The 284413-nt window shown below is 47.2% G+C and overlaps 3 protein-coding genes across 6 annotated transcripts; all 3 read left to right on the plus strand.

Moving 5' to 3' along the window:
• Window positions 1-27512: 27512 nt before the first annotated feature.
• On the plus strand, window positions 27513-124805 carry SLC4A11 (solute carrier family 4 member 11). Of its 4 annotated transcripts, none has more exons than XM_041488147.1 (21): window positions 27513-27607; window positions 45079-45129; window positions 55940-56083; window positions 65024-65070; window positions 70626-70857; window positions 71453-71515; window positions 72059-72140; window positions 81471-81594; window positions 84852-85058; window positions 89645-89729; window positions 96840-96965; window positions 97677-97790; window positions 98938-99070; window positions 99365-99438; window positions 104102-104327; window positions 105566-105672; window positions 106777-106945; window positions 110874-111047; window positions 115505-115700; window positions 117635-117804; window positions 121290-124805. In XM_041488147.1, the coding sequence occupies exons 1-21, from the start codon at window positions 27556-27558 to the stop codon at window positions 121351-121353; spliced, it is 2640 nt and encodes an 879-aa protein (XP_041344081.1). In that variant the 5' UTR covers window positions 27513-27555; the 3' UTR covers window positions 121354-124805. The 4 variants fall into 4 exon arrangements, with proteins under 4 accessions (XP_041344081.1, XP_041344079.1, XP_041344080.1 ...); XM_041488145.1 differs by lacking the exon at window positions 27513-27607 and adding an exon at window positions 31741-32169; XM_041488148.1 differs by lacking the exon at window positions 27513-27607 and adding an exon at window positions 32780-34403.
• An 11581-nt stretch (window positions 124806-136386) lies between these two features.
• Window positions 136387-144856, plus strand: LOC121364714 (5-hydroxytryptamine receptor 7-like). The gene is made up of 2 exons (XM_041488178.1): window positions 136387-136896; window positions 144085-144856. The coding sequence occupies exons 1-2, from the start codon at window positions 136388-136390 to the stop codon at window positions 144854-144856; spliced, it is 1281 nt and encodes a 426-aa protein (XP_041344112.1). The 5' UTR covers window position 136387.
• Window positions 144857-221624: 76768 nt separating this feature from the next.
• DDRGK1 (DDRGK domain containing 1) lies at window positions 221625-258313 on the plus strand. Its single transcript, XM_041488171.1, has 9 exons — window positions 221625-221767; window positions 229498-229659; window positions 238959-239065; window positions 240660-240761; window positions 249388-249510; window positions 251461-251499; window positions 254548-254604; window positions 255313-255361; window positions 256817-258313. Exons 1-9 carry the CDS (start codon window positions 221680-221682, stop codon window positions 256987-256989), a joined length of 900 nt encoding a protein of 299 aa, XP_041344105.1. The 5' UTR covers window positions 221625-221679; the 3' UTR covers window positions 256990-258313.
• Window positions 258314-284413: the final 26100 nt, after the last annotated feature.

Below are 284413 nucleotides of genomic sequence, written 5' to 3' on the forward strand. Positions count from 1 at the left end.
CAGGGAAGGGTTTCTTCCCAATATCCCATCTAACCCTGTCCTCTGGCAGTGGGAATCCATTTTCCCTTCTCCTCTCACTCCAGGCCCTTGTCAATAGTGTCTCTCCATCTTTCTTGGAGCCCCTTCAGGTACTGAAAGGCCACAACTAGGTCACCCCAAAGCCTTCTCTTCTCCAGGCTGGACAATCCCAATTCCCTCACAGCAGAGGTGATGCAGTCCCCAAACCAAGCTGGTGGCTCCTCTGGAGCCAGTCCAACAGGAAATCTCTGGAGCACTTTATTCCTGTGGTGGCAGAACCATCTGCTGTTGCCTGTACCCCGTGCTTTTCCACCCCGGTCCCACAGCACAGAGGAAAGCTGGATAATGCTCAGACCCAAGGTTAGACAAATGTTGGGCAAGGCTTCACAAAGGCCACAGTTTCGGATCCCTTTCCCTCAAGCCCAACACCCAACTTGGTGCCAGATGGTTGAAGGCCACCAAAGCAGCGCTGGGGAGCCCAGAAGAATGGAACTAAAGCTGGATGTTTTATGGGGCAATAATTAAACACTGACTGGCGCTCTTTCACTCCCCAGATCAGAAAAACTTGCTAATTCCTGCCTGCTACTGGGAAAGTGCTTCTCTGTGCCTCTGGTGTCGGGGCTGCCCAGCAGCAGGGTTGTGTTTGCAGAGCTGCTGGGCAGATCCTGCTCCTTAAAACAACCTTAAAACACCCAGCAGCAAAGCTCCAGGCTCAGACTGCAAAGCTTTTCCAGAGCTGAATGGGACACACAAAATAGATTTTGGTAAATGGGTCTTGTGACTGCTGGAGAAAGCGTGAAACGAGGTCCCACACCTCCTATAGAATGTTGGGTGGGGCTTGAGAAACCTGGTTTAGTGAAAAGTGTCCATGATGATGGCAGGCAGTTGGAAACATGATGCAAAAGATGATCTTTAAGGTCCCTTCCAACCCAAACCATTCCATGATTTTGTGCTTTATCTTGGAGCCAGTGGAGGACTTATTGGCACCTTTGTCTTGACGTTGTCCCTTCATCTTCTCAGCTTGCTCTGGCCCTGTTGCCTTCAAACCTGGGTTTTGAATCTCCTCCAGTCACCAGTTTTCCTGGTGTATCCCCTGCTGTTGTACATTTCCTCAACTTTTTCACTGCCTCCTGTTCGTTACCTCCTGCTTGCCTCATACCTGCTTCCAATTTTCCTCAGCAAAGCCAAAACCCTTGAGTTTTAAATCCTGAACTCTAAGGGCTGTTGAGCATATGCAATTTAGTTGCTTTTTCTCCTCCTCTCAAAAGGGTTATAATTTGCCTGGATTTTTGGCGATGACAAAAATGAAATTTGACACAAAAAGCTTGTCCCTCGCTCATTAAAGCTCTTGTTCTAAATCATGGGTCCAAGGCTCTAAGAAAAAAAAATGGAAAAAGCCACCATAAATTGAACAAAACAATGTGTTTATTCCCATGCTGCTTTCTGAGAAGCAGTTGGATTCACATGTTCCAAGAGAACTGTGCCCCAGGCAGACCCAGCCTAGCATGCAAACTCCTACCCTGAACAGCCAGGGCTTGATGAATTTATAACCAACTGAAAGCAGAGCTGGGGAGAGTCAGGCAGCCTTGATAACCCTGCCTGGAGACGCTCTTGGGAGGAAGGTTATCTCTTAAAAAAATAGTCTTAAAAAATAATTCAAGTCCTGCTGAGCTCCCATAAGGATGTGAAGGATGGAATTCAGGCTTGCCAGGCTCCAGACCTCCCCAGACCCTACAAAAATCCCCTTTAAACATCCCAGTTGTTCTCCACTCCACCACAACAGCACAAAGGAGGAATGGAAGCCATTCTGTGCCTTTCAGGGGTCACGGGCCATGTGGCCCTGCCTCAGCTCCACAATCAGACCCTGAGAGAACATTGTCTGCTGGAGAACTTCCTCTGCCACACCACCCTGCTGAAACAGCACGCCAGCAGCCCCAGCTCAGCCTCCAAAGGGCTGCCCTCAGCCAGCTCTGTCATTAGGACAATGAGGAGTACGTATCTCTAAAGCAGCGTGCCTCTTAAAAGTCGATTTATTTTTAAGAATGGGTGTGATTCAACAGCTTTTTAAAGACTTCATCCCCTACTGTCTGTATGGTAAGGAATAAGCCTGGTGTTGATCTGGTGATTCTTTCAATGGAAGGCTGGAGTTGGCTGACCTCTATTGTATTTGCAGGGTGCCTCAACGTTGGAAGGAATGATGAATCTGACTCCATGTTCTCAGAAGGCTAATTTGTTATTTTATGATACTATATTATATTAAAGAATACTAAACTATACTAAAGAATACAGAAAGCTAAAAAGATAATAATGAAAACTTGTGACTCTCTCCAGAATCCGACACAGCTTGGCATTGGTTGGCCATTGAGTCAAAACAACTCACAGCAGAACCCAGTGAAACAATCACCTGTGGGTGAACATTCTCCAAACACATTCCCCATGAGCACAACACAGGAGAAGCAAATGAGATAAGAATTGTTTTCCTTTTCTCTGAGGCTTCTCAGCTTCACAGGAGAAAAATCCTGGGTGAAGGGATTTTTCAGAAAATATGAATGTGACAGATGTCAGTGTTGTGAACGAGGTTTTATCAATGCTGCACCCGTGGCTGGGATCTCAAGACTTGCTCCGTGGCCTCTCTGCCTCCAGCAGTCTCAGAGTGTCCCTCTGACCCACTCCAGCCAGTGCCTTGCCATGGAGATGTTTCCTGTGAGAGGTTGGTGGTGATTTCCAGTCTGGCAGGGGTGTGTGAGCTCTGGGACAGCCAGCACAAGTGCTTGTGTGTGAATTAACCTGTTGGAAGAGGGCTGTGTCCTCCCAGTTTTGGGGGTTTGGAGTAGAAAAAGAGATGCAGAGGGATGGGATTATTTTAATCCCATTATTATTTTTATTATTTTAAAATTACTATTTATTTTATTTTATACATTTTGTTTTTATTTATTATTGAGATTTTTTAAAAATCCAATTTATGATTTATTATCCAATTATGGGGGTTTTTTTTCTGCCTGGCAGCTCAGGTTATGGTCTGTTGCTTGAGGCTTCACAGTGGGTTTTGATAGCTTTTCAAGGGTTCCACAAGGTGTTAGCAGCCTCCAAGAGAGCAGGGGAGAGACTTTTGCAATGGCATGGAGTGACAGGACAAGGGGGAACGGCTTTAACTGAAGGAAAGTAGGATTGGATTGGATATGAGGAGAAATTCTTTGCCATGAGCCCCTGGCACAGGTTGCCCTGAGGGGTTGTGGACTCCCCATCCCTGGAAGTGTTCAAGCCCAGGCTGGATGGGCAGGTGAGAGGAGTCCCTGACCATGGCAGGGGGTGGAACTAGACAGTCTTTAAGGTCCCTTCCAATACAAACCATTCTGTGACTTGTTTATTTTCATGGGTTTGGCCGTGATTTGTGTAAGGGCTGTAGGCTTTTTAGTTTCTGCAGTGCAAAAGCCCCACAAACACTGGGGGATCCCTGCCATCCTTCATTCTGGATGGGAAAGAAGGAAGAAATAATAATTGGGATGCTCCACCATGGGTTCATCTTCTTCCTTTGCTGCTTTTTTAATGTCACATCTCTGATATTGGAATATGAGAAATCCCTGCCCAGGTTTCTCTACTCTGCCAGGGTTTCTGCCCTTCTGTTTCCTCACTGGGAGGTGCTGCCCTGTGAATAATCCTTTCTGAAGAGCACCTCTGGGTAACTTTTCCTGAATTATACTGGCCGATCATAAAACTACAGAATATTCTGAGCTGGAAGGGCCCCAAAAGGATCATTAATTATTTTGCCTTCCTCTACTGTCCAAATTCCTCATTCTCTGCTCTTAAAAAGCAGCTGAATGTTTAATATTCAGCCTGGGATGAACCCTGTTCTCCACCAGCTTCCTCCCCCTCTTTCCACCCCACGAGTGGTCACTTCAAATTCCAGTTACACTAGTTGCTGGAAACTTTAAATTGGCATTTTGGGTGGGCTGAATTATCTTCCTGAAAAGTCCTTGAAGGGTCTTGCCTGTAATAATGTTCCTCAGTGCCTGGCGTGGGTGAGCAGCTCTGAACTCCCAGCAGAGCTCCATGGTAACCAGAAATGACATTAATAAGAAAAATCGCCACTTCTGCTCAGTCACTCTTATAAAAGAGCCCTGCAGCTGGAGGAGCACATGCCTGGCTCAGGTGTGACACAGGTTCAGGCTGGATCAGCCACTTCCACCACTTTAGTCCTCCCCAAATCCCAGATCTTGGTCCTTGCCAAATCCCAAGGCTTGGTTTGGTCTTCCCCAGATCCCAAGGCTTGGTCCATCCAAATCCCAAGGCTTGGTCTTTCTTCCCCAAATCCAAGGTCTTGGTCCTCCCAAATCCCAGGTCTTGGTCTTTCTTCCCCAAATCCAAGGCCTTAGTCCTCCCAAATCCCAGGTCTTGGTCCTTGGTCCTTCCCAAATCCCAAGGCTTGATCCTTCCCAAATCCCAGGGCTTGGTCCTCCCCAAATCCCAAGTGTTGGCTTGGTCCTCCCCAAATCCCAAGGCTTGATCCTTCTCAAATCCCAGGGCTTGGTCCTTCCCAAGTCCCAAGGGTTGGCTTGGTCCTCCCCAAATCCCAAGGGTTGGTCTTTCTTCCCCAAATCCCAAGGTGTCTTGGTCCTCCCAAATCCCAAGACTTGGTCTTTCTTCCCCAAATCCCAGGTCCTGGTCCTCCCAAAATCCCTGCTGAATGAGATTTCCTCTGCAGGGCTTCCAGTGGGAGTTTGAAAAGGCGCCAAGAAAGGGCAGGAATGAGCAAATCCAAGCCATGGCTGCTCCAGGTATCCTTCACACATTTGGGACTGGAATTTCTAAAAAAAACCCAAAATCACTCTTTGATTTGGATTTCATCATGACCATCTCTCTGCTGCTGTTAGTGTGGGATGGAGGAGCCAGCAGGACAAAAGTTAAGAAAATGGTATTTCCTCAAAGTCACAGTATTTCCATTTGTCATCAGAGGCTGGTGATAGCTGGCTAGAGTTGGTCAGATTTATTTTTAATTTATTTTTTTTAATCTACTCTGACTTTCAAAGGCTGACAGGACATCCTGTACTCTTGAAGCTGGTTTGGTTTCCAGGATTTTTTTTGCTGTTACCTCTAAAAACCTAGAAAGGCTTCAACTTCTGTGCTGGAGGAGTTGAGTATTTCCCTTACAGACTCCACATGAATGGGAGGAGACCAGTTCTTGTCTACTGAAAAATGCTCTTCAGTGCCTAAAAACTGGCCTGGATTTCAGCTGACCAGACAGTACAAGAATTACCTTTAAATCACAGATTCCAGAGAAGTTTGGAGCACTGAATTTTTGTCAGCAACAACAGAATTCAGTTGCTGATTTTTATTTAATCATTTTGTTCATGCAGAGCAGAGAAACAGTGAATCTGAATGAGGGTAACACTGAAGCAGTAAATATTTGTTTCTGACAATTTAAGGCATTTTTTTGGTTTGTTTCTGATAATGAAGATGATCTAGGTTCCCTGAAGAGCTCTGACAAGCCATAGTAGTGCTCCCCACCACATCTTATTTAAATGTTTGTGTGACTCCCATCTTGATGATCAGGGGATGAAAACAGGCCAGAGAAGGAACCTCTGCTGGAAAAGCATTTGGAAGTGAAATATTTCCTTTATGAAAGGCTTAAATTATTTTCCCTACTGAATTATCTTTGATTTTATTTAAAACATGCTGAATTATCTTTGATTTTATTTTAAACCTGCTGAATTAGCTTTGATTTTTTTTAAAACTGGCTTTTTTCCATGAGTACTTTATGATGACACTTAAATAACACTTTATATCTCAAAAGCACTAAGTGTGCATTAAATCCTCCTGTAACTATTAGGAAATAAGACTTCTGGCTACTGGCATAAAAATGAATGCAATGCTTTTTGGTATTTGAGTCATTTATTACCTAAAATAGTACAAGATGGAAGTCTGGCAGGGAGTTATGCAGCCCAAGTGTGACACAGATATCCAGGAAGGAGACCAATCCAGGCAGGCACAGGAAGGTTGGGATGATGAGCATTAATTCCCCCAGGCAGGTTTCTATTAACACCACTGTTCCTTGAGTAATTTTCAGCTGGAGCTTTTGCCTCACTCATCTCTGTGGGTATATTAAATAGTACATGGTGTACCAGAGGCTGAGAGATGTTTTGTAGGGAAGGGATGTGTGGATCCTTTCCCAGCAGATCAGAGTTTGTAGGCAGAATAAGCAAAATACAAAGATAAATACAAGTTCTGTGAGGGTGATATCAGTCCCTGCTCAAGCTGGTTTTAAATAAGCAAAAAGGGGAGTTTTTTAAAGCAAACCTGCTTTGGTAGAGGGGAAAAAGAGATTTCCTTAAATTCCATCCTCAGCGCTGTGCATTTGTGGGTGACAGCTCCTTTCTCCTGAAGGAAGGAAAGTCTGAATATTAATTCTGTGATTGCACATCTTGTGTTTGTTTTGGCTTCACTGCCATGACTTCACCCCCTTTCCTCAGCTGATACTGATGACTTGTTAGCTTGGTTAATCCCTTACCTTCTTTGAAAACACTGGATTTTTCAGCTGCTCTCCCAAGCTGAGAACCAGGTTCATCATTAATTCCTCCTGTGGATGCCTTACCCATCTCAAGTGCTTCTTATTCCCACGAACTATTTTTGAGGGGGTTCTTTAGTCCTGTGAGTCTCTCTGCTTTTTCCTCCAGTTGCTATTAGCTGGAAGTAGGATTTCAGCTCTTTTTGTGCTGACAGACACATCAGTAAATTGTCACTTCCCTGCAGAGCTAAAAATCTGCCTCTGAAGTGTGGAGCTGACTTTCAACCTGAACTTGGCATGGTTTAATCTTAATGTGGTGCATTCTGCATCACCAAATGACCCCAACCCTCCTATTCAGCTCTTCCAGGGTGCCCTGTGGGCCATGAATTTCCCATATTTTGCTCCCTGAGAGATCCTTTTGCCCTCTCCAGTTTCCACCATCTAGAGGGTTGATTTTTTATTTATCTGGATTTTTTTTCTAATTTTTTTTTTAATATACAGGCATCTCTTTATGGTGTTTTCTTCTGGCTATACAAACACCTCACCTGTGAGGGTTTTTAATTATGATGCCCCTGATGTACTCCAGCTGCTTTAGGAGCTGGGATGGTGTTTGTCAGGAATACCTGCTCCTGAAAACAGAGCAGTTGAAAGCTGAGGCTCTTAGGAAGACCCAGGTGCTTAGAAATAGGAGTAACTTTGCTTTCATCTCAAAAAAAGCAATAGGTGAGGGCTCTGCAAATCCATCACTCTGTGCACAGAGCAGCAAGAAACCAAATCTTACCACAGAACCATAGAATGGTTTGGGTTGGAAAGGACCTTAAAAATCACCCAGTGCCACCCTGCCATGGACAGGGACACATCCCACTGTCCCAGGCTGCTCCAAGCCCTGTCCAACGTGGCCTTGGGCACTTCCAGGGATCCAGGGGCAGCCACAGCTTCTCTGGGCACCCTGGGCCAGGGCCTGCCCACCCTGACAGGGAGAATTTATTCCCAATATCCCATCTGAACCTTTCTTGCTTCAGTAGAAGGCCATTCCCCCTTGTTCTGTCCCTCCATCCCTTGTCCCAAGTCCTTCTCCAGCTCTCCTGGAGCCCCTCCAGGCCCTGGAAGGCTGCAGTAAGTTCTCCCTGGAGCCTCCTCCAGCACTGTGGTTGTCATCCCATGCCCCGTGAGTGGTTTGCTGTGTGGAGCCCTCTGAATCCTTCCCCCTCAGGGAAATCCCCAGAGCATTGCCTTGGAGAGATTTACCATAGAGTTTTCCCCACCTGGGTGGCAGAAAGGACTCCTTCATGTGCAGGGCCTCAGCACCCTCACAGGGAAGAATTTATTCCCAATATTCCATCTAAACCTTTCTTCCTTCAATATAAGACCACTCCTATTTGTCCTGTCCCTCCATCCCTTGTCCCCAGTCCCTCTCCAGCTCTCCTGGAACCCCTCTAGGCCCTGGAGGCTGCATTAGACCTCCTTGTCCTATCATTACAGTTCTTTGTCCCAAGTCCCTCTCCAGTTCCCCTGGAGCCCCTCTAAGCCCTGGAAGGCTGCAGGAGGTTCTCCCTGGAGCCTCCTCCAGCACTGTGGCTGTCATCCCATGCCCCGTGAGCGGTTTGGTGGACCTTGATGTGTTGATGCTGGAGCTCTGCCTCCTGTCAGGGATGGGGGAAGGTGTGAGGCAGGCACTGCCTGGAGCAGAGCAGAGGTTCTTGGAGGAGAAAAGGTCTGTGAGTGCAGCCCTGACCTTGACTCCAAGTTCACAGGCAGACAAAAACGAGCTGCAGAGCGCTGCCGTGTCACGAGCGCGCCAGGGCCGCTGGGTCTGTCCTGCTCTGCAGATGGGGGAATGTGCCAGTGACATGTTTTTGGAGGAGTCTGAAAGGACAGGCTGGTTTGATATTGAAATCTGCATCCGGGGAGGCAGCAGAGCTGTGTGTCTTGGAGGAGAGTGGGAGTTTATTTGCTTGGATGAGTGCTCGGCCACCACCTGTAGCATGAAATGTGAATTTGGAGAGCAGCTCTCACCGCGGCTCCAGTGGCAGATGTGGGGTGGGGTTGATGCTTATTTAATGAGCTCTGAGTTTAAATGTTCAATATAGGAGCCCAGCTTTGCCTGCACACCCCCTGTGACCCCCACCAGGGCCTTTGGCTGCTGAACTCCTGTTTCACTGCAGCTTTTGATTGTACTCACAAGCTTGGTGTGGAAGAACTGAGGGCAATCTTGAAAAAGGTGTCCTGGAGAGCAGCTCTGAGAGTTTGGCCTTGCTTTTCACTTCTGAGGGGTTTGGGGGGATTTTGAAGCATGAGCTATTTCAAAAACCTATAACTGAAATTGTAACCTCAGAACTGTAACTAAAACCTGAAATCATGGTTTTTTATTTTATCTCCACACTGTGAGAAGGAACAACCTTGTAAGAGTCGCCCAGCAGCTCCTCATGAGGTGACACAAGGCTGGAAAGGGTGGCTTCAAATACATCTGCAACACGATTTCAGATAAAAAATTCTATATATATGTGACTTTTAGCTGCACCTAGAGTCCAACCAAGAGCCAATCTGGCACTGACAGCTTTAAAATTAATCTGTGGTGGGTTTTTTTGTTGTTTTTTTTGTTTGTGTGTGTGCTGTCTTACTATGAATAAACAGTCTTCTCCATCCAAGTGTTAGCAAAAGCAGAGCAGGGGATTAGAAAAAGTTAACACCCACCCTGTTTTGCCTGAAAAACTCTTAGAAAATAAATAGTGCTGCATAATAGACTGAACTATTTACAAGTCTACTTTCACCACTGATGATGAGAGGGGATGGGAAGAAAAAAACCATGTTTAATGCCTCTGGTGTCTTGGAATCCTCTGAATCCTTCCTTGTTGACTTCTGCACAAATTGTGGAGAGCCTGGAGCACTCAGGTGCAGGTCCATGGCTAGCTTTAAAATGAAAATATTGTCTGTCAGCTCTTCTGTCTGCCTAAAACAAGCTCTGGGACTCTCTGGTGGTCTCTCCAAGCTCTCCATAAGGTTGGGTTTAGGAGTGTGAAGGTAAAATCATTGCTCTGGTCACTCATGGCTGAGGTAATGCTCCCAAAATCAGGAATTAAGTCTGTTCCTGAGGTTGAATTATTGGGGAACACTGGTGGTAGTAAGGCTTGTGTTAAATGACCACAACAATTTAATACCTGCTTATGTTACCAGGCATTACCTTGATAAAGCCACAATGCTATCATCTGAGCACTTAAAATGTAATTTTATTGAAGGACCCCCTCAGGGTGAGGCTGCATCTCCATGACACAGAATAACCTCTCAGGCCTCTGAAATTCCCTGTGGGGAGCTGAGACTGCAGCAAGAACCTGCTGACCAAAAAAACCATCCTGGTCCACTTCAATGACACTGGAGGAAGGTCCCATGTGACATTTGGGGCTTTAATAATGTTGGATAATAACATGGATTTCTGACAGGAGAGTGGAGCCAGGTGGGGATCAGGCTCCCCTCAAAAGGAACAAGGTTGAGGATGAGAGGAAAAGGCTTCAGGTTGTGCCACGGGAGGTTCAGGTTGGATATTACGGAAAACTTCCTCACTGAAAGGGTTGTCCAGGACAGTGTTGGAGTCACCAGTCCCAGAAGGATTTAAAAGATAAATGTAAAAGAATTTTCCATAGCAAGGCATCTCTTTCATGGGTTTAACAGGGATAAGGTGTCTGTGGTTGCCACATCTCGATGGCCCTTCATTTAATTAATTAATGCCCCTGGATGTTCTGGCCTCAAACATTCCTTCCATCTTCTCTGGCCTTTCCAACCAAATGATCATGGAGTTGAAATGCAAAACAATTCTTTGGAATTAAAGCTTCTGAAGTTTAAAGCACTGCAAAAGCCATGCTGGATTGCATGACAGGTCTGTGTCTGCAATCCCCCTCTAAGAATGCTCCCATGTGAGTAATTTCTGCCTATTAAAAATCTAAAATGAACCCCTGGGATAACACCCCCTGTTACAGCTGGAGAACAAATTCATCTCCTTCTGAGGCACCGAGTGTTTTAATCCCTGTGGACTCTCTCTCCCTTGTGACACATCTTGGCAATTTATAGCAGAGCTGAGAATTTTTTAAACTTGGGCTCAGGCAGCTTTTTCTGGCTAAAAAGTGCACTTTTACATCAGACAGACTTTTAACTGGGGGTGTGTGAAAACAATCTCAGACTAATCCAACCAGGCAGGAGTTCAGGACCACTTCAGAGGGATTTTAGCCCAGCAATCCTGGCTGGGGGTTTGGTGGCCAAGCGGCCCTGCGAGGCAGGGGTGGCACAAGAAGGGGGTTGTGACAATGATGTGTGAGGCTGGGGAGGCCCCAGGGGCTTAAATCATGTGTGTGTCACCTCACAGGAGGCTTTGCTGTGAAACAAAAGATGTCAGGGCAAGGCCAAGGGGAGATTTGGCAGAGCTGAGAGGAGCAAAACCACAGGAACCAAATGGTCAAAGGTTGCGCTGGATGGTCTGGGAGGTCTTTTCCAAAGTAAATGATTCCCTGTACCTGTTCTGGGCATTGTTCTGTTGGGCTGGGGGTGGTGTGGTGGCCGAGGTCCCTCCTCTCGTGACTGTGATGCTCTCTCTCAGGCCAGAGCAGGGGATTAAAAAGTTAACACCCACCCTGTTTTGCCTGAAAAACTCTTAGAAAATAAATAGTGCTGCATAATAGACTGAACTATTTACAAGTCTACTTTCACCACTGATGATGAGAGGGGATGGGAAGGGAAAAATACCCATGTGTAATGCCTCTGGTGTCTTGACTTCTGCACAAACTGTGGAGAGCATGGAGCACTCAGGTGCAGGTCCATGGCTAGCCTTAAAATGAAAATATTGATGTCTGTCAGCTCTTCTGTCTGCCTAAAACAAGGTCTGGGACTCCCTGGTGGTCTCTCCAAGCTCTCCATAAGGTTGGGTTTAGGAGTGTGAAGGTAAAATCATTGCTCTGGTCATTTATGGCTGAGGTAATGCTCCCAAAATCAGGCATGAAGTCTGCTCCTGAAGTTTAATTTTTAGGGAACAGGTTTTAGTCCAGGCCTCTGCACCCTGAGCTCCCTGTGGGTCCCCAGGGGGTTCCAGTGGTGCCACCTGCCCAGCGTCCCTGTGTCCTTATCCCAGCTGTGCCTGAGGGTCCCTCGTGCCCAGGGTGACAGGATAATGGACATTGTCACTAACAAAGTGAGGCAGCAGAGCAGGCTGAGTGTTGGTTCCACCACTACCAAAAACCACTCTTGAGCTGCCCAAGAGTCTTCTGGTTTTCTTCAGAGGACCACACCAGGGGGAAAATACCCAGGTGGCTTTCTTGGCTCCATCTGGAGAATTGAGATGCCAGGGCAGGTGGGGGAGGACCCTGCCAGAGCTGAGGCTGTTTTTAGGGTTGGTGCTGTGGCCCTGGTGTCCCTCAGAAGAGAGAAAGACCTACACTGGGCTTGGGATGGTTCAGGGCCACAGGGGTGGCTTCCATGAGAAGCTGCTGGAATTGTCCCCATGTCCCATGGAAGCAATGCCAGCTGGCTTCAAGGTGAACCCAGCTGAGCCCAGGAAGAAGGGAGGGGCGTGGGGAAGGTGTTTCTAAGATTTGGGTTTACTTCTCCTTGCCCTGCTCTGATTTGATTGGCAGTAAATAAAACAAACTGCCCTGAACCGAGCCTGGTTTTCCCTTGATTTAACCAGTGAGGGATCTCTGCTGCCCTGGTGTCGACCTTGAGCCTTTTGTTGTGTTTTCTCTGCCTTGTCCAGCTGGGGAGGGCAGTGACAGATCTGCTTTGGCACCCAGTCAGGGTCAGCCCCACCACAAGCCCAAATACCTCCCCCAAGGCCAGCTCAGTGCTGGGATCTGGGGCTAAAGGCTGCAGAAACTGGGGCAAATGTGGAGAGGGATTTTGAGCTGAAGATGAAATAGCTGCAAAGATTTTTCTGCAGAGTGCTTTGTTCTGTTTACACCTGCTTAGATTTCTTTGGATCTGGGAAACACTTGGGGGGGAAATTTGCCTAGATTGCTTTTTTAGGCACCTTAAAGTCTATTATGGATAGAGAGGCTTTCTGCAGGAGAACAGCTTTAGAGCAGAAATTTGAAAAAAAATTATTGACTGTGAGGCTGGTGAGGCCCTGGCACAGGGTGCCCAGAGCAGCTGTGGCTGCCCCTGGATCCCTGGAAGTGCCCAAGGCCAGGTTGGACAGGGCTTGGAGCAGCCTGGGATAATAGGGGAAGGTGTCCCTGGCTGGCAGTGGATGGTCTCTAAGGTCCCTTCCAACCCAATTAATTCCATGACTCTGTAATATCCATGTTTAAAAGCAGCAGATGCATTTATTTTGTGCCTGGGGCTCACCTCAGCCCAAAGCCTCGAGAGCAGGCTCTGAGGACCTGCTGCCTGCTCCCCCTGCCAGCTACTTGATTATATCCAAGAATTAAATGTGTTTGTGTTGGGAATATTTTGGCACTCCAAACTGACACCCTTAATTGGGATCTGCCTTACAGACAACCTTGCTTTGTGATAAATGACAGCATTTCTTGTGCATGCTTCTTAACTTCTTCTTATTTTTATTCTTCTTCTTTCCCCTCCATCCCCATGAGCCAGGAAGATTAATGGGAATTTGCTGTTCTCAGCTGTAGGTTTCTTCCCTGATGCTCCTGGTAGGGATAGCCTCTGTCTGTGGGCAAAAAAGGAATGGGATTGGGGGTTTTGGGGTTATCCAAGCAAAGAAGGAGCCACAGGCCATTGGGAAGAGGAGGAAGAATCATCCAGATGCATTGCTGGATGTGCAGAAAAAGAAGTTTTCCTCCTGTTGTTCTATTCTCTTCTTGAACTTGGCTTTATCTTTGTCTTAATCTCCTCCAACCCTTTTTTCTTCCATGCTCAGGAGCTGGGGGATGCCCTGGAGGTTCTCCTCAGGAGATGCTGAAAGAATGAGCTGCCTTTGGGATGCTCCCAGGTGCCCTTGTAGCTTTGTTCCTGCTGCTCACACATGGCCCTGGGGCTGTGCTGGGATGTAGGGAATTGCCCCAGGCTGGGATGAAGTGCAGGGTGTCCCCAGCTGGGGCTGCCAGCACTAACAGCTGCCCTGACCAGGAATCTGCTGAGTTCCCCTTGGAGCTCCTTCCAGACCTTGGGAACCTTCCTGCACAGGGATGGTGGCCCTTTCCTGGATATTTTTGGAGGATCTGTGCCCCACAACCCTGTAAAACTCCTGTAGATCAGCCCAGCCTTGGGCTGCTGTGGTGGAGAAGGAAAAAAACCACTTCTGGATTGGGATAAGGTGGTGGAGTGTCCCATGGCCATGGTCAGGCTCTCCCAGGGGAGGTGGTGAGGGCAGGACTGGTGACAAGAACTGATTTGGGGTGGTGAGGCTGGAGACTGGGAAATCTTGGGATGGGAGAGCCTAAGGAGCAGAAGGACAAGGAGGACTGGGACAAGGGGGGCTTGTCCCAGCGTGGGCTGGCTCTGGGTGCCTTGAAAAGTCCTGATTGTTGTGATGGGGTTACATCTCATCTTCTCTTTTGTCACAGTGCTGAGTGCCCCGTGGGTCAGATGCAGGCTGTGGGGTGGGGAGGGCAGCTGGGGCTGAGGTTTCTGCCCTGCAGAGCTCCAGGGTGGCTGAAGGAGGAGCTGGAGGGATTTTGGGATACTCTGGATAGCTCCAGAGCTCGCTGGTCCTGCAGCATCCTCCATGCTCCTGGTTCAGGTGTGCGGGCAGCAGCCCAAGCTGGCCATGCCTGGGATCCCCAGCCCTCAGAAGTTTGGACTGGCTGGGAGCTGTTCATGAAAAGTGCTTGGAACCCACCCAAAAATTGCTGGTCTTGAACTTCTGGAGAGCTTCCAGCCCTGAGGGATGCCACTAGAGGAGGTTTGCTTTCCCCTTTCCCTGTGCCAACAAACCCTGTTCCAGGACTGTAACGTTGTTAAGAGGAGGGTTCTGGCAGCCTTGGGGTCTCTTGGATCTTGGGGGCTGCCTGGTGACCCCAGCTGTGGTGTCCCCATCCCACTCCCAGCACTCCCATTCCATACTGGGAAGGGAAATGCCACCGTGAGGGCACTGTCTGCTCAGGGCATGTGGAAGTCCTGGCTGGAAAGTGCAGGAATTGTACAGCCTGGAGGGGATTTTTGCTTTTCCTGCCCTGATCCCACCCCACACCAGCCTGTTCTCAGGGATGATTTAGTGGAATTATGCCTCTGTATCTCTCCCTCTGACAGGGAAGCCTTCACCTGCTTCAAAGCACCTCAGCTGCTTCCCCCAAAACTCCCTGTTCTGTTCTTCTGGGCTGCTCTGCTTTGTGCCTCCTGAAAAAACTCTTCCAGATGGTTGAAATCACTGCAAATCACCTCTCTTTGGAGCAGAGGTGCTGTTGCTTCATCAAGCACCAAACTTTGGGAATTTTTCATTTTTTTTGTGCATGTTAGCCACAAGTATTCTGTTGGGATAATGACTGGATAATTATTTAACCTCTTTTGAGTTTTGTGGTGCTAATCAACCCTATCTTCTTTAATCTGTGCTCCAGTGTTGTGAATGGGGCATGATTTACAGGGAGGAGAGGGGCATAAACTTGTGTTATTGAGCCAAATTTGCTTAACCTCCCTGAAATAGCCTGTGAAGGTTGTGTTGCTCCAGGCCACAGCTGATCCTGTTTGTGCTGCTGGAGATCTGAGGGCTTTGTCTGATCTGATCTCCCTTTGATTGAGGGTTCTCTTGGTTACTGGGAGTGCAGGGAGGAGTTTCTGCCTTACAAATCATGAAATAATAAAAATCTCCAAGGGCACAAAGGAGGAGACTGAAGAGCGTGGTCGAAGGTGGGAAAAAAGAAATATTATGGAGATTTTTTTGCTTAAAAATCGAACAGAAGGTAACTGTTCTCGTGACACAATGCAGGGCTAAAGGTCTCCCTGCTGCAGGAGTTCTGGAGATGCTGAAATGACCTCAGAGGATGAGTGAGCCTTCCTGTGAGGGGCACATGTGCTGTAGAGACCTTTAAATCCTTGGAGGACACCTTAGGAAGCCTCTCCATAGGCTGGGAAGCTGCAAAAGCTCTTTAATGCATATTTGTTGTTAGTTTTTATCCAATCCAGGGCTCTGGGCTGGAGCAGATTTATGGATCAGTGGAAGGAGCAGTTTTTAGGCTCTTGAGATGCCCTTTTTCCCCCTCCATACCCATCACCAGTAACTCCCACTGTGTTCAAAGGCTGGCAGCAACAGTGCTCCAGGCTTTTGCTTTCTCTGCAGAACCAAAACCTTAATGGGATGTTTGTTTGGGAATTGTGGCCAGCAACACTCACCCTGGGTGGATGTTGCAAGGAGAGGGGCTGAGCCTTTAGCTGTCTGCATCCTGCTCCTCATGGTTTTCACAGGGCTTGCTCAACTCTTCCCTCCCAGTTTCTATTTCTTGTTGCTGATCACGACAGAGGAAATGTGCCAGGTGAACCTTTTAGTCTTTCAGAACGTCAGCTAATGACCTTGAATCCAGCCAGGATGGCGCTGTCAGCACCTCAGGCTGTTTTGTGTGATGGGGACACTGCCACTCAGTGATTCCAACCTTTTTAATGACTGAGGCTGGATGCAGCCTGGTGTCCCAGCCCACACCAGATACGGGCAGGGATGAGCTGGATATGGGCTGGAATCAACCACAAATTGGGCCAGACTTTCCTGAGCTGTAGGATGTTCCTTGACCAAGAAGGGAAAAGACTTTGGAGTTCTCTAGAGCTGTCAGATCTCACCTTGCTCAGGGTAGAATTTAAATCATTGACTTGTAGAATATTCTGAGTTGGAAGGGGCCCACAAGGATTATCAAAGTCCAACTCCTGGCCCAAGAATCCCACCCTGTGCCTGAGAGTGTTGTCCAAACACTTCTGGAACTCTCTCAGGCTGTGCCTGAATTGGTTTTGGTATTGAGACAGAACCAGCTATCTCTGGTAGGACAGAATTCCCTTCTTCCTCCTGCTGGGGAAAAGAAACCAGGGATGTGACATCTGGGGAGAGCTGCTTGTGGTGAAACCACACAAAGCTGGGTCACAAACTCAGCTCAAACCCAAAGTGAGGGCTTCTTGCTAAAACTACCACGAGCACCTGATTGAAAAGTGTGGACCAGGATGGAATATCCCCATCCCAACGAATGCCTCGATCCCAGGGAGGTGAGAGAAGCCCTGGGGGGATTTGCATCACTCACCCAATATGACCACCATGACCTTTTGGTACTCAGTGGTGTTTGTAGCATCATTTTAGGGTGCAGGGAACATTCTGACTATGAGGGATCGGGTGTAGCAAGCATGAAAACAGCCTGGTGTGAGAGATGAGTAATGTGGTAACTCTCACAATTAAAAGGCAAATATCATGTATAAATGTTAGGAGAAGTTTTAGAGACTTAAAGTTATATTTTACCCCCCCTTGTGTTGTTATCAGGGGGTGGCCTGGGTTTGGGACATTTGGGAGGGTGGGATTGTTACTGTGGCAACAGCTGATCTCCAACCAAGATTTAAGGAAGTGATCTCCACCAGTGAAGAAGGAGTTGATGGACAAAACTTTAGGAGGGGCTAAAAGGTTAAAAGGCCAAACCTCCATTTTGTGGATGAGCACATGATGGGAAAAATCCTTTGTTCCCAACACCATAATATTTTCTCTATTCAGTCTTCTGTTGTATTTTTGATAAGGTTTTAAAAAACCTTTTAAATTTTTGAAAGTGAGGATCATTTCTCACAACCGCAATGAACTTTTGGTACTCAGTGGTGTTTGTAGCATCATTTTAGAGTGCAGGGAACATTCTGACGGAGAGAATTCAGGTGTAGCAAGCATGAAAACAGCCTGGTGTGAGAGATGAGTAATGTGATGGTTGACTCTCACAATTAAAAGGCAAATATCATGTAAAAATGTTAGGAGAAGTTTTAGAGACTTATAGTTGTGTTTTACCCCCCTTGTATTGTTATCAGGGGTGACCTGGGTTTGGGACATTTGGGAGGGTGGGATTGTTACCATAGCAACAGCTGATCTCCAATCAAGATGTCAGGAAGTGATCTCCACCACTGGACAGCAGAGGAGTTGATGGACAGAACTTTGGGAGAGGCTAAAGGGTTAAAATGCAAAACCCCCATTGTGTGGGTGAGCACATGGTGGGGAAAATCCTTTGCTCTCAACACGATAATGTTTTCCCTATTCAGTCTTCTGTTGTATTTTTGATAAGGTTTTAATAAACCTTTTAAATTTTTGAAAGTAAGGATCATTTCTCACAAGCACAGTGAACTTTTGGTACTCTGTGATGTTTGTAGCATTGTTTTAGTGCAGGGGACATTCTGACTGTGAGAATTCAGGTGTAGCAAGCATGAAAACAGCCTGGCTAAGCTGGAGGGGAGTCCTGGAGCCAGAAGGTGGCTGGCAATGAACTGCTGTGGTGTTTCAGTCTCTAATCAATAAATACTTGTAATGGCAGGCAAACTCTCTATTAAAAAGCTCTGAGAGTGTCTGCTTTGTGTCTCCAGGCTGAAAACAACCGTGCCAGGGCAGCAGCCTCCCTGATTTACTCCTTCCAAATGCTGCCTTTGTTTGCTCCCCTGTTTCTGGCAGCAGTTCAGGGGGTGCCTCAGTGTGATGGGGCAGAGAAGGAGCTGAGGGGAGAAGGAGCTGAAGGGATGGAATTCATTCCCCCATGAGCTGGGAGCTGGGAGAGGGGGGAGTCCTCAACCAGCCTGAAGTGACCTGCATGGACAAGGAGATGAGGTAGATGTGAATGCAGCTCCTCACCTCAATGTTTTTATGTTTCATTAGGGAAGAAAGTTGTAGGTGCTGAATGAGGGCTTGGCATGTTTGTGGATAAAGACAAAAATATCACAAGTTCCAGGCAAGGTTGGATGGGACTTGGAGAAACCTGGGATAGTGGGAGGTGTCCCTGCCCATGGCAGGGATGAGCTTTACCATCCCTTCCAACCCAAACCATGACAGCTGTAGGAGTTTTTGGCAATTTGGATCAGTGTGTTTGGTCCTGGGAGGGCATGAAGGGCAGTTTTGGCTGCTCTGGAAAAGGCATCCTTGGACCTCTCCTTCCCAAAGCTTAGAGCTGTGTGGAGTAACAGTAAACTTGATTATTTAAAGATCCTCATTTGAACAGCACTGGGCATTAGTTGGTGGAATAACATCAACTCTGACCCTAATTTTGGCTGCTTATCTGGTTCCCAGCAGGCTTCAGTGCTCAGAGACAAAATCATCTGAGGCTGGTGCTGTCTTGGGGGAAGTAAATGCTGCAAAGAGAGGAGTTGTTTCTCACTCTGGAACCAAAACATTTCCGAAATCAAGCTGCTGCCCAGCTTATCAGGGTGTAAATACATTCTCCTGTGGGAACAGGAATTGCAGGCCAGTCTGAGCTGAATCTTGCTGCCTCTCTTCATATCAGTCTGCTGGAGTTTCTCAGACACTGGAGGTCTGCAGAGGGTTTGAAATGCATTATTTTTCTCATCTGTTTTCTTCATGGGGGAGGCAGCAAAGACCTTGGACTACCAAGAATGTTTGGTTTCATTCAGAGCTGCTCTGTGGTGGGTGTTACACCACTGCTTTTATTCCCTTTCTCAGAAAAACCCCTTGTTTTGGTGCTTCTGGTGCTGAAAGCTCAGAAATCACACCGAGGCTCCTTCCACAAACCCATCCTTGGGGATATTTCAAACTGCTTGAGCTCTTGGGGGTGTGGACCACCCCAAAAAAAGGAAGGACAGAATGTTGTGATAAAGGAATTGCGCTCCTGATGTGTTTTATTCTGTCCTTGGGTGTAATCTCTTGCCACATCCTGGGACTTGAGGCTGGTGAAAGGGCAGGGCATGTGGGAGCTCCTCAGAGAAGGAAATTACTCTCCAGTTACTCTCTGCTTTAATTCCAGTCATTTCTATCTATTTTCTCAGGATTTCCAGCCAGGAGCCAGCCTGTCTGTGGGAGAAGCATCTCAATGGATGAGAAGGTGCCAGCACTGTTGTAGGTGGCTCTTTGAAGTCTGCTCATTCTCTTCAGCCAGGACAGCCCAAAATAGAGCCTGGAAGAGAAGGACAGGGAGCAGGAGTTGTAATTGCATCTGGATTCTGCAGAAACAGGAGCTGCAGCCTGGCAGGTGGTGGACAGCTCTGAACTGCAGCTCTCAAAATGGCAAATAATGGGTTTGGTCATTTTGGAGTGTGAAAGTTGTTTCTGCTCACTGGGGTACGAGGCAGCAACAGGATTGAAAGATATTTCCTATAGTTCTGCAGCCTCAGGTGGAGAATGAGGAAGGGGGAGTATGGATGGGCTGTATATGAAATAAATACAATATAAATATTATGGAGTCTTGCATCTCTTTGCATGTAGAGATCTTTCGTGTAGCAAGGAAATAATTTTATATTCTGGCACAGAACTGGTAGTGAAACACTGAATTCAGAGATAAGAATCACTTGTTTTTCTTCCAGTTCTCTTCTATTAAAAAGGAGTAAAACTCATCAAACTCCCCCTTGTTTTTTACATGACAACCTTTGTGGTTTTCTGGTTTGTGCAGGAAGAATAATCTCTTAGGAGATGATGACCAGACTGGTGTTTAGCTGGCTTAATGTTGGAAAACTTCCCTGCTAGTGAGTCAAAATTCCCTTGCACTGGTCCTTTCCTGTTCCTCTGCCTCATGGCAGTAAAACATGGCAAAAACTCGTGGTCTACTTGGAATGGTTTTCTTTGTAAACTTGCAGGTGATTTCAGACGCCTTACTTTGGGTATCAAATGCTTAAAAGTTTCCCTTTCTGCCTTGTAAAGACTGAAAAGGAAGCTACAAACCTCCAGATCCCTCTGGGACAGTTTTTCGTGTCCAGAAAGGGTTGCAGAAGGCAGATCTAATCTCTCAGCTGGACTAGATGATCCTTGTAGGTCCCTTTTGGCTGGAAATACTCTACCTCAGGAATGGCTTGTCCAGCTGGTTAATCTTTCTTCCCTCTCATGGAAAAGTAAGGTGTTTGCCTGGGGGAAAAAACCCTCTGCTATCAGACTCTTTCCTTTGTCACTGTTCAGTGGAAGTCACTAAATCCCTGCTGCCATCAATAGTCTGTGGCATTTAATGCAAAAATATCATTAGAAAGATACTGAGATGCTTCCTAAAGGCATTGAGGGCTTTATTTATCCCCTTCTCCAGGTGGTGGGGATGCTGCTGATCCAAATTAATTTGAAGAACATGTGCTGGGCTGTCAGCATTAGAAGAGCTGGGTTTTGGTTAATGTGGCAGCAGGGAGAGGAACTCAGCCCCACTGTTGGGTTGTGCTGCTGCATTGGTTTTCATTAGGTGTTGCTTTACTCATTTCAGAGTAAAAAATTCCATTAAATTGCTGTTGGTTTGAAGGGATGGGCTCTCAAACCTGAGATTCTTGGTCTGTGGGGACTCTGTGCTCTTGGTGAATCCACAGATGACATGGTGAATTCTCCTTCTCCACAAGCACCTGACAGGGGCTGCTGCCCACATTTCTCCCACCCAGCCCTCTGCTGGTACCTGTGCTTGACACATCCCTTGAAATGCCTCTTCTGCCACATCCTCTCACCAAATATCATGTCCTGGGCCAAGCTGTTGTGTGGAAGCTCGAGTTATGAAGCTGTCATGGTTTTATTGGGGTGCCCTGTGCATCCCTGCCACTCATCCCCTCTGTCCCACTGCTGGGGGAGGGTGGCACCTCAAGGATTGAGAAGCAGGAGGTTTTTCCTGCAGCCCAACTTCAGTTCCACGAGCCCAATGAACTCTGAATCCCCTTCAGCAGCGAGGAAAACCCCATTGGGCTTTGAAGCTGCTTGTGGAACTTGAGGGGCTTTTTATTTTATTTTTTTCTTTTCTCTTCTTATGAGTTTGCTGCCAGCAATTGTATGTGCTCAGTGAGATGAAAGTCACCATGCCCAAGTGTGAAGAATCTTCACAACCACATCCCAGAATCCAATCAATTTTTGTGTTAAAAGTGGGAGTTTTAGCTTGCCTGGAAGTTGTTCCAGTTGCTCACGACTTCTCTGTGCTGTAAGTCCTCATGAACCTGCTGCTGAGTCAGTTAAAATCTGCTTTTTTGCCTGGAAAATGATCTTCATTAGGCTTGTTTTTGTTTCTGCACTGCTTCCTGTGTGTTTTTGCCTGGTGTGGAATTGCACTGCTGCCCGGCGCCCTCCTCTTCCTCGTCATGAAGGTTTCAGGTAAATATTTATGCCTGTGGATACGTGTGATTTAACTGGATTAATTAGTCAAGGGGCTCTGCATAGCTGGGGTTTAAGGTTATTCCTCATTACATCTTGAGAAGCTGCTGATTGTCCCTGTTTTTTATCTGCTGCTTTCGTTGTGTAATTCTTTATTGCGCTCTCACATGACATCATCTGGAGCTGCTGCTCTGGGCTTTGGGCTTCAGAACATGTTCAGCTGAGTCTTGGGCAAGGAGCAGAATTTATTACTAAATCCATTAGAGTTCTGGAAAAAAATAAACACCATGCTGAATTCCTTATCACCAGCACATTGCCTCCAGCAGCAGTGAAAATATTCCCATTGAGTGGCCTCTGACTGCCCGAGAGGGGCTGAGGTTGCCAGTGCCTGGAGTCACTGAGGGTTTTTTTCCTTTAAATTGTGCTCTTACACACACACACACACAAAAAAAAAAAAAAAAAAAAAAGGTTGGCAAGTGTGTTCTCTACTGGAATCAACAATCTCTTAATGCTCTGAGGCTAAACTAAGGCTGAAGTCAGCTATTCAGCTGTGGCTCTGTGCAAATCTATTGTGTTTATCTCTGCCCAAGATGTGCTCATTAGGCAGCAGGACTCTTTGTGTGGCTGGAACATCATTTTAAGGGTAGGATTTTCCCAAGATTTTCCCCACAAAGAAACCAGAGCAGTGGAAAACCATCTTCTGCTGAATGTCCCCTCTTCTTCAGAGGCTCCAGAGGCAGGGCTGAGCCCCAGCAATGCCACTGTGCTGGAGAGGAGGGACAGCTCTGCTCTCTGTGACAGGAACAGCACCCAGGGAATGGCTGGAGCTGGGTCAGGGAAGGTCTGGGTTGGAAATCAGGGAAAGGTTCCTTATCCAGAGCGTGCTGGGCACTGCCCAGCTCCCAGGGAATGGGCACAGCCCCGAGGCTGCCAGACTCCAGGAGGGTTTGGACAACAATCTCAAGCACAGGGTGGGATTGTTGGGGTGTGTGTGCAGGGCCAGGAGCTGCCCTGGATGATCCAGTGGGTCCCTTCCAGCTCAGGATATTCCATATTCTACCAGGGTTTGCTGTGTTCCAGGTTTTGCTTTGTTTGTTTGTTGTTTGTGTAAGGATGTGTTGGGTCTCTGGAAGCAGGGAGACACAGCCTGGGCTCTCTGCAGGGTCCAGGCACGTGTGTGACAGCCCCTGTGTGACACAGAGCCCCCAAGTCCTGCTGTTAGCCAGCACAGGGGGATGTGCTCTGACAAGCTCCATGGAGAGGTCTCTGATTGCTCCAGGAGGCAGAACTGACACCCAGGTACTGAAGGGCCAGAACAGAGCTTGAGCTGCTGCTTGGGAGGTGGATTTCAATCCCACACTCCTTAGGAAATAACTTTTTCCTTTATACCAAAATTGACCACAGTCATTTCTGGTTCAAATTTTGCCCTGGATGGACTGGCAGTGCTCAGGAGCCTGAGAACAGGCTGTGGCTGTAAGAGCAACCATGTCCATGTGCTGTTGCTCCTCTCTCCCTCAGCAGCAGAAGGACCTGGAGCTACTGTTCCAGCCCAAACCATTCCATGATTCCATGATCCTCTCCAAGCTGCAGTTCCGTGCTGTGGCTCCTTCCCAGGGGGTCAACAGTCAGGTGGGAGCTGCCCCCTTTTTGTCTCCTTAAACACCTCCAGGAGGTGGGAGATCTTCACAAATAAATGTTTTAGGGCATGAGGAGGGGCTGTGTCCAGGGCAAAGCCTGTGCAGTGACCACAGTGGTGATGTCTGAGCTCTCAGTCCTGCTCTCATCTCCCCGTTCTAGCCGGGGGCAGCACGAGCTGGCTGCAGGCTCTGGCCTAATAAGATCTGCATGTTGGCATGGCTTTGGCCAGGGAGTTTCTGCCTCCAGCTCTGGCAGAGCCTGCTGGAGCCTGGCTGCCTTCCCCAGCTCCTGCCACTGCCAGGAGGAAATCACCATCTGGGTGCAATCTGCAGCTGAAGGAGCCTGACCTTCCCAGCAGCTCTTGGTTGAGCACCAGCTCTGGCTCTCACTGGGCTCCTTTCCTTGCTAGGGAAAAAGATTGTGCAGGAGGGAGACAAAGGAGTGAGTGTTTATGTACATTTTAATCAAATATAACTGATTTTTTCTTTTCTTTTTTCTTCACTTTCTGGTTGGGAGCATGAGCAAGGAGCAGCAGAATATTGCATTTACCTTAAAGCTTCAGATTTCTGGGTCTGCTCCTTGTGCAGCTGCCTCCTAAACTCCCCTAATCCCCCTTGTGCTGAAGTGATGTGCCTTTTCCTGGAGTTGTTTTGGGAATTTCATAGTCTTCTCTCTCTTATTTGGATGAGTTTCTCAGGTGGGGACAACCTTAAAATATTTGACTCTTAAAGGAGGACTTGATGTGCTCCCTTTCACCTGGGTGAGCTGATGCTGTTCAGTCTAACATTTATTTGTGCCTTTTGGAGCTGAAAAGGCACCAAAAAGAAGATAGCAGTTGCTAAATTCACTTAAAAGTCTCAAAACCTGCTCAAACTGCAGGTCAGGCTTCCTTGGCCTCTAAAGTTAATTTTTTTGATGCCTGAAAGCAAACCTGGTACCTCAGAGCAGCCTGAAATGTGTGTCCTGGAATGGGATCCTCAGAGCTGCTCTTGTGGGGTGAAGCCAGAGAAGGGAACAGTGGTGGGATAAACACTTAAACCCTATCCCAAATGACAAGAACTCCAAGGCAGGAGTTACCTGGGAGCTCCCAGCAGGTCGCTGCTCCCTCTGCTGTGCCTTTTTATTGCAGTGTCCTGCAGGTGATGGCACGAGCAGGATGTGCAGCAGGGGCTGGGAAGAGAACTCAGGTTTCCCTTGAGCTCCACTCAAAGATTACGAGGTAGGATGGGATTTAAGGAGTTCATGATGCAAACAGAATCAAACAACCCAGGCTGCAGGTATGGTGGCAACTAAATTTTTAATTTGGATCTCCTAAGCAATTTCTTTGCTTTTGTTTCAAGTCTTGGCTGTGTCACAGCTTGGGAATACCAGTGCTGCTTCATGAGGATGGGATGAGGGTTTCTCTGCAATGCTTGGGTCCACCTAGTGTTACTTTCTGTGTCCAGGCTCTTGCAGCCTCCAATGTGAGGCCACCAGAAAAAAAAAAAATTAAAAGAAAATCAATCAGAGTCTTGGAAAAGCATCCTGCTAAAAAGCAAATACACCTGGCATCTGTCCCTGGCTTGGAGGGAACCCAAGTATCTTCTGCTGGGATACTTGACTGATCCTGCTGGACCAGGCAAGCAGGTCCTGTATGATCTGGTTGTGAAGCAAAAATCCACTTCCCGCTGGTTTCCAGCCACAAACCAGCCTGGCTACAAAGAGCTGCTTAATGCCAAGCAGTCAGTCAATAAGGGAGGAAAATGAACTTCTGCCTGCGAGGGAGGATGGCTTTGTGCATAAAGTTAAGAACCTGCTGGAGGGGAATGTTGGGATGAGGCTCCTCAGCAGCTGATGGGCTCGGGGAAGGGTGGAACTGCTGCTCCTTGGATGCAGCTGGCCCTGGGTGACTGTGCTTGGCTGTGACAGTGGGGAATGTCTGCAGAGATCAGGTCTGGAGAGCTGGGATAGACCGGAGAGCGCCAGACACGGCAGTGTCTGATGTCCCCTCTGGTGCCTGGCATGGTGGCAGATAAGCTGATACCCTCCAGAAAATGTTACTGGTGGGGGGCTAAGATTTCTAGCATGGGACAGGCTCTGCTTTAATGATAATTTATCATAATGGGGAAATTTGGTTTGGTGTATTAAAAGGGAGTTAATACACAGCCAAGTTTCCTGCCACGAGCTGAGAGCCCATGGGATGCCGGACTGGAGGGGATCTTAAAACTCCTGGAAGAGACTCCCTGGCCCTGTGAAGTTGTCCCTGCATGCTGTCATGTATTCCACAGTCCTTCCTGGTTATCCTCTTCCAGGAGGAGCTGGCAAGGTGATCCCTGGGGACACTGGGCTCCCTCTCACGTGATGCAGCTGCCACGTGCTCAACGTGGGCACAGAGTTAAATGTTGTATTCAACGTGTACAGTTAAAACAATTCAAACAAGGATTCACTTCCTCAATAAATGCATCTTCCAAGCCAAAATAACTGGATTAAAACCAAATCCCCCCTGCTTTTTCCCCCCCCTCTTTTTGGTGATGTCCTTGTTTTGGCTGGGATAGAGTTGATTTGTTTTCTTCCTCAGGAGCTGGTAAAATGCTGTGTTTTGGATTTAGTATGAGAAAAATGTTGGAGTAATAGCTTTAACCTTCAATTTCTGACAGGGAGTTTTCCACCTCAGTTCAAATGATGTCAAATGCTTTCCTGGGTGATTTGGGTTTTTTCCCCCTGGATGTGGTTTGTCGATTTAGAGGATGGTGAAAGTTCACTCAGAATATGCTGCCTCTACACCAAGATCTGTAGCAATCAAAACCCAAGATGTCAATAAGATTTCTTTAAACCTTCTTCACCCCTCATTTCCAAATATCCAAATTTTACAACTGCCCCTGGATCTCTGGAAGTTGGTTGGACAGGGCTTGGAGCCACCTGGGGTAGTGGAAGGTGTCCCTGCTCATGTCAGGTGGGGTGGGACTGGATGGTCTTTAAGGACCCTTCCCACCCAAACCATTCCAGGATTCCCAAATTGCTGTAGCTGGATCAGCTGAGATCCTTCTGGAGGAAAGAAAAATCAGGAAATGGAGAAACAAAACAGTCCCAGTCCAATCTTTATGGTATAACAACTTAGATGTGCCTGGTTTTTCCTACAGCAAAGGCTGCAGGTTGCTTTTTTCTGCCCCTGCTTTTCAAACTTCATTGTTGCCGCTTGGTTTGGTGAAGAACCTCAAGCTCCCTTGCTGTGCTGTGCCCCAGGGATTTATCTTGACCCCCAGCTGGTTGGTTTGGACTCAAAAGTGCCTGTGCCAGGTTATTTCAGAGGAATTTTGAAGTGGCAGAGAAAACCAGTCTGGATGCTGGGACCGCACGGTGTCCATGAGCACATCTGATGGGAGAAGCAAGATTTGTCAGCGCCGTGCTTTCCCCTGCTCTGAAGTGATGAACATCATCTCCCCTGCTAATGCTTCCAGCAGCCTGCAGCCCTGGAAAAGTGAATACAGATTTAATTTTTCATTGAAGGGAAGAGCCTCAATCCAGGGCCTGTTGTGCTGGGACACGGGGGGTTGGTCTCAACCTGAAGGATTAAGATTTAATTTTTCATTGAAGGGAAGAGCCTCGATCCAGGGCCTGCTGTGCTGGGACAAGGGGGGTGGTCTCAACCTGAAGGATATGTGTCCATATAGATATGAATTAGTATTAGGAAGGATTTTTTTCAATAAGAGGGTGGTGAGGCCCTGGCACAGGGTGCCCAGAGAAGCTGTTGGATCCCTGGAAGTGTCCAAGGCCAGGCTGGACAGGGCTTGGACTGAAAGGTGTCCCTGCCCATGGCAGGGGGTGGCACTGGATGATCTTTGAGGTCCCTTCCAACTCAATATATTCTATAAAAAATGCCCACTCCCCTCTGGGCTCCCCGAGGAGGGGTCTCCGGGAAGGAGCCGGCTTGGCGGTGTCGCTGTCCCCGCCGGGGCCGCGGGCGGGCTTTAGGACCCGGCCGGGTGTGACACCGCCTGTCCCTTCCCCTCCCAGCCGCGCTCCTCACTCGGGACTTTCTCCAGCTTTTTTTTTTTTTTTTTTTTTTTTTTTTTATTATTATTTTATTTAATTTTTTTAAATTGGCGCGTGTGCATGGGAGGGAGGCGGGGGTGAAAACCGAGTTGTCTCTTTTTTTTTATTATTTTTTTTTCCCCTTAATTATTTATTTATTTTCGGCGGGGGAAAATAAATAAAGAACTCTGCCCCCCTCCCCCGTCGGCGGCGGGCGCGGGGAAGGCGAAGGCGCGGCGATGGTGCGGACGGGATGAGCGGCGCGGCCATGGCAGCCCGGCGGCTCTTCCACCTCCAGCCCTGCGGTGAGGGACAGGGCTCCGGGGGGCTCTGGGGACACCGGGGTGTCCCCCTGCCACCCCCGCTTGCCACCCCGGCTTTTGCTTGTGGCAGCAGCGCAGGGGTCGCGGCGGGATGCGGTGGGCTTGGAGGGGGATGTGTTCTGGTTTTTCCTCTTGGGATCGGGGGTGGGAAAAATCTTCCCTTTGCATCTGCTGAAGGGTTTTGGGGTTGTTGTTTTTTTTTTGTGTGTTGGTGACACCCCTAAAGTTGAGCTGCTTGGGCAGAGCGGGATGTTCCAGCGCCGGGGATGCGGTGGGACAGGAGGAGCGGGGGGAAAAGGAGCGATGGAAACTCGGGGTCCGGCTGTTCTTGGGGGTGTTTTATGCCCCATTTTTACTTTTACTTGTCTGCACCCAGCATGGGGCGGAGGGCACGGTGTAGTGCCCAGCTCTGCTGAGCGGATGAGGTTGCCTGACTTCGTGTTGGTGTAAAAACCGCAATAAAAAGGAGGGGGGGGGAGAAAAAAAAAAAAAAGTAGAAAAAGCGAAACTTTAATGCGAAGAGTTGGAGCAGTTGTGCGTGCGGGGAAAGACCCCCAGCAACGAGTTAATCTGAAATGCGGCGGGGAGGAAGGGTTTAAATGCGCTTGGGAATTGGCTGTCTGATTTCGGGTGAACTTTCAGAGTTATTTTGTGCGGTGTCCCCTCGCTGCCTTGCAGAGGAAGCGCTTCCTTCACCGGCATGGCCGCGGCAGCGCTGGGTGACACTGCCTGGAGTGACAGGGACCGCTGCAGGGACTTCTGTGTTGGACCAGAAGTGACTGTAGGTGGCACAGCAGCTTTGTCACCCGTGCTGTCCCCGGACCTCTGGTGAGGATCGGTGCTCGGGGTGGGTTTGTGCCTCCGGAGCTTTTCCCGCTCCGGGTTAATGGAGAGGTTTTCCTTTAGAGCTGATGTTCTGCCTTAGAGCTCGGCTCTGCTGCTTTTCCACGGCCGTGTTGGCATTCTTGAGACCTGGCGGTGCTGTGGGCTGTCCTGCAGGAATAGAAAATCATGGGAAGGTTTGGGCTGTCCTGCAGGAATAGAAAATCATGGGAAGGTTTGGGCTGTCCTGCAGGAATAGAAAATCATGGAAAGGTTCGGGTTGGGAAGACCTCAAAGTCCATCTCATTCCACCCCTGCCATGGGCAGGGACACCTTCCACTGTCCCAGGTTGCTCCAAGCCCTGTCCAGCCTGGCCTTGGATGCTTCCAGGGATCCAGGGGCAGCCTCAGCTTCTCTGTGCGGATTTGCACGTGGAGAATCCAAGGGAATTTTCCCCTTTGCCCCGAGTAGTTTCAGTGTTTGCAGGATTTCTCCTGGATTGTCTGTAGGTGCGAGCGCAGCCTTGTCCTCCTCTGCCAAACTCCTGCTCCTCAAGTGCTGGAGCACGCTTGACCCAGGATTGAGTAAATCCAGCTGTGCCTCACCTGGGTTACTGCTCTTGGGTTTGTGGCTGCTTTTTTGGGGTTTTTTGGGAGGCTGGAAGAGCGAGGCAACACTTGGAGTCCTGTCTGCACAGCAACCTCAGTCATTGCCACCCCCCTGCGAGCCGCGCGTCGCCGCTTCCCGGCTGTAATCAGGATTTGTTGGCTAATCCATCTCAGCCAGAGCCCTCCAGTTTTGAAATATCTGTGGCTTTTGTACAGTTGGTGCTCCGTAAGAATGATGGACCGCAGAGGAAGTTCCCCTCCGGCTCTCCTGTTGTTCCTTGGCAATTTGAATGCTTCAGCTTGTTTAAATAAATGCAGATAAAAAGAAGGGTTGGGGTTTTAACTGGAGCCCTCGCTTGACCCACCCGGTGGCATAAGATATCTGTGTGTAAGCTCAGAGTGGCTTGACTTCTAGTAAAGCTGTAGTAAATCATTTGAGGCTGTAAACATTTATTAAAACAAGCTTTATTTTTGTGTTGAGTCAGTGTGAAAACAAAGATGTCTTGGGTTTCAAAGGGAAAGGATCCGCAAGGGAAGCTTTCTGCCCTGGCTTAAAGGAAAGTGTCAGTGAGAAGTTGGATATTACAGCAGAAGGGAGCTGAGGTAAGAGTTAGGGTCAGATTTTTAGCTTCAGAGTTGGAATTTAATCCAGAATTATCAGACTTTGCCTGGTGCTGTTCAATTTTGCGTGCTTGCTGTTTGGTTTGTTCTTTCTTGCAGGAGGCAGCTGAGGTAAGAGTTAGGCTCAAGGTCAAGCTTTAGTTGCAAAGTTGGATTTTAGTCCTGAATTACCCAGCTTAGCCTGGTGCTGTTTTACTTGCCTGTATAAGACTAAAACCTCCAATTCTGTCCTGGCAGAACTGCACTGATGCTCTACATAGGTACTTTATGCCTAAGGGCAGGTTAAATCACATTAACTGGGGAAAGCTGCTTTTTTGGGGTTTTCTTTTAGTCATTCTAATACTGTGCTGTGATTGAGGTGTCTCTGGGAAGCCACAGGGTTCCCAGAACCTTTCTGTTGCAGTGGGCTGGGTGGCACTTGAATTACCTCCTGCTAATGTGACCCCACTTCTGGAGAAGTCCTGGTTCCTTGTGTGGGATTGCCCTGGGAGTAAACAAAGCTCAGGATGCTTTGATAACTCATCATCATCATCGTGGAGCTGTTATCTACTCTCTAAATATTCAAATCCTTGTCAAGACATCCAGCACAGGTTAAATCCCAGCTACCTTTGCTGTTCCCATCCCAGGTGGGTGGGGAATCTGCTGGGAAGGATGCCGTGTGGTTAAAAACTGGGAATGCCAAGGCAATTCCTCAAAGTTCATCCTTGTTTGAGTCTGATGTATGTGATTGTGTGATTGTGCAGTTTGCAGAGCAGCTCCTTCAGCATTTTGTGCCGGGACCTGGCGATGCTGGAAATCAAGTTTTATTTTTTATTCCTCTTTTTTTTACTAGAAATACAACTTCCTAACTCTGCTGTGGGCTGAGCTCTCCACAAAGCTCTCTGCAGAGCACGGTGACACGCTGGCCCAGAGCACAGCACTGAGGGCTCCTGCATCTGTCAGTGCTGGCTGTGCCATCAAAGGGCTTTGCTGTCACTCATAGCTCCGTGGGTTTTTTCTATTCCCTCTTTCTAAATTCATCCCTGGCTCTGACTCCCAATTAAAACCAGCAGGACTGAGGGCTTCACTCCACCTCTGCTGCTGAAGGAGGTTCTGTGAGCTCTGAGCTTGGGTAGGGAATCTGATGAGATTTGGGTAGGGAGCAGAGCAAGTGTTCAATCCTCAGAGAATGTCAGTCCTCAGAGATTTGCTGAGAAAAGTGCAAGACCACGGGGAGAAAAACATGAAAACCAAGGCACTGGAGTGGGTTACACTTTATGCTGGTGTTGGGTGAGGACTTCCCCACATGTCCTTTGGGGTACCCCAGCTTTGAAGGAGCTGCTGGAAGTGGCAGGAGAAAGGCTGGTGGGGCTGTGGCAGCTGTGGGATGGATGCCAGCAGTGCTGAACGGGGGCTGTGGTGGGGAAAACTAAGATTTGAAGCTGGTGGAGAGAAGATCCCAGCTGGTCAATGATGAGAACTGGGCAACCTTTGTCTCAAGGTGTTCAGCTGGGCAAACAGTGGCGTGGATTGTCGCTGGGTAGAGTGGACTTGTTGCTGGGTGTTGCCCACTGAGAGGGGCTCAGGAGTGGAAATTAGGAGGACAGGGCAACTTGGGAGGAGGATGGGGTGACCTTCCTCCCCTCCTGGTGCTGGGGCAGGTGCTGGCACCCTGCAGTGCCCATGCCACGGGACACGGTGTGAGGCACCTGGTTTATTCTCCTTTTCCTCTCGCCCGCTGCCATCTCCTTTTCCAGGAGTTAAACGCCTCTTCCCCCTGCTCCGAGCCTAATTGCGTCCCCAGGGCTTAACACGCGTGTGTTTGTTTTATTCAACGTGTTGGCTGTTCCCACCGGAACAGGCTGATTTTTCTAGGTTTTTTTTTTTCTTTTTAGGGATTGGGCTTTTTTTTTTTTGCTTTTTTTTTTGCTTATTGTGCACAACAAGCTCCTGCACAAGATATTCCTTGCGGGAGGAGGTTGGGGTGGGGGGAGGAACTGTAGTAATGCCAATACTTCTTGAATATTATAAACCTGGCTTATCAGCCCGACGCAGAGCTGGAATTTGTCTCTTCCTGTGCTGCATCTCTGCTTTCTGAGAGGGGCGTTTAAATACAGGCTGGAGACGCTGCCTTGCCAGTGTGCTCTGCTGGGCTCTGACAGCAGCATCGGGGCTGCTCCAGCGCCTTTGGGGTTTCTTTTATTACTCTTTTTTTTTTAAATTTTTTTTTGCACTAAATCCTTTGGGAAAAAAAAAGGAACTTCTCTGGGAGAAGGCTCTGAGACTGCATGTCCCAACAGTACGCGCTGCAGGAGGCGAAGGGAGACGCGGTTTGCTTCGTACCTGGCTCTCCTCTCTTCTCTGTCCTGATGGAGCCGGCGTCCTTCTGCTACCCCCGGCTCACCTTCCTGCGCTCGCCCTACGGCCAGTTCGGGGCCAGCGCCGGCTCTTCCCAGGATTTGGCCCCGTGGCCGCAGCGTTTGGTGCCGCAGAGGTGGAGCAGGCCAGTGGACGGTGCGTGCCCAGGGCTTGGAAGGGTTGGGACAGGGCAGCAGAGCAACCCAGTGGGGTTTTGAGGAGGTTTTGGAGATGGAGGCAGCGCAAGGTGGGACTTGGAGGATGGGTTGGTGTGGTTGTGGTGATGCTCTCTTGGTTGCACAGTTTGGCCGCTGGCATCTCCACCAAGGAGCAGCTCTGGTCTCTGCTACACCCTGAGAGCTGATAAACAACCTCAGCGTGGAAAAAATTAAAAATAGAAACTGATCTGAGCCAGTCTTTTGTTTCCTGAGCTTGTTCACTTGCTGAAATGGATCCGGCACCGCGTGAAACCTGAAATACCTGCTGGAGGCTCAGTGGGCTCGGTTCACCTTTGGGGTTGTGATGCTGTCAGGTATCCTCTAAACTGTTAGTGAAGGTATCAGGTGTGGGGATAGAGGAAGGCTTGAAGATCTCCTATGCAGGTTTGTCTCACTATGAGGAGTTACCTTAAAAATTCCAGCTTGGTTCAAATCTTGCTTTAATGTAATACGGGGAGTTTGGCGGATCCTGCTGGTTCAGGAGCTGAGCTCTGTAAGTGCTGATCCTAAGGATGGGAGTCTCAACTTCTTATCAAACTTTTTTTGGGGAAGCTGTCTGGCTTGGTGAGGTGTTACCCTGATTTCTATTTAAAGATAGAGCAAGGAGTGGGACTGGAGACCTCCAGGGGTCTCTTCCACCCTCAAACACTTTCTGAACCAGGCTCTACCTCCTTAGCATCTCATTGCCAGTCTGTGATGTGCCTTACCTGGAAAAGCTTGTCAGGTGGCATGGCAAGGGAGAAAAAAAAAAAAAATGGAGGAGACTGGCTGAGCAGTCTCAGCAGAGAAAAGGCGTGGGAGGTGTTTAAAAACACGCTTTGCCTGTGGTTCTGTGTGGAGGAAACGAGCCTGTGGCAGGGCCTGGGGATGGGGGCTTCTGGCTGCCTCTCCTAAAGGGATGCCCCTTCCCTTCCTTGCTGCCTCCCCTTACCGTGCCCTGGGAAATGTTTGCTGCCTCCTGGTAAATATCATCACCCCGAATTTTTTTACTGAAGTCACAGGGATTGCCAGAGTTACTGTAGTAGGGGAGTGACCCAGCCTTGCCAGCATTTGGATAATTCGCTGTTTATTTCTGTCTTATTCTTTTAGGGTTCTGCTTTTTCTGAGTTGATGTTTTGGGGAGGTTTTTTGTTGTTGCTTTTTTTTTTGGTTGTTGTTGTTGGTTTTTTTTCAGTTGCTGTTCTTGTTTGTTTGGCCAGCTTAGACCATTCCTCTGGGGTTTAAGTCTCTGGGGGAGACTTGGCTTATTGTGCTGGAAATCTGGAATTGTAAGGAAAGTGAAGCAGTGTAGAATGGGCTGGAGCAGGAGGAGAGGATGTGGCATCTTCCCTCCAAAGCTTTTTAGGCACCTCAAGGTCCAGCACTGGCCACAGGCTGGGATTTAAGTCCCCTCGGATGAGGTGAGATCTTTCAGCTCGAAATTCTGCAACTTGCTGCTGGAGCACAGACTTGCTGCCCTGTTTCTCATTCCACTGCATGCATGCATTAACCCTTGCACTGCTGCTGCCGTGCAGCTGAGCTGGATGAAACACCAGAGCCCGGCAGGCACGGCAGCTGTATCTTTAAGGAATTTGCTCTGTCTCCCTCTCAGCAGCAGGTTTTTTTCCCCCCTCCTCCTTTTCTTCATCCTCTGGCTTTCCCTGTACTACTCTCTGTAAGGTACAGCATCTTCTCACTTCAGCTTTGGCTGGCACAGAGCTTTTTTTCTTTTTTAAGGAGGCACAGGAGCTTCTCTCCATCCTGCATCCAGCAAAACTCTCCGGAGCGCTGGGTCGCTTTAACTACTCTATTTTTGCTCTTGGAGGCAAACAGCTCCGAGAGGTGGTGGGATCCGTCTGGCTGGAGAAGGAGACAGCCCAAATCCTTGGCTGGGGCAGCGGTGGCATGTGCAGAGGTGCTGCCCAGGTGTGGGCTTGGCAGAGCTGGGCTGGAGGTGTCCATCTGGGAGCTGATGGGTCGCACTCTCACTCCACCCATCCGCCGCTCGCCAATTGGAAGTGAGGGACAAAGATGCTCTGGATGGATTCATATTGGAGCCAGTGAAAAAGCAGGAGCTGCTGGCTCTGCCTCGGCCACCTGAGCGAGTGGCCTTTGGGGACAAGTGCTGGTGGCTTGGGGGGAGCAGCCCTGAGGGGAGCAGAGGCATTTCTCTCTCTTGGAGAAGTAGTGCAGGTAAGTTGTGGTCTTAAAACCCCCCCCCAAACTGAAGCGCTGCTGTTGCTGGGTGATGCATTTGGTCAGGAAATGTAAAAAAGCAGCTCTGCCAGCTCTTGAATTATTTAATTCACTAAAGTAAGGCAGTGCTTGATGTATTTTCTATGGGCTTTGCTGTGCTTAGTGATGATATCTATTGCCTGTGCTGGGTGTCTCTGTGTTTAAGGATGGAGAATGCCTTTTGAATTCCATTTAAATTAACCGGAGCGCTGGCTGTCGGGGGTTTGAATTTAGTTTCAAGGTATGCATGGGGAGATGAGCACTGAAGAGCTTCTCTGTTCTGGTTTTTCTCTTAATTAATGGCAAAACATCCTCCCAGCCTGTCAGTGAGCTTTACATAGAGCTGTTTCACTTGGGGGAAGTGCAGTGCTGAGTGGAGACAAAATCATGTATGTAGTGTGTCTAAAATGCTCCCAAACATCATCCCTGGTGCTGTAGCCGTGGAAGCCTTGTAGATGAACCATAAACAACATCCTAATGAATAACATTATCTCACAGCTTGTCAGTCTGCAGTTATTTCATCACTGGACTGGGGCATTTTAATTTTGGATTGACGACGGACTGGAAAATGGGATCTGGTGCTGCTGCCTCTCCCCCCACCTGTGTTGTTGTTGTTGTTGTCACTGATGTTGTTTTATGGCTCCTAAACATGGCAAACTGCATGGGGTGATTTGTGTTATCCTGCTGCAGCTGGTGGGAATTGCAGACCCTGTTTCTGAGGCTGCAGAGTGCAGCTCTGTGGCCATTTGGGGATTCTTTGGGCTGTTCTTGCTTTTCGTGGCAGAGGGAGGTTTTTCTTTCTGAGTCTTGATGAGAAGCACAACTGAAAATGTGTTTGGTGATCAGGTGGCTGGGTTCAGTGCTCTGCTTCTGTTTCCAGTACAGACCCTGGGTTTGGGCCTAACTTCTGGTTTTCTGTGGGTTAGATCAGTTCCATCCAGTGCCTTTTTGGGGGGTGGTGGTGGGAAGGGATGCAGGAACAACTTTGCTGTAAAAGCCTGGCTCAGCCACTGCTGCCTTTCAGCAGCTGTTTTCATTCCTAGTGGCGATAAGATAGCAGGGGAAAAGAAACTTTCTAGAAATTCACTTTGTTCCAAAACATGACCCTGGTACCCTGGAGGAGGGAGGGATGTTCCAGAGTGAGACTGGTGCTGCTGTAGCATCTCTTCCACTTAACCCCCAAGAAAAGCTTATTCCCACCTGTTTACTCCTTCCTGCTGCTTAATTTTTACAGTATTTACACTTTAAACCCCCACAGGGAGCAGCTCCCACTCTCTGAATAGCCCCAAGTCAGTGAAATGTTGTCAGACTGTCTCTTAACCATTTTTGCATGGTTTACACAGTGCCACTGCAGATAAGTGGCAGGTGGTGGCCTCTGGAAGACCTGCCTGTACAAAGAAGGCATTTCAGCAGAACAAAATATCTCAGGCATCTTTTAAAATCCATTTTCAACCCTAACCAAGGTTTGGGGCTGTTGCAGTATCTCTTTCTCTTTTGGATTAAGGGTGATGGGGCTTCTGATAGGGCCCTGCAAGGGAAAGAGCTGCCTGAGAAGCTGTCAGTAAGAGTTAATGCTTTCTAAATTATTTAAATGTTTCAGGAAAAGTCTGCTGAGGAGCCTCAACTGGCCTGATCTTGGGCCTTTGCCAGCTTGTGGCATCTCTGGAGGTGTTTGCTGTCTCTCCTCTCCATGTAGTGCTTAAGCAAGAAATCCTTGCAAGACTTAAATCACGTTTTAGAGGGTCCAACAAAACAAAACCTCCCCCCAACAAAACAAAACCTGTAAAGAAAACAAAATAAGAAAAAAAAAAAAAAAAGGTGGGGGGAGAATAGCCAGAACAGTCCAACAGCCAAATCCCAAAGTGTTGTTGGTGCCTTGCTGCTGACATGGTCCTGCTCACCTGTGAAATGCTGCCCAAGAAATGCAGTGGGTGAGGAGTGGATATCCTGCATCACTCTGGATCTGCAGGGTGGCTTCCTCTTGCAGCTCACCTCTGGGAGGCAGCCTCGGATATTAATTGTTTGGGTGGGCTAAATTGTGATGAGTCAACCTAGAAAACGTGGTGCTCCTGCTAAATCCAAGCAGCCTTTTTTTTTTTTTTTTTGGTTGGGGGGGAGGTCTCTGGGAGCTGTCACTGCTGCACCCAGTGACTCTTTATTAGCTGGTTTTATTGCAGTGGGTGAGCTGGAGGAAGCTGGAGGGGAATTGTTCAATGCAGTGAGGAAAAGGCTTTGAAAACAGCCACGTCTGATCCCTGAGCCTGTGTGTGGGTGGGTGTTTGCCTGGCAGGGAGCAGGCAGGAGGATGCTTCCTGCTTTATCCCTTCAATATGATGCTTTATTTTCCCAGCCAGCCACTGTGGAAATGAGTTCTGGGGTTTCATTTACCACGGTGCCCCGTGGCATAATTTAAAACCTCCCCACACCATTTCCATGCTCAGAAGAATGTCCAGCTCCTTGCATATAATCCATGGTCTGAGCCTTGAGTGCCTGCTGAGCCTCAAAGCCATGGAGTTGTGTTTTCTGCCTGGACCAGGACTGGGATGTCATCCCACTCTGATGGAGGACACTTTAGATAAATCCATGGAGCAAAACTTTATATCCAAGTGACTCAGGATAGCCCTGGAAATGTCAGAGGACTGGTTTGTGTTCTCCAAAAATCACAGAAATGGGACATTTCCAAGGGGTGTGATGTTTAGTTTAGATAATCCAGACCTCCGAGTCCTAAAAACAGGGATCTGGGGGAATGAAACCCTTCTGGGAAGCAAAGAAATGGTGAAAAACCTTTAGGGATACTTCTCGTAGGGGGATAGGGGAGTAAGCAACACATCAATGCATCCCTGTGGCAAGAGGAGAGTGTTAAACATAAAGGGAGTTCTAAAGAATTATTGACAGAAACATTCTCTCCTGTAAGGTTTCCTGGAGGATGTGTTTATACATCAGGAGGGCAAAGCCTGTGTCCCTGAAGGTCTGGGTCTCTGAGCTGGAGCAATAATTTGCCATCAAATTGGGGCTGCTTAAAAGCACCTTCCTCCTCAGTGTCTGCTCTGAGCAGCACTTCATCTTCCAAAAGTTTACTGGGGTGAAGAGCTTCAGAGTAGATTTAAATCTTTCTGGGGCATGGCTGTCTCCTAAACTGTTTTGAGGACCTCCTGAGTTGATTTCTTGTAGGTATTTGCATGCAGATGATGTTTTAATCAACCCATTTAGGTAAAAACCTGCAGTGAATATCCCTGTTTTGTTACCCAGTGATGCCAGGCGCTCTTCTGCTGCCTGTGTTAAATCTCCAGGTGTGCTGTGCTTTTTTTTCCCTTCAGGGACTGTGCTTTTCCTCCCCAACCTCATGAGGAGGAGGAGGATGAGCAGAGGAAGGTGAGGGGCAGCAGATGCAGGCAGAGGAGAGCTGCCCTCCCTGTGGGTACCAGCTGCCCTGTGGGGCATTGCCCACTCCTTGCTCTTCTCCTGCTGTGTTTGGGAGCTGTGTTGGGAAGATATTTTGAAGTCTGTGATGGGTGGAACCGGGGGGGAGCAGGATCCCAGCTGGTGCCTGTGGTCTGTCCTTGCAGAGCCCTTCCCTGCAGCCCTGGCACTGAGCTGGGGATGGATAGGGCTCTGCTGTGCCTTGGGAAGGGAGGATTATCCCCCTCAGGCTCTGCTGGGGATGGATGTGTGCTGCACTGACAAAGGACAGCGAGGCTGCAAAGCTGTGCCTAAAAAGACTCCGGTAGTTGATCTTGACTCAGCCCTTCAAGAAAAAACTCCCTGGGAGTCCCAGTGCGAATATTCCCCATTTAATGACTTACAAAAGGTCTTTTTGACCCTCTTGAATTTTGTCTTTGATGTTTTCCTTTGCCTTTTAGGGAAGGGTCTGTGTTTGAGCTTGCCTCAGGCAGCATCAGACACCCTTTACCAGGCACTTTCCTTACCAAGCATTCCTGACTGATCTCACACTTCCTTGAATTACAATGATCAGTTTGGAAAACCTGACTTCTCTGATTTTTTTTTTTTCTTTTTTTTTTTGGTCACACCTCTCTGGGCATGGAGAAAAACAAGTCAAATCTGCAGCTCTTGTCCTGTCTGTCAGTTGTGATTGCCCAGACCAGCAGCACAGGGGCATATTCCAATCTCTGTGCCAGCAGGAGCTTTGCTCTCACCAGCCTTTTCCAGCTGAATCAGGTGGAGCTGTGGAAGGAATCGGCTGCTGAAGGTGTAGATAGAAATGAGAAGTGGCAACTTGAGCCAGAATAGCTTTTTGCTTGCTGCTGTCCATTAATTCTTGCTGACTAAGGTGGTTTTAAATGATTTGCAGGGAATGTCTCCACCAAGAGCCTGTGCTGCTTGGTTCTTCTTGGAAACTCCCAGAATCTCTTGTTTTAAGAGCACAAGAGAGGCTCTGTTGGAGAAAAACTGTAATATTGACATATTTAGAGCTGATCATGTCGGCTGTGATCAGATTTGCTGCCTGTCAAGCTCCTGTCCTGTTCTGCTGTGATGCAGTTGTGTTATCAAAGGAGGCTTCCTTGTCCTCCTCCTGTTGAGCTCTTGCTGCACACTGAGATTTTTAAACTTCATTTCAGTTAATGCTCTACATAATTAAAAAATTCCTTCTCTCCTACAGGTTTTCCCTGAGGTGTTATTTCCTCTGTGTGTGATTTTTCTCTTAAGTCTGTGTTTCTGCTGACTTTGGGTGGAGAAGGGGAGCAGCACCATTTGGTTATTAGGTATTTAAAGCACATAAATTGTGACTCTTCCCTTGCTCCAAGTTGCAGGAACCTGAATGCAGCTTCCAGATCCCTTGTGTAGGAATTCCCTTGTCCTGGGATGTTAATTCATGTTGGGGTGGAGAGGGCAAAGAATAAGAATTTATTAAGAGTTTAATACTGAACACCAGGACTGGGGTCTTTGGATGGGGGAAGCTGCATCATCTTCCACCAGCTTGAAGCCTTGGATGAGACCATAAATTTGTCCAAGCTGGAATTATCCCTGGATCAGTTTGAGGGGGTACAACTTAACTGTAACATTTCTGATTTTGGATTCAGTGAACTCCTGGAGTCAGCTGGAAGTGGCCAAAACTTTGCTGCAAAGCTAAAGTCCTGCATGACTTCTGGGAAGTGGATTTCATTCCAGTTACCCATCCCATTTCTGCCCAGTTATCTGACTGGGCAGTTCAGTATGATGCAATAATTGCTAATTCTTCCTGCGAGGAAATGGGCAAAGTCTGGAGGCTTTTTCAGCACAAACAAGTGATTTTTGTGGTAACTTCTCACTCGCAGTCTGACGTGTTCTGCTTTGTCAGCTTTGAGGCAGGACATTGCACGTGCTGATGAGTCTGAGAAATGTCCTCAGAGCTCCAGCCAGAAATGGTGGAAATTGAGGTTTTTGAAGGAGCTGTGGCTGCCCTGTCCCTGGAAGTGTCCAAGGCCAGGTTGGATGTGCTTGGAGGAACCTAGTCTGGTGGAAGATGTTGGAATATGGGGTTGGAACTGGATGGTCTTTAAGGACCCTTCTGGCCCAAACCATTCTGTGAAATTGGAGCACAGCCTGAGTAAAGGATAGTGAAGCTACGTGATGTTTTCTGATCAGAACTTTTGGGCTAATTAAATTTTCCAGATGTACGAGCTGCCCATGTTCAGAGACAGCCCAAGAGTTGCCAATATTAAGGGGCCTGTAAATAAAAAGGTTCTTCCCCAGTACCTCTTTCAAACTGGTGTTGTCTCAAAATAAACTCCAATTAACTATCAAGGCCCTAGAATTTCTAGAGATTTAAGCAAAGAAAAAAAAAAAGCCATAAATGCTAAAGGCTGTGGCAGTACTTGTAGAAAGCTTTTGCAGAGCTGTGTTTCACTTCAATATAAGGCTTGTGCTGCAGAGGGCTGTTTATTTGGAAGATGCCAGCACCAGAACAGTGTAATTGAGTTACCCAAGTATCCCGAGAATGTGTTTTTATTCATAATCCTCCAGTATTGCAAGGCTCAAGGGAACTTATTGCTAACTTTAAAACAAGAGAGTCAAAATGGATTATTAGTTGGAGACGCAGTGTGCACAGGAATTTAATAATGGAGGATGGCATGGCAGGGGCTTGTTTTTAAATGTAAAAATGATAAGAATGTAAGAAATCAGGAAATATACCCACTTCTTGTCTGGTGCTTCCCATGGCAGATCAGCTGTTCCATCCCCGTCCTAAAGCTAAGCACCTTAAACAACAACAGCAGCCCAGACTCTGCTACCAGTTAAAAAAGAAATTTCATATCCAGGTCTGGTGGAAGGTGTCCCTGCCCATGGCAGAGTGTTGGATGGTCTTTTAGCTCCCAGCTCAAATCATTCTGTGATTCTCTGATATTCCTCTGCCTTGGTGGCTCTTGGGGTCGCTGCTGTTGCCTCAGCTCGAAGGGTAATGGCTTAGCCATGAAATCTTCAGCTGTATCCTTGAGTCTAGAAAAAGCAGCTTTGTTTTCTCTTTTGCAGCACTTCAGCTCTTCACCTCTGAGTTAGCGCTTGGAAAGCTCAGAAATTTTCATTTTGAGAAAGGAAAGAAGTGGTAACACCATGTGCCTCTCCAATTTAGTCTCATCTAACAGGCATCCCTGCAGGGAATAAGGTTGGGATGGCAGTAGGAGGTTATTTTCTGGAGTAAATTAATGTTTAGAAAAGAAGAGCACAGCTTAAATTATCAAAAGAGAGCTGCACCTTGTGCTTTTGGGCAGACAGTGGAAGGTGACACCTTGTTCTGCCTTTGGATAGGGAGAGCAGTTGGAGAGTCTGGTTGTCCTTGGAGGTGATGGGTGAGAAAGAGTCTGAAGAGAGGCAGGACCTCTCTGCGAGGTACCAGAGGCACAGGAATGAGTTGTGCTCCATCTTTGCTCCTTGGGGTAGTGCTTTCCAGCTTTGTCTCTAGAAGCATTTTTCTTGCTGAAGATTCTTTGCTTGGGTTTTTTTTTTCTTTAATTGTTGGAGCCTTTGAAAGAAAACCCTGAGTGAAAGAACTGGCAGCGTGGGATTGGAGGATCTGAGGGTGTGCAGAGGGGAAACCCCTGAGCCCCTGCACTTTGCAGGCTGGAGGAAGATTTATCCTTCGTGGAAATACTTCTGCAACTTGAGGCAAACACTGGAGCATTATCATGTTGATACCTAATGAATGTGGAGAGTTGTTCTCCTGCCCAGGCTTCCCTAAGCCCAGCAATTGCATCGATCACTGCCGTGTTTCATAACTGGCCCTTGCTTGAACTCTTTTTAATTTCAGGAGTGGAGGTGAGGTGGGGAGAGGAAATGAGAGATTGGTGTGTGTGGCTGCTGGAGCAGAGCAGGCTCAGCCTTGCTCTCAGCTCTGCCTGAACCCAGCACAGCAAAACCCGGCCGAGGAGCCGAGACCTTGGATGTGAAATCCTGTAAGCGCCTGGAGAGGGGAGCAGGTGGAGCTGCTGATGAGTTTGTGTTTCTGGCTGCTCCTCAGCCTGCACTTCAGCACCAGCCAGCTGGCCTTGTCCTTAGGTAGCATCCCTCAGCATAAGAAATGCTTGCTGCTGTTTGGGGAATACAGGGAGAAAGGGACTGGGGCATAAGGAGGAAGGAGATTAATTGGGCTGTCCCCGAGATCTGTCTGGTTTGTTCTGCTCAGTTCAAAACTTGGGGATGTTCAAGCTGGAGAAGAGGTGTCCTCTATTAGAGGACACTTTGGTTTCAAGATGTTTCCTCCTGATTTAGCCAAAGCTGGGACAGAAGGTTCTAGGGTAAACTTATTGTGACATTTTACTGCTTGAAGGGGGCCTTTAGAAAAAGTGGGGATAGACTTTTTAGAAAAGCTTCTTGGGATAAGACAAGGGGTGATGGTTTTAAACAAAAAGAGGTTTAGATTAGACATAAGGAATAAAATTTTTGCAGGTTGCCCAGAGATTTGGTGGATGCTCCATCCCAGGAAATGTTCAAGATCAGGCATGCTGAGCAATCTGATCTAGTTACAGATATCCCTTCCCGTGGCAGGGAAGGTGGAGTAGACCTTTAGAAATCCCTTCCAACCCAAAATATTGTATGAAAAAGTCAGGTGAATGCTGAATTCTGTAGTGCATCAGAGGTGCAGATGCTGTAGCCCCCAATTTACCCTTCCCACCTCCACTTGTGCTAATCCCTGACCTGTCAGCTGCTCCCATGGCTCCCTGCCTGTGTCTGGGCTTGTATAAACACCCATCACCTTTTACCTCCTGGGCACGCCAGGCACAGGTTCCTGATGTTAATGTGCCCCTTCCGTGGGGGATGTAAGAGCTTTTCCAAAGGCGCCAACAAGGCTGTTTGGAAACCTGAATTGGGTTGGTGCTGTGGGACAGCATTATGTTGGGAGAAGACAAATTACCAGGGCTGGGTTTTTGCCAGGACATAGTAGGGTGAACTTGGGATTTTTTTTCTTTTTTTTTTTTTTTTTCCCCAAACGTGCCATTGCATCTTTAATTACAAGGTTAAGACCTCTGTTTTATGACTCATCTGAAAAAACAGCACCTCCACCATAATTACCCGAGCATGTTGCCGGGGGGACTGTGGCTCATTAGTGACTCAGAGGAACCAGTGGCACCTAATGAAATGGCACTGCCTGCTGTAACACCCCAGCCTTGCCCTTTTCATGCCTGGTCCAAGCAGGGATCAAACCAGCGTCCTGTAAAGGTGTGATGCCAACCCAGGTGATGCTGCAGGTGGAAGGAATTTCTGAGGAAGAAACCAACCAATTCCCAATCATTAGACAGCATCAACCTGCAGAAATAGCTGTGTTCAGTTGAAGGAAAAGCAGAGGGTCTCATTTTGCCCAGTGAAGGATGAACATGTTGCTTCAGGCTCCCTCAGAAGCCATAACAGGAGTGAGAAATGGATAAACCATCCTGCTGGGAATGTGGGTTCCTTGGGTAATCCGCCAGCCGAGGCGTATTTTGTTTGTTTCCCTGAAATACGTAAATGCAATCATTGCACAATAAGAGTCTCTTCAAAAACTTTCCTTTGATCATTAACATGCTAATCAGTCTGGATGGATCTTCTCCTTCCCTTCCAGGTGGAGGGAAACAATTGACTCGTGTAATGGGTGCCCCTTGGCCACAGTTCGGTGCCGTTTGTTCCTCCAGCCCATTGTTCTGGGATGAACTTTGGAACATTGTGTTTCTCCCTTGGACCAGACACTGGAATTGCCCTCTGGTTTATGTGCTGGCTCTTTTTTTTTTCTTTTTTTCCCATGGCCATCAGGGTATCCCTTCAGGAACCTGTCAGCACTGGAAGGTCTGAGTGGTGACAAGTGACAGGGCTGGGAGGTGCTGCCGTCAGTGGCAAGTGGCTTTGCATCCGTCATGTGCACAAGGGCTCCCGGGGGACCAGCTGGAATTGTGAGACCTGAAAACGTGGCACACTGTACAAGGGAATAAAGAGCCTGCAACCTGGGAGCCAGAAGTTATGGGGCAGAGAAAGGGTCTTTGGGAAACAGTGTCATACCTCAAAGGAAAAGCAGGAAGCCTAATCTGCAGAACAATAAGGCAGGCGAAACCTCTTTCCTGGTTGGCCCAAATTCATCCCAGGCTTGCGTAGGTAATGTTTGATTAGCCTAATGAGCTGGGGAGAGACAGAGCAAACCTATTCCTCTTTCTGATTGCATTTTGGCTGGGAAGAAGTGTGTGAAGAGGCAGCATCGAGTCCCAGGTTTCCAAGGGGCCGCTTGGGTGATTCTTGCTCAGGGCTTGAAATCAAGAGCTCTGTTATTGATGTAAAATGAGCCATGCACCTGTCCAGGGGAGCTGCTGCCTGTGCCCACGCAGGCTGAGCTGTCACTTTTTGTCAGCCTTCAGAACAGCCAAGCTGGGTTTGGGCACCAGGCTTTGGGCACACCTGAGAGCAGGTGCTCCTGTGCTCTGTTATCCACCAAGAGATGTTCAGTAGCTGCTTTGCCAGCAGTGAATTGCAGAACTGGCTCAGTAGCAGACTCCTGTTCCCTGATAAACGCTGGGGATCCATCCCTGCTGCTGCTGTGTTGGTGGATTTGCTCTTGCTCAGCATCATTTCCCATTTGTGGCTTCCTCACCAGACCCTCTTGGTGCAGATGGTGTTGATGCAGGACCCCAGCTCAGGAAGTGGGTCAAGGAAGGCTGGAGGGTTCTGGGCTTATCTTCAAGTGCCAAGCACTGTTTGGGGGATATCCTAATGATTAGGAGCAGCAGGATGGGAAGTGAATTCTCATTTTCATCAAAATTGAGGGGTTTTTTAAAATTAAACTGGTTCTTTTTATCTGAGCACAAGGTACAACCTGGGCTTCATTGTGGCTTGTATTTTTATAAAAACCTTTTGGATGTTTAGTTTGTGTTTTTGCTGACATACTTATTCAGGTTTGGTAAATCCCTGAGGTGATCAGACTCGTCCTGATCTTCAGCTGTGCTCTTTTATGGTCCCAGCCCAGGATGTCTCAGACTTTTTTTCAAGTAAGAAGCACACATGCCTGTGGCTACAAAGGAGAGTTCTGATAAATGCTATAACATCTATAAGCAAAAAGTTACATTTACCACATTCAGGAAAATCTGATGCCTGCAGTATTTTGGGACTGGCTTTGTGCTGTGAAGTAAAGACATTCAGCATCTTGATGATTCTTGTGTTTAATTTTTTTTTCTGTCTTCTCCAGAGTCTCCACCAGCAGCGATGTCAAGAAATGGATACTTCTTTGAAGAGAGTGGCAAGTATTACTTGACTTTTTTGCACACACACCTTCTTGGAGGGAGAGCTGCGCTGCAGGGGTATCTGCAAACGTGACGTGGGTGATAGAGAATCCATTTAGCTGAAGTGTGGTGTGAAAACAGTCTGGTGCCATGGTTGTGTAATCCAGTACTAGGAGCAGGCTCCGTGTTTTTAAATCCTGTAGATGTTTGAGATAGTCAGGCAGTAAATAATCAACTCCACATTGTCATCAGTGACTGTTCTGGGTGGCTCCTTGTTTTTCAAGTTCTTTTGTGATGTTTTCCTGTCGTACAGCCTGGCAGGTGTATCTGCTTGTCTTTTTCTGGAGTGGGGATCATGCGTGGGTGTTGGATCCCTTTGGAGACATCCTGCCAAGGAGCATCAAGCAAAAGTTGGATGGCTCTGGCAGACACATCTTTTACTGCAAAGATTTGTTTTTTTCTTTGAAGCAAGATGAAATGGTGGCATTTGAAAACTTGGATCATCTGCCTCAACTTGGATCATCTGCCTCAAAGATGACTGAGATCTTGGAGATATTGTACTGATAAAGGAAAAGCTGAAGTGCAATGAAATCCCATCTTCTCTGCTGATTTTGGAGAAATAGAATAATTGAATAATTTTGGTTGGAAACAACCTTAAAGATAATTTTGTTCCAACCCCCTGCCCTGTGTTTTCCCCCAAAACAGCATGTATTTAGGGCATTAGAGAGAGATCGTCTGGAGAGTTCCAGCCTCTTCATGAAGTAGTCCCTGAGGGCTTGGGGCTTCCTGCCCTTGGAAATGCTGGAAATATTCAGGACTTCCAAATGGTGAGAAAAAAATACTAAAATTCTCTGGTTCTTTAGGCCCTTAGATGCTTGTAGCTGTCACAAGGCTCATCTTTCTTGTTCCAGGGGGCCAAGCCTTAGGTTGACATCTGGAAGGGGAAGTTGAATGTCTGCCAGATGTCAGCTGATCCAGCACCACTGGTGACAGCACTTCCTTTGGCACTGGCTCTTCCCTTCTCATACAAAGAACAAATTTTGGGGAGTCAAAGGCCAAAACTGGAAGCCAGTCCTCTCATCTCTAGCCAGGGGTGTTCTCTGGAGGCTGGGTTGAGTTGCAGAAGGGCAGAAAATAATGCCTGACCTCAGGGAGGTTTTCTGAGGGCATGTGGGGTGTGAGGTTGGGGTAGCCCTGCTCCTTCCCTCCTTCCCACCTCGCTTGTGGGCTCTTGGGATGGGGTTGGTGCTTTCCTGAGGATGGGAATGTGAGAGGGTGATCCAGGTTGGGACCTGGGGGGGGGTGACTGAGCCCCCAGCATCTGCCTGAGAGCAGTGCAAGGGCTTGGGGAGAAACACCGCTGGTTTTGGAGGCAGGACAGGCCCCTACTTCTTCCCAAACCATATTGCCACAGCCCAGCTGTCTGTCCTGACATGTCCTACATGTCCCTTTCCAGGACTCAGTCTTGCCTTCCTCAAACTGTCCCCGCAAACAACAAAAAAAACCCCAAAAAGCAGATCTCTGAATGTTTTTTTGTTGTTGTGGCACCTTCTGAGAGAGGCTTCTTCTTTTGTCGACTTGATGCCATGGCAATGGGCATTTCTGCCCTGTATTTGTGTTATTACTCATCTTCCTCCTTTGTCTTAAGGAGACAGCACCTTGGAGCTGCCTCTAAGGGCTTTGAGAAGCTCGGTGGTGCTTTCCTGTTGTGCTTTCTGTGTGGTTTGGGGAAGGAGGGGACGTTGCTCACGCGTTCCTCCTCGGCCCTCGTCGTGTTATTTGCGATTGGAAATACACTGGATTTCTTGGTTATTTCACTCTCAGAGCTGCTGTCACTCTTACTCCTCATTACAAAGTGACCTTTTGGAAGAGTTCAGCTGCTGTGGAGTGATGAGTCACCTTGTGCTGCTTGATTGAGCCGAGGCCTTGGGGTGTATGGACGGCACATCCCAGAGCGTGCTGGTGCGAGCGCTCCCACCCCGCTGCGCGGCTTTGGTGATCTCTCCGCAGGAGTTCTGTGCTCTCACATTCTCAAAGCCTTCACCCCAAAACGTCATCGGGGCTGGAGGAAACCACAGATAAAGATGTTACCTTTTCACAGGGTTTCAAAACAGCTTGTTTTGAAAGGGAGCTATGAAATCACCGAGATGCTTCGTGGCGCCGCTTGTGGGGATAAGCCAGGCAAGAGATGCTCTTGCCCCACCTCTGAAGCAATAAAAATCCCCAATCCCCTAAGTGCTGTGTTGGGAGAAGGCAAAGAAAAAAAGAAACCTCTTTAATTCTGTTTTTTGGACACTTTCCTCCCTTTTCTCAGCAGGGCAACATCTTTTGATATTCTTGTTCTGTGTAGAGTGGAGCTTTTTTTCCTTATCTCCTCCTGGGATCTTGCATATACATATGGTTTTCTGTATTCTAAGTAATTAGGATGTTTTTGTTTCTCAGCATATCTGAGGCTCTCTTTGGAGCCTGGGTTTGTCTTTTGCCAGCTAACTTTTCTTTACCCTTCTTGTGTTCTCAGCAATGTTAAAATTTAAAAGTTGAAACCTGATTTTCTGTAACGAGTGTGATCTTGGCTGCAGCACCAAAGTAGAGCTTTGGAAGAACCTCCTGGATGTTTACATCCATAAAAACTTCAAGTGTTTGGTAATTTGTAGCTCTGTTAATTACTGAGGAGCTGGGGAAAGCCCTGGAAGGATTTTTCAGTGAATTAATATGTGACTGTTTGGGAAATTCTGAGGTTGTTGTGGTCCCAACCGTCTCCCAACCTAACTAGGTAAAAATCTGGAAAGTTCATCAGGGAGATCAGCTTTGAGTTCAAGTTTTCCCTTATTTCTTGAAGAACTTGAAAGCCACTTTTGTGGCTTGTAGTGCCTTGCATGAGGTAAATACTTGCAATGTAGCTGGAAAAAAAAATCTGGTGAGGAGTTTGTTCTGTACAGGCAATATTAAGAGAAAAAATAAAAAGAAATAAGTTTGTGCCTGCCCAGTTGGACATTTCTGATTGAGGGTGGTGCAGCAGATTTGATGACATCTGATGGCCATGGTCTATTTACATCCAGTGTGTACTGTCAGTTTTAACAGTTGTCCTGTGCCATCTTGCTGATAAAAATCCATTTTTTTACTCATTTTTTGAGTCTCTGGAAGAAGCCTCTTGCACAAACAAACCTGGCAGGGCCTGCTGATAATTGATGTCCCCCTCCCTGCATGTTAAAGTCACTTAAATCTTCTGTAAGGTTGTTTTGACAAATGAGTTTTCTTTCTGGCAAATGTGAGTAATGAGATGATTGTGTAGCCCAAATTCAAACCTGGGGATAATTGGAGTCCTGATAAAATGCAGCTCAGCAATCAGGGCTCAGAATTAACTCATCAAGCCCCACATTGTCTCTTGTGAGCATCCTGCACCCTCCTCGTGGAGGTGGAGCTCTAAAGGCACTGGAATTACCTGCAAGTGATTAAATTCTGCCCAAATTGTGATGAGGTTTTTAACTGAGCCAAGAACTTTCCCTGATAAGACACAAACCCAGAAGTTTTTTGGTTCCTCTTGCAAAATCTGAGGGAAGGAATCCCAGAGCAGTGATGGGGATATCTGAATTGTTGCATTGTTTTAAAGCTGGCTCAACAGATCTTGCAGCATAAATTTATTTTTTTTTTCTGGTCTTCCAGAGCAAATCCCTCACTGCTTGGTCTCCCCTGACTTATTAATTGGTTTTGCTGGCACAATAAATCACAGTTGTGTTGAAGGGCCCCAAGGCCCCAGTCTGGCTTGGGATGTTTGGATATATTTTATCTGCTTGTTTTTGTTTTTCACTTTGCAGTTCAGCTTGGTATGTGTTCTGGGGGAGTTTTCTTTCTTTTTTCTTATTTTTTTATTATTTTTTAAATATTTGACTTTATCTATCTTGGAATTGTTTGCTGAAGTAGGAGATTAATTTAAATGTTTTTGTGAAAAAAGTCCTTTCACAATGGTTTTTTTCCCATGAGATGCCCAGTTTGCCAGCAGGAGATGAACTGCTGCTACCTGTGGGAGAGCACGAGGAGATGGCTCACAGGTCTCTTGCACATTTTTATTTCTGGAATTATCAGAAGGCCTGTAATAAAATAGTAAAAGGAGCAGGAACACCCCTGATATCTGAGGGTTCTGCTGCAACACTGAAACTCCCCATGCTCCTGTGTTCTGTAAAAACAAAACAAAAAACCCCAACAACACTCCACTGAATTACTTGGATTATTCACAACATTTCCTAGAAATCTGGCTGCAAAATACAATACTGGAATTAATTCATAAGTGCCTGGGTGTTGTTTGTTTTGGGTTTTTTTTTGTTTTGTTTTGGAGGGGTTTTTTTTGGTTGGTTTTTTTTTTTTTTCAGCAGATCAGCTCTTGGAGTTCTGTTATGAATTATCACTGAAGTGGCAGGGGAAGCTTGATGTTTTCATCTGGCTCTTCATGACAAAAGGCTGGAGCAGGGTTGGGAAGATGCAGCTGAGGTTATGGTCAGCCAGTGGTGCAGGGGGCTGGGAGAGCTCTGCTCTTGGTGACTCACCTGCTCTGCACTTTCTACCTCTGGTTTGCATTTTTTTTTGGCTTTTCCAAGAGGAGGTTGTGGTTTAATCTGTGCTCTTGAGCTTAGGTAATGGATTGGCATCATCGTAGCAGGTGGTCACTGCTCCAGAAGATCTGTGTTTTATAGGGAGTGCTGAAGAGCCAAAAAGCTTCACCCCACACGTCCCTGGCTCTTAAGGTACCTGTGGAAGGTCTGGCATTGGGGGACACCTCTCTAAATCCCATTTACATGATCTGAAGACCTGCCTGTGCCAACCCAAATTACTTGGCTTAAACTTAGAGTGATTTATTAGAGTTGGGACCCTAAAGACCCTCTCTGCCACCCCTGCCATGGGCAGGGACACCTTGCACTTGAGCACAGTGCTCCAAGCTCTGTCCAGCCTGGCCTTGGACACTTCCAGGCATGAGGCAACCACAACTTCTCTGTGAATCTTAATAAAGGAGTTTTTCTAACCCAGGTATTCAAGATAAGCTCTGGGTCCTCCTGGCTGATTAATTTTCTGCAGCAAACCCTCAGCAGTCCAACCATGAGGTCTGGGGACACCCCCAGCCCCCCAGTTGGCTCCTGGGCTGGCACAGTGCCCCTGTGGCTGCCAGGGGTAAATAAATCTCTTGTGAGCCTTGCCAGGGACTCTCTCAGCTGTGAACCAGAGAAAAAGCTTAAAATCCTAGCAAAGCATCCAGATTTATTTAATCATTGTGCCTCACAGTTTTAGCAGGGTGGGAGACAGCTTTGGGTGCTGCTGGCTGGCTGCAGCCTTGCAGTTGTTTTTGTCTGTGAAATGCAGTAATTTGTTAGGAAGAATGAGGTTTTTCATGACTCTTGTCAAGCAAAACAAACCCCAAACTTTGCAGTTTAACCTCAGCAGGGATGTGTCAAACTTAGGTGTGTATTTACCTAAAAAATGTAGTTATATCAATGTAATTGCTCTCATTTTATCTGGAAAAAAATATATAATTATTTTGGTAAGTAGGTGATTATGCTGGAATCAGCCTGTGAGATGTGCCCACAAACTTGCTTTGGTTCATGTAGGAGTAGGGTGCTGTTTAAACCATTTTTTTCTGGACTGCTCTGGGGATTGAAGAACTGATAACACTTGCACAAAGTTCTTCCAGATCTCTCCTGAATCCTCCAGTTGCTCTCTCCCTGCCTAAGTTATCTGACTGGAAGGTTACCTAACCTGTGGAGGCACCAGGAATCTGTGTTTTCTGTGCAGAGTGTCAAGGTCAGTTTGGAGGTGGATGCTCCATTATTAACTGAGTTTCCTTTTGCACCCAAAGTTGGGGATTTGGGTGTTTTCCAAGTGGTGCAGTGAATCAGAGCCTGCAGGGAGCAAAGCAAACCCTCAGAGCTGAGAGCTCAGGTTAATTACAACTTCATGCCTTTCTTGAAAATCAGTGTCTGTTCTTGACTAGAGCAAGTTAAAAATCCACAAGGAGAAAAATTACATGAAGATGACTCTTTTTTTTTTTAACTCAATGCCAGTATTATCACCAGTTTTTAGGCTTAAATCTCTCTTGAGTTCCTTAATACTCTATTACAGCCAGGCACTGGGATGCTCAAAAGAGCCAGGCTGGATTTTAGGGTAATGCCCATGCCCCAGCTGATGCTCCTTTACCTTTAAAAGCTATTGAACATACATTATTATCATTGATTCCTTTGACCTTCTGTACTTGACCTGTAATTCCTCTGAGAAGATGGATGCAAAAATGGTTCTTGGGCTCTTCCAAAACAATTTGCTGCCTCCTGTGCCTAAAAACTCACTTGAGAAATCTGAAATGGCTTTTAACGTGACAAGCTGATAGTGTTGGATTGCCAATCATAGCTCAAAAAGCCTCTTTTAATGTAGTTTAAGGTTCCTGGCTTTCTGAGGAGAGTTTTTTGGAGGGGTGAAGAGGAGGAGATGCAATTCCATGATTCTGGAAGCCTGGGCTTGGATTTGACAGAGGGAATAGGCACTGCTGTAGATGAAAAGTTCTCCAGGCTTGGAGAAGAGATTGTCTTGGAAATTGAGGGTAAAAATCAGTTGCTTCCAGAAAACTGCTCTGAGTTAGTGGCTTGTGCCTGCAGATGTTGCTTAAAGTTCCACAATTGGCTTTGTCACCTTGAGACACCTCGAGAGGTTGTGCAAGGGCTGTGGCTGGAATAATTCCCATCACCTGGGGTGTGAGAGGTTGTTTTTAGTAATAAAGCTGCTTTTCTCCCAGGAAATTGAGCTTGATTAAGGTTTTTGGCTTTCCTGGAGAAGGCTGCAGCCCTTGGGCTGGGAGTGCTGCTCCCACTTCAGCTTTTCCAGGGAAAATATCTGACGTGGCTGAGGCTGAGCTTCCTGCTCACCCTGACTCTGCTGATTTTATTGCCCCAGGTGCAGCTTCCAGGTGCCACCAGAGCAGCAGTGGGACACTCAATGCCACCACTGATGGCAGCAGCTGCAGTCACTGCTGCTCCCTACAGAGCCCTGGGCACTAAAATTCAGCTCCAAAGCAAAATAGCTGCAGGGCAGGCACTTTGTCAGAGCTGTGAGAGGGCTGAGAGCAGCAGGAGCTGGGAATGTGAGGAAACAGAGAAGGCTGGGGATGGAATCATGGAATCCTGGAAAGGTTTGGGTTGGAAGGGACCTTAAAGATCATCCATCACCCTCTTGCCATGGGCAGGAACAGCTTCCATTAAACCAGATTGGTCCAAGCCCCATCCAGCCTGATTTTGGGTGGATATTGGAGCATGGCAGGTCTGGGATGAGCTGCAGAGGAAGGGCTGATGCTTTGGAGGGGAATCACCAGAGAAATCCTAATTATTCTTCTTTTTTCTTCCCAGCACCTGCATAAAATTGAGTTTATTTTCTAGTTATTCTGGTTTATTTTCATGTTGCATAGTGTGGGCTGAGGGAAGCCCTTAAGGTAAAGGAGGATTTAAGGTGAAAGCATCTGCTGCTTCTGGCAGCACTGAAGGATGCTGCTTGCTCTCCTTGTCTTGTGCACTTCCCATATTTTTCCATTTCTTTGCCATGAGATGAGTCCTGCAGGGTGGACTGAGAGGGATTATCTGACCACGGTGTGTTCTTCATGGTGCAGGAGGGCTGCACTGATCTGAGCCAGCTGTAACTGTATTCCAGCTCCTCAGCCAAACCTCTTTTCTCTCTCTTTTCTCTCTCTTTTCTCTCTCTTTTCTCTCTCTTTTCTCTCTCTTCTCTCTCTCTTCTCTCTCTCTCCTCTCTCTCTCTCTCTCTTCTCTCTCTCTTCTCTCTCTCTTCTCTCTCTCTTCTCTCTCTCTTCTCTCTCTCTTCTCTCTCTCTTCTCTCTCTCTTCTCTCTCTTCCCTTTTAGACCATATTTTGGGCTGGAGTGGCACTTTCTGTGCTCAGAGCTCTGACTGGCCCTGTCACACAGTTCGTGGCACTTCAGCAAACACTGCCTTCACCCGAAGTTGCCAACTTGCAGCGATAAAGATGGGGGAACACCAATTTGGAGATCTTAAACTCTCCCCCAGGAAATCTGATGCTAATAAAAAGTGCCAAAAACTCTACCCTCTGTCTCTGAAGAAACTGCTCCTCTCTCTTTTCTCTCTTCTCTCTCTTCTCTCTCTTTTCTCTCTCTTCCCATTTAGACCATATTTTGCAAAGCCTGTGAAGTGTTACTGACTTCCATATGGAAACTTGATTGATATGTGCACAAATTCTGCAACAGCCGCGTCAAATCCTGCTCTGAACTTCTGCAAAACACCCATCAGACTTCCAGAGGAGCTGAACAGCTTCTGCTGTCGCTTGTGGCATCTGCTGCCCTTCAAGCAGCGGGGGTGGCACTTGGTGAACATCAGGGAATGGGGAGGGAAGCAGCTGCCAGGGCTGGAGGCAGGGCTGCAGCTCAGAGGGAAGGTGCATCTGCCACCACAGAGCCTGTGTCACCTCGAGGTCACCCTGCATTTGACAGGCGTGAATTGCTCATGGTTTCAAGCTCCTGGCAGATGAAACAGGCTGAAGGATTCAAAACAGGAGTGGTCTGAGGCCTGGAGGTGGTTCAGTGACAAAGCAGACACCTGTCTGGGAGTGCAGTTCCTGTCCAGCCCAGGTTGGGGATTATTTGCAAGCCGAGTGTTTTGTCCGTGCCTTGCCCAAGGGACACGAGGCTCGGCTGCCTTTTGTTCTGCTCTTTCCTCCCCTAAAGAGGGAGGAACAGAGGATGCTTCCCTTGCCAGAGTCCTCGCTGACCTCTGCCCAGCCCTCTGATCCTACTCCACCCTTGCCCTTCTTCCAGCTCCTGGGCTGCTTCTCTCCTGTCTCCAGCCCTCTCTGTCTTCCACCACTGCCACCCTCTTATCAAACTGGTTTCAGTGGCTGGGGAGAGGAATAAATCATTTTCCCTGCTTGGCTTTTCTCTGTTCACCCTTCTAATTCCTTTAGGACAGCGAGGAAAAGCTCAGCCATGTTCTCAGAGCTGGGTGCTCAAACCATCCTTTATGTGTCTCCCATCTGACCCAGTGAGTGGGAAGGTTGGAGGTGAAGCTCAGAACTTCCCTGAGGTTGCAATTCTGGATGTGGTTGAGGTGGGAAAAGTCTTCCCCAGGCTGTTTTTTTTTCTTCCTTTGCAGGGCTGCCCAAACTCTCCTGGCACTGAGGGGAGTGTCAGCACTGTGGGTGCTCAGCTTTGAGGAGAGATTATTGTGTCCATCATGCATTTTGGAGGAACCAAACCCCAACTTTGGGACTTTGTTTGGGATTGAGATGCTTGTGAGGGACATTGTAGTACTGCTGATGGCAGTAGGCACCTTGTCTGGCTATTTTCCATCCCTGCCACATCTGCCAGCAGAGATTCCTTATCTGGTGGTACCCTCAGCATTCAGGTGTTTCCTGTACTTTCCTCACTTCACTTTTTTCTGTCTGGACAAGTTTCCATCGTGCAGGGATGCAAACACCCTAAGCTCTGCCAGCAGCAGAGGGTGATATGCTCGGTGTGCTTTGCAGGATGGGGGCAGCAGCACCCTGGATGCTTTTTGGAGCCTTCAGAACACTTCTGACAGGGTTTATTCACATTTATTCCTGTCAAGATCTAAGGTGAAGGAGGCAGAGATCAGGAGGGGGGTTAATCTGAGGTTTTTCAGGTTTCCCACACCTTTGATAAGCAGTTTAGAAGTCATCTGGAGGCTTGAAGCTCCTGCAGCCCCTTTGCACCCTCTGGGGGGGTGCTGAGCTCCATCAGCTCGTGGCAGGAAATGCTGCAGCCCCTGTCCTGTGTCACCGAGTTCCTGTTTGTGGCCTCACTCCTCTGGGTTTGTGTTTTGTGGTGGAGAACTGTTGGCTCGATCCCTCAGAGGCAGCATGTGCTGCTTTCAGCTGCTGCCTCCACATTTGCTTATACGAGGCTTTAAAAAAGCCATCAATATTTTAGTTTCCATTCAAGCCTCTGCCTTGAAGCTCCCCCTTTTCATTTCACTGTAGTGCCTAGAGCCAGCTAATGAAATATCTCCCTCCTGCTTCAAATTAGGCATAAAAGACTTGTTAGAAGATGAGGAGAAGCTGCTGAATAATCCTGGTAATGTAAAAATCGACATTCTATAATGTCCCTAATTCTCCTAATTAAACATGATACATGAGTGTGCTACAAGAGTCCTCCAGCTGCTCCCTAATGAGATGTTGCAGGGACCACTTTGCTGTTGGATGAGGCTGGGTTAAACTCTAATTAAAGCCTTGCAAAAGGCTAAGGAGTTGTCTGGTGTAATTAAGAAACTTGTCTCGCATTCTCAGTGCTGCCACCCCCAGTGACCTGCTCCTCTGCTCCATGGGGAACTGTGGGTCTCTCTGTCCATATCAGGTGTCTCCTTGGAAACTTCTTTTATTTATTTTTTTTTTTTAATTTTTCCACCCGTAGTTTCAAATCGCCGCATCGCAAAGCAGCAGCGCGGCCTTGGCTCGGTCGAGGTGTTGGGTTTGGGGTGGGTTGGGGCGCAACTCTCGTTTTTGGTGGCGCTTTTATGCAGCCTTTTCGTCCCGTGGTGGCTTTCACCTGAAGGGGAGCAGGCTGTTGTGGCTGGGCCTTGCCGCCCACACCTTTGGCATGAGGGAAGAGCCCCTGAGGCCACCCCAAAACATGCTGGGGGCCATTCCTTGAACGCCGCGGGCCTCACGGGGCCTCAGAGCGGCCCCTCACAAGGCCCGGCCATGGCAGAGAGCTCCTCAGCCCCGGACTCAGACTCAGCATCCACGGACACTTCCTCGGTGCCAACCACGGGCCAGGAGAGCCTGCCCTCTCATGACACCCCCGTCTCGTTGTCAGGGTACCTCAAGTGCGACACGGACGACGCGAAGGAGGAAGGGGCGAGCGAGGAGCTCTTCGACGGCGTCAACTCCACCATCGTGTCCGGGGACAGCATCCGCTTCTTCGTCAACGTCAACCTCGAGGGCCCTCCCAGTGCCGCCGGTGAGTGGCCCCAAAAAAACAGGGATGGGAAAGGGGGGTTTGTTCCTGGTGGTGGGATTTCATGGGAGCACAGCGGGTTGGGTTGGAAGAGATCTTAAATGTTATTTCTTTAATGGTAGGGACACCTTCTACTAGGCCAGGTTGCTCCAGGCCCTGTCCAACCCATCCTTGAACCTTTGCTTCAGGTACAGTGTTTTAATATCCTCAGTACTGATAAATGATGAGGGAGGAAAATAGCCAAGCCTTTCACCAAAAACTTCTGTCGTTTTCTTTGTTTCATTTCATTCACAATTTGAACTTTTTTTCTTCTGCACAAAATCAAACAAAATCCCATTTGCTTAATTTCCCATAAAAGCCAGTGCTGGTGTTTAGTGAATCCTTTGAAAAGTAAAGCTGGAAGAGGAAGGGAATACAGATCTAAACTGAGATCCCATGTAGTGCCAAGCCAGGTTTGAAAAACAGAGGTTTTAGGAAAAGACAGAAATCAAGTCATACAGCTAAAGAGGTTTTTTTTTGTGGCTGGTGGCTGTGACAATCTTGCTTAGCTGTAGCAACCATTTTATTTTTCTAGAAAATGTTTTCAGTTTTATGAAGATAAGTAGTTCTGAATTGGACAAAACTTAACCTTCTTTATTCCCTGGAAGTGTTCAAAGCCTGGTTGGACAGGGCTTGGAGCAACCTGGTGTGGTGGAAGGTGTCCCTGCCCATGGAAAGGGGGTGGAACTGGATTATCTTTAAGGTCCTTTCCCACCCAATTTGTGAAAGCTGGGTTTTGTGAGATGTGCCTGGGAAAACACAGCTCTGGGACACGGAGCAGCCTGGATTTGTCCCAGCAGCTGGACCTTGCCTATGTGGGCTATTTTAGAGGTTAAATACACAGGCTCTGGATTATTCTTGGTGTCACAGTGTCAGAGAGTCCTTTCAGTGTGTTAAAAGTTATTTTTAGGTTACGTGCAAATCCCAGTTGATCTGCAGTGAGCAATTACTGGGAATGGTGATGCAGATTAGGCATGGCCTGGACCCCTGTTTGGCTATCTTGGAGTCTGCTTTTTTGACTCTGAGCAATGACTTGAACTATCCAGCAATTTCCAAGCCTGCAATTTTACAAATGCCATCTTAATTGAAAGATTTAAGGGAGCTGTGCTCTGCTATGACAAGTCAGGACTTAATGCCGTGGGGTGCATTGTTTGGGGATGAGGAATGCAAGTGCTGTGGATTCTTCTGCATCTGGAGAAGTTCACTTTCCTTGTGTGTCCTCCTGGGCTTTTTTTGTTTTCGATTCAAAACAGGACAAAAAAGGCTTTATTTCCCTGAAGCATTGCTGTTTGTGCTATTAGTTGTATCCTTTTTTTTTTTTTTTTTTCAGCTGAGATTATTAGAATTTTTAAGGAAAAATGGATTTCTGGTGTGCTGGGATCCTGCTTCAAATGGAAGGCTGGAGATTTTTAAAATGAGCTTCAGGCAGAGCAAAAGCCCAAACTTTCAATAAGGGCATATGTGAAAAAAGAGATTTTTTATTTTTTCACCCCGTTACCACATCAAAGCGATCCAGGTAGCCAAAATCCAACTTTTTCACAAGGAATTCATCAGAGTCCATGTGTAGGAGTCATCTGGGCTATCAGTTCCTTTACAGAGATCGTTTTACTGGAGTTTCTTCCAGGCTGGATTTTATACACATCTAATCAGTCTGTGACTGCCCAGGGCACAGCTGATCCTCCTGGAGGGGTGACTTTTTGGGTGGCTGAGATGAGCCCCTTAAGCTCCTCCAACAAATACCCTGAACTTCTGAAAAAAAATACCCAGTTCCCAAACTGAGGTTTAATTATGCCAGAGCCAAGGTGTGTGTGGGAGTGAATTGTTCCCTGTACAGAAATTGGCTTCCATCACTGCCACTCTTTAGAAGCTTTGGGAGGTTTGTTTTTATACTCAGGTTTTGATTTCCTAGAACAAAGCTGGAGCTGAAACTTTGCATGGATTGTCCAGAGTGAGACAAGCTGGAAAGGAGGGGGAAATAAAAGCAGGGTTTCTCCAGGCAATGCCAGAAACCCCAACACCTCATTTCCTACCCCTGTGGAGCTGGTGCACCAGGATCCTACAAAATCCTTTGCTGCTCTGAAAACACAGAAGAAAACCAAGCATGGGAGTGGAATCTTTGCATCCTCATGTAATTTTCCTGTGTTCTCCAAGCTGGGTGAAATGTTTGAGTAAAAATGTGCTCTCTAGGCTGGATGTGGTGCCCAGACTCTCTCCTGCTGGAGACTTTTTTGGGTCTCCTGCTGGAGACTTTTTTTGAGCTGCTGTGAGGTTGCTGCCCACCTTAAAATAGGACTAAAAGATCAAAAATTCCCATTTAGGGAGGGGATGAGTTGGAACCCTGGGATGCAGGTGCTGGCAGGCAGTGAAGGTGGAATTACAGATGCAGTGACAGCTCTGCATCATCCTGTTGAGCTGTTCCTCTCTGTGTGATGTGTGTGCAGCTCTCCATGAGCATAATTGGATGCTCTCCACTGCGATTCTGTTTTTAAAAGATCACTGTGTGGGATTAAGCTTTGAGCCAACAAAACACAGCACGACCCATAAAACTCCAACAAATGACCATTGACATAAAATACTGGGCTTTGTGCACAGGTGTGTGTAAAACAGGATGGCTTGAAGAAATCTGGGGTTTAAGGAATGGCCTGTCTTATTTTTAATTAATACTGGCTGCCTTTGCAGGGAGTACTTAGCCCAAAGCAGTGCAGATGCCTCAGCACTAAAATGCTGCTCAGTGGTGACATTTGGGTCATTTCTCCTGGGTGTTTCAGTGCTTCCTTGCATTAACTGATGGAAGGTTTTTTTAATTATCTTCTGCTTTTCACCCTTGTAACTTGGATTTTGGTGGTAACATTTGTTTTCAGCAAATGTTCGTAGCTCTAACAGGAAGGTGGGTGTTTATCTGAAGCTGGAGGCTTTTGGACCTGGGATCTGCATTTTTGGGGGAAGATCAGGGTGGTTTTTAGGCTGAGGCTTTTTCTGAAGTCACAATAAATGTTTGCAAGTAAAATCACAGAATTGTTTGGGTGGGAAGTGACCTTTAAAGGTCATCTAGTCCAACCCCCCTGCAGTAAGCAGGAATGTTTTCCACTACACCAGTTTGCTCCAAGCCCCATCCAACCTGGCCTTGAACACTTCCAGGGATCCAGGGGCAGCCACAGCTTCTCTGGGCAACTGGGCCTTACCACCCTCATTGTAAAAAATTTCTTTTTCAAGTCTAATCTAAATGTCCTCTCTGTCAGTGGGAAACCATTTCTCTGTCGTCCTGGCACTCCAGGCTTCTGTCCAGGAAAGCTGCTTTATCTGCAGCACACCTGGAATTAAATCCCTGCAAATAAATACAGCGGTTTGGTTTAGGCTGGGCCTTAAATTTAATGGACAGGTTATGCAAGTGAGTCTTGGGAATATGTGGGGGCACATCCTTGCCATCAGTCACAGCGTTCTTATCTCCTTGGCAGCTCCCTTAAATCAGCCAGGCACGTATTTTCATCATTTGGATCTTGGGTTTTTTCGGTTTTAGGTTTTAAAACAATCATTCGGATCTTGTTCTTGTAGTTTGGGCTTTTGAAGCAGTTCTTTGGATGTTGTTTTTGTAGTTTGAGGCTCTGAAACAATTCACCTTCTTACCCACATTGCAAGAAGTTTTGCACAGTATTTCCTTAAATTTAGGCACAATTCTTCAAGGATTTGCGGAGCTGTAGCTGCCGAACTTTTCCCACTTGCAGCTGATGCTCAGACTGGTGATTTTCGAGGTGCCTCCAGCAGTTTTGGGGAGAGCAAGGCAAACTCCTGCCAGCAGTGAAAAGCCAATTGGAAAGCAGGATGTGGCTCTGCCGGGGTGTGGGGGGGAAGCAGCGGAACATGAATTACGCTTCAGGAGAAATTAAAGGCCGTTCCACCCTGCTCACAATTGATCATTCCTAGATACAGAGAATCAAGAGTTTCCTGTAGCCCGCTCCAGAGGCACACACGTGCACGCCCGCCGCCACAAAACACGGCATCCAAGTCCTGGCCCAGCCCCTGCCCAGATGACTTTTTTCTTCAAGGGGACGAGGAGAAAAGCTGGATGCTGGCGCCAAGGATATTCCAGGGAGAGTAGCGTCCAGAGACAAGTGGTCTGGGCTTGAATGGGTATCACTCTGCACACAATAGTCACATTTCCTCACATTAATACCAAGGTCCTTTTTATGTCTCGAGGCACAATGCTGACCCACGCGTTCCATCTGATAACTCCTGTTTTAGCAGTTTGATGTCAGAGTGGGATGTTGGGCTCCCGAGGCTTCCTACCCTCTAATGGAAAGTGGATATAGCGATTGTGTGCCGGGGAGGGGACGGCCTCCCTCCGAATTTCCTGACCAGGGTGTTTTCAAAGCGCTGCTTAGGAAGCCGAGGGAGGTGTGGGGGGAGCACGGGTGCTTCTGCACGGAGACAGCGGCCTTCCTTCTCCATGCTTCACCTTGGGGCTTTGGAGCAGCTAAATCCTCCCCCGTGTGGGATTTAGAGTGCATGAAAAAAAATGCACATTTTTACCCTGCTCCAGATTGATTGACAGAACCTACCGCAGGTGAAATATTAGGGAAATAGTTTTCATGAAATATTCGGCTTTTATAGCACATGGGTGTGACAAGTGACACCTTGCCCCTAGTCAGTCTCTGTGCTGTCCCCTCTCTTCCCAGTTCCGCTCCCAGGAGTGTGAGGGATGGTTCTCCACCTGTTTTTGCTGTTCCACAACCCTTATTCCCACCTGCCTTTGGCCTGGGGATTTGTGGGATGAACCCAGAAAACTTCAGGCTCTTTGCCTCAGCTCAGCTCATCACCTGTTGTGGGAATGTGGGATAATGAAGGCACAGTTATTTATCCAACAATATTTAACCAAAATTACTCAAATCTGATGGTGCTTAATCCAAACTCAGGACAGCAAAGCAAAGAATCCCTCTGAGATCCTGTTTGTGCAATCCCTCACTGCCAGTGGTGTGTTAGAGGTGTCACCACTGCTCCTGAAAAAACTCCTGTCATGCCATGTGGTGATGGGATTTTATTTAAATATTTTTCAGACAGATTTGAAAAGCAGAACAGTTTTTTCCTGCTTGCACTGTGGTTTGACACAAGTGGCTGAGTCTCACATTTGGGCAGACCCCTGATAAAAAAAACAACGATAAAATAGATTTGTTTTTTTTTTTTAGTAATAAGCCCTCAAAACCATAAATGCTTCCACTCACACCAGGTCCGTGATCTTTTTCAGGGAAAAACATGGAAGTGCTAATACAGTATTCTGCTCAGATCTGTTTTACAGTGCTTATATATATTTACTGTGAAGATGCACCAGGGAGTGTTTGTAGATCTAAAGAAATGTGCACAGCCAAAAAGCTCTTTTTCTCTAATTTCCACTCCCTTTATCTCAAAATAAAATACTGTCTTAAGATGCTGCAGGCATCCAGTGGTGGCTTTGCTCCAAAGGCTTTTGGATCTTCTCAGGTGTTAAGGGCAGCACTGGGGACCTGGATGAGGAAAAGGATGGAAAGGGATCCTGGGTGAAAGGAGATCTCTTAAGGCAAAAGGTGAAAAGCCTTAAACTTTGGTATTTGACTTACAGGGGTTTGTTTTCAGGCTTGCATGGCAGATGTTGTTACCTAAGCAGGGGGTGGAGGGGAAGCAAGGCGGGGATTTTGTTTCTCTGGGTTGCTCTCAGGGATATTATTAGGGCAGCTGGGATGAAACGGAGCAAATAACTTCCAAGCATTAAATCTCCTCGTTCGTGTTGAAGTTGGACGGGGCCTATTTGGAAAACAAAAAGGAGAAACAGGGTCCTGAGTGTGCCACGAGTTGTGATGGTGACAATTCCTCGGCGTTGTGAGGACTGAACTCTCTGGGAGTCGCTCGTGGCGTTCCCAGTAACGCTCCGTGCCTGTGTGCACGCATCCCAGAAACTCGGGATGCGCGTGGCGCCTTGATGTGCCTGCCAGGGGATGTCGGGGATGCGTTGCTGACTTTTTGGCTTTTCCCCTGGGCAGGACCTGGAGCAGAGCCCAACAGATAAGCTCATCCACCCCTGGCAGCTCTCCCTCAGCTGTGTGTGAGGACACACAATAATGCCCCTTGCTCGCTCGCTTGCCTAAAATAGGCCTTTGCTGCCTGCTCTGTCCAGCATGGAGGGCCACAAAAATAGACGTGGAAATTTCACGTGGTCCCGACCTCCTCGCAGACTTGCGTTGTGCTTAATTGTGACATTCAGGTGTGAAATCTCAAATTACTGAGATTTTCAAGTTACTGCTCTTGGTAGTAAGACCTGGCTGAGGGGATTGATGGGGAGTTTCTTGTAGGATGAATCCAGGGTTTTCTGTATCCATGTTGTCTCCATGAAGGGCTCCTCTGTGGAGGTGCAAGGGCCAAGGCTGTTGAGTCTTTTTACACCCTCCTTGGCTGGAGGGAGGCAGGGATGATGCTGTGGAGGAGAAGATAATGAGTGGCAGGCTGGTGGTGATTGAACTTGAGCTTTGGATGTGTCACGGGCAACCTCCTGCAGGGTTTGATCCTACATTGCCCAGCAGGAAATAAATAGATATTTATTGTGAGCAAGGCAGAAGAGCACTTGAGAAGTCTCTGTGTATTTTTCCCTTCCCTTTGTCATGTTCCAGTGGATTTGCTGCTATCCCTGAGTGATGCTGTAGCACTCCAGTGAGCATTTAAGGTACCAGCCCAGAGCTGGGATGGCCGTATCCGTCCACCTCCCTGCCTGGATTAAATCCAAGCCATGTGTTGTTGGGATGAATGATGAATGAGGCTCTGGGCTTTCCAAAGCACCACCTCCATACCCAGAACAGCTTTTTTGAGAAGTTTGGAAGATCCTGCTCCAACAGATGCAATGAGATGTTTTTGCTTGTGTTGATAAAGCAGCACTTGGTGCTCCTCCAGCTGGGTACGTGAGAGCTGTCAGCAAAGATTGATACACCTTGAAAATGATAAGAGGAACCAAGAGTTGCTGATAAAAGCACAAGAATTTCTCTTCCATTTCCATGTATCCATGAGGACAGGCTGCAGCTCTCTCTTCAGCATGTGCCTGCTATTGTTCAGGATTGTGGGTGTTTTTTGTCTCTCCAGAACTATTTCTTGCAAAAGCAGATAAACCAAAACATGTTTTCTCCTCAATGAATATTTATAGGCTTCCAAATATTCCCGCATACTTAATTAGGCTGGAAGTTGGGTAAGTGAGCATTGGAGAACTACAGATGTGAAGAAGCCTGGGGAAAATGCTTGATGTTTCTGGTTTATTTGGGTGCTTGCTTTTTAATAATAAATTGCACTTTTTAGATGAAACAGCTTGTGTTTTCCAAAAGGCGCATCAAAAGCAGGAATAATTGGGGCTGTTGCAGCAGCAGACTTGTCTGGTTAAGTGATGCTTTTAATCACATGTGCAGCATCCAAGTGAAATTTGGGAGAAGTTGGGTGATGTAACCGAAGCCTCTGAACCACCTCATTTTGTTTAGGGGGAGATGAAGTCAGTCCTTTCCCTATTTTCTACAGCTCTGCTCCCACTTCAAGTTGGAGCCTTTGAGCCCCATTGAGGGCAAAACTCAAATTTCTGTTTGATCAGCAATGATTTTGTTTAAAGCAGCTTTCAGCATGCAAAAGATAATTGGGTTTTTTTGGAGTTCTGGAGTTTTAATGTGAGTTGCACCCTCAGATTATTTTTTGGAGAGCAGCAGGGCTTGGCTTGAAGATGCACGGCCAAGTCATGGGATTGCAGCAGCTCTTACAGGTTAGGATTTGGAATTAGAGATCTGAAAAAGAAGCAAAACCTTCATCTGAATAACTGTAACTCCGTGTTACATCTCTGTAGTTTTCCACAGCTTGGCCTCTGGAAAAGTTTTGGTCTTCAGTGGGTTTTTCCATGCTGCTGCTGCACTCGTTCAAATTAAAGCTGTTCATGTGTTTCATTGTAGTAGCAGATCAGGCTTTTGGAGGGTTTTTTGGAGAACATAAAGAGAAGGATTCCAGGCTGGAAGTGTTCAAGGCAGGCTGGATGGGGCTTGGAGCAGCCTGGTCAAGTGGAAGGTGACCTCGATGGTCTTTGAGATCCCTTCCAACCCAAACCGTTCTGTGATTCTCTGCACAAAAAGTACCTGTGGGACAAATAATGCCAGAGAGAGGCTGCCTTGGCTGCAAGGAGTGGACTTTTAGCAAATACAGCTTGATTTTGTTTTGTTTTGTAGCTGATACGCAAAAAACGCTTTGTAGTTACTCTAAGAAAATGTTATTGTTGGCTCTTGGAAGTTTGAAGTGGGAATTTCCCGGGTTCCCCCATCCTGTGTATTCAATGACATTTACTAGTCCCTAAACAGCAGTTTTCTTTCCCAAGAGCTGTGTTGCTTTCTCCTCAGATTTATGGAGGCAGCGTGGTGAGTTGACAGGACATTAATGTGCTCATCTTGGAGTCACTGCCTGCAATCCCTTGGAAGTGCCTGGCTGTTATTGTTGACTCCTTAACGAGGACAAGGAGGGTTTCCAAACGAGGGTGACTCATGAAATCGTAGCCTCAATCTATCAAACAACGATGCATTGGATTAAATGATTACTTCAAGGATTAGGAGTTAGATTTTTGGGGAGGTGGAGAGGGAGGGAGAGAAGGGAAGAGTAAAAATATATCAGAGTTACAAAAACCCGGCCAAAAAAAGCTGCAAGACACAACCCCCTAGTGATCAGATAATGCCAATCCAAGCGTGCTTGGTTCACGCTTCCAAAATGGGAGATGTTGTAAAAACTGAATCTCTGCTTTTCTCTAGAGATCATCCCCTGCCAAGAGAGTGATGCTTCATCTCCTCCTGAGCCTCCTGCTCAGCTCCTGCTGCCTGTCAGGTACCTCTGATAGTAACACTCTTCTGATGTGGGTTTTTTTTTCCTTCTTTCCAGCTGAAAGTGAAGGTTCTGGCTGCGTGTTACTGCACACATCAAGGAAGGTAAGTAGAGTGCTGTGTGACCAGTTTGGTTTTTCATCATCCAGAAGTACAGGAAAGGAGCATGAAACACACTGAGGGAGGGGCTGCTTGTCACTGGCCTAAGCAAAGGCATTTAAATGCTTCTTCCTTTTAATTCCTCTCCCTTTCTTTAAACCTAAAATGCCATGTGCTGCTCATTCTCAGAACAATTTCTCTGTAATTCTGATTGTTCCACTGCTTTTTGTCCCAGACAATTCCTTGACATGTTAATTCATCACTTTCTCTTCTGCAGCTGCCTCCACAGGGATCCAAGTGTGTGCTGTAGAGGTCCTGAGCTCCTCTGGAGCTGGAAACAGAGACACACAGCAGACATGGCTGGAATTTGCTTCCCTCTTTATTCCAGCTAATCAGTCGTCCTTCATGAGGTTCAGCAGGAGTGAAATCCCTGGAAACAAGCAGGCTAGGAGGAGGATTAGGAGCCCACACTTAGTTTACACTTGCTCCTGAGACTGTAGTTCACTAATGATAAGGTGAAAGTGCAAAAAAATCCTTGATAGGCTTTGTTATTCCAAACCTTCAGCGATGGAAGGGTACAGAAAGTATTCAGGGAGGAGTTGGGTTGGTGTTTTAATGACTTCCCTGTGAGGGTGGGGAGACCCTGGCACAGGGTGCCCAGTGAAGCTGTGACTGCCCCTGGGTCTCTGGAAGTGTCCAAGGCCATGTTGGAGCAACAGGACTTGGAGCAATCTGGGATAGTGAAGATGTCCCTGCCTGTGGCAGGGATGGCACTGGGTGATCTTTGACGTTCCTTCCAACACAACACATTCTTGAATTCTCTGATTCTGCATTTAGTACCACATGAGGTTTTGCCTTTAGGGTTGTGAGGCTTGTGGTGCGTTAAGTTGTCTTGACTTCTTGCCTGAGGGCTGGAAGGCTATTGTCATGGGAATTTGTAGCATCACTGATCTTGGTAAATCACAGAATCGTTCAGGTTGGAAAAACCCTCTAAGGTCACCAAATCCAACCATTCCCCCAGCACTGCCAAGGCCACCACTGACATGTCCCCAAGTGCCACATCCACATGGCTTTTAAATCCCTCCAGGGATGGGGACTCCACCACAGCCCTGGGCAGTTGTTCCAGTGCCTGAGATCTTGGATTTCAGGCTTTGTTGCAGGTTGTAACTTGAGGTTTTAATTTGTGTAGCCTTGTAAGCTTTGGGGCTTTTTAGGGAATCCCAGAGAGCTCTTTAATTCTGCTTTGCTTTAGGACTCTAAGACAGCTCAAATCCTGAAAAGATATTTCAGAAGGCTGAATTAGTAGTGGGAGGAAATGTGTGATAGCTTTAGAAACTTTTCCCCCAAGTTAACAAAAAACCCCAAAGGAAATAAATACCAAAGAAAACACTACCCAAAACAAATCCACCACCAAAAAAAAATTAAACATTGTTTGGTATAGAATCATGGAAAGTTAAAATAAGCAATTCCATGCTCAGGAATGAAAATGTCTTTATCCCTAATTTGTCTTGTCTAATCCCAGTGCCAAGGTTCTCAGTCATACACACTTGACTGAAAGTAACCTGAGAACTTAATCACTTAAAAGTGCAAATTCTAAGCCCAAATGCAGGATCTGCCTCTGATAAGAAATAGTTGGAAACTGCTAACTCATAAGTGTCTCTTCTATTTTGTTTTTCCTTTTCAGAGCTGTAGGACTCTTGCTTTTTCTGGCCTACAGTTCATGCTTGAGCATTTTAGTGTGCTGTGGAGCCACAAATACCAGAGAGCTTTAGCAAGGCTTGAGAAAAAGGCACTTTTGCCAGTTTTTCCCTCCGGGGAGGATGAGTGGAAATTTTGTGCTTCAAATGCGAAGGAAATTGGGACCTGACTCATGGAGGAGATGGCTCCACGTGTCTGGGAGGGGGAATCACCAGCAGAGAAGTGAGAAGCTTTGTCTGGAGAGGTTTCCCTGTAGGTTGTCCCTGTCTCTGGTGGAAGCCTGTGGTTCTGGAAGGGCAGTTTGTGTCTCAGGCAATTTGCTGTCTGGCAGGGCACTTGGTGGGCAGGAATAAAGGTTCTTCACACAGATTGAGCTATTTCATCACCATCACAGAGTGGTTCTGAGGGAATTGGCCCAAAGGACCATGGCAGCAGCCCAGGCAAAACTCTGCTCAGGAGAATAGCATTTTTTGGACACGACAAAAAATTTGCCAGTGGTTCTAAGTGAAGGTGTCTCCTGAGTAGCCAGCCAAGAGAGAGCTTGCATTTTGAGCCTTGTTGATAAGTTAGAATGTGTGATTTTGACGTGCCTGAAGTCAGGGGAGGCTGTTTCAGTGTTTCCCCCCTTTTTTTTGGCACAACATCCTCTGTTCCTGTCACGGTGCATCGTGGAGCTTTGCAATCAAGGATGCCCAGAGCTGGTCAAATGACTCTTTGGTAGCTGACTTGGGTTTCTTCCTAAGCAGTTTCCAGCATCAAGTTTCCAGCATCAAGTTTCCTGGTGTGACTTGACTATCCAGCTAAAAATATTAGTGAGGGAGCATTCATTAATCTCCCCTGAACCCAGTGGGGGTCCTGGCTGGAACAGTTGTGCCTGAGCTGTTGCTGAGGCTTTGCTGTGCCAGTGCTTCCAATAATTTGATTTTGGTGTGTCTCAGGGAGTGATGGATTTCTCTCCTTTCATGGTGGCTGCTTGCCTTGTGATGTTTAATGTGCATAAAGCCTCTTTAAGCTCAGAGAGTAGATTTAGATTGGGTGTTACAGATGCTCCTTTCTGAGGCTGCTGAGGCCCTGGCACAGGGTGCCCAGAGAAGCTGTGGCTGCCCCTGGATCCCTGCTAGTGCCCATGGCCAGGTTGGACAGGGCTTGGAGCACCCTGGGCTAGTGGAAGGTATCCCTGCCCATGGCAGGAGTTGGAACTGGATGAACTTCGAGTTCCCTTCCAACCCAAACCATTCCATGAGTCTATAATGCCTTCCCTAATCTCAGGGAGTGATAATAACGATAAATGGATGACAAATATGAGTCTTCCCCCTAATTCCTATAAAGGATCGACAGCAGGGAAATGAAACAGCCATGAGGCATGGAAAGTTGTTTTCCCAAGGCATTGCTTGAAGCCTGTGGCTCAGCTGCCTTGCAATGAGCTGCTGCTGGTGCTGTCAGGCACAGCTCAGTGCAGGATCAGTTGTTGATTGAGATGAACTGGAGCCTTCCAGTGCCTGAAGGGAGCTACAAGAAAGCTAGGAAGAGATAACTTATAATAGTCTGGAGTGACAGGGCAAGGGGAAATTGCTTCAGACTGAAAGAAAGTAGGTTTTAGGAAAAAAACTGGATATTAGGAAAAAATTCTTTATCATGAAGATGGTGAGGCCCTGGCACAGCTTGCCCAGAGAAGCTGTGTCTGCCCCACCCTGGAAGTGTCCAAGGCCAGGTTGGATAGTGCTCTGAACAACCTGGGATAGTGGAAGGTGTGGAAGGGGATGCAACTGGATAATCTTTAAGGTCCAATAAACCCAAACCATTCTGTGGTTCTGTAATCTGGGCAGATAGCCCACATAAATGCCTTTGATTAATTTTTTTGCTGTCCCTCACCATTCTCCTTCTGCTGTTCTGCTTCTGGGTGCTTCTCTCGTGCAGAAGTTGGTGACACAAAGCCACCTTTGCTATTTTGAAAGTTCTTGTTACAGGTGTGTGTTCATCTGTCTCACTTTGAGACAGCCTCACTGCTTGCACTTCTGAGGTGGAGTTGGAGCTGTGTCACTGTCTCCTCTCCTACGAGCAGATGGTTCCAAAGCCTTGGGGGTGGGAGCTGAAACGCTTCAGAGAATCCTCCCTCTCAAGGATGCTGTGGAAAGAGTGATTGATGCAAAGTAAAACAGTGCTAATTGCAATGGATGTGTACTGACAACTTGATAGTTGCTGTGATAATTACAGTAATTAGGGAGATGTTAGCATTTTTTAGCCTGTGTCTATAAATGGAAAAGGTAAGAGAGAGTGTGTATGGAAGGAGATGACCCATGAGTCAGGCTCTGGGGTGGCCCTGTACCCTGGGGGGAACGTGGCATGGTCCTGGCTGGGGAGGCAGCTGAGGATCAGATTTGTAAAAGCAATTCAGAGCTTGGTTCTTCCTGAGCTTGAGGGGAGCTGAGGGTTTCAGTGTCTCTTGACAGTCTGGTTCTCAGCATCACAAATTGAGCCTGGCAGCTTTCCCATGGGAAGGAAGATCCATAGAACAGCTCAGTTCCCATTTCCCCACTCAGGCTGTTGAAGGAGAGGGCCAGAACTGCCAGCCCTCCTTGTCCAGTGCTTGTGTGTGGATTTCCAAGGACTGTGCAATGGGAATGAGGCATTTTTAGTTTGATCATTCAATTAATCACCTTCCCAGCTGACAGGTACAGAAAGGAGTTGAGGTTCTGGAACACATGTTGCAGACAGGTAGAAAAATTCTAAAAGAAAAACCTCATAAAATCAGGTCTGCTCTGCTAAATTAATAGCTGACCTATCACTTCTAAGTGCAGCTAAGTACTTTGCAAGTTCTCATGCAAAAACATCTTGAAAATGAGAGTTTGTTAACACAACAATCTATTTCTAGGGTAAAAAACAAGTGCACCTATATAAACAGTAAGATGAGTCCCATAAGAATCAGTGAAGAAAATATGTAAACAATTCAAGAATAGAGAGATTTGATAGACAAGTAAAATACCTTTTTAGTAACCAATAGAGTAATTAGCAAGAAAGCTATTAACCAGTTAAAGTTGCCCATGTGGGCTGTAAAAACTGCATAAAATGAGTTGTGTGAATAAAGAATTCACTTTTCCTGCATGAAGAAACTGAGTGCCAGCACACTGGGGCTGTCTCTTCCATCTCAAGGCCACTAAGTCTGAGACAGCAGAAGGAACCAGCAGAGACCTGGGATAGTTTCAGCCTCTGCTGTCTTTTTATTATTATTGCTTTGAAGCAAAACCTACAAAGGAAGAAAACTTCCATGGAAGTGGGAAGAACAGAAATTTAGGAAATGTCAGAAAAGGTGATGGGCTGGATGGCATTCCCCACCTCCCACTTCAGGCTCCCTAAGTGGGAGCATGGTTCCCAATTTGAGGACATGTGGATTGACTTGGCACTGAGATTCATACTGGTAATTTTTCATGCTGCTAAGCTCAGTGTCCATTTCTCCCAAATAACTTTCCCATGTTTTTTTCAAACTTCCTGAATTACTTGAACCTAAAGAAGATTTTAAATGCTACCTTAAGTATTTTTGCTTTTAGACCAACTTATTCTAGGCTAAAAAAAAAAAAACCCCAACCAACTACAAAAAACTTTTTTTTTTTTTATATTCTGCTTTCTATGTCAGGGTGGAAATGGTACCTGGGAATTCACTCTGTGGGCACTCTGTTAGGATAAGCCTTGAAAATAGAAACCTTCAATGCATTAATGCATAAAATGCCTTTTCTCCTGTGATCTGAATGGCCAATAGAATCTCTGATTGCAGCAGGACCTCAGCAAAACTTCTTGTGAAGGACGCAAATTCTACTTTGCTGGTTTTGTGTACATCTGTCTCATGCTCTGACCTTTTCTCAACACAGTACCTGAAATTAAAGAATTTTGAGGAGGAGGTCAGAGCCCAGCGAGACCTGGATGGCTTCTTGGCCAGAGCCAGCATCATCCTGGATGAAACGGCCACGTCCTTGGACGATGTTCTCCGGGAAATGCTGAAACACTTCGCCGAGGATCCTGAGAACATGGAGCCCAGCTGCAACTTCGAAAAAATCATGAGCACTTTATTCACAGATTCAGGGACCCCACGGGAAGGGAACGGTAATCAGCTCTTGGTTGCTTTAGCTGGTGGGCTGCTCTTCATTTGCCATCCTTGCCATGGTGGGGTGCTGGACACTCACTGTGTGGTCTCCAGGCTTGCATGTTGCATGTGATCCCATGGGTCATTTTTTTTTTCCATGTCACTCAAACTGAAGGGCCTCATTTCTCCAGAGATTTTGTGTTTTGGTGGAGCCTTGCCCCTGTTTCATTAGGATCACCCATTGTGGTGCTCTCTGGGGTGAGGAGTCAGCAGCACTGGGGTGTCTTGTCTGTGTGGACCCTTTTGGTTTGCTTGTCCTTGTCAGCAATGGCTCCTTTGCCTTGTGATTCTCCACCTGAATTCACACAGGCTGGGGAATTTTGCCTGCTTTGGATGAGTAATTGGGGAGTATTGATCATTTGTGTCACTCCCAGCCCATTGGAGGAGATTGGAGACGCTTGATTTTCCTCCAGAAACGCAACTGGGGCAGCCCTAGCCAAGGTTGTTGGCTGGGTATCACCTTAAGCTGTGAACAAATCTTGTAGTGTAGTCCAAAAAATGCTGCCTTTTAGCCCAAGATGTGAAGAAGCTTAACTGAGCATTGTTTCTCTGTAGGCACCCCTGATGGTTCAGAGTCAACAGGAACGAATGTACAAACATGTCCATCGCACTTCAAATGTAACTGTCACAGCCTGAGTGAATTTGTTTAACAGATATGTCAAGTCCTGAGCATGTAGTAAGCATGTTCATGCTTTGGTTACTTCTTGCTACCTGTCTTAGAGCTTCGCATTCGTAATCCCTTTAATTTAGGCTTTCTGCCAATAAAGAACAAAAAGTAAGTAGTGCTGTAAAATAGTGTGAGAGCAGTAGCTGGGAAGAGGGGGAGAGAGGGCAGGGGATTGGGAAGGTGACTCCCCTCCCAGTCCTGTCTGTGTGTGTGTGGTGGATAATGCTAATCTAATAACCCAGTACTGCAGTAGGATGATGTTGGGAGGAGAAAGCAGCTGCCTTTCTAAGCTGTGAATAGTTTAAGGACTCAGTTCAAAAGCAGCAGGACAAATGTTTCCATCTCTCTGTGTCAGCCCCCACCCCTGCATCAGTCCACTGGGCAGATAGGAATGCTTGGGATTAGTAGTCAGCTCCCATTTAGAAAGAAATGTTACTTACAGCTGCAGAATAAATGAGGACAGCCTGTGATGTTTCCTTCTCTTCTCTTCCCAGTTCACCTTTTATCAGACACAATTCAAGGGGTCACAGCCACAGTCACGGGGGTGCAGTATCAGCAGTCCTGGCTCTGTATCATGTAAGTACCTGTGTTGGATGAGCAAAATCCCTGACATCCAAACCTTCTCCTGCTGCTGGGAGGAGCAGAGGTTCAGAATGTACCCTTTTGGGTTAAGATGGTGGTGCTTGTTCCATCCATCCTGTGGGATCTGTCTCTCTCTGGGCTGCTTCTCTTTGCAAACACATGCAGTAGGTGACCACAGCCCCTCCAGGGCATTCAGCTCTTGGATGTTATAGAAATCTGCTGTTAACAAGCTAAGAATGCTGAAAAAATGAGCCAGAAAATGCTAATTACTGAGAAATGCTAATAAAGGAACTTCTCAAAGGGACAAGCAAACTGGTTCATGGACTGCTTTGCCTGCCAAAGTCTGGGAGCCTGGACCAAAAGATTTCTTAGGTCCTTTGATGGAACCATCCAAACTTTGTAGCTGAAAATTGAAGTCAGACATTCCACACTATTTAGACACTGATTACTTTGTCTGACAATTAATTTGGACGCTGATTAATTGTCAACACTGTTAAACATTGAAGGAGCAGGCCCTTAAGAACTCTGTCACCTGGAATTTATGAGATGTGGTGGCTTCACCCCAGCTTGCACTTGACCAGAGCTGGGGTTTGAAATTATTGTCTTCAAGTCAGGCCTGAGGGGTGAGCCAGGCTGTCCCTTCACAGGGGACAGGCCAGAGCCTGAGTCCCTGAGCCAGCCAAAGCAGTGCCTTTTTGACTCTTTTGCTTTATTCCTGTGCAGTCCTAAAGTCAGAGTTGTCAAGAAGTATGTTAATTCCCAGAGAAATGGTTGGGATATGTGGGATAGGTGCCTAAAGGCATGCACATATTTTAGCCTTCACAGCCAGTTTGCTGGGACAACTGTCACAATAGTTTTCCTTCTGCTTGCACTTCTTCTCCTGCCCTCTGCTTATGGCTGGGGAAAGTGGAGAGAAAGAGGATTTAAAAAAAAAAATCAAAAAGAAGACAACACAATCAACAAACAAGGAGAGATCTCCCCCTTGTTTTGAATCTGTTATGAAAGAGAAGGATGTGATCTTCATGTGAAAAATAAGTGATGGCATATCAGGGCTGTGTCCTGAGAGAGAAGAGAGCTGGATGATTTTGTGCTTTTTATGCTACTTTTTTATACCTGACACTTACAGAGCAGGACCACAATGAAGAAAACTAGTTTATAAAGTAAAATAGTGTCAACCAAGAGGACTTTTGGGCAGTTTTCTCCACTTTGGATGCCACAGGAAGGGTAACAGCAGTAAGGACATGTAGGTGCTGCTGATGCAGAGGATGGAAGTTGATCCTCTGGGGTGAGGCAACTCTTTGGAGGGTTTTGGGGAGTGTTGCCTTAACACCAAAGCATTTTAAAGGTCAGGATACAAATGCTGTGATTACATACATGAGACTGAAAAGGGTGGGTTCAGCCTGTTAGGAAAGTGAGCCAGAGCTTTAAATGCATCCATGTGAGTAATCCTGGCTTCCATGACAAGAGATGATTTAAAAAATAAGCTCACAGCCTGAAGGTGTCTTGTGCAAAACTTTCCTTGTTTCTTCCTTTTGTTGCTCTGAAGAGGGAGAAGAAAGTGGTGGGAAAGCAATGATGAGTTATTAACTATAATTATCTAATTATTGCACTGTATTTCTGCTGGAGTTATTGTGCAACAGATTGTGAACCATATTTTTAGATCTTACATTTTTCTTGAAGTCAGATTGCAAAACAGCTTCCAAACCTCTGAAGTAAAAGGAATTTGTTGATGAAAAAATTTTCCATATGAGTGGGAAGAACCTTTAAGATATCTGCTATTCTTTATCCTTGCATTTGGTCTGTACTCTTTGCTAAATTTTAAATTAGCACTGCTTGGTTGGTACACCTTAACCAACTTTTAATTCTTGGTGGATGAGATAAAATTGATATAATAAGATTATATTAATGAGGAGGAAGAGCTCATAGATAAGGTTTTGATGGTATTGCTTCTGCATAGATGATGAGGGGAAATATTAACAGCTGAAATTAGTTTGGGGTGAGAAAGGAAGGAATTTTGTAGGATATTCACTGAGTTGTGCAGAGCCTGGCTGCAGAAGAGCATTCCTAATGGAGACAAAAATGTGTTTCCCTCTCCTTTGTGCTGGAAACAAGGCTCTTATTTCTTACCTGATTTATCCTCTGTGAGAAGAGCAGTGGGGAGAACCTGGGGTTGAAACAGTTGTTCTGCTTCTGTTGGATTTGGTGCTTTCCTGATGGTTTCAGGTCTAGGGAGGCTCCAGTAAGGTCAGACATTCCGTATGGAGCTGGGCTTCAGCCACAGGGCAGAACAAACCCTTGAGAAATTGGAGATCTCAGGGTCTCAATGTTCCAGTGAAGCCCAGGAAAAAAACGTGAGTTCTGATTCACTGCAGGCTTTGGTTTTGTCAGGAATGACCAAAACCTGATCTTGCTGAGGCCATACCAGAATACATCAGCTTATGGAAAACTTGGGATTCTTCTGTTAAAATGAGAGCTGAGAGTATCAAAGCCTTTCATGTCCCAGTAACCAGCAGGGTCCAACTCCGGAAGAATGAAGGTTTCCATTTGTGTACGTGGTAATTTCCTAACTAGAAATCAAATCTTGAGAGTTGCAGATGAGCTTCATCAGCCCAGGACAAGATTTCATATCTTTGAAACCATGGACACAACTCTTTATTCCTCCATTTGCCAGAACAGGAAGACACAAACTGGCTCAGAGATCTCCTCTGCTTCCCTGGAAGCTGCTGCTGGTTGTTTCATTGGAGAACCTGGGATGAGGTGTAGTCCTATCCCAGAGTGGGGAGTGCTGGACTGTTTTCCTCAGTTATTTAAGTGAGGAGGCTCAGCTGCTGGCAGGACCTGCAGCATGGAATGACTGAAGCAGGCAGAGGTGCTGCCAGGAGGGTGCTTGGAGCTCCCCCTGAAGCACCCAGACCTGCCATGATCCCAGCACAGAGGGGTAAATGGGATGTTTTCCATGTCTGGACTGGGAAAAATGGGCAGGAAGCTCCAGTGGGAGCTGATCTGAATTGTGTCTGGTTTTGGTGTTGCAGTTTTGTGCCTCAAAAAGGCCAAGAAACCCCTCCTTATCCCATGAAGAGGTGACTCGATCACAAGCCAAGTCCTGTCACACCCCATTCCTTCTTTAACTGCCTGACAAATAAAGATGAAAATGCCTGATTTTTAATTTTTTCCTCTTGGAGTGAAGGATATATGATTTTAACATGGCTTAACTGGATGCTGGTGGATTTTTCTCCCTCATGTACTGCTAGGAAAAACATCAGCTTGGTGGGTTATGGAACAAATATCCCTGAGCTGATGGAACTCCCCAGGCATCCCAGCTTCCAGGCTGTATTCTCCCTGCCAGCAGATTGATATAACTGCTGATTTCCAGAGCTGAATCCTTAGAAAAATGTGAAATCAAGCTGCTCCATAGTCTGGATGGAGTAGTTGTTGAGCCATTTCTTCTGGCTGGATTGCTAAGGCGCATGGACTGAGCATTAAACTGATTTCCTAAAGCTGTTCTAACAGGCAGAGCAGAGGGGGAAAAAGCCTCTCTGCAAGCAAAGAGTGGTTCAGTGCTTTGTGTGCTCTGTGTTGCTATAGAATTTCTGCCTTTGATGTAGCCTGCTGTGGCAGTGACTCCTGTGGAGGAGTTTCACTCAGGAAAAACCCAGGTAGCCTCTCAAAAATAGGTATTGTGAGATGATACTGGATAACCAGCAAGGCTGCTGTTGAGATAATCAAAATTTGAGGAGTAAGATCTCAAATTTAATGTATTACTGTGAAAGATGTGACTGATGTCTCTCTCAACAGAAGTAATGCAAGTCTATTTTGTGTGTTTAAGGATTTTTCCAGACCCAGAGGTCTGTGGGTTTCTAGAAGAGTCACATTGTCTCTGATTTAGCTGTTGAATAGATTTCAAATAGAGATGCTTCACTTGCTGTCTCTTCCTCAGATTATTCTTTTAAAGGGCAAAATGGGAAATTAAAACAGTTGGACTGCTTAAAACAAATATTTTCATTTAGAGGAATGATTACAAGATTTGGAGCCTTGTAAGTAAGAGCCTCTTCTCCAGAATTTACAACCATCATCTCTCAAGTGTTCTTTGGGCTCAGAGAACTATATAATTTTTTTAAGGGCCTCTCCACTCTTTTTGGGTTTTCCCAGATTATGCTGGAGAGCTGAAGCTCTTGCAGGTGCTGTTTTATGAAAAAAAAAAAAAAACAACCTCAAATTCAACCTCTGCATTAGGAATTTGGGTCCCGAAGAAGAAAGATGACTTGTTTTGCTACCTGCAGGATGTGTACAGGGATGAGATGTCTCCTTATAGAATCATGAAGGTTGGAAAAGTCCAACCCTTAACGCAGCACCACCGTGTTCACCTCTAAACCATGGCCCCAGTGCCACAGCCAACATCTGGCAAAGGTTCTTTGAATTCAGAGAACCAATTAGTTTTCTTTTAAGGGCCTCTCCCCCCATGCTGGGCCCTCCCAGGTGGTGCTGGAGAGCTCCTGCAGGTGCTGTATGATGGAAAGGAATTCTCAATACACACTGACCTGGAGGAGATCCTTCCCCCTGGAGAGGATGAGTCTTCCTGGAGCCCAGCAAGGTGCATTTCCCAGGCCAGAAGGACTTCCAGCCTGGAGTGGGGGTGTTGTGGCTGAGACCAGCCCGTGCCAAGCTGTGGGTGAGCTGCCTGGCCTGGCCACATCTTCGTTCCTCACTTGCAGATCCTGGTTTCTCAAAGCTGGTGCCTGGAGCTGCTCAGCAACGGAAGATTTATTGGCAGTGGTTGAGAACAAGAAGTGTCATTGTTGTTCTGTGTGGGGACAGGAAAAGGCTGGCTGGCTGATTACCTCTGCTGGGCACTTTTTCATACTGCAAGGGATAATTTGTTTCTGAATTAACTTCCTTTCTTGCCCTTTTAAAAGAGGGTTTCTGTTTCTCTTAGGTCTCCATAATTTGACCCTTTTTATGGTTTGGTTGAGCAATGTGTTATTACTCTGATAACATCTTGGGTGTGGGGCAGACCTGGGGCACGTGGGATTCAGTGGATCTGGGATTTTGGTGGAGCACTGCCAGTTCTCACCATCCCAGTGCCACCCTCAGCACCACCAGAGGCAGAGAGGAGCACAGGGAAGCAGAATTTGTGCTATAATTTAAATGCCCTTTTTACGAGCTCAATTATTGGGGGATCAAGATAAAACTGCTGAGAACACAACCTGGCATCTCATTAAATCATAGTCCAGCATTTCCTGGGCTGACTAATACTGGGTGAAAATAGATTTTTCAGCTTTCTGGCCAAACCAAGGGAGAATCAAATGTAGCTCAGCTCAAACCAAAAAAGAACTTGGAGGCTTTGACCAAACCAGATTTGATTTAGAGTCATCTGAAAATGTCTTGCTAGTTCTTAGTGTTTTGGAGCTTTGGCTATTTACCCTCCAGCTTTTAATTTTTTTTCTTATTTGGAATTTGTTTAAGTGCTACTTTAAAAAAGTTGTTTCATTTTGAAAGTGACTTTCTTCTTGGCCTGAGCTGTGCTGACTTTTACCTGCAGTATTGCTTGACTTGGGATTTCTCCATGTGAACCAAGGAACTTTTTTTTTGTGTGTGTGTGTGTGTGTGTGTGTGTCTTTTACAAATATTTGCACAATTCTAGTTGGAATTGCAGTTTTGGTTTGCATTGTATTTGTATCTGGATTCTGGAATGAAAACAAAAGTGGGAGCTGTAACTGCTACACCAGGGAATAGAATTTGAGTCAGCTAAATAATGGCTAAAATTTGAAGAAAAGCTTGAGCTGCTGAATGATGCATGGGCAGGAGTGACTTGGCCTTGCACTGGAAGTATTGAAACATCATTTTTTCCTCAAATAAATGGATATAACAGAGGGAGAGCAGACTGAGATGAGGCTGAATTCTGCACTGTTCCTCCCCTCCATGCAGCCAGGCTCAGGTACATCCCATCTTCTCTGTGGCACCTGTTTAAATCTGGTTTTAATCAGGTTTGTCTTCACTAAATCAACTCCAGCCTGATTTGTAAAGGTGTTATTGATATAAATTATTTGTACATTGACCTAAGTGTTGGAAATTCTCAATTTTACTGATGTGATATTGGGATTTAGATCCATGTGTCAGTGTCCATAGAGTTCTTTACAGAGGAGCTGGAGGAGACTCTCAAAGTGTGAGAAACCTCAAACTCCAGCACTCTGGATAAAACTGAGGTGAAAAGGGTTGAAAATGACACTGAATTTCTTGGTGTCTTGTCAATATGCTCTGTGTGAAATCTTTCAGTACTGTGGGATCCTCTTCTTGCCCAGTCCCTCAGCTTAAGGGAACAGTGAACTCCTGACTAAGAGAAGCACAGATTTTTGGTGGCTGCCATGAAAATTATCTTATTATTATCTCATATTATTATTATGAGAGAAACCCAATAGCAAAGTTCAGTTTTTTACAGTCCAGTTTTCCCTCTGTACCCAAGAAGCTCTTGAGCTGAAGTGGGATTGTGGCACTTCTGGCAGGACTCCTGTCTCTGGACAACGCAGCCCTGGAGACAATTCATGGAGCTGAAACATAACCCTGCCACTCCAGGGAGAAAGAAAACTCCAGAATATGTGGCTTGCTTCATTATTGCACTTTATAATAGGCTTTTCCAAACTGCTTTGGACATGATGGTTTCTTGCTTGGTCAGGTCCTGCCTGGTGCACATGGTAGGGAAGGAAAGGTGTCTGGGAAGTGTTGGTACAGCTCTGTGAGCCACAGGTGCTGATACCTGCTGCTGGCCATGTCTGGGGTAGAAATGATGTCCAAAATGCCCAGCAAACCTTCCTCTTCAAAACAGATTATTCAATGAGCTTGATGCCTCGGGTTTCAGCTTTTTTATTTTTCAGATTCTGTGCTGCTTTAGTGTGTGGGTCTGAGGTTCACATGAGGTGGTGGTGAGCTCTCTGCACAGAGCAGGGACACAAAACAATTCCTTCTCCAGCTGGGCACCAAGGACAGGTGATCCAAACCTCAGGCCCAAGAGCATAAACAACAGCAGAATGAAGAGAGAAAAACAAGCAGTATGGGAGTGCATGGGCTGGAGCTGGAATTGATCAATTAACTCCAAGATGCAAATGGAGCAGAACTGATAAAAGTGAGAGACCCCGTGACCAGTTGTACATTTTGTGACCATTTTGGTTCATCTTGGGCTATACCCAAGCTGGGCTCTTGTGCTGCCCAAGGTGCATCCATTGAGGCCATTTAATGAATCCCTGCTTTAGCTCTGTCCAGCCTCTGTTCCAGGTCAGCCTTCACAAGGCATCAAGCTCAGCAGCTGAGGTGTGCAAATGCTGAGAACTAAGCTCAGAATTAATGCTGATGGTGCAGTAATCATTCACTGCTGGTGACCAGGTGGGTGAAGGTGAGAGAACTGAAGGTGTTGGGCCACTTGAAGGTTCTGCAGTTGGTCCAAAGCCCAGAGTTATGTCCCCTCTGGCTTGTTGAACTGCAACACATGGATACTTGTCTGCTGTCCAGCCACAGCTGGATTGCAACCAGGGGCTTGGCTTTGGTTGTGAAAACAAGTGTAGCTTGCACTCTATTTTCAATTACTTCAAAAGATATTTATTCCTCACCTTATGACCTGCCTTGATCTTTCTCTCTTCCAAAGCTGATTCAAGTACAAAAAGAACAAGAGGCTGTGGTGAAGTGAAGTTAGGAAATAAATGAAACAGTGTCATCTTTCTCATGCCCTGTATTGTTCTAATTAAGCTGTTTGGTTGCTCTCAGACAAGTGCCTCTATGAGATTAATTTATAGAAGAAGGCTGCTTCCAGTCTGAGATCAGGAAGTCAAACTCAGTAAGAAAATACTTGGTGTGATTTCTAATTTTTTTTTATGCAAATAGTGAAAAACTTGATAGAAAATACAATGTAGTCCAGACTAGGACATCGCCAGCCAAAGATTTTATTAATGGAACAGCCCTCAGGGTGCATGGGTGGTGAGAATACATCTTAAAAGGAAAGAAATAAGATGGGATTATGGAAGAGAAATTAGAGAAATAAATCCTCCTGTTGGAGGACCATGATAGGTGCTTGTTAGATGAACAAAAGTGAACAAGCAGCTGAAACAACTTTGAACCAGGTAAAAAGAGGGTAATACATAATAATAACTCTGAGGTAGGAAAACACTTCCATATCTCTTCCAGGTGTCTGTAGGCAAACTCTGTGTGCATTTTTCACCAGTGGTTTACAGAAGGGTTGCAAAATGGTTGGTGGCTTTAAAGGGAACAGGAGAGCTGCATGCCAGGCTGGCATTACCCCCCTGGTGCCCCTCCAGCAAGCCCCAAAATTCCCAGCAGGAAAAGTGGCAGCTAAACAGGTCCCAGCTCTGGTTAAATATCCCAGGGTGGAGACAAACCTTTCACAGCCTCTGGAGATGATCCCTGTGTTTATTGCACACAGCTTTTTTTCGCTAGTCTTGGTTCTGGGAGTCAAACATCCATCCCATCCCCTGGATCACAGCCAAGGATTTCCCTCCAAGCACTAATCCCATCTCTGTGGTTCTTGAGCAGGGAGGTCAGCCTGGTTTCTTTAACACTTGGGAGCCAGAAAGGGGAAAACAACAGCTGGAAGCAAATGGGAAAAACCATTACAACAGAGAGGTCTGCCTGAGGCAGAAGTGGGAGTATATGGGCTTGGCATTTTGCCTTAGTGTTTCCAGAAGCACCTTGGGAGATCAGGTGAAATGAAGTGTAATCTGCTTTCCAATAATGCAGGTGTTTTTTAATAAGAGGCTTTTTGTGTGTGTGTGTGTGTAGAAGCTTTTGTAGCTCTGCAAGTACTCAGCTGGGAAAAACCATTACAACAGAGAGGTCTGCCTGAGGCAGAAGTGGGAGTATATGGGCTTGGCATTTTGCCTTAGTGTTTCCAGAAGCACCTTGGGAGATCAGGTGAAATGAAGTGTAATCTGCTTTCCAATAATGCAGGTGTTTTTTAATAAGAGGCTTTTTTTTTGTGTGTGTGTGTGTGTGTGTGTGTGTAGAAGCTTCTGTAGCTCTGCAAGTACTCAGTGTGTTGTGCTCTGTCATTTGTTTTCTTGGCTGTTAAAAAGCAGCTGGAGGAAAAGGCAGAATACACCTTGAAATCTTGAAAGGTATTTCCCATAAAAACATGGATGTCAAATTGTACAGAAGGGAGCAGAATTGGGCTGATAGTAACTAAAAGTTTAAGACTTCAGAAGTCTTCAGCCAACAACATCATGTGTTTCTCAAAGGGGAAATGTGTTTTTATAGCTTGTGCACCAGGGGAGATCATTCCTGCTGTTGTGGGGCCCAGTCTCACAATCCCATTTTCCCCCACAGTTGCACTATAAAGTCCCTTCAGCGACGTCACGTTTGCATCAGCCGCCTGGAGAGGCCTCAGAACTGGGGGGAGAACTCCTGTGAAGTCAGATTTGTGATACTGGTCCTGGCTCCTCCCAAGATGGTGAGTTTTGTTCTTCTTGCTCCATAACTTCAGGGGGTTCTCCTGAGTTTGCTTTTCCTTGAGCTCCTCCAAGGGTTAATAAGTGTTGTTTTTAAAACACAAGGGGATGTGAAAAGGCCTCAGGTCTCCTCAGCAGGTGTCAAGATATTTATCCTCTTGGTGAGGGGTGGATTGGTGGGCTGTGTGTTTGTCTCATGGCCTGTGTCCTGGTGGGGAGGAGAACACTCTGTAGTCCCCACACACACCTGGGATGCCCTTAACACTCCATGGATTCTCCTCTCCAGCTGGAGCTGCTATTTTTAGAAGTAAGAAATGCAGTTTCTTGCTAAAGCCAAGCTTTTGAAAGGCCCTTGTGAGCCTACAGCTGGTGCCTCAGGGCAAAGGTCTGGGTTGCTTCCCAACAAACTTCCCTGATGGGGCTGACATTTACCCTGCACGTGTGGCTGCAGCAGCTGGAGGTGATGTAGCCAAGAGGAAGATGATTCTTTTTTGAGCTCTGTTGCAGTGAGGGTGAGACTTTCAGGGAGCTGTGGTGATTTTAAGGTCAACCTGTCCCTGAGGCTCTTTGGGCCTTTCAGAGCTTTTAGCACTCAAAACAGCAAGGTTAAAGCTGGCTCAGGTTCTTGTTCTTTGGTGTGGACAAGAATGGCACAGTAGAACACTTTTACTGTAATCAGAATATCCTGAGTTGGAAGGGACCCACAAGGATCATCCAAATCTGCCTCTGGTATCGTGGGGTGCATCAAGGTTAATTGGGGATCACCATCCTGTCTTCCTAGAAAGCCCTGGTCTGACCAAGGTGGTTCTTCCAGCTGATGGCTGAATAGTTCAAAGCTCAAGACCTTTTCACACTCCAGCTGGCTGTTTACACCTTGGGGCTGCTGGGTCTGTGCTCCTGGGAGGTGCTGGAGAGCTTGGGGACCTTTCCTGGGACAGGATATGTCCTAATTCAATTTCCTGCTCTTCAATGCTATCTGTGTGACCTTGGGACCTGCTGGTCTGGCCTGTCTCCTCCCCCCTTCACCACCACCCACGTTTAAATGGGAATACTGGTGTTTCCTTCTTTCCCAGGATTTCTGGCAGGTCTTTCCCAACCGAGCCGCTCGATGCTTTTGGCATCGACCTCGAAGCCAACAGGCTGAAAACATATTGATGTTCCTTGTGCAAAGCAGGAGGGAGAACACCTGGAGCTGTGTGCAGCTCCATGGATCTCTCCCTCATTGTTATCTCGGGCCAGCTACGTGCAAAGCACCCGGCAAACGGCTCCGCATCCGCTCGGATGCCGAGAGTTTGCAATTCCAATGGTCAGCATCAAATTAAGGGAAGGGAGTGGAGGCCAACAGAGCCTGCACTTGCCAATGTGCTTTTTTATTTTAAATGGGTTGGTGGAGCCAGCCCCAAGTGCGCATTTCTGGTGCAGCAGTTAAAATAATTAACCTGCTGACAGCAACACATTCAACAGAGGGGGGAAAGTCCACAAAATGGGCATTTATTATGCTGGGAATCCAGATTCTTGGCCTTGCTAATATGGAGGAAGGGGAAGAAAAAGAGTTTTCCTGCAAATACCTATCCTCTCTAAACTGTTCATCTCTTTTGTAAAGGAAAAATGGGAAGAGCATTGGGAATGTTGAAGCAATCCTTGCAGCATCCAGCCCAAGGATTGTTGCTGCTTAGAGGTGAAAGGTGAAGCCTCCTCTGTGATGGCAAATCCAGGCTGGTTCACAGACTTTGAAAGCAAGTCCCAGGCAAAATCCTTCACCTAAATCCAAACCTCTCCCTGGAAACTTAAATTGAATGTGCCCTAGTGAGTGTTTGAAGGGACATTCCTGGTGATGGAATCCCAGAATGATTTGGGTTAGGAGGGACACTTAACACAATCTCATTCCAATGTCTGCCATGTTCAGGGACACCTTCCACTGTCCCAGTTGCTCCAAGTCCCATCCAACCTGGCCTTGAACACTTCAAGGCTGGGGCAGCTGCAATTTTTTGGAGCAAATGGAAGATGGGGCAGTCACAATTTTTCTGAGCAAATGGCAGAGAGGAGGGTGATGTGGGTGATGGAGGAAGGACAGCATTAGCAATGACTCTGGGACCAGCTCAGTGCCACCCACGCCTGCGCTTCTGCGTCACCCACACTGAATTATTTGGTTGTGTCCATGGAGAAATTGTTCATCTGTTCATTTGTGAATCATGAGAAGCAATTGGGATCAATCACAGATGCTCACTCTTCTTTTCACAGCAGACTGAGGAGCTTGGAGGTTCTCCAGGGCTGGGGAATGTTTGGGTGTCTCTGGTAGCTGCTGCATGATGAGTGTGGAGTGTAGAAGAGGTGGGTGGGTTAAAACTTGGCATCAGAAGGAGCTTTTAATGAGCTGTTCTGTGTAATTTAGTCTTGGCAAGTATCTTACCTGTCCTGGCCACAGTAGGAGCAGGTCAGGGCCTGGAGAGCTTGGATTTGGTGGGTTTGGGCAGGAATGGGGACCTTGGCCTCCTTCACTCTTCCCTTTGCATTTCATTTCCTGCAGAAGGAAAGCAGTTTGGATTCTGTTGGAAGCTGGACCCCCACAGATCAGGCTTGTGTCTCACAGAAATATTAAATCCTGAAAATAAGCACTTTTTTTCATGTCTGCAAGACTCCTGTCCCTTCCAAACATTTAGTGAAGACAGACAAGAGCTCCTTATGTGTGTTCCCAACTGTTTCTTTCCCATCCTTTCCTCTGTGCCAGTGGTTACTTGAGCTGAGAGCTCTCAGTCTCCACTTGTGCTGCCAGAATTGCCCCAGAGTGGCCAAATGAATTGTTTTAATGCCCTGAAAATAGGAATCAGATGAGCACATTAATCTCAGTCTTTCAGATAAGATATCAGTACCTGCAGAAACCTTTCCACCCCAGGAGCAGCAATGCTGAGGTGATGTTAAGTAGAAAAGATTTTTTGTCTTGTCTTGAAGGGAAACCAGGGATGAAATGCACTCTCAGCATGATTCAGCTTTGGATTGGTTTCTGGGAAGTTGATCAAGCAAAGATCAATCAGGGAGGGCTTCAGGACCTGTGTTGGTGCCTCCAGAGGATTCTGCTGTGGATGTGTGTTCATCTGCAACAGCTTCCACATGTGCCCTCCTCCCTCAGGTCTCTCTTGAATCCTGAGAGCTGGGCAGGTTCCTCTTCAGAGGGATAAATTAAGGGATTTACCTTTCAGAAGTGAAATTAAATGGTTTCACTAGCACTTTTTCTGTCTTTTTTTTTTTTTTCCCTGCTTAGAAAAGCACCAAAACGGCCACAGAAGTTGGCAGGACCTTTGCCACGATGTTTTCAGACATAACCTTCCGGCAGAAGCTTCTGGAAACCAAAACTGAGGAGGAGTTCAAGGAGGCCTTGGTGCACCAACGCCACTTGCTGACGGTGGCCAATCAGAGACCCTCAGGAATGAAAGATGGGCACAAGTCACACGGTAACAAACAACTCAAGGTGAGGCTTGGCCAGCACCTCTGCCCTGCCCTGGTGTCCAAATCCATCCATCCAAGGGCATTTGGGGTGAGGAGGTGAACACTTGAGGCCAGTGGATGCAGCAGCATTCCCAGCAAGCTCCCAACACCAAGGCTTCCCCAAACTTCTGCTGTGTGCACATCCACCTTCCTCAGAATCTGCTGTAAATCTCCAAAAAGCCACTTTAAAGAGGCAGGTGCTGAAGGGATGCACAGCACTTGGGGGTTGAAATGGTTACAGGACTTTGATTCCAGATGCTCAGTCTAGGGTGGGATTAATGGATCCCTGCTCCTTGTCAGCCCAAGGTACTTAATCCTTACAATCAGAAGGCTCTGAAAGAAGCTGCTGCTTGTCTTTCCTGCAGCCAAAAGGCTTCTTGGCCATCTCTGCACGGTAATTTCACTTAAAAGTTGTCTGTCAGTATTTGGCCTGAATTCTCCCTGTTTGATCTGTAGCTCTGTAAAACATTACTTGCTTTGTACTTTAAAGTTGGAGGGAAATGCTGTAACTCAGCTTTCTTTTCTGGAATTTCCTGTGTGTTGGTCATTGCTTTGTTTTTCTGTTCAGAAATCCATTCTTTAAGCAGACAGCATACCTGAAAAACAAACTGTGCCATCTCCAGCATGCTGCTCCTGTCCCTGAATTACAAATAACCCCAAAGTTTTGGGTTGCTTATAGTGCAGGAGCTGCTTCACTTATCACTTTTTTTCCCCACCCTGGAATAGATTTAAGGGGTTTGATCTGCACATCTGGAAATGAGCAAAGCTCATGTTTTTCCTGTGGAATCCCCTTGCTTATAGGTAATGCTTTGAACTTTGCTAGACCCCATATCTGCTCTTAAATTTGCAGAACAAGTCCTGAAACCCTCTTGAAACCCAGGTCGTGCAAGGCAGGGATATTTGGAGTAGTAATTCACCTGAAGTAGGTTTAACCCTCTACACCTGGCCTTTCAAATGAATTTTTGTTAGAGCAGTTGAAGTGTCTGACTTTGTCTTTTGCTAAAAATAGCAATAAAATGTCTCCAGAGGGTTTTCTGCTCTGTGGTTTGGTGAGGAGCGCTGGATGAGACACTGAGCTTGTAGATTTTGGCCCTGAGACTGGTGATTCCTGCTGGCCTGCTTGGAAAAGCAGCCTTGGCCAGGCAGAATCCTGATTTCTCCAAGCCAGTGCTATAGAGGGTGACACTTCTTCCTTCAGCTTTTGCTTTTGGCATTGACAGTTGTGGGCTTGGATTTGCTGAAGTGTTGTTTTTTAAAACGTTTTGTTCTTGAACTCTTGGGAAATGCAGCCTCTGTATCCCCACCTCGCCCTGCCAGCCCAGAGTTGGGAAAGGAGATTTCCTGGCAAGTCAAGGTTTACCTGGAGAAGTGAGGTTGATTTGAGCTCCTAGGCTGGATTGCTCAGATCCTGAGAGCCATCTCCAGCATCTCCTCCCTTGTGGAGAGGAAGCATTTAATATGAGCACAAACCCATGTGAGACCAGGAGTGTAATTTCAACCTGTCAGCCACCCCCAGAGAAATAAACACCCTCACTGGAGCCCCTGGACCATGACAAGTGAGCTCTCAGGAAGGTGTAAAGTCTCTGGGTGACATGAAAACCTGGTCTCCTGGTCCTGCAGTGATGGGAGAGGAAGCAGGCCTTAAATTCTGGATGTGAGTGGGATTTTTGCAAGTGCTTGTTTTCACCTCTGCTGAAATACTGAGGGGGATGTGACAGTCACATTCCCTGCTGTGCCTACAGCACCGTCACTTTGCCTTGGCTCATCTCAGAGGATTATTTAGGCAAGGCTATGTACTCAATCATAATTAAGTCAGCCTGAAATCCTCTTGTTTACTGAGGCATCTAATTGTGATTTTGTTCATGGAGGAGCCCCTAACAGCTGTGATGTTTTTCTGGCTGTGATTTTGTGTCCTGTGTGGATTTGCTGAGGGGGCTGTGTGTGCTCAGCATCAACAGGATGCTCAAACTCATGTCCCTGATCTCTGTAAAATACTCCTGCAGCCCCCCAGCACTTTTGGGGAGGGCTGAGGAAGGGTCAGAGTTGTTGGAGCACATTTTTTCTGTTTGGCTTTGTAGCTGCTAAGTGCTGGCTTATCCTCTTCCTCTAACCCAAATAATGGCAAGAAGCTGGGAGAGATTTGTAGAATGCAAAGTGGAAAAATTCATGAACTTCATCTATTTGGCTAGGTTAAGGGATAAAAGTGAAACCAAAAAGGGCTGTAACTTTGGAGGCCAGTAAACTTAGTCTTTTACATTTTGTATTTTTTTGTATCTTTTGTAACTCAGTCTTTTAGCAGCCTCCTACTGTAAGGAGGGCTGGAGAGGGTGTGGAGTGGCAGGAGAGGGGGGAATGGCATTCAGCTGAAAGAGGTAGATTTAGATCAGATATTAGGAAGAAATCCTTCTGGCATAGGGTGCCCAGAGAAGCTGTGGCTGCCCCTGGATCCCTGGAAGAGTCCAAGGCCAGCTTGGACGGGGCTTGGAGCCACCTGGGCCAGTGGAAGGTGTCCCTGCCTGTGGACCTGGGGGGGCTTTGAGGTCCCTTCCAGCCCAAACCATTCTGTGATTCTGTGATATCTCTGGTGCAGCCCAGGTTGAGTCTGAGGGTAGAGAGCAGAGAGGAAAGCTCACAAGAGGATCAGCCCAACAGAAGGAACAGCTTTTCCTACTGGTGAGGTTCCACTGACACCCCCTCTCCTGATTTCACACTCACACACACAAGAAACAAGTGCATGAAAAAATCAGGGCAGGTGTTAAACATAACCCTGGTGCCTTGTGGAATGAGTTAGGCAGTGCTTTCCTCCTCTGCACACTCCCAGCTGCCTGGAACAGGCTTTGTTGCCCAGAGCCCCCTCCCTGCTGCCCCAGGCCAGCAGCAGCCACGCTCCTCCTTCCCTGGAAGATGAGACACCCTGAGCATCCTTTTCCCCGTGCTCACTGCAGCATGATAAGTAAACATCCCAGTCTGAGGCCATTGTGATTCTCTGGCTGACTCATGCCTTCAGGAATCTCTTTCTGGGGGGAAAAATTAAATTGCTTTTCGAGTGCATCTGGCTTTGATGTCCAGCTCTGCCACCAAATATGGTTGAAGCGCAGAGATTTTTCGGAAATGCTTCAAATGCAGATGTTTTGCTGGTGTCTGCTGGCAACACATCTGTCTGCTCATCCTGGTTGTTCAGGTTAGAGTTGAAACTGTTCTAAAGTTTAGAAAGTCCTACAGGTGCATTGGCAAATTGCAACAGAATTGACTTAAATAGCTGAAATCTGAGGTGATACAGTCACTGATGAAGGAGCTGGTCCTCTTTTGCACCCCAGACCCAATGATGGCTGTGCCCAGTGTATTCCTTCTAAAGGAGAAGATCCCCTTCCTTATTTTGTTTGTGATTCTGATTTTCCAGGTGCTGCAAACAGGTGAGTCCCAGGAGAAAAGGCAAAGCTGTGTGTAGTCCATTAAATGAGCACTGTACCTTTCTAAAGCAGTCATTTTTATCAGTTTCCACATGAAGCAACCAAAGGAAGAGCTCCCTGCTGCTTTGAGATGATCTGTCGGTGTAAACTTTGTGTCTGTGATTTTTATTTCCTCCCCTACACTCCCTAGCAGAGGTTATAACTCTTCTGTGCCTGGTTTTGCAACAAATACATGAAATGTTTTAGCTGAGGCAGCTGGGGTTGTTATCACTGCATAAAGGTGCATTTGATTTTCAGAGTGGTTTGTGTGCTCTGAGAGTAGCAGGAAAAAATCTGACAGGTGCCTCATTTGTAAGTGTTGCCTACCCTGATGCTTTCCATGTGCTTTCCATAAGGAAGGAGTTGTGAGGATTGGGAGGCTGAGAGTCAATAGCAGCTGTCACATATTCCTGACAAGCTCCTCATTGCCTGTGGCGAGCAGCAGATCCTATCAGCAATCCCACTGCACCTTGCAGGCCCCCAAACCAGGAATAAAAGGGAACATGCTGAATTTTTGGAACCCTTCCCCAGTGTTTTTATTGTGCTTTAAGAGCAGAAATTATGGCTTGTTTGTGTGGATTTATTCAAGCTTTTCCCTGTTGATGGAGCTTGAGGTGCAGACAGCTTGAGTTCCCTCACATCTCTTTGAGGTCTTCCTTTGCCATGGCAATGCCAAGGAAGAAGCAGTTGCTGGGGATTCTCTTTCAGAGGTTTCACATGGATTTAGGGGAATTTTTGTGCTGGCATCTAAAGGAAAAGTTGTGTGGAAGGATGGGGAAGGCACCTCAGACGTGTTTGACCCCAGGGCACCCAGTGTCTGATCCATCCAGTGGATCCTCAGCTCCCTCACCTGCAAAACAGGGATGCAGATAGGAATGGGAGGGGGAAAAGGGAAGGAAGGGAGGAAAACAGGGTGGTCTGGGGGATTTTCTCCTTTACAATGCTATGAGGATATAAATTGAATCCCGGCGAGTTTATTTTTATTATCATGACAAGATGGGATTTGAATGCCCTATTGAAAACGAGCCCTCTCGCTCCTATCAGGGTTGAATAAGGAGCTTAATCTCTTTAACAATGCATGAGCCTTTACACTGACACAGCACTTCCTTCCTTTCTTCAGCTGCACGACTTTCTCAATATTGGCAAGGGGATTTCTGATGACATTGCACGAAGATTCCCAGTGTACGCGCTGGACTTCACCGATGGTACGTTGGCCAATGTTTATGGAAGCGCTGCCCCGAGTGGGGATTTTTTTTTTGTGATGTGATGTCCTGTTTACAGTGTGCATTCAGTGTGTGCTTTGATATGTGTAACAGCTCTCCTGGCCCTCGTTTAAAAGGGTGTTTTGGCAAAAGGCTGTGAATGGGCAGCGTGGAGCACTAGAGATGAGGCTCCTGCAGCGTTTCCTTAATGAAGGTGCTGGCTGTGCGCGGATGAGGATTTTAATTTTTATTAAGCGGTGATTAAATGGATCGATTATTGTCGTGTGTAGACTCAGATCAACTCCTTGCAATCTAATTACTCAGCACTGGCCTGATAGGCCCTTTCTGCTGCCTCTGCAAGCTAGCTCCACACTAATTATGGTGATGCTGTGGGAGTTGAGAATGCTTAAACAAAATGTGAGCTGCAGTAACTTCAGCCCGGTGTTGTGAAAAACAGGATACGGCTCGTCCGCTGCCGCCAGATCACAGGAGCAGCACACAGTGTTTATAGTGAGCCTCAGCTTGGTGCAGCTCCCACAGTGGCCTTGGGGTTTTTAAGAGTTGTTTTCTCCCTTTTCACGCACAGACTTTCACTTTCTTGAAGGCTGGGCGGAATCTTCAGGGCAAAGCGGGATTACAGAGCCCCAGCCTGACATCAAAACGTGTTTCCTGCAGCTTGTTGGGGAGCTGTTTAATATATTCAATCTCATACCTGGAAAGTTCAAATAAAACAGAGAATTAAAGTGTAGGCAGGGAGAACCTTGGAGATTTATCAGATGAATCAGGAATTTATCCCTTCCTGCTGTTAAATTCACCTTAGCTCAAGTGTGTGTCCCTGCCTTCCTCAGTGCACAAGTGCTGTGAAGGCTCACGAGATGAGGGTGATCTTCCTTGAATTAGGCATAAAAAAACCAGGATTCCCTCCCAAACCCCAGTTTTCAGAGTCTTCTCTTGCAAAGCCACCTTCCACAGGCAGCTGAGGCTTCAGGGAAGCCTGGCCAAGGCTGTGATGTGTGTTCTCAGTCCCTTCCAACCAGCAGAGGAACATGAATGAGATGTTGGTTTAGCACAAGGGTTGAGTGCTGGGTGCTTTCTCCAGGTGCTTTGGCACTGCTGGGATGAAACTATTTTCAAGAGACTCAGTGTGATGGGAGGGCTAATGCTGATTTCTCTGGGGATTTGAGGAGCACAGGGGATATAAATTGATTTTCACAGGAGCAGCAAGGATTTGGATAAAACAGAAACATTAATTTTTGGTGTGTGCATCACCGGCATCAGGTCTGGCAGGGCACTTCAGCCCCTAATCTGGACACTTCATCCCTTTGGCTGTTGCTTTCTAGAGCTGTCAAAGGCTCATTTTTCATTATAAAGGGATATTGAAGCACTTGAGAAGGGAACTGCTGCAGAAATGCCTTGTGGGGACCCATGTTCACCTCAAGACAGAGCAGTATCTGCTGTGCCTGTCTGAGCCCAGCAGGCACAAAAATACCAGATTTTAGTCCTGTAGCAAATTTTCACTGTCAGCAGACTTGGAAGCCCCCTTCAGAGTCTATATTGTGGCTCTGACTGCACCCATATGGACCCTGTGGGTGCTGCTTCAGCCCTGGGCTCTTGGCTGTGAGCTCTGCAGGCTTTGCACACATTGATGTACAGAATGAGCATAAAATTGGGATAAAATGCAACCACAGGTTAAAAATTGTCAGTGTTTTGTAATACAACTTCTGGAGAGTGAAAAAGAGCCCAGTGAAACTCCAGAACTACTTCGGCTCAAATGGGAGGTTCACACTGTAGGAGCAGTTGTGCTCTTTCAATAGGAAATGGGGGAAAAGGGGATTTTCTAAAAAAGCACTGTATGTTAGTATGGCCATTTCTTCCCAGAAACCAGAAATTAGGATGAATTCTTTAAGGAACTGCTTGAAATGAAAAGCAGATGGAGCATGAAGCATCTGCCATAAACCACTGAGACTGAAGGTGATCAGGAATATGGAATTCCTGGAGCATCTCAAAGCAGTGGTGCATCAGAACATGAGGGATTTGAACTATTCCAGTATCTGCACTCCAGACAGCCACATGTGCACCATCAAAGAGCTTGGAATTACAAATGCTGGGTTTTGAATGGTTGGAGTCTCTAAATCCTCGACCTGAGAAGCATCCTGGGGTTTGGGGTTAGACAGATAAACCCATCAGGGGCAGGGTGATAAATAATGAGGCTTTTTGTAGGACCTGCAAATCTTCGGCTGGTTGGAGTTTTGTGGGATTGGTCCTCTTCACACACTGCGCAAATTATCCTTAAAGGAAAAGTCTTTCTTTTTTTCCCCCCCTTTTACTCCAGATTAGGAACTCATCAACTTCATTTTGTGGCAAAGTCTTGTGCATTCTACTGAATGGGTCAAAGGATCAAGGAAGAGTTTTCTAAACTTTTTTCCCAGGATTTTGGTGATAAAGATGACTTTTAATAGATGTCTTCCAGCGGGAGCATCAGAAGATGAAGAACTGGGTTATGCTGAGTCTGAGAATCCTGAAGTTTTCGTTTAAACTGGAAAACTACTCCTGTAGTTTTCCTTTAAACTTACTCCATTTGGCTGTGACCTGTGTGTAGGATTCTATCTTAAAAAACACCAGTGTGGCTGAACTTCATCCTGATCCTGTCAAATTGGCTCAAAGCACTTGTGTGTCAATTTTATTACTCTTTAAGCCTCAAACTGGAGCTTCCAGAAATTTCTTTATATTGAGGCTGGTTTGAGTGAAAGGGGATTCTGCCGGGATTCAGATACAAGATTTCTGAAACTCCTGAAAGCTGCTGTCCTCATTCTTCAGTGTTATTTTCTGGTACAACACAGAGGACCAGACACAATTGCAGTGCCTGAAGTGCCCAGTGGGAATGTGAGGTGCCTGAAATTTTTATGGTGAGCTTTGATGCTGACATCCATATTCCTTCACCTCCTGGGGAGGGAAAATGAAGGAAAAAGTGAAGAACTGAGGTTTATTCTTTATATCTGTTTTTTCTGGGCCTGTGTCTTTGATACCTGGCTGTGGTGGGTGGATAGTTCTGCTGGAAGTGTGGATTTCTCCCTGCCCTTGGTCCTGCAGAGGGTCCCTAACCAGCTTCTGAAGTGCAGGATTTGCTGTGGTGTTTTGCAGGAGGGAGATCTCCAAAGCTCCCTGTGATGTGGGCATGCTTAGATGGAAGGCTTGAAAGTGTTGGAGAAATTAGATTTGAAAGAGAACTTTTTGTTTTGCTAGCTCTCTAAGGTAGCTAAGAGCTTAAACCTTGATCTGAACCCTGAGCTGAAATGTTGACCATGGACTGGCTTTGGTGTGTGCCAGATCCTCATCAGCTTTCCTGCCTGGTTGCCTTGGCCACCGTGTCTATCAGGATTCCATTCCTGGGGAAGGAGGGAAATAAAGGGATCACAGATTCCTTCCCTCCTGTGCCTCTCCTGCCCTAGATCAGATATGAGAGGCTGCATCACTCTGCAGCCCTTCATCCCTAAATATCACCTGAGTACCAAAGTGTAACATCCTGAACTTGTCATGATTGCCCAAAACATCCAACCTGGGTTGCTTTGGAGTCTCCTTGTGTCACTGGTGGATGGGAATGTTCTAAAGATGTATAAAAGCATCGTGTTTCATCGATGGATGTTTCCTTCCAAGAGACCTGGGATTTCTTGGGAAATAGGCTGAAGAAAGTGAGATGGAAAGGGAAAGGATTGAGCCTTGATCTGATTTTTCATGCCTCTCTGCTCTCAGCATATGCTGGGCTTCTGCTCCAAACTCCCTGAGTGGATTTCCTTTTCCAGTTGAGTTCTTAGTCCCACTTGTTCTGTGATTTACTCTTCACAGGAGTTCAGAGAAGATTCATCTTCCCAACATTGGGCAGAGTCCAGCAACCATCACATAAATGAAAGCCCAGCTTGAGGGCATTAGAAGTTTGTAATTCTGAGTTTTACAGTGTTTTTCATATGAAAATGTTTTTGGTTTGTTTTTGGTTTTGGTTTTTTTTTTTTTTTCTTAATTAGGGCTTTAATAAACACATTCTTGCTGCTGTGCTGCAGGTCAGTGTAATTAAACTTTCTTTGCACAAGATATTTCAGAGAATTGGGAAGAAACATTAACAGGCAGTTCAGAGGATGTCCTTCAGTTGTGATTTTGGTTTAGTAAATACACAATTAATAGACTTCAGGAGCTGTAAACCCAGTTTTTAGGGCTGCTGGTCATTAACTTACTGCTTGTGGAATCCCATGCAAAGTGAGGCCAGAATTGCTGCAGTTTCCCCTGAAACTGTAACCTTGTCTCTACAAACTGTGACATTTCAGAAATCCAGGCAGGTAAAATGGAGCTGTCACGTTGATGAACATAATTGCTTCCCATTCCAGTGTGTAGCTATACCTTAATTTCAGGGGAATGCTTCTGTAATAATCAGCTACTCAAACTCCACAGCTGGACCGAGAGTTGATTTTTATGCTATAAATTTCCATGGTGCAGGTGGAGTGACACATATTTCAGTGGCTTTATGAGCCTGTCACAGATGAAATGCCATCATAATGCAGATCACTTTCTTCTGAATGAAGCCACGGCAGTCCCAGGGCTGCAGAACATCCTGAAAATGTTTCACCAGATGTTGGCTTTAAAAAGGCAGAAAGGTGAATTGTGGTTAATGCTGGATTGTGGTGCCTGTGGCAGGTGGATCTGTACAAGGAGAGGCAATGTTTGGTCGTGACTGCAATTAAAGAGTGAGCAATCAGCTTTGGGAAGGAGTGTGTTTAATCTGGTGTAATTATTGTCTCCATTACAAAGTGAATTTCGCTGCCCACCAGAAGGATTCTTGATCCTAGGATTTTATCTGTCTGATCATGGATTAAAGAAAGTGCTGAAAGTCTTGGACCCAGCCAGGACAAATCACAGAACCACTGAAATTGGAGAAAAACTCCAAGATTGAGTCCAAGCTGTGCCCAGTCCCCACCTTGCCACCAGCCTAGAGCACTGAGTGCCACCTCCAGTCCTTCCTTGGACAGCTCCAGGGGTGGGCACTCACTGCCTCCCTGGACAGCCCATTCCAGTGTTTAACAACCCTTTCCATGAGGAAATTCCTCCTGATGTTCAGCTGAACCTCCCTTGGTGCAGCTTGAGGCCATGTCCTGATGCATAAGGACCTCCATGACCAGCAAGGGCTCCTTTGCCAGGATTGAAACTGAAAATGAGCTCTTGTGATGCTCTTCAAGGTTTCTTCCTTCTGCCCTCTCATACTGTGGTTTAACTACCTGAACCTTTTAAAAAAAGATATTTGCTTCTCTGGACCTGGTTGTCCTTTCAGAATTTTTTTCAAAGCTTCCAGGCATCGTTGCCCCTGACCTTTCATATTGGAAAGACTCCCTTGTCCAAAAAGCAATATTTTGGAGTGACAGAGAATCCTCTGAATCAGGGTGTGACTGTCTACTGATGGAACCACACCTCAGCCCTGTTTGTCTTGCCAAATCCTTCCTTTTTTCTAAAGGTTTGGAGCAGATTGGAGTGTGAGGTAGGAGCCTGCAGCTGTTGGGCTCAGGATCACGGGATGTCTTCATCTGTGAGAATTAAATTCCAGGCCCTTTGGGTTGCCAGGAGTGGTCAGGGGAATGTGACCTGTGGTTTCTGGATCTTCCCAATAAATGGAAAGGAATTTGCCTGGGAACAGCTGGTCTGATGACTCCCAAAAGGTCAAGCTCATATTTGCATGCTTGAGGTGTCTCTTGTCAGGTTTTAGCCTGGAGTTTGAGGGTGCTGAGCATCAGAAGTGCTGTTTCTGTCTGTTCCTCTCCTGCCTGCAAGCAGGCACCTCACAAGGTGTCCTTTATTCATGTGGCTGCCTGTTCATTACACATCACCTTTGATTTTTGGGTTTTTACATCCTCCTCCCATCCTTATCTCTGCCCTGCAAATGGTGCAGAAAGCAGATGTTAGATAAGATCCCAAAGTCATTGAGAGATTTTTTTGTTCTTTTCATTCTGGTGATAAAGATTTTCAGTGTGGCACCAATAACCTCAAAAGCCAAGCCCTCCTTTATCTGATCCAGCTCATTGGGTTTTACCTCTTTCAGCAAGAGACTGATGCTGCAAAAGCTTAGATGGACATTTGGGAGCTCAGGGCAGATTCCTGTGTGGGAATTCTCTGCTCTGGAGCCTTCCAGAAGGGGGAATTGGGCAGATCCAAGCTCTTCCAGCTGTCTCAGAGGAACAGCACCATCAAGGATGGTGGCACAGGCAGGCTGGAGGCTGAGGAGACTTTCTCCAGTGCATCCTGTCTGTTCTGTGGAAAAACTTGTGTTCTCCTGGAGCAACATCAGCTGCTGTCATCTCATCCTTTCTCCCGTGCATCCCCAGTGAGCTCATATCAGCATCAGCCTGAAAACAGGAAGGGGAAGGGAAGCTACTTCAGAGGCTCTTAAATTCATATTCTGACACTTTAATTCTCTTTCTGGCTGCTTTGTGTTTTGGCCTGGTGTGTTTTTTCCGATGGAGATGAGAGGGGTGAGTGGATGGAAAAGAGAGAGGCTGTTCTTTCAGCAGGGCTTGTTAAATCAAATCTCTGTGTAGCCATTCCTGACCTCTAGGGCTGTTTGTTTTTGTGTCCTATTGCCATTTTTTGGCTCAGGGTAGCATATTATTGATTCAGACCTACAGCCTTAGACTTCTGTCTAGGGAAAAATGAAGTGCTTCATGTTTTCCTGCCCAAGACAAGAATAGGGAAGAGAAGAGATTGTCGTGAAGTTCATTAGGGATGCAGTCCAGAACACCTGAAAAGTTGGTGTTAAAAAGGCAGGGGTGTGGGTTTATGAACCCTAAACTTACAGTTTCTGCCTTGATCCTCTTCCAAGCTCTGCAGACTGACAAAACTGAGCAAAAGGCTTCTTGTATTTCATGTTCTGATGAGGTCAAAAATGTCTGGTGGCAATTTTGGTGCCAGATGAGCAGAAGAGTGTGGGTTGTGCAGAATCAAACATTAACAGTTTGGTTACACGTTTAAAGTGTGAACTGAATTTCTGATTCTCAAGATGAACTCATGGTGCCTATGGCTGATGAGAGAAGGTTTTCAGTGCTTCACCAACGTGATTTTTATTTTTGTGATTTTCCCCAGGTATTATTGGGAACAACAAAGCTATAGGGAAATACATCACAACCATGATCTTTCTGTACTTTGCCTGCCTCCTTCCATCCATTGCCTTTGGATCCCTCAATGATGAAAATACCCGAGGAGCTATTGGTGAGTTCATCAGTTTTGTGCTTCTTAAACTTACCAGTTTGTGCATTTGATTCCATGTATTCAAAGTGTCATTCTAGTCACAGAAAGTTCTGATAGTTTTTATTTGCAGGGGGAAAACAAACCCAAAATCATGACTGAAGGATTTTTTTTTTCTAATTAAGTTTGTTACTTTTGTTGAAAACCAGAAAAACTGAACACTGCTTTGGGTATTATCATCTGACTTGGACTGATGCAGCTGTATGCTACTGTATTTTTGAATTATGCTGACTTAAAGTAATTATTTGCACATTTTTCTTGGTACAAACTCCTGTGCTTTTGACCTGAATTTGATTGCCAGTATTGAAATCCCTAGGACAGAGCTAAACATCATCTTTTATCCCAGTTGTAGAAGCAGTTTGTGCTGCTGTCACAGTTCCAAGAAGCACTGGTTATGTCTTACAGGAGTTAAATAAATACATTTAAAATGTATATATAAAATACAACAATACACACAAAAAATCCCAGAGTCCATCAATTAGCTGAACAGCTGGAAACCTAAGTTATGGGTATGAATAAAAGGTCACTTTTTGATTTATGAGCGTGTTACCTCTGCACTCTTTAAACATTTCTTCTCCTCATTAGTGGTTGGTTTCTGTGCCCTGTGAACGCTCCTGGATGAGGCAGGAATTGACCCAAATCCCTGTTTTTTGTTTCCATCCTCCCCAATTGCAGATGTGCGGAAGACGATTTTCGGGCAGTGCATTGGAGGGCTGCTCTACGCCCTGTTCTCAGGGCAGCCCCTGGTGGTGCTGCTGACCACAGCTCCCTTGGCCCTCTACATCAATGGTGAGTCTGCAGCAGGGGATTGAGGCCTTGGGACTTTGGGTGAGAGCTTTGTAGAGCTGGAGTTGGGTTTGTTTGATAAATTGATGTTTAATGGCTGCTGTCAGGGAAAGGTTCTCCCCCCAGAGGGAGGTGGGGCGTGGGAAGAAGCTCCCCTGGGAAGTTACAGGGCACAAAGTCAAGGGATGCTTGGACAGGGCTCTCAGGCACATCATGGGGTTGTTGGGGTGTCCTGTGTGGGGCCAGGAGTTGGATGGATGATCCTGAGGAGTCCCTTCCAGCTCAGGATATTCTGGGAGTCTGCAAAACCTGACTCATGGGGTTGTTGGGGTGTCCTGTGTGGGGCCAGGAGTTGGATGGATGATCCTGAGGAGTCCCTTCCAGCTCAGGATGTTCTGGGATTCTGCAAAACCTGAATCAAATTCCTCCCCTTTCCATCACCATCAGAATCAGAATATCCTAAATTGGAAGGGACTCACAGGGATCATCGAGACCAGCTCCTGGTTTAGTTCAAACTTTTTTTCTGAAGAAATCATTTTGCAGAGAAAATACTTCATGAAAATAAGCATTTCTTCAGCTTCAGTGAGGAAATCTGTTTAAGTAATGGTTTTCTCATGTGGCTGCATTTAACCAGCTTGAGACAAAGTTTTCCGGGTTTGTTGAGTTTTGGGTTTTTTTAATCAATGTTTTAAAAGTATGATCAGCAGCTTTCCAGGTACTGCAAGCTGATCTCAAGGAACCAGAGATCAGGATCAGCCAAAGGAACAAGCTCAGTATCTGTGGGGATAATCAGAGAATGGGCTATGACCAGCTGGAAAGAGCAGCTGTGACATCCCTTGCTCAACAGCGTCCCAAAATGTCAGTGGGAACAAATTCCAGTTGCTTTTGTGGCCTCAATCCCAAGGAAAAATGCTTTGGGCAGTATGGGGGGAGTATTTTTCCAAGTGTCTCTCCCCATTTCTCCTGGTGGGAGGGGAGAACAGTTCCTGCTGATCCAGTTGAAGTGCAGGAATATGGATTTAATGGTATCTGTAATAAATGCATTGAGGTGAAGTCTTGAAATTGGTTCTTTTTGGCCTGGAGCAGATGGGGATCACTGGGTGGCAGTGACAGGAGTTGATTATGACACATGAATGCTTCACTTTTGCAGTCATCCAAGGAATCTGTGACGACTACAACTTGGATTTCAGTGCTTTCTATGCCTGGATTGGACTCTGGAACAGCTTCTTCCTTGTGATCTACTCCCTCTTTAATGTCAGCCTCCTGATGAAGCTCTTTAAAAGGTAGCTATTTTCAAGAAGTCATATTTTGATCAGATTATTCTTCAAATGGAAAAATTACACATTCCACAAGCTCCTTAATTATGAACTTGCTGCAAAATGTATTTTGTGAGATGAGGAAAATATAATTTTGGCTTATTGTTCCAGCTTGAAAGAAGTTCCGTGATTTACTGGGTTTTGTTTCTAAGTTGGAGCCTAACTCAAACTGGTGTATTTTCATGTAAATTGATGAATATGCTGATTTTTCTTTGAACAGAGTTGAATGCAGCTCTATTAATTCCTGGACTTTTTCCACAGGTCAACAGAAGAAATAATTGCACTTTTTATATCCATCACATTTGTGCTTGATGCCATCAAAGGCATTGTTAAAGGTGAGTCTTGCAACAGTGTTTTTCAGAGCAGATCTCTGCTTTGCTGCCTTGTCAAAGGCAAGCACAAGGCTGCAAAAATGTGTGATGTTTGCTTGTTCTGTGTTCAAAGTCCTCAGGGAAAAAAAAGAAAATCAGTGTGTGTGAGATGGAAGCAGCCCTTTGTCAGCAGTTTACCTGGGTGTGCAGAATTTTTAGCAGCTCTAATTTCTGTTGGTTGAGACAGAATTGGTGTCTAAACTTCCACCAAATGGAGAAACCATTATGTTATTGATGTGAGTGTTTCCTCCTGATTCCAGTTTGGTTTTGAATGGTCCTGGCAAAAAAAAAAAAAAAAAAAACCCAGTCCAATTTAAATGTAGTATATAGAGTCCTTATTCCTTGACACATTATTCAGACTCTGTGGAGGGGAGTTGAAAGATGAGTTGAGATTTCCTGGTTTTCCCTGAGCTCTGAGACACTTCTTTAATAGCAGTACAAGGACCTGCAGTGCCTCCAGCACCTTCCTGAAGCTCCTGTGCCTTTTCCAGTCACTTGGTTTTCCCATTTCTGGGTTAAATTCTAAATCTCCTTGGAGATCCTTGGGGTTTAACAGATTCCTCTGACACTTCTCTCCCTCCCCACAGGGTTTGGCAGGAGGTATTTGAGAAGGTGAATCATGGTAGCAGAAATAACCTTGTGAGTGGCAGCATTTCTGTTCATCCCAGTGAAGAGTTGGACAATTCCTTGATTTTTGTGACCTGTTGTCCAGCATCCCGAAGTTTGGGCTATCCTTTGAAATCCTTCAGGATACACCCAAGCACACTCCTTGTTTTTAAGACACTCAAGCTTGCAAGGGGATGCTTTCCAAGAGATTTGACACTGCAGAGCAATTTGAAGTGAGATACTTTCTCACTTCACTGGGAATCCTTAATTGCCTTGTGTGCTTTGATTGTGCAATCAGAGGGTGTTTTCTTCTCTGCAGAACACCTGCATCTTTTAAATATCCTGCTTAGAGCTTGGTGAGAGAGAGGTTTTCTGGGATAGTTGTTGACTCTGTGAGCTTTGCTGAGTGTGTGCTGTCAGGTTCCTGTCCTGGAGGTGTGGGACAGTCTCCAGGTGGTCATCAACAGAATGTTCAGCTGCTCTGTAAAAAATTAGCAAATATTCACAAAGTTTCTATAGCCCAGAGCTGATCTCCGTAGCAGAGGTGTTTCAGGTTAAAAGTGCAGGAAGCACCCACTGCTCTTGTCTGCCAGACTTTCAGGAATATGCAAGTAAATCCTCAGAGTACTGCAGTGGGAACAGGAGAAGATGCTGTGAGACAAGGGGCAGTGGTCTTACTGACAGAAACCAGGTTTAGATTGGGTATTAGGGAGAAATTCTTCCCTGTGAGGGTGGGGAGGCCATGGAACAGGGTGCCCAGAGAAGCTGTGGCTGCCCCTGGATCCCTGGAAGGGCCCAAGGCCAGGCTGGATGGGGCTTGGAGCCAGCTGGAATAGTGGGAGGTGTCCCTGCCATGGCAGGGAATAGAATGAGATAATCTTAAAGGTCCCTTCCAACCCATCACATTCTGTGATTTTATGTGTGATTAGTGAACCAGTTGAATGCTCTTTTTACTTGTGAAGGGATGAATTTATAGGAATGATGGTAATAAAGTCATACCAACACTCCTTTGCCAGCTCATGTTGGCTTCAGCTGCACCTGGGAGTGTTCAGGGTACCCACTGGTTGGACCAAAGCTGTTTGCAGACACAGGAGGGCAGCGGTGCTGGCAGGCACAAACTTTATCCTTAACCCTTAGAGCCCATATTTAAAAACCTGTCACCAGTGCAACTCATGGCCACAGGCTCATCTTTGTTCTTCCCTGCCTGTTTTTGAGGAGGTGATGGTTCACTGCTGCCACCTCCTCCTCCCACTCAAAATTTTGGTTGAGCAGTTCAGTAGGAAGTGAAAGCTTCACAAGTGTCTGTGCTGTTTAAATGTGTCCTGTTAGTGCCTTATCCTGCTGGCACCAGCTCTGGGCTTCCTGAGTGCCAGGGGACAGTGGCTCCCCTTCCCAGATGTTTTCCCAGCCCGTTCATAGCCTTGATTCTGTGCAAGGTACACATGCAGGAAAGGAGGGGAGGGGAACCAAAGCCCTGAGCGTTCATGCGGTCCCGGTGACACTTTGTTTTCACTGCCTGGCCAGGCCACCGAGGCTGTGTTTGTTTGATCTTGACATCTGCACTGAGCAGGAAATGGTGGTGAGCAGGCAGAGGAAAACAAAGCCAGCTCATGTTGTTGGAGGCTGGAGAAGGGCTTGGCTTCAGCCAGGGCACCCCTGCTCTGCTGCTCTCTCTGGGTGATGGCAGCGAGGTTCACTGAGCTCTGGTGTGAAAAGCAGCCAGAAATGTTCAGGAATCAAATCCTTCCCAGCAAGGTGGTATGGGATGAAGGCCTCCACTCTCTGTCTTGGTGTGTTGTTGCTTGAATTAAAATACAAGAGTAAAGCAAGGTTTTTTCCTCTATCCAGGAGGGACTGGATTGGTGCATATAAATAGAATTGCAGCCTCAAAGATGGAGTGTGGAGTGATGTAGTCAAGCTGAGCACCAAAGATCAGCCCCAAATACATTATTGCAATATATCCCAGCCCTAAATATATTATTGCAACATAGGCATCTGTGGGAGCTTGAGAAAATCTACAAGACCCAAAACAAAGTCACTTGTTTGTTACTCATTCCAGTCCAAATCTTAATCCAGAGGAATGCAAATACATTCTCTGTAGTTCCTGGGTTGTTTGTGCTGCTGGTTTCTCTGATGCTCAGATGTGTCTCTAGGACTCAGTAGCACTTAGGGTGAGCAGGCTTTTCTCCTGGCCAGCTGTGAATCCCCAGGAAATGCTGCCAAAATCATTTTTGTCAGGACAAAAGCATCCTTTGGCGTTGAGGGCCGGAAAGTGCAAATCTTCTAACGACCCATTCTGAGCCAAGATGTGGGTCATGGCAGTGCCCTGGGCCCCAGGGTTTTATTTCACCTGTTTTCAGAGCAGGTGTGTGTGTGTTCTGCCAGGCTGAGGCAGCTGGAGCACGGAGGGAGGAAAATAAAGGAGAGCAGAGTCTCTTCCATAGCACGCGATGGGGAACCTTTCTGGACTGGGGTCAGGATGGGATTGCTCCTCACCGGGGGAACCTTTCTGAAGCTTTAAGGTGATCTCCTTACTCCTGGCTGCTCTTGGTGCAGTTTGAGAGGTTACATTTTGAACTGTGAACCTTCTGTGATGTTTAAATTTATGTACAGATGTATTGAATGGGAGGCAGTCTTGTTTCTTGTGTCCTACATGCCATGCTGACCTCATCCACTTGTGGAATGCCCACACTCCTTTTAAAGCACCTTTAAATCCTTCCAGGAATGGTGCAGGAAAGCCCATTTACTGCATTTCAAATGCTTCTTGGTTGAACTCGAGGCATTTTGCACTGTGGTGAACTCCAAACCAGCAGTAACACAACCTGGGCTTCAGCCAGACTCAAGATGGTTGCAAATATCAGTTTCAAAGTTTCTTCTCAAATATTCAGAATTAGTTTGTCTTCCCTGCTTTCCTTGTGGCTACTGCAGATGGAAAAGCTGAAGTGTTTGGGGCTTTCAGAACCTGGATTGTTATTTGAGGATGAGGGAAATGTTAGGAGGTGCATTTTAGCCTAAGCTTCACGTGGTTGTGGTTTTGCCTAGAGAGGATGGTCTTGCCCTGAAGTTCTCTGTGCAAAGTTTGAAGGGGTATTTTGACCAAAATGAAGGAAGATAGCAGGACTGCAAAGCCCTGGTATGGTGGTTTCCATGCTCCTGCATTTCCCATGGGTACAGGGAAGTGTGAATGCTGCATGTTGCCATTTGAGCAGATACTGTGGGAACACTGAGGCTGCAAAGCCCAATTCCCATCTTCTGGTTTTACTTGCTCCTTCAGGTTATTCTTCCCCAAAGAGATTAAATGATCCCAAAACCATATTTGTACACTTGGAGGCAGCCAGTGACACAGAAATGGGAACACAGTGAATGCTTAAGAGTAAGAGGATCTTTACAGCTGTCCATTCCTTAAATAAATGCCTTTGAGCAGATTTAAAACATTTATGGATAGTTCCAGAGGCTTTACTGGGTGTTTTGCTTGTGCAGCTTTACTTCAGGCCTGTAACTCTAATTTGCATTGTAAATTTAAATGTTCTGCCAGGTTTTGCATATCAACACTTACCTCTAAAATCTGGACTAGCCTTGGAAGAAAAGTAATTAGTGTACACTGTGTAATCCACTTAAGGATCTGTGCAGCCTGGCTGCTCTTAGTGTTTCCAGAGAATCCTGATGGAATTTGTTTGCCAGGCTGCTGAAAGCAGGTGTCTACATAGAAATATTTATATGTGTATCTAACAGCAGTGCTTCCAGTGTTGGGAACAAAACCACATAATTAGCACTGGAAGTCCTTACAGTGTTGCTTTATAGATTAATTTAACTCTTACCTGTTAAAATAAGTGAAAAAATCCATTTGTGAAGTGCTGGCTTCCTAAGAGCGACAGCTCTGATTTCTTTCTGCAGGCTTGAGAGGCAGAGCTGGTGAAGCATAACATTAATACTTCGTGATCAAGCAAGAAACCCACTTTATTTTACTTGCTTTGATTGTCACACTCGTCTCCTAACGCTTGCCTGTTGGTTGTTTGTGCAGTTTTTAAGAAATATTACCACCACGGGCACACAGGAGATGGAAAATCACGGGCTGATGCTATCCCAGGCCTCGGCATCAACACCACCTTCCTGATGAACTCCTCAGTGAGCGAGAACCAGACTTGCACTCACGATGGGCACTCCGGGCGTGAGACCGCCGTCCTCAGCCTCATGTTGATGTTGGGAACCCTCTGGCTCGGCCACACCCTCTATCAGTTCAAGAAAAGGTGAGCTGTTTAGAGCTCAGACTGCTGATTATTTCATGTTTTCTCTGAGGGAGTCATTAACAGATTAGATCTTAATTCATGGAATGACCAGGTTGGAAGAGACCTTCAAGATCATCCAGTCCAACCCATGCCCCAACACCTCAACTAAACCATGGCACTGAGTGCCAAATTCAGTCTTTTTTTAAACACATCCAGGGATGGTGACTCCATCACCTCTCCAGGCAGAAAATTCCAGAACTTTATCACTCTTTCTGTGAAGAACTTTTTCCTGATATCCAACCTGTATTTTCCTTGGTGCAGCTTGAGACTGTGTCCTCTGGTTCTGTCAGTGCTGCCTGGAGAAAGAGACCAACCCCACCTGATTACCACCACCTTTCAGGAGATGTGGAGAATGATAAGGTCATCTCTGAGTCTCCTTTTCTCCAAGCTAAACACCCCCAGCTCCCTCAGTCGTTCCTCACAGGGCTTCTGTTCCAAGCCCCCCACCAGCCCTGTTGCCTCCTCTGGACGTGCTCAAGTATCTCAACATCCTTCCTAAACTGCGGGGCCCAGGACTGGACACAGCACTCAAGGTGCAGCCTCACCAAATCTGCAATCCAGGAAAATCAGGTGGAAGCCAAAGGCAGGGATGAACTTGCCAGGGCCACCTGGAAAATATTCCCAGCAGAACAAAATGTTGGCTCAGTAGACGATGCCTTCCGTCTTCGGTGTGGCCTCACAAGTGACTTTCTAAAAAAGCTTTGGGTTCCCAATTCACATTGGGATCCCTGTATCTCCCTCCAAACAGGCATTGAACCATTTTGCTGGGCAAAAATTCCTGATGGTGCAGGAAGGTTTATGGGAATGTACCTTCAGTGTGCTCCTGGGAGTCAAACATCAGCTCTTATTTGGGGTTTGCTCCTATTGCACTTAAAACTCTTCATTTGAGATGCAGGAAGCAATTAAAGTAAAGTGGAAATGAGACACAAATTGGTGCTTGAAGGCCTTTTTTTTTTCCTAGTTTGCATCTTATTTTCTTGTTTCTTTGTGTTTTGCTTCTGCGCTCATCAACCTTCAAAAGCTGTAGGTTCCAGAAGATTTAGGGCTGAGTGAAAGACTAATTCATCACTCCAAGTATCTCTTCAGCATTGCAAGATGAGACTGAATTTTCACTTCTAAAGTATTAAATGTTGTCTGGATTGAGTGATTGTCCTGACGGTGGGGTGCTGATGGGAATTTTTTGTCTCTTTTTGTCTCAGCCCATATTTGCACGCGAGGGTACGTGAAATTCTGTCCGACTGTGCCTTACCCATTTCAGTCCTGACCTTCTCTGTTGTGGGTTCCTATATCTTCAAGGAAATTGAAAGTAAGTTCTGGTTTTGTTCTCTAGAATACTGGGGTTTATGAAAGAGAGAAGTGAAATCCTAGAAGGTTTTGCTAATAAACAAAGTTCTTCCATATAGTTTCATAAATACTGTGTGTACCTCCCACCAAGGGCTCAGATTTCCTCACCATTAGATTTATGTCATTCAAAACCCTGATTAAATGAGGCTGGGGCAAGAAAAATTATCCAGATGTGTCTTTTCAATGAGTCTGAGGTGTGTGTCACAATAAGGGAGATGAAAAACTTCTGGCACAGAACAAAGGGCAGAGTAATCAGCAGGCAGGAAGGGTTGTTGCCAGTCATATCAACATGGAGTTGGTCATCCCAGTTTGTCCTCTTTGTCTCCAGTTTATTTTCCTAATTTAGGTGAAATGGTGCAGAGCATCTGGGCAGCTCTAAGTTACACAAGGAAATCTAAAAATGAGACACCATTCATTGGCCAGATAGATCAACTTTTCCATATCAGGAAGCGATAATGGGGACAGGAATTGCATTGTCCTGCAGTGACGTGAGCGGGTGATGTGAGGAAATGTATGGAAACAAATAAGAAATGGCTTTTTTTTTTATTGTGATGGCCATTCCATCCAGTTGGATTGCAAAGTGATGTGTGGCCATGTGTGATTTATCCCTAGCCATGGATTGTTTCCAATAGCAGCAGTTTTGATTTAGATTTTATACTAAAATGCCTTGCACAGCTTGTTAGAGATGAGGAAGTTCTCAAATGCCTATGTGGGTTGATGAGCTGAGCATTATGGTGCTGGTTAGAAATAAGGCTTCCTCATCTAAAAACATGTTGCATCTGTGGAAAACAAGTTTCCCTCTTTTGTTTTGCTCCAATATCTGTCATGCCTCACTAGGACTAGCAGTGGTCTGTCCTATCAGGATGGCAGCCAAGTCGTAAGTGGATGGAGGAAAAAAAATAAACCAAACCAGCCAGATGGACCCATCTTCCATGGCCTCCAGGCTCCCACATGCCAGAGCATCACGTCTGCTTTCCTGCTTGCTTCCAGTACTTCATGGTGTGGGTAAAACGTTGATGGTTTCACAAGAAGGTGCCTCCTAACATCCTTCCCCTCCTCTTTGCAGTGTCCAAATTTAACTACAACGCCTCTGACAGCTTGTTTGTGCTGGCCCCTGTGCAGTCCCTGTCCATTGGGTCGGTGATGAGCGCCATGGGGCTGGGATTTCTCCTCTCCATGCTCTTCTTCATTGAGCAGAACATCGTTGCATCCCTCGCCAACGCCCCGGAAAACAGGTAACGCCTCTGGTGCTGCTTTTCCCTCTGTGGGGGGATATTGTAAAAGCAGGACCCCCAACATGTGGGAGAAATGATGAGGAGGACTCCACTGATATCAGAAGGCTAATTAATTACTTTATATACTCTATTACTCTACATCTAAACTGAATCTGCACAAGCACTCAACTCCACTGAGCAGAATCTTGTGACTGTCTGCTGACCGACAGTCTGCACACGCGCTTGGCCCTCATAGGCCAAGGAAACAAAACCCCAGCACTTTGGGCAAACAATCTCCATACTGCATTCTGCTTTTGCACAAACACAGGTGCAGCAAATGAGATAAGAATTGGTTTTTCTTTCTCTGAGGCGTCTCGCTGTGATTCCCAGAAAATATCCTTGGGAAGTTGTGCCTTGCTTTTCTCTGTGAAGAGAAATGCGGCCACAGAGGGATGTCCCTGGGTCTGTCACCACCACTGCTAGCCCAAAGCTTGTCTAAACATCAGAAATATATTCAGGGTGTGTTTTTAAGAATTCCTGTTGTCACAGGTGGAGGTAACTCTGCTGCTTAATTCCTCCAAAGCCTGGTGTTGTGGCAGTGAGCCAAAACCACAAATCCTCCACGAGCTCATCACCTCAACCTCTTTCTTCTTTACTCTCTGCCCAACATCATCATTTGTCACCTAAAACTCTCAAGGTATTTTTCAGGAAGAGTTTTGGGATCCAAGAGGTGGTATAGTGAATGTGAAGTGGATATTTTGTACAGTTTGAGGTCTTTGGATGCACCTCAAAGGTATTTGGGGAGTGCCTGACACATGTGGACACTTGCACTGCTCTTGCAGTACAGAGAATTTGTTGAAAATGAGAAGTCAATGACCTACATAAATGCTGTAGTACAACATGCTGCAGCTGAGCATCAGGAGTGTTTGTTGTTGGTAAATTCCAACTGAAAAAAAGGTGGAAGTGCAATAAAACAATATGTCCAATGTCTGATAAGTCTCACTTATGTGCAAACTTGAGATGCTGCACTATTAAAATATTCCCTCTGATGTTTTTGTGCCAACTGCAATCAGATGTGATGTCAAGTATGAACGTGGATGACTTTTTTCCAGGGAAACTACCACATCTCTGAGGATTTTTTGCTAATGTGGTGCGTGGGAGGGTTCTCTCCTTGCATAATATCCATTAGCATTCTTCATGTTGTAGCTGGAGTGACACAGTATTAGGAGAGAGGAGACAAGCTCAAATTCAGCTACACTAATTTAGTTTCCTTTGACCACCTCTTATCTCTATTATATCCCTTTAAGTGTTGCATAAATCTGTATGTAAGTGGGTCATCTCTTGGCTAAGATGAATTTCTTCTGAACTTTTGGTATTTTCCACTAGAATGTCTTTAAGGAATGTAAGATACTCTTTGGAGTTTTTTAGAGTGTTTTTCAGAGCATCTGGGTACAGAGCTGAGCTGATCAGGTGTTGGGGCAGGGATTTTTAGAGATGTAAAAACTAGGACTTGACACCATCTGTTTGTGGTGCCATCACAGACACCTTGCACTATCCCAGGTTACTCCATTCCCCATCCAATGTGGCCTTGGACACTTCCAGGGATCCAGGGGCAGCCACAGCTTCTCTGGGCACCCTGTGCCAGGGCTCAGCACCCTTCCAGGGAAGGATTATTTTCTGATATCTCATGGAAACCTACTCTTTGTCTGTTTGAGTCCATCCCCCCTTGTCCTGTCACTCCAGGCCCTTGTAAAGTCTCTCCCCATCATTCTTGTAGCTCCTTTCAGGTCCTGGAAGGCTGCAAGTAGGTCACCCTGAAGCCTTTTCTTCTCCAGCTTGAACAATCCAAATTCTCTCAGCCTTTCCTTACAGCAGAGGTGCTCCAGCCCTCTGATAATCTTAGTGGCCTCCTCTGGATTCATTCCAACAGGTTAATGTCCTTAAAACCTTCTGAAAAAAATGGGGAGGACAACAAACAATGACCCTGAGGGTGCTGAAGGTGCCTTTGCTCAGAGAAAGCAGCACGTGAGCAGGGGCTGTGTTTCCAAAGCGTGAGCCAACGCAGGAAATGCGTTTGCAATCCCACCCTTCCTGCCAGCACCTTCCAGAGGCATTGCAGGGTAGACACCTACCTGACCCACTCACCACACAGCCTCCTCACTCGATGGAGGGGGACACTCCCAGTGGGACCAGGCTTTTGTCCCAAAACAAGCCCCACCCAAGATTTCTGCTGCCCAAACAATGGCTTTGATCTTCGGGTGCTGGCTCAACTCTACCAGCTCCATGTGCCTGGTGTCCAGGAGTATTGTGGATGGCTCCAAGTCTGTGCTGAGGTGTTGAGTGGAGCTTGTTTGGGTGGCATTGACACATCTAAATGATGTTCCCTTTCCAGCTGGTGGTGCCCAGAGAGAATTCAGCTGATCCCTCGCGTTGTGTGAGGATGTCAAGTGCTCCAGTGGTAGAGACACAGACCTTTCAGTGAGGGTTCAAAGTCTGAGAGCTGAATCCTTCCCCAGCTTTTTTTCTAAACTTTACTCATAATATCTTAGTAGTTGGTACAAGATAGGAGTATTCAGGAAAGGGGCAGACCTTGGAAAAAATGGTTAAAGTAGGTGTGAGTTCTTGGTGCTGCTTTCTGCACAATCCTGGCAAAGTGGGTGTGCTCAGATTCTTCAGTGAAGGCTGTCAGATTCCCTATCTCCTAAAAAATGAAACAGGCAGGCTCTGCAGCATTTGATGAAGTTAGGAGCAAATCTCCTTGGTTGGCTCCCAACCTTTTGGAACGTGTTGCCCAGAGAAGCTGTGGCTGTCCCATCACTGGAAGTGTCAAAGGAGAGGTAGGATGGGGTTTGGAGTAACCTGGGGTAGTGGAAGGTGTCCCTGCCCATGGCAGGGGGTTGGAACTGGATGATCTTTAAGGTTCCTTCCAACCCAAACCATCCTGTGATCCATTCCACAATTCTGTGACTACCAAGGAGGAGCTGAAGTTTAATGAATTCCTGTCCCATTTTCTTATCATGCAGTAGCAATTACATAATTAGGGGATTACTGCAGCATACCAAGCACGTGTTCTGCTCATGGGGAAGAAGAGAGATCAGGGTTACAGACAAGAAACTTCAGTGTCAGTACTGTGACAACAAATGCTCAGGATTTTATCCTCTCCCCATGTGGACTCTGCGAGCAAGCACACACATGGATTTTGTGTAGATTCTGCAATAAATGTAGGAGAAAAATGCTGATGAAATTTACTTCAGTGTGCTGCCTTTCTGCTCAGCATTGTTCTGTCCAGATGAGAACAGCTTTGAGAGCAAACCATCACATTTCACTCCTTTAGTGTTCGCACCGCGCACACGGTAAATCCAGAGGTGTGAAATCTGTGTGTGTGTGTGAGAGCACTTGAGTGTTCAACTAATTGATCCATTCCACAATTCTGTGACTACCAAGGAGGAGCTGAAGTTTAATGAATTCCTGTCCCATTTTCTTATCATGCAGTAGCAATTACATAATTAGGGGATTACTGCAGCATACCAAGCACGTGTTCTGCTCATGGGGAAGAAGAGAGATCAGGGTTACAGACAAGAAACTTCAGTGTCAGTACTGTGACAACAAATGCTCAGGATTTTATCCTCTCCCCATGTGGACTCTGCGAGCAAGCACACACATGGATTTTGTGTAGATTCTGCAATAAATGTAGGAGAAAAATGCTGATGAAATTTACTTCAGTGTGCTGCCTTTCTGCTCAGCATTGTTCTGTCCAGATGACAACAGCTTTGAGAGCAAACCATCACATTTCACTCCTTTAGTGTTCGCACCGCGCACACGGTAAATCCAGAGGTGTGAAATCTCTGTGTGTGTGTGTGTGTGAGAGCACTTGTGTTCAACTAAGGCAGCCAGTAGGGTTTGCACCAGATGTAACCAGGTGTAACTGCTGTCCCCAACCCCACTCCAGGTTGGTGAAGGGCACAGCCTATCACTGGGACCTGCTGCTGGTGGCACTGATCAACACGGGGCTGTCGGTCTTCGGCCTGCCCTGGATCCACGCGGCCTTCCCGCATTCCCCCATGCACGTCCGGGCCCTGGCCTACGTGGAGGAGAGGGTGGAGAGTGGACACATCTATGAGACGTAAGTAGAGCTCTTTGGAATCATTTTTGTGGCTTCCCAGTCCTTTGGGAACGGTGGGTTTGCGTGGTTGGGGTGTTGGCTGTTGTATTCCAGATATGAAAGTGATGGAAAGGTGCACCCAGTGAACCTTGATTTGGCTTCATCCCCTTCACTCAAGCACTCAAGTTCATGCTCTGGCCAGTGGCAGCATCCTACAGGGATCCCACCCACTCCATTGCAAATTCTCCTCTGGAAAAGTCAGCCAAGGCCATTTTCAGTTTCAGCCTTGTGGAAAGCTGAGGAGATGCTTTGGCCGGATCTCTCCGGATGCTTTCCCCAGAAAGAATCCAAAGCTGATTCACTGCCTGAAACCTGTCTGGTGGTTATTACGAAGGGGAGGAAAAATGCACCATTATTTCAGAGCTCCCATAACATCTCCCACCACATTTTGGGAAGGAGAGGCTTAAATTCTCTGGGTTTTAAACAAAAACAAGTGTGAAGCCATGGCTGGGTCACGGGTTTCTATTTAAGACCAACTCTTCTGCTGCTCTGAGTTGAGCAACACATTCTTATCACAGACCTATTAAAAATAAATTAAAAACCTTTTTCTCATGAAACAGTCTCTGCTTTGGAGCAGATCTGGCCTGTTTGATTTCAGTCTGTTGCAGTTGAGTGCTTTTACCACAAGAGTGGTAATTTCCACTCACATACCATTAGTTTTAATTATCCTGCCTTGGTTTCCATTTTCTGCCTTGCCACTTATCAAAAGTGAGGCTAAGTGATCATTGACTTTGGGGGATGGAGTGGGTCTGTCTTAATCTCAGTCTTGTCTTCATGCTTGTTTTGGTGCCAAATGGCCCAGCCCAGCCAGGCACAGCTGATTTTTGGGTCAGGGATGGACGGATTTCACCTTCCACATCTGGAAATTGCTGAGGTCTCTTGCTCCCTGTAACTCTTCTACAGATCTTTTCCTGGGAGATCAGTCCCTTGGGTTTGTATTCCCATTAGGATATGTTGGTATTGGTTGTTTCCACAACTGTATCTCTCTTGAATAAATACTAAACCCTATTTAAAGAAGAAAATCAACTTTGAAATTTGAGTTCTGTAGAGTTTTAATCCATGCCCTTGCTCCTCGTGTCTGTGATCTGCTCTGGGATACCTCCACCCTCTGTTTCTTTGAGAGATGCAGAACTCACACTTAGAAACCCATGTGCCAAACCTCCCTCCTGTGTCTCCTGTTGTCATTTCTCATATCCAAGTGCCTCTTTTTCCTGTTTTTCCACTGTCATGATTCTGTATTCTGGCTTTGCTTTGACAAAGTCAAGTCCCCTGCCTGAACTAAGGACTAATTCCTGCACTTCTCCTCTCCTCCTTCACCCAACTGCCACCCAAAAAAAAGCACCAGAGGGACCTTTTTGGCCACTCTGTCCGAGATACAGCTCCAGGGATTATCCTGGAAGGGCTGAGGGCTGCCCTGATCTCCCTGAGGGTGTTCCCTCAAGGCACAGCTCTGCTCTGCTGGAGGCAAATCGGTGCTGGGAACTGGATATTGGGAGTGAAAAAGGGAATGAGGGTTTCCTAGTGCTTTGAACTCCCTTTGAGACCAAAGCTTTTTGTTCTCTGCAAAGCACTGGGGCTAGAACAGGAGGCTCCAAGCAATGTAGTCATCTCTTTTTTTTCCTTTTTCTTTTTTTTTTTTTCTCTCTTAGCCAGCTCTGCTGAAAAAGAAATGAAGCTCAATTAGAAAATCAACTCTGTCTCCCTTGGCAGGCTCCTTCCCTGCACTCAAATCAAAGCTCCCACAGGATGATGACATAAACAAGGATAAAGATCTGTCACACTGAAAGCAAAATTTTCTTCTCCCCTGTAGAGAAACAATTTAAGTTTCCTGTGGCAATCTGCAAACAGGCTGTTGTTGCTTACTTGGAGAAGTTCAGGAATGGCTAATCCCATGCTATCCATATTTAGAGGATTTTGGGGAAATGAGCCTGGATTATGCTCTTTAATCTCCATTAATTACTTTATTTCCATCACAGTACAGACTTTCTGGAGCTGTTTCCTCAAGGGCCAAACCAGATTCTGAACACATGGAAATCAAGGATTCCTCTGTTGACTTAATGTGACTGTGATGTTCTTATTCTGGAAATGAGGTGCTAGAATTAGCAGAATACCAATCTAAGGCTAGGAACATCAGTTTTAAAAATATAATGTTTGGCCAATTATGAGCAATTTTAGCTACGTTCTGATAAAATATTCCAAACTAATAAGTGGCATTAGCAGGAGCTGGCAGCAATTGCAGTACATTTTGCCTGTGATCAAACACAGTGTTGTGATTGTTGCATCCCTAAGAGATGGCTGCAAAAAATTCCATGAACTTCAGAAATCTCTTACCTGAGGGCTGCCACTCTGAGCTTGTTCTTGCAGCCTTGCATCTGATTGAAATGTGGTTTTGTAGCTCGTTTTGTCCCTGAACTCTTCCACTTGCATGACTTCCCTTGCAGACCTGTGTGTGCTTGCAGGGCAGGAGCCTCCCCAGCAGGAGATCTCTGTGTGAAATAGCAGAAATTCTTGCTCTGTGGCTGACCTGGTGCTGGAGGAACTCTTGCTGTACCTGGATGAGGTTAAATCAGTACTTCCTAAACTCCTGCTTCTCTGAGCCACCACGGAGGCTCATGGTGGTTCTGGCAGCTCTGGAGTGGCCAGACTGGAATTATCTGGCACAGCACTTCAGTTGCACTTTAAGCTGCTTGGCTCTGTTCATCTCCAGCACTTCTGTGGTGATCCAGACCTGGAGGCAGTAGGAAAGGTGCCAAACTCTGTCCATTTAGGTGATGTCCCAGTTCCACCAGAGCTGGCAAGAGTGAAGCACTCTGCTCTTCCTCAGCTTCTCTAGGCACTGGCAGGGACCCCTTGGATGTAGGAGACTTGCAAAAAGATCCAACAAAGTCTGTTTGGAAGGAGAAAAGCTGTGGTTTAAACCTGTTGGAAGGTTACTTAAAGATTAACACTTCTGTGCATCCTGTCCTGGCAATCCTGGATTGTTTATAGGACCTGCCCCACTACTCACAGAAGAATTCCAGTGTTGTCCTCAGGATTTTGTGTGCTGTTTGTGGTACCTGTTGTTCCTTAGGTCTCATGACTGCTGGTGTTAATTTGTTGTCCAAATCCTCAGAACAAGCTTTGGGCTGTCACCCTTTCCCTCCCTCTCCAAATACAGGTGTGGAAGGCTCCTTCATCCCCTTTTGCTCCTTGAAGGTATAAAGAGATTTGAAGTTCAACCTGACCTTACTTCTAAGCAAAACTCTCCAACTTAATATTGCAATAATTCAATCTTCTTCAGCACAGAAGGGATTAAGAAATCCCAGCAGTGCATGTGCAAAGGAGGGAAGTGTGTTTTGATAGATCTTTGGTGTTAATCCTCAGAGAAACTTGTCTTTAGGGTTAATTCAGAATTTGAGGGGGTCTCATCCGGGGACTGAGGTCACTAAGTGACACCAAAACAGCCTATGGACAAAAATTTTTCCTCATAATAAGGGGATTTATTCACTGGCTGATCCACTGAATTGTTGGATTTAGCTTCTAAAAAAAAATAGGAATCCTCTTTTTCTCTCCTTGTAAGTAGTCTTGACACATGTGGGTTTCCTTTCCTCCTATTGTTTCTGATAATTTTTTTCAGACTGGGAGGAGATGTTCACAGGTTTAGCTGAAGTGCACAGAAAACACAGCAGCCTCCCCTCAAGCAGGTTGCTAAAGCTGCTGCCTGCTTTCCTGTCAGTCTTCCCCTCAAAAAAGCTCAATTTGTGGCCTGTCAGCTCTGAAAAATTTGCATTAATTAATGACATGTTTAGCATGGTAATAGGCAGTTGCCCACAGCAGGATAGAATCCCTGTGTGGTGCTCTCAGCATTCCCTTCCATGTAAACAGGGAGATCCTCATATCCATCAAAAATGCTGACTCGCTGTCAGGAGACTGCTGAGACTGCTGACTTTCTGTTTGTTTTTTTGTTGTTTTTTTTTTTTTTTTTCCCTCCAAGACGTTCCTTTTTTCCTGGAGAAGCCAATGAGTTTTCTTTGGGAGAGAAGCCAGTTGCATGTGCCCAGGGTAAAGCAAGGGAAGGATTACTGACCAGAAAGAGGATTCTTGGCTGGTTTGTTTTTTTATTCTTTTCTGCATTGTGCTAAACAGAATCAGTTTCGAGGGCAATTTAGTTCAGGATAGGATCTGTAGAGCTTTACAGAAGGGGAATTTGGCACTTTTCCAGCTGCTCTGTTTGAGCTGTGGATTAAGTGCCTGGCCTGGCTCCAGCCAGGCTCTGCCTCCTCAGTGTCAGCACGGGGCCAGAAGTGCTGATTTCAGTGGTGGGGATGAATTTCCCTTTCCCTGGTGGCATGTGTGCTCCATGGAGCGACACTGAGATTAAACACTCACGGATCTTGGCATGTTATCCCATCTCCTAACCCCTTTTTTCCTGCTGCCAGGATCGTGAGTGTGAAGGAGACCCGGCTGACGAGTCTGGTGGCAAATTTCCTGGTGGGGCTGTCGCTGCTGCTGCTCCCGTTCCCCCTGCAGTGGATCCCAAAGCCAGTCCTCTTCGGCCTCTTCCTCTACATCGCCCTGACCTCCATCGATGGCAACCAGCTCTTTGAAAGGGTGGCTCTGCTGCTCAAGGAACAGGTACCTGGAGTTGTGTTTGCAACCCAGCTGTTCAAACTCTCAGTGTGGGATTTTTTTGCGAGGTGGTTTTGGTTTTTTTTCCTTTTAATGTGAGTTTTTTGGGGAGTTTTAAACTGTCGTGTCTTGTACTTGGGTTTTCCCCAGACGAAGGAAGGAACGATGAATTTGACTCCATGTTCTCAGAAGGCTGATTTATTATTTTATTATACTATATTATATTAAAGACTACTATACTAAACTATACTGAAGAATACAGAAAGGATATTTACAAAAGGCTAAAAAGATAATAATGAAAACTCGTGACTCTCTTTCTAGAGTCCTGACACAGCTTGGCACTAATAGGCCAATGAGTGAAAACAATTCAGAGCAGAAACCAATGAAACAATCACCTGTTGGTAAACAATCTCCAAACACATTCCAAAAGTAAAAAACGCAGGAGAAGCAAAACAGATAATTATTGGTTTTCTTTTTCTCTGAGGCTTCTCAGCTTCCCAGGAGAAAAATCCTGAGCAAAGGGATTTTTCCAGAAAATGTGAATGCCACATTTGTGTCATCTGCAGAGTATATGCACTTAAAAAATAATAATAATATAAAATATAATAAGCACTACATCAGGAAATTAGGATCTTTGATTTCCCCAGCAAAGCTTCAGGCAGGTATTTTTTTGGTGCTGTTTTACACTTTCATTTTGTGTGAAATACAGCAAGATGGGATTTTAAACTCAAAATGAAATTACTTGTGTTATTGAAACCTCTGTGATGTGGGCTGAAAACAAAACTGGAAGATGGTTTTTTTTTAAATCTGTCTCTGTTACAGGTGCTAAAAATGTGTTGTTTGGGAGTGTAGGTGGTACCTGGAGCAAACTCCAGCTCACCTTCTCTTATATAACAAGGGTCAAGGGCTTAATAAGCCCAACATTTGGCTCTGCATCTCTGCTAATCTGTCTTGATCTCCAATATTACATCCCAGAGGTCAAAACTGTGAAATTCGGGTAAAGATTACATTTGTCATGTCATGTCAATTTTTGAACAGCTACTGATGTATGTGACTTATTGCTTCTGATTTCAGTAGGAATTATGCGTGGAATTTTCCAGGTTTTGGCGTGCAAAATTAAAAAGTATTCTCAAAAATGGAAAACACCCTTTTGTGGAAACCTTTTAATGAGTCATGGCACAATCTGAAAGCCACTGAGGCTGTGCTGGTGCCAGCAGACAGTCGCTCAGCCTCTTCATTGATGTATAGACAATGAGTCAAAGCCTGTGCTCAGACATGAGCAAGGAACTGTCAAAAGAAACCACCATATTTAGCCTATTAATGTCATTTTTTTCCCCCTTATTTCTCAAAAACGGGTGGCTTATAGGAGCTGAGAAAATCCCTGCAGTGTGAGCACAGCCTTTTCCCACATTTCCCTCATCTCCTGAACCCCTGGAGGGGTTCAGCCAAGAGATGGGAGCAGCAGGGGCAAGCCTGGAGCCTTGCAAGGCTATAAAATAATGAGGAGCTGGGTGTCAGGTGGAGCAGCCATGGACAGGAACAACACCTGGATGCATCTGCTCTCCTTCCCACCTCTGGCTGGGGAGCCCTGACAGTCCCAGTCCTCTCAGGGAATCTCATTACTGCGCTTCCCAAGGTATTACATTGCACTCCAGATGTTCCCAGAGGCCATCCTGGCCCTGAGGGGTGTCCTGTCTTCTCTCCAAGCTCCCAGTGCCCACTCATCCTCTGGCTCTTGCTGCCCATCTGTGGTTTCAGGCACTGGAATTAACCCTACAAATCCCAGGTTCAGCTGCTGAACCTCTTAAGGACCCTGATGGTGATGCATGCATTGCTTGTACAAATTGATGACTTCCTTCAAGCCCTGGTGTCCCAAAGGCCCATTCTGCTGTCACAAGTCCAGGTCCCTGCAGGTCTAACGTGTGGTTCTCTCTTCCCAGACCGCTTATCCTCCGACCCATTACATCCGCAGAGTTCCCCAGAGGAAGATCCACTATTTCACAGGCCTGCAGGTCCTGCAGCTCGTCATCCTCTGTGGCTTTGGAATGTCACCCCTGCCTTACATGAAGATGATCTTCCCCCTCATCATGATTGGGATGATCCCCATCAGGTAGGAAGCGTGGCTTTCTTTTTTCCCTGTCTTCCGTGCCTTGTGTCTCTCTTCATGCTTGGATTGCTGGAAGGCTGAGGAGAGGAGAAACTGGGAGCTGGGCTTCTTTAGTCTGCAGAGGAAAAGAGTGAGAGGGGATCTCACCAATCTGTATAAATGTCTCCAGGATGGTGCCAGACTCTTTCCAGTGGTGCCCAGTGACAGGACAAGGACTAATGGCCACAAAGTAAAACACAAGCAGCTTCACTTCAACACGAGGAAGAAGTTCTTTATGTCGAGGGTGGCAGAGCACTGGAACATCTGCCCAGGGAGGCCCTGGAGTCTCCCTCTCTGGAGACATTCCAAACTCACCTGGACACATTCCTGTGTCACCTGCTCCAGGGGGATTGGGCTGGGTGATCTCCAGAGGTCCCTTCCAATCCCAACTATTGCATGAAGTGGGAGTGGTTCAGGAGGGTTTTCTGCATTTTCCAGGCTCTAAGCAGCTCCTGGGAGTGGGTAATGAGGAGGGTTTTTGTACCAGTTGCTCAGGCCTGAGGAGAAATCAGGATTTCACTGCTGCTGGGAGTTGTGCAAAGGGTTCTGGGCTGGCAAGTGCTCTTCTTCCAGCCTCCTAGGAGGCAAAAACTCTCCTTTTTAGTGCCTGTGCAATGCCTGGTCTTCCTGAGAAGCCATAGTCCAAACCTCTAGGTGGTATTTGATAATGTTCCTTATCACTTCGCAATTTGATTTTCCAGCAGAGGGAGAAACTTTTCCTAAGAGGAATCCTTATCTCTTACCCAGTGTTCTGGTGACCTCCCAGACCTCCTGCACTGCTGGATGCCCCTGTCAGTGATCAGTTGGGTGAAACTGTCCACATTTAGGCTTAAAATAGATGTTTAAAGGTGGGAGGACCCCACAATATCCTACACAGAGAGAGACTTGAGAGAGAATTTTTAAGAAATTTAACTAATTTTTTCCTTGGGGTTCATTAGCAGCCACTGCCCATCATTCTCCAGTTAAATAATTCATGCTCTCAGTCCTGTGGATATAATGAGAGACCATAAAAAGATCTTGGAAGGAACAGATCAAGTTTCCAGTCCACTTGATTATTTTTAGGCCAGCATGGTACCAGTGATATCTGCTTGACTCAGAGCTTGCAGTCCCAGAGATTTTGCCTCTGATCCCAAAGTCCAGGGCTGCCAATCTGCTAATCTGCACCACCTGCTGTGGTGTTTTCCTTGGCTGATAAAGATGGGTCCAGTCCTCTCTGAAACTAAAGCAAATGTTAGAGCTACCACGGCTTTCAACAGGATCAGGTCAGAGCCATTTGGGCTGGATTTTAAAAGATAAACAGGCTTGGAAAACACAGAAATTATTGTTCCTCTGGTAGTAATGCCTCACCTGCCCTTCACACTGGTGGCACTTGGGGTGCCTGGATGAGTGACTGGTAAATATTCCATCTGTGAGCAGTGCTGGATGAGTGGCTCTTGTGGGAATTGCAGCTCAGTGCAGAACAGAAAACGTGGGGCATACTCAGCCAAATTCAGGTATTGGCCATGGTATAAAAAACTCAATTAGTGTGGAGAGAATGCAGTCCAAAAAACCTGATTTTGCACTCAGAGCTAGATACTAATATGCAAATATATCTTCTTTTCAGTAAATAAGATGCTGTCACTTTCTACCCTCTGTGTTGCTAACTCAATTCTCTTTCCAGGGCAGTTTTTTCCCAGCAGCTGGATAATCAGCCCTGCTGCCAAGGGGAAGATGCTGCTGCCTGGCACTGCATGGAAATTTGCCCTTGGCTTTGCTTCCTCTGATTTCTTTTGCCTTCATGTAGGTTCCGTGGCCTCCAGCCAAGAAGGCAGAACCATGATCCATGAGCTCTGTAGTTAATGACTTTTTCCCAAAGTTTTGGCACTCTAAATAGATGAGGCAGTTGAAGAAATTTAATATATTTTCTCCAATTTTTTTTTTTAAAGAAGTGAAGGGAGAAAGAGGAGATGGGACAGCAGCCAGGGAGAAAATTCAAGAATCAAACACAAATGAGTGAGGCATGGCTTGGTGTCCCATCCAGAACTCAGCCACGTCCCAAAGCCACATTTCCATCCATCCAACAGCTTGAGAAACATGATTTGTGTTGTCATGAGTGAGGGATCCCTGGTGTGGTCTCAGACACATCCTGAGAAGCCACTGAAATCCATGACTGCAGTGGAAAACAGCCTGTTGGAAGAAAACTTGATCTCTTTGGGAATTCCCAGTTCCCAGCTTAGATCCAGAATTTTGGCATGATGAGTTTTTGGTTGCCCACAGAAGAATCTTCTCTCCAAGTTGTCTCTTATCTGGGCTCCCGTGGCTCTCAAACATTTTATTCTGTGATGGGTCTATTTAAGGAGATCCTGGTATTTCTCATTAATAAGTGATGTTTGGGATCTCGTGCTCAGCAGTTGAAATCTGAAATTGATTTTTTGGTGCTTTATGAGTTATTTTAACAGCTGAAGAGTCACTTCCTTGTTAAACAAGGGGAAATGCCACATAAATGTGCATTGGGGTTTTTTTTAATTGTCTTTTTTTGTTGTTGTTGTGGTTGTTGTTGAGTTATAGTTTGTATTTTATTATAGGGTATTTTAGTTATAAAATACCCTATAATAAAATACAAACTATTTTATTTATAAAATATTTAATTAATTAAAAATGTTATTTAAAAATACTTTTAAAATTAATTTAGATTTGATTTTAATGTGTGAAAGTAGTGTGAAAGTAGTGTTAGTCCTTATTTTAAAAATTATGTATATAATATTATTTATATAAATATATTATTTGGGTTTTTATTTAAAATGTATCTATATAAGTTTATTTATTTGTGTGAATAGTTTTATTTATTTACGAGATTTACAAGAGCAGCTTCACAGTGCCTTTCTAATCCAAATATATTAATTTGTGAGGATGTTCTTGCAAAAAACCAAATTTAAAATAAATTTATAGTATTTTTTTAATAAAAATTTTTATAGTAAACTTACTTTTTAAAGTAAGTTTATATTTTTTTTTTAAGTAAGTAATTTGTTTTACATGTGTTTGTCCATGCATCTCCACATGGAGAAGCCAGACAGCAGCTCAGGATGGTCTTGTTTGGAGTCATGGCTTTCACCTCTGTATTTTTGTCACCCTGAGGACTTGGTGGTGACAGAGCTCTGGGAAAGTGACTTCCTCCAGTGAGGATGAAGATGCTTTCTTTCCTTTCCAGCTTCATTCCGGGGGAAAAAAAAGTTTTTTTAGGTGTTTTTAGGTTTTTCCTTTCTCCTTCCTCCAGAAGGAGGAGGCTCTTGCAGAGGGAGCCTGGCACTGCTGTTCCCATAAACGCTGTGGTTGCTTTTGTGGGGTTCTGCTGTCCCCACTTTGTGTCCCCCTCACTGGGTGACTGTCCCAGCCAATCTCACCCGGGAGCTTTGGGACAGGGAGAAAAATGCTGCAGAAGCAGGGACTGAGCCCTGTCTGCTCTGCCCTAGGTACAACCTGCTCCCCAGGATCATCGAGGCCAAGTACCTGGATGCCATGGATGCCGAGTACTGAGGGTTCCTGGCCTGCAGAGCAGCAGAGACAGCCCCTCTGGGGCCAGCCGAGCCGTGGGACCATCCCTGCAGTTTCCTTTCACCACTTTCTTCGTGCTCTGAGGTTGGCAATGCACTCCTGTCACAGCTCCACGGGGCCCGTGCCAGACCGAGGGAGCCTGGGATTGAGAGGACGCTGCTCTCTGGAGCTGTGAGGCGAACAAGATTAATGGAAAATGCTTCTTTCCACATCCCCAACCACACCAACCCCGAAGATCAGCCTGGCTGCGTGGTTGGAGCATCCAGAGTTGTCCTGTGTTCCCCTTGTTGGAGGGTGGGGGGGGATTTTTTTAATGCACCGCATCCTTTTCTTCCCCAACACTAAGAACAGCAACTGACCCTTGTTGTACAGAATGACAGCCCTGGCCTGGCCTTTGAACCCAATTCCCTGTGCACCCAGTATTCCCAAATTGCTCTTCTGGGTGGGATGGCCTCGTGCTAAACCCCTGATGTCTGGAGAGCTGGTGCCTGTTTTCTCACATGAATGGGTTTGGAAACAGTTGCAATGTGTACTGCTACAACCCACAGTTTTGGATGAATTTGTAATCCCAGCAAATGAGCTGGGAACATTCAGAGGCTGGGCTGGAATGGCCCCGTGGATGAAACCCCTGCTGGGTTTGAGCTGTTTGGGCATTAGTTTGGCTCTTTCTCCCATTTCTCCGGGGTAATCAAACACAGAATTGTAGGTTTTTGCACAACTGCAGCATTTTTTGCCTGCACCCAGAGGGCAGTTGTGTCGAGGTTGCATATACATATGTACAGTAGTGCCTATGTGTACATATATACATATGGAGTTGTGTATATATTTTGCATAGATATACAAATAGGCCTGGTTCTTTCCAAATTCACAAGTGTTTTGTGCAGTCAGTGTTACCCACCATGTCCTGACCATAAACTTGTTCTCTGCTTCAGTGCTGCTTTTTCTCATTTGAGATATGGTCACTTTTATTCCTTTGGAAGCTGCTCAGTTACTGGTTTTGTTCATGTGTTGCTTTCTTCAAGGTGTTTTCTTTGCTTTCTCCTTTCTGTGGCTTGAGACCTTCATCATTCTGTCTCGAGGCTCCAACATGTGAATTTTTCATTTAATTTTGATGTACAGAATGCAATGAAAGTTTTCCTCTTTTCACCTAATCAATACTTGTTGGTCATTTCATTGTTTCTGTTGTTTAGCTGATTTCCACTTCCCCCCCCCCCTCCACCTCCCAGATGTTATATTATATTTCTGGATGAATCTTAACTTCTGCTGTCTTTTATATTTCAGTTTATTTAATTTTGCTTGTACTATGGTCAGTTTTCTTATTTGGAGTACTGTGAAACAAGCTGCCCTTTAGTTCAGTGCTTGGCACGTCGCAGGTCACAGCTAAAAATGTTCAGAAAATTGTGGACCTCGGTGATGAACTTTCAAAAGAGTAGAAATGAGGGAAGAAAAGGAATGTAAAATATGAATTTATCAGCACAGAGAAATGTTTATTACCAGTTGCTTGCCCAGTAAATGGTGCAGAGTTTTTTCCTCCCACCCCAGCATGGTGAGGGAGACCAACCCAGCCATGAGGGAGGAAGGCTTTGGGTGCAAAGCTCCTGTGCTGATGCTAAGCCAGGCTCAAGCCACTGCAGATTTGGTGTATTTGCACCAAAGATCAGAAGGTAATGAATTTTGTGGAGCTGCCCACGGCTCTCAAACACGTGTGCAGAACTAATTTTTGCATTTTCTTACGAAACCCTTTGTATTGAGACTCGAGGGAGGAGAGCAATGAGAGTTCCTGTATCCATGATTTTATATCCCTGGGGGAATTGTAGGGAAAACCCCTCAGCTTAGCAAGCAAAACAATGTCACAGATAGCAAAAACACGACCTTCATGTGGCACCAAGCTGGTGTGAGAAGTCTCAGGGTCAGGGTGACCACCCCAGTGCGTCAAGGCAGGGAATTTGGCTTTCAGGGGCACCAGGGGCAGCTCCTGCCACATCTGACAAGAGCAGGTACAAACCCAAATGTGGTTTCTGACCATTTTCCCCAAGATTCCCTGGCTTTTGAGTCATTTCTGTGCCAGGATCACTCAGAGCTGTTAGCAAGGGCTGCGTGTAGGAACAGGGGCAGGCAGGATTTCAGAGGTGGCAGAACTCTGTCTGATCTTCAGTCAACAGCAAAAGGGCAGGTGACAGGCAGCAGTTCAGGACCTGCTGGAAGCCAGGGAGTGCAGAGGGCTGCTGAGGCTGAAATAACATGTTATTCCCACAGATGTCAAAAGATTTAAGCAAAGCTGCAATCAGAGGTGTCATCCTCTGGCTGAGTAAAGCTGTAACACACACGTGACCTGTGGGTGAATTCCTGGTGTCTCCCCAGGAAGGAGTCACCTTGGGGGGTGGGTTAAGTGATATTTTGGGTGTTGTGGCTAGGGGAAGGACAGGATGTGCCCAAGGGAATGTGGCTTTGGTTCTCTTTGAGGCTCTGGGTGGGATTTCCTCAGGCACAGAGCCATAGTGGGGTGGACTGGCCTGCAGGTTTTACCAGATGAAATAGTTTTGAGATGCACCCTCCATCCCCCACTTAGAAGGGCCAAAAATGTCCCCATTTAAAGCCTTTTTGAAAAATCCATTTCAAATAGTGTCAAACGTTGCAGAGAGAATTGAAAATCCAGGCAGCAGGGAGGGTTAAATATCGACCACAACTCTTGTTTGTGTCTTTTCTTTTCCTTCACCGGTGTGACTTCAGTGTTTGTATTTTCTTTGTAGCATCAGTAGGATTCTGTTCTGTAGAGTTTCTGTTCTTACAGAAGTCAGGGGCCAAAGAATCAGCTGATGGGAAATCAGCACAGCTTGTGTGGGGGGGAAAAATGCTGTGCTGGCTTGGACTGATTGAACATTTGGACCTATGTCTCAATATCTGGGTGGAAGGGAGATGTGAGACTCGAGGCCTCTTGTCTCAGAAGGGGTTTTCATGATCCTGCAGAGGATTTATTTTATTTTTCCTTGCCTTTTCTCTTCTTGTTTGCTTCTGGTTTTGCTGACATAAGTGCAGGCGTTTCCAGGAAGTAGCTGACTAGGGAAGGAGGGTTTGTTCAGAGTTGATTGAGCACTTTAATACTTCTGTGAAGGTTTAAGACAATTAGAATGTAAAAGAAGTTTTATTATAAGCTCTTTATATACGCACAATGCTCTGTATAACTGTTGCCAAAGAACTGAGTCTGAAAGGTGTCAAGAGCTGTTGGGAGAGTCCGTGGGCTTCACCTGGCATTGCAAGGTAGGGAGAAGCTTCTGAAACGAGTGGATTTTGGAAGTTGCCGTTTGACAGCTGCCAAAACAATCAGAAACTGGAGATAGAATAAAATTCTACTCTCAAACTTGTAGTTTTTGATCCTTGCGTTGAATGTAGGAGCTAGAAGTGAGCTTGACAATTAAAATTGGATTTGTACCTGACTGGTTTTGTTGGTCTGAGACTTTCTTTTGTTGCTTTTGAAGACGTCCTTGACGTGCTGTGTGTGGGATTTGATGTGTTTGTCCGTGTAAATGAAGGGAAGTTGGTGAAAAGGTGGAACTTGTTGAACAAGCAGTGCAGCACTTTTGGGATTGCTTTGGAAGCACAGCTGACAACTGCACTGCAACAACCCCAAACTCCCTGGCACCAACATTTGAAGTTATTTAATAAATGTCAAGCTCCACTTGGATGTGCTGCAGAAGGATGGGAATGGAGTAAAGGGATTCAGCTGGTTTGGCTCAGAGCTGCTGCTGGTGAAGAGGTCCAAGATGAGCCCCAGCACTGTGGGACACAACACGAGCTTCCTGATGATCCAGGGAACTGGGATGCTCTGGAAAGAAACAGGGTTGATGGCCACACTTATGTACAGTTGTAGGTTCTTCCCCAACATTCCACACCCGCAGCTTCACCCAGAGACTGAGACATCACAAACTTCTGCTCGTGATATTTGGCTGCTTTAGGAGCTGCTGCTGCACGCTGCTCTGTGGACACTCCTGGGAGGAGCAGGAAGTTCCCCCAAAGTTGGGTAGATTTGGAGGTGGGAGGGCAGGGATTGGTTTGGGAGGGTTTTTGTGGAGATCTCAGCAACAAGAAAGGGACCTGACTGTCCCATCACCAAAAGCAGCTCCTGTTTTCCAGTGTGTCCCACAGGATCTGCACCATCATCGTCACACATTCATGTTACTCCTTCCCAACCTTTTTTTATTATTTGTTGCATTCTGGATCTGCCCTTTGCAGGGTTTTTACCTGCCTAGAACGCTGATGGGCAGATCCAGGGGTGGCTCAAGCACCTCTGTTGTGTCTGTCCCTCCAAAACTCAGTGCGAGCTGTTTGCTGTCATCTCCTGACCCAGCTCTCTGCTTCCCCAGCCCGTTCTAGAAGCTGCCTCTGGAATTTCCACTGGGGAATGCTGAGTGGGAATTTTTCCTGGAAAACCTGAGCCTGTGCCTGGCAGTGGCTGCTCCTTGGGGCTCCTTTGCCTGATAAGCAGTGATGAAGGATTTATAACTGTGCAGCATTTGCACCTCCCCATCTCTTCAGAAATCTCCTTTATGGCTCCTGTTCCAGTTGGGATGTCCTCCTTTCATCTGCCAAGCTTCCAAAACAACCTAAATAGATATAATGGGGTGGGGCTGGGTTGTTTTCTGTGCTGAGGCCTGTGAATGTTAGAAGAGAATCATCTTCTCTAATTGTTTTGCTGTCTGATTAAGGCACTGAAGGACCAAACCCTGGCCATTGCACTCGTGGCTGCAGCACTGCTTGCGAAGAGCAAACCATCAGCGTTGTGGGCAGAGCAGAGGGGAGGGAGTTGTTGCAGTACAAGCTTTAGAATCACAAATTAGCACTTTGCTCTTTGGCTTTTGGGTGTTTTCCTTTCACACTTCCCTGGCTGTGTCTTTCTTTGCCTTGTACAAAACGCTGCGTGAGCTGGGATGGCTCAGCTCTGCTCTGATGTCACATTAAATATTGAAGAGCCTGTCCTGGGGGAGTTGCTGCCTTCTGCTCCCCATCTGCCTCTCCTGCAAAGAGCTGCTCACTTGGAGACTCTGCTCTTCATCCAGGAGACAAATTCCTGCTGCTGCAGGAGCAGTGCCCCAGAAGGGGCACACAGAAGGGGAGGAAAATGCAAAGAATTGGGGAAAACAGCTTGAGAATAAAGTCTCTCCCTCCTGATCTGAGTGATGCTGGCACTTCTTAGCACGTGGGGAGAAGCAGGAGCTCTGCAGCAGTGAGGTGTTCGTGATGTGATCAGGGGCCTGCAGGAACTCCTCCTTAGCAAATTCAACACGTGGGGAACTGATTCCAGTGCTGATTTTGGGAGGGCTGGGAGCAGTTCTCAGCTGCACAGCAGCAGCTGGTGTCCTGGGATGCTTGTTTGAGGTAAGTTTTCCATGACTGGAGGACCTGGGTGGTTCTGCAGAGGTGGCTGGAGCAGAAGGTGCAGCCCTGGGTGTCCTGAGCATCCCCAGTGCTGGGGGGGAGCTCTTTGGTGGGGGTGACAGAGCTCCGGCCGTGTCCCCTCCTGTCGGGAGCTGCTTCCCCTGGGAGCTCTGCTGGCAGCTCCCTGGGGTTCAAAGCATCACATTGCTCAAATCTGGGACCAGTGCCACTGATTTCAAACAGCACCTCCAGGGAGTGCTGGCCTGCTGGAGCAGGATTTTATGGGAATCACATCTTCATGGAGCCACAGAAAGGTTTGGGTTGGAAAGGACCTTAAAGCTCCTCCAGTTTCACTCCCAGCCAGGGCAGGGACACCTTCCACTATCCCAGGTTGCTCCAAGCCCTGTCCAACCTGGCTTTGGACACTTCCAGGGATCCAGGAGCAGCCTGGATCTGCTATGGGAATTCCATCCCAGCCCCTCCCCACCCTCATAGGGCAGAATTCCTTCCCAGTTTCCCACCCATCTCTGCCCTCTGGCAGTGGGAAGCCATTCCCTGTGTCCTGTCCCTCCAGGCCCTTCACTGCAGAGCTCCCCTTGCCTGCCCAGGTGCAGCTCCCTCCCATCTCCACCACTTCTGATATTAAAAACTAATTATGATCCTGGGAATTAGTGGCCAAGTCTGGAAGCTGCAGCCCCTGGGAGGTGTTGGATGTGTCCCTTTGGAGCTGGGCCACGCTCTGAGGAGCCCAGCAAGTCCAAGGGGATCTGTTCCCATGGGAGAAGGAATGATCCAGCTGCAGAGCACAGCTGCCACTGGGGAGTGAGGAGCTGCTGATTGACCCTGGGAGGGTTTAGCCCATGGTGTCACACTGGTTTAATCAGTGACTGAGGGCTCTGCTGGTTTTGGAGGTGTTTATCCCTTCCTTTCCCTGTCCTTTGTTGGTGTGAGTTTGTACCTTGACCCCACGAAGGAAAGATCAGACTCAATGATGCTTGTGGGTGCCTTCCAAGTCAGGACATTCCATGATCCTATGAGATGTTACCCCAAAAAACAGAAATTCTCTTACTAAAAACTGCAACAGTTCAGCTGCTAAAAAACCCCAAACTTTACCCAAAGAAAGTACACCCTCAAATTAATGCAAACCAACCCCTTCCTTAATTTATTTGTGGGGTGCCCTGATGAAGGAAGGAATGATGAATCTGACTCCATGTTCTCAGAAGGCTAATTTATGATTTTATTATCTATATTATATTAAAGAATACTATACTAAACTATACTAAAGAATACAGAAAAGATGCTTACTGAATGCTAAAAAGATAATAATGAAAATTTGTGACTCTCTCCAGAGTCTGACACAGCCTGGCCCTGGTTGGCCAAAGAGTGAAAACAACTCACAGCAGAACCCAGTGAAACAATCACCTGTGGGTGAACAATCTCCAAACACATTCCCCATGAGCACAGCACAGGGGAAGCAAATGAGATAAGAATTGTTTTCCTTTTCTCTGAGGCTTCTCAGCTTCCCAGGAGAAAAACCCTGGGCGAAGGGAATTTTCCAGAGAATGTGAATGCCACACTTCCCCGTGCTCCCACCTGAGAAAGGCGTATCCTAAATACATAAATATCCTAAATACCCCCTCATTTCCCCTTCTGCTTTCCCTGGAGGGAGTGTAAATGCAGGATAAGCCCTGCTTGAGAGGAGAAACCTTCCAGGGGCAGACCCAGCTCATCTCCAGCCCTGCATCCCCTCTCCCTGCAGCACAGGGTGCATTTCCAGGGTAGCAGTGCTGGGTTTATTTGCCCCCATGACGTGTAACTGGTTAAATCCTCCTCCATGGGAGCCCAGGAGGTTTGTCCCAGGATTCTGAGGAAGGATTTGAAGTGAGGGAGGTCCCTGTGCAGGGATTTCTGGCCCATGGATATTGCACTTGCTAAAGAGGCTCTCCCAGAGCACGTCCCTGATCTGGTGTTGATTTTCCAGTGAAGGATTTCTTTTGATAAGAGTTGCTTGGAGGGGGAGGGAGGAAGAGGGAATTCCTTGGCTGTATAACATAGCTCTGTATTTAAAATGGAAATTAAAATGAAATATGTTGTTTATATATTTCTACGTTTTTGCCCAATCCCTGTCTTTGCTTTTATCTGGGATTCTCTCCCAGTGCTGAGGGTGTTTCTCTGGGGACTGGGGATATATTTGTGTAATCCCCAGCACCTGGAGCCCTTGAGAATCTCAGCTGTGACTGTAAGAGCACATGTCTGACACGGGAGAGTCTGGGGAGCCAAAAATTGGATTATTTCATCATTTAATGGAGAATAACTGCACTTTTTACCTAATTTGGTGCACTGGCAGCATCTGGAGCTGGCTCTGACTTCCTTGGCATCACCCAAACCAGAGATGAGCCCAAATCCAGGTGAATGTTGTCACTGGGGAGCCTGGGGATTCTCCAAGGAGTGAATTTGTTACCTGCCTCAGGATCCAGCCCCCAGCTGCCAACTCCAACCTCCTGCAACTCAAAGAGGAGCTCACAAGGACACGAGATTGAGGTGAGGCTGGGAATGGCTGTGTGGGTCTCAGAGCAGGATCTGGGACAATCCAGAGCCTGCCAGCACATAAACTGCAACATTTATTTACTGATATTATGATATTAATATTGATATATTGATGTAATATATATCAATCCCTGTATACTGATCTATTGCTATATTATTATATCGCTATTGGTATTATTATATCATTATTTGTTGATAATAAATAATGCCTATATATATTAAAATATAAAATATATATTATATATATAATATATATAATATAGTATATATATTATATATATATAATTATATATATTATAAAATAATACATATTATATAAATATAAATATGTAACATTATAAATATATATATATAATATTAAAATATATATATATAATATAAATGTATAATGCCAATATTGCAACAATTTTATTGTCCCTGGTCTCCAGTCACTGCATCTCCCCAGGTTCTGTGGGATTCCTCCTCCAGCTCTGACCTTCATCAGCACGAGCTGCTGCTGACCCTCATATAAATCTATATATTTTTTTTAAAAAAAATCCCAATTCCTAAATAGACAGAACCCCAGGAACAGGGGCAGCAGTTTGGGTGGTGTTAATTTGGGTGGGTTCCCCCTGATTTTTGGGACGGGAGATGCTCCCTGCTGTGCCATGGGATGTGCCTGTGCTGAACCTGCCCCAGCCCAGGGCTGCTCCCTCCTGCTCAGGCTGGAGAGCCCCAAAAGGAGAGGAAAATGGGTGAGAAGGGCTTGTGCTCAAACAGAGCCCTCTGGGGACCCTGCAGCTGCCTGGATGGGTGCTGAGCAGCAGGAGGGACGTGTGTGGCACCTCCTGCATGGATTCCTTTTGGATGAGCCTCTGCAAGGTGCCAAGTGCCCCTGTCCAGGGCAGATTTTACAGTGAGATGGGTTTAAATGTTGGTGGCATTTGGTGCAGAGCTGGGGAGGTGTTTCCTTCACATTCCCCACCAGGACACTCGTGGTGCTCTGCAGGAGGATTGAAATGTGAGATGGCCAAAAATTTCATGGATAAAGTGTCCAAGGAAGAGCCAGGCCCCAGGGATGTGGTGTGTGGGTTTGCCCTGTGCCATGGAGGGCATGGTAAAAGGGATTATTTCGGGTGGCTGCCTCTTCAAACTGATGGGTTTGTCAGTAATTTTCCCTCCTCGATCCCCTGCTTTGGTTTAAGCTAAAAAGGGAGTTGGAATTTTCCTCCCTGCACTTCCCAGCCCTATAAAGAACTGAAATATCTTCCTGGAGTGAGCCAGGTGTGACAGGGTCTCTCAGATTTCCACGTACCACTGCAGCAAAGCTGGGGAGAAGGAACCACTTATTCCCTGTCCCCTGAATTTTGGGGGGATGCAGAACCCAGAGATGGACCAGAAGAGAGAGCAGCAAAAACACTGCAGCCAGCCAAGGGTCAGAAATCTGAATTTTTCCGTGTACAAGCCAAAAAAAACAATTAATTGTAGCTTCTTTTTTTTTAAATTTTTTTTTTTTTTAATTTTGTTTTTTCCTTTTAAATGTTCAGGGTGGATTTTGTGTTTGTTTCTGGCCCTGAGCCTTCACAGGCACCAGAACCTGCTGCTTTTCATCGGGAATTTGATGTGCTGAGAGCCGGTGCCATCTAGGGGACAGGGAGGAGAACACCGGGAAGGGTTCCACTCCCAAAACTCCAAAATCTGCTCCAGCCTCCGGAGAGCCTCAGCCCAGCCCCCTCCAGCACGGAGAGCCCCGGGCTCGGAATGGGAAGTTGGGGAGTGCAGGGCTTGACTCAAGCTCAACCAGCCCCAAATCCTGTGTGAAAAGCAGGAATCATGGAATGGTTTTGGTTGGAAGGACCTTAAATCCCCTCTCATCCCATGGGCAAGGACCTCCCATTATCCCAGGCTGCTCCAAGCCTTGGACAATTCCAGGGTGTTGCCTTCAAGCAGCAACTTCTGCTCAAAGCCAGGCACCAAAAAAAAGGTGGCAGAAAAGCTTTTCATGGAGTGTTTTGCTCCAAGGGGGACAGAGCCCTGCCAGCTCCCTCTCCCAGCTCCAGGCTGGCCTTGATGTCCTGCAGTGCTGTTCCCTCCTCCTGCTGCTCCCCAGGGACCTGTCCTGCTGTCCTTTAGCAAAGGTTTGGCCAGCAGTGTTTGCTCTGCATCCCTGCTGGGGAGGGGCCGGAGGTGTTACAGGATCACAGAATTATTTAGGGTGCTGATGCCCAGACCCTGGGGAAATGACTTCTTTTTCCCCTGGAAAACGCGGCCACTCGCCCCAGAGCAACGTGGCCTGCCAAGCTAGAATTGTGCAAACTTTGCTGGATTTCTCCAAAACTAAAGCGGCCAAAAAGTAGGGCCCTGCAAGTCCTTAGAGCCCCAAAAGTCACCTCTGTGCTGATGCCCAGACCCTGGGGAAATGGTGGGACTGCTGTGCAGGACATCGGGAGGAGGCTGTGGGCACATCTTGCCCTGATGGAGAAAGGAGAAATCCCTGAGAGCCCTCCCAGGCAACCAAAATTTGTAAATCTTGACTAAAAGCTGCCTGTTGTCTGTGCAGGCTCCAGCAGAGGGAGTGTGGCTGCACAGAACAGGATTAAAACATTTCTCTTCAGCAAATCCACCTTTTGGAGATGAATTATTGGGAATGAATTATTAACAATGTCTCCTTTGGATGGCGTTTCCCTGTGACATTTCCAATTGTTCCCCACCTGCTCAAACAGCAAAATGCACTGGGAGCCTCTAAAAACAACCAAAAAGTTTAATTTTGTTAATTTTTTTTTCTATTTTAGGCAGGACCAATAAGAAAAAAACCACCCCAAAACCCTCTCTCAGAGTTTTAAGTTATAGGTAAATGGTTAAATTACATCCCAAGGGGATGAGATTGGACCCCAAGGCAAGGGATTCATTTCTGGGAGATCCAGTAAGAAAAAAACACCCCAAAAATCCTCTCTCAGAGTTTTAAGTTATAGGTAAATGGTTAAATTACATCCCAAGGGGATGAGATTGGACCCCAAGGCAAGGGATTCACTTCTGGGAGATCCAACCCTCTCTTGGGTACCACATTCCCACCACTTTATTTTTGTTTTCTGGGTGATTCCAGGGAGATGTTCCTTGATGCTCATCAGGGCTGGTTTTGGGAGAGCCTCAGAGGGAAAGCAGGAGATGCCCATGAAGAGAAGGGGATGGGATTTGGGTCACTAAAACCCCTGAGATTTTGTTATTCCTGATCACAACCACAGGAGCAGCACCTACAGAGAAGGTTTGGATACCCCAGGACTGCTCATCCCGAATTTCCCTGCAGGTAAAATCCACCCTTCGAGGTGCTCCTTAAAAGCTGAGGGATTAATTTTATCCATCTGGGCGGGCTTTGCCTGCTGGAAGGGAGAAATGTCAACATCTGTGCTGCAGGGAAGATGCTGGACCTGGAAACACCTCGGAGTTAATGAGATTTCTCCAAATTTGCATATTAATACCGGCGCCTATTACCTCGCCATTAGACTTAATAGGGCTCAATATTAACAATTAGCTGTTAATAAAATTGCCATTTGTACATGAAAATGGAATAATAGATCTGGGCACTGCCTTTCTGAAGTGCCGGGAGGATTTTGGTCTCCCCTCCCCTGCTGCAGGTGCAGGAAACTTTTTTATTTTGTGATTTCTGCTTCCTGCCTTTGTTTGGCACGGATAATCTTCCTTGGGCTTCATCCCACCTCGCTCCAGCACCATCCCTGCTCCTCCAAACCTGTGCTGTCCTCTCAGCCAAAGGCAGAAAGCTGCAGTGAGTGCTCAGCTGAGGCACGCTGGCCATTTCCTCCCCTTAATTGCCATTAAATGCAATTAGTGCTTCCCAGCTCGCCCTAGAAGCAGTGTCTCAGCAAGGTCACCGTGGCCCAGGGCTGGAGAAATGCTGCACCGAGGGTTTTAGCCAGAAGAATAATAATTATTTTAATTATTTCTTCACATGAAAATTGGCGTTTTCCCTTCTGTCCTCCCCAAAACCAGCCCAAGCAAAGAATGTGCCCTCTGGCTGCTTGGAGAGTGTCCCAGGAGCTGGGAGTGACTTTCTGCCCCTGTTTTTGCTGCCCGAGTTGTGAGAGCAGCTCATTTCCCTGGGAAAAAATGGGGGGAAACTCCCCTCTGGAATTCCCAGACCTGCAGGAGGTCTGAAAGGGAAAAGCTGTAGCTTGCATCCTACAGAAATGGGGCTGGGATGAGACAGAGTGGGGTCAGTTCTGCTCCCTGGAGCTCTTGCAGGATTTTGAGGCTCTGCCAAAATTCCTGGAAGAGCAGAGCAAAGGAAGCCCAGGAAGCTCCTCACCTCTAAAATCACCTTTTCTCCTTCCTTCCTCTCTGCCAGGACATGAACTCGACCTCTGTGCATGAACCAGCTGCTTCCCAGTGATGCCTCGAGAGGAAAAAAATCCTTCCCTGTCTCTCCTTAGTGCACAGGAGCTCCTTGCTGTGGTGTTCTCCCAAAGGCAGCCTCCAGGGAAGCTGGAAAAACCCTTCCAGGCTGAAAAAATCCCTCCAGGGAAGCTGGAAAAACCCCTCCAGACTGAAAAAAACCTCTCCGGGCTGTCCCCCATCCCATGTCCTCCCTCTAACTCCTCTCCCAAGGCTGGGAGCAGATCTGTGGCTCGGGCACAGATTGTTTCCCTGAAATTCTCCAGGCATCTGGCCCCAGGCTGCCTGAGCTGGTCCTTAGGGGGTGTTTTTCTCCTTGGCTGAATTTGTCTGGGTTTGGAGACTGCAGAATCCGGCGGTTCCTGCAGCAGGGAGTTCTGCAGATCCCGCTTTTCCTCCTCGGAAATTCCGGGTGTAATTGGTTAAATCTGAGTGAATTCCCCCTCCCCAGGCTCTGCAGGGTTTGTGCATCAGCCCCATCCCACCCTGGCTCGTCGCTGCTCTGGAGGGGCTGGGAAAAAAACCCACCTGGCATGGAAAAAAAAAAATCCCGGAGCTCCTCCAGCACGTCCTGGCCTGGCGAGGAAGCTATTTTCACCAGCCTCCCACACACGCTGCGATGCTCGAGCAGCAAAGGAGGAACCCCAGCGTTAAGCACAGCTTTAACAGCCCTGGTTTAGCTCACCGGCGCTTTCCTTGCAGATGCACTTTTTTTTTTTTTTTTTTTTCCTTTTTTTTTTTTTCGGTTTTTTTTTTTTTTGGGTTTTTTTTCGGGAAGATCTGCCCCAAAAATCCCTGCCCGGAGATAAATCACTGAGATTTAAAGGTGTTTTTCCCAGACTCAGCCCTCCAGGCTGGGTGTCCGCACAGTCCTGGGATGAGATTCCCACCTCGCTCCCGGAGCGCTGAGCCGGGGCAGAGTGTCGGGAATCGCTTCCCGAGCCTGCCAACAGCTCCACAGCCACATCCGAACCCATCCCGAGGGATGCAGGATGGGCCCTGCACTGTCCGTGCCCCCGGGAAGGCAGCAGAATTCCCGAGGGAATCACCCTTGGGAACAACCAATGTAGGAGATGGCTCTGCCCCGCATCTTCCACCCCAGGAGGAGCAAACTGTGACTGATGCCCCGGGTGGAAATATCAGAGTGATCCCAGCTCCAAAGACCTCACGGAACATTTGGTGGGAAGTGGATCTCTCCATGTTCTTCCCCGATTTTTTAAATTTTTTTTTTTTTTTAATAGTATCGGTTTTCTAGGGTTAGGAAAGGCTCATCTTTAGGGATCTGCCTCTCCCTGGCTGTTTGCTGCTCCTCAGCACGGAGCTGAAGGAACACGGGACCCACTACAAGCCAGGAGGGCTGGAAAAATGCATGGAACGAGGGAAAAAACCCTCTCCTGTAAAATAATCCTTTAAAAAAAATCACGGGGAAGGGCGCCTTTCCCTGTTCCTGCCCTCCTTGCTGGGCTCCAGGCTGCTTCTCCTGCCCCTCAGCGCTCCAAGGCATCTCCTCAACTTCCAGCCTTTCCCTCCAGATCCTCACACGCTCCCTCCCATGGCTGCAGGATGCAGCCTGGACCCCCCCGCCCCGCTCTTTGCTCCTCCCTGGGGCTCCCAGGGAGCCGGGGACCATCTGGGTCCCTGCCCGGCACAGGCGAGGGGAGGGCGGTAGGAGGGACCGGGGAGGGGAGAAGGATGCTCCGGGGGTGGCTCTTCGCTTCCTCGCCCGCCCGGAGCTCGCAGGGGCTCGCCTGGAGGATGTCTCACCCCCTCGGCACAGGTAACTCCGGGAGCCCCCAGGGCCGCAGCCGGGGGATGCTGCAAAGGGGAGGAAGGGGCCGCAATCCGGCTCGGATTGAAACAAAACTTCAAGGGGTAAATGGGGTTTGAAATAAAACAACAACAACAAAAAGAGGATGCAGGTTTGTGCATGGTGCTCGGAGCATGCAGGGGGTGAGCCCTGCCCTGAAGTTTCCTTGTGGATGGCCGGGAAATACTTGCAGGGGTGGAATGCCGGGGGTGGGAGGCTCTCGGAGCCTCTCTGCCGAGCGTGGTGCTGATGATGCTCGGGCTCCGCGAACCAGCTGGGATGCCTGGGCTGTGCGTGGTACCCCGGGGTGCTGCATGCCACGGATCCGCTCCCGCTGCCACCCCGTGGCTACCGACAGCCCCTGTGTGGCCACTGCGTGCCCGGAGCGGGGATTTGCGGTCCCGGCTTTGAAGTTTGCGTGTGCCACGGGCAGGGGATGCAGCCGGCGGGGGCTGTGCCCACACTGGTGCTGTGGCTCGTGTTGTCGCATGCACAGAGGAGGCTCTGCAAGGGATTAAATGTATGGATGCAGAGGAGAAGTGCAACGGCAGCAGGCACAGCTCGGCAGGGAAACACGATCCACGATCCGTTCTCTCTCCTGGAAAAGCACATGGATGGCCGGGGAGATGCTGCAGGCAGCCCGTGCTCCTTCCCAAGTGGAGAGCGGCTTCCTGCAAGCATCCCCCGGCAAAATGCGTGTCCTTAAGGAGACTTGGGAAGCGGCTTCCTGCCGAGCACGTGAGATGCAGCCGCAGCAAGAGCTGAGAGGGGTGGAGGGGGGTGGTGCCGGTGGGCGAGAGGATGAGGGGATATTCGATTTTCTTCGCCCTGCTTGTGACAAGATGTTCTGGTTTGTCACTGGAGGTGTCACTGCTGGGGGAGCGCCGGTGGCGAGCTCGGAGCATGCTGCTGAGGGCCAGCCCCAGGAGGTTTCTGGAGCAGCACCTTCTCCTGGTGGAGAGCGCAGAGCAGCAGCGGCCGGCTCGGGAGCGGCTCCCGAATCCATTCATGACTGAGGAACCTCCCGCCCCAGCCGAGCCCGAGCTGCCGCCCTCCAACCTCACCAACGCCACCGACTGCGGCGAGGAGATCCTGCTCTATGGGGACACCGAGAAGGTCGTCATCGGGGCCGTGCTCTCCATCATCATCCTCATGACCATCGCCGGCAACGGGCTGGTCATCATCTCCGTGTGCATCGTCAAGAAGCTCCGGCAGCCCTCCAACTACCTGGTGGTGTCCCTGGCCGCCGCCGACCTGTCGGTGGCCTTCGCCGTCATGCCCTTTGTCACCATCACGGACCTGGTGGGGGGCGAGTGGCTCTTTGGGAAGGTGTTCTGCAACGTGTTCATCGCCATGGACGTGATGTGCTGCACCGCCTCCATCATGACCTTGTGCATCATCAGCGTGGACAGGTAAGGCAGGGCCGGGCTGCTGCCCTGCGCTCAGGTGGGCTCTGGTATTCGGGGGGTTGGGAGCTGCTAGGATTGTGTTCCTGGTTGGATCAGTGCTCCTGGAGGTGTTTTTTGTAGGTGCCGAGGGTTTTCTGTGGGAGTTCAGCGCCTCGTTCCCTTTGGAAGAGCTGGGCTCAGGGTGTTTTCTCAAGTTACTTCCCTAAGTTGCTTCCTTAGTCTTCCCCCTTTTGGCAGCTGCTTCTCATTGTTCCTGAGGAACAGCACCTGACCTTCTCCATGGAAGGTACCTTGGCTATGAAACCATTCAAGAAATCAAAAAAAAAAACAAAAAAACCCAGAGGCACTTTGGAAATGCAGGTTCCAGGGCTTCTGGAGCCAATCCTGTGGGATTTTGTGTTGCTCCCTGGACTCGTGCCTTGGCTAAGGATGTCAGCAGCTCCCCACACCCCATCCCAAAATCCCAAACCCCCTGGTTTAGCTCAGTGAGCACATCTGTAAGGATTTTCTAGCTTCACCTCCCACACCTGGAGCTGGGAGGGAAAGGCTGAGCCTGCCTGGCAGGGTGGCCAGGCTTGGACAAGTCAGCACCTTGGTGGCTCTAATTTTAGCAGCTGCGTCATCGGGGCCATCGCGCTGACGAGCCCGTGGCCGGGGCTGACGTCTGCTGCCTTCTTGGGGGTCGCTTTGGGCTGAGCTGGCACTGCTGGGCTGGCAGCAGCAGCTCAGGCAAGGGACACAGCCCACATCTGAGATGTGCCCTTTCAGCTGTGCCACCTCCCCCGTCACCTCGGCAGGTGTGACAGCAGGTGACAAGGCAGAAAGGACAGAGAAAATCCTGCTGCTGCTTGACATCTCCCCCCTGGGGCAAGCCAGCAGGGAGTGCTGCTCCAAAACCTTCATCCCCACCAGCCACTGCTCCCCTGGGAGCTGCAGATCCCAGCCCTAGGCAGCTCAGAGCTGCTGGTAGACAGAAAAACCCTGCCAGGCCACAAGCAGGGTTCAGCTCTTCTGCTGAACTTGCTTTATTTTAATAATTTTCCTGTAGGGAAAAAAAAAAAGCAGGTGTGCTCAGAGCTGGCAGGAGCTGACTCTGTGAGAGGGAAGGGATGAAATGCAGGAATTAAATGTGTCAGTCCTTCCTCCCGGTGGGTGAGGAGCAGGGAAGTGCCTACACGCTAACCAGACTGGCTTTGCTTTAAAATTTCCTTTTCCTTCTCTTTTTCCTTTTTCCTTTTCCTTTTCCTCTTCCTTTTCCTTTCCTTCTCTTCTTATCCTTTTCTCCTTATCCTTCTCCTTTTCCTTCTCCTTTTCCTTCTCCTTTCTTTTCTCCTTTCTTTTCCTTTTGCCTTGCATTGCCTCCCCTTTCCCCTTTCCCCTTTCCCCCTTTTCCCCTTTTTCCCTTTCCCCTTTTACCTTTTTCCCTTTTTCCCTTTTCTCTTTTTCCCTTTCTCCTTTCATTTCTCCTTGGCCAAGCATGTCAACAACTCTCCCGACCCCATCCCAAGTCCCAAAAAACCCAATACATTTCTTTCTCCTTTCCTTTTCCTTTCCTCCTTCTTCCCCTCCCCTTTTTTTCTCTTCCCATTTCCTTCCCCTCCTTTGCCAACCAACCAATCCCAGCCTATTTCATCTCATCCCATCCCATGGAACAAGACTTTTCCAAGCACACACACAAACAGGAGAGATCTTTCCCCAAAACCCCTTACCATGGAGTCCACCCCTCCATCGTGTCCCTCCCGTCCAGTGTCACTGCTCTGGGGAGCAGATCCACATCCAAGGACACCGTGCAGGCACTTCCTGACTTTGATGTCACTTGTCTTTCCTGGGAAGGACAAACAGGAGAGATCTTTCCCCAAAAACCCTTGCCATGGATTCCACCCCTCCGTCGTGTCCCTCCCATCCAGTGTCACTGCTCTGGGGAGCAGATCCACATCCAAGGACACTGCAGGCACTTCCTGACTTTGATGTCAGTTGTTTTTCCTGGGAAGGTGGGAGGGAAAAGCTGTGTCCCAAGAGGTTGTCAAAGAGCCTGAATTTTCTGGTGTGAGTTTGTCCCTCATGTGTTGGCACAGGAACTGCACCGTGATCAGTTTGCTCCCAGAACTTCATCCTCACCACGCCGCAGGCCCAGTGGGGAGGTTGAGAGGTTGCAGGGCAGCTGCCTGGAGTATTTCCAACTGGGAAAGGAGGAAAACAGCAAGGATTGAGCAGAGGGAAGGGACTGGACCAACCCCCCAGCTGTGCCCACCCAGCTCTGGGTGGGAGGAAGGACAACCTGCAAGTGGAGGGGGCTTGTAGGGTCAGTCTGTGCTGGGGCTTGAGGAGGGAATGGGAATTCCCCCCCCAATTCCCTGGGATGTCCTCTGGTGCATATTAGAGGAGGAAGTGAGCGGGGTGCTGTCCTGCTGCTTTGCCCCTCAAGGATGCCCAGGAATGAGCTGGGAGTTGTGTGAACCATCCCAGGGCAGTGTCTCAAGCATCCCGTGCAGCATCACTGCTCCACATCCACCCAGCATGCTCAGGCAGTGTGTGGAGGTGGACTGAGGATCCAGGATCGTGCCTGGATCTCCACTTCCCCCCTGAGCCTGGGATAGGCAGGATTTTTTATTTGACTCTTGATGGAAACATCTCTAAAAGCACAATTCTCAATTTCTATGCTGATACAACCAAAACCCAAAAGCACAAGGAGAGCTGAGCTTGCAGAATCCCTGAAAAACCTGCTCCAAAAGAGATTAAATTGTTATCTCAGTGTGACATCAACCCAAACCTCCTCCAGTGATGGGGACCAGCTCTTCCTCCTGCCCTGGGAGGAAGAAGATGAAAAGCCCTGGTGCTTCTCGGAAATAGAAAAATTTCCTCTGGTTCTGTCCTGAATCCAACTTGGTCAGCACTGTCAGGCCTGTTCCTGCCAAGGAGGAGACCCTGGTTTTATTGATGGCTGAAGTGTCCTCAATATTTTGCTTAGCTTAGATGGAAAAGCTACTTGGTTTGCCCAGGATGATGAGGACTATTAAAATGTAGGCTGCTGTTATTGATTATTAATGCCGAGGGCTTCCTAAAAGCTTCTCGATTGAAGCTGGTAGAACTAATCTTGTCTGAAGCGAGATTTGATTGATTTCCTTTGAAATCAGAAAAGAAAAATGCTGGAAACATCCATCTTCCTCTAATATTTTCCTTATGTAAAAGCCTGCCAATGTTGCAGATTTTTTAATGTCACAAAGCAAAAACAAGCCACCAACAAAAAAATCCCCTCTTTTGGCTGCTCAGCTTTGATGAAACTCTCCATAAAAATGCCAAGAAGCTGACAAAAGGAGCTCCCCAAAGCCCACACATCACTTCTGGCATCCCTAGTGGAGAAAAAACTCTCCATCCATTTCCCAGGCAGCTCTGCTGGGGCTCTCCCCTGTCCCTAGCAAGTATTTTCCACCCAAAATCAGATTATATGCTCCAAATTGGGGTCACCCTCAGTAAAAGGATGCTTCCTAAAAGTCAGTGGGATGAAAACTGCACAGCATTTTGCTGGATTGCCTTTCCCATGTCCTTCATCCAAATGTTGCCCAGGCTGGGTAGATCCCTGCTCTGTATCTGGGATGGATCCCTGGGATGCTGCACCACCTCTGACTCAAGGCATGGGCAGGTGTAGCAGCCTCCAGCTGCCTTTTGTTTCCTCCTCTCCTTCCTTCAGGAATGGCATCAGCTTGGATATCAGGGAAGGAGCATATTTTGGCTGCAGAGGAGGCATGGAATTGTGGTAAAACAGTGGGGTCGAGGAAACCCTGATTCTGAGCCCTAATTCTGGGCTCATTTTTTCCCCCTGTGTGAGTGGAGATTCATCTTTTCCCAGTTCACCAGCTGCAGGATGGAGAAAGGGACACCTCAGGGAGGTTTGGGTTGTTTTTATTTTTTAATCCCTGGCACAATGACCCAACAATTGAAGGGGGCCTACAGGGAAGCCACAGAGGGACTTTGCATCAGGAAATGTAAAGGCAGGACAAGGGCAGGGTTGGATGGGATATTGGGAAGGAATTGTTCCCTGGGAGGGTGGGCAGGCCCTGGCACAGGGTACCCAGAGCAGCTCTGGCTGCCCCTGGATCCCTGGAAGTGCCCAAGGCCAGGCTGGACAGGGTTTGGAACAACCTGGACTAGTGGAAGGTGTCCCTGCCCCAGGGGTGGAACTGGATGGGATTTAAGGTCCCTCCCAACCCAACCCAACCCAACCCAACCCAACCCAACCCAACCCATTCCATTATTCCCACTGACTGTGGAACAAACACTGTGAACTGGCTCATCTGTGGGGTTTGCTGGTGCAGCCCAGCCTGGGGCAGACCTCCCACCCCACAGCCAAAGGACTGGGATCTGCAGGATCAGGGATGTGGCAGGAATTTATTGCACCTGGCATGAGTGCCTGCACCCTCAGCCCAGCACGGTGGGGGCCCTGCAAATCCACAACAAGCGCCCGCAAATCCTGGGAATTGCCTTTTGTTACCTGATTACCCTAAACTTGATGAGCAGCACGACGCACACACAGAGAAAAACTAAAAAAATTTCAAAGGGAGAGAATTCCACGAGAATTACGATGCACACACAGAGAAAAACTAAAGAAATTTCAAAGGGAGAGAATTCCACGAGAATTCCACGAGAATTCCACTGCCTGTCAGCGCCACCTCGCCTCCTGTAAACGCTGCCCTGTTTTGAGGGCTCGCTGCTTGTTTCAGAATTGTTACAAAGACCTCAAAACGGCCCCGTTTCCTCCAGCAGCAGCAGCTGCACGAGGCACCCGCGGATGAAATGTGTCGGCTTTGCCTGCTCGTTAAACCGCGTCACCGAGCGTTCCCTCGGCAGGCGCGTAAATTCCTTGGCAGTTTCAGCAGATCCCAGGCGGATCAGCTTCCAAAGAAACCCGGTGACAGCATAAGAGAGGGTGGCACACAACTCAGCTTGGATTTATTGGCGAAGTTTGTAGCTTGGGTATCCAGAGGGGTGATTTTTTGGGGTGTTAATTTGGGAATTGCAGGAGCAGGGCAGGGGTTTCTCCCAGATTGGCCCCATCAAGGGCCATAAGGAGGGAATGGGTTGCTCGGAGAAGCTGTGGATGCTCCATCCCTGCAAGTGTCCAAGGCCAGGTGGGATGGCCTTGGAGCCACCTGGGGTAGTGGAAGGTGTCCCTGCACGTGGCAGGGGGTTGGAAATGGACAATCTTGAAGATTCCGTCCAACCCAAACCATCCTGGAATTCCCTGAACATAGAGAGTTTTGGTTGGTTCTTGTGGCTAAGGCCAGCTCAAAAAAAGAATATAGAGGAAAATAAGGAAAGAACAACTCAGTGAATGAATTCAAAATCATTTTATCAGGGAGGCAGGGGAGAAGACTTCAGTCTCTCAATTGATTTAGCAGTCAGGAGGGGAGGAGAAATTAGATTTTTTTTTTTTTTTTTTTTACGTTTTATTTCCATCTTCAATCTTAGGGGATGATCTGGAAAAGCGAAATAATCAGGGAAGAGAAAATCTCCTAACACAGTAAGACTGACTGTCAGAGAAAAATTATACAGCAGAGGTAAAATTCTCCACAGATATTTTCCATTTCTTTGTTCAGCTTTTAGCCAAAAATACTCCTAGAGCTGCTGTTCTCACTGCCCCTCTGGAGTAACACCTTTCATCCAAGAACAGTTAAGAGGTGATGTGTTCCTGCCTAAAAATTCCTGGCAGCAGGAGATCGGAATCAAAAAGGCTGTAACAGAACAGAAATCCATATGAGTGGCTCGAGGTCTTTGCTGGATTGATTGGAGCTGAGTAGCAGGCAGATGTTTTCCAGGGGGAACATCGGCTGACAGCAGCCAACTCCCCCCTTGATTTATTGCTTTACAGATCTAATTTACCCACAGCTGACAATTTCTTTATCACACAAACCTCTCCAATAAAAGTCAGGATAGTTCACGTTTACACCCCGTGGCACAACCGCGAGCTGATGCTGGGTGCAGCCTCCAGCTCCTTTCAGGCAAAATAACAAGGTAACTCCTAACCCCAGGGGTCAGGATTGGGGGATCTGTGGGTCACCAGGTGGTTTTGGGATCTCTTACTCCAAACTCCACTCATTTTCCTCTTGAGGGAGAGCGGCACTCCATCACTTTGGCAGATACTGGCTGTGCAAGGGAGCACATGGCTCCAGCTGCTTGGGTCATTCCTATTTGAGTTTCCAGAGGTCAACAACTTTCAGGGAGTTGTGCAGAGCCACAAGGTCCCCCCTGAGCTTCCTTTTCTCCAGGCTGAGCCCCTTTCCCAGCTCCCTCAGCCATTCCTGCTGCTCCAGACCCTTCCCCAGCTCCATTCCCTTCCCTGGACACTCTTCAGCCCCTCAATGGCTTTCTCGTCATGAGGAGCCCAAAAACTGTCCCCAAACAGCATTGTCCACACTCCAGCTTTGCTTGCAGGGCTCATCCAGACACATCTTTAAGTCTTCCCAAAGGCAAGATTATTTCTTGGTCTCCCAGGGCCATCTTAGCTGCAGGTTGTATTTCTTCACCAACAAATAAGAGAAGGCTGCAGTGCTTCCCACTTCCCATTAAGCACTGCTAGGAGTTATTCCTTTCATCTGGAATCAGCCCTGTGGCACACCACTCTGAGCATCACCCACCCCACTCCTGGGTGTCTCCTTGGGAAGGACAACACTCAGGAGGGAGTTATGTGCCATGGCTGGAAGCTGTTACATGTTCTCTGTGCAGAATAGTTCTGGAGGAAAAATAAAATTCTTAAGGCATTTTTTATTCCTGAAAACAAAGCTTTTTAAAGTATTTTTATTGCCCAGGAGATCATGCAGAGTTCAGACTGCACTCAGCAGTTCAATGACACCTCGTGTTATGGACGCCCCATCCCTGGAAGTGTCCAAGGCCAGGCTGGTCAGGGCTTGGAGCACCCTGGGATAGTGGAAGGTGTTTCCAGGGGGTTGGAATGGGATGGTCTTTAAGGTCTTTCCAACCCAAACCATTCTGTGATCCCACGCACGGAGTGATTGCAAGAAGGTGAGGAACAAATTGTGGCGTTTAGTCAAGATATCCCATGCCTGTGGAGATTTTCATTTGACAAATTAATTTCTTGTCCCCTCTGAGGGCCAAAATTCTCTCACAGCTGATCAGGAGTGAAAACCACCCCAGAGCCACCCACTCCTAACCCCTGGCAACTCCTCCTCCCCGCAGGTACCTGGGCATCACGCGGCCGCTCACCTACCCCGTGAGGCAGAACGGGAAGCTGATGGCCAAGATGGTCTTCATCGTGTGGCTCCTGTCGGCCTCCATCACCCTCCCTCCTCTCTTCGGCTGGGCCCAGAACGTGACGGTGGAGCGGGTGTGCCTCATCAGCCAGGACTTCGGCTACACCGTCTACTCCACGGGCGTGGCCTTCTACATCCCCATGGCCGTCATGCTGGTGATGTACAGCCGCATCTACAAGGCGGCCAAGGTCAGCGCCGAGAAGCACCGCTTCATGAACTTCCCCAAGCACTACGAGGAGGAGGGCGTCTACTGCCTCGAGGCCTCCAGCCGCGCCCACCACAGCTCCCGCCGCACCAAGGCCGTGGAGGAATGCGCCACGCTCTCCAAGCTGCTCCGGCAAGACCGCAAGAACATTTCCATCTTCAAGCGGGAGCAGAAAGCCGCCAGGACCCTCGGTATCATCGTGGGGGCCTTCACGTTTTGCTGGCTGCCCTTCTTCCTGATGTCCACGGCACGGCCGTTCATCTGCGGCATCCGCTGCAGCTGCATGCCCCTGAGGCTGGAGAGGACTCTGCTCTGGCTGGGCTACACCAACTCCCTCATCAACCCCCTCATCTACGCCTTCTTCAACCGGGATTTGAGGACTACTTTCTGGAACCTGCTGCGCTGCAGGTACAGGAACATCAACCGGAGGCTCTCGGCCGCCAGCATGCACGAGGCCCTGAAAGCCACGGAGAGGCACGAGTGCATCCTGTAGTGCCTGACCCGCCGGCTCCTGCCTCTCCAATGCCGGGTTCCTCGCTTCCCTGGACTCCCAGGGGATGGCAGGAACCATCCAGCCCCTCCAGACATTGCCACTGAGGGGGATGGTCCTTTCCCTCGCCCCGTGAGGAGCCGCGGTGTTCCTCACCCTGGGAACAAGTGGAGGGAACTTTGGGAACAGCCCTTCCTTCTCACTCTGTCCCAGGTGGGAGCAAGACCTGGGGGGTTCAAGGTCTACCAACGACTGTGGGCCAGTCACACCACCTTTCTGTGCCTCAGTTTACCCATCTGTTATTAAAGTTAAAAAAAAAAAAGGAAAGAAAATAAACCCTCCCAGCCAACCAACCAAACGGAAAAAAAAACTCTAAAAACTTGATAAGACTGTGGCTCTCCACCTTCAAAAAGGGCTCTAAGGTCTGTGGAGGGCACACAAAATCCTGTGTAAAGACGACACTGGCTGCACTTCTCTGTGGAATCTGACAGCAGCTCCGTTGTACATCCAAGCCCCCGTGCCATCCCAGCTTATCTGAACCCTATTCCCCGATGTAATTGCATTTCACACCCTGAGCTCACGTCCAGGTTTGCACGTCAGAGCAGAAATACCAATGACCCCGTTTCCCCCCACACTGTAGCACTGCAGCACTTGAAAGAGATGAATTTGGAGGGTGAAACACAAACAAATATGGAGTTTCCTTTATGGTTGGATAGGGAAGTTTGACGCCTCCTGCTCATGAGGGCAATGACCAGAGAGCAAAGCCAGTTGTGTTTATTGGGTTGTACTGTAATTCATTCCCAGACAAGCGACGTGTGTTCATCATTTGTGGCTAATTGACTCCATAAAAGCACGCTTTGGTTGACAACAGAGAAAAACATATAATTTCCCTGACAGCTTTACGGTATTTCGGTATGATGTCCAGCAAGCTTGAAAAAATACACTGAATGATGTTATCTTTTTCTAAAAAAAAAAAAAAAAACCAAAAAAAGAAAAAAAAGGTTTGGTTTCTTTTTTTTTTTTTTTTTAAAAAAAAAAAAAAAAACCAAAAAAAGAAAAAAAAGGTTTGGTTTCTTTTTTTTTTTTTTTTTAAAAAAAAAAAAAAAAACCAAAAAAAGAAAAAAAAGGTTTGGTTTCTTTTTTTTTTTTTTTTTGGTCAAAGCTAGACTGCTCAGAGGGTCAGGGAAAGTTGTTTGTAGTCCTCTTTTTACTCCAGATTTGCTTTATCTGGCATGAGTGGTGTAGTCCCACCTCTGGCATCACCAGGAACTCTGAGGCCTTCCTCCATATCCGAGCTGGGTGTTGGATGTCCTGACTGCTGGCAGGGCTCGGCTTAGCAATCAGTATTTCTCCTGTGATGTGTCTTGTGTTCTCATTTGTCCTCTTCTCAGCAGCCATTTCTACCCTGTCTCATTTTAGACCTGCTTTTTCTAGGGATGCCCAACGAGATTTCCAGTTGGGACTGGCGGGTGACAGCAGGGCTTGAGCCCACTGGGAATGTCCTGAGGGATGTGAGGTTGGACACTGCAGTGTGCCCAGATGTTCCCTGAGCTCCTGTCCTCACAGATGGACTCAGAATTGCTCAGAGGAGCAGGGGAGGTTTTCTGCTGTCTCCAGAGGGAGAGGTTTTAATCATGTTTTAAGATGAGATCTTTTAAGACAGAGCAGAGATTTGAAGGAGAAGCTTATTAGGAATAATCCCAAAGGACTGAACTGGAGTCCCACACACCACATCTGTAGGGCACGCTCTGACTGCCCATCTCAGGACCTGCTTCACTAAAGCAACCCCTTTTTCTCCCAGAAAACACTCCAGGCCAGCATCTCCTCTGCCACAACATCTCAGCAGCAGCTGTCACAGCTTCTGTCCTGCCACGGGGACACGAAGCTCCTGCAGGCTCCAATTTCCTCCCTTGGCTCCTCCAGCTCCTTCCCTGCCCTTCTGACAGAGCTGTCTGCATGAAAACTGACCAGCTGCTAATTCAGGCTGTCCTGGCAGGGTGGAGAGCCCCAAGACAGCTCATTCCACATCCAGCACATAACAGAATAACATAACATCCATAACATAACATCCATAACATAACAGAATCTGGTTGTGCTGCTGCAGTGTGTTTATTGCTGTGCCTAAGGTCATTGTTTCACTTATTTTCTGTGTTAGGGGTTTTTTAACTGCCTTAAAAAATAATAATTTTGTTTAATTCCTCTTAACATCCTTATTCTGATGGCATTTTTATCACTCCTTGGAAGTATTCTGCAACAGAGCTATGAAAGAGTGTTTCACTTTTTAAATGAAATCGTACAAATAGCTGTTTTTTCTGGTTTGAGGGTTCTTCCAGAATTAAAAAAAGTAAGAGAAAGAATAGCATTCTGGATGACCCAAACCCCAAACTTCTTCTAAGCAAAGAATTGAGCAAAATGGTTTATTTGTCTAAAAAAAAAATCAGTGTTTGCCTTGACTTGGAATTGAATATTTTGTTGCACTCAAGGCTTACCTGATAAATGCTTCTACAGCTTAAAATGAAAATATTAAGGAAAAAATTTAAAAGGAAAGCTTTCTTCCCAGAAACAATTCTGGAAGTTTGCACCCAAAAATATTTAAAGATGACAGCTCAACTAAAACAAAATATTTTGCTCCAAAAAATAATGAGATAGGTTGCTTTTCCCAGCAGTGATTGACTCAAGCTTTGAGACATCAGCCTAAACTCTGGCTTTTTAACTCCCCAAGATTAAATTGTGTTTGGGTTAAATAAAATAATGTGCATCCAAAGACACCAGGGCCTTTTCCACACACGAGTGAGCACCAACCATTTAGTTAAGCCAGTCAAGATCCCTGTAGATGAGTCGCTAAATCATGCTGAAAATACTCCGTGGGTTTTATTTTTTTTTAATCAGACAGGAATCAATGCTTTTGGCATCTGCAAAAAAAAAAAAAACAAAAAAAAACACCCTGGCTTAAAAATAAATCTGAGCTATTTTGAAACTGATTTTAGCGCACACACACGTGTGCCTAAGCAAACTATGAAGAGAAATTAGCCCTGAAAGTGTCCATATTTAGGCAAAAATTTGAGCTCGGGGAGAAAATCATCAATTTAGGAGGGCGAGAGAAACTTTTGTGGACAATGAGAGATTCCCAGCAGGCCAACAGCAAGACAGTGGGAAAAAATGAGGAGCCTCGGGCAGAGAAAATTGAACTAATTCAGGCATTAAATGAGTAGGTCTCAAGTCAGCTTTTTATTCCACTCCCTGTGCAGGGGAAATACAGGAACACAGGCAGGGAGAAGTGGGGAGAAAAGGCAGTTTTGAGAAACCCTCTGTGGGGCTTTGTAGGGTTTTGATAATGACTGAGCAAAGCCAGGCAAGAGATGTAAAGCCCAAGTAGTAAAATAATGGGTTTCTCCCAGAAAAAAAATGAATATCTCAACTCTGAGCCCAGCACTTCATGGATTAACAGGCTGAGCTGGAGATGTGCAGGGGCAGCTCAGCAAACCCACCCTGTTCCTCATCCCCTCAGGAGTGCTGCCACCTCCTCCATCTCCTGGGGACAAAGGAACCTCAGCCACATCAGACTGGAATCTGATCCAACCTGGAGCACAGAGCTGGATTCTTACAGAAACCTTGTGGAATCCTTCCCTGTCCCACCAGTTAAAGGTTCAGCTGAGCCAGGAGGACTCCTGCAATGTTTAATAACCTCCAGCACCTGCTCTCCTTCCCCTCTCTTTAATTTTTCCCCACTCTGTCATCCCGAGGTAACGAGTTCCACAATTTAATTACTTTTTAGGTGAAGGAATGTCTCCCTTCCCTCTTTTACACCACCTGCTGAGCTCTTTAGGCTCTGGCTGATCCCTGCCTCAAGAAGTAGAAAAGTAGTTTATTTTTCAATCAAATCAAGAATAAAAAAGGGAAAAGCTGATCAGCCCTGTTCACTCTCTCCAGCCCAGTTATGATCTTGCAGCCCTTTGCAACGTTCTTCCTTTTGAAATAAAAACCTGTTCAACCCATAAAAAAAAAAAAAAAAAAAAAAAAAAAAAAAAAAAACCAAAAAACCCCAACCTTTTCCAACAATAGGAGATAGGACAAGGACAAGGACAGCCTGGATTGTGTGCCTTCCCACCCTTTGCTGTGTTCAAGGCATCAAATCATATTTAGTTCAGGACATTCCCTGTTTATCCATGATTTCTGTGCAAGGCTCAGTGCAAGCCCCTGGTTTTCCACAGGGAATGCCCAGTCTTTCATCTGGGATTGGATAACCCCACATCAGAGCCCTGCATGAGCCCTGCTGAGCTTGGCAAGCAGAAGGCTGATGGTGGCAACTGAGGGGGATTTTGGCCAAATTCAAACCTCAGCTTCAGGAACATGACCTGCTGCTGAACCTGACTTTGCTTTGAGCATGGCACAGATTCAGAAGCCTCCAGGCTGCCCTTCCAACTTCAGTATTTTAGGATTTGGATGATCTGTCTAATTTCCCACTCGATCTATCATCCAGAATTTTTTGGCAAGATGATTTACAGATCTCCGACCTGCCATGTGAAACAGCTCCTGCTATTTTGAGTCTCCTGTCAATAAAACTGAAAGGCAGCCACAAGACACTTTCCACCTGTGTCCTTAGGCAAGAAATGGGCTTTTATTCTTTAATTTATTTAATCTGGAAATTTTTCATATTCACTATGCAAGATCTTTAGTAGCCTGACTATTCCTTTTCTCTATCTTGTGCATTACTCTGAGATGGAGATTAAGCAAAACCCCAACACCACCAGATGAACAGGCAAGTCACTGCTTTAAAAACATCATGTTAAGGCAAAAAGTGAGTATTACATAGAATCACAGAGTGATTTAGGTTGGAAAGACCTTAAAGATCACCCCCTGCCACAGGCAGGAACAGCTTCCATTGGAGCAAGTTGTTCCAAACCTCATCCAACCTGGCCTTGAGCACTTCCAAGAAATTTTTCCAGCCCTGGCACCCAGGGAAGGGAACAGATAGCTCTGCTCTGGCAATTCCACTTTTTTTTTAATGACAAAATCTTCCATGCAGAACACACAATTTCAGGAGATAGCAGGAGTTAAAAGATGGTATTATACAAATGCTTTAACGTGTGAAGAGCTGGACCTCCCTCACAAACGAGTGTGGAACTGGGTAAGTTTAAGGTCCCTTCCCACCCAAACCATTCTGGGATTCTCTCAGGTGGAGCTGCATCGTGGCTTGGTGTCCCAGGAGGTGGGACAGGAGCTCTCTCTGCTGCCTAAACTCTCACCAGGGCCAGCCTGAGGGAGGATGGCACACATACAGGTGAGCTCCACACCCTGTGAATGCTGGACAAAAACACCCCCAGGGTGGGCACAAAAAACCCATCCTGGAGATGGTCCCTGTCAGAGGAAGGAGTTCCCACCACCACACCTTCTCTAGAAGCTCCCAGGACTTCTGTGCTAACTCTGCTGTGTTCCAGCATCCCAGTGCTGAATCCACCCCTCCAAGGTGGGCAGACTATTTATTTATTTATTTTTTTTTTATTGTTTCCCAAGCTCCATGCTATTTGCTCTTAATTCAAATTACATATTTTATTTCTATTGCCACTGTGCAGATTCTGGCTTTACGCTGACAAGGTCTTGAAGACTTAAAGGGTCTTTTCACCCTTCTCCCAACACTTTTCCACCACTAATCCCAGACTATTTCCAGGCTCAAATCCGGGCAGCCAACACACGCCGGGTGTTTTCCTGCTCCTCCCACCAAGCACACAGACCTTGGACAGCAGCAGCAGGACTCTGCTGCTACACTACTTGGCAAAGAGCTGCTCTAGCAATTAAAAAAAAGCAAAATCTTTACAGGCTGCAGTGTGTGCTGTGCTTGGGGGCAGCTGGAAACTCCCAGCACTTGCTCAAGACAATGAAAATTAACTCCTTCTGCGTGATGAGAAAAGCTGCCTTATTTGGAGCCACTTTTCCAGCTTCTTTCCCACTCTCAGCCTCACATTTCCGACTCTTTGAGCATGATCAGTGGTCTGTTAACTCAGCAATTAGGAGAAGAGGGAGGCAGAGAGTGGCCAAGTGCCAGACACTTGGTGACAGCGTGTGACAACGCAGCCGTGAGCTCGTAAATTGTGAGCGCGGCTTGGGAGGGCTCTGCTCGGAGCCTGGGATTCTTCTGCTCAGTGCAGACAATCTGAGTGGCTCTGGGCACTTCCAGACTGTGAATGCCTCGGTCATTCCACTCCCAGGACAAAGCTTTGGGCAGCAGCTGCTGCTGTGTGCTGGGGTGAATGTGTCCAGATGAACCGCAGCCACCTCTCGGGAATTGGTGCTTGTCTTGGTTTGGAAAGACAGGAGTGTGCTAAGGAAGGGAGGAGCCTCCCCTGAAATGGGAAATGTAAACCCCCTCCCTCTCAATTGCTATAAATTTTAAATTAAGGGGCTCTCAGGCAAAAATATGGGAGCAGGAATAACAGTTCTTTACGAGGGTGTGGTAGTTTCAGGGTCCCCGGCTGGAGGAGGAAGGAATGAATCTGACTCCATGTTCTTAGAAAGCTAATTTATTATATTATGATATGATATGATATGATATGATATATGATATTATAGAATGCTCTACTAAAACTATACTAAAGAATAGAGAAAGGATACATCAGAAGGCTTAACAAGAATGATAATGAAAACTCGTGACTCCTCTCCAGAGTCTGACACAGCTGGACAGTGATTGATCATTAAAAAATATGGGAGCAGGAATAACAGTTCTTTACGAGGGTGTGGTAGTTTCAGGGTCCCCGGCTGGAGGAGGAAGGAATGAATCTGACTCCATGTTCTTAGAAAGCTAATTTATTATATTATGATATGATATGATATGATATTATAGAATGCTCTACTAAAACTATACTAAAGAATAGAGAAAGGATACATCAGAAGGCTTAACAAGAATGATAATGAAAACTCGTGACTCCTCTCCAGAGTCTGACACAGCTGGACAGTGATTGATCATTAAGTAAAAATGATCAATTCACATGAATGTTCACAAAATTCACAATCCACAAAAATGTTCAATTCACATGAAACCAATCAAACAATGACCAGTTGGTAAACAATCTCCAGACCACATTCCAAAGCAGCAAAACAGGAGAAGCAATCAGATAATTATTGTTTTCATTCCTCTTTGATGCTTCTCAGCTTCCCAGGAGAAGAAATCCTGGCGAAGGGATTTTTCAGAAAATATCACGGTGACACTAGGGAAGAAAATAAAGAGATAAATAAACAATGCAGTAAACTAAAACAACACTGACAGAGTCAGAACACAACCTGACACCCTGTGGGTCAGAGTGGTGGCAGCAGTCCAGTTGGAATTGTGGCTGCAGCCCTCCTGGAGTGTCAGGTGTGGTTCTGCTGGAGCAGGGATCCTGTAGAAAAGGGTGTAGTCTTCTTCTGAAGATCCAGTGGAAGAGACAGCTGCTGTTCCTCTGGGAAATCCAGTGGAGAAGCTGTGTGGTATTTCCAGAATCACCAGATTATGTCCAGGGAGGAATTCTTGGCTCCTCCCTCTGGGCTCACATCTCCCAATGGATGCTGTAGCTCTTACCAGCCATGCAGTGACATTCCATAGCCTGTCATCAGCAGATGTCCCCCCTGAGGGAGGAGTGGGTGTGGAAGAGATAAGGAAAACTGCCCACTGAACAGAAGACAACTGCCACACAGATGGCAAATAAAATTTGCTTGGCAAATCCAGGACAGTGCCACAAAAAAGGAGGATACCAAGCTGTTAGAGAGCGTCCAAAGGAGGGCTGTGAAAATGGTGAGTGCTTTAAAGGGGAAGCCGTGCCACGAGTGGTTGAGGCCTCTTGGTTGGTTCAGCCTGGAGAAGAGGAGACTGAGGGGTCTGGAGCTCCTCCTGAGCAGGGACAGCTCTGATCTCTGCTCTCTGTGACAGTGACAGAACCCAAGGAAACATCTGGAGCTGTCCCAGGAGAGGTTTGGGTTGGGTATCAGGGAAAGGTTCTTCCCCCAGAGGGTGCTGGCACTGCCCAGGCTCCCCAGGGAATGGGCACGGCCCCGAGGCTGCCAGAGCTCCAGGAGAGTTTGGACAACACTCCCAGGGTCAGGGTGGGATTGCTGGGGGGGTCTCTGTAGGGCCAGGAGCTGGATTAATGATCCTGGTGGTTCCCTTCCAGCTCAAGACATTCTGTGGTTCTGTGGTAAATTAGAAGCAATAAGAGGTGATGAATGTGAAACCTGTGGTTTCCACCAGTCTTTTAAATTCACATTTCCATGCTCCTTCCCATCCCCAGGCCGTGTGCAGGTCTCCTAAATGAGAATTTAAACCCTCAGGTAGGGGTGGCGTGGGAGAGTGTTCAACCTGTTAATTTAAGAATTAACATTCCAGGATCTTTTATAGAGAGCTTTGGGAGGGTTTTTTCATCTCTCCTTAAAGGCTGAAGGGGAAATATTCCTGATAACAAGCCGTGCTTTTTCCAAGCATCACATTTCTACAGCATTGTCAAGCAAAGTCTGGGCTACATATGGAAATGGAGGCAGCTCAAAGAAAATCATTCTGGTTGACTCTCCTTGGAGACATTAATCAGAGTTTCATGCTGTCACTCCTCAAGAGCCACTTCTCTGCTGTATCTTCAAGAGACATCAAAATGCCAACAGCCCCGAGCAAGAACAGAGGGATGGCTCTCAGAAATTTTGGTTCTGGGATGCAGCCCGAAGGCTCAGCACCCTGGGGAGCACCCAGGCTCACCCAGCCCTGCCTCCTGACCTGGGCATGGCCTTCCTGGAAACAGTCCCTGGGGTGTGGGGGTCCCTGGGTCTGGATTGAAGGCACTTGGGACAGCAGTTCATGCTCAGAATCAGGTGTTTGTTATTTCTTATCAGTTGAACAATCTCATTACTGTGAGTTTGGCAGTTTTTCATTAGGGGAAACACCTCAAACAGCTCTTGGGATAAGATTTGGAGCTGTCTTGGCTCTCAGAGCCAGCTCAGGACACAACGTCCTCCTGGTGTGGTGGAAAAGTGTTGGGAGAAGGGTGAAAAGACCCTTTGAGACTTCAAGACCTTGTGAGCACCAAGCCAGGGCTGCAGAACTGCATGATGACAACAGAAATAAAGTATGTAATTTAATAATAAAAAAGTATTTTTCTCTTGGGCACCCAATACACTTCTGAAAATTGGTCCTAATCAGAATCTTTTCTTAATCTTTTCTGTTTCCTAATCAGAAAATCTTTGGCACCATCAGATTTTAGCCCCCAGACCCCTCCACAGTTATTTCCCACTAGGTCACAATGCAAGGTTGTTTTCTAACAGGCAAACATCTCACAATACATTTCTGAGAAAGGATCTAAGGTTGTGTCTGTGGTTAGAAAAATGATGGCAGGTGTAATAGAGATGTAACAGAGAAAGCAAAAATATCCCTGTGAGAAAAAGCTGCCAGAACCAAAGATCTGGGGAAGAAAAATCCAGCAATTCCAGATGTTTTTTTGAAATCAGAGTGATGCAGAGCCTTTCCACCTCTGTTTTTTGTTTTGTTTTGTTTTGTTTTTTTTTTTTTAATACAGTAAGAATCTTTTTTAGTACAGATCCTTCTTATCAAAATCGCTGATATATATTTTTAAAGAAGCTTTAAGGAAAATACATCAGCAAAGATGAGCTACTGGTAACACTGGAGCCTAGAAAAGAATAAAGCACTTCAACCATCAACAAACCAATACATCAACACCATCCCATTTTTAGGTTTAAATTCTATTATCCAGTGTCCTAAATCCTCAAAAAGAGCTGCAACTGGAGCAGAAACTCCAATAATATTTTGCAATGAGTGAAAAGGTCAGACCTAGAGATGAGCAAGTCTTGGGCACGGTCACTGCTGGATGTCGTTGCCACCCAGAACAGGGAAGATTTATATATTTGGGAATAAATATTCCCAAAGCAGGGGATATTTCAGGCCTGGGGAAATATTCTCCTGGCAGCTTCCCATGCAAGAATTGGCATTAATTAGTGAAAATGAACTTTTTATCTCACATGGAGATCAGCCCAACCTTCGACCCGCAGCTCTTCTGCTCCTGGGTTGAGGAATTTGGGAATGGGGTTCAGGCCATCCCAATGGGCTTAGGCAGCACAGCAACAGGGATTTGGGGAGTGAAAAGGAGCTAAAAGGCCTGAGCTGATGTCCTGTGAAGTGGCCACACTCCCTTTTCTCTCCTGGGTCACTTCACAGCCTTCTCCTCCCACAGCCCATTACCAGGGGAGAGCTTTAGGATCTAAACTCTGCAAGGGATGGTGTCTAGACATTAAAGGCCAGATGTTTCCTTGAATTTCTTTCAGGGAACACCTCAAAAGGATATGGACCTAAAAAAAAAAACTCTCAAAAGGATATGGACCTCAAAAAAAGAAACCCTCAAAAGGATATGGACCTGACTGGGTAGAAAATGAGCTTCTTTTGCCTTTCACAGCCCCTGCCAGCAATGCATTCCCAAATCCTTTGGACACTTTTGGACACAAAGCTTATCTCCACTCACTTATCTCATTTCCAGAGTCACCAAAACACTTCACCAGGATTCACAATTCTCCATGGACAACAGGAACAAGTGGAAATGTTTAACTTTAGATTTCTGCTGATGCTTAGGGTAATGGCACAATGCTCCCATTGCAGTGCTGGGGAGAAATAAAGTTGAGAAATTATTTCCTTGACCAATCTGGGAGGGATGAGATTAATTTCACCCTAAAAAGGCTGTTTCTTTCCAGGCACAATAAAGAGAGCCCTGAGGGATTTTGCAGTGCTGAATTTGATCTGAATCCTTCCCTGTGTAAAACTCTGCCACAGCTGGAGCTGAAAGTGTGGCTTGGAAAGCTGAATCCAAACATTTGGCATGATTGCCAAGGGCTTTGACCCAGAAATCCCACACTGATAAGGATTGCTGGGGTCTGTGTGAGGGACACCATAAAAATCAGACCTCAAAATGGGTTAGAAACCTTTCAATTCCTGACACAGAAAAGTAGGGGGAAATAGTGATCAGGAGGAGGCTCTGAGGGCTGGAGCCCCTCTGTTTTGGAGACAGGTTGAGAGACTTCAACCTGGAGAAGAGGAGGCTCCAGGCAGAGCTCAGAGCCCCTTCCAGAGCCTGAAGGGGCTCCAGGAGAGCTGGAGAGGGACTGGGGACAAGGGATGGAGGGACAGGACACAGGGAATGGCTTCCCACTGCCAGAGGGATGGGATATTGGGAAGGAATTGTTCCCTGTGAGGGTGTTGAGCCCTGGCACAGGGTGCCCAGAGAAGCTGTGGTTGCCCCTGGATCCCTGGCAGTGCCCAAGGACAGGGCTTGGGGCACCCTGAGATAGTGAAAGGTGCCCCAGCCCATGGCAGGGAGGCAGAATGAGATGGGATTTAAGGATCCCTTCCAACCCAAACCAGTCTGTCCTTCTGTGATGATAGGGATCTTCAATTTGAGGGGAAAACTTTGAGTTTCAGTGTTTGCTGGAAGCTCTCCAGGGGTCAGAGCAGGGATGAAGCCAATGCAGGAGATCCCAGTGTCCATCCTGCCCCAGCTGGGTCTCCTGGGGATGTGTCAGGAGATGCCCCTGGCCCAGCACTTGGTTTTCCACTCCTCTGCCCACCTCCACACCTTGGGCCAAAGTGAATTTAGAGCAGTCTCGTGGTTTTAATTTGAGTGTGACAAGAGCACAAATGCTCAGCTGGACTGGAAAAGTCCCCAGAGGGGCTGGGGGAACCTCAGCCTTCCTTCAACTGACCCAAAAGAAACATCTCCTTGGCTTTTCAGGCTCATTACTGGCAAATTTAGCTTGCTCAGCCTCACTAATGTGACAAATCAGGGTCAAGGTTGACCTGGGAGGGTCCAAGCAGCCTCAAACGAGGTCATCAGGAGAGATCTTTGTTTTAATTCAAGGATTATAATGAAATACACATATGCCACCAGGACTAAGCCAGTGACACTTCAAAAATATCACAGCTTTTGGAAAGCTGAGAAGACATTATTTGGGATTTAACCAGAAAACATCTCTCTGACTGACACGATGGCACCAGCTGATGGGAAGTTCAGTTCTCTCCCCACCCCCCAATGTCCTATAAAAATAAGTGATGGAGGAAAAAAAAAGGGAAAAAAAAAAAAAAAGAAGAGAGCATAGTGAGAAATCTCTTGGCTGTCAAAACATCCATCAGCGAAATGAAACAATGTGGACACCTCACACTTAGCACTTTTGTTCTTTACTGCCAGAACCAAGGCAGAAATGTTCCAGTTTAGGATCTGGACAATAAATCAAACAGCCAGCCTTGGAAAACTTCTTCTGAGCACTGAGAGAAGTTACCTTGATACCTACAGAGATGAGACCCACTTAATCCCTCCAAAGCTTTTATTAAGGCTTTTCTTTGCTCTTGTGCTATTTTTTCCCACCTCACAATATCTCACGGCAGGTGGGAAGGGGAAAAAATAGTCTGCAGCCTGGTAATTAACTAGGTTTGGTTTTAAGGCTGCAAATTACAGCGAGATGTGACTGGCTCAGGTATTTCTAATGCTCCAGTCACTGTCACGCCTCGGTGCTCTTCCCTCGCTGATGTGCTCAGTCCTTCCCAGTATCTTCATTCCCAGTATCTTCATTCCAGAGGAAGGAAAAGGAGAGGGGGGGGGGACTGGAGGGACCTCCTGGGCACCCCACAGACACCTCCTTACACAACACCTCTCTGGGCATACCAAGAACAAGCTCCCTCTTTTTTTTTTCCCCCCTTTTTAGGAGTTTTTCAGCCCCCTCTCCATGCCAGCCTGGGTTGCTTCACCACAAGGTGAATCTGGGCAGATTCCAGCTTGGCAGCAAGACCTTTCCATGAGGTGGCTCTTTTTGGTTTTTTAGCACTGATTCCCTTCACTCCCTGCTCAGGATATTTATAGAGAGCAATCAAATGACATCTTAGATTTCACTGGCAAGGCAGGATGAGGCAAAAATCTTTTTTGTCTCCTCTTATAAGGAAAACTCTTTGTTCCTCCACCCTTCAGCTGCTCCAGTTTGGATCCATTGGGTGGACACAGGTGGCCAGGAGAGCATGGACACAAATTCCTGGGAGGTCAGAGGGAGTTTTTACAAGGATATGTAGTGATGGAATAGGGGAAAATGCCTTTAAACTGCCAGAGGGCAGGGATGGATGGGATATTGGGAAGGAATTCCTCCCTGTGAGGGTGGGCAGGCCCTGGCACAGGGTGCCCAGAGAAGCTGTGGCTGCCCCTGGATCCCTGGAAGTGCCCAAGGCCAGGCTGGACAGGGCAACCTGGGCTAGTGGAAGGTGTCCCTGCCCCAGGGGGGGAACTGGATCATTTTTTAGGTCACTTTAAACCCAAACCATCCTGTGAGACACATTAATGTGGTCAGCTGGTGTCCATGGCACTGGGACAAACTGGAAAGGGACTGTGGCTGGGACTGGAGCACCCACAGGCCCTGCTCCTCCAAAAGGTATCAAAGCAACTTCCTCGACCTCCTTGGCCTCAGGAATTTGAATTTCAAGCCAAGCTACCTAAATTTACTGTGTATCTAGTCCTAGATCCTACTTCTGTTGGTGCTGCCTCACCAGCTGGGCTGTGCACACTTCCAGGACTGGGGAGATCCCAAAAGGAAAACATCCCAAGGCCCACAGCAGATCCAAAAAAATCCCCTTTCCTTCCTGCATGAAGCACAGCTGCAGACTCCAAGACATTCAGGAAATTAGGGTTTTTTAGGGCGGGTTTTGGGTCAGAGAGAGGCCCTAACCCACAAGAAGGGATCTCACCAGGGGAAGTGCGTGCCCCACTGCAGCCAGAGAAGGGAATGGAGCTTCACCCAAAAATCACCCAAAGCTTCCTCTTGGCTCCCACCACAGCCAGGGCTGTCTGCAGGAAAGGAAATGTGAGGGTCAGCCACCATCTCCTCCCCTGCCCAGTCTCTCACAGCACAACTTTGTTGGAAACAGAACCCAAAGCACCTCCAAAATCCCTCTGGGCACAGCTGCAGCTGGTGGAACAGCCACACCGAGGAGTGGCAAGGTCACCTCAGCTCTCTGCCAAGCTCCACTGTGACACAGTGCCACCCTGAGCAGCTGTGACGCTCCCTGAGCTCCTGTTTCCCCTCCAAAGCTCAGTCTCTTTTATCTCCTTTTTTGATTTTTGGTGGCTAAGGAAGAAAAGGTCATGTCCGACATCAGAACTTCCAGTCAGCTCCCAGTAAATCCCCTCTGGAGATGTTTCTCCTCCATTACCATCAGGTGTGTGACCTGTTCTGTGTGACCAGGCCCAAATGACAGTCACCATTTGTTAAACATCACCAATTCCAGGAATTCAACCCAAAGGGGGGGAAAAATGCTTTAAAAGCCAATAAAATAAACACATGTTGCGTGAAGTGACAGAATAATAAATAAAAGAATAATCTGATTGCTGAGTTTTAAAAACAAAAGGAAAATCTGTCTGAATCTTGCTGAAAAGCAAGAGATGTCCCAGAACTCTGCTATTTGCTGGTTTAAATGCTTCTCTTGATGAGTTCTCTTGTTTGTTTGCTGTGTAACCCACTCGAGTCACTCCATCTCCAGCTCAAATTGCATCTGTGCTTCTACTTGAGCAGAAACACGAGTCACCTTGGAAGGAGCACAGCAAAAAATAATCTATATATATTAAAAAAAACAACCGTTGGCAAATGTCTGTTTTCTCTAAAACCAACTTCGAGCCACTGTGTTCTCTCACTAGGCCAAAAAATTGTTCTTTTCTTGGGATTAAAGCAGCTCTCCTAAATGAGGCTGGCTATGATTGACACTTTAATTGACTGGCACAATTTCATGCTTTAATGACTCTGGGCTCCTCAGTTTAGCCATGAATAAATTTAACTGTTAAGTCCTTGCCTATAAATCCTCCTGTCTGGAAGTTCCTATTCTCCCTTTAAAGTGGAAACTTGGATTAAGGAGGCTCACCCACGTGTCAGGAGCTGGCTGCTGTGATCTGCACATCCCCTGCTCACCAGTTCCCCCAGCTGCTTCCTCGACCACCACAACAAGGCTGCAAGAGGACTCCAGGTGGGATTTCTTTAGGGAAAAAAACCCTCAGGAATTTTGGTAGCTCAGCACCACACTGGTATCAGGTCAGCAATTACTGGGATCATCAACTTGTCCTGAAATCCATGACCAATATAGCAGGAAAACATCTAATTTCTGGGAAGCACCTTCTGTCCCAGAGGTCATTAATAGTAATTCTGCAAAATCTTTTGTGTGATAATTAAGGGGAGGATTTTGGACTGACTTAGTTCTTCCTGTCCTGTCTTTCCTGTAGGTTTTAACCCTCTGGGTCTGCTCTGTCCCCTTTTTCCCTGGTTTATAGGGTCTACAGGCAAAGCAGGGTGAAATGCAGCTCCCAGGCAAGCTCCACATTTTAGGCTGTATTTTTAACTTTTCAATCATTTTGCTTTTTTTATTTTTCCCCCCCATGTGTCTAAATCTCCTGATTTAGCAATCACAGCTGGTTGCTGGACTGAACACTTTTTTTCTAGAAGTCTCCTCCTCCTCCTTCAGCACCTTAAATCAGGGATACTCAGATTCATAACAGGTTGCAGAGAAAAAAAGCTGCAGCTGAAAATTCAAGCAATCAGTGAAAATTCTGTGAATCCATCACTCCTCAGTGGCTTCTGCTTTCCCATCCCTGTGTCACTACATGGAACAGGATCACTCAGGCACCTTTTAGTCTGGAAAAGCTCATATTTTCCAAATTTATCTTTGATTATGTCAGGAGCATCCCCATTTCAAGGATTTCCCCACCCAACTCCTTTGTGCTGCCCCTTTTTCCCCAGAGAAATGCTGGAATGACTGAAAATTCCACGAGTTCATGCCCATGGCAAGGAGGATGCCCTGAAGATGCTCGTGGAGGTTTCTGGATGTCAGTGACTGATCCAGTGGATTATTGGTTTCCCCTGGATGAGCTGGAGGAAAAAACAAAAACAAAACAAAACAAAAAAAAAACCCAACAAAACAAAACAAACCCAAAAACACACCAAAAAAACCCCCACAAAAATAAAAACAAAAACCAAATCAAGCAAACAAACAAAAGGAGAAAAAAACCCCCAAAAAACAAAAAGACCAACCAAAAAACCACACCAAATAAAATAAAACCCAACCCCTTGAATGGGCCACTTCTGCAGCTTTGAACTGGGTCTTTGGAGTCCTCCCTTGCAGGGGATGGTGTCAGGTGTCCCCAACAACTACAAAATCCCTGCCAGGAAAGAAACTCCCTGATCAGCAGCTCTGTCTGATTAAGGGATCTTGCCCCTTGTGCCAAAACAGACTCAGCAGAGATGGAGAATTCATTATTCCTGGAGTATTCCAGGTGTGTCCAGGTTTGGTCCCTGCTGTTCCAAATAGATGTGGGCAGGCTGGAGAAGGACAATCAAAGGACTGGGAAGCTGCCATGTGAGGAAAGGCTGAGAACTGGGTTTGGGGAGCCTCATCCCCATGTTCCAGGGCTTAAAGAGGGGCTGCAAAGGAGATGGAGACTCCTTTTATGAGGACTCTCATGGAAAAGATTACAAATAATGGAAAAGTCATGGCTGGGGAGGTTCTGATTGGATATAAGAGGAGAAATTTCCACAGGGAGAACAATCATCCCTTGGAATAATCTTCCCAGGGAAGTGGGAGATTTTCCCACTTAAAAGATTCAGCTGAACATGGTGCTGGATCATCTTGTCCGGACAGTGCTTTTGCCATGAAAGTTTGGAGCAGATGATCCTTGAGGTCCCAATTCCAGGTTCCCACCTGGAATTCTGTGATTTCATGAAAATCTGGGCATGATTCTGCTCAGCTGAGTGGTGCTGATTTACTGCCATGAATCCTCTGCAAGGTTTCTCCCTGGTGGGCATCAAAGCACCAGTGGATGTTGAAAAAAAACCAGATTATCAGTTCCCATAAAAATAAATTCAATATTGAGATTGCTTGCTAATGTATGGGGGGGGTTGTGTTTTCCAGGACTCTCCTGTTATAGGAAAACAGGAGTGTGGTGAAACCTCATCTCAAAGCTAAGACTTAACCAAGCCAGTCCTAAATTTAGGCTTTGTCCCTTTTCATAATGAAAAGCAAAGCATGAAGGTGCCATAAATAGGAAAATTTCTTGTTATTTCTGCAGCAGTGCCTGGTAGCTTTTAATAATTAGCACAACCTTCCATTTCATGTTGGCCTCTGATGAATCAAAATATCTCTGGTATCAAAGATTGCTGTCCTTCAGCAGATGGAGCAGTTTTGTGGGATGCCAGGGGCAGGCAGGGTACCAAGAGAGATGGAAAAGTGCACCAGCCCAGGGAGGCTCCATCATCCAGGCAGTGCAAATCTCAGAATCCCAGGATGGGTCAGGATGGAAGGGGCCACTGTGGGGTCACCTGGTGCCACCTCCCTGCTCCAGCAGGGCCATCCCAGAGCACAGGGCACAGGATTGTGTCCAGAGGGTTCATGCCATGGAGTTCCTGGGTGTTTTATTGTCACACCCCCAGGCACATCTTGCATTGCAACCTAAGACATTTATTCCATGGGAACTCCTCAAGTGTGCAAAGGACTCCTGTCCTGTTCAGGTAGGGACAGGTTTGCTCAGAAGGGACCCTGAGACCCCTCCCCAGCCCTCCTTGGAAACCCCATCCCATGGAGGGTCCGATGAGGGGGGGATGAGGAGGGATTATCCTGAGTGAACTGCACTGGACAGATGCTGACAAGCCCCAAATCTGCTTCATTTCTTCACAGAAAAACTCCTGGGGTGAGCAGAAAATATTTGAAAGAGGTCGTGGCGGTGTGGCAGGAGGGGTGGGACTGCCAAGCACCTTTCTCTGAGGATTTGCTGGGTCATTTTTCTCTGTTGGTGGCCTCTGCTCTTCTCTTTGGAGCCACAAGCACCAGCAATCACTACCCATGGCTGGGCAGGGCCAGCTCTGCCTCCTCCTCCCCAGGGATGAAGCTCATCCTGCTCATCCTCAACAGCCCTGACTCCAAACCCTGACTCCAAACCCTCACCTCCTCCCAAAGGAAAAGGCTGCTTCAACTCCAGCCTAACAAAAACCCTGGCAGTGAACAAAGATCCCAAAGTGGAGTTGGGGAAAATTAATTTGCTTGAAGGGAAAGCAAACACGGGCTGGGTTGTTCTCCTGGAGGGAAGGCAATGGGACAAAACTGAACTGGGAGATGCTTCAGCAGCACTGAAGGATAAACAGCCTTTCAAGAGCTCTTGTTGTGAAGAGAAACTGGCAACAGAAACAGACTCTTTTTTGTTGGGAATGGTGGGAGGAAGGTAAAAAATAACAGTGGTGGAAAACTTCACCAGCTCTTTTCTACGCCTCATCTGCTGCTTTATTAGTACTCCTAAATCTGTTCTGCTAAGTATAAACATCACCAAATTTACATAAACTTCATTAAAAGCCTGAGTCTCAACTCTGCTGCTCCTGTAGCACACCCAGGAAATGGAGAACTTCAAACTCCTCTGCAGCAAAACAAGAGAAACAAAACAACATTTTAAGGGTGTTTTTGATTTTTTTTCCCCCCCTGTTTATTTATTTCTGCCTTTGTTTTTTCCCTGGTTCACAAGGCTTGTGGGCAACTTCTCTTTCCCTGTGGGGTCCTTTCTTTCTCCCAGACCTGGAGCAATGCTTCCCATCCCCTCAGAGCACATTAAAAAAGAGAAGTGGAATCATGACAAAATACAGAATGTGATGCGCTCTTCTAAGAGCTTTTATTTCCCTGCTGGTCCTGCTGCTGGAGTCCCCAGTCAGGCTGACTGGGGACACCCAGAAAACATTGCAGCAGTGCTGGAACAGGATAATTCCTCTGAGAGACGCTGTGGGGTTCAGGATGTGCTGGTGAGGAAGAAGAGGACCCTGTCTCTGGTTGCTCATCACTTAAATAAATCCTAAAGAGGGTTTGTGGTTGGCAGTGCTTGCTGGAGCCACAAGTCTGTCTTCAGAACTGCTTAAGGTTTGCTGGGATTTGGGGACCTGTCCCAAGTGCAGCCAGTGCCTCAGTTTCCCCAGGAAGTTTGACCTTTATCAGATTTAGGTTCTATTCACAGAGCCACAGAATGATGGAATGGTCTGGCTTGGAAGGAACCTTGAAGTTCATCTCATTCCACATCTTCCGCTGCTCCAAGCCCCATCCAGCCTGGCCTTGGACACTTCCAGGGATGCAGGGGCAGCCACAGCTTCTTTGGACAACCTCTTCCAGTGCTTCATCACCTTCACAGTACAGATTTTTTTCCTTTTCTTTCACCTAACCCTACTCTCTTTCAGTGTGAAGCCATTCCTCCTTGTCCTGTCTCTCCAGTCTCTCTCCATTTTTATTGTAGTTCCCTTCAGGTACTGCAAGACCACAATGAGGTCACCCCAAAGCCTTCTCTTCTCCAGCTGAACAATCCAAATCCTCTCAGCTTTTCCTCCCAGCAGAGCTGCTCCATCCCTCTGACCAGCTTGGTTCTCCCTCTGCATCAGTGCTGGAGCAAAACTGGGGAGGGAATCCAGGGAAGTGTTTGGGTGGGATGGAGTTCACTGTCACAAAGTGATGTCTCTCTCAAGGACAGCATCTGGTGGGACAAATTAAAACATCCTCCCCTTGCCCCCCTCCCTGTGGATGGTCTGGCTGAGAGTAACCTGAGAATGCTTAAATTCCACACCAGATCTGCTAAAAAACCAGGTGGCACAGAACCTGAAAAATATAAAAGCAAAAACCTGAGGCATCAGACAAGCTGCCTTTTCATTCAGCAGCAAGGAGCAGGAGGTGGGGACAGACAATGTGCTTACGTGCCCTTCCACGAGCAAAGCATTTCCTCCTCCTGCCCTTCCCAAATGTTGCTGGGAACACAGTGTCCCCCTCCAAGAAAAGCCCTCACCAGCAATTGCTGCTCCCACCAGAGCTTCCTGAGATATTCCAGCGTGTGCCTGCTCCTCTCCCACCCATCTGAAGCGCTCCTGACAGCTTGAGGGAGAGGGTGGGATGCTGTTGCAGCTCCGCCGTATGTCCCCAGCCACGCTCCTTCCCCAGCTGCCTCCCCGTGCCCAGGCACCTGGCCAAGGCAGCCCTGAACCTCCTGGGCAACCCTGAACCTCCTGGGCAACCCTCAGGGCTGCTCTGTGGCCACAGACCCCCTCCAGAGTTTCTCCAGAAACTCCTAAATGCTGCCAGAATAACTCTGAGTTTGCACCCGGCTATGATCAGCCCTTGTCTCCCTTCAGCTCTCAGGTGATTATTGTATTATTTCATGAGATGGATTTATTTCATGAGATGGATTTATGACGTAGGTTTAAGAGGTGATCCAGCCGCTGTGATGGAAATAACCTTTCCTGCAATGTTCAGACAACAGTGAGCAGGATGCAGCTCCCGTGAATGGTTTGAGAGGGGAGCACGGTGCAAATATACAGCTTTTGGGAAAATAAATCCTTAATTTGGGCATTAAAACCATGGCTATTTGCTGCCTGGAGAGCTGGAACAGGAGGGAACACCAACCCAGTGCAGGAATTCTTTAGGGACCAAGCCAGACCCTGCTGAAGGAAGGACAGGTACCTAAAAAACCCCAAAAGAGAGATGGGCAATTATTGACTAAGGGTGCAATTTCCTCCTTTCCTTCCTGAGGGCTGGATTAAAGCTCTTTGGAAAAGAAATTGTTAGCAGAACACCCTCACCCCTGCACTGAGGGAAGTCTGGACACGGCCCTCAAAGATTTGTAATCCCCCAGCCACAAAACTGTCCCAGAGTGTTGCATTTACGGAGTCAGATTCACCATTCCTTCCTGCCACGGGGGTCCCTGCAAACACAACACCAGAGAAGAAACAAAACCCTGTGCAGGAACCAGCGTCTGCAGCACGGAGCCCTCTGGGTTCCAAGCATTTCCTTTCAGCTGAGTAAATGATGTTTTATGCCTATAATTAACTGGGAGCCAGTACACACTGCGCTGGTTTTAAGCTGACTCAATGCTGTCTGCAAGGCACAGTGTGATAAAACAATATTCAAATCAACTTCTTAACTGAGCTGGCGAGTGACACAATGTGGAGACGGATGCCAGGAGTAAGTGGAGGTTTGCAAAGCCCCGGGCGCAGGGAGGGATTTCAAGGAGTATTTTCTTTAAAGAGTTGGTTTCCAATCTGCAGGCTGGGAGTTCTGGAGGGGTCTGGTTTCTGAAGCAGCTGAGTTCCTACAGACTCGCTGTAATGTTATTTTTCTAGGGAAAAAAGTACCCTAAAGTGTTGGAGACAACTGAGGTTGGAAGCCACAGCTGCTGGGAGGTTTAGGTGGATATTAGGGATAATTTCTTCATGGAAAGGGTTATGAACCACTGGCACAGCTACCCAGGGCAGTGGTGAAGTCCCCATCCCTGGGGGGATTTAAAAGCTGTGTGGACGTGGCACTTGGGGACATGGGTTAGGGGTGGCCTTGGCAGTGCTGGGTTAATGATTAGACTGAAAAATCTTAGAGGGCTTTTCCAACCTTAATGATTTTCTGAAAACCAGGATCACCTGGAAACATTCCAGGCCAGGACAGGTGGGACTTTGAGGTGTCCCTGCTCACTGCAGAGGGGTTGAACTAAATGACCTTTAAAGGCCCCTTCCAACCTAAACTATTCCATAATCCTCAGGTTTGCCAAGCTTTGGATGAGTGGGAGATACCTCAAGTCGATACCCCTTCATTTAGGGGGGGGTCCACGTTGTCACCTGCTTGTCAGCTACCAGCTGAGGGGTCCCTGAGGATCCCTGGGGGTCGTGGCTGTGCCTCCAGTGGGGCTGGAGAGCAGCTCAGCCCATCCAGGGCCACAGAGGGGAGGCTTTTCCCCACTACAAAGTGATTCCACCTCAGGATGAGCTGCTGGGAGTTTGGCTGATGAGGAGACCTCCCAAAAGCTGGTGGATGGATCAGGAACCTGAAGGTCACCCCAAAAGTGCTGGTGGCTGCCCCAGCCACCCCTCCTCTCCCTCACCATGCTTCCAGTGGGGCTCCTAATGGACATTAATCCCTATTAATCCCCATTTCTTGGAAAACACGGTGGTTCTGGGGGTGTTTGACTCTTCTGAAGCCTGTAACTGTGCCTCTCTTTTAATAGGATTCCTTCCCTTTCAAAGACTCTTTTCTGATTGCTGCATTTCATTATGTCAAACCCCCAGAACTGCAAACCCTCACCAGGTTTTCTTTCTGTGTGATAAAAACCGAATTATAATAAAAGACTGAAATTGAAATGAAACTTTTTCATTTGAATGAAGGGGAAGCATTTTTCGTTGGTCTGATGGAAAACACTTTTGTGCACGGGTGAGTTTGGAAAGCTGATCCCACCTGGAACAAAACTCCTTGCTGAGATCACAGATTCCTGCACAGCTGAAGGCAAAAATCCTCCCTTTAGTTCTTGGTGTGGGGTGGGAATCACCTCCATGCACAGCCAGCTTTGTTTCCTCAAGAGAGGGGGGGATTTGTTCACTAACATTTTAGAATTAGTGAAAATTTCACATTTTACATGGATTTCAGTTGTGTCCAGAGAGCTTTCAGTGCAAGGAAAGGAGATTTTGGAGCTGCACTGAGGCAGGACAGAGGAGAGGAGAATTTTTGGGGGTGGTGTTGTGCTCGTGACCTATTCCAGACTTTGGAGGTGCAGAGGTGCCCAAGACACCCTGGTGGGCAAACAGCTCCAGCTCTCTCAGGATGTGCTCAATCCACATTTTCATCTGCCAGGGCTGTCTCCAGGATCCATCCTCCTGGAACCATCTGAGGAGGCTTTTAGGAGGCCCTGGAGCTGATGTGGATGCTTCAGCTCCACTCCTAAGGAGCAGACCATTGCATCACTGTGGTCCCCATCAATCCCACACTTGTCACTCTTTTTTTTCTCGTTCTTTAACAAAGCTGGACAGGACAGAATAATGGATTTACTGCTCCTGACCCTCTGGCTGGGAGCAGACACATTTCCAGGAGAGCACAGGGGACATTACCCTGTCTCCTGCCCTGCTGACCCCATTTGGGACTGGCAAAGGAAGAAACCATTGATCTTAATGGTCCTTAATCCCTTTTTCCTCTGCTGTGAGCACTCTGAAGCTCCCACTGACCCTTTACTGACCAGTGAAGGTTCTGGTTTCCCACAGTCCAGGTGGGTACTGACACTGGCAGAAGCTGTCTGGATGAGAAGCAAAAAAGAGATACAGCTGGAGGGCAGCTATTACAGCCAAAAAGATGAAGGAAAAAAAAATATAAAAGAAGACAAAAACCCTAATAAAAGTGTAGCAAGCTTCCTGAGGAAATGGAAAGAAGGGAAATAGACTTTCAAAGAGCTGATGTGACTTGCAAGGCAAGCACTTGCAAGGATACACTTCCATTGAGCAAGGATTTGCAGTATTATTATTATTATTATTATTATTTCTGGTCTGCAGCTGGTTGTGCCCCTGGACAAGGGGCCAGCAGAGTAGAGCATGAAGAACATCCCAGGGTCCCCTTCAGATGTGACTGTTCAGCCTGAACCACTCCTGCAGCATCTCAGACTTCCTGCTGGGTTTACACCGAGGCACCTCAGGATGAGCATTCTGCTCCTGTTCTGTTCCTCTGATGCCCTCCTGGGAGTCAGAATGTCCTCCAGAAGCACCCAAGAGAGGAGCTGGAGGGAGCTGCTCCCACCTCCTTCCCTGCTTTCCAAGGACACACAAAGGGTCTGCAGTATCCCATCCTGCCCTTCCCTGAGCTCTGAGCTTTGGGATGAAGCACATCCTCCCTCCTCCCCTGGATGTCACCAAGCATCCCCTTCTCAACTTTGGAGCTGTCCAGGCACTTGCAGATAGCAGAGGAGCAGTAATGGATCACTTTGTGTCTCCAATCAGAATTTATTTCCCCTCTTCCCTAAACTGTGAGTTCTTAAAAGTGTTGTCATGGCTACTGAGCAGTGAACTTGACTCACTTGGGCAGCCTTTGTTCCCTCCAAGCGAGCTGATCTGAAATTTGTCAAGGCTCTCTTGTCACAGGGCTGCAAAAATATTGTATCTGTTTCTCGAGAGGAGCTTCCTTTGCAAGCTGAACATAAAGGGCACAGCCAGAGTCCAAGCCTGCTGTAATGCAGGGGTTTTAGTGCCCCCGGGTGCCCTCAGCAAATAACTCTCTAATTGTTCCCTTCTTTCCAGCAGTCTCCCTGCCACACAGCAAAAGGTCAGTCTGCTCTGAGGTCCTCTGCAGTTCCTCTGCTGGGCTCTGCTACAATATTTTCTGCTCAATGGTTAAAACTGGCGTCTCTTTATTCTAATGGAACCTCCTCTGCTGGAGAATAGATTCCAAGAGGGTTTCCAGGAGCGCTGGAATATATATTGTGGTTCTGGCTCAAATGAATGCATGACATAATTCCACTAAAATCAATGAAATTGTGCTCGGGGATGCTTCTGCGCCGCTGATATTAAAGCTGCATGGATGTGGTTTTATTGCTACTTATTGCTTACCCTTAATCTGTTTTAATATTACCCCAGTCCCAGATCCATCAGGGGGAGTTCCCAAAGGTTTTGAGCAACCCGTGTGGAAATCAATGGATGGAAGTGGAGTGGGGAGAGTTACCCCATGTGAGTATTGAAGATCCTGATCACAACGTGGGGAACAAGCAGAAGCTCTCCTGAGGAGTGTGGAGTCAAAACAGATGATGCAGATCCATGGCAGATACTGGTTTTTGTAGCTATCAGCTTCAAACAAAAATAATCTGGTTTATTAGGAAAGCTGCTCAAACAACAGATTTGTCACCATCCAATAAACACTCCCTTACCAGTCCTTAAAAAACCCCATCCAACCAAAAAAAAAAAAAAAAGCTATTGAGTTCAAACATGCAGAAAGGAAAAGAGATGTGCAAATACAGCCCTGGGGAGGAACAAGGTGAGACTGGGGTCAGAGCAGTTGGTGAGGCTGAATCACTCTCTGTCACAAGGATGCTCAGAGCCCCCCTCTCCAAGAAAAAAAGGGCTTTGGGAAATGTTCTAACTTGAAATGGGGGCTGAGAGCTCTGCACAACAGATGAATCCCCCTTGGCAAAGCCTCTTGGACGTAATGGGAATAACACAATTTAAATCCCATTCTATTAAAAGATAAGTAGAAGGACAGAGAATGGGCCTTAACTCCTTTATTTTCTTGTAGTGTTTCAGCTGCCTGGACTTCTGTATCATCACCTCTTTTACTTTGCTGTGCCCAAAGATCCATTCTCCTTTCTGAATTTCCTTTAGTTTATTGTGCCCAAAGATCCATTCTCCTTTCTGAATTTCCTTTAGTTTATTGTGCCCAAAGATCCATTCTCCTTTTTGAATTTCCTTTACTTTGTTGTGCCCAAAGATCCATTCTCCTTTTTGAATTTCCTTTATTGTGCCCAAAGATCCATTCTCCTTTAAACTTCCTTTACTTTATTGTGCCCAAAGATCCATTCTCCTTTGAACTCTCCAGCTTTCAGATGTGTGTTAATATCAGTGACTCTCATCCAGCCATTCACTGAGGCATTTTTTTGCAGATGAAAACATTTCCTTCATATCTCTCCTTCCCACAGCTGCTTGCTTATTCTGCTGCTGCCTCTATTTTTCTTCCCTCAACATCTCCCCACTGGAGCATTTCTGGTCCATCCAAAACTCACCAAAACTCACACGTGAGGCTCACAAACTTGCTGTGTTCAAAGAGCACTTGGCCTCATTGAAGGCCTTTTTCCTTTTTTGAGCCTTTTCCCAGTGCATTAATCCTGTCAGGACCTGAGTTTGGTGATCTGTTCCAGCCAGGCAAGCATCACTCACAGTTAACTGCAGAAGGATTGGAAATGGCAGTTTTGGAACGCCCTGAACGGCCTTGGGGGTTGGTGCTGCAGCACCTAAAACCCAAGGGAAAAACTTTGCTTGGCTGCTCAGTAGAAAGACAGTTTGAAAACGCTCTCAGATACACCAAATATTGCAGCAGGTGCAGCAGAGGAGCTGCAAATTCTCCTGGATTGTCCCTGACTCACCCTGCAAGCTGCAGTGACCTATCGCTCCTCATCCCCCCCAGCACCTGCCCTCACCTGCCCCTCAGCCTGGGCACAGACCTGGAATTCAAATAAAAGGGGGAAAATGCTTTCCCATCACAGCAGATTTCAAAAAAAAAAAAAAAGCAAAATTCAAAATATTCCCCATCTTTCTGGAGGCCAAATGGATTCTGTGATGTTTGGTGCAAGCTCACACCTCTCCCAGATGATGCAGGAATGGGGGGGATGTGGTTGTGGAGCCTGAAAGTGAGGTTTCCACTCTGCTTCCAAACTTTGCTCCTCTTCCTTGCTTCCACAGGAATCTCCAGGCTGTTATCCCTGGAGCCCAGCAGCTCCAGGAGCTTCCAAGGTTCCAAAGAGGAATCCTTCAGGAAGGAAGGTGAAGGCCCTCTGTCCCACTGTCCACCAGCACAACTTTACAGCCCCTGGGCTTCTGCAAATCCTGCAGTCTGCAATGCTTCCTTTTTTATTTTTTTTATTTTTTTCTTTTTTTTTATTGTCCTAAAATGCACCGAAAATGTGGCCTTTGGTGAGGACTGGAATGGCTGGGAAGAGATTTCTGCTGTCAGCACTGAGCTCTTGCTTAAAACTGTGGGAGAGCGTTCCCACTTGCTTCCCTTCTCCGCTCTCCCCTCGTTAAACAGCCTGCAATGCTTCCTTTTTTTTTTCTTTTTTCTTTTTTTTTATTGTCCTAAAATGCACCGAAAATGTGGCCTTTGGTGAGGACTGGAATGGCTGGGAAGAGATTTCTGCTGTCAGCACTGAGCTCTTGCTTAAAACTGTGGGAGAGCGTTCCCACTTGCTTCCCTTCTCCGCTCTCCCCTCGTTAAACAGAGGCAATTTGGAGCTGCAATATTTATAAATGATTTAGCCCTGTGCTGTGCTGAGCCACTGAAAGAATCATTGGTTCTCCCCCACACCAGGACTTCACACCAGTGGGGATCTGGACACGGGGAGGGCAGGTCTTTTGAAGTCCCCCTTGTAGGTTTTATCCTCCCCCTACTCCTTCCATCTGCGGGAAAGTGCAATAATTCACCTGTCCCCATTTCTGGATGTATTTTCAGGCACTGAAGAGCTTGACCACTCACTGTTAATCAATAGAGTTGGAGTGTAGCCATCAGTCTATTACTGTTTCAAGCTTCTTCAAAGCAGAAAATGTCTGGAAAAATGAAAGGCAGAGATGAAATACACACATTTTTCTGGTAATATTTCAGAGGCAAGGGCACAGCGGTAGCTTTCTTTTTTAAGCCTGTACCCTATATATAAAATATATTTGAGGGATTTGGAGAATGAAGAAAAATTAAAATAATTAAGGAGCTGACAGAACTGATTTAGAGTCAGGGGAAAGAGGCAAAGAATGAAACATGTGCAGTGTGGTGGAGCAGGGCTGGCAGGGATGGAGGGGACCTGAGGGAAGGGACCTTGGTTCTGCTCCAGGGATGTGCTGGGCCAACACGTTTCCATCTTCATCCAGGGATGCTCTGAACTGGTGGGAAAGCAGGAGCAGCCTCCTGAGGGTGCCAACACCCATCCTAAGGCGTGCTGTCACCCAGAGCTTTGCAAATTTAAAGCCCATTTGGGGCTCAGTGACATTTTCAGGTGCCCCATTGAGATCCTCTCCATGCAGGTGAGGTCTCTTGGAGCAGCCAAAGCAAAGGATGTAAAATTCCCAACAGAGGGCTGAAAGAGGGAATAGTTTCCTTTGGCATGGGGGCATTTTGGGCTGGCCAAACCTGCACCACTCCATCCCCTCCAGGTGACATCCAACCTTCACCTGCAGGGACACCAGCAGAGGAGAGAAGCTGAGAGAGCCTGGGCCAGGCAAGGCAGGGCTGTGCAAAGCCTCTCCCAAAGTCCTGAGTTATTTTGGGAAGGCAGCAGCTCTGTGAGCACGTCTGTGCTCGAGGCAGCAGATGGAGGATGCATAATTTAAAATAGGAGTGACCAGAGGAAGGCTCTTCCATCTGCTTTCCAAGCAGTTGGACAAATCCTCTCACTTGAAATGGACAAGCTCTACAAACCCAAACCTTCACAGGTCCTTCCCTCCTGTCTGACAGAGGACAACTCCCCCCCCCATCCATTCCAAGAATTTCTTGGGAGCAAGAATCCTAAATTGTCATGTTAGCCCTGTTATCATCTGGGTTAGGAACACAGAAAAAAAACCAACATTTGGTGTTGCCCAGGGAGGAACTTCACCTGCAGCCTCACTCTGGCAGCCAAGAGCTCTTCAAAAAAACCAGTTTAATGTCAGTGTAGCAACAAGTCCTTTCTCACCTGCAAAAGTGAATTCAGGTACCTGGAGTTGGGCACATCACCCATTCAGAGGAGATTTGACACGGGAGATGGCTGGACATCTTCCACTGAAATGCCTGGATTTTCCTGTGGAAAATCATAGAATCATAGAATGGTTTGGGTTGGAAAGGACCTTAAAGATTCTCTGGTTCCAAACTACCTGTCCTGGGCAGGGACACCTTCCACTAGACTTGAAATTATTTTGGAATGAGAAATATTTTGTGGGGAAGACATTTCAACACACATCTTTGGAGATCCTGAAGTGCTGCTTTGAGCAGCTTAGAATCAAGACTTCCAGACATCCCATCCATCCCAGACATCCCATCCATCCATCATCCATCCATCATCTATCCATCCATCCATCCATCCATCACCCATCCATCCATCCATCCATCTATCCATCATCCATCCATCCGTCCATCCATCCATCCATCCATCCATCCATCCATCATCCATCCATCTTCTCTTTCAGTGCCTCCAGACCCACTTTCACTCAACCTAATGATCCTTTGGACACCAAAAATGCCATTCCTGCAGTGCTGAGCTTCACAAGCCTATCCTCTGGTGGAGATTTTGCCTCACCTCCCTCACAGAGAGCAGCCCACATTCTCCTTTATTTCCAATGCCTGCCTCCATCCCAAGGAAGTGCTTTTTCCTAATGTGATTAGGTACTCCCTGGCAAGCTGCCTAGAAAGCAAAAAATTGGGGTGGAAAAGTGGATTTTCCAGTGGTGAGAGCAAACTGCTCGCTGGTCTCTCTTCAAAATGTTTGCACAGCCGAAATATCTGTGGTGTGAGAGATGCTGCAGAGAGATTCCTGCTCATCCTCTCCTCCTCCTCCTCCTCCTCCTGCTGCTGCTGCAAGGACACATTTCCATTAAGGAGGTTGATGAAGGTCATTGCTCACTCCAGATCCGTTTGGCCACTTGAAAGCGCCGTGGGCTAAGATCCTTCTTATGCCTTTCTCAGTCTCTGAACCATCTGGACAGCTCAGAAGAGGCATCTGTTCACTCTGGCTCCTTGCTGGGATGGAGACAGGAGCCAGTGGAGTTTATCCTGCAATTCTGATCCCACGGCATGGAGTCACCCAGAACTGCTTTGGTCACGAGCAGGATGTGTCTGGAGCATGGGCAGGGGCAGAGATCTCGGTGAATCGATGACCTCACAGCTCTTTTCCAACCCAAATGCTTTCAAGGAGGACTGAGGAGAGCAGCACCATCCTGAGGGCATCACCACTGTCACGGGTCTGGAATGGACAAGGTTGGGCAGGGCTTGGAGCAACCTGGCCCAGTGGAAGGTGTCCCTGCCCAGGGCAGGGAGTTGGAAGGAGATGACCTTTAAGGTCCCTTCCCACCCAAACCATTCCATGATTCTAAGATGATCCCATGGGCCTCAATGGATCATCTTAGGCACGTGTCTGGAAATAAAGTGGGGCAGGATGAGGAAAGGCACTGATGTAGTGACAGCACTGTGAGAACCGCAAAAGAACTTGTGCCCACCGTGAGAGCTGCAAGAAAGATCTGCAGCACCTCCTCAGAAGCAGGGTCCAACCTCAGACCATCCTCTGGAGGTTTTTCCAAACCTATTTCAGACCCCTGCTCCCAGAGAGGGCCTGAAATGCTCACAACAAGTTCCAAGCATTTTCCCAGCCTTTAGTGCTTCCTGACTGCCAAACCAAATTCTTAATCCTTAGTGGGTAGTGAGCACATCCAGTCAGTCCTACACGCCACAATGCTTTAATTGTGGGAAGCTGATCTTTTCCTTTCCTCCTTTATCCCAGTTTTACCATTCCTCATGCTTTGTGCTGCTTAAATGTTAAGTCTTCTTCCCACTTGGATGCACTGCCTGCCTTCTCAAGGTCCTTTTGGATGGAAAGGATCTGAGTGTGGACACCAAACCACATCCAAGACCAATGTGGAATCGCTCAATTTCACCCCCTGGGAGAAGAAACCAACCAGTCCAATCCTCCACCATCTGGCCTGGAGATTGGGAAGGAGGATTCTGTCACAGTCCTCCTGGCTTGTTTTACCAGCTGATGTCCAGATAAACCCCAGTGCACATCAGCACTGCTGGAAACTTCAGAGAGGACCAGAGGATGACCCTACACAGGGCTGGAATTGATGAAACACCCAAAAATCCCATTTTGCCTTGGCCTTCCCTTTGTTTTTTCCTTTTGAATGCTTCAGACAACCTTCTCCTGTGGATGAGTTGCTGACAGGGTTTATTTCCTTTTTTTTTCTTTCCCTGGACCATGGAGCAAGTAGGTGCAGCTTCATGTATAAAATAACAGCTCATCTTCTTTCAATTCACTGAAAAAAACTCCAACTGCCTCAGCAAACCCTTCCTGCCTCCAGGCCATGATGCTGGGAAGCAGAAATGTGGAAAAAACAACATGAAAGGGGAATTTTACCATAATAAATGTCAGTACACTTAAGGAGCACATGTTTGCTTTCACTGGGCTCAGTTCCAGCATGTGTTCTCTCAATTAGCCAGAGCTGGGACCTCTCCCTGGGTGAGGTGCCAGGGGCTGCATGAGATGGAGCTGAGTTGGGTCATTTTTCCTGCTTGAAAGTGTCTTTCCTGCAGTGGCTTCCCTTTGGGAATGGGTTGTGCTCATCACTTTCACGGGAGATGTTTGTTGTGAGGAGGGAAATTGAAAAGGATGGCTTTCCCTGGAAATGTCTGTCCCTGTAAAACAAAATGAGGGACAGCCCCTGCTTGGAAGTTACTTGTTTCTGGGGCTTATCACACTCATTTGACACCAGTGTTATCAGATTAGAGTTTATTTGTTAGTAGCAGCTGGACACTATCAGAATAAAACAGCTCAAAGGCATTTCCAAGCTGGATGTTCCCTCCATGGAGAAATTTTTACTTTTCACCTTTCCACAGCAAAACCTTGCTCTGAACTTCCCAGGAAAAATTGCAATCTCCACCCTGTGCTGCTGCTGACCCGCAAAAGAAGCGGAAGGGATGCTCAGTGATTCCCAAAAATTATGTGCAGCCTCCCCTCCTCTGAGCTCCCTACAGGCACAGCAGCACCCAGCTGTTCCCGTGGATTTCCTGCCCTGCAGCACCTTGCTGCCTTGCAAGGGGAGAGTTTGTCCTAGAGAAGGACATTTTCCCTTTCCCTGGGAATATTTACAGTGGGGAGAATGAGCTGGATGCAGCAGAGGCCTGGGGAGAACTCAGAAATGGTGGTGAGACTTCTCCTGCCCTGGGGGATGGCTGGGAGCCTGGGGCCACAGTGGCAAAGCAAACCAGAGCTTAGGGAGCTCATTTAACAAATTGAATCTTTTCCCTCTCCTCAGGAGCCTTGCCTCCTCTGGCAGCCTTGGGCAGGATCTGAACTCTGTGCCTTTAGCATCCCTACATCCTACATACACATATAAAAATATATAAATATGTTGGGCCTGAATCTCTTCCAAGTCTTCATCCACAAACTCACGAACCACCAACCAAATTGTAGTGTCCAGATTCCTCTTCTCAGCAACGTGAGTCACAGAACCACGGAATCATTTAGGTTGGAAAAGGTCTCCAAGCTCATCAAGTCCAAACTGTGATTGGTCACCTCCTTGTCACCAGAGCACTGAGTGCCACGTCCTTGGACACCTCCAAGGACAGGAGCTCCTCCACCTCCCTGGGCAGCCCTTTCCAAAGCCTGGCCACCCTTTCCATGAAGCAATTCCTCCTGGTGTCCATCCTGAAGCTCCCCTGGCACTCCCAGCAGGATGGATTGAAGCTGCAGTGCCTGAGGGCAGGATTGGTGCCTTCTGTCCATCCAGGAGCTGCTGGGATCAACTCCCCACCCCAACCCCACGGTGGTGGCTGCAGCTCCCCCTCACAGCCAGCACGTGCCTTGCTCACCTCTCCAATTCTGCTTTTCCTTTGCACCCACACCCCCTGCAGTAAATCCAGTAAATCCTCCTCTCCCCTCAATATGACCCAGAGATGGGGCAACTGAGAGGTGGTTTAAAAACTTTTACTCTGTTTTCAGTCTCATGAGAAGGGTGAGACAATACAGATGTTATAATTCACACCACCACAATCAGAAGCCAACTATTTCTTAATTACAATACATTGTAAGTGTTTCTTGGCCTATCAGCTTTTGCCACACCACGCTGTAAATGCCCTAAAGCCAATAATCTAAAATTACCCTTCATAGGTACATCTTTCACAGCTCTATTTCTCTAAAGTATCCAGTCTTATTTACAAAATCATCCTTTAAAACTTGTTTCTAGTTCAATGTCTGTCCTATCCCATGGTATTTCCAAGTTAACGTTTCTTATCTCAAAGTCTGTACACAGATGCACACTATGTGAACCTTCTATCAAGCTTTGAGAATTCTCTCCAAATTCATTTCCCACATTTAAGCATCCAAAAAATTTCAGTACAGGATAACTCACCCTGTCTTCATTTAAAAAAGCCAATAACACTTTGGTGAGATTTAGTCCAGGGGGGACTTTCTAAATTTTTTTTTCCCCTCTCTTTTGGGACATTCCCTCTGGGATACACTCTCTAGGGAATGGGCACAGCCCCAAGGCTGGCAGAGCTCCAGGAAGGTTTAGAAAATGCTCCCAGGGACGCACAGGGTGGGAATTTTGGGGTGTCTGTGGAAGGCCAGGAACTGGACTGGATGATGCTGGTGGGTCCCTTCCAACTCAGAATATTCCATTATATGGAATAATATGGATTATATGAGGTTAAGTAGTCATCATCCAGCTTAAGAAAAAAAAAACCTAAATCATTCTGATTTTCTTCCCAGATTCCAAGCCTCCAGAGGAAGGGCTTTGTTGTGACATGTGGTCAATTAAAAAGGCTCTCCAACAAGACCAGGACTGTCCCAATCACCTATAGCTCCACCACAGCAGCTCTGCTGGACTTCTTGGTCCCTCCAGGTGTCCTCAGGGAATGTTCAACACCTGTTTGATTCAAGGATTTCCACGTTTGCCTTGCCCATAATTTGTGAAATGCTGGACTGAAAGACACCTTGAGCAGGACTCCTGAAATTCCACTCAAAATGTACGTTTCAAAAGCTGGCCTGGACTCCAAATGTGGTATAACATCAAATTATGGTTGAGCTCTTGGTAAGGAAAGGTCTTCTCCGAGCCAAAGCCGTTTGTGTGGACTTATGAAGCCAAAGCAAAGGCAGCTGTGGGCTCGTAGGCCCTGGCTGGTTGTAGGATCACAATACCCCAGCTGTGTGTGCTCAAACCACCCCAAAACTGCACAAACATCACCCATTTTGTGTCTCCTCTCTCAGAAAGAAACGACAGCCTGATGTTTGGGTGAAATCTCTGTCTGTTTGTCAATCCTGAGGCTTTGGAATGTGGTCTTGGGACATTTGGAATGTCCCAAAAGAGAGGGAAAAAAAAATGTGGAAAGCCCCTCTGGACTAAATCTCACCAAGTTTTCCAGAAAACATCCCAGGGAAGGTGAGGAACCATCAAGTTCTGGATCTTGGTGGGCATTGATGGAGGAAAGAACCCACTTAATCCCCCAGCTCGTGTCCCTCTAACAGGATTAACCACTGATAAAACTTGGTTCTGGCTGTTTGGAGTTAGTTCTAAGCAGCAATTGCTGCAGGGAGGGAAATAACACTGGGGAGGTGGCATCTTGTGGAACGTGCAGAGATTTCCAATTCCTCTGCATCCTCTGAGGGGCAAAGGCTGAATTAATTTGTGGGGGTTTTTTGGTTGGTTTTTTTTTTTGTTTTGTTTTGTTTTTAAGGGGGAAAGGGTGTATGGTTGTCCCACGGCAGGAAGGTTCTGAGGAGAGGGAGGCAGTGTCAAACCCCTGAGAAGAATTCAACTCCTTTGAATAATAATTCAAAATAATAATGCAAAATAATTCCAAGTTTTCTCTGAATCCAGGCAGGACCATGGGAGATAATTCAGACCGCTACGAATTCTCCTCAGAAGCCCTTCCTGCAAAGCTGCTGTCATTCCCAAGCTACTTTGGAGATAGGAAGGTACCAGGAGGATATTTTCAGCCTAACATGAAAGCACCATTTTTTTCAAGTGAAGAAAAAGTATTTGAGATTTTTTTTTCCCCCCCACTTTTTCTGTGCACTGCCCAAGAAATGTGTCGTCAGCTCGTCCCTGTGCCAAACCTTCCTTATTTACATGTCTTCCCAGGAGGGGATTGACTAAGCTTTCCATTACTCCACAGCATCTTGGCTCCTGCACAAAACCACTACAAGGCTTGGAGGACTAAAAATATATAAAGTTATACTGAAGGGGGGGGTAGAGAAATTGCTGTTGAACTGAAGGTGACTTTGCTTTCCATCGTAATCTTGCTAAATAAATTAATTAATTTTGCATTTTGAGTGGATCTCAGGAAGGATTCTTCCTAAATCTGGGAAGTTATGACTTGATCCAGCACTGCTGCAAATAAATGACCTGTGCTTCTAAAATCTATTGATTTTTTTTCATCACTTGACCCTTTTTCTGCCTGGAAATCATCCCACCAGGTCCTGAACTCTGCCACCTCCTGGCAGAAAAATCTTCCATCTGAGTTGCAATAAACACAATTATTTTTGGCTTCATTGTATTTCGAGGAGAGCCACAAAGGAGATAAATTCAGTTACAAAACCCCAGGACACGGGAGAGAGGCGAAACAGAAAAGCGCCGCGTGCGGCAAACGCGGCCTGACGGCTGCAGAATGAATAATTCCTGACTCTCAAGGAACCAGAGCAGAAACCAGCCCCAGCCACAACCTCGGGGTGGGAAAGGAAAGGATTCCAGGGGCTTGGGAAGGGAGTTTATCACCAGGCTGCACATTTTCCATCTTTGCTGTCAGATAAAGCCAAGCCCCTCTCCATTCCAGGCTGTCCCAGGCTGGGATAACTTTGCTGCCATTTCCCTGTGGTGACTCAAGGATTTCCACGTTTGCCTTGCCCATGATTTGCAAAATGCTGGACTGAAAGACACCTTGAGCAGGACAATTAGTTTTAATATATTTATAGCTATTAGGTATTCTATATATTATATATTATATATTAAATTAATATATATATTATATATAGAGATGTCTCTATATATATTATATAAAGCAATTATTTTTATATATGTGTATATATATTTAGGGTTTTTTCAGGGCTTTATAGATGGATGGCCAGCACAGGTGAGCTATCAGAGTTGGAGAGAGAGGGATCATCCTTTCCTCATCCTCCCAGGGCACTGGGAAATTCCTTCCCCAGCACTTCTCAACCATCCTTGTCCTGGAGTCCCACACTGATGGAACCAGGAGCTCCGACCTGTGTGGGTTGGAGATTTTGTGTTTAATTTGTGGGTTCCACCAGCAGAGATTGAAAGGGAGATCCCAGCTTTTGGGTTGTGTTTGTTCCACGGGATCTGCACTAATTCTTCCCCAAATCACTTGACTGCAGGAAAAACTGCTTTTATTTATTCATTGTTGTGACCTTTCAGTGCTTACAGGGGGCCTTTGAGAAAGATGGGGACAAACCTTCCAGTGGGGTCTGTTGCAACAGGATAAGGGGTGATGGTTTTAAACCGAAATAGAGTCAATTTAGATTAAAAATAAGAAAGTTTTTTATGATGAGGCTGATAAAGAGTGGCACAGGTTGCCCAGAGAAGCTGCCCCATCCCTGGAAACACTGAAGGTCAGTTTGGATGGGGCTCTGGTGCAGCTGAAGATGTCCCTGCCTATGGACTAGATGACCTTTAAAGGTCACCTGCCAGACATTTTCAGAGATTTTCCAACATTCACGAAAGCATTTTGAAAACCTTCACTGCCTTGAATTTCTCAGCGCTGCTCCTTAAGAAATTTCTCCTTTTGGGGTCCTGCTTTGCCCCAGCTTGATCTGAATTGACATAAACACGTCTGTTCCAAGCTCGTTTTAGACTGCAGTCTCTCAAACATTTCCTTTCCAAAATAAAATCTGAAATACCTTCACCTCCGTGGCTCCCTGAGATGCTGTGTGTCCTGCCTCACTGCACATTACACCAGCAATATTTTTCTCAGCTGCAAACACCACTGTCAATGATTTTGCATCTTCAGCTGGGTCGTTGGCAGAAATGTGATGGCCAGGGAGAGGCCACAAGCTCCCTGTGTTGCTTCAGCACCAGCTCTGTACTGATTTTGGCCAGGAAGCCAAGGAGCAAAGCCTTGATCCATCCCTTCCCATGCTGGGGTTAGAGAATGACCCATGAATTTTGGGCAGGCAGCACCACACGAGATTCCTGCATTGAGTGAAGTGCTCAGCTTCCCTTCCTGACATCCCTCCTCCTCTCACCCACACACCCACTCACACTTGGTTTATTTAAGCCCCCAGAGAACCAACCAGGAGAGGGAGAGAAAGCAGAAATGATCTCTGAGACAATGTGGAAAAAGACAAGTGGTTTTGGCCAGAGTTTGCTGTGCCCAGTGAGGGGTTGATGCCTGAGGTTTTAGCTTTTCTATTTTTCAGATTCTGTGCTGCTTTAGTTTGAGGGTCTGAGCTTCATATCAGGGGATGGTGAGCTCTCTGCACAGAGCAGGGAGACAAAAGAATTCCTGCTCTAGTTGGGCACCAAGGACAAATGATCCCAATCCCAGCCCAAGAGCACAAACAGCGTGGGCTGGAGAGAGAAAAACAAGGATGGGACTGCATGGGCTAAAGCTGGAATTGGACAATGAACTGCAATGTGCACATGGAGCAGAACTGATCACAGTGAGAGACCCCGTGAGCGCTCGTGCATTTTGGGACCATTTGGTTCATCTTGGGTGCAGCCCTGGCTGGGCTCTTGTGCTGCCCAAGGTGGATCTGTCACCGTCACATTTTCTGGAAAAATCCCCTTGCCCAGGATTCTTTACCTGGGAAGCTGAGAAGCCTCAGAGAAAAAGGAGATCAGTATTATCTCATTTGCTTCTCCTGTGTTTTGCTGCTTTGGAATGTGGTTGGAGATTGTTTACCCGCAGGTGATTGTTTCATTGGTTTAATGTGAATTGTTTTGACTCATTGGCCAATGGGGCCAAGCTGTGTTGGACTCTGAGAGAGACACACGTTTTGCATTTAGTATCTTTTAGCCTTCTGTCTGTATCCTTTCTGCATTCTTTATTATAGTTTAGTATAGTTTTAGTATAGCATTCTTTAATATAATATAGATCATAAAATAATAAATTGGCCTTCTAAGAACATGGAGTCAGATCCATCATTCCTTCCTGCCATGGGGCACCTCATGAAGACAAGAGTGGATCCATTGAGGCCTTTTAATAAATCCCTATTTTATTTTTTAACTCTGTCCAGCCTCTGTTCTAGGTCACCCTTCACAAGGCATCAGGCCAAGGGTGGTTCAGGATGTGGTTGGGACCACACCAGGGGGTGCAAACAGCTTCTCCTCACTTATCTCACCGAGGCAGAGCTACCACAACTCTCCCACACAACAGCCCAGCAGGGTCTGAAACACACAACGGCCTCAGACTTAAAAGGGAATAATTTATTTACCCTGCTGGGAGATGTTTTTAATTAAGGCTGCAGCCGGAACTCCTCCTGGTGTTTGTAACCAACGTTGAGATGCCTCGTTGTGGATTCAAAAGGCTCTGAAATTTGGATGGGCTGTTCAGAAAAGTGATGCTGTTTTTTGCAATTGAATTGGGTAGGATTAAATTTCTGGAGAGATGTCCTGGCTCAAAAGAACTCAGTGACCCACTGCCCCTCCAGTTTTTCCTACAGAGAGCAGGAAGATCTTGGAGGTCTTAATCCTCTGGAAGCCTGGAAACCTTCAGCACCACAAAAATAAAAACAGCTGTGTGCTCTTGACCACAAGGAAGGGTTCAATGCTATCTCCAGGTTCAATGTGAACATTTAAAAAAGAGGAAAAAACCAAATTATTCTACACCTTTGGGGCCAGTCTGGGATGCTTGGTGAATTTGCCTCATGGTTTGAATCTCCATAATTGGTGCTATCAAACATCATAGAGGGAGTGTGCAGTGATATACTCGGTTCAAAAAATCCCATAAAACCTATTCCTGGCTGGAATATGGAGGGAGGAATATAATCCCAGCCCACTCTGAAGCACTTTTCATCAGGCGAGGTTTTCTTTCTCTCCCAAGCCTCTGTTTCCGTTTTGATGCGATTTTAAAATAAAAAACATATCATCTAAACTGTTACAGCAATTTTTCATGTGTTTGAAAACCACAATGAGCAAATATTTTAGGAACAGTTGCTCTAAGGGGAAGGAGAAAAAAAAAAAAAAGCTGTGGGGAAAAAAAAGAAAAAGCAAGGATTTTCTTTAGGGGAAAAATATTCCTCTTCACCCAAAGCCCATGTTTGGCCTTTTTCTTGAGAAAGGGGGGGAAAAGACACAGTTCAGTAAAAGCTGAACATTCCAAAGGGTGTGAAATGAGCTGCCGTGAGCATTAGCCGTGCTCTGACTCTTTTATAGTCTCAAGTCACCTCATAGCTCTGTTTCTTTTCATCTCAGAGACAGAGGAAACAATTTGTACCAATGATTGCTGGGAGAAAGGCCACAGCAATTTGTATATGCTAATCAGGTTGTACCTGCCAATCATGCCTTATTTTCAGTAGTATCTGTGGTTTGCGAATGCACAGAGTCAGAGCAGGGGATCTATTCATAGGCACAAGCCAAAATAGATGTATTTTCTCTGCTCAGAGGCATCACAAAAGCATCCTCCTAAAAATTATGCAACCCTTTGCTATTAGCAGTGATTCACGGATGCCAGCCGGAATAAATATGTATAAATAGATAAAGCTGATCTCTGGGACATTCCTGAGTCATCTGGAAGCCAACCTTTGCTTTTGGGGGACAGGATGACCCAGCTTTTGCCTTTGCCAGTTGAACTAGTGTGAAAATTAGATGTGTGTGTGTGTCTGTGCCTGGCACAAGCTGTAAAACAGCATTTTCAACCTTGCAAGGAGATGCACGGCCAGAATTGATACTGAGGCAAGAGTGAATATCCAGGCAAGGATGAATATCCAGGCAAGAATTAATACCAAGGCAAAACAGCTCAAATCCTCCAACTCATCCCTTCTTTTCAGGCTGATTTTGTATTTCAGTTGAGTCACGTTAAAGGAGCCCCATTTATGACAGCAGCTCCTGCTGATGCTCAAAACCTCGGGAAGTGCTCAGCACTTTGGAAACCTGCTCAGAAAGGGGGAATTATTGCTTCCTTCAGAGCTGTTGATGGCACCAGCTCTGGCTCTGTGTAATTCAGTGCTTGGAGAAAGGGATGGTCCTGATGACAGCAGGACACCGGGCTTGTTGCTTTGCTCTGAGCACACAGCAGAGCCCTGGGAGCCCAGACCCAGCTGGCTCAGCACTCCCAAAGCTGTCAGCTTCCTGCATTTCCTTGCTTCCCTCCCTTTTTGAAAGAGGAGAGTGCTGCCAAGGGCTGGGAGAGGTCAGCTTGGGATGGCCACTGCTCAGGCTCCAGCAGCTTCAGGTCTGGGAAGGCTTCAGGTTGATTTGATCCTTTCTGCTGCTGAGCTGAGGAGCCCTGGTGACTCCAGGGCTCAGCCATGGACCAGACCAGGGAAAAGGGGACATGAGGATCACCCAGCTGCCCTCCTGACTCAGAAAGTCACTGCACATGGCAGTGAGGGCAAGAGAATGAGGGAATAGCACCTGGGAAGTGCTGGAAACCTCATCCCTGGAAGGGTTTGAACATGGATGTGGCACGTGCGAACACGGTGGGGCTGGGTCAAGGGTTGGACTCGATGCTCTCAGATCTTTCCCACCCTGAATGAATCCCTGACTGCATGAAACTGCTCCAGCAGGCCTGGTTTGGGAAAGCTGCCAGCCAAGTCTTTCCCTGGAGCAGTTTCACTCCGGCAGAAATGCCAAGGAAAGCAGCAGCAGCACGGGAAGCCTGGCCAAAAGCCTGGGGAGAGCCCCCCTCCATCCTGCTACTGCTCCCTTGTCTGTGTCACCATCCATCACAGGGGCTCTGGGAGAGGTGGAAGTGAATTTACTCACCCATACAAACTGCTGCTTTTCCTGGGAACTGAAGGAGCCAGGTATTTTTGGAGCTGCTGGAGCAAGGTATCAGCTGCTCGTGTGTGTCTGAGAGCAGCTATTTATGACATTTTTAAGCCCAAAACTTTAAGTTTTTGCTGCTTTACAGAGCGTGGCCTCAAGCTGTGACTGGAAGTGAGTTTGGCTGTTGACTGGAGTGCAAAGAGCTGAGCTTTGGGACAGAAATCTCAGCTGAGCAGCCACAGCAGCAAGAGCTGAGGTCATGCTCCATGTCACCAGCCTGCCAGGGGTAAATGGCACCTCTCTCAACCTGGGCTGGTCCAGCCAGGGATCTCAAAGCAGATTGCAAATAAAAGTCTTGGAAGCTTCCCAGAGAGCTTGACCATGGCTGGAGCCCCCCTTGATCAAGCACTTGGTCTCTTCTGGAGTGGGATAAATCCTCTGTTAAAAAAGCTCTTCCAGAAACATGTGCACAACCAAAATAGGGATGAAAAAATTCCCTGGTTGTGGAAGAGCTGACACAAAGTCAGATTTGTCTATCAGTGCCCCAAGCCTCTGTTTTCTCCTCATTTTTCTCCCTGCTCTCCTGTCCAGGTCCCACTGAAGCTCTCCTGGGCTCTGGTTTCCAACACGGAGCTCACAGCCACCTCCACCTCCCAGCTCAGCTCCACCACCCTCCAGCTGCTCTTCTCTGCTCCCTGGTCCTTATTCCTTCAGATTTCCTGGCCCAAATGGCACCTCCTTTCTCTGAGAGATGAGTTTCCACACCACGTCCATCCCAGCCTTACTTCTGCCCCACTCTTGCTTTTCTCTGGCAACGCTTGAAGTTCCTCAAAAACTTAAACCAGTGCCCAAGAAATGTCCCTGCTGTTCATGGAGATCAAGGACAGGTGGGATTTGCATTAAAACTGCTGGGTGGAAGTCTGTAAACTCGGAGTTTGTGGGAAGACAGGTGAAGTTTAGGCTGGAAAATGTGATGCTGTCTGAGAGGGGTGGATAGAAATCTTCATCAGGGACCATGCAATTGGCCAAAGGATTATTGTACCAACTCAGCATTGATATTGCACCCTGGATCCCAAACGTTTTAAATCATCTGTAAGGAGAGAAGAGGAAGAGGAATGAAATTGGGCATCCAGCTTAATTCTGAACTAGAAAAACCAACACAAATCCAGGTCACTGAGACCCAGAGACAAAGCCTGGGCACAAAGCACTCCCCTGCTGACCACACAGACTTCTACCAAGCCACAGCCTTGCTCCTCTCTGTGCTTCTGAAGCCCTCTGACTTTTTCCCAGATTTGTCTCCTCCCATCCCATCACCAGTCACCAATCCCAGACAAATCCTTGCCAGCAGACACTTCCCACCACATCAGACTTTTCCTGGAATTGAAAATGAAAAATTGAAAAGGAATTGGGAAAGGGACCCAGGCAGAACCCACCCCTCGGACAACCAATATCACAAGGAGGGAGACAGAAATGAGGGGGGACACCTTTTTTTTGCTTGTCTAGAAAGTGTCAGGAAGACTTTTTGCCTCCCAAATGATGAGTCAGATGAGTCAGGATGAGCCAGCTCCCCTCTCCAGGCCTGTCTTTACCTGTCAGCTGGATTTTGCTTGTTACAGAGCAAGGTTGGCCTCTGAGGGTTTGAGTATTCCAACAAGAACACAACAAAGGCAACAACAAAAAACAGAGCAAGCCATGTCTCAGACAAGTAATGCTACAGGGAGAAAGATGAAAGTAGGGGAGGGAACCTCTTTTTGCTTGTCTGGAAAGATTTATTTATAGCTGTGTCACAGCTCTGCGAGGGCAGGGCTTTGACTCCAGCCAGCCAAAGAGGTTAAATCCAGATGTTTCTTCAAGTTTTGGGTTAACCACATCAGCTTTGCCAAATTTGCAAAGAATCTTTACAACACCAAGGGCTCAAGGACAGTGCCTTGCTCCATGTGCTCACATCCAGTGTTCAGGCACTTCCAGGGTGTCTTATGTTGAAAGATTTAGCAGGGGCTGTGTGTTCTATTTCCATCTCCAGAGCTGGGGCAGTTCCCTTCTGTTCATCGGGCAGTTTTCTTTATTGGGCACTGAACACCAGCCTGCAATCCAGCAAGGAGAGGAATCTATGGGACAGCTTCCCACTGATGGAAGAGCCTCAGGAGAGTCCTGTCTTGATGCATTTGGGCTCCACTGCTTGGGTCCTGCAGTGCCCAGGGACAGGAGTGGGCACTGCCAGGGGCTGTCACAGCAAGTGGACACAAACCCTGAGGAAAAAAGCAGAGCCACTCTCCAGAGGGGCTTCTCTCCTCTGACCTGAGTGTCCTTCACCACAAACACCCACACTTATGGAATCACAGACTCAAAGAATGGTTTGGGATGGAAGGGGTCTTAGAGATCACCCAGTGCCACCCCTGCCATGGCAGGGACACCTTCCACTGTCCCAAGTTTCTCCAAGCCCTGTCCAGCCTGGCCTTGGGCACTTCCAGGGATCCAGGGGCAGCCACAGCTTCTCTGGGCACCCTGTGCCAGGGCCTGCCCACCCTCACAGGGAGGAATTCCTTCCCAATATCCCACCTAACCCTGCCCTTCCTCAGCCTAAGGCTGTTCCCCCAACTTAGTCCATTCCCCTTTTCAGTCTCCTCTCAAAAGTTGCAGCCCAGTGTGGCTCTTTCTGCCACAGGACCTTGTTTCCCCAGCTGAGAATCCACATTTCAATCATCATTCCTGGTCCCTGTGTGCTGTTTTCCCACAGCATGCAGCAAGTGATTTTCTCCAGTCCTCAAGGGGCTCACCCAGAGATGCTGGGATATATAACATTTATTGGGATGGAATTAAGGGGCGGGGGGAAAAAAACCCTTTTGAGCAATTATGTCTAGGCACAGATTTATGGATCCACGTCTCCCACGCCCTGCCAATCACAGCGTGCTTTCTCCAGTTCCCACAGAGCCTTACACTCCCTGATCACAAAAATAAGCACCAAAGTTAACTCCAGTCATGAGCAGTCACAGAGAGTGGGTTCAGCTGCCCTGGAAAGGCTCTGGGCTCTCCCAGCTGACCTCCAGCACTGTCTCCATCAGAGGGAGAGCTTCCCACAAAGGCTCTGCTTTGAGATGGCTCAGGGACCCCAGGGCCTCTCCAGTGGCATTAGGGGAAGTTTCTCTTCAGAGGAACAAATGCCACTGTGGCTGTGGTTTCACTGCTCAGACACAGACTTGGAATGGATCCAGAGGAGTCCAGGAGATGCTCCAGGGCTGGAGCCAGGCTGGGAGAGCTGGGGGTGCTCACCTGGAAAAGGCTCCAGGCAGAGCTCAGAGCCCTTGCAGTGCCTAAAGGGGCTCCAGGAGAGCTGGAGAGGGACTGGGGACAAGGGATGGAGGGACAGGACACAGGGAATGGCTCCCACTGCCAGAGGGCAGGGATGGGTGGGATACTGGGAAGGAATTGTTCCCTGTGAGGGTGCTGAGCCCTGGCACAGGGTGCCCAGAGCAGCTGTGGCTGCCCCTGGATCCCTGGCAGTGTTCAAGGCCAGGCTGGATGGGGCTTGGGGCACCCTGGGATAGTGGAAGGTGTCCCTGCCCATGGCAGGAGTTGGAACCAGATCATCCTTACGGCTCCTTCCAACCCAAACCATTCCATGATTCCATGATGAGATCACGCCAGGAGGGCTCTTCAGCAATGATGTAACAACAATAGCAAATACATAATTTGTTTGAGGTTGAAAATGCATCATTTTGTGTGCAATGGAAAAACCAAATCTCTCTTGCTCTGGATTCCTCTTTGAAAGAACTCCCCCTCCACCAAACGTGGGGCTCGAGAGCTGCTGGGAGCACAGGCAGAGCAGCTGCTGCTGTTCTGGGGCAGGATCCCTCTGCCCATCTCGAGTATTTTACCATGGATATCCCCACTGCCAACAAAACCAAACCCACATTTCCTGGGCACGGTCAGACACACATCAGAAGTCCAACAAATTGTCCTTTCAGTGGCTTTTTCACCCCATGGACCACAGCAGGAGCTCAGGGTCAGAGATGCGTTTTCCAGCCAGGCATTCCTTGTTGAGCAAAGTGAATCCTCCAAACATCCAGAGGAACCTGAGGTGATACCCATGGATGTTTCTCAGTGCCTTTTTCAGGCTTAATGACTCCATTGTTTTATTGCTGGCCTTTTTCACACCTTGCAGTGGACTCGGGAGAAAGTTTGGATCAAATTCTCAATTACTGCTGCCCCCCCAGAGGATTTGGCATGCCCTGGTCTCCTAACACTCACAGACCCTTTGTGCTGGTGGAGTTCACCTTGGTGACTCCCACCACACAGATTCCAACCCCACAGACCTGTGGGGACAGCAGATTTGAAATTGGCCTGTTTTGTGTCATTCCAAATGGTGAATGCAGCCAGGAAGTCAGGGAGGAGGGGAAATAAAACCAAAGAGCAAAGCATGGCCCTCAGCAGCCTTTGCTGGGGTGTGATGGATGCTGTGTTTGTACAAATCAATGATCCATGGCACCAGAGAACAAATTCATTACAAGCAATGCGTGATTCTAACTGTGAACCTTCACTCTTTTGGGTCTTCACTGTTTCATGAGTATTCCTGGCAAAATACACATTTTAGGTTTCCCCCTCCCTGGCCTGGCCACCCTTATCTCACCAGGTCTGTGAAAACGACTCACCAGCTCATTTTTGGGCTGGCCAAAAACCCCAGCCCAGTGCTTTGGACAGTATTTCATGAGGAAGAGCTAATCATCTTAACTGCTCCTGCCTTCCTGAATAAAAGATTGCAGAGCTTTTGCTTTCATCTCCGCACAAGTGGAGAGGGAGAACCCTCCAGCTCCTCCTGTGAATCCCCTTATTCCTTTTTACATTTCAAAAGGCAGCTATTGTGCAAAAATACATCTTAAAAACCCCAGAGCATGAGGGGTTTTTTTGCTTTATTTTCCCTTCCCAGCCTCAGTGGATTTCATCTACAAACTGTCACCTTCAGCTGGGGTTTGGGCATAATGGGTTTTGCTGCTTGGGTTTGGTTTTTTGGTTTTTTTCCCCTAGCAGCCCAGATCTTTGCTTTTTGAGCCTTTGGTGTGTTTGGGATTCATCTCCTGAGCTTTTCTTAGGTGGGGTCCCTGGCACAAGATTTTCATGTGTTACAGGTGGAGACCTGAGATGCAGAGACTCCGTCCCAGATCTCCTGAGGAGCTCTGCCCACCCAAGCCCCTAGGTGTCTTTCTGTCACCTGGACTTGGTGACCCACGGTGGCTCAGAGCACTGTGCCCACCCCCTCACCATTTTAACCTCATGATCAAATTCAACACCATCTCATGGGCTTTCTTATCTTTGCATCTTCAGCTTCTGTATTTCAGTATTTTAGCCTCCTCCCAGGCCAGTATCCATATTTCTTTCCCCGGGGAAATGCTGGACCCCTCTTCCTTACCCTTCATCACCTCCTGAGTGCATTTTGTGTTGTTTAATCTCCCTTTATGAACCCCAGCCTTCAGCCCTTCAAGCTTTGCTCCATCCCAAACTGGTCTGGGGAACAGCTATTAGATAATAATAAAAGCTGGAAGCTGCAGCTGCAGAAAGGATTTGTCCTTGGAGAAGATTCCTGCAGACACAGGAGGCAGGACTGAGCAGAAGTCCCATGAGAAACCCATCATGGGCAGGGAAGACAGCAGTGCTTCATCTGTGCACCACCAAAAACTCCTCAGTGCTCCACTCTGAGCTGCCAGCAGTCCTGGGGGACCTGCACGCTCCCAGAAAACCAAGGCAAAGGGTCACAGGAAGCTCTGAGTGGCTCTGAAAGCCCCAGGCTCTGTGCAGCAAGCTGAATTTTTAATATCCAGCACTAGTCCTGGGGCTGCCCGTGCCCACGTTCAGTGCAGGGGTGTTGCAGAGCAAATGTCTTTCCAGAAAAAAAAAATATTATTCACATGTCCCCAAGCTGAGGTGGTGAATGAGCTCTTCTGGGGCCATCTCCTGTCTCTGTTAAAAACAAAGATTTCTCAGCAACCAGGTACCTACAAGGGCTTCCATGAGGTTTAGGGATGGATGGAAGTAAGGGAGGCTGTGAATTCATTGTGTTGTGTCAGCTTTGTTGTGTGCTTCAGGAACTCCAGGGGTAAACTGGGGTGGCTCCATCCATGGCTGACACCTGCCAAGGTCCAGCTCTGCCCTTAACAACAGAAACCTCTGCACACAATCATGGAATTATGGAATTATGGAATTATTCAGAAATCTCTGCACACAATCATGGAATTATGGAATTATGGAATTATTTAGGTTGGAAAAGGCCTCCAAGATCATCAAGTTCAACCTTTGCCCAGTCCCCACCTTGTCACCAGCCCAGAGCACTGAGTGCCACATCCAGGTGTTCCTTGGACGCCTCCAGGGATGGGGACTCCAAACCTCCCTGGGCAGTTCCAATGCCTGAGGTACCCTTTCCATGAAGAAATTCTTCCTAATGTCTAAAATTCTTCCTGATGCCCAATGTGTTGCTTCTTCTGGTCTAAATGTGTTTATCAGAGCTGTCCCTATAAGCATACTTGGAAAAAAAAAAAATTAAAATTGATCATTTGTGACACTGAGAATCAACTTCTTAAAAAGAACCTGGGATCTAAAGATGTTATTTTATTTTATTATATTTTATTTTTTTCCCAGAGGATGTTTTGGAGAATCTTTTAAAACAAAGCTGGAAAAAAAAAATTAAATGCAACTTCTAAATGAGAAAATTGAAGCGTTTTCATGCAAGACTGCTAAAATGTTTCAGTTGTCAAAATGTTTCAGCTTCTGCATCTTTCCAGCTGAATTGATGAGTGTATTAACAGGAATTCAGGGAATGTTTCTGACAACCAGACGAGCTCTTTTGGTTGCATCTCCCATTGCCAGGAGCTCAGGTTCCGCTCCAGCACAGATCTGAGCTGCTGCTCTGACAAATGCAGCTCCTTTTTGGCTGGGATGAGACAAAACGTGGCTCCCCCCGTCCCAGCGTGGGGCTTGTGCCCTTTTGTGCGTTTATTTGTCACTGCTGAGGGCGAGTCTGCAACCAGCAGAGCTCAGGGCAGGGGACGTGGCATTCCCAAGGAGCTGGGGCTGCGAGTGAGGGGTGGAAAGGATGGAAAGCACCCAAAGCAGCTCGGTGGGCACCGAGCACAAGCAGAGCCTCAGCCCTGGCTGCCCAGCCAGAGGTGCTGGAGCTCCTCAGGGGCTGTACTCCAACCCCCAGAAGTTCAGCCTGGGGAAGGGAAGGCTCCAGGAGACATTCCAGCACTTTTCAGGGCCTGAGGGGCTCCAGGAGAGCTGGAGGGGGACTGGGGACAAGGCATGGAGGGACAGGACACAGGGAATGGCTCCCACTGCCAGAGGGCTGGGATGGATGGGAGATTGGGAAGGAATTGTTCCTTGTGAGGATGTGAGGCCCTGGCACAGGGTGCCCACAGCAGCTGTGGCTGCCCCTGGATCCCTGGAAGTGCCCAAGGCCAGGCTGGACAGGGCTTGGAACACCCTGGGATAGTTGAAGATGTCCCTGCCCATGGCAGGGGGTGGCACTGGATGATCTTTAAGGATCCCTCCCAACCCAAACCATTCTGTGATTCTCTGTCTTCCCTAACTTCTGGAAACCAAAAGCTACAAACTCTTCTGTTTATCCTTCATTATAATCTCCCTTTTATTATCCTTTTTATATATTGTCCTTTTTCTTTTCTCTGTTATCCCTTTTTTTGCCTTTCCCCTCCATGCTCTCCTCCCTTGATCCCCGTTGCTCCTCCAGAGGCACAAACCTCTCTCCCCAAACAGTCTCAGTTTGGAGATCTGCTGGTTCTTTTTCAAACCCCAACATTTACCCTAAAATCAGTTTGATTTCTTTCCCAGGGGGTTTAACAGAAGGTCCTACCTCTACCTACAAACCTTGACCAGCGGAGAGAGATCTAAAGATGGGGAAAATCAGGGATTCTCCACGCTGCTGTCAAAGCCGAGCAATTCGAGACGAAAGTGTGGGATTCAATTCTCTGAACCTGGGAGAGGCAGGGAAGAGAATGATCAAAACAATTCTTATCTCAGTTGCTGCTCCTGTGTTTGTACACAAGCGGAATGCATTATGGAAGGTTGTTTACCTGAAGGGATTTGGTAATTGGATTCTGGTGTGAGTGTTTTGTTTTCTTGACCAATCTCTGCGAGCTGTGTCCTGACGGTCGGAGACAGTCAGGAGATTTTGTTCAGTGGAGTTCTTGTTCAGTTTCAGTTTAGATGTAGTGTAATATAGTATAATAAAGTCATTAATTAGCCTTCTGATATCAGTGGAGTCCTGCTCATCATTCTGCCCTTCGCCAGGGCTTGCCTGCTTTTACAATATGAAAGCTGCACTGAAATTCCCATCCTCCTCCACTCCCACACTTCACCATCAAGTTTAAGGGGACATTTCAGGCCTGCAGGTGCCTCTGTGTGACCAGACAGCAGCTGAAAAACCAGGGGAAGGTGCCAGGATCTCCTGCCACTGGTGGTTTTATTTGCACCATCATTCCCAGCTGCCATCCCACATCCCGACTCTCCAGGGCTGAACGAGCCCAGCGCTGGACTTCTGCACACCCAGGCCAAAACATCATTTTCCTGTTGAAAAAGGACTTGATTACATTAAAAGACCCTTTGAGGATGGAGACTCCCTAGGCAGGAGGGAGGCAGAATTCCCGGGCTCCTCTCTAATCACTGTGCACTGCTAAATTGAGTTTTTCCAGCCTCTTGGAGAAATTTGTAGGCGAGGCACCGGAAAGGCTCCGGAGGCTGCCGTTGAATTTTGATGCTGTTCATCCATTATGGATGAAGAGGTTTTATGTAAGAGTCTTTCCCTGGCGTTCATCTGAGGCCAGGCTGTCCCAGGCTGCAGATGGCAATGAGCGGAGCACGGGAAGAGGGAGCAGGGACAGGAGGAGGGAGAAGGGACACAGAGATGGGATCGCTGCTGTTCTGCTGACAGCTGGGAGCACTCAGCTTCCCAGAAACTAAAAAAGAGCCTCCAGCACTTAATAAAACCTTGTCCTCCTTGGAAGGTACATCCTTCTGTGTGAAATATGCATAAAGCCTCTGTTTGGACATGGATCATGCTGTGTTTTTTGGATGCAAGAACGCTTCTCCCTGTCAGCTTTGCACCTGGTGGATAGAGGCACTTCCCATGGAAGTGTTTCCATCCCATCCTCTTGGATGATGCTCTGACCACATCTCCCCTGTGGCTGGTGAGCCAGCCAAGCCTTGCTTACTCTGCTCTCTTTAAACAGAAGGATTAATTAAGCTGGAGAGTTTGTTAATGCACTGTTAGATCTGTCCACAGACAAGGCAGGGGAATGAACCACAGTTAATTAGCAAAGGTATTATTAATAAAACAACCAGATCAGAACCTGCCTGGATGGATAATCTCTGACTGCCCCTCAGCTCAGCCCTAGAAAGCTTGTGAGAGTGGCTTTGGACATCTCTTTTATTTTCTCCTCTTGACTCTGGGTCTCCACATATTTGTTCATTCTCCTGCAGGGGGACATCAAACAGACAAGGGAATGTTGGCCACGTCCTGCTGACACCCTGCCTGTGTTTGCAGAGCCCACAGGGCCTGCCTGCTGTGTGTTGGAGTGTTCCCATGTCTCCATGCTTTTGGGTAGGGCATGGGAAGTGTTCAAAGCCCTGGAAGGGTCTTCTTGCTGTCCCTGCCAGGAGGGGACAGCCGGGGGGATCGGGCTCTGCTCCCAGGGAACAGGGACAGGAGCAGAGGGAACGGCCTCAGGCTGGGCCAGGGGAGGTTTAGATTGGATATTAAGGGAAATTTCTTCATGGAAAGGGTGTCCAGCCCTGGCACAGCTGCCCAGGGCAGTGCTGGAGTCCCCATCCCTGAAGGGAATTAAAAGCCATGGGGATGTGGCACTTGGGGACATGGGTCAGTGCTGGGGGAATGGTTGGACTGGGTGATTTTGGAGCTCTTTTCCAAACCAAGAGATTCTCTGAGTCTACAGTGGGAAGAGAGGGGCCACAGGGAGAGAGGCCACCACTTTTTAGGAGATCTACCCACAGACAAAGCCCTTCACAGTGAAAGAGCATCAAAGTCAACAGGACATCCCATCATCCTTAAAAAAGCCAAGGACTGGTATAAACACACAGGACAGGGGTGTCACTGCAAGGCATCCCCTGAGGAGCTGGACCAAATCATAGAGACTTCACACTCTCCTGGTGCACAGTAAATCCCATTTCCAGCCTCTCTTCCTGCAACACCCACTCAGGAACAAGCCCTTTCCAGTCCCTTTAAAGCTCATTTCCATGGGAAGTGGCATTATTCTGATGCCTCAGGGTTTGGATTTTCTATTTTTCACATTCTGTGCTGCTTTAGTTTGAGGGTCTGGGTTCGTATCAGGGGATGGTGAGCTCTCTGCACACAGCAGGGAGACAAAAGAATTCCTTATCCAGCCGGGCACCAAGGACAAATATCCAAATCTCAGCCCAAGAGCACAAACACCGTGGGCTGGAGAGAGAAAAACAAGGATGGGACTGCATGGGTTAAAGCTGGAGTTGGGCAATGAACTGCAATCTGCACATGGAGCAGAGCTGATCCCAGGGAGAGACCCCGTGAGCACTCGTGCATTTTGGGACCATTTTGGTTCATCTTGGGTGCAGCCCTGGCTGGGCTCTTGTGCTGCCCAAGGTGCATCCATTGAGGCCTTTTAATAAATCCCTGCTTTATTCTTTAGCTCTAATCTCAGTTCCAGGTCAGCCTGCCCCAGGTGAGCAGAGGACTTTGTGCTGCCCCTCCTGTGCCTGCTCCCTGTGACTCTGAGCACTGCTGCAGAGCTAAACATCTTCACTGTGCTCAACAGCAGCTGCATCTCTGCCCTCCCTTCTCCCCTCAGAGGTTTCACTGTTTTTGGAAGTTCTCCATAGGTAGGAGAGTGTCAATTTGCACCACCTTCCACTCAATTTGAGGCTCCCAGCACATCCACCAGAGTGGGTATTCCCAAAATACGTGGCACTCACTGAAGCAAGAGCAAAGAACAGCTCCTGTGCTTTCCAGGATTTTCTCATCCTCTCATAAATTTCACCAAGAGGCCTTGAAATAGCACAAGACTGAAAATAAAAGAATTGAGGATAAAACCTCAGCCTAGGGAGAAAGTGGCTGCTCACTTTTCCTCCTCATTTGCTCCTCCAATGAGTTGTTTTGTCCTTGCTCTGGGATTTCCTGTACTTTCCTGTATACAGGAATTTCCTGTACAGTCCTACAGGTTTGTCTCCACCTTCTTCAGATTCCAGGGCAGCCTCTTTATATCCACTGGGACATCCAAAAATTCAGCTGGACTTTTAGCCCCCTCAGCTGAGCTGACTTTGTGTCTCAACATCCCCCTGACACCTCTGGACAGGTAAACCTGATTTTTAACACTTTTGCTGCCTGAAAACTATCCTGAAAGCACAATTCATCCCAAGGGAATCCCAATGGAATTTGGGGTAGCCAGAGTCAAAGGATGAAACTGCCAAAGGGAAGGGACTGAGCCCCCTTCATCCAGGTTGTGGGCATGGGAGAACAGGCAGCAGGGATCTCTGCAATTTAAAAGATAAAGTATAAAACATTTCAAATGGACTTTTTAAATTAACATTAAATTAAAATTAACATTTTAAAAATTAAAATAGACATTAAGGTTTCAAGTATGAAAAACCAGGGGCACAAATGACCATGATCCAGGTGTAATTAAGCCACTGATGAGTATCTTTTGGGGTGGAGGAAGGCTCAGGTCCCCCAGCACGACATGGAGCATTGTTAGAAGGAGGCAGCTGGCGAGACAGGCAGCTACTTTTTTTCCCTGTCACGAAGCCAGCAAGTCTCCTCTTCCACAGCAATTATTTGCCTCAGATGCCTAAAAATACAATGCTCTGGGATTTGCAAAACTTTTGTTTTTTAAACCAAAGCTTTGAACTCTTTTGTCGTGAAGCGAGTCAGAACTTGCGCGGATTTTGTCTCGGCCCCATCCCACAGCCTACCCAAAGCCCTGTTTCAGTCTCAAGTCTGTTGTGGATTGTTTTAGGCAATCCCATCACTTTGGAGGTGTTAAATCCGAGTTTTTGTTAACCTTGGCATGCCGGGGACATGTGATGAGGGAAGGGGAGGCAGAGCAGAGCCCCCGCGTTAATGGAACGCCGCATCTCGGCGCGTTCACAGACAGACTCCTCTTGTCACCCAAAATATCCCGGTGGCAGCAGCTGCAGAGCTCATTTTAGCTCCAGGCGTGCCTCCAGCCCACACTGGGTGCTCTCCTGCTGGGTGCTGACAGCAGGGCTAATGATCACTAATCTCTGGTTTATTATAATTTAATTTTTTTTGTTTCCACGCTGCTAAGGGAAGGAGAGTTGTCTGTGTCACTCCCCTCCTGCTCACTCCACTCCTCTGCTTTGATCTTTGCCACCTGTTGACCAGTTTGCAATGGAATGGAGTGAAAATATCCAGCAAAAGGAAGATCTTAAGGAGATAAGAGCCCTTGCAGGCATCACCACTCACAGGGGATGATCATCATGAGCCAGACTCTAGCTTGTGAAGAGCGTTAATGTTTGTCGTGTTCCCCGGACGAAGATTTACATTTTCCTGCTCAAAAGCCTCCCCAGCAGTCACAGAGTCACAGAATCATAGAATCATGGAGTCCTGGAATGGTTTGGGTTGGAAGAGACTTTAAAGGCCATCCATGGGCAGGGACACCTTCCACTATCCCAGGTTACTCCAAGCCTCATCAACCCAGCCTTGAATGTTCCCAGAGACGGAAACTACTCTGGACAACTTGCACCAATATTTTAACAACCTCATGGTATAAAATTTCATCCTAATATCTCATCTAAATCTCTCCTCTTTTTAGTTTCAAACCATCAACCCTCGTCCTGTTCCTGCAGACCCAACTGAAAGTCTGTCCCCATCTCTCCTGGGGAAGTGGAAAGTGTGGAAAGGGCACAAAAAGGTCTCTGCATCCATGGGTACCACATGTCCCCAGCCTGTGCCACCAAGGAGGGAGGGGGTGGCCCCAGGTTTGTTTTTCAGGGTTGTTTGGAGATCCCAAAGCTTCGGCTGTGTGAGTCATTGCCAGCACCAAACCCACCCGTGCCATTTCAGAAGCTCTTCCCTGGGAGTTTGTTCGGCTGCTCGGCTTCCAGCTCCCCATCCGCTGCTCCCAGGCATGTGCTCTGCAATCTGTGGGAGGAAAGACTTTCTCAGATCCTCCTGGGTTTGCCCTGAACTCCTCAAGAAACTGGGAAAGGGATGAAACAGAGCGTTTCCTGCCAGCAGAGGGGATTTGACCTGGCACTAAACCCACTGCCTGCAGAACAGTCGCTCGAGAGGAAATAAAGGACAGAGGGGAAATGCACAAGTCCTTCTGCATTCCCAGAGAGGAAATCCAGTGCCAATGAATTATACAAATGCTTATGCAATTAGAAGGAGCTACAGTCAGTCCTCCTGCAGCCAAAAATAGCTGTGTGCACCAGCAAAGGGCCTGCCTGCCTTCACATCTCGTTAGGAGGAGAAAAGACTCCGGGCTGGTGAGTGGGAGAAGCTTCAGACAGAACAAAATATCCCTGGCTGGGAACACTGGAGGGCAATGACACACAGGGGTGGAACACACAGGTGGCCCCATGTGTCCTCCTTCCCAATGGGTGTCTTGGAATCCTGGAATGGTTTGGGTTGGAAGGGACCTTAGCGACCATCCAGTGCCACCCCTGCCATGGGCAGGGACACCTTCCACTGTCCCAGGCTGCTCCAAGCTCCATCCAGCCTGGCCTTGGACACTTGCAGGGATCCAGGGGCAGCCACAGCTGCTCTGGGCACCCTGTGCCAGCGTCTCACCATCCTTAAATTCAGGTGATGGGATGATCTTTAACATCCCTTCCATCCCAAACCACTCTGGGATTCTGAGATGGCCCTGAAATTCTCCCCCAAGTATCGACACTCCCAGGAGGGAGAGGGTTTCCCCTGGCAATCAATCATGGGGCAAGTGTCCAGACTGATGGGAAAGGGGACAGGATTGCCATGGGACAGGACTGAGCACAGCTCTAACCCCTGCTGGCCTTTGGGCATGTCTTGGGTTGAAAGATGTGGCTGGGGCTGCATGTTCTATCACCATCTGTCAGAGCTGGGGCAGTTCTCTTCTGTTCATCGCCTGAGAGCCTCTTAATTTCCAAATTATAATAATTCAGAGGGAGGGGGTTTACATTCTCCATTCCAAGAGAGGCTCCTGCCTTCCTCAGCAGCCACCTGTCTGTTCAAACCATGACAGGGCAGCAGGATGTGGAGGTTTATCCTGAATTCACAGTAATCTTCAAACTGGGATTTGGAGACACCCACCCTGTGTGCTGGCCAGGGCGTGGAGAGGAGCCTGGAGGAGAAGGGAAGCAGAAATGCCATCTGGGCTTGGCAGAGTCGCTCCTGAGATCCCTGTTCTTGGCAAATCCCAGCACTGCCAAGGCCTTCCAGGATAAAATGGCAACAAACCAAAGATGCCAACTCAGCTGCAGGGAGGGGTGGAAGGGGGCCAGGAGCACGCTGGGATCCATGGAAGTCACTGGAGATGTTAAATGCTTCCTGGCAGCAGCGCTGATGGCAGGAGGACGTGGATGGCTGCGAGTCCCAGAAATGCCACCGTGGCAGGAAGATGACAAGGTGGGAAGATGTTGAGGTGCTACACACCATTCCTGAACAATTCTGTGGGGAAGAAGGTGGAATAAGTGATCAGCAAGCTGGTCTTCTTCTGATGGTCCATCCCAGGGTGGGAAATATGCCAGGGACACAACTGCATCCACAGAGGTTGAAAATCACTCATTAAAAACTGGCCAACAGCAAGGCTTGGAGATGGCAGCTGGGCCTGGCTGTGCAATCAGAGCTGGAAACCCCACCTTCCCCACCTGTGTCACACCTGACAGCCTCCCACATTCCCGAGGGCACCTCAGGTGGCTTCTGGCACAACCATCAGGCCACCAAACCACACCCCTGCACCGTGGACACTGGTGTGGGTGTCTCAACTTTGGCAAAACCCCTCACTGGTGATGATGGTGGTGGTGACACAGGAAGAAATCACCCTGTCCCCAAAGAGGGACCAAAAAGATTCCTGGGATTCATGGCACAGTAATTTGGTGCAAGATTTCCCATCTCAGTTTGGGGATAGCACAGAGGCTCCAAGCCCTGTGTCTGGGAGTGTGTTTACTATTTGGGAGCAGGAGGTGTTGAACGCTGCAGCATCTCTCCAGCCTGCCAGGGAATTGATGTCAAAGTTTTGCTCCTGGAAAAAAACATATTGGGGTAGATAATGTTCTTGCTGACAAGCCAGATGTCAAAACACGGCAGGATAATGTTACTGAAAGCCTCAGCTGCTCTAAAAGGGAAGTGAAGAGATGATTGCTCCTTCGTTAGACATCAAAATTTGATGGCATATCACTATGACTGAAAGGTTCATGAATGCTTTAGAGAAAACAGGGCTGAAAGTTGCCTGGGGAGTTTCCTGGGAGAGGCTGACCACGTTTGGTCTCCCTTGTGTGCATGCTCAGAGCCAGGAGATGGGCAGGGCTGTTGTGAGCTCCTCACACCTCTGGCAAGAGCTGACCCACCACAGGAAAGTCCAGACAACAGAATCAGAGAATTGTTTAGGCTGGAAAGGCCCTCTAAGATCATCCAGTCCAATCAGCACTGCCAAGGCCACCACTAAACCATGTCCCCAAGTGACACATCCACACATCTTTTAAATGCCTCTAGGGATGGGGCTCCACAACTGCTCTGGACAGCCTGCACCTTTCCAGTGAAGCAATTCTTCCTAATTTCCAACCTAAACCCCCCCAGTGCAGACCAAGGTCTGTCTAAACCCAGGCTGGACAGCAGCCCACAGTGGGTGGCTTCAGGACCATGTGAGAGCTGCAAAGTTTGGGACAGTGACAAGCAGCCTTTCCCAGGACACACCTCTGTGGTCACTCCCTGGAGCTGCCACGGCAGAGCTCTCTCAGCCCATTTCTTGTCCTGTCCTTTGGGCTCCTGAATGTCCCCAAGGAAGGCTGGTGAGGAGCCTTGTTCATAGCAGGTCCCAGGGTGACTCTAGAAGATTAATTGCACTTAGACACCAAGGTTTTTTCTTCTTCCCAATATCTAATCTAAATCTTCCCTCTGTCAGCGTGAAGCCATTCCCCCTTATCCTGTCATTCCATGTCCTTGCCCAAAGTCTCTCTCCAGCTCTCTTGGAGCTCCTTTAGGTATTGGAGGCACCAAGAGAAGCTCAGTCAAAGGAGTCACTGATTTTGTGACACCTCTGTGACCCTGGTCCTGTGACAGAACTGATGTGCTGGGAGCACCAGAGCTGTGAATCATCAGCTGGATCATATCTTGCAGTCCTGCCAAGGTTGTAAGGAAGTGAGAATCCTGAAAAACATAAAAATGAGAGGGTTTGGACTGGTTGTTGGCTTGTTTTTCCTGAACAAGTGTTGTACTATTTAACTTTAATTTTACATGTGTAGAATAATGGAATGGTTTGGGTTGGAAGGGACCTTAAAGATCACCCAGTGCCACCCATTGCCATGGGCAGGGACACCTCCCACTATCCCAGGTTGCTCCAAGCCCTGTCCAGCCTGGCCTTGGACACTTCCAGAGACACTTAGCAAGGATTTCACAGGGGAAGGTCTCCCAAATCCTTTGGTTAACAAACCTGTCTGCAAACCAAACCACTGATGGCGCTGCAAGTTGATGGGAAGTTACTGGGAATGGAGGGAATTGCCTGCCTGGTTTGGCAGGGAGGATCCTTGGCTCTGTGCAAACTCAAAGGCCTGGAAAGCCAAAGTCTGCTGCACAAGGTCTGTTCTCCTCTTGTGCCCTGCTGCTCCTAGACTGGTGTCTGAACATGCTGGATGGATCATGCCAGGATAATACTGGACAGATGGACATCAACCTGCTGAATCTTGCCCAAAACAACAGGCAGAAATATCTCCCATGATTTACAGGCAAATCCTGCCCACAGAGGAGCCCAGGTTAGACCAGCACCAAGGACCAGGGGACATCTGCCCAATTCCCCATCATTTCCTGCCCACACCAGTGTGCCAAACACCAGCCTGAGCTCTGCCACGACAAACACGACTCAGGGGTACCCTGCAGAGCAATCACCATCCTCTTTACGAGCCACAGGACAGGCAGCAACTGCTGAGGCTGTTTTTGAACTCTGCTGGTATCATTTGTCTGCATTCAGTGCTCCAGGTCCCATCTGTCTGGCGAAGATTTTCTCTTGACATCAACTCTTCGTGGAATTTCTTTATCAACTTCACTGTGTCTTCCAGCACAAAGGCAACCTGCCACGACTCTTCCAGGAGGCTTTGTAGCAAAATAAAATGGAAATGATCCTGTTCTCAATGCTTTACCTACCTCAGGAGTGATTTATGGGTGTTGCTGAATGCACACAGAGATAAATCTCAGTCGGTTACGCCTGGCTCATCTCCTGAGCACCTTTGAAGTAAAGAAGGACAAAAAGAATCCAAACACAAAACTAGAACAGAGGCCAGCTCAGAAAAAGGGGGGGATTCTTGGGGTAACCCATCCTCTGCAGGATCTCAAGATCTGTGAGGGAACCTGTAGGTGCCATCTCCCCATTTTAGAGATGAGCAAACAGAGAGAAATAGGAAATGCTGTTCCCTTATCGTTGCTTATGAAAGGGTTAATGGATTTGAATAAATAAATAAATATATAAATATATATCTCTAAAAAGATATATCTATAAATATATTAAATATATAAAATATGTATAAATATATGAATATATGTATAAATATATAGATATATAAAATCTATAAACAGATGTGCCAGATAATAATGCTTGCTGCCACATTTCCCCAGTATTAGAAACTCCTTCACTCTGCAAAACAAAAAGCAACAGGACTGTGCACTGGGTGCAAGTTTCAGCTCAAGCTCCCACATCTTCCCAATCCCAAGCGATTTCCTTTCATTTAAAAAGGGACAAAAATTACCAGATCACACATTTATAGCATAGCAATTCTGACTTTCCCCAGCACTGGCTGCCCTGTGCACACCAGAAATGCTCCCACGATGACAAAAGCAGCTCTTTTGGCCGAGACTGGTTCCCCCAGGACTGGTGTAGGCTCACATATTTTGATTATTCCCTGTGTTTGGGGTTGTCCCCACACAAACACGAGTCTGGAAGCCCAGAGCCACAGCAGATCTGAGCATGCTGAGCACATCTGGCCAGAAAATACAGAGCAGAGCGTGCACACAGTTAATGGTTAAATGGAATTAGCTAAAACATGAAAAAGGAGGTCCCAACACAACCTTCAAATCCCTTTTGCTCGCCTGGCAGCAGCGCTGATATGAACCTCACCTCCTTAATTTCATGCTAAGGAGCATTTTAGTGCTGATCAGAAAACAAAGCAGGGAGTGGAGCTGGTGCACATAGAAGCATTCAGTGGGTTTGTGCCTAAAATGATCTCCTGTTTTTGAACACCTCACAGCCCCCACAACTTTCTCCCAAATGCTTTTTACGTGGAAGCCCTGGAACAGCAGGCAGAGCATTTTCTATATTTCCCAGTGATGAGGAGCAGTTTATTCATCAGCTGTCGCTTTTCACCACTTCCTTTTAGGGTGTTTTAGACACTTCTTCAGGAAAAGAAACCTGGGAATGCTCTTAACCACCTGCAGGCTTCATTAGAGGTTTTTACACTGAGCCAGGAAGGTGACACCCTGTTACATCCTCGCAGTGTCTGGGGACCAGGAGGAGAAGGGATTGATGCAAGGACACCCAGGATGGCTCAGGAGGGAGCAGGATGCAAGGCCAGATCTTTGGAAGCTGTGAGGATGATTTAATTACAGACTCTGCCACACCACTGCCCTGGGCAGCCTGTGCCCACCATTTCTGTAAAGAATTTTTCCCTGATATCCAACTTAAACCTGCCCTGGCCCAATTTGAGGCTGTTTCTTCTCATCCCAAATCCAATTCACTCTCACATGATCTCCATCCTGGATTGCATCAGGGAAAGTGATCCAAAACCTTCCTGCTGCAAGAAGCCCTCCTTTCCCAGATGTCACCATGTTTGATGGCAGCCTTCCCCACAGCCCCAGAGCCAGCTCCCCTCTCAGCACCCTCTCAATATCTCTTTCTCCTCTTCTCCTCTCTTCTGGGAACCCTCCAGACTTCATGTCCCTGGGTGTCCCACCCAGCATCAATTGGCCAAAAACCAGCTGAAGCTTCCTGAGGGCACCTGGGGACCTCCTGGCCACGTTGTCCCCACTCAGCTCAACCATCCTGGATAAATACCAGAGCACCAACCTGGAGAGGAGTGGATGGAGATCCATCCATGGTGGTAGGGAGTGAGAAACACTGATTCCCACCCAGCCCTGATTTTTGGATAGTGTTCTTCATCACACCTCACTCCTCACCCACACAGCCCAGAAGAGAAAAGCAAATCAGCCACATCACACCAAAAAAACCCTCACTCCTCTGCTTTCAGCTCCAAAAAATGAAAAGCTCCTTGGCCTCCGAGTGAAAGGAAGTTTTCCCACACAATAGCTCAGATCCCATTAAAGCATTGACAAGCAACCACTTTGTGCTTCACTTAAAATTTAGCCAGGAGGGAAAATATTACTTTGGATGGCAAGAAGAGATTGCTTTTAATTGAAACTCTTTCTGCTCTGAACTGCTGTTGACACTCAGTTTTCAATTAACAGTTCCATGGGTTTTAGTTCAGTTCAAGTCAAGGCTGTAAAGTGAGAAAAAAAGAAGTAAAATCAAATCAAATCAGAGCTTCTGGCTGATCTTGGAGAAGTTCCAAGGGATTTAAATGCAAGTCCGTGTGGGGTTTTTTTCCCTTCAAATCCTTGACTCAGTGGTGTTTTGCCATTTTCAAGGTCACCTTCACAAACTTTTGAAGGACTGAGGTTGGGAGGGACCTCTGAGGTCTTCAGTCCAACCCTTTGGGTCAACTTAAAGGTCAGAGCTGGCTGCCCAGAGCCTTTTCCAGGTGGGATGAACATTTTCAGCAGTGGTGGCTGCACAGCTCTGGGGGAGGTTTGGGTCGTGCAGGTTTGGCTGCAGCTGGGATGTGCCCACCCTCCATGGTCACACATCCATCTGGCACATCAGCCTGGGACAGGGTGGGAAAATGACATTTCTGACAATGGGGAAAGGTGAAAATCAGGTTAAAACACTGCAGACACAGATTTAATGGAATTGCACTAAAACCACTTTGCATGGGCAAATTGGAAACACCCCTTATTTTTATATCTAGAGATGCATTTAAGTGGTGGCCTCGGCAGTGCTGGGTTAATGGTGGGACTCAATAATCTTGGAAGGCTTTTCCAACCTAAATGTATATAAAATCAAGGATTTACTGTTGGTATAACTGGAACTACAAGTCTGCTTTCATAAAATTGATAAAAATAATTGTTAAAGGAAAACAAAAAATTAAAAAATATCAAAGTTGTTTTCTGGCACTTTCCTCCAGCATTCTTAAGCATGAAAATAAATCTCTCTTCACAGAGCAGCACAGCCAGGGAGGTTATTTCAAGTGGAATTGCTCCAGCCAAGAGCAGCAGGATGCTGGAAGACGTTTGCTCCCAGCAAAGCCTCTCCATGGGAAAACCATTTGGAGAGGAGCAGCTCCAGCAAATCCCAGCCCTCAAACCCAACTCCTGGTGGATTGGTCCAAGCTGCAGTCAGCAAGTCTTCCCAAACCCATCAATCTTCTCATTACAGCCTGATTCAAGCACTGGAGCTTCCATTGTCTTCGGTCCCCAGAGGTCAATAGAAGGCAGGTCGTGATTGTTGGGCAATTTATTTGAGTCGATGTAATGACACTGCAATGGGCTGTGAAGAAAAAACAGGATGCTCTGTGCTTGAGCCTATCCAGAGGCTGCATTTGTCCCTTTTCCCTTTTGTCCCTGGTGTTAAAAGTATAACTCTCCAGGTCCTCTCATGCAATACCCACAAAACCAGAGATGAGTACAGCTTCAACTCTTAAATTCTGTGCAGGTTGTTGGCTGTCATTTTCGTCAGGGAAATTTATTAGGGAGGGGTGAAAAAGGGAAAAGTTGATTTTACTTGTGGGTTTTTGCTTCCCTTAAGTAAAAAAGGATGATTTGAAAATTGTGCTGCAGAGGTTTATGTACCACAGGCAGTTATATCGTCCTAAAACTGGCCTTGCTCTTGATCTAAACTCTTTCCTACAGCACATCCAGGTGGAATTTCTGCCCTCTGGAATTCAGACGCCTGGATTCTGTGGCCAGCCCTGCCAGAAACTCACCCCATGCCCCTGAGAAGGTCACCCAGGCTTAGATTTGGGTGGGAGAACTCATCATGGAGGCACAGAATGACAGAATCATTATGGCTGGTAGAGATCTCTAAGATCACCGAGCCACACCAGCACCACCACAACATTCACCACATCCTCCAGTGCCATATCCACGTGTTTTGGGAACATTTCCAGGGATGGTGACTCCACCACTGCCTTGAGCAGCCTGGACAACCCCTTCCCTGTCTTGCTTTGCAAGAAATTGGATGTGAATAATTTCACCTTCCTCCATCTGTTCCCTGTGTCAATACTGCAGAATAATTGAGGTGGGAGGAGGGTTTTCAAGGCCTCCAGTTCAACTTTTGGATCAAAGATGAGTCTTGTTCTAACACCAATTTATTGTCCTTGTTTGCGTCCAGCAGAATTTTGAGTATCTCCAAGGATGGAGAATCCACAGCCTCTCTGATTCCTCTTTTCCTGTGTCTGACCACTCTCACAGTGGAAACTTGTCTCTTTGCCTTTCACTGGATTTGTCACCTCCTGTCTTTCTTTCCCTGTGCACTTCCCAGAGTCCATCTTCTCTGGAACCCTCCTTCAGGGGTTGTAGACACAATCTGGATCCACCTTAGACCTCCACCTTTCCTCTACCCGTTTGTCACCTCTCCTGCAGGCGCAGAGGGGACACTGGCTGTGCTTTGGGACACAGCTGCACTTCCCAGGGGCACTCAGATGACCTCACAGAGCCCAGAGGATTGGGTCCAGGCTGGTCTGCATGAGCTGCAGGAACATTTGGGCTCTTCTGGCCTGAATATTTTTGGAACTGTCAAAAATATTGCAGCAAATGGTTAGGTTATGAAAAGCTGGTATTTCACACTGAAAGAAGGTCGATTCAGTTTGGGATATTGGGAAGAAATTGTTCCCTGTGAGGGTGGGCAGGCCGTGGCACAGGGTGCCCAGAGAAGCTGTGGCTGCCCCTGGATCCCTGGAAGTGTCCAAGGCCAGGCTGGACAGGGCTTGGAGCACCCTGGGATAGTGGGAGTTGTCCCTGTCCATGGCAGGGGGGTGGAATTGGATGATCTTTAAGGTCCCTTCCAACCCAAACCATTCCAGGATTCTGTGATTCCGTGGTCTGGGAAGTGGTGGCTTCCCAAGTAATGAATTTCAGTCCAGCTGATTTATTCTCTGGATCAGGATGTGCAGCAAGAAGAAAAAAAAAAAAAAAAAAACCACCAGAAAGGGAGGAGAAAAAGGGGGAAGAAAGGGAGATGTGAATCCAGCATGGAAAGCTGATGTAGGGTGGCAAAATGTGTCTGCTCAGCTCTTCACTGGATTTCTTCCACTTGAATTTGAATGGAGAAGGATGTAATTCACTGTGATATCGTTCTGGTGTCCAGCGTGGGTGGAAGAAGATGTGCATGATAAGAGAACTCCAAAGATAACAGCAAATTTTGGAAGGAATTTTTAAAAATGCCATTAGAGGTGGCCATGCAAGCCCTGGAGCCAGGCTGTGGGGATGGGTGAGTACCCAAGGTGAGGCACATCCAGAAGTTCCTCCTGTCAGTCTCCCAGACCTTCCCATCCCCACATCCTTGGCAGGACCAGATCACTGCTGCTCTGCTGCTCTCCAAGAGTGTGCCTGCACTTTTCTCCATCCCTGACACAGCTTCTATTTTTATTAAATGGAAAAAAAAAAAGGTAAAAAAGTTTTGTTTTGCTGATTTTGTTTTTTAACACAGCCTAACAAAACTCCAGATAATGACAAACAAGTGAGCAAGACTCTGGCACAAGCAAACGAGATTTAATCTGTCAGCCCGTGGGCGGCTGGAGCAGGATAGTGCTGGCTGTATTTTCTTAAGGTGGCTCTTTCCATCCCTGGGGCTGCTTAAAATAAAGCAGATGGGAATACAGAATTATCCTCGATGCTGAAATATGGTGCTGCATGCAGGAAATGTTGCTTTTTGTGGAGTCTCTGCTCTGACACACTAAATCCACACCAGCCACTCAAGCACTGACTGGAAAATGATGGCCCAGACACTTCCAGTGGCAGTGGAATCAGATCCCCCAGGATGTTTGAGCCTGATTTTGGGATTCAGAGCATTGAAATGTATGAGGAAGAGTCACCTGGACTCAATGAAAAGAACAAGTCTTGGATAATGCACTGATAGTTAGAACCCAGAAATCCCTCACAAGGGTGTGAGAGCTCCTGGTCCACGCTGGGATCCAGCCAAGAGCTCATGGAAGGGATCTGGACCAAAATCATGGAGCTGTTTAGGTCACCCCATGAGCCAGGAGGTGACAGTGGCTGCTCTCCTCCAGCTCCTGTTGCTTTTTTTGCTTCCCTCTGATCCAGATTGTGTTGGGGAGATGAAGGTTCAGCTTGGTTCACACCAAAGACCTGATGCATTAAAGCAAGGAGTGGGCAGGTAGAGAGAACCACTGAGCCACGGAATCCCAGAACCACAGAATCCCACAATTGTTAAGGTTGGAAAAGCCCTCTAAGATCAGTGAATCCAAGCAATTCCCCCAGCAGTGCCAAGGCCACCCCTAAACCACCCCCAAGTGTCACATTCACAGGGTTTTTCAACATTTTCAGGGATGGGGACTCTGCCACTGCCCTGGGCAGCTGTGCCAGGGCTGGACAACCCATTTCATGAAGAAATTTTCCTAAATATCCAATCTAAACCTCCCCTGGCCCAGCCTGAGGCCGTTCCCTGTCCTCCTGTCCCTGTTCCCTGGAGCACAGCCCGACCCCCCCGGCTGTCCCCTCCTGTCAGGAGTTGTGCAGAGCCACAAGGTCCCCCCTGAGCCTCCTTTTCTCCAGCCTGAGCCCCTTCCCAGCTCCCTCAGCCTCTCCTGGGGCTCCAGCCCCTTCCCAGCTCTGTTCCCTTTCCTGGACATGCTCCAGCCCCTCAGTCTTTCTTGTCGGGAAGGGCTAAAACTAAACCCAGGTTGGTTTTCCACTCTCTGCAGGCAAAGGAAAAGTCAGGAAAGGTTGAGTGACTCAGGAGTGCCATGGGAGAAAGGCTGAGCACAACTCCATCACTGACTGGACCCTGACAGGACAACGCAGGGCCAGGAGTTGGACTCGATGATGCCTGTGGGTCCCCTCCATCTCAGGAGATTCCCTGGGTCTGTAATTCTGTAAGAAATTGGGGATACATACAGATGGAAATAGGATCCCAGTGGCATTCTTATGCTGGAAGGTGATTAAGCACTTTTTTTGAGTTCTTTGTTTCAGCACCTGCCCCTTGATGACCTGTCCTTGTGTTCCAGCAGGAGATGGGAGGAGAAATCCCTGTCCCTTTCTCTTGGCTTTTCACTCTCTGCTGGCTCGGTGGGAGTTTGTCCAGCTCCTATTTTGGGGGGGGGTCACTGCCAGACCATCAAGTCCCTGCCTTGAGATCAGTCCAGCGGCTTCAAAGGGCGGTGACCACGGGATGGCAGCAAAACCTGTCACTGGGAAGTCCCCAAGCCCGGCTTTCCCGATCCTTCTTGGCTGCTGGCACCGGGACACGGCAGGGCTGGGGATGGCAGTGCAGAGCCCAACCCGAGGCTGCAAAGGGACAGGGATGAGGGGAGGTCAAATGATCTTTTTTTTCCTCAGCGATAGTTTTGCTTTTCTGTTGAAAAGCAATCCCCAAAAAAAACCCAAAAACAAACGAAAGAAGAAAAAACAATATAACTGCAAACACACCATTCTTTTTGGATGAATCCTCCCGGGTCGGATGCTTTCTGTGGATGGAGAAGAAGGTGGATGGGAGCAGTGAAAAATTAAAAATTTTGCAACAAAATCAGCCTTTTTTAAATTTTTTTTTTTATTTCCGCACATAAATCCATATAAATATCTCAAGAGACAAGGATGGGGTCATGTAATCATCTTTGCCAGCAGATTTAATTGGGAATCCGCCCCACTAACTGAGGATGGATTCACTCCATCACTTCGAGGTCAGCGTGCATACAAATCAAACTCCTGTGCCTCCAGTGTAAAGAGATCTCATATGGCTGTAGGGTTAGGACTGAAGAGTCTAATAAGGGGAGAGAATTAAGCCTGCAATCACTTGGACTGATTTAAATTAGGGTTGAGTTTTTTTTCCCTCTCACTTTGATTAAAATAAGCAGATTTTCCCTTCCACCTGTGTTTCTTATGCAGGCAGAATTTCCATTAACTTCAGTCAAAGCTTTTTTTAACTTCTCCAAGCTAAAACTTCATGGCATCCCTTCCTCCTGGTTGCCAGGATTTTCCTGAGCACATTCCCACCCTTGTGGTATTAATTATAATATCTCCCTGCTCTTTGTACCAGTCACCTCTGTTATTAAATGGACCTCCTGTGTGCCTTTCTTCTCTCTTATTAAAGAACACCGACCTTCATTATGTTAGAGAAAATGATGAATATTCATTATGGGATGGGGATGATCTTGGGCTTATGTTGTCTGCAGGAAGATTTAGGTCAGGAATAAAGGAAACCCTTGCTGTGACAGGGACAGTGATGAACTGGAAGGGTTTGGAGGTGGGACAGGGCACGTGGCTTTCAAGCCCACAGACAAATATTAGGGATCCAGCAGTAGAGGTGATGCAGGTGATGCTGAATTTGGGGTGAACAGGTGAGATCCTAGGCAGCCCTTCTCCTCTTGCACACTTCCTATGGAAACAGGAGTATTGGAAATCTTCCAGTAAGTTCTCCCAGTAGCCATCCATTAAAAAAAGGACAGCACAATGTTTAATAGCATCATTTTCAAGCTCTGGACTAATTGTACAGTGCTTAAATCAAACAGAAGACAAAGTAACCTGGGCAGTCATCTCTGGCCATGGATTCATCCTCCAGCCCTGCACTAATGGCACTAAAGAGAGTTGCTGTCCCCACGCCCCTGATGTACTGACAGGAAATCCTCCAGCAGCCAAACTGAGCTCATCTCCCCACTTTTCACCTGGCTTAGGGTTGGGATAATGCCCAGCAGTGGGATGGGAAGTGCCTGAGGAGCGTGGAGAAGGCTGTGAGAGCCCTGGGAATCCACTTTGCTGAGTCCCACAGATACTCACAAGGTATCCACACCCTCCTGTTCACTTACAGACTTACAGGAGGCATTCCTTTAAATCCCTTAGGCAGGGGCAATCCTGAGCACAAACACAGGCTGAGTGGAGAATGGATTTAGATTGATTAGAATTATTTAATTGCTGACTGTAAAGGTGGGCAGGCCCTGGCACAGGGTGCCCAGAGAAGCTGTGGTTGCCCTTGGATCCCTGGAAGTGCCCAAGGCCAGGCTGGACAGGGCTTGGAGCACCCTGGGATAGTGGAAGGTGTTCCTCCATGGCAGGGGGTGGGATGGGATGATCTTTAAGGTGTCATCCAGCCCAAACCAGTCTGTGATTCTATTATTTGGTTGCCAGTGGCAGATGAAGTTCAGTGAATCTTGTTCATGGGGTTACTGGTTCTCTCCTGGGGATCCAGTTTAGCTACTTTAGGATCTGCAACACAGAGCAAAGATATTTCTAGACACCACGACCTCTGTTGGAGCCAGATCCCTGCAGAAGTGTTTTCATGGCTGCTTTTGAGGGACATTTGTAGCCTGGGTTTCCCTGCCCTTTCCTTCAGAATACCATGTTTTTATTTCCGCACATAAATCCATATAAATATCTCAAGGTAGGATTCCAAGGCTGTCCCTGTCCAAGCAGCAACCTCTGTGGATGCTGGGAGAGCAGGAGGCACTCGGGGCAGGCAGAACAGGCTGTTCTGCTCAGGGATGAGGAGATCTCTGCCTAATGAATTGGCCCCAGTTCAGGAACGACTGCCAGGATGAAATGGGGTCTCTCCTCCACTTATTCATGGGAATTGGCTGCTTCTAACCTCTCTGCCTGTGTCATTTCTGGGATGGGAAAAAAGTGAAATGGGAAGGAAAGGAATGAGTTCACATTTATGTCCTGGTAAGAATTTTGGCTGAACCCCATTGAAATCAAGGTAAATCAGGGCTTTCTAAAGTAACATCTACCTGGCATCCTTTTCCTTGCTTCTCTCTTTTTGCAGAGCAGACAAAAATTGCAGGAGGGAGGAAAAGAAAACTAAAGCTATGAGGTTAGGGTTTTTATTTTTTAATAATGACATTTTGGGAATTAATTTTTTTTTAATAAAATAAACATGCCCTGATTGATTTGCCCCACCCTCCTTTTTAAACTTCATCAAAGAATCATGGAATGGTTTGGGTTGGAAGGGATCTTAAAGCTCATCTTGTTCCATCCCCTGCCATGGCAGGGACACCTTCCACTATCCCAGGTGCTCCAAGCCCCATCCAACCTGGCTTTGGACACTTCCATGGATCCAGGGGCAGCCACAGCTTCTCTGGGCACCCTGTGCCAGGGCCCACCACCTTCACATGGAAGAATTTCTTCTTAACACCCGTTCTAAACCTCCTCTCTTTGCATTGAAAGCCATTCTCCCTTGTCCTGTGCCTCCATCCCTTGTCCAAAGTCCCTCTCCACCTCTCTTGGGACCCCTTCAGGTCCTGGAAGGCCCCAGTTAGGTCACCCCAAAGCCTTCTCTTCGTTACTGGTTCTCTCCTGGGGATCCAGTTTAGCTACTTTAGGATCTGCAACACAGAGCAAAGATATTTCTAGGCACCATGACCTCTATTGTAGCCAGATCCCTGCAGAAGTGTTTTCCTGGCTGCTTTTGAGGGACATTTGTAGCCTGGGTTTCCCTTCCCTTTCCTTCAGAATACCATGGCCAGATGCTTCATCCCCCCTTTCCCTCCAGCTCAGAACAGGAGCAAAGCACCTCCTCCTCCTTTTTCCATCCACAGCAATTACCCAGCACCTCAGAGCTGAGAGCACTGACAGAGGGATGAGGGACATTTGTAGCCTGGGTTTCCCTTCCCTTTCCTTCAGAATACCATGGAAAATCTTGAATTGGAAGGGACCCACAAGGATCACCCAAATCCAACACCTAAAGGTTCCAGGCTTTCATTATTCAAAATACAGAGGCAGCGAAAGATTCTTGGTACCTCTGGCAAAGCCCATGTGTCTGTTCTGACCTTTTCCCACCTCCCTGGGGGATTCCAGCTGTCTTCCCCAGATTGTTCCCACAGCCCAGGCTGCTGTGACAACCTCAATTACTTGTCCCTACAACTTCCTGTGGGTCTACACCACCACCAGCAACACAGAGCCTTGCAGACTCTTGGAAATATTCCTGATTTTTTAAAGCTGACCTTGCAAGGATAGCAGGCAGGGCAGTATTTTGGGGAAAGGGGGAACAAAATGAACAGTTTTTCCTCTGAAATGCTTTTAAAATGATTCCTGGAAACCTGCTGTGCTGATCAGCAAAGCAAGCAAGGAACTGGATTCCGTGTGCCTCGAGCCTAATCCAGCCTGACAGTCCTCAAAACTCCCTGTTCCCTCTGTTATCCACAGAACAGGGACAGCACAGACAGCTCTGCTCCCTTCTCCCCACTGCCCAAGCATCACTAGGTAAGAGCAGCTCCATTTGTGGAAAGACAAGGCAATTCAGTCCAGACATTTAACACAGGCAATAAATTCAGCACCAGCAAGGACTGCCGCCTCCTGATCCTGCTGAACCCCTGCTAAGAGCTTTGATTTTAAGGATTTCTTTAATTTATTTTTAAATAAAGATACTCTGTCTTCTCCTGCTCTCCCCTGACTTCCCCCAGCAACGTGATCCATTTGGATTAGCTCCAGGAAGATGAAAGCAGCCTTGCTGCTCCCACAGTTATCTGTGCACTCCACACAGTCCGAGGAGAAAAGCGAATATTCCTGGTCGCTGATGCAGCTCTTGGCCTGCTGTCAGCGTGGAGCAGTGGCATTTCAAAGACAGATAAGGAGCCTCTGCAGGCTGCATCCACACTCATCTCTGCTTGTACATGGAATTCTTTCTGTTCTGGTTCACAGGCATTTGCAGAATTGCATCAAAATTCAGGCTTGTCCAGCTGAGTGTGGGACACCTCCAAGGGAAGCAATGCCCCCCACCCCTCTGGGCTCATGGTCCAGCATTTCTCCATCCTGCCAGTGCAAACATTGTTCTTTCCTTATGGAATTGCCCTTGCTGCAGCCTAAGTCTGTTGCTTCACATCCTTTTATCACACACCTCTGAGGGGAGTTAGGCTCTCCTTTCTCTATAATCTTAATTATGAAGTTGAAAAGAGAAATTGGATCTCACAAGGCAAGACCACAACTAGCCAAGTGACGGAGTGACAAAATTATCCTTTGTCTCCTAAAAAAGGAAAAAAGCCCAGAAGTTTCTCTCCTCAATTAGGTAAACAGACACCTCATAGGACCTTGAGGACTTCACCTCAAACTTAAGAATAGCCAATTGGACAGAAGCCAAAAAAGTCCCACTTAAGCAATTTACTAGAAAAAGGAGAACAAAAGGAAATAATCACTTTTGTGAGGTGTTTTACCAAAAGCAAGAACCTCTTGTCCTAGCTCAGTTTTTCTCTGTAAAGAACTTTGTTATTTTGCCTTTTATTAAAACTTTTCTTTTGTTTCCAACCCTGCCACAAAAGCCATCCTGCTAATTTCATGCCATCTGAAGTAGGTGAGCTATCTAGTGTGACATAAATGTCCAAAAACTTATAAAACCTAACTCAAAGAGACCCTTAGATCAGCCAAGTTGTTCATGTGCAAGACAGAAGGATGGACAGACACGTTAAGTGAAGTCTGGCACCACTAGGGCAGGGAGCAAGAGGACCTGGGCTTGTCCAGCCTCCCTGAAGAAGTCTGGAAGGGAGATGAATGCAGGCAGGTGAACACCCACCCTTGGGTTACACCAGCAATGCTGTTCTGCCACAGACACATCTTCTGCTGATAAAAAGGTTGTCAGAAGGCAGGATCCATTCCCTGGCCCATTCCACCATGTGCTCGTGAGCACAGAGGGAAGGCAGAGGTAAAGGGATGCTGAGAACAGTGGGGGAAAGCCTTTAGAGGAGGGGAGGCTTTGCTCCAAAGACAACAGGCACCCCACAGTTCAGTCTCCAGGCAATCCAAAATAAACGTGATTTCTTCTGTGCTGCACCCAGGAACAGAAATGCAGCCCATGCCTCCAGCTGCTCATGCCAAAACCAGGATGTGAAATGGTGAGCAACGTTCCCATTAAGCAATGGGAGTCTGCAATCCAACTAAACACTCTGGATTTATGGGAGCTGGCTGGAAAGGTGGATTTTTGCAGCTAAAAGCCTCCCCTCAGGCAGCAAAGCCATTACAGCTGCAAGTGCCCGTGGTCCCTGGGGACAACTTGAGGGAGGTACTGCTGGGTCACAACTGCTCCCCTTTTCTTCACGGGCAGCAAAGAAACCAAATTCCATTTTGGAATTCTCTGGTTTTCTTTCCCCTTGTGCTGGTGGATTTTTGGAGACAGGAGAAGAGTTCTTTGTTAATTTGGATTGGAAATCCTGTTCATCCAGCTCTTGGTCACTGCTCGTGTGTTGTCAGCTGAGTCACAGATTTTGAGGGACATTTATTACAAACGCAGCTGATGCCCCGAGAATGAGATTAATTTGTAATTAAATGGGGTTTAATGGAAACACGGGAAGGGACAGGTGAAATTAAGGACGGGCTGCAGTGACCAAATTCACAAGTAATGACTTGTAAATTGGTTACAATTTACATTTTGAAAAGATAGAGGAAACTCATTAAGTCTCTAGACAAACAGCTCGATGGGCATGAGAGGAGAGAGCTCTGCAGCAGGAGCAGCTCTGAATGACAAAGACACCCAGAAGAGCAGCAACCTCTGAATATTTCCTCTGAACATTTCCACCACCGCTGTTTCTGTGATGGTTGTCCTCCCCAGGACTGACTTTGGGAAGAAAACCAGTATTTTTATCTTTGATTTTCAGCTAGCAAATTCCAGAGGAGAAGCTTGCCCAGTGCTGGGACCATGCTCAGATAATGCAGCTGGAGCTAAATCTTGGAAAACACCTCCAAGATCAAGCCCAACTTTTGACCCACCACAGCCTTGTCAACCAGCCCAGAGCACTCAGAGTCACCTCCAGTCATTCCTTGGACACCTCCAAGGATGGGCACTACAACAGGTCTTTTCTAGGAATGTGTCCATGCCCAAGAAACACTGGTTAAGAATCATCTGGAATAGTTTATAGCCAAAAGAGACGAAGAAAAGACTGTAGATGAATTGCTGAAAAGACAGACACAGATGCAGTCACAGCCATGAGAGTAATGGCAGATTTGTCTTTACAAACAAGCTGTGGGTCTGCTGGTAGATAAAACTAGCACTGGGAGAGAAAAGAAACAATGGGAATGATTCCACTGATTGATGAATGGGAAAATGGTATTTGCTTTTACAAATTAACTTCAGGTTTGCTGGTAAATGAAATTAGACATTGAAAGATGAAAGAAACAATGGGGAAGAAAAACCTCAACAGTCCATGTCAATTAAAAATGAAAAGGGAGGGTTATACATTAGAGGGAAATCTTTGGTATCAGGTGTTCTGGGAAGTCTGTACCTCTCAAGGACCTCAGAAATGGAGAAAAAGAGAAGGGAAATGCAGCCAGAAAATTGGGATAAAAAGGAGGATGCGTTCTCCAAAAATTGGAGAGATCCTAGGGGAATGCCCCATGGCCTCTCCCTTTATTCAAATAAAGTAAAAGGACTCCTCTCTCTCCTCTTTGGACGTAAACCTCTGATGTTTGTGGATTAATTTTCCTAACAGCCACAAGGCTGAATCCTGTGCTCAAGGCATTAACCAGGGACATCCAAACCCACCCCACCTCTGTGGCTTCACTGGTCACCAAAGAGCCTTTGAAAGGTTTTGCTTTGGTGGCCACAGGAGGGAAACCATCTGAATTTCACTTGTAAGGATTTCACTTCACCACTCTTTTTTTCTTTAATCCCCTGTCAGCACAACAGTCTTGATCTCCAAATATTTTTGAAGACCTGCTCAAAGAAATCCTTAGCCTGGCTGCAAAAGGCTGAATCCTGTGCTCAAGGCATTAAGCAGGGACATCCAAACCCACCCCACCTCTGTGGCTTCAGTGGTCACCAAAGAGCCTTTGAAAGGTTTTGCTTTGGTGGCCACAGGAGGGAAACCATCTGAATTTCACTTGTAAGGATTTCACTTCACCACTCTTTTTTTCTTTAATCCCCTGTCAGCACAACAGTCTTGATCTCCAAATATTTTTGAAGACCTGCTCAAAGAAATCCTTAGCCTGGCTGGATTTCTTTTAGATTTATATCTTTACTGGCATTATTTGTTTCAAATCTTCCCGCAGCTTTTAAGGCAAAAAAGGCCGTTATCTGATCAAGTCCCACTCCCTGCATCACTCAGACATCCTGGCCCAGAAGCAGCTGTGGCTGAACTAGACCAGTCAGTGAAACCTTCAGAGCAGAAATGAGCTGTTACAAAACACAACACAGAGGGGATCACCTCACAATGATTTCTAGCCTTCAATTTTTTATGCATTTCTTAATTTTGTAACGTTGTTTTCAAGAACTAAGATTCTATGTTGATTATGACCACCACTTGTGTTTAAATTTTGCTTTTTAGGAAGCTTTTTTCGCTTTTTAGGAGATATGGAAGCTATCTCAAGCAACAAGAAACCATTTTATTTCTCCTAAAACAAGTGACAAAATAGAGCAGTGAGAAGGAAGCAGCAGGGCCAGAAAAGAGCAAGACAGGTCTCAGAAGCTTCTTCAGAGGCTTTGGGGAGAAACTGAGCTCCAGGATGGTGCAGGGGGTTCCTGGGTGGAGCTCACCCCACATTCAGGGTCACCAGCTCACTGCCCTGCAATTATAAAATAATCTGCAGCTCTTTGGCACTCTGATCCGGATCCTCCACTGCCCTGCAATTATGAAATAATCTGCAGCTCTTTGGCACTCTGATCCAGCTCCTTCCCAGAGTGTGATCCTGCAATCCAGAGTGCTTCCTGGAAGGTGCTGTGTCCCACTGGCACGAAGGAGCGATGCAGAACCGCTCCCTTCATCAGCACATTTCCAGAGCATTTGGAAGAACAGCCGAGGTCCATCTCCAAGTGGGCGGGAGCTGGAAGGCAGCACTTGCAGCATTTCTCCCTGTAAATAAATCCTGCTGCACAAAGGTTGCATCCCTGCTGGAAAATAAGGCGTGCCCAGTGAGAGGAATAGAAGATTTGTCTTTCCAAACAAGCTGTGGGTCTGCTGGTAGATAAAACTAGCACTGGGAGAGAAAAGAAACAATGGGAATGATTCCACTGATTGATCACTGGGAGGTCCATCCATGGGAGAAAATGGTTAGAAAGTCCCTCTGCACAAACTTGGGTGCCAAGCTGCACTTTCCGAGATAATTCCCGGCTCAAAGCAGTCCAGGAACATCTCCCAGCAAGCAGTTTGCATGCAGCCACCCTCTCCTGGAAGGCGAGGCAAGCTGACAAGTGTGGAAGAGGGCGTTTTGTGCCAGTTGGCCCCGGGATACACCGAGCTCCTGGATGCACTTTAGTTTATTCGCACGGAATTAGAGCCTCATTACCGGGCACCGATACCTGACGCCACCGCGACACTGGATCGAAGCCCCGGGGCTGCTCTGCCAGCTGGGCGAGCTCTCCCGGCTGCTCCAAAGAAGTGAGGAGCACTCACACACATGGATGTGCCTCCAGCCTCACAAGGATTCGAATTTAAAGGGAATTTAAGTGTGGAGGTGGAACTTCGGGGTGGTTTAGTGGTGGCTTTGGCAGTGGGGGAATAGCAGGGCTTGATGATTCAAGAGTGCTTTTCTAACCTTACTTTTTCTGTGATTCTATGTAATTCCTCTGTACAATGAGGTGTTTGAGGGGGAATGTGCTATTTGACCTTTTGTCACAATAAATTGAAAAAAGACCAATTTTCCCTTAAAACAGCCTGTACTGGGATCAGGCAGTGCTCCCACGCTGGGTGAGAAAATTCCCTAGGTCTGCAAATACTGTATTATTGTGATTAAGGACTTACAACTGCTGGGACAAGGAGAAACATTTTTAAGCTAAAAGAGGACAGATTTAGAACAAATACTAAGGAGAGAATTCTTCCCTGTGAGGGTGCTGAGCCCTGGCACAGCTGCCCAGAGAAGCTGAGGCTGCTCCTGGATCCCTGGAATTATCCAAGGCCAGGCTGGACAGGGTTTGGAGCACCCTGGGCTAGTGAAGGTGTCCCTGCCCATGGAACGAGGTGGTCTCTAAGGTCCCTCCCAACCCAAATCATTCCATGATTCTGTGATATTCTTGCAGTGTTTGCATGACTGAGTGGAACAAGTCACGCTCCAGCAGCAGCCACCAAATTCAATCACCACCCACAGCTCATCACAGCCTTCACACATTCTCCCAGTGTCCTGGTAGAAAGCCAGCCTCAAAATCCTCTGGAATTTCCATGGTTATTGAGAAAACCAGAGGGATTTTTCCAGACTTAAATTAGGAAAATACAGAAAGGCTTCTGTGAAACACAACCCGAGGGATCTCAAATATTTCAAAGACTCTGGTGTTGTATCAAACCGACCTGAGCATCCCACGCTCCGTCCTTCCTCGGCAGTTTAAGCTCAGTTTCTACACGGGATATTGGTGACACCTACAGGAAAAACTCCTCTGCTCCCTCTGCAGCCCAGAGAGGAGCAGCTGACATCCCACCATTAACACCACTCCTTAGTAAAGGCAGTAGTGACCGTGCAGGGAAATAAACCACTCAGCCCTGCATGCAGGGCTGGATGACACACGGGCTCTGGGAACCTCCAGCTTGCCCACGCGTGCTTCGGCCAAAGCTGAACCTGAGGGGGAGCTGGGCTGGGGGAGAGGCTCCACATGAGCCAGAGCCCTCCCTGGGCTCATCCCCAGCAGGGCAGGGGGATTCTGCAGGATTCTGCCCCTCCTGCAGGGCTGCTCCAGCCCTGGGGCCAGCAGCAGGAGGAGCTGGAGCTGCTGGAGCAAATCCAGAGGAATCCATGGAGATGCTCCAGGGCTGGAGCCAGGCTGGGAGAGCTGGGGGTGCTCACCTGGAAAAGGCTCCAGGGAGAGCTCAGAGCCTTTCCAGGACCTAAAGGGGCTCCAGGAGAGCTGGAGAGGGACTGGGGACAAGGGATGGAGGGACAGGACACAGGGAATGCTCCCACTGCCAGAGAGCAGGGATGGATGGGAGATTGGGAAGGAATTGTTCCCTGTGAGGGTGGTGAGCCCTGGCACAGGGTGCCCAGAGAAGCTGTGGCTGCCCCTGGATCCCTGGAATGCCCAAGGCCAGGCTGGACAGGGCTTGGGGCACCCTGGGACAGTGGAAGGTGTCCCTGCCCATAGCAAGGAATGGAACAAGATCATCCTTAAGGTTCCTTCCAACCCAAACCATTCCACGATTCTATGAATGATTCCCAAAATAAGATTTTTTTAAAGGCTATTACTAAATTAAAACTTTGTCGTAAAGCATTGAGCCTGTAGTTCATTTCTTTTTTGAGAGCTTCCCACTGCGTTGCTGGTTCTACATGGATAAAATTCAGCAAATCCCTCAGCAGAAGCTGTTTTTCATCTGCTGACAGATCTGAACTCATCTCGAGCTCGTGACAGGGACACAGGCAGCCGTGGAGCCCACAGCAAGGACTGATTAGCTAAACAGTGCTTTTGATCACCTTTAGAAGTCCCATAGCCTCTAATTTGCATTTTCAATTTATTAAAACACCTTGCCCCACCAAGAGTGCTTTAAGCAGTCACACTGAAAGCATTTCTGAATCACGGAAGGGCTTGATCAGCCAGAACTTCATGACCACAAAGTGAAAATGGGTAAAGCTTAAAACATTTCTCTCCTCACTCACAGGACTGGGGCAGAGCCTGACAAAATTTCAGATCTAACAGTGGTGACCATGCAAAGGGGGGGAAATTTCTTCTCCATCTCCAGTGCAGGTTTCTGCATATTTTTGTGCACGTTTGGTTCAGGCCAGGTCAGGACATTGCTCCTGACACGCTGCTGACCAGGCAGCTCCAGCTTCATCCCATTCCCATATTCCAGAGACCTATAGGCAGATGACAGAAATTACTCAGAGGTGTAATTTAAGTTTCACCGTTGCTTGGGTCACCCCGACAGCTGTCAGGGCCTGCCTGGGGCGGACCCGGTGCGGGGTCACGGCTGAGAATCTGCCCAGCCTGGGCCCACCCGCCGTGTGTGGAAGGCGGACGCGTCATCAGCCGCCCGCAGCAGCCGTGCCGGGCGGCCAGACCCGCGGGCGCCGCGCTCACGGCCGGTTTTGCCTCATAGATTCTAATTTCTCCTTTAACTCCTGCTTTAATTCCGCCTTTCATTCCTTTTTCCGCGCCCTCCCTCAGCGCCCGCCTCAGGGACGAGCCAGGACCCCTCCCGCGGGCTGCCCGCGCCGCGCCTGCCCGATCGCAGCGCGCCCTCCGCGCCGCGCCGCCACAGGCATCCCACGGGGCAGCCCGCGAGCGGGGGGCCTTGCGGCAGGGGAAGGGGACGGGGCGTACCAAGGGTGATATGGGCGGGGCCGGCGCTGCGAGATGGACGTGGTTCTGCTCGCCGCCGCTGCCGTGCTGCTCGCCGTCCTTCTCTTCTTCGCCACCCGCCTCCGCGGCCAAGCCAGGGCAGGTGGGTCGGGGCGCCGAGCTCAGCGGCCGGGTCTCTTTCGCCCCCCCCGCGGGCCCGTTCCAGTGGGCGCGGCCCTGCTCTCACCCGGGTCCGCACGCGCGCGGGGGGCGCGTTTCTCGGGAGCCGGCAGGGGGCGCCACCCCTCGGGCGGCCCCTGAGGGGGACCAGCCATGTTGGGGGGGGAGAGGGGATTTTGGGGGGTCCCGAGGGGATTTAGGGGGTCCTGGGGAGGGTTTCGGGGCTGTCCCGGCGTCTTAATCCCGCCCTCCGCCCGGGCTGCCCCCCAGGCTGCGGGGTGCGGGCGCCGAGGCCTGGTCCACTGCTGCTGGGGGTTCCCGGTTCCCGGCCTGAGGGATGTCGGGTTAGGAGTCTGAGTTCTCTGTCAGGGGTTCTTTCAGAGGCTTTGGGGCTGGAAGGTGTCCCTGAGGTTCCTGCAAATGAGGGAATGGAGAACAGATCCTGGAGGCTCGGGATCGGCGCTCAGGGTGTAGCTGGAGGCCTGTGACGAGTGGTGCCCCCGGGGTTCTGTGCTTAGTGTTTGTAGCTTGTTTAGCAGTGACTTGGACAAAGGGGTCGATGCTCCCTCAGCAAGTTCACTGATGATACAAAAAAAGGAATGGCCGATGTCCTTAGGGGGTTGTGCCGCCCTTCAGAGGAGCTTTGACAGGCAGGGAAAAACCTTCCGAAATTCAGTTCAAGGTCCTGCACCTGGGGAGAACAGCCCTGAGAACCAGCAGACACTGGCGTGTGACTGCACGGGAAGGACCTGTGTCCTGGTGGACAACGAGCTGTCCCTGAGCCAGCTGTGTTCCCTTGTGCCAGGAATGCCAAGGGGATTCCCAGAGTGAGAGCATTTCCAGCAGGTCAGGGAACCATCCTCTCCCTCTGCTCAGCCCTAGGAGGCACATCCAGGGTTCTGTGTCCAGTTCTGGGCTCCTCAGGAGGGACCAGCAGAGGCTGTGAGGATGATGAAGGGGCTGCTGGAGCATTTCCTGCCCAGGAAAGGCTGAGGGAGCTGGGAATGTTCAGCCTGGAGAGGAGAAAACTGAGAGGGGCTTGATCCACATCCAGCAGTGTCTGCAGGGAGGGCTCAGAGCAGGGCCCAGGCTCTGATCTGGGGGGCAGTGTGAAAAATGCCAATCAATCACTTGTTTTCCGAATTTTAAACGTTTAATAGTAATAAAATAGTTATGAAAATAGTAATAAAATTAAAGTAATAAAATTTGAGCAGTTGGGATTAGGACAATACAAGACAATAAAAACAAAGAGTTACAGACAGTCCGGGTACCTCTTTCTGGGCAAAATAAACCCGAAAAAGGGCACCCATTAACAGAGGATTAACCCTTAAAAGCAATAACCTGTTACATATTCATGCACCTCATCCATGATGCATAAATTCCATTCAAACAAAGGATTCTGGCTGGTCAGTGCCAACTTCTTCCTCTTAATGAGTGAGGCAGGAAGAAGTTAGTTTCTTTGATAATGGAGCAATAAATTATTTTTTTCTGAAAGATCTAGGTGTCCTGTGGTGGTTGTCTCAGTCCGAGTACCTCATTCCTCTATTTAAAAAAGTATCTTACATAGCATAGTTTCTATTTTAACATTATGTTATAACCTAAAACTGTATTTAACACACTACTTGAAAAAATGAATACGGCATAATTTTCTGACATAACACATACAATATTCATTTGAATATCTGCAAAAAGCCAATCATAAAATATGCATTTTTCACAGCCAGCACAGGCAGGAACTGAAGCTCCACCTGAACATGAGGAGGAACTTCTTCACTGGGAGCACTGGAAAAGGTTGCCCAGAGAGGGAGGCTGCAGAGTTTTCCTCACTGGAGATATTCCAGAGCCATCCGGAGTCAATCCTGTGCCGTGTCCCACCTCTGCTCCTTTCCCACCTCGCCCAGGGGAAGCAGGTGGATGATGCAGCACTTCCAGCTCTGTGTCACTGCTGGGCAGGGTTAGATCAGGGAATCCTCTGGGCTGGAAAAAACCTCTAAAATCGGAGTCCAACCACAGCCAGCACTGCCAGTTCCACTGTGCTGGGTGGGAATTGGGTGCTGTGGGAAGGAGCCAGCTGTGCTCGCTGTGAACTCACTGCCCTTGCTGTGTTCTCTCAGTGGAAGGAGCCAGGGTTTTTGGCTGCCAGGTGTCAAGTTAAGATGTTTAGTCAGCACAGACTCTGAGCTCCTGGTCAATACCTCCACAGATTTTGGGGATGTGGGTTGTTTTGGGTTGGAATTTGTATTATTTTTCCTTTGGGGCAGTTGATTGATAATTTTTAATTAAGAGGGAAAAGCACCACACATTTAATACAAACACAGCCACTCAGTGCAATACTGTGCAGGTAAGGGATCTGTGTTAAAAGCAGATTTTGCTGATAATAATTAAATTTTCCAACACATTTCTCACACAGCTCTGCTTCCACAGACCTGATCTAACCCTTTCTCTTTGAAAGGTTTGGAAACTGATGTCATTTCTTTGAATTCATATGAATTAAGAGATTAACTTTTGGTAGAAGTGAGGGATGCATGCCCTGGAAAAATGCATCATTTCCTGAGCTTGACTCCTGTCATTATTTGGATAAATCAGGGGCTGTGAGGTTTGGGAGAAATTCTTTTCTCTTTAAGCATTCAAAGTTCTAAATTGAAGCCCAAGCATTTGTTTTAAATAGTGTGAATTATTATGAAAACCAAACTTTAATACTGATTTTGAGCAAGTTGGTTGAAGTTAATTTACATTCAGGACAATTTCATCATCTTGAAGCCTTTTTTTTAGTGGTAACTTTTTGACACTTGCATGTTGGCCATGCCTTTTTTTTTTTTTTTTTTTTTTGTTACTGTGGTTTTAAGACAATTTTTTACTTTAATATATTGGTTTCTATATGAAAAATCTCTTCACAGAATTTCAGCTGCTGGAGATGACTTTGTCCTGTGTACACAACACAAATTATTTTTCAGAACCACTAGGATTTTGGTGTATTTAATAGCCACAAAATCTAGTTTTAAGCAGGAATTTCCTTTTCTATTCCATGTTCTTAGGTGGAAAATGGAAGCTACCACAATTGTGCCAATAAATCTGTGTTGCCACCTGGAAAGGATTTGAAACCAGGGACGACGGACCTAAAGAAGTGGTGGGAGCTCTCACCTTTTCTTGATAATGTGCAGGGATTGGGGCAGCAGCTTCCTTTTGTGTTATCTCATGGAAATTGGCTTTTAAAAATGTTCAAATGTTTAGGGAGCTGAGGGTCAGGAGAGGTAAATCCTGTACCTTCGTGTTTCTTTGAAAGGTCACTTGGAGCAGTTGTTTTCAGCAGGATCATGCCTGGACTTGTTCTATTGAAAATGAAAACAAAAAGTGGCATTTCTTGATTTTCCACGTGGCTGCCACTTCTCTTTCTGATAAGCTCCACTGGGCCAAAGCATCTCCTCAAGAAGCTTCCACCTGTTGAATTTTGAACCCCTGAAATCTCTGAATTTCGGAGGTTTTGCAGGGAGGCAGAAGGTGCTGGGTGGTGTGAGGGTGCAGCAGGTGGAGCTGTGTCCCTGTCCCTGCAGCCCTGAACTGCCTCCATTCCTGTCACCTACCCACCTGATGGAACTGAGAGGAAGGTGCTGTGATAGGCAAGGGCTTGTTCTCCAGAAAAGCATCTCTGCTGTAAGCAAAAGTTGGCACAATTTCGTGAAGGGGCAGATTTCTGCCTGGGAGTGCAGAATGAGGTGCTGCTCTGGGCTCTGGATGACTCCATGGTGCTTTTTGCAGTGGTGCTTCACATCCAGTTCAGGAGAGATTTCTGCTTGCAGAGCACAGTTGTGTTCTCTCTCCCTTCAGGAAGGAGACACAGCAGAGTCTCAGAGCTGCTGCTGTGCCCTGGCTGACAAGTCAGCTGAAATAATCCTTTGCCTGCACTGATGCTTCCTGAGCACCCAGGCAGAGCTGCTGTGCCCAGCACAAAAATGTTCTTGGCTTTTCAGGGCTGAGTCAGACCCTGGACACCACAAATACAAACTGAGCCCGTGTCTCTTTCCCAGACAGCTGTTGAGTGTTTTGTTTGTATTACCTGTTAATTTGAGGGGTTTATCTCATTAATTCAGCCTGGCCTGTCATTCTGCAAAGCTTGTGGATGGCTGGTCTCACCTCTTTAATGCTGGCCATTAATTTTCACTCAGATGGCTCTGGATCCAGGCTAATTAGTGCTTGTGTGAGTAATCTCTGCATGATCTGGCTAGCCTGGGGTGCCACTGCTGAGACCTCTGCAGCTCCAGGAAAATGAAGAGATGTGCTCAGATAAGTGCAGCAGCCAAACCCCGCCCTGTGCTGCAGGAGGAGGTGAAAAAAAACCCCAGCAGGGCCAGACCCCAGAGCAGATCATTCTTGAGCTCAGATACGATGGTCAGTCCAGCCCCAAGGAAAAGGAAAAGTGATTTTTAAGTGTGTCCTGTGTTGTGTGAAGCCTTCCCTCTGTGTGCCACAGCTCAGGGGGAGGGAGGACACATCTGAACTTTCAGCATCCTGCAACAAAAGCTGTGTCTGGAGTCACGTAGGCAGAGCCCTGACCCCGCAGGGAGCAGGTCCAGGTGTGTTACAGCAGAGCAGAGGAAATGAGGATTTTCTCCCGCTGCTGTGAAGGACAGGGAGAAATGGAATGAGTAACATTCATGTTTTCCAAATCCCTGCCCAGCTGAGTGCCTGGCAAACAGAAGCTCTAGAATGCTCGAGTCAAAAAGGTTGGAAAAACCCTCTGAGGTCATCCAGTCCAACCATTCCCCCAGCACTGCCAGGGCCACCACTGACCATGTCCCCAAGGGCCACATCCCCATGGCTTTTCAATCCCTCCAGGAATGGGGACTCCAGCACTGCCCTGGGCAGCTGTGCCAGGGCTGGACACCCCTTTTCATGAAGAAATTTTCTTAAATATCCAACCTGACCCTCTCCTGGCCCAGCCTGAGGCCGTTCCCTCTCCTCCTGTCCCTGTTCCCTGGGAGCACAGCCCGACCCCCCGGCTGTCCCCTCCTGGCAGGAGTTGTGCAGAGCCACAAGGTCCCCCCTGAGCCTCCTTTTCTCCAGGCTGAGCCCCTTCCCAGCTCCCTCAGCCACTCCTGGGGCTCCAGCCCCTTCCCCAGCTCTGTTCCCTTCCCTGGATTCTCTCCAGGTCTTTTTTACTGGGAGGGGCTCAAAAACCAGCCCAGCACTGGAGGTGCCCCAGCAGTGCCAGCACAGGGGACAGACCCTGCCCTGGCCCTGCTGCCACAAGCCAGGTGCCACTGGCTCGTGTTCAACCAGCTGTGTCCTGCTGAAAAAGAATCTGCAGCCAGGAGAAATATTTTAGAAACTGGAAGGAAGAAAAAATCTTCATTAAAACGTTTCTTTTCCTACTAAATGACAGTCCATAGTGACTTGGTGTCTGCTGTTAATGTGCACGTTTTGGAGATGTGACAAATACCGTCCACCAGCTGCCCTGTGTGTTTGGCTGTGATCTGGGTCAGGTGTGGTGGGGTTTGGTACATCCTGAGCCCAGTCCACACTGGTCACTTTGAGGAATTACTGAGTCCCCTGTGTGAGTTAAATGGAGAAGAGCAGAGAGCTTGGTTCACATGTTTTTCACTGTGAGGGTTGAGCTCTTCGGTTTGAAATAAATACATGGCTTATAAATAGATTCCTCTTTCATAAAATGCAAAGCAGTCTCTGTTTCACAGGACAACAGGAACCAAAACCAGAATGAATGAGAGCTGGAACTGCACAGCTGAGCTGCTGGGCAGGACCATCTTGGGAATTACTGAAGCTTGCAGGTGAAAGGATGCTGAGGTTTGAATTGCAGCACATCTCAAGAACTTAGGAAGTGAAATACTGCATTTGTATAAAAAGCTTTTTGCAGAGCTTTTTTTGGCATTTATCAGTGTCCAAGAAGTGATCTGCCCTGCTTCTTCAGGACAGTGTTTCCTGTAGCATTCCAAATAAGCTGTGACTAGGACTGGGCAAGCCTTGGAGCAGCACTTTGGCATCTCTGCACTGATTGATTTCTCACAGCCCTGCTTGGTCTGCGCAGGTGGATGGCACCAGGAGGGTGACAGCAGTGTGACAGGGCAGTGGCTCAGTTCCAAATGTCACAGCATTGTAGGGACCTGCTGGCATCCCTGTGACATCTCTGCTGGCCAGAGGTGGCCCTGCTGAGCTCGGGGCTCCAGCCTGTCCTTACCAGCCCCAAAATCAGTGCTTTGAAGGCTGTGATGACTGAGGTGAGCTGCAGGCACGCCTTTGGTGCTACATAATTCACTCACAACAAATCCCATTTCCTGATGGCAGATATGCTAATAGGAGTTTTTTTAGGAGGGCATTGTTTGGCTCAGGGGGTGCTGGAGACTTGGCACGGTGTGCAGAGCATTTTGTGCTCCTGCTGGGACTCAGCTTAATCTGTCAGATCACAAAATAAATGTGTTCTGAGATGGAGTAAGTGAGTTGTTCTGCACTTTTCCATGAGACCATTCGAATATTTGCTTGAATTAAAGCTTAAAAGTTAATACTTTGCAGGATTGAGCAGGCAGCAGATATCAGTTAGGCTTATCAACAGAATATGCAAAGCAGGTATCAAGGGTGATGATATTTTACCATTATGTGGTTTTGGGGTTTTTTTGCATTGCTGCCATAGTTAAAAGCAGCAGGAAGCCTAAAAAAATATCTAAGAGTTTTCTATGGAAAACTTCTGAAATGAACCCACTGGTGAGTTCCATCCTCCCAGGATATTCTTCATTTGCCAGATCTTAATTAGTAACTGCAGCACATGCAGAGAAGATGGCAGTGAGAGCTGCAGTGGCCCTTAGTGTCCTGTTTGTACCTTCCTGTGATTTGGGAAGCTTACATCAGCGGGGTAGAACGAAGTGTTTATTTCAGCTGTAATTTGTGATCCTTTTTTTGTTCTTCAGGGTTTGTTTTGTGTGGAATGATTTACATATTCCTCCCTGAAACATTCAGCCTCTGAGGTTTCAGTCAGATGAATCTACGTTACACAAGTACAAATTCAATTAAAAAAATCAAAATACTTCAGAAATGTGAAAAGCACCAATCACTTGTTTTTAAAATATTAAAAGTTTAATAGTGGTAAGATGGCTATAAAAAATAGTAATAAAGTTAGAGTAATAAAAAAATTTGGACAATTGGGATTAGGACAATACAAGACAATAAAAACAAAGAGTTACAGACAGTCCGGGTACCTTTTCTGGGCAAAATAAGCCCAAAAAAGGACCCACGTTAACAGAGGATTAACCCTTAAAAACAACAGCCTGTTGCATATTCATACACCTCATCCATGATGCATAAATTCCATTCAAACAAAGGATTCTGGCTGGTCAATGCCAACTTCTTCCTCTTAATGAGTGAGGCAGGAAGAAGTTAGTTTATTTTATAATGGAGCAAGAAATTCCTTTTCTCTGAAAGATCTAGGTATCCTGTGGTGGTTATCTCAGTGTGAGTACCTCATTCCTCTCTTTAAAAAAAGTATCTTACATGGCATAGTTTCTATTTTAACATTATGTTATAACCTAAAACTGTATTTAACACACTACTTGAAAAAATGAATACAGCACACCTTTCTGACATCATTTGAATATCTGCGAAAAGCCGTTTTTCACAAGAAAGAAAAACCACACTTTTCTGTCTGTGCTGTTTGCTAACTCAGAAAGGGAGAGTCAGCTTTAACATGAATATTTTCTTTTTTTCTCGCAGCTGATGAGGAGCAGCAGCAGAATGTGGCAGCAGCAGCAGCAGGGGCCAGGCCCCGGCCCCAGGTGGAGGAGAGGGCAGAGGGGATGCCCCGGCGCCGCAGGAACATGGGCACCAGGCTGATGGCCCAGAGGAGAGCCCAGCAGGCAGAGGACGGGCTGGAAGGTAACTCTGCCTTCAGCTCATCTTGCAGGCATTGAAACAAACCTTCCCAGCAGCTGTCCAAGCTGGGGAAGGGGTGCAGCTGCCTCCTGGAGGAAGTTGCTGGGTTTTGCTGGTGGATTATTTGCAGTTTCGCCATAATCTGTCTTTGTGGGGGGATAAAATGTAAAAAGATAGGGATAGTGTAGAAAGTAATTTTATTTTTGAGGAGTTGTAGTTGTATTAATTACTAAAAATTAAGAATAAGTTTGTTTTTAATAGGTTACAGTTGTATTAGATAAAGATGAGTGTTGTAAAAGAGTGAGTTAACTAGTTAAGAAGAGAACTAGTTTGTTAACTGTGCTGTGAAGAACTACCCATGAGAAATCACCAAGTATAAAAAATTTACAATTCAATAACAACATGTCTTCTCTCCCTACTTCATCACTTTTGTCTGTATACCCTTACATTAAACCTCTGCCTCCTCCTGCGGTGAATCCTGGGTGTTTGTGGTGCCAGACCCTTCACATCTTTTTAGGAAGTTTCCTTCTTAGCCATGCAGGGAATTAAATTAAATTGCCTTAATTTAGGTGCCCTCATCACTCTCTACAGCTCCCTGAAAGGTGCCTGTGCTCAGCTGGGGCTGGGCTCTGTCTCCAGCAGCACTGACACAACCAGAGCACACAGCCTGCAGCTGCACCAAGGGAAATACAGGTTGGATATCAGGAAATTTTTTTTATAAAAAGGGTGATAAAGTTCTGGAATTTTCTCTCTGGGGAGGTGGTGGAGTCACCAACCCTGGGTGTGTTTAACAAAGCCTGGATGTGGCACTGGGTGCCAGGGTTTAGCTGAGCTGTTGGGGCTGGGTTGGATTCAATGATCTTGAAGGTCTCTTCCAACCTGGTCATTCTGGGAATTCTGTAAATTTGGGAAAACAGAATCCACACCTTGCATTGAACAACAAGCTGTAGTGCATTAGTGATTCCTTTTAAATGAGTGGGAAGCATTAATTCCCCTGTGTAATCTCTGCAAAACATGGAGTTCTCTCTCCAAGGAGCCATGCAGGTGGTGGTCAGGATCAAGAGGAGTTCCTGGAGATCACCACAAACTGCAGCATTTTGCCAGCAGGTTGTTGACAATGTGTTGTGTAAATCCTGTGCTGGATTTACAGGTCACAGCTACATTTCTGTAGTGTAGACAAAAATATGGTAATAAATAACATCTTTCTACAGCCTGTAAGTATAATTCCCTTTTCTGGTGAAGCTTGACACATTATTCTCTTTATTGCTGGAGAGATGAGATCACCATGATTCACCCCCTGGATTCTTTCTACTTTCAGATCGTGGGTGAAGTGTTCAGGCTTTCTGCTCAAGTTCTGGAGTTTGCAGTGGAGATCAGGGTGTCTTTGTGGAGTGCAGGAGGTGAAACACTGAGCACACACCTCTGTGATGCTTTCATTGGAACTGTTTGCATTTTGTTCAGCTTCCCTTGCCCTGCAGTTTGTAGGAAGCCTCACTTTGGCAGGTGAATGTCCTTTTCCAGCTAATTATGTTCAGCAGTTTCACAGATGGAGATTGGACAGGTGTGAACTTTTCAACTTTGGTTATTTCTTCTCGTGTGATAACATCCTGGAAAGAAAATGGGATCTAAAAATACTCAGTTTTCAACTCCAGACATCAAAAGTTTGAATGCTGAGGGCCGGCAGTGAAGCTGTCAAAGCAAATGGCTCATCTTGTCTTATCTTACTTTGTCACTTTAGCAATAGAAGAATCTGTGTCATTGGGCTTTATAAATAATTCTTTTGCAGCTTTCTGATCAGATGCAAGTGCTGCTGCTTTTGCATGAAGTTCCCTTTGAAATGACATGCCTTCTTTTATTTGTTTTCCCTAATTTCTTACCCAAATTAAACCAGCTTCTTGCTTTTTGCTTCTGTGGGTGGTTTTATTCATATTTTGGGATGTTTTTTTCCAAGTGGCTGAGCACAGGTGCACAGCAGGAGCAGCAAAGCCTTTGGAGAGTGAGCACAGACTTGGGCAGAGGAGCTGTGGAGAGAAGCAGCTGTCCCTGATTCCCCAGCACTGAGGTGCTCAGTGATCAGTGGCCATTATTAATTGGGATTAGCCACCCCCAGCCTGGCCCTGAGCTACCTGTTTTAGGTAAGGGATTAAGATACCTGTCTTTTGTAAGGGTTTTCCCCTTTCAAAAGGATGTGTTGAATGTTTTAAAGCCCTCTCTGTGGACATGTGGCACAAGCCTGGAATCACTCTGGGATTTATCCCTTTTTTTTTTCATTTTCTCTGTGTCACTGCAGTATAGAGCAGTTTTGCCTGATTGCATTTGAGCCAGCTGGAATGGCAGGTTCTCTCCACAGCAGGGTTTTGTGCTGAAGAATTCATTGACTCCTTGGAAAGACAGCCCAGTGCAGCACCAGGGCTGAAGAGCAAAATTATTTGGCAATTTAGAAACACCAAACCCAAGCCAGTCTGGTTTCTCCACTCTTCCCTTTGAAAACTTCTGAACATCTGCAACCAAAGCAGATTTTTTTTTTTTGGTTTGCTTGAATTTGTTGCAATGTTTTACTGGTAAATTTCTGTTCCGTTTGTGGAATTTCCACTCTGGGTCTGTGCTGAACTTTTGGGCAAAGCTTCCTGATCCTTCTGTGTGTCACTCTGACTTCTGCCAAGAAGTGATTTCTTCACCAAGCCGTTGCTGAAGAGTCTGAGCAGTGACCTCAGGGAGGGTGTGGGGGTCCCTGTGTCCCTGGGATGGTCACAAAGTACAGTCAGGTAGGAAGTGCTCTTGCCACCTCAGAGTTCTGCCTTTTGGGAGCCGGTTCTGCTGACTCTAGGAAATGTCCCCAAAGCTGCACTTGCAGACTTTGGAGTTGTGGTTAGCATGAGGGTTTTCTGTTTTCCATCTAACCATCAGATTTCAATTCCAGAATGAGAAAGAAGCTTTGAGGGTGAAGTTGTAGCCCACGGTTTCTGCTGCCTGAGCTGAGCTGCTGTGTTGGTGCCAGGACTCAAATCTCTCCAGAGCAATGGGGGAGGAAAAACAACCCCAAACTCTGGGCAGTAAGATCAAAACCTTGAAAACTTCATTGTCCCTTCTGTAGCTTCAATTTTACTTGTAGATCTGGATAAGGAATCATTTAATACAGAGATAGTAAATGGTAATTTTCAATAGTAAATGTTAAAAAATAGTTAATAATAGTTAAAAATAGTAAATAATAGTTAATAATAGTTAAATGTTAAAAAATAGTAAATGGTTATTTTCAATATTCAAATCTACACCCACTGCATTTTGGAGCAGAAAGTGACCCATCCATCTGATATTTCCATCAAAAACGTCATTTCCTCTCAAGTGACAAGAAACTCATGAGGATGAAATGATGACAGGTTCATGAAGTTGGGTTGTCTTGATCCAGCTGTGCTAAAAATCGAGGGGGTGAGGGTTTTGTGTCACTTGGTTTTGTCTCAGGCCAAAACCAGGTCGTAATTCTTCACCTTGCTGGGGTAGCTAACTAAATCTGTTACAGATTGTCACAGACAATGGTGCAGCAGCAAATATCCTGACTTTCTTCCCAGAAGGAAAAACCAGCAGGTGCTGGGTTCCTGATTGCCAGGGTCCACATGGGCTGTGGCAGGGGACAGACCCAGCCAGGTCACTGAGCAGTGGTGGTCAGTGAGTGCTCCAAGGAGGTCACCTCCAGGTATCATCACCTGCACATACCCTCTGATGGCCAGGGATTGCTGGGAGATGGTTCTCCTTGGTGACAAAAGTGATTCTCAAAATGACTGGGACCCCTGAGCTGGGACTTTCAGGCTGGCTTTAGAAAAATGGTTTTGGTTGCCTCAAATTGCCCAATTTCATTCCAGCCACAACACTCCTGCCTTTCCTGCAGCCCTCTGCAATCTGGGAATCTTGGTAAAAACCTCTGTGCTCTGCACACTGGAGCAGGGTGCTGCTCCTTTCCCTGTGGAAAAGGAGTCTGGAAGGAGAGTTGTGTATTCATGGGGTTAGGTGGAGAGCCCAGCTAGCAGACTTAATTAACTCTGTGTGTCTTAATTTAAATTGAACCCAGACAGAGGTGGCTTTGTGGACTGGCTCCAGCCAAGATGAAAATGCTGCAAGGCAGAAATGGGTGAGGATTTCAGGCATTAATCATTTAGGGCAAGAGAGGCCAAGCTAAGCAGTGGGAGAAGGGGATAAATTGGAGTTGGAGTGAGGGATGTTTGTGGCATGTGGTAGAGTAAATAAATAGCATTACCCATTTCCAATTTGAAATTCCTTTTATTTACCATCCAAGGAGGGTGTGCTTGGCTCTTGTTTTTGTCTGAGTGCATCCCCTTGGATTCTGCCCACCTCTGGGTGGACATAAGGGTGTTTTGTTGTGAGCTTTTTCTTGTGCAGAAAAAACACTTCTCCAGCTCTCAAGTTGAGCTTGACCCTCCAAACCTGCTCCTGGTCCTTGAACACTGCAGAGAGCTCAGAGGTGAAGAAGGTGCTTCTCTTGAGACTGCATTTTGGAGCAGAAAGTGACCCATCCAACTGATATTTCCATCAAAAACGTAATTTCCTCTCAAGTGACAAAAAACTCGTGAGGATGAGATGATGACAGGTTCAGTTGGGTTGTCTTGATCCAGCTGTGCTAAAATAGTGAGGGTTTTCTGTCACTTGGAGGGGTGTGTCAGGCCAAAACTTTGCTGCTGTTGATGTGAGGGAGAGAGAAATTGGTGGTTATAACTGCCCTAAATCATGGTGTGGTGAGCAAGAACCAGACTTGTCTAAAAAATGCCAGCACTTCCCAAAATGTCCCACAGAACTAGACTTGACTTGTTGCTAAATGTGTTGCCAAAAAATGGGGCTTTGTGTGGGTCATTGTTTTGGTTTGGATTTTTAACAAACAAAGTAAGGGCTCCCTCAAAGAAATAATCTGCTTTTGTCAGGTTGCTTTTATTCTTTATTTCTTTAAAAATATTATTATTTAATATTTTATTATTTAATAATAGAAATAACAGTCTAGAGTCCTGTCTGTGGGCTCTCTACTTCTGGCAGTAACATAAAACTCCCAAAGGTTAAATATCCCAACATCTGCATGGCTTTTCTCTGAGCTTTTAGCATTGTGCAGCTGAGCACAAGCAGTGGAATCTCCAGTACAGTGAACATTTGGTTAAATTATTTTACTTCCACAGCCTCAATAATGATAAATCAAACAACTTTTGACAGTTTGAGTGCTCAGGTTTGTAAAATAAAACATGGTAAAGAAAAGTCTGTGAGTGCAGCATAAGTTAAATTATAAGTTCCTCTCTTCTTGTGCATGGCAAGGTTTGGGGATGAGAATCTCACATTTTTCTTTCTAAGTATTAATTACTGTTGGGAAAGAAAGCAAAAAAACAAGGTATTAAAAGTTTTTAAAATTATAATAATTGGGCATTTTAAAATTCTTTTTATTGCTTTGTGTGGCATCTAAGCTCAGCTTTCAAATCGTGCAGCTAAAAAAAAATCTTGTATGAGTGTTTTCTGCTACTTTTTTGGGGAAAATAATATAAAAATAATTCTTCATCCCCATTAAGTGATGGATATTGTGCATAAGTTCAAGAAGAATGTGTTTGTGCTGAAATCTCTTAAAATAAGCACTTTTCTGAGCACTGAAAGCTCTGGAAAATGTGTAAATTTAGAAGCAGTGATGCGGTCCCACGCTGTTCTTGTGAAATGGAGCTGCCTTAATTGGCGTAGTACTTGAAATTATTTTAATGCTTAATCAGTAGGAAAACCTTTCTAGTACAGTTAAACTTTGACTAATATCCCAACTAGTGAATCAAAAGTCAGTTTTGCCTTGCTGCTACTCATGCAGAGAGTTTGGTGCTGTCAGTGCCCCCGGTGAGTGGCTGATCCTGTTCAGGCACAGCCAGGCTGGCCAGGGGGAGGTCTGTGGTTTCTCACCTCTGCCAGATGCTTTTAGCTGAGAATAAACTTCACATTCTGCTCTAAAGGTCTGGTCTTCGTGTCTGCTGCGCTTTTCTGCCCTAAGTGTTGCCTGTTTTTGTGGCTTCAGATTAATAAAGCAGTTTCTTGTTCAGTTTCTAAATGAAAAATTAAAAAAAAACACAAAAATTAAGGCTAGTTATTAGAGTGTAATTAATCCCACCACGGGATTGTGTTACTGGGGAATGGCCACACCTTTCCAGTGGCTGGTGTCACTCATCTGTTGGGTATTAATTACTGTTAATAACATTTTCTGCTTTTGCCTGGCATTTCCCCCCCCTCCTTTCTCTTACTCCTTTTGTTAGGTGCTGCATAAGTAGTAAATAAAGCAGCTGGCTGTGCCCAAAGGACTTTCTGGGAGTACCTGTGCAACTCTCATTCTTTTTCATGGATGGGAACCCATTTGCTTCACCCAAAATTTAAAAGGAAGCAAGACAAGGACAGCTAGACCAGGTTGGATGGGGCTTGGAGAGACCTGGTCTGGTGGAAGGTGGGAGTGGCAGTGGGGTTGGAACAAGGTGATATTTATTGTCCTTTCCAATCCAAACCATTCTGTGATTCTGGGCTAACTAAAATACACAATGCTGATTGTTTATTTTGGAAGTTTTTGTCTGTTCTGTACACACTACAGAATTCTGTTGGATTTCTGTCCTGCTAGAGAACATCAGCACATTTCTAAAGGTACTGGGAAGCATTTTTTTAAAAGAAGTCTGTAAATTTCCAGCAATTCAGACACATCTGTGACTGATAACTTCCCTGTTGTGCTGCCTCTCAGTATGTTCAAAATATCAATGAAAAGCAAAACTTCCCTGAAGCCACCCCTCAGCTGGGCAGCAGAGAGCCCCACGTTTGTGTAAGGCAGTTTGTGCTTTCTGACTCTGGATGGGAACTCCTGGGACTGCTGAAATCACAGAGAGGTTTGGGTTGGAATTAAAGCCCATCCAGTGCCACCCTTGCCATGGCCAGGGACACCTTCCACTATCCCAGGCTGCTCCAAGTCCCATCCAGCCTGGCCTTGGGCACTTCCAGGGATCCAGGGGCAGCCACAGCTTCTCTGACAAATCCATTCCAGGGCCTCCCCACCCTCCCAGGGAAGAATTCATTGCCAGTATTCCATCTGAACCTGCTTTCTTTCAGTTTTAATGCTGTCAGAGCGTGGGGTTTCCCAGCTCAGCACAAATCCAGGCTGCCCAAGCCCAGCACTTGGGGGATGCTGAGCTGCTTTCATGAACTGACCCTCCTGCACCCCTCCCAAGCTCAGGGACACATGGAAGCCAAGTTCCTGTGGACTCAGTCCCCACGGAGTCTCCCAGTGCTGTCACAGCCACAAGTGTGTGAAAAGTGATTGTTAAAAGCTGCTGAAACAATCGCTGCTGGATTAAAATGAAATAAAGAATTGCTGGCTGTGTGCAGCACCCTCCCTGCTTTTGGTGGAGCTGTGACAACAAATGGATTCACAAAATGCTTTGACTGTGTGTTGATGTTGCTGTCAGCACATTCAGGTTCATTCAGTAAATTTTAATTCAGTAAATTTTAATTGCAGCCAGGTTTAGTGCCCTGGTGACCTTTGCAGCTCTGCTGGCTCATGTGCTGTGTCTGCATCCCCATCTCTGCCTTTTGATGGGTGGAACTCCACACACTGGAGGAAGTGGTGCCTAAGGGGTCACATCAGATGCTTCAAACAGGAGGAAAGAAATGCTCCTGAGCAGCAAAGGTGTGTTTGATCCAGGACTGGGGAAAAAAAAGGCTTTAAAACAAGCCTTCCTTAGATTTCTGGCTCAGGTAATCTTAATATAGATGAAATCTGAGAAGCCCTCAGGTGGAACAGTGTCACAGATGGTGTTTTATACTTGTGGTGTTTGCAAGAAATAATTTTCTAAACAGTAATACCAGAACTGAGCTGTTAATTTTGGAGTAATAACTGCTAGTGCTGGGTGTGCTCACCTGTTGTGTTTGGAGCTCTCCTCAATGCTGTATTTAAAATACAAATAAAATTATTTAAAGCATCATTAAAATTATAGAAGCATCTGTCTCAGGTCTGAGTATCCCTGGTACAGGAAGGGGGAACCCTTTTGATCATCTCAGTAATCAGACTCCAGTAATTCTCTGAAGCCCAGCTCAGCAACCAGGCTCACATTAATTCCATCTCCTGAAAACTGCTGTTATTTGAGAGCCACCTACACAGCTCTCAGATACATTTATTTCTCATGATGTCTTGGTAGTTTAACCATAGCCCCATTCTGTGTCTTGGAATTAGTAAAACAAGAATGTTTCCAACCTAATTCTTCATAAAAAAGAAGTGGGAGTGTCATTCATCCATATGCTCCTTTCACAGCAGCTTTTTGGGTTCCCAAAAAAAGGGACCAGGTGCTCTGGAGAGAGCTCCCTCCAAAAAACATCCTGGCACAAATCTCTTCCAGTTTGGATCTGAAGTCAGCATCGAGCAGAGCAGCACTGGGGATGCTCAAAGCACCAATTATTTTCCCCAAAAAGGGGATCCATGTGTGAGAACTTTCATTTTGAGCCTGCCATGACTGTGGATTTGTTGTGTGGTGTTTGTGCAGCGAGCTGAAGATTTCTCTGGGAGTGTTGAGCTCAGTCCCCAGCACTGATTTAGACCAGCAAATAAAGTGACTGGGAGGAAATGGCTGCATTTAAAAACTCTTCTTCCTCAGCCCTTGAGTGAGCAGAAATCCTCATTTGCACACCCTTTGAGCATAAAACCCTTTCATATTTCACCATTGGCAGAAATCACCTCTGTAAACAACCATTTGTCATACAACAGGCAAATATTTACATGTCATTTTCTTGCAGGCAGACCCAAGATTTGCATTTCAAGGATTTTTTTTTTCCCCCCTCATCCCTGAAAGGTTTTTTCTGTCAGAACCAGGGGATGAGTGGGGTGCCTCTGAATCCCAGTTTTTCAGTGGATGTCTGTTGTGCAAAGCCTGGGGGTAACTGAAAAAAAAAAGTCTCTGCAGGCCAGTGTTGAGCAGATAAATAATGACAACCATTAGCACAATTTCTGTATCAGAGAAAATCTCTCTTTTAATTGTGGAGAGCAAGAAATATTTATGAAAAGCCTCCCTTCAAAGGATCAAGGAAATTTTTATTTCTCCTTTCACTTGAGTGTGTGTTTGCCTTGTTACTTCTGCTCTGTGGCTTTGGCAGTCTCCTGTGATTTTTTTTTTCCTTTTTTCCATCTAAAAGGTCTTGTCTGAAGTGTGTGTGTGTCTCCTTTTCATCTGCTGCTGCTTTCCTAGGCAGCACTGCAGTTTCTCCAAGGGACTTTTTGACAGATGATTTAAAATTTGTCATTTTATGCAATGTTGCAGAGGAAGAGGATGCTGAGGAGGTGCCAGAATTTCAGGTGTCTGGGAAAATTGGAGCAAAGAAGCAGAGGAAATTAGAAGAGAAACAAGCCAGGAGAGCACAGAGAGAGGTGAGTATTTCCTGCCACGTATTGAGCAGAGCCTGAACAGCTCAGCAGAGAGCTGGGAATGACACAGAAAGGCAAAGGCAGTGTCATCACTAAAGGCTTGGTTTGTCTTAAAAATGTCAATTCAGCTTTTGCTGGCCCAAGAGGGCTGTGGAAAACTGTGTCTCATTTTCTTTCCATTCAGACTCTTGGGGAGGAGAGGAGTTAAACTCTTGAATGCTCTTTCTTGGATTTTTCCACTGATTTCCAGCCTCATGTCAGCACTGTCCCCCCTTGAAAATACATTCCAGTGCCCGTGGTGCTGGTGTGACACCCTGGGCAGTTGTGAGGAGAGGTTCAGGTGCTCCCAGAGTGCAGAAGTGTGGTTTGGTTTTATCTGTGTTTAGCCATATTTGTTGTTTTTACAGACTAGGGGAGATGAAAAGCTTTTTGGTGTTAATTCCAGGGAAGCAAGAGGCTTTTCAGCCTTCTGAAGGCAGCAGTTTGTGCATTTTCCTTGGAATTGTTCTATTTTATTTTTTTTTCAGACTCTATATTTTTCTGTATGAACATTTTTAAAGCTTGTGAAATCCCAAGTTGGGAATTTTAGTGTCACCTGAGGTTTAAATCCAGTGTAGTAGATGGAGCAGTTGGTAATAAACTTAATTACTGGTTATATATATACTTCCATTATGAACCTTTTCTCACTCAGTGCTTTCATCATTTTGTTACTTTCCATACTCATTGAATTTAATTTTCTTTTTTTTGTTTAGTGGAAAATGTGAGCAAAGTTGAATGAAGTTGAATAAGCATCAGTTGGTGGAGCAAGGAATCTTCTGTTTCATTTTAAAACACGCTGATTTTTATTTTCCCACGTAGATGGATAAATTCCTTGGATGGGGCTTTTCTCTGAAACACTAAAAGCCAAATCATCCACTGGAATATTTTCTGCTTGTCCTCTTAAATATATTTTCAAATTTAAGTATCCTGAAGAGCTGAAAAAAAAAAATCTTTAAAAAGCTAAACACACCAAGACAAAACCCTTTTTATTTTCCCCTCATTTTGCAACAACCTCTTTGTCTTAACAACAAAAATAAAATTATTTCAAGAGACCATTGCAGCTTTTTCTGTAAGAGATTCTGCCCAGGTTAATGACACATTTGAATGCACTTTTTTTACAGTGTGTGTTCCAAATCCTTTTTTTTTTTTTTTTTTTTATTCCTTAGGGTCCTTTCTAACTAAACTTCAAGTGAGGAGAACTGGAATTCCCTGTAACACCACTGTTGTAATAAGCTCATAGGCACATCCAAAAATTAATGAGATACAGATAAGACAAGTGAGGAGGGTAATTTCTAAATTTACAAATTTAATTTAGATTTTTTTTTTTTTTTACAAATTTTAATTTTTAAATTTACAATGTTGAGTGTGCTGAAGGGGAGGGGAAGTGAAATGATAGTGGCTTATTATTGTTATTATTCTTTTTGATGTTTCTTTCTGAGCAGGCATCTATAAGGTGGTAAGAAACCCCCTCATGGTGTCATCATATGAAATTTTCAAATCAGATTCAAAAATCAGATTCAAAAAGAGTAAGGCTTGGCTTGCATCATGTTTATTTTAGGCTGAAGAAGCAGAGAGAGAAGAACGGAGAAAGCTCGAGTCAAAAAGAGAGGAGGAGAGGAGGAAAGAAGAGGAGAGGATTCGCCTGGAGGAGGAAAGACAGGTGGGAATAATTGTATTTATTTATGGAAATACTGAGCCAGCTTTGCTTTTGGGATTGTTTCTGGGTGAGTTCTGTGCCCAGGGACCTGCAGAGACCACAGGCTCTGTCCTGCTCAGGATTTGGAGCTCGGGACTTTGCCCAGCCCAGCTCTGAGTGCCTCCCAAGGATGGAGATTCACACTTCCCCTGTTCCCTGGGAGCTGCCAGCTGGAACCAGCAGGGCAGAAAGTGAAAGGCAGCAGCAGCAGCAGCAACTGATTTTGCAAGTGTTGTGTGAAATTGTATGATTTCATTCTAATTTTATGTATTTGCATGTGCTTCCCAGTTAAAGATTCCTGAGCTGTGTGCATATGTTAGCAGGAGTGACCCAGAAAAACAGGTACTGCTCAGCTGAAATACTTTTCATTAGTGAGGGAGGAAGACTTGGACTTCAGAGCTGCTTTTTGTGCTCAGGCCATCAGTGCTGGCTGGGAACTTCGTGCTCTGGTGCTGCTGCAAGTTGTGTGCTGGAAAGGAGAGAGGTGTTCTGCACGGTTCTGAGATGAAAACTTGCAGCCCTCAGCTCCCACTGTGAATTTTTTGGGGTTTTTTTTTTGGAAATTTGTGTCTCTGCTTCATGGAGATTTATTTTAATTTGCTCCAAGAGCAGGTTGTGTAAGTGGGGTGTGTTGCTGATAATATTTTAAAAAGGAAAAGACAATTTTTCCTTTCCTCTGTCGAGGGCATGAAGGCAGGATAAAGCAATTTTAAAAATAACCAATACATTACACATACAGATTGTATCCATGAGATCTTTATGTGAATTTCAATTTAGCTCTGGGGTTATTCCCCACAAATCCTTTTCCTTTTGAACTCTTAGTTCCTTTCCATCAGTAGAAGTCTTGAATTTCAGAAATTGGAGGGGGAGGATGTCAGCACTGCAACATCAAGGTATGATTTTGTAAAGCAGCTTCACCAGACTTCCAGAGGACCAACAATTCCACAGCTTCCCTTCCAAGAGAGATGTACAAATTTACTTTTTTTAATATTTTCCTAAAGTTCTGAGAACTCTTGAAACCCTGAATAACGAGTTGAGGTGACTCCAGTGCTCTGGGGGAATTGTGACACCCTGGCTGGACAGTGACATTAAGTGACACTGGAACTTCCAGTCCCTTGCAGGGTGGCAGCCAGCACAGCACAGCAGGTGAATTTTTAAGCAAATTCCACCTGAGCTGGGCCAACCTGCTCCAGGGAAAGCTGTGGCACAGGACTGAGTTGTTCTGCTGGGATCTCACATGGGCTTTAGTCATTCAGCTGGATTAACTCAGGCACAGTTGAAAAGTTCAGTAGAAAATAAAGGTGGGATTTCAACCAGACATCTCTTCACACTGAAATATTTATTTACCTTCTTTTACTTTGGTTTCTGTTCACTTGAGTGCTGTGTAATTTATTTTTGGTTGAATGAGGAAACTCTTAATTGTTTCTGGTTTAGTTTGCAGTATTCCTAGCAAAGACTGCAGCACTTCTGTTTCACATGGCTCAGGGAAAAAGAGGAATGCAAACTAAGGCTTTGGTTTTATTTTTTTATTTATTTGTTCGTTTATTTATTTTAAACATTGTGCACAACAATCCACAGAGTACTTCCTAGAACTTGGAAAGTTGTTCCAAATGCCTGAATCCAGCTTGGTCACTTTAGCCAGTACTTTCCTACTTAAATCCTGTCATTTTAAACTATTTTAGTTTGGTTTAATTATTTGTTTTCCCAGTATTTATCAGGACAGCAAGCCCACCCACTAGGCTACAACAGGAGCATTATTCTGCCTCTCAGAGGAAAATGCTGTCAATATTTAATTTTTTTGCTTGTGTCTAAGTTGATCATCCAGTAACTGCTGAACATTTGCAGCGTGGATCAAAGTAAATGTGTCTGACAATATTTAATGTCCATGCTCAGCTGTTTTCTGGTAATTTTAAATTTGTCTTCGTGGAGCCTGTAACAGGAAACAGAAATTGAAGAGAGCCTGTCCTTAGGCTGAGAACATCTCATCTTTCCAATCTTGTTACAGGCTGATGGTGTGATGGAAAAGGCAGAGCTTCTGAGAGGATCATTGGGTTTATGGAATACACAGGATAAAATGTCATTTATTTTCCTCCAGAGGAGGAATTCTTCATTGCCACAAGTAATGGCTTGTCACCAGGAAGGCCTTGTGCACTGCACATGTGATGATTCCATTCCCTCATCTCAATTTGGAGGTGGAAAGGCAAAATTCTGAGAGACACCTCAAGTAGTGACTGATAAGAGATAAAAGCCAGGGGGCAGCTGGTTTTTTTTGGAGACATTTTGTTCACTGACATTGCTGTGGTTTATATAACCCCACAAGGCACAAAAAAAATTCAGTTTATCACTGAAGTTTGCCTGGGAAATGTTGCAGTTGTCAGGTACCTCCTTTTCCCTTTGCTCTCCCAGAGTATTTCTGCAGGTTCACTGTCAGGGGCAAGTCCCCAAACAAGCACAGCCAGCTTTGGTACCTAAATTCCACTTAAACCCTTTTTTTTTCAGTCTTTTTCCCAAGAACTGCTACTAAAATTGTACCTTGAGGGAGTTATGGGGGCTAAAATCTTGCCTAGCCTTGAGAAAAATACCCTCTGCTTCTATGTCAACAGATTTGTATGCACTTATAAATAAAATGTGGTTGCCCCTTGGCTTGAGTGTTGCAAACCAGATCATGTATTTTTAAATTCAAGTTTCCTTTCCAGTGTTCTGCTGAGCTGATTGGCTGCAGGCCTGAGGAGGCTCCTTTATAATTGGCATTTGCTTCAGCTCTGCTTTACCCTGGGGATTTCCCTTTCACTCTTGGAGTTTTTTGGTGGTGAGCTGGTTTACCAGCTGACACCTTATCAATGAGAGTGAATTTCCTCTGATGTTGCAAAACAGAGTCTTCAGACAAAACCTGGCAGATTGCTCACAAAAAAAAAATAAAAAAAAGCTCTTTTTTCCTTTGCCTGTGTGTGCACAGAGATTTTGGTAAATTTGCATTTAAGTGCCTAAATGCACTTAGATTTTGGTAAATTTGCATTTAAGTGCCTGAATAAAAATGGTTTGTATCTTCAGAGCTGTAGAAATGGGGGTCAGCCAGGATCACAAGGATCCTCTGGAAGGTTTGACCCTAAAGTTTTGACTCTTTGATCATGTAAGAAGGGGCACCAAGTTTTAGTTGTTTTATTTTGTGAACAGCAAGATTTGTGTGTGTCTCAGCAGATCTCTTCATTCATTATCTGTTTGATATTTATATCCATTTTTCCTGCATTAACAGTGCATTTCTTGAGGCTGATGGAGAACCACTCCATAACTGCAGTTTAAGCATCAGTTTTCAAGGGTGCATACTTCCCTCAAAATTAATTTCTCCTAAGGGAGTACAAGTTGAAAACCTTGCAAAAAAACCTCATTCTCCTCAGATTTTGGGGGTTTAAGGACACTCATTCTGTCTGGGGCAGGAATCCTACAGATCCATCTGCCCTGTGCCAAATTATTCTCTGCAAAGTCCCTTTTGGCTTCCTGCAGAACCTGCCCTGACAGTACAAAAACTGGATGCTGTACAAGGAGGGATTCTTTGGTCCATGGCCCTCTAAACACTCAGGATGATGTTCCTCATCCTAAAAATTCAGGATAAAGGATAGACAGGGGGCAGGTGATGCCTGAAGAGTGTCCAGTGTTTGCTCTGCCTTCCTCACTGCCCGTGGGGTTTGCTCCACCCAAGCAGCATCCTGAGCAATCTGTGATCCCAAAAATCAATGTGTGCTTCCAGCTGGGAGCCTGAGAGAGTTTTTGGGATGCTGTGGGTTTCACCTGGTGAAAGATGTGCTGGAAATAATCCCTGGGATCAAGGCAAGGGGCAGACAGAGGGTGAAAGGAGCCTCAGAGCACATCCAGGTCCTTGGTGGGCAGGGGAGGCTGGGTGGGAAAAAGAAAACAAAGCTTTGAGTGATCATTTATTTACTTATTTGTTCAATAAAGCTGGGGTCAAAGTGGGATAGTGTGTTCTTCACATGAAGTGGAACAAACTAATGAAAAAGAAGTCTTTACTCTGTTCAAGCCCCCGTTTGGGGTAACATTTAGATGGGTGAGGAGAGAGGCAAGCCTGCTTAAAAAAAAAAAAAAAACCAAAAAGAAAAAACCCAAAAAAATAAAAGCAGGCAGCTGAAGATGAGCATCTGCAGTTACCACATTTCCATCTGCTGGGATTTCCCCAGCACCCCACCCATGGCTGGGGGGTGCCCAGCCACTCTCTGCTCTGAGCCACCAGCTCAGGAGGAACCTGAGTGCCAAAAATGTGGGGTTGGAAAGGTGGGTTTGAGTTCAGGAGGAACCTGAGTGCCAAAATGTGGGGTTGGAAAGGTGGGTTTGAGCTCAGGAGGAGCCTGAGTGCCAAAATGTGGGGTTGGAAAGGTGGGTTTGAGCTCAGTGCCCTCTGTGTGCCTGGCACAAAATCCTGGGCTCAATGTGTGAGGTGACCCTGAGGGGCTGGGGGTGTTTCTGGGTTATTTGTGTGGACAGCACTGAGTTTTGTGGGAATTCTGCTGCCTAAATTTGAGCCTGCAGCTCCCACCCATCTGCTCTGTGAGCACGTGAGAGAAGAGAGAGTTGATCAAAAAATACTCTAAATAAATAGAATTATTCTAAATAAATAGAAATAAATATTGTAAATAAAGATATAAAAATAATCTAAATAAATATAAATATTCCCAGCCATCCTGGCAGTGCCAGGGTTCCCCTACTCAGCCTCCACCTTGCTTCTCCCTGGGCACTTGTGCAAAGTCATCTCTCCTCTTGCTCTGAACCAAGCTGCAGTTTGAATAAATCCTTTTTTGCCCTATAGATTGAATCATAGGTGAATTTAGGTTGTAAAGCATGTGAGGCTCTTAATGAATTTTTAATTTTCAGATGGAAAAAAAGCAGCTGGAGATATTTAGTGTTCTGGAGAAAGCCACAACCCACCAGGAAGCTTTGAGGGCTGACACACCTCAGGTTTTTTTTTTTTTTTTTCAGAATCACCTAGAAATTATTTACCAAAGCAATTTTGAGGCTTTGTGATTGTTTTTTTTTTCCTCATTTCAAATCCTGCTGAATTACAGCCTCTCTAATAGACCAGGGGAAGAACATTATTCTTGTCTTTCCAGGATCAAGATTAAATTTAATGCACTTACAAGAAAAGAACAATTGCTGTTGCTTCCAAATGAAATATGGTTATGTTGTTCTTGGCATCTGGAGTGCATGTAAGGAAAAAAAAGGGAATTCTGCTGCCTAAATTTGAGCCTGCATCTCCCACCCAGCTGCTCTGTGAGAAAAGAGAGAGTTGATCAAACAAAAAATACTCTAAATAAATAGAATTATTCTAAAGAAATGGGAATAAATATTCTAAATAAATAGAAATACATATTCTAAATGAACATAAATAAATATTCCCAGCCATCCTGGCAGTGCCAGGGTTCCCCTACTCAGCCTCCACCTTGCTTCTCCCTGGGCACTTGTGCAAACTCATCTCTCCTCTTGCTCTGAACCAAGCTGCAGTTTGAATAAATCCTTTTTTGCCCTATAGATTGAATCATAGGTGAATTTAGGTTGTAAAGCATGTGAGGCTCTTAATGAATTTTTAATTTTCAGATGGAAAAAAAGCAGCTGGAGATATTTAGTGTTCTGGAGAAAGCCACAACCCACCAGGAAGCTTTGAGGGCTGACACACCTCAGGTGCCAAAGCAGTGCCTCAGAGCACCTGGAAACGCTCTGCTGAGCAAAATTCAGCATCTGGAAAACAAAATCCTGTTGGCAAAAGAGGGGCTGGGGGCACAGTGCTTTGCCAGTCCCACAGCAGGGCTGCTCTTCTGCCTGGGGTGGGAATGGGAGTGCTGATGGGAACCTGCTGGGATAATTCCAAAAAAAAAATCTGCTGTTGGATTAATTGTGGTGGTGATGAATGACCCAAAAATGATCTTGTTTTGTCTCAAGAGCTTCCTCAGATCTGTAGATTTTTCATGAGATAGCAGTTTAAAAAATGGATTTGGCTTTGCAGATACACTAAGGTCCTTTCAGTCCTGTTTTTCTCATTCTTGGATGTTGGCAGGACTCTTTCTCCTGACATTCTGGGAATTTGATGCAAAAATATCTATATATATATATAAATATTTATATATTTTTCTATTCTTATAAAAAGATAAACATTTTTATGTTTTATATATTAATTATATAATATAATAATTTTTATATTTAAATAAAAAGGGGACCAAATACTCTGTTTTTTACCAAATACTCTGTTTTTTACCACATCTTTTTTAATATGGATGTATTTTCTATATACTGAACGACCTGTCCTGTCTCTCTCCCTGTTGTTTTTTTTTTTAATGGAACAAATATTTACATTACAGCTACTTAAGGAAGCAATTACCATATCAATGTCAAATTAGAAATCCATATCATTGTTCTTTAAAAAATCCATTTCTCTGCTGATGCTAGAGGAATGCCCTGGGATTAAAAGTGCAAGGTGCTGGTTTAAGGACCACGGGAAGGAGCCTTGCTCATTTTTTACATTCCAGAAGCAGGAAAATGTATTTTAGTTGTTGTTGCTCTCAGTTACAAATGGGATACTGTCTTCTGATATTTTCTTTTTTTTTTTTTTTCAATTTAAACTTTATAAATTTGCTAGAGGAATGCCCTGGGATTGTCACTGAAATTTGAAGAACTCCTGTGTTTTCTTCCATCAGCCTCTGGAATGTGATGGAGCCAGAGGCCAGATCCTTCTGGAATCTCCTTGTACCAGGTGCTGCACAAACATAAATTCCTCTGTGCAACATTTCCTGGAGGGAAACATTTTTGTTCTGTGGGAGCTGTGGAATCTTTTAGATTGGAAAAGGCCTCTGAGATCATCAAATCCAACCTTCAACGTCAGTCCAGCCTTCTCTTGGAGAAGAGCAAAGCAAATTTTAAATTAAAACAATGGAAAGCTGCAAATTTAGGAGCTCCCAGTAAAACCCAGTTCTCATTTAGAACATTTTCTGAGCAATGTGTCACATTCCCAAGTGTTTAATCACCATTTTGATTTGTGAAGGTGTGAATTCCACAGAACCAGGCATCACCAGGTCACTGATGCTGGGCTTGGAGTTTTCTGGGCCAGCTTTATTGTGGCCTTCAAGGCTTTAATATTTATTTCAAGGTAGGCCATGAAGTTTTTTTGTATTGCAGATAACTAAAAGCTTTTGTTTAACAAACAAAAAGTAAAATAAATGTAAAAAACTCATTCTGTTAATAAAACCATGCCTTGCCTCCTGTGCCTAAAATACTTTATATCATTACTCATATATTACTTAATTTTATGTATTATCCATGAGGGCACAGTTTGCTGGAAGAAAGTTGTCTTTCTAAGAAAGAGGTTTTCCTTGAAAACGTGATTTTACCTGAAACTTTTACATTTTCTCTCCACCAGTGTAATCCACTGTCCCTTGTGAGCACTCCCAGTGTCCTGCAGTGGCAGAGCAGACCTGGGGCCAGTAACCAAAAATGTCAATGTGGCATCAAAGTGCAGGGAGGATCAGCTTTACTGAGGGCTTTAAAGCTTTACTATTTATTTCAGGGAAAGCCATGAAGTTTTTTTATTGCAGATAATGAAGAGCTTTTGTTTAGCAAACAAAAAGTAAAGTAAAATTTAAAAACTCCTTTTGTTAATAGAATCGTGCCTTGCCTCCTGTGCCTAAAATACTTTCTATAATAATTTATGTATTATTTAATTTTATATATTTTCCATATAGGAAGAAAGTTATCATAAGAGGTTTTCCTTGAAAACTTGATTTTACCTGAGACTTTCACATTTTCTCTCCCCCAGTGTAATCCACTGTCCCTTGTGAGCACTCCCAGTGTTCTGCAGTGGCAGAGCAGACCTTGGGCCAGTAACCAAAAATGTCAATGTTACCTCAAAGTGCAGGGAGGATCAGCTTTACTGAGGGCCTTGAAGCTTTAATATTTATTTCAGGGAAAGCCATGAAGTTTTTTAGTGCAGATAACTAAGAGCTTTTGTTTAGCAAACAAAAAGTAAAGTAAAAAACTTCTTTTTTTAATAGAATCACGCCTTGCCTCCTGTGCCTAAAATACTTTATATCATTACTCATATATTACTTAATTTTATGTATTATCCATGAGGGCACAGTTTGCTGGAAGAAAGTTGTCTTTCTAAGAAAGAGGTTTTCCTTGAAAACGTGATTTTACCTGAAACTTTTACATTTTCTCTCCACCAGTGTAATCCACTGTCCCTTGTGAGCACTCCCAGTGTCCTGCAGTGGCAGAGCAGACCTGGGGCCAGTAACCAAAAATGTCAATGTGGCATCAAAGTGCAGGGAGGGGCAGGGACTTCCTGTGAGGAGCAACAGACTGATGCAAATGAAGCAGGCAGGTTGCTATTTAAGAGGTTTTCTGTCAGCTCTGCTGAGAGCCAGCCCTGGCTGTGAGATGGTCACTGCCTTCTGAAACTCCTTGTGCCATCAAGGGACAGCTTAGACTCAGCTTAAAAAACTTTTTACGTGCTGGCTGCAGAGAAAGAAGATGCTGCTTCACTTCAAACCTGACTTGGGAAAGAGCAAACTGACCACTTGTCATCTTTTCTGTCCAGGAAGAGGAAAAAAGGAAGGCAAAGGAAGAAGAGGAGAAGAGAGAATATGAGGAGTACCTGAAGCTGAAGGAGAGTTTTGTGGTTGAAGAGGAAGGGGTTGAAGAAGCAATGACAGAGGAGCAGGTATGTGAGGCTGGTTCTGCAGTTCCTCTTCTCCTGTTAGACTTGCTGCATTCTGTCTGGTGTGAAATGAAATTAAAAGTAGGAGTCAGCCAAAGGTTTTTGCTTGTGAAAGCTAAATTGTGTCTGTGGCACAGGTTAACCCTGGAATATTTCCTGGGGAGTGCTGCTGTTCCTCATACCAGACTCCTACAGGGTATTTTAGAGCTCTGAGGGAACTTGCTGGAAATGAATTCTGTCCTTCCTGTGTCTAAGAACTGAACTGAAACCCATTCTGGAATTCAGATAATCTCTCACTGTCAGCACTCTGCCTTACCCACAGAGACTGAGCCAGTAAAGCTGAATTTGGAGTTGGAAAGTGCCCACAGACCTTGGGGGCAATTATTTGGGTTTGGCTTTATTTTCTACACCAAGAGAGCTGCTGTGAAATCAAATTAAAAGCCAAGCTCTTGTCTCAAAAGGCTTCTGATAAGGGAATCCTCAGGACAAACCCACACTGCTGCTGCTGAGGCTGCCTGCAGAGCTGCTGGGGATGGTGGTTGAAATGTGATATTTGATATAAAATCACAGCAAACCTGAAGAAGTTTTGCTGTGGTGGGAGGCAGAGTTCTTGCTTTGTCTGCTGAAAACCTGTTAGACACAATTTATTTGCTGTCACATCCTGGAATTGCTCTTGGGTTGCAGCTGCCAATTTGAGCTGTCCAGTGCATTTCTTGGGAAGGATTTATTTCAGGGCCATGTGTGCCTTTGCTGCTCTGCTGAAGAGACTCTGGAATTAAATGGATTTGCTTTAGTGTGGCTGAGAGTGGCTTTGAGCACAGCAATTCTCAAGCACCATTGACTCATTACAGGTTCTCACTATGGACCCCTTCCCATCAAGAAAAATTCCTCCATCACACCAGGATTAACAGCAAGAGAAGTTCTGTCTGCTGATGGGGAATTGCAGTGAACAGGAAATTGCACACTTTTATTGACAGTTCCTTCAAAAATCTGTACCTGTCCTGTTAGGAGATGAGATTATCCCTACATATTGCTGTGTTCCACTTCAAACACCCTTTGCAGCTGGAATGTGGTGATTGTCCATGTTCCTACAGCTGCCTGTCAAGGAGAAACTCATCTCCCTCCGTGTCAGAAGAGAAGGGTGTTCCTCACCTAAAAGAGTTTGAGATGCCTGCATCTCAACCTGAGATCACTTTGCTAGGGGTGGGGAGCTAGAACTTGAATTGCAGGTGATTTAAAAGTCATATTCAGAAATAATAGCAGGTACAGAGTTATTTGGAGGCAGGAGAAATGAGAAGGAAATTGAGTGGTGGCTGAAGTACTGAAGCATTTCAGTATCCTGTCAGCAAAGCTGACCCTGCCTTGTGCTGAAAATCAAGCTCCTGCCTCCAGAGCTCACCATTTAATTAAGGCTGATTGATTCCTGAGGTTCCAGAGTAACCTGATCTCCTTCTAGCTTCAATGCACAGTGTTTGCATTGCCCCTGCAGTGGAGCTGCTCTCTGGATTTCAGCTGCATGGCTCTGAAATGCTTGAGCCTCCACAGGTGCTGAGCAGCTGTGCTGCACTTGGCCATCCGCAGCTCCTGAGTCACTCTGGGTTTTCCTCTGCACAGAATGGCCTGGGTGTGTGACTTAATGATGCTTAAACTCACCCAGATGTGCTTATTTCAGGGTGTTTATAATGTGGAGAATAAAAAAGTGTATGGTGACCTTTCAGGAAACAGTTAAAATGTACCTGAGCCACATTCTGTCTCAAAAAATACCTGTCAGAAATCCCTTATGAAGATTAAATCTAGATTAGTTTTCTTCCCAGTTCAATATCTCAGTGTGTGTAGTTAAAACTTAGGAATTATGCAATCTAAACACTTCCATAGTATTTATACTCGGCAAGTTTTTGATGCATTTAATGCTCATTAATTCAAAATAATCACTGTTTTCCTTGCTGTCTCCAGTCTCGCAGCTTTCTGATGGAATTCCTGGAGTATGTTAAGGTAAGGTGCCTTTGGATTTTCTCCTTAGATGGTGTGAAATACCTTTGGTCAAAGAGGGGCATCTTTACTTCCTCTTTCGTTCACTTAAATATTCAACAAGTGTCAAAAGTGATCCCTTCAATGAATGTTATTTACTGAACCAGCACAAACACATTAAATTATCTAAAATAATTTAATTCCAGCTGGGTCCTGGCTTTTGGGGCAGGATGTGGCCTGGTGGATCTCCCTCAGAGTTCATGGAAGCAAAGTTTGCTGCGGATTGGGATTTGGGGCATCCAGGCTTTTTTTGTTTGTGAGCATCAGCCACTGATTTAAAAACAGTCTCCACGTGAGCTCAGCAGGAAGGAGAGCTGCTGTACCTGGAGGGTGTTTTGGAGCCTCCAGCACTGGCACTGGGGAGCTCAATCCCAACTTTTCCTGTGATTCCTTCACTTTTTTCCATCCATGCAGCTTCCAGTGGTTTTTTATGTTCAGGAGGGCAGTTGAAGAAGCAGCTGCCTTGTTTTAACAGGGTGTGTCAGTCTCCCTTTCATCCCATTGTATGGCTGGGTATTTAAAACCTGGGCTGTGTTCAATTATGCTTTTGATCTGTGAGGGCAAATGCTCTCCACTGTTGCTATATCAAAGGTCACATGCATTTTTCTCCTCTCGCTCCAACACTGTCATGCAAATCTTTTTTCCTAATGAATCCCTTTCTTCCTTTACTGGAATCTGGACTCTCAGGATGTGTGGCCTGTGTGAAAGGCTTCTCCAGCAAGCAAATCACTTGGACGCTCAGTGAGCTGCTAATCAGTTTGTATCCCAAAATCTCACGTTTTGCACGTCCATTATCCCAGCCAAACCCTGAATGTACAGCAGGTTTGTCTCCTGGACTTAGGGATTTGCCTCATGGATAACTCTCCCTGGGGAGTCCTTTGGAGTGATTGCCAGGCAGTTCTGCACAAGAGCTCAGAGCTGAGCCCTGCGAAGCTCTGCTGGGCTGCTCTCTGCCTCTCCTTCACCTCTGTGGGTAAAAAAGGAGATCCCAGTGTCCCTTGGGATCTTCCACAAGCACTGGGAGCTTTCCAGGGCATGGCACAGCCAGGGCAGACTCTGCCCGTTGCCCCAGGGGTTGTGGTGGATGGACCAGATTAGTCACAAGCTCCCAGTTGAGTGTTTCAGCACAAAATTCTGTATCAGTCACTTCATCTTGACGTCAGAGAAATTAAACTTGGGCTGGAAACCGAAGTCTGAATATTTGACACCTGATTTCCTCTGCAGAGCTGAGCTGCAGAAGTGGGGCATCGCTTTCTTTCTCAAGTTTTAAGTATTTTTCTTTAATCTTGAAAGTGTGCTTAATGTATAGATTATGTATTGCCCTCATCTTCTGTTCTGTTCACAGAAACCATTGACAGGAAGCTGTGCTGAGCTGCTCGTAGCTGTCAGAAAAAATGTTTAAATTAAGAGTAATTGGCATTTTTAAAAAAAATATAATTGAATTTAGCTCTTCTGATGAATAATTTTTTATACTGGAGACAGCTCACCCCGTGCTTCATTCTTAAGGGTGTTGGGAGCAAAATGCAGCCTCTTGCTGTGGTTCATCCCTTGCTGAGGACAGCAGCAGCATCACCCTTAAAATGAAATTAATTCAGGAGAATGTGGATGTGTTTTTGTTGCTGAAGGGGAGCTGAGCCTGTCTCTAGAACATGATGCATGTGGAGCAGTGTTTTATTCCCTTGGGACCTCTAGGTGTTGTATTCCAGAGTGTGGGGGGTGCATCCCCATCCCTCCCCACACCCTTGGGCTCTCATTCCCAGCAGGATCTGTCTTGGAAAGCTTCCACTAAACTTGGTCATTGAGGGGGAAGATCTTTAAGTGAAGCTTTAAGTCCTGTTTTTCCTGTTCATGTGGCTTTGCACCAACCCCCCCCCAGTCCCTTTAAAAGAAGATGTGACGAATGTTGGCAGTTCCCAGCTCTGAGAACTGAATTCCATGGACTGGTTCCAGTTCCATGTGTTCAGTCCATGGTATTCAGTTCTCTAGCTTGGCTGCATCGAACTTCACAGCTGCTAAATCTGTGTGTGCCTTTCTTTGGGGTCTGATTTTATTAATGAAAAAGATTCATCTATTTCAGCCTCTCTTTATTTCTTCAGTGGCCTCCCAGTGTGCTCTCAAGATCAGAAACAAAGGACTTTCTTGTTTGAAGTATTTAATTTGTTACTGGAGATGCAGCTCCTGTGGCTGTACCTACTTGGATTTTAGCAATGTAAACCTGAATATTAACTGAGCTTTCCAACAGTTTTGTCTTTTCCAAGCTCCTTGCAAACACTTCTGCAACTAAACAGATGAGTTCCTAAAACTTTGGCAGGGAAGAAAGCAGGAACCAAGTAGCTCCAGACAAGCCCTGCAGGTGTTTTCTCTGGAGCTCCAGAGAAGCACAAAACCAGATGTGAGCAGTGGTGGCTGTGCCTTGACTGAGAAAAGCTGCAGGAAGCATCTGTCAAAAGCAAAATGACAATGTGCAGTTCCAGCAGTGACAATTTTAATAAGGTGTTGGCTTGCTTAGGAAGATTATTATGGCATTAATACACATGACATCAGTAAAACAGACTAAAGCACTTAATGCTGCCAGTCTTGCCTGGGTTTTATGTAAGTGCTGATACACACCAGTGATGGTTTTAAAAGGTGCTTTGAAACATCCCTGAAAGAAGAAAGGGATCTTGATAAAACACTCTGGAAATTAAAGGTAGCAGCTGAGAAACTCAGGAGGTGGGGGAGCAGAGTCATGGCTGTTCCTTGTGCTCATCCCAGTGTCAGGAAAAGTCCAGGATCAAGGCTGGCAGATGTGTTTGAGTCTTGCCCTAAGTGGGTCAGAGCACTCAGTTTTTCCACAGAGCTCCCTGCTTTAGGTAACCTGAGTGTTTTTCATCACAGGAAAGTGCTTACTAGGAAAAGTTACTTGAAGGAACAGGTTCTGCTTTGTCTGGTTAATGCATTTTTTTTATTGGAATGGAAAAAAAAAATCCCAGCTTTCTCATTCATCAGCTTAACTCTTGTTTGTCCCCACAGAAAACAAAGGTTATCCAGCTGGAGGACTTGGCTTCACATCTGGGTTTAAGGACACAGGTAAAAAAAAAAAACCTGGCTTTTTGGGGTGGAAGTATTAATTTTTGCTGGATCCCTGCCTCCCTGTTAAACCAGAGCTCCATTTAAGTGTGCAGTGGGTTACTTAGAGGAATTTATCTGGTTAAAATCTAAATTATAATTTCCTTCTGCAGTCATGTAACAGCAAGAAAAAGAGATGTAGAGCTGTAGAAACCAACACTTAAGGTGCAGTGGAACTACATGCTTGGAGTAACTGAAGAGTAAACCCAGCCATAAATTCAACAAGTTGTTGCCTTGGGTTGGTAGGAGAGTTTTGCTCTTAAAAGGAGCAGGAAAAGATACAAAAAATGTGGAATTTTTGAGCAAGGACTTTGGAGAAGAATCTCAGTGTGCTTCATGGCACTGCACAGCCTTTCCATGGGAAGATTCCTATAGCCCTCTGCTCCTTGAAACAGCCAAGTAATGGCAATAAAAGTCTCTTTTAAGGGGTAGGGAATTTAATTTGAACATCCCAAAATTTAATTTGAATTTAATTTGAACATGCCAACAAAAAAAAAAAAAAATAATCCCTCTAAGACCAAGGGGCTGATTCCACCTCTCTGTGAGGGAGTACTGAATTCCTTAACCCTGAGGGATTTCAAGGTAAACCTCTGGAGTTTATCTGAACGTGTGGAATGGTTTTTGCTTCCCTTTTGATCAGTCTGTTTCTCCTTTTTCTCTTCTGCACAGGATGCAATTAACAGAATCCAGGACCTGATGGCAGATGGCACCCTGACAGGTGACAGCCAAAGCACAAAGGGGATCTTTCTGTAGCTGCTGGTGCAGAAAATGCCTTCCCTGTGGCAGAGAGAGAATTCCAGTGTCATTCCTGTTTTAAGGATCTAGTAGGACTTGATAGCTGGATATTTCTATTTTATTTATTTGCCCAAGGCATTTTGAGATTGCTGAGCAGCCAGCTGCAAATGGGGCCTTCTAAAATCTGAATTTGAGAGGGTCACTGGGATGATTTGGGGTGGGTTAAAGGCAGGGCTGGTGTGGAGAGGCAGACATCCCAGGGCACTGCAGGGTGCTGGAGCCAGTGAAGTGCTTGTTCCCAGCCCTGTCCAAGCTGGAATTGCAGCAGACTGAGCAGGAACAAGGCTGCTTTAGAGCTGGGCAGTCTTTTCTTTCCAAGGGTGAAGTAGGGGAAGGTGCCAGCACAAACATTTATTGACCTGATCTTGTTCTCCTCGTGGCTGGAGAACAACTGTCTCAGCAACGTGGAAACCCTTTCAAATGCCCTAAAAGTGCCTGGAAAGCAGGGAGAAAGGATGTGTGTGCTGTCCTGGCTGGCTGTGCCTGTCTCAGCAATGTGGAAACCCTTTCAAATGCCCTAAAAGTGCCTGGAAAGCAGGGAGAAAGGATGTGTGTGCTGTGCTGGCTGGCTGTGCCCAAAGCCAGGGAGGCTCTGCCTCGGTGGAATACATAAAAGCAGAGTTCTGCTCTCAGTCTGGGTGGAGCCACAGGAATATGGAAACCGAGCTGCATTCCCTTCAGAGGGGAAGCTGGAAGGGCTGAGCTGGGAACATGAGCACCAAAAAAGCAGGGCTGGGAAGGGGAAGGGTCTGTAGAGGAATCCAGACCCTTGAGGATGTGGATCCCAGTGTGAGGGGCAGCTGAGGGCACTTGGCTTGTTCAGCCTGGAGAGGAGGAGGCTGAGGGGAGATCCATCAAATTCTGCAGCTTCCTCCCCAGGGCAGCTCTGATCTCTGCTCCTGTGACAGGGACAGGAGCCTGGAGCTGGCTCAGGGGGATTTATGTTGGAGATCAGGGAAAGGTTCTTCCCCAGAGGGTGCTGGGCACTGCCCCAAATCTGCCAGAGCTCCAGGGGAGTCTGGACCACGCTCCAAGGGACAGGGTGGGGTTGTTGTGGGGTCTGTGCAGGGCCAGGAGCTGGATCAGTGATCCTGCTGGGTCCCATCCAGCTCAGGACATCTGGGATCCCTGCAGCAGCTGCTGTGGAGCTCCCAGGCAGCTATTCCCAGTGCCAGAACATGTTTTTGAGCAAAAGGAGCATTCTCAGGGCCCTGGGCTGCTGGCACAGCCCTGCTCCAGCTCCCAGCAGTGCCAGGAGATAAAATCCTGCCTGGCCTGGGTAGGGAGTTCCTCAGCAGCTGGAACATCCCTTCCCAAAGCAGTGAGTGATGCCTGTGGGAGGTGAGGGGAGCCTCTCAGCGCTGTGCTTGCCCTGCAGGTGTGATTGATGACAGGGGAAAGTTCATCTACATCACTGCAGAGGAGATGGCAGCCGTGGCCCAGTACATCAAGCAGCGAGGCCGAGTGTCCATTGCAGAGCTGGCCCAGGCCAGCAACTCCCTCATCAACCTCCAGCCTGACAGCAGAGCTGTGGCTCCAACCCTGGCCTGAGACACACACTGCAGGAGTTGAACCTCTTAATGAATAAAGCACGTTGTAATTAAAAGCAAACGAGAACCCCTGGGTCTGTTGGTGGTGGCTGAAGGTAGGATGATCTTTTGAGCACCAGCTGCAAACTCAGAAGTTTTTGCTTTTCCTTCTGTTAGAGCTGCTGTGAAATGGTAAAAGTTGATTGTACAAGAGGCTGGCCAGGAGCTCAAACACTGATGCACCTGTAGCCCAGGAAGATCAGCCATTTATCCCCTGGCAGCCAGTCTCATGTTGCTATAAACAAATTTTTGTTGTTTGCAGATTCTGATGTCTGTCAAATAATTGGGGGTTGTTTGCATTCAGGATTCTCCAGGCTTGCTCTGCACTGTGGAGCTGTTTAACTTTGTGATGGACACAGCATTGGCTGCTGTACCCAGATTGGAAGGAAAAAGTAAAAAGAAAATACTCATAAGTGTGTGTTTGTTCTTGCTGAAATATACCCTGAAACTCTGGAAAGAATGGTTGCTCTGTTCAAAATTCCAGGGGCTATTTCAGGAAACCTTTGCTACATGAATATGTTTTCCTTGGTTTATGTAACATAAAAAGTTTGCTTGCAGACAAGCTGCATCATTTCCCTGGAGCCAAGAGACAGAAACCCCTCCAGGGAAGGGCTGGCTGGGCTCATTTATTGTGATACCAACCAGATCCTGGTGATTCATCCTTTGAAGTCAGAGCCAGCTCAGGGTGTCTGAAGGCCTCAGCCACCCCCACCCCGTGGCCTCTGTGTTCTGCAGGTCTGGGGGTTTTTAAATAAAAGCTTCAGACACTCTGAGTCATGCAATTAATGCTCCAAGGTAATGGTTATTAATGTATTAATTGTATGGGTCAGTGTATTTCCTGCATAAGAATATTTATTTTTTCAATCTTCCATTCATTCTCCTCTCTGAAATCAGCAGAATTTATGTGGATAAACAGTGACTGGGGAGGACAAGAGGTTTTGTCTCTGCCAAACTTAAGAGGTAACTTGAGCAGACTAAAAGCCACCTTATCAGTGGGATAAGACAGCAATAAAACAATGGAAGGAAACATTTCCTTTTAATCTCTGCACTGCTGCTGGATGTCAGAGTGCAGGAGAGTGGAGTTCCACCAGCACCACGTGTTGCTGTGAAAGATCAGCACATCCTGAGTGCTGTGCAACCACAGCCAGCAAAGAGGTTTTTTAGCATTTGAGGCTTGTAAAGTCTCTGACTTAAGGATTGCATATTAAATTTTTAAAAAATATTTGGGTTTGCCACTGTTTTCTTGTTCTGTCTTAAAGTATTCTTGTAATAAAATTGACAATATTTAAAGAACTGCAGAGGTTTGTGTTAGAAATGGGCAGGGACAGGGCTGGGGTAGGACATGACTGAGCTCTGCCAGCAGCTGCTCTGCCCTCCTGATCCTCTCCCACCATTTCCATTCTTGTTCTTTTCACCCAGCTGCATCCTCTCAGCACTCAGCAAAACTCATTTTTCCCTCTTTTTGGGGCTGCTTTGCTGCGTGTGGATTGTGAGGCTGGGGATTTACATGAGCCAGGAGAAAACCATGTAGGTAACAAAAAACATGAGTGGGGCTTCTAACTCTGCTGAAAACTCCTGTGGAACAAGCTCTGCTGTGCCTTGAAGGAATTGCTGCAGCTCTCTGAGTTTCCTGAGTGGCTGCAGGAGGTGAGGATGGGTGGGTGTTGGTGCTCTGACCCTGGGCCACAGCCACCACCAAAAACTGCAGCTCCATTTTCTGTTAAAGGAGTGTTTTGGTGTTTTCTAGGAATTCGCATCCAAAGTCCCCGGAGGCAGCTGAAAGTCTGGAACACAATTGCTTCAGGCCATTTGTTTGGATGGGTTATAAATGAGGCAGCTCAAAGCTAAGCTGCTGTTTCAGTCTGTGTCTGTGGAATTGGAGGGGGAAGAAATTCAGGGCTGTGCCCCCAAAATAATTTCACTGGCTGAATTCAAAGCACAAGTTCACTATATCCCAAAGAGACTCCTGATGGGAAGAGGGTTGTTCCCTCCCTGCTGGCACTGAAGCAGGGACACCCCTGGGTGTCCTGGCTCACTTGGGAGTTGTCCCCAATGTCCTGGGGGAGAGGTGGAACAGTCTGGGGCTGCTGGAGTGCTCTCCTCTCCTAATAAACCCCAGTGTCTGGGTGCTGGACTTCATCTCCCTCCAGCCTTTCAGTGCCTGCAGCTGCAGGAGAGCTGCAGAGGGACTGGGGACAAGCGATGGAGGGACAGGGCATAGGGAATGGACCTGAACTGCCAGAGTTTGAGATAGTGGGAAGGAATTCCTCCCTGTGAGGGTGGGCAGGCCCTGGCACAGGGTGCCCAGAGAAGCTGTGGCTGCCCCTGGATCCCTGGCAGTGCCAAGGCCAGGCTGGATGGGCTTGGAGCAGCCTGGGACAGTGGGAGGTGTCCCTGCCCATGGCACTGGGTGGGATTTAAGGTCCCTTCCCAAACCATTCCATCACTCTGGTCTCAAACCATGACTTTTCTCACTTTTACCCCCATTCCCTCATCCCATTCCCCGGCTGACCTGTGGTTCTGTGGCACTCAGCTGCCAGCTGGGGCCAAGCCCTGACAGCTTGGCACAGTCAGCACCAAATACAGGGCAGCAAAACTCTGGGAAAATGCTAAATGCACCAAAATTCTGGGCAGTAGAGTTTGGGCTCCTCACTTTGGGGTGATCCAAATGCAAATCACTCATCAAAATGAGCCATGGGCAAGGGCAGCTCCTCCCACTGCCTCTCTCTGCAGGAGACAGGTTGGGAGTGATATTTTGCTTTTTGCTGCTTTGCCCAATCTGCTTTCATCAGTTTTAAAAAGGTGGAACATCCCCTATTATCTGACTTTCAAAAAACTCCCTATTTCCTGTTAAACTTTGCCATGCATTATGCAGCATTTTCCCCCATGTTTTCCCTGTGAAGTAGCAGAGGACTCCCAGGTACTCTGACTGTACATATAGGAATATATATATATATATATATATGTATATACACACACACATATATATATACTGAAGAAATAATAATTATTATTATATATATTAATATATATACTGAAGGAATAATAATATATAAATATATATTGAATGATTTTTTAAAAATTATTATTATTAGCTCATTGGAGCAAACTTGTCCTAATTTTGCCATTCCACCCGAAGGCAAAGGACAAAAAAAAAAAAAAAATATATATATATATATATTTAAGACCTTGTCTCCAGAGCACACAAAGTGAGAGCTCATCAAGGAAAACTCCAGCTTCTTGTCTGATGGAAGAATGGAGTTTATGCAAAGAGTTTACAGGTTAAAAAATAAACTTAAAAGCAACAAAATGTCACAACTTTTCATTTTATGTCTTTGTGATAGGAGCTTTTCTACCCATCACCCTCAGGGTCTCTGAGTTTTCTCTGTAACTATGGATACTAGGAACAGATTTGGGGTTTTTTATTCTTGTTTGGGGTTCTGTTCTAATTCATGTTGCATGTTCATCATTTTAGGGAAACGTTAAATATCACAAGATGGCAGTGAATTACAAAGCTGCAATATTCCCCTCTGCACAGGAACAGCCACGTTCTGCATTCACAGATTTCTTTCTTTTTAACCCCAAAAGCAAATCCAGATCATTAATACCAATCTGTGGCTGCAGGGATCCCTGGAAAAAAAAAAAAAAAAAACCAAAAACAAACCTGATACCCAGGGAAGTCTTGTGCCTGCAGCACTGCAGGGATGGCACTTTAATTCTTTTCATCTTCTTTGATACAAAAGAAAAAGTGAAACAAAGGAGGGGGGAAATTTCTCCTTCCTGCCCTGAAGACAGGAGAACATTTAATGATCTCTCTGCATCCATGAAAATGACATTTTCTGTCCCTGGGGACAAGGTGGAACAAGGAGTGGCATCAGCAGCTGCCTGGGGCTGGTTTGGGAGGAGCTGGGATTAAACCCCACACCTGGAGTGGCCCAGCCCTTCCCAGCCCACCTGGTCCAGGCTGAATTTTGCCCTCCTCGCCCATCCCGGTGCTCCAGGCCAGGCTGGACAGGCCCTGGAGCAGTTTGGGATGGTGCAAGGTGTCCCTGAGCGAGGTGGGCTTGAGGGCCCCTCCCACCCAAACCAAAACCAAAATGGTTCTTCAAAAGGCTGCTCTTACTGGGGTGAACTGGTTGGGGAATGAGATCAGAGGAACAACTCCAGATTTATTCACTGTCAAAATGATTCTTCAAAAGGCTTCTCCTATGGGGTGAACTGGTTGGGGAATGAGATTAGAAGAACAACTCCAGATTCATCCATTATCAAAATGGTTCTTCAAAAGGCTGCTCTTACTGGGGTGAACTGGTTGGGGGGTGAGATTAGAGGAACAACTCCAGATTTATTCACTGTCCAATAATCCAGTTCATTTCTCTCATGAGTCAAGGAGCTGCCCTTCCCTTTCTGCTAAAAACCCCACGGGTGCTGTGCAGAGCTGCCCTGGGGATGCAGCCAGAGAGACACAATTCCCTTTGCTCGCTCTTTTTCAGACCTTTTAGTGGCCTGAAATTTGTTTGTGACCTAAAAGCAGGGGTGGAATGGTTGCAGAGGGATCTTGCTGTGTGCTCAGATGTGAGCTGGAGGAGCGGTGGGTTTGTGTTTGCAGGGAAGCCCCGAGGAAGGCAGGAACGATGAATCTGACTCCATGTTCTCAGAAGGCTAATTTATTAGCTCTTGGTTGTAACCCTGAGAAACGAGGCTGAGCTGCAGCTCCAGCACGTCCCACGCTCGCTGTGGTGCCCACGCAGCAGAGGAAGCTCCCAGCCATCCCCTCCCATCTGTTTGTTCCCCTGCTGCTGCTCCCATCAGGGCACTGAGGGTGGCATTAACTCCTTCAGAGGGCTCTTGCTGGAGCAGCCTCCTCTGAGCCTCTCTCCATCTGGGGCTGACCTCAGCAGCCCTTCAGGGTCCTGCCAGGGAGGCCAGCCCAGCACAGGATGTGCCCAAAGCTCCCAAAATACAACGTGGGCAGTTCTGGGCACGATCCTGGTGTGTCCCAGCCTTGGGGTGGCAGCAGGGCCAGGACATTCCCTGTGCTGGCACTGCTGGGGCACCTCCAGTGCTGGGGCACTTCTGTGACAAAAAGGACATTGGGGAAGGGGCTGGAGCTCCAGGAGGGGCTGAGGGAGCTGGGAAGGGGCTCAGCCTGGAGAAAAGGAGGCTCAGGGGGGACCTTGTGGCTCTGCACAGCTCCTGACAGGAGGGGACAGCCGGGGGGGTCGGGCTGTGCTCCAGGGAACAGGGACAGGAGGAGAGGGAACGGCCTCAGGCTGGGCCAGGGGAGGGTCAGGGTGGATATTTAAGAAAAATTCTTCACCCAAAGGGGTGAAGGGACTCCACCCAGGGCAGCGTTGGAGTCCCCATCCCTGGAGGGATTTAAAATCCGTGTGGATGTGACATTTGGGGACATGGTCAGTGGTGGCCTTGGCAGTGCTGGGTTAGTGATTAGACTGCATGATCTCAGAGGGCTTTTCCAGCTTTAATGACTTTATGACTTGGAGTCATGGCCGTTAATTGGAATTATTAATGGATTTTTTTGGGGACAGCCCGCACATTCAGGGTGACATTCTGCCAGCCTCCGGTGGCCCCGCTGAGCTCTGCTGTGCCCAGACCCCGGTGCCAATGTCCCTGCCCGGGACATCTCCGACTCGCCCTGCTCTTCCATCCCTGACCCCGTTCTCCATCCCGGCTCCTCCAGGAGATGGCAGCAGCAGCTCTCGCATCCCCCTCCCGCAGCGTTCCCATGGCAACGGGAGCCAAGCATCCCCCGAGCATCCCCCGAGCTTGGAGGGGCGACCCCAAGGCTGGGGAGATCCATCCCAGCCCCTCTCCCGGCTTCCCAGGGCTCTGCTCCTCGCCCAGCATCGAGGTGACAACAACTGGGGTTCAATTAACCAAAATTGCCGAGTTTTACTTCTTTTAGCAGGATGGAAAAGCCACGGGAGAAATGACACCGCTGCTGGATGCACTGAAAAGGGCAGGATTGACCCCAAAAGCTGTGCAGCATCATCAGAGCAGGCTGGGAGCAGGGAATTGTTTGCGGGTTTATTTTGTATTTGTGGGGTTCCCAGACGAAGGAAGGAATGATGAATCTGACTCCATGTTCTTAGAAGGCTAATTTATTATTTTATGATACTATATTATATAAAGAATACTAAATTATACTAAAGAGTACAGAAAGGATACTTACTGAATGCTAAAAAGATAATAATAAAACTCGTGACTCTCTCCAGAGTCTGACACAGCTTGCTCCCAGTTGGCCAATAAGTCAAAACAATCCACATGAAACCAATGAAACAATCACCTGTGGATGAACAATCTCCAAACACATTCCACATGAGAACCACACAGGAGAAGCAAATGAGATAAGAATTGTTTTCCTTTTCTCTGAGGCTTCTCAGCTTCCCAGGAGGGAAATCCTGGCAACGGGATTTTTCCAGAAAATGTGACAGTGACAGGTTCAGATGCTGCTGCTGCTGAGCAGAGGCTGGCAGGGGTTGGGAAGGGAGCAGCGGCTGGGAGGGTTTGGGAAGGAAGCAGAGGCTCAGAGGGTTTGGGAAGGAAGCAGAGGCTCAGAGGGTTTGGGAAGGAAGCAGAGGCTCAGAGGGTTTGGGAAGGAAGCAGAGGCTCAGAGGGTTTGGGAAGGAAGCAGAGGCTCAGAGGGTTTGGGAAGGAAGCAGAGGCTCAGAGGGTTTGGGAAGGAAGCAGAGGCTCAGAGGGTTTGGGAAGGAAGCAGAGGCTCAGAGGGTTTGGGAAGGAAGCAGAGGCTCAGAGGGTTTGGGAAGGGAGCAGAGGCTGGGAGGGTTTGGGAAGGGCTGTTCCCAGCCTCCCAGCCCGGGTGAGCTGCTGAGCACAGGGCTGTGATCCCGGGCAGGGGCAGCACTGGGAGCTCATTAGCGTTTGTTAATGTGGCTCCAGAGCAGAGAGCACCGTGCCTGTCCCAGGGTTTGCACAGAGAGCTTTTGGCAGTCGGGTGTGACATCACCCTGAGCTGTCACCAGGGACGTGTCCCTCCATCTGCGGCTGATGCCACAGTCCTGGGCAGGTGGGGAGCTCTGGGATGCAGCTCAGAGCTGTGCTGGAGAGCTCCAAGGAAGGGGTTTCCCATGGAATCACAAATCTGGGTGGGGAGAACCTTAAAGTTCATCTCATTCTGTCCCCTGCCTTGGACAGGGACACCTCCCACTGTCCCAGGGTGCTCCAAGCCCTGTCCAGCCTGGCCTTGGGCACTGCCAGGGATCCAGGGGCAGCCACAGCTTTTCTGGGCACCCTGTGCCAGGGCCTGCCCACCCTCACAGGGGAGGATTTCTTCCCAATTTCCCATCCATCCCTGCCCCCATTCCCACTTTCAGCATCCTTCCTTGGAGTCAGGGCACAGCTCAAAGTGCTGCTCAAGGAGGGCAAGGGCAGTGTTTGGAAGGGGTTGTTTCAACCCCTCAAGGCTGCTCTGTTGAGTCAATAAATTCCATTTGTCTGCTTACTCTGATGCTCTCATCCCTGGAAGTGTCCAAGGCCAGGCTGGAGCAATCTGGGATAGTGGAAGGTGTCCCTGCCCGTGGCAGGGCTGGAATGAAATGGGATTTAAGATCCCCTCCAACCCAGCCCCCCCTGATTTGTTCTCCTGTTGACTCAGGCTGAGCCCTGGAGCTGCTTCATCCCCCAGCAGAGAGCAGGAGCAGCACAGACCCTGTCCTGGGGCTGCTCTCCAGCTGCTCCATCTTTCCCTCTGGGATTCAGCTCCAGCCAGAGCTGCTGACAGTGCTGGTGTCACCCTGCTGGGACCTGACACAGCACAAGCAGACACTGCCCTGCTGCTGTTCCAGCCCTGCTGGCCAGCTGCTGTGGTCTGGAGACCCAGGGAGGGACTGACACAGCAGATACACACAGAAAAACACACATCATCATCATCATCATCATCATCATCATCATCATCATCAGGCCTTGGGGATCCTGAGGAATCTGCCTCCTACTCTTGTGCAGTCTCAGCTTTCTCCTCTAGAAGGATTCCACCTGTTTTCCTTGGGAAGTTTCCTTGGACAGATCCTGGCTCGTTTCATTCAGAATCTGAGCAGCTCTGAGGGGCTGCAGCTTTCGTGGGTGAGCTGCACTGCCCCACGGTCTGCAGAGCCAGGAGAGGAGGAGGATGGCACAGGGGCAGGACAGGGAGCTCAGCCACGCTGCCCAGCTCCACAGGACCCAGTCCAGGAGAGTGGGAAAGGCACACTCAGCTCTCCTGGGCTGCTGGGAGGTTCTCCAGAGATGCTGCATGTCTCTGTCTTCTTTTTCCCCTTGCTAATTTTCCCTGCTGTCATTATTTGCCTGACTGGCAGAAAGGATTCACACTGACTTAGCAGAAGTACATTCACATGCACACTCATCCCAGAGAGCTGCCACTCACCAGCATGCTGAGATATTTTGGGTAAACTGAAATGGAATAGAATAAAGCCAGAATGCAAAGCAAACTGCTCGTGCAGGCAGCACAAAGCACCAGTGATGTTTGCAAAGGACCTTGGTATTCTCTGCTAGAAGGTTGATTATGCCAGGAAAATCATCCAGCCTGCTGCCCAAAGCAGCCTGAGCTTCACTGTGGCATTCACATTCTCTGGAAAAATCCCTTCACCCAGGATTTTTCTCCTGGGAAGCTGAGAAGCCTCAGAGAAAAGGAAAACAATTCTTATCTCATTTGCTTCTCCTGTGTTGTGCTCATGTGGAATGTGTTTGGAGATTGTTTACTAATATAATATAATAATAAATTAGCCTTCTGAGAACATGGAGTCAGATTCATCATTCCTGCCACGGGGATCCCTGCAAATACAATTCTTCACAAACAGCCAGCTCAGCCCAGCTGTTTGTCCTCTTCTTTAATCCCACCCAAGGAACAAGGCAAGGCTCTGGAGCTGAGGGAGCTGTGGCCACTGGAAGTGACCTGGCACACCCCCTCAGCCTGTGGGGCTCCTCAATGTGGGCAAGAGCAGAAAAGGGAAAATTCCAGCACAAAAACACTCCCTAAAAATCTCCTGGAGCTCTGTAGGGAGGAAATGGGGTCACCCCACATGCCCAGGGATCACCTGCAGCAAGGACCAGGGGCTCCCTCCCTCACAGACCACAGGGACTGGGCTTCACCACCAGCCTCTGCTTCTCCACCCTTCCCTGTGTGCGCTCCAGAAAGAATCTTGGACAGAAATGTGGCACAAGGATCCTCTCCAGAGGGTTTGACTCGTGCCAGGAGTCCTGCTGTTCTCCCAGCCACCAGAGCGCCACAGGGAACATCAAATCTGGGGTGTGGTGGAGCCTGTTCTGTGCCAAGGCCAGGAAAAAAAGGAGTTTTTCTTCCTCTGCGAGACTTAAATCAGGCTGTCAGGAGCCACATCCCTCCTCTCCACATCTGGATATTGAAGCTGGCACGTTCTTAAGACGTCCAGACACCTTCTGTGAGGAAAACCTCCACTGAGGGGAGTGCTTGCAGCTGGGCTCCCATGGCTTTTCCCTGCCAACAGCTTTAAATAAAAACGTCTTTTTTTAACATAAAAATAACATAATCAGGATGGGAGTTACCTGTGCCACCACAGAATCCAAGAGGTCCCTTGGGTAGAGGGGGGATTCTTCAATGTTTCTGGGAGCAGGTCATGGCAGGAGGGTGGCAGGGCAGATCCGGGGGGACACAGAAGGTTTCAGGTGCATTCAGGCTGTGCTGGAGGCTGAAACATCCCTGCTTCACTTCTCCACCTTCCTCAGAGAGTGTCTGGGTGTGCCAGCAGCTGGGAAAAACATTTTGGCCAAGGTTCAGGCATCTTATGAAGATCCTGTTAAGAAAGATGAGCTGGAGCCAGCACAGGGGATGGAGAAGGAAGGACAGCACGGGCCCAGCAGGGAATTGGGTGTCCCCAGTGTGAGGGACACCAGCAGCACGGCCCCTGTGGCACCCAGCTGCTGTCACACCTTGTCCTGGGCTCTGCAGAGACCTGAGCTCGCTGGCTGGGCTGAGCCAAGCACAGCAGGGCTGCAGGAGGGGTCACCCTGCTCTTCTGAAGTTCTTCTAAGCCTTCTGATGGCTGCGTTTTTGTAGTGGAGCTTCTCACGCGCTTTTCGTGTGAATGATGCTTGTTTTGCATTCCTTTCTGGAGGAGGAGGAGGGAATTCACGGGCTGTTGGTTTGCCCAGTGTGGCTGGAGAGGTGGCAGTTTCACCCTCCAACCCATGGTCACTTTTGGAATTCTATAAATATCGAGGTCTGGAAATAAAAGTGCCTTTTTTGCCTGGGACATCCCAGCGCGTGAGTGTCGTTCTTTTCCCGTGGTTCTGGGACATGAGGCCCTTCCCAGCTCTGCTGACATTTTCAGAGGAGATTCCCAGCCCCAGAGCTGCCATTCCCTGCTGAATGCAGATCCCTGGCACTGCAGCATCCCTGAGCATCCCCACCTGACACCTGGGCTGGTTGTCATGGAAACCCGCGGTGTCCCCGTGTCCTGCTCTGCTCCCTCCAGCCGTGGCTCTTTGTGCCCTGAGCAGAGGTTCCCTGCACTCCTGGCCGTGGAGCAGCCCCTGTGGCTGGGAATGGGCTCCCAGCTGGTGATGCTCCCGGAATTTGTGGGAAGTGAGGGCAGCCTGGGGTCTCACTGGACCCCAGGAGTATTTCCCAGCTCCAGGTGCTGTTGGCCCAGCTGGAGGCAGCGATTCCAGGCTCTCCCAAAGCCAGGATTTTTCACATCTGCACATCCTGGGTGCTGGTGGGGATATGAGTGAGCAGAGCTGGCCAAGTATTGCCAGGAAGCCTCTCACTTGGAAAAAAAAAAAACAAAACCTAAAAACCACCAGGATCCACCCCATCTATCCATCCCCAGTACCAGAATATTTAGGGATGTTTTTAATCAAGCTGCAGAGGGTGTTGACTCCGTTTAATTTCAGGGTGGGGTTGATGCTGTTGGACAAAATCCCACAGAACCATGGAATCATAGAATCATGGAATGGTTTGGGTTGGAAGGGATCTTAAAGCTCACCCAGTGCCACCCCTGCCATGGCAGGGACACCTCCCACTGTCCCAGGTGGCTCCAAGCTCCATCCAACCTGGCCTTGGACACTTCCAGGGATCCAGGGGCAGCCACAGCTGCTCTGGGAATTCCATTCCAGGGCCTCACATCCTCACAGGGAAAAATTCCTTCCCAATCTCCCATCCATCCCTGCCAGATTGGAGCCATTCCATCATCCCCACGTTTCTTTCACGACAACAGTTTGGGGTTTCCTTCTGAATTGTTCTTCTGGGAATCCTCACCCTGGAAAGGCTGGAAAGATGAGGCCCAGGCCTGTGGGAAGACAGGGATTTCCCATCACTCAGCTTTTATCCCTCATCCCTAAGGAAATCCCCAGGGAAAGGCTGTGCCCAGGACACTCAGCAATTCCATGGACTCCAGCACCTGGTTTCCTTTGGAAATGGGCTAAAAATGAGCAGAACCGAAACAGTGTCTGCCTTCAGCCAGCTGAACACCCTAAAAACATCACTCTGCTTTGAGGTGAGCAATCAGGGTCCAAAAACAAGGAAAGGAAAGGAAAAAGAAAAGGGAAAAGGGAAAAGGGAAAAGGGAAAAGGGAAAAGGGAAAAGGGAAAAGGGAAAAGGGAAAGGAAGGGAAGGGAAAGGGAAAGGGAAAGGGAAAGGGAAAGGGAAAGGGAAAGGGAAAGGGAAAGGGAAAGGGAAAGGGAAAGGGAAAGGGAAAGGGAAAGGGAAAGGGAAAGGGAAAGGGAAAGGGAAAGGGAAAGGGAAAGGGAAAGGGAAGGGAAGGGAAAGGGAGAAAAGGAGAAAAGGAAAAAGGAAAAGATGATGTTGCACATGAAAGGCATGGAAGCAAGGCCAGGAGAAGAGCCAGCTGTCCCAGCAGATGTGACAGTCCCCACCTGGTGCTCCCCAGGATCAGCCACCCCCATTTGGGGTGGATTTGGCCCCTCTGGCAAAGAGGGATGGGGCCTTCCCTCTGCCTCCCTGTGATGTTTTGTCCCAAACACAGGCACCAATCAAGGAGCCTGCTGTGTCTAATGAGTTCTGGTGGCAAAGTGCCCCCACCCAGGAGGATGATTTCATCCCAGGTGCTGGGGACGGGTGCCAGCTCTACTCTCGCTCAGCCAAACTGCTCTGGGCATTCCTAAACATCCCTAAAATCCCTCCTCAACAGGCTCTGGGAAGGATGAATCCAGCCATGGCATCCTCCTGCCTGCCTGGGCTCTCTCCCCATGGCTGCCACCACCTGACTCCTCTGAAGATCCTTTTTGGGGGGCTGCATCTGTACCCCACCCAAAACTGGCTGGGATTGTCCCAAACAGGACTCAATTCCCAATCCTGCTCCTTCCCCCCTCCAGGAAACAAAAGGCAGGAGGAATTTCACAGAATTCCCAGAATTTGCCTCATTCCTAATGGAGTCTTTGCTTCTTTTTTGTTAAGGTCGGGATTAAATGTGCGAGACGGTGTTTTTTGTTTGGACTTAGATGTTTATTAGTTTTTATTTATATTACAGTCTCACAACCTGTGAGTTTTATAGCACTTAACTCTAACAAGTTAAAAATGGAGATGTATCTCTCTTTCTACAAGGACTTTTAAGGATAAACTGTCTAATTAAGAAATTATATTTAAATTATTTTTATTTTTAACCCAATAACCAACCACCCAAGGCCCACAATGGAGACTTTTTTGTTAATTACACAAAATCACCCAAACCCATGAAGAAAAAGGTGAAGAAGAAGGAGCAGCCCAATAAAATACAGTATAATAAAGTAATAAATTAGCCTTCTGAGAACATGGAGTCAGATTCATCATTCCTGCCTTCGCTGGGACATTCCCCACAAATACAGTAGTGGCACATTCAGGAGTTTTATGGCTTTGGATGAGGATGGTAGTTCCAGCTTTTCAAGGGAAAAACTGAGGGTGGATGTGACAGCAGAGTGGGTACAGCTCATCCTCTCCCTGGGGAGAAAACAGCAGTGAGGGTGAGCCAAGGGTGGAATTTGGGGAGAAGGAAAGGTCCAAACAGGAGCAGCCACTGGAGGAAAATTGGCCCTGGAGAGCACAATTGGTCTAGGAAGTCTTCAGGGGATTATGGTGTCATTATTGGGTTTGTTCCATTGAGAAGGGACAATTCCAGGATTCCTGGAGAGACAAAGCTCTCCCTGACCTCCTGGGCGTGGCTGGTGGGGGCAGAGGGTGCCAGAGGTGTCCTCTCCTCCAGTGATGGGATGTCTTCGGAAGCTGCAGGACACCAGCCCTCCTGTTCAGCTGCAGAAGTGGAAATCCCTCCCTGTGTCCAAACGAGGCAGTGCTGGCTCTGCTTTAAGGACAGGCTGAAACTCTGCGTGGAAAGCAAACATCTCCTCCCAAGGATTTCTTTTTGTCTGGAGCAAACTCCATCAGTTTCCATCCAAGCTGCTTTTGCACATTTTGCAGCACACTGTGTGTGGCTCTGCCCAGCTCCAGAGCAGGGAAACTGAGGCACGGAGCAGAATGTGCCAAAGGCTTACAGTGACACGTGGAGGCACCTGCCCAGGACATCCCAAAGGGGGAATTCAGGTAACCCCGTACATCTAAAACATTGCAATTGATTTTAGAATCGTGGAATCACAAATTGGACTGGGTTGGAAAGGTCCTCAAAGACCATCTCATTCCACCTCCTTCCACAGTGCTCCAAACCCTGTCCAGCCTGGCCTTGGGCACTTCCAAGGATCCAGGGGCAGCCACAGCTTCTCTGGGCACCCTGTGCCAGGGCTCCTCACCCTCACAGGGAACAATTCCTTCCCAATATCCCATCCCATCCCTCTGGCAGTTTATGTCCATTCCCCCTTGTCCTTGCCCATGTAAAAACTTGCTCTCCCTCTCTCTCACAAGCCAGAAGTTGAACCTTTGGAAGAACCTTTTGGGATTATCAGGTGCTAAACTTTTGGGATCCATGTGTGTATTTTATCTTTGCAGCATCCCGCAGCAGTAATTCCTTGTTTAGCTGGGCAGGTGATGGGGAGCAGGTCTCTGTCCTGGCTGATCTGTCCTACCCAAGTGTCACTTGATTGCTCATTTGTCCCCAGCTCTGTGTCCTGACAGAGGAGCCAGCAAGGAGCTGTCCACGTCCTTTCCCCAGCCACCTTGAATGTTACAATTCATTTCAGTCCCATTCCAATCCTCCTTGGTCACCCCTCCAACAGGAGCTGTCACATCTCTGCTCCTCCACAAACCCTCCCCAAAAATTCCTAACGAGGGGCGACCAGGATGAACCAAAACCCACCAGAGCATTCCCAGGAGGGGGGCTGGAGGACCCCAGGGACACGTGGGCAGCCTGTGATCCCTTACATAACCGCTGGCACTGTTTGTTTTCCTTTCCCCACTTTTATTTGGTTTCTCTCGCCGCTCCTAAAGCCGCTTAGAACGGCGCTAAACCCCGGCTTAGCCCGGCACTGCTCTGCTCCTGGTGACTCTCTGAGCACTTTCCTCGCAAGAAAAAGCCTCCCCCCTCCTCCCAGCACTCCAAAAGGATGAGACTGGCTCCGCCACCCCCTTCTCCATGTGCTCACCCACCGCCTCTGGCACTGAAGGGTTTTTTTTTTCCCTCTTGTTTTACCAGATTCAGGATTTTCGTGGTTTCTCCCCTGCGTGGTGACTCTGATTTGGGACCTGCTGCCCGTGAGATGCTCAGGTGGCCTCTTCAAAGGGTTGGCCAAGGTCTTGGTCATCCTCAGAAACACCAGCCTGCCAAATCTCCCCCCAGAAATAAATCCCAAACTTGCAGAGGTACCTGGCAGCCCAGGCTGAGCATGGGAAGGGAGGCACTGAAGTCCTGTGCAAGGTCCTGGATGTTTTTCTGACTTTGTCTCATCTTGTCAGAGGTTTTTTCATGAAACACAACGTGTCCCGCTCTTGCTATGTGCAACATTGTCCTCCAAAACCTCTGTTATGTTATTTGTGTGCAAACACACTCAGCAGATGCACACACAGAGGTTTTCTGTGAAGTCCCAGCTGCTGAACTCGCCCTGCTAAGGCAGATCAGGAGTTTTGGGGCCTCACTGAAACCTCTTTGCTCTGCAGGGTGACTGTGTAGAAGCCCTGGTCTGTCCAGGTATTTCTTATCAATGCCTGTGTTTTTTTTTTTGAAAATAAAATAAATGAATTTTTGTGGGCCCTGGAACAAAAGCTTTGTATCTCCTCCAGAGGAGCCCGAGCAGTTTGCTGCTGGGAGAATCATGGAATCTCCTGAGCTGGAAGGGACCCACAAGGATCATCAGTCCAGCTCCTGGCTCTGCACAGGACAATCCCAAAAATCAAACCACGTGCCTGAGAGAATTGTCCAAATGCCTTTTCAACTGAGGCACAGCCAGGAGCTGGGACTGGGGCAGGACATTTTTAAGGCCTTTCCCAAATGCTGCAGCTTCTCCTGGCCTGTTTCAGACCCTTCTTCAGCCACATTCCCAGAGCGGTGGCTCCAAGGCAGCTTTTCCCTTTGTGATGCTAAACATCAAGGAAGAGATAATCAAATTACATCCACACCATTACATGGAGAGCACCCCAGAGAGATTTGTCCTTTGTGCCTTCAGGAGAGCCACTGGCTCTCTCAGAGAGGCCAAACACCCTCAGGACACTGAACAGAGAGCTGGGAATGTTGATTTGTCCACCTCGGGCTGCCTTTTTTGACCACTCCTGGACCCGCTCACCTTCTTCCCACCACCACAGCGATGTCTCTCCCAGCTCCTTCACCTCTTTGCAGAGTTTTTGGGTCCCCCCAGAGCCCCGTTCCAGGCAGAGCCTGGAGGAAGCAGCTGCTTCCCGGCTGGAGCAGCGCTGCGGGGCTTACGCAATGCTGGGATGAATCAGCAGCACATCTGGGCTGCACAGTCACATTTTCCTCTCCATCCCAGCCCCACGAGCTCTTAAGCCCCGGGAAAGCTGCGATCCAGGCCGGGCTGGCTGGCTGGGAAGCGGGAGGGAGAGGAAGCCGGGCTGGCTGTGCCTTGCAGGGGAAATATTAAACGCTGCCATGGAATAACTGGGTCATGTCCCTGCGTCTTCCTGAGCCGGGGTGAGAAATCAGGGCTGTGTTCTCACACTGCTTTTAGCGTGCCTGTGCCCTGCTCTTGGCTCCCCGCGTCCTGCTCTGGGATTTGAGGCAGAGGGATGCTCCTGAGCTCGGCACAGGGCTCGGTTTTATGGGATTTTATGGGGCCAGGTCAAGGCCAGGGCAGCCAGGGGCAAGCTCAGGGTGAGCAGAAGGAGCTGGGAGGATGAGGGTGGATAAATAGAGGCTGGGGATGTTCTCCCCTGAGTGGTGACTCTGATTTGGGACCTGCTGGCCGTGAGATGCTCTGGTGGCCTCTTCAAAGGGTTGGCCAAGGTCTTGGTCATCCTCAGAAACACCAGCCTGCCCAATCTCCCCCAAAAAATAAATCCCAAACTTGCAGAGGTACCTGGCAGCCCAGGCTGAGCATGGGAAGGGAGGCACTGAAGTCCTGTGCAAGGTCCTGGATGTTTTTCTGACTTTGTCTCATCTTGTCAGAGGTTTTTTCATGAAACACAACGTGTCCCGCTCTTGCTATGTGCAACATTGTCCTCCAAAACCTCTGTTGTGTTATTTGTGTGCAAACACGCTCAGCAGATGCACACACACAGAGGTTTTCTGTGAAGTCCCAGCTGCTGAACTCGCCCTGCTAAGGCAGATCAGGAGTTTTGGAGTCTCACTGAAACCTCTTTGCTCTGCAGGGTGACTGTGTAGAAGCCCTGGTCTGTCCAGGTATTTCTTATCAATGCCTGTGTCTTTTTTTTTGAAAATAAATGAATTTTCGTGAGCCCTGGAACAAAAGCTTTGTATCTCCTCCAGAGGAGCCCGAGCAGTTTGCTGATGGGAGAATTATGGAATCTCCTGAGCTGGAAGGGACCCACAAGGATCATCAGTCCAGCTCCTGGCTCTGCACAGGACAATCCCAAAAATCAAACCACGTGCCTGAGAGAATTGTCCAAATGCCTTTTCAACTGAGGCACAGCCAGGAGCTGGGACTGGGGCAGGACATTTTTAAGGCCTTTCCCAAATGCTGCAGCTTCTCCTGGCCTGTTTCAGACCCTTCTTCGGCCACATTCCCAGAGAGGTGGCTCCAAGGCAGCTTTTCCTTTGTGATGCTAAACATCAAGGAAGGGATAATCAAATTACATCCACACCATTACATGGAGAGCACCCCAGAGAGATTTGTCCTTTGTGCCTTCAGGAGAGCCACTGGCTCTCTCAGAGAGGCCAAACACCCTCAGGACACTGAACAGAGAGCTGGGAATGTTGATTTGTCCACCTCGGGCTGCCTTTTTTGACCACTCCTGGACCCGCTCACCTTCTTCCCACCACCACAGCGATGTCTCTCCCAGCTCCTTCACCTCTTTGCAGAGTTTTTGGGTCCCCCCAGAGCCCCGTTCCAGGCAGAGCCTGGAGGAAGCAGCTGCTTCCCGGCTGGAGCAGCGCTGCGGGGCTTACGCAATGCTGGGATGAATCAGCAGCACATCTGGGCTGCACAGTCACATTTTCCTCTCCATCCCAGCCCCACGAGCTCTTAAGCCCCGGGAAAGCTGCGATCCAGGCCGGGCTGGCTGGCTGGGAAGCGGGAGGGAGAGGAAGCCGGGCTGGCTGTGCCTTGCAGGGGAAATATTAAACGCTGCCATGGAATAACTGGGTCATGTCCCTGCGTCTTCCTGAGCCGGGGTGAGAAATCAGGGCTGTGTTCTCACACTGCTTTTAGCGTGCCCTGCTCTTGGCTCCCCGCGTCCTGCTCCGGGATTTGAGGCAGAGGGATGCTCCTGAGCTCGGCACAGAGCTCGGTTTTATGGGATTTTATGGGGCCAGGTCAAGGCCAGGGCAGCCAGGGGCAAGCTCAGGGTGAGCAGAAGGAGCTGGGAGGATGAGGGTGGATAAATAGAGGCTGGGGATGGAAAAGGGGAGGTTGGGAAGAGAGAAGGAGAGGCTGGGCATGGAGAAAGAAAGGATGGGGAGGGAGGGAGGAGGCTGGGGGTGAATAAAGGAGGTTGTAGGTGAAGAAAGGGAGGATGGGGATGGAGAAATAGAGGCTGGGTATGGAGAAAAAGAGGATGGGAGAGGATGGGAATGGAGAAAGGGAGGATGGGGATGGAGAGAGGCTGGGTATGGAGATAAAGAGGATGGGAGTGGATAAAGGAAGATGGGAATGGGGAAAGGAAGGATGGGGATGGAGAAGGGGAAGTTGGGAAGAGAGAAGGAGAGGCTGGGAATGGAGAAAGAAAGGATGGGGATGGAGAGGGGGAGGCTGGGGGTGAATAAAGGAGGCTGGAGGTGAAGAAAGGGAGGATGGGGATGGAGAAATAGAGGCTGGTTATGGAGAAAAAGAGGGTGGGAGAGGATGGGAATGGGGAAGGGGAGGATGGGGATGGAGAAGGGGAGGTTGGGAAGAGAGAAGGAGAGGCTGGGAATGGAGAAATAAGGATGGGGATGGAGAGGGGGAGGCTGGAGGTGAAGAAATGGGGGATAGGGATGGAGAAATAGAGGCTGGTTATGGAGAAAAAGAGGGTGGGAGAGGATGGGAATGGGGAAGGGGAGGATGGGGATGGAGAAGGGATAGCCTTGCTTGCATGTGAACCACGAGGAGCTGCAGAAGGGCTGAACAACCTCAGCCACTGGCTGTGTTTCCCCCAGCCCATCACCCCAACCCACAAGGCAGCTGAATCCCTGCCCCAAAAACGCTCCTGCCCCCGACACAGCCCCATCCACGGGGGGGGATTCTCCCTCGGCAAGTCCCCGGAGCCTTTTCCCCCAGCCCATTTAGCACTCCCTGCAGCACACCCCACCCTCGGGGACCCCTCGGGGACCCCTCGGCCAGGCTGGGGGCGGCATGGGGGCAGCGGGGTGCTGCTGGAGCAGCTCCCGGGGGCTGCGGCTGCGGGAGGGGCAGCGGGCGCTGCCGTGTCCCCGCTGGCCCTGCCGAGTGTCGCTGCGCATCAGCATCACCCGGCACGAGGGATGCGGGAAGAGCATCCCTGCCCCAAATTCGGGGAGGAAAGGAGGCGGGGGAATGGGGAGGGAGGGGTTTCACAGCTGGGAAAGAGCCGGAGGGGGTTGTTTGGTGTTGTTTTCCTCCTAGGGGTGTGATTTTTTTTTTTTTTTTTTTTTTTCTCCTGCCCCCTCGTTTCCCTTCTGGGAGAAATGGGAGGTATCAGGTGGAAAATCACGAGGTGGCGGCAAGAAGGGAAGAGGAGGGTGTGGATCCTACACTGCCGTGGTACAGACAGCCCCTTCCACAAAAAAAAAACCCAAAAACAACAAAACAAAACAAAACAAAAAAAAAAAACTCAAAACAACAACAACAACAAAAACTAAAAACCCACCAAAAAAACACAAAAAGAGACCCAAAAAACCTCCAAAACCCCACAAAATTAACAAAATAAAATCCCAGAAACCCCACAAAAATACCACAAAAAAACCACTCAAAAACCTCCAAAAAGTCAAATAAACAAAAAAAAAACTCACCAAAAAACCAAAACCAGCCAACCAAAAAAAAAGAAAAAAAACCAAAAAAACCTAAACAAACAAACAAACAACAAAAATAAAAATAAAATTTAAAAAAAGAAAAAAAAAACAAAACAACAATTTTCAGAGGAAAAACAGGAATCTGGGGAGATGTGTCTGCAAATGGAGAGCTGGTTCCTTCAGGCTGTGCATCCCAGAGGTGAAAGTCTGCTCCTTCCCTCTGCTGAGAGGCACCAAGGAGCCCAAACTGGGCCCTTGGACCTTTCCCAGCAGGATTTGGCCTCTGTGAATTATTTGCCTCCTTCAGGCAGTCACAGCAGTGGGTGGTGGAGAGAAGGGGACACCAGGGACACCTCCGTGCCCCCATTTCATCTCATTATTAACCAATAATCAATCAAAGGTTGATCCCACACAGCTCAGCCACCGCCATCCTCCTCTCCCTCCGACCAGAGAAGGAAGGAGAATTTCTCCAGCTAACTCAGGTCACGGCCTGCCCTGGTTTTTCCGTGCCATTTCCAGATTATTATCCTTGAAGTGTTACAATTTAGGAGGCAGAAAGGCAGCAGAACCCTGGTGCACAGGGCAGGGAGTTTGAGGTTGGTCTCATTAACCAGCAAACCACAACGAGCCGCGACGTTCCTGTCAGCGTTTGTTGGAACAAATCCAACTCTCGGCTCCCAAATTATCCAATTACTGCTAATTCCCATCAATAATGCAATTATGGTGTGTGCACACGGGTTTCTGAGCATCTCCTGTGCTGGCCCCTCCTCGGGGTCACCACGGCAAGTGACCAGCTGTGGGGATCCCAGTTGTTGGTTTCTCTGGGTTGGGATTGAAGGCACTTGGGACAGCAGTTCATGTTTGGACTCAAGTGTTTATTATTTTATTATTATTCTTATTATTTATTATTATTTTTATCAGTAAAACAGCCTCACAACCATGAGTTTGGCAGCTTTTCATTAGAAGGCACAAAATGGCCAACAATCTCTTGTTACAAGGTCTTTTAAAGCCAAACTATCCAATTAAGAGCTGACACCTGGATTGTTTCCCCTTTTAACCCAATAACCGATCCCTAAAAGCCCACAATGTGGATTTTTCTGCCCAATTACAAAATGCCACCCAAACCCATGAAGAAGAAGGAAGAAGAAGCAATGAAGAGGAAATCCAGGATGACACCCTGTGCCCTCCATCTTGCTCCCATCCACAACATAGCAGAAATCCCAAAATCTAAATTTCTCACCCAGTGACACACCTACACTGCTCTCCATAATCTATTTCACACTTTAGTGGATTCTGGTCTATCTTGAAGTCTAGGAAACTTTCTCCGTGAATGAGGGTCAAAGTCAGTGCTCCCCTGGGGGTCAGGGCACTCCAGGGCAGACAGAGAAATATTCCTGATGCCCTGGGTTTCCACACCCAGCAGCGCAGATTTTTGGCTGCAGGGGGTGAGGGTCAAGGATGCTCTGGTTGGTGCTGCTCTCACACCTCACACAACAACCTGCAGAAGCACTGCTGGGTCAGAGAAACCCCCCTGGTTTTAGTCAGGCCCTCGCTGGCCAGTTGGATGTTTTTGGGGTGAAACCATGCAGTGGCAAAAGGCTTGGTGAAATCTGGTGGCCTGACTGGTTGCCACACCAGCAATGTATTGTAAATGCAGGGCCAGAGACAAAGGCAGGAATGATGAATCTGACTCCATGTTCTCAGAAGGCTAATTTATTACTTTATTATACTGTATTATACTAAAGAATGCTATACTAAACTATACTAAAGAACACAGAAAGGATACTTACAGAAGGCTAAAAAGATAATAATGAAAACTCGTGACTCTCTCCAGAGTCTGACACAGCCTGGCCCTGATTGGCCAAAGAGTGAAAACAACTCACAGCAGAATGCAGTGAAACAATCACCTGTGGGTGAACAATCTCCAAACACATTCCACATGAGCACAACACAGGAGAAGAGAAGGCACAAAATGGCCAACAATCTCTTGTTACAAGGTCTTTTAAAGCTAAACTATCCAATTAAGAGCTGACACCTGGATTGTTTCCCCTTTTAACCCAATAACCGATCCCTAAAAGCCCACAATGTGGATTTTTCTGCCCAATTACAAAATGCCACCCAAACCCATGAAGAAGAAGGAAGAAGAAGCAATGAAGAGGAAATCCAGGATGACACCCTGTGCCCTCCATCTTGCTCCCATCCACAACATAGCAGAAATCCCAAAAGCTAAATTTCTCACCCAGTGACACACCTACACTGCTCTCCATAATCTATTTCACACTTTAGTGGATTCTGGTCTATCTTGAAGTCTAGGAAACTTTCTCCGTGAATGAGGGTCAAAGTCAGTGCTCCCCTGGGGGTCAGGGCACTCCAGGGCAGACAGAGAAATATTCCTGATGCCCTGGGTTTCCACACCCAGCAGCGCAGATTTTTGGCTGCAGGGGGTGAGGGTCAAGGATGCTCTGGTTGGTGCTGCTCTCACACCTCACACAACAACCTGCAGAAGCACTGCTGGGTCAGAGAAACCCCCCTGGTTTTAGTCAGGCCCTCGCTGGCCAGTTGGATGTTTTTGGGGTGAAACCATGCAGTGGCAAAAGGCTTGGTGAAATCTGGTGGCCTGACTGGTTGCCACACCAGCAATGTATTGTAAATGCAGGGCCAGAGACAAAGGCAGGAATGATGAATCTGACTCCATGTTCTCAGAAGGCTAATTTATTACTTTATTATACTGTATTATACTAAAGAATTCTATACTAAACTATACTAAAGAACACAGAAAGGATACTTACAGAAGGCTAAAAAGATAATAATGAAAACTCGTGACTCTCTCCAGAGTCTGACACAGCCTGGCCCTGATTGGCCAAAGAGTGAAAACAACTCACAGCAGAATGCAGTGAAACAATCACCTGTGGGTGAACAATCTCCAAACACATTCCACATGAGCACAACACAGGAGATGCAAATGAGATAAGAATTGTTTTCCTTTTCTCTGAGGCCTCTCGCTGCCTTTCAGCTTCCCAGGAGAAAACCCTGGGTGAAGGGATCATGTTCAAAGAATGTGAATGCCACAGCAATGCTCATCTGACCATTGGGCAATGTGCTGTTTCAGCTAAAATCAGCTGAAAAGGGCTAAAAAAAGCTCCAGGACAAGCCTGCTAAGGCCTCCCAGAACCTTAGCCCTTGTCTTGCTTATCTGAATAAGGAGCATGACCTAAAGGCAATGGTCACACCTTGTTTTTGTGCTCCCGGGGGTAAAGGCAGTGCTGTGATTTGTTATCCCTGAGTCCTCCCTCCAGTCTGCCCTGAAAATGGGAGATTTAGATGGGAATAAATGGGAATAATTTCTTCCCTGTGAGGGTGGGGAGGCCCTGGATTGCCCAGAGAAGCTGTGGCTGCCCCTGGATCCCTGGAAGTGTCCAAGGCCAGGTTGGACAGGGCTTGGAGCAGCCTGGGACAGCGGGAGGTGTCCCTGCCCATGGCAGGGGTGGAATGGGATGGGATTTGAGATCCCTTCCAACACAAACCTTTCCATGAGTCCTGCATCCTCCTGCAGCACCCCTGGGTCCATCCCACCCTCCATGCTCTCCATCCAGCTCTTGGAGGCCACTTGACCTCCACTTTCCTCTTGGCCCCAGAAGGATGCAGACAACAAAACATCAATATTCACTGTGTTCCTACAGGATTTTCCTAAAACCCCAAACATTAAGGGACATTTAGCATCCTTTGAATGCTAAACAACAAAGCTCTGGTTCTCTTTCTCTTTGATCTTCCTTTGAATATTATTCCTTTCATTCCCATCACCAGATCTTTTGCACAGTGGGGTAAGTTCCCATTTCCAGGCATCCCTTCCTAAAAGAGCCTCGGGCTGCTGGTCCAGAGGATGGCCAGAGCAGGGAGGGCTGGGCAGGCAGAGCAGGAAGGTTTGTCCCTGAGCTGGCTTGTAGGAGGGTAAAACACTGCTGCAGTGTGAGGTAATGGCAAGGAGAGATTTTTTTTTTGAGCTTGTCAGTAGGAAGCATATGGCTGCTGCTGAGCTCCCAGGCTTATTTAGGATTTAGTGACTATTTGATCTATTTTAATCCAGATGTTCAGCTCATCACATAATGAGATCCCACCAGAGGAACTGTGATGCCTCCCAGACAACCCAGTCCCCAAAGTGCACTGGGGAGAAGGAGCAGCCCCACCAAGGCTGAGCTTCCCCGGGAGCTCATGGTTCCACTGGGGTGACACCAACATGCCAGTGTTGGGAGTCCAGACAGCTGCCCACGTCCTGCTGGCATCCAACCCAAGCAGTTTCTGAAATCTGAAACTTTTATCTTCAAGCATTTGGATAATTTGAAGGGTTTCACCAAAGATGGGATGTGTTTCCCTTCAGGTTCCTTCTCCCTGGGCCATGGGCCTCCCACCCAGACACAGGCACCATTTCTTCTCGTATTTTATTCAGGTCTCTCCTCACCTGAATTCTGGTGTTTGTGCACATGGAATGTGTCAGCTCCCACTGCAGCTTGTGCATAGGGATGGGAATCCAAGCTGGAGTCAGTTGTCTGCTCATAATCACAAAAATCACAGAATTCACAGAAGCCTCCCTGAATGCTTTCCAGGAGAAATTATGGTTGGTTTGGAGCAGTAAATTTCTCTGACATTGAAGCTGACTCCCACTGTGGGCTCCTCAGAAGGTGACAAAACCACATCTCATCCTACCAGGGCAACTCCCAAATCCCGCTGTCACCTCTGCAGGATTTACACTGACATTTAAAACTTTATCAAGATTTAAAAAGGCTTTTCCCAGGTGCAACACTGACCCTGGCCAGGTCTGGGGCTAGGGCAGGGACCTGGAGCAGGGGGAGCTGGTCCAGGGTGGGTCAGGGTGTGGGTGGCCTGGGACAGGAGCCCTGTGGGTTTTTGGTTGGCACTGGATGAGGAGGATGGAGGTGATGAATGTGGCCTGCCTGCTGCTTCCTGCCCTGCTCCCTCCTCTCCTGCTTCATCTCCAGGTCTCCTTGGGAGGACAAACTGTACAGAAACATCCTTTGGGAGTGCCAGCACTCGGCATCCAGCCCTCCATCAGCTGCAAGAAAGAACTTCTGGCAGCTCTCCACGTCGGACACTGCACCTTTCCCGGGGAGATCTGAATAGGGAAGCACAGAGGGGAGGAGGTGACTCCAGGGGAATCAGTGTGGAGACTCAAAAAAGGCTGGAAGTGCCTCAGCTGTGCAATTCCCATCCCTGGAAGTGTCCAAGATCAGGCTGGACAGGGCTTGGAGCAACCTGGGATGATGGAAGTTGTCCCTGCCCATGGCAGGGGTGGAATGGGATGAGCTTTAAGATTGTTTCCATCCCAAACTAAGCTGGGATTCTGGGATTCTGGGAATCCATGATGTCCCCAGACCCCTGGAGGGTCATGCCAGGCTGCCCTTTGCTGCAGAGAAGCAGTTTTGGTCCTTCAGGATGTCCCACAGTGGTGCAGGGCAGTGCTGGCTCGCCCAGGGGTGATGCCCCACACCAGCCCTGGCTCTGGAGATGGAGGAGCTGCACCTGCAGCTGTGTTTGGTACATCACAGAGCCAAGGAGCCTCCTGAGCTGGGTGGGACCCACAGGATCGTCCAGTCCAGCTCCTGGCCCTGCACACACACCCTGACAATCCCACCCTGACCCTGGGAGTGTTGTCCAAACTCTCCTGGAGCTCTGGCAGCCTCGGGGCTGTGCCCATTCCGTGGGGAGTTGGGCAGTGCCAGCACCTCTGGGGAAGAGCCTTTCCCTGATACCCAGCCTTCCAAATAACCATCCCAAAGCATTCCAGGGGATCCTGCCTGGCTGTGATCACAGTTTCCCCACAATTTTCCCACCCACAGCTCCCCCCCTCCTCACCACACAGTAACTGAGCTCTCCATGAATCTTTCCGAGCAGAGGGCACTTAAAAGGTAAAAAAAAACAAATTAAAAAATCCTGAATATCTTGACATTTAATTAAAGAGAAGTGAGTGGTTCATGGGGGATGCAAAGTGCACAGCACCAAGCCAGGAGATGCCCTTGAAGGAGCCTGGATGTGCTGGGCTTGGGAGCAGGGGGAGGAGGATGGGAAACCCATTTCAATTAAGATGCTGAGGCATGAAAGCCCTCATGGCCTCATTCCTCTTTGCACTAATGACCCTGGATTCCCCTCCTCCCTCCCAGGTGGCTGCTGGGAGGTTATGGCACAGCACATCCTTGTGAGAGAGGCAGGAGGAGAGGGATGCTCCCTGCCTGTGGCAGGGTCTGACAAATTAACATTCTACTCAAACTCTTGTGGCTTGTAAATCTTCACACAAAGTGGGTAATTTTTTCCATGGACTAAACTCAAAGGCACAGGTGTTCTTCACTCCATGCCAAGGTCTCTGAGCCCCTTGCCAGGGTCTCAGATCATCCAGGGCAGCCAGAGGAATGTCCTGGGTTCCAACAGGAATCTGCACAGCTCCATCCTCTCCAGAGCATCCCTCCCTCCAGCACAGCCTTTCCCAGAAGATGCTCAGGGCTTATGTGGATCTCTGGGCACATTTTAAATCTCGGATAATCCTTTAAAGGACCCAGTTTCTCAGGAACTCTGGTGTTCCCCACCAGTGCCGGGTGCACCTCTGGAAGAAAAGAGGCCGAGCTGCCTTGGATTTGTCTCTGCTTTGGCCCCAGGGTCAGATGAGGTGACACTGGAGGTGGGATCCTGCTGGATCAGGCCCTCCCCGAGCTCCAGCAGGATTCAGCAGAGCTCCTGCCAGGCTTTTAATAGTGGACTCCTTCCCCCAGCCGCCCCCAAGCATGGCACGTGCAGATCATCAGCTAAAAGCCTGCTGTGGGCTGGCAGCCCACGGTTGTTTCTCTAAATAAACCTTCCCCTCCCTGGCTGACTCTCCATCTCCCTGCAACGGGATGGATTTTATTCCTTGGGCTCGGATCAGGGCCTGGGAGGCCTCTGGAACTTTCTCAGCACCAGCCTGGCTCCCTGCAAGGGACCTGCAGCTCCTGCTGCCCCTGGAGCTCTCCTGCTCCAGCAGAGCCTTTTCCTGCCTCCTCCCCACTGCCCGGGAAAGCAGGACACAGCGTGCCCTGCAAAGTGCTGGAAGCTGAGAAAACTCTTGGATCAGGCAGAAATGTTGCCACGGGCTCTGATAAAGTGGGAAATGCCCCAAGGCTGGGAGTCACCAGCACGGTGCTGCTCCCAAAGTCTCTTTTGCAGTGGCTGGACCCCCTCCCAGCCCCCCAAAAACCCAGGGCATGGAGAAGCCAGAGGATGCTGGGGGGCCCTGCTGGCCCCTCAGTGCCAGCAGCACGGAGGCAATTTGCTGCCTGACCCCAGCTCCAGAATGAGATCTGTCATGCTTGGCTTGACCTGCTGGCCGAATCATCATTACGTGAGGAATGCTTTTTTTTTTATTTTTCAGCTCTGTAAAAACAAGGGAACGGGGGAGGAGGGAGAGGGACAGTGCCAGGCTGTGTCCTCTCCCCTCCTCACGTGTCCCTCACCGTGGTCAGGCCACACGTGGGACCCTGTGGAGCATCAGGAAGAGCTTTAAGGAGGGGGTTGCTGCTGTTCCTCGTGCCCTGGCCAGCTGCTGGCCTGGATTTTGGGTGGGTGCCTGGTGCCCTGCAGGGACCAGGCTCTGCTCCTCCACCCCCACAACCATCTGGGGCTGTTTTCCTGAGGAAGCACAATGTGATCCCCCTGCTCTGCTCTCCCTGCCTTGTGTTTCTTACAGGTCCTTGTGCCAAAATGGTGCATTCCATGGGTTCAGAGGGCAGGCTGGGCCCAAGGAATGATCACTTTGGGAAGGGAGAGCAGCCCAGAGCCACCTTTGCCTTCGTGTCTGAACCCAGTGCTGGCAGCAGTGCCCCACTCCAGCCTGGCTGGTGATGCTCTCCCAGGCA

Source organism: Pyrgilauda ruficollis, unplaced genomic scaffold (genome assembly GCF_017590135.1).
Source record: "Pyrgilauda ruficollis isolate IOZ18807 unplaced genomic scaffold, ASM1759013v1 scaffold88, whole genome shotgun sequence".
In the NCBI taxonomy this organism is placed as follows: domain Eukaryota; kingdom Metazoa; phylum Chordata; class Aves; order Passeriformes; family Passeridae; genus Pyrgilauda; species Pyrgilauda ruficollis.

Coding starts and splice junctions, on each gene's coding strand:
- SLC4A11 (XM_041488145.1), top strand. CDS start 31,944: ATGTCCCAACAGTACGCGCTGCAGGAGGCGAAGGGAGACGCGGTTTGC. Junction 56,084..65,023: donor GGGCCCTCCCAGTGCCGCCG/GTGAGTGGCCCC, acceptor CCTTCTTTCCAG/CTGAAAGTGAAGGTTCTGGC. Junction 70,858..71,452: donor GACCCCACGGGAAGGGAACG/GTAATCAGCTCT, acceptor GTTTCTCTGTAG/GCACCCCTGATGGTTCAGAG.
- LOC121364714 (XM_041488178.1), top strand. CDS start 136,388: ATGCTGCTGAGGGCCAGCCCCAGGAGGTTTCTGGAGCAGCACCTTCTC. Junction 136,897..144,084: donor TGCATCATCAGCGTGGACAG/GTAAGGCAGGGC, acceptor TCCTCCCCGCAG/GTACCTGGGCATCACGCGGC.
- DDRGK1 (XM_041488171.1), top strand. CDS start 221,680: ATGGACGTGGTTCTGCTCGCCGCCGCTGCCGTGCTGCTCGCCGTCCTT. Junction 254,605..255,312: donor ATCTGGGTTTAAGGACACAG/GTAAAAAAAAAA, acceptor TCTTCTGCACAG/GATGCAATTAACAGAATCCA. Junction 255,362..256,816: donor GGCAGATGGCACCCTGACAG/GTGACAGCCAAA, acceptor CTTGCCCTGCAG/GTGTGATTGATGACAGGGGA.